The sequence below is a fragment of the Elephas maximus genome, chromosome 22, assembly GCF_024166365.1.
Source record: "Elephas maximus indicus isolate mEleMax1 chromosome 22, mEleMax1 primary haplotype, whole genome shotgun sequence".
NCBI classification, from domain to species: Eukaryota; Metazoa; Chordata; class Mammalia; order Proboscidea; family Elephantidae; genus Elephas; species Elephas maximus.
The window spans coordinates 21,475,647-21,755,270 of NC_064840.1; the positions used below are offsets into that span (position 1 = coordinate 21,475,647).

Genomic DNA, 279,624 nt, shown 5'->3' on the forward strand with positions numbered 1-279,624 from the left:
GGAGCTCTGCTGGGGAGCGGGAGGAGGCCAAAAAGCTCGGACTCCTAACCCAGGTTCCCCCCCGGGAAGCCACCGAGGGCCCGAGTTAGGCAGAAGTCTCCAGGGGCGGATGTGGGAAGGGCCCTTGACACTTGGTAGAGAATGGGATCAGGGAGGCAGGAAGCTGAGAACCCAGCAGAAGTTTCTGCCAGAGAACCACAGGGGGTCCTGCTGAAGTTGCACCAGGAGCAGGGGCCCCTCTGAGCCTCAGTTTCCCTCTCTGTGAGGTGGTAATAATTCAGTACCTGCCTCCCTGGGTGTTGGGGGTCCCTGGGGCCAGGACACAGGCACCTGTGTGTAGGTAGCACTGTTACTAGGGTTAGACATTGGTCAGCTGCAGCCCTGGGGCAAGAGGCAGAACTGCAGACTTGGGGTCCCTCTCATCATGCCCTGGCAAAGACCTTTGCCTCTGAGTTGGGGCTCCTAGCCTGCCTAGCACACAGTAGGTGCCCGGGGAGGGTGTGTCTGCACCCTGTCTTTCCAGACTCAGGCTTGGGAAGGTCCACACAAAATGGGTTCCTGGGAAGGGAGGGAACAGCTGGACAGACACCTGATGGCTAGACCAGGCCTGACCCTTCCTGGGAGCCAGGGCCCAGCAGGTGAGGCCTGAGACCAGGCAGGAGACAGAGGCTGAGCCAGAGGGAAGCCAGGATCTGGGGAGGAGCCCCTGGTAGGAGGTTGGGGGGACATGGCGGGTGGCAGGGTAGGTGGTGGCCAAGTTTAACAGACCCTGAGCTGGCACCAAGTGAGAAAAAGAGCATGACCCGCCCAGGTAGCCTTAGAGCCACCGCCTCCTCACCTGTACTGGCGCCTCTGTGGCAGGTGAGACAATACATGGTCCTTCTCCAACTTTTCTCTTTTTCTCTGTCCCCTTGCTCTGAGGATCTGGGATCAAGTAAGCCTCAGCCCCACTTAAACTAGACTGCAGGAAGAACTTCCAGGGAAGACAGAGGGGCCAGTGGGATGGGTTGTGAGGAGGTCAGTTGTAAACAGGGCGGCCATACCTTTGTCTAGGCCTTCCAAAGTCCACCCCAAAGGCCCCTCCCCCAGCCAGGTGGCCTGTGTGGACTTCTGGGTGATAGGGGGCTTCCTAGGCCCCTGCCACCTTAGAACTAACAAAAGAAGGCAGGGAGCAGGGGTGTGAGGCCACCCAGATACCCCCACCTACTCCTGGACTTTGGTAAGCCCTTGCCCCTCAGTTTCCCCATCTGTTCTCAGGCCATGAGCTCATTTATGGGGCCTGGTGGACATTGTGAAGAGCCAGGGTGGTGGGTGGGAACTCAGGGTGACTGGGCATGGGCTGTGGCAGGGCTCTGTGCCTGGAGTCCTCTTCCTACCCCATCGGGCCCCGCTGGCTGGCAGCTTTTGTTCACCACAGAGCTGGGTTTCCTGGGGGACCAGTGGACCGCCCAGCCCCCCAGCCCCTCCTGGCCACAGCTCTCATCAGGAGGAGGGGCCAAGGCTGGGCCGCCTCCTGGACCCCTGCCCTCCCCCACCCCCACCCCAGGCCTTGCCTTCCAAGGCCTGGGCAGCGGCCTCAGTCCACTGCTGGGCTGGGAGAGAGGAGCCGTGGCTGCCCTTGGAGAAGGTGGGTATCCAGGGACTGCCAGCCTGCGGGGATGGGAAGTGGCACTAGGGAGATCCAAACCTCGTGTCCCCCCCAACCCCATTGTAGGAAGGCGAAACTGACCAGGAGGGTGCTGACATGCCCAGGGTGACCTAGGATTGGCCCTAGGCATGGTGGCCTCCTGGGGAAGTGGAGGGTCCCAGAGGTCCTAGGCTTTAGGATTCAGAGAGAAGTCAAGGAGGGGGCGGCAGAAGTCAGGGAGGATCTCCTGGACCAGAGATCATGCGCTAGACAGGCCAAGGGCTCTCCTAGGAGCCGGCACAGCCACCGTAAAGGGGCAGAGGCTGGGTGTGTGTATGCGTGTATGTGTGCATGCGTGCATGTGTGTGTGTGTGCGTGTGTGTGTGAGTGTGCAAGGCAGAGGCATGCAACTGGGAGAATGGAGGTGCTGAGCCCGGAGGGCCAGGGTTCTTCTGGGACCTGTCTCCCCTACACACAGCCATTCTGGCTACCAGGCAGGCTGCTGCCAGAGCCCCCACAGTCTGTGTCTCTCTCTGCACCCCCATCAAAGCTCTGGTCCTGATTCCTGTCCCCCTCCCCCTTCCCCGCAGGTCTGGCAGCTCCAGCTGGGATGGCAGCCCTGGCATCTTGAAGGCTCGAAAGGCCTGACAGCCCACCACCTGTGCGCCGGCCCACCCTCCCTCCCCAGGCCACAGCCATGGGTGGCTGCTTCTCCAAGCCCAAGCCAGGTGCCTATCTCCTTCCCTCCCTTCTCCCTCCTTCTGGCTCCCCCTCCTCCTCCCCCTGCACTCAGCAGCCACAGGACTTGAAGTAGGTCAAGCCAGGCGGGAGCAGCTCAGAATGCTAATACGCTGCAGGCAGGAGGGGGTCAGGGGGCCTGGAGCTGTTCTCCTGGCTCCCCTCAAGTGAGTCCTCCTCTTATTTGAGGCTTTGGGTGCTGGAGGAGGGAGTAGCCGCTGTAAGCTTCTTGGAAAGGAGAGGGGAGAGTTCATTCCTGTTGCAGGGTGAGGGAGGAGGCTGTGTCCCCCAGGCCTGGAGAAGGGGGCTCTGGGACCCCCCTCAGCATCTCGGTGATCCAGGGCACTCAAATTACCTCTCCAAGCCCTCGTTTCCCTCTCTATAAAATGGGCCTGACTGTCCTGAACTCTCCAAGTTCAACTCTTCTGACCTCCTGTGTGACCTTAAGCCTCCACCTTGGCCTCTCTGGGTGGACTTCCCCATTTGTACAGAAAATCAGCCCCTGCCTGCCCCAGTCTGCTCCAGCCAGGGGTGGGGACGTCTGGGGTGCTGGGGAGGCCAGTGTTCACTCTCCACTGGAGATCCATATCTGTTAGACTCTGCCTGTGGGCCCCATTTCTCTCCTCATGACATCCAGAGAGGCAGGGGGTGTAGCCATATCACAAATGAGGACACTGAGGCCTGGAGAGTCCTCCCCAGAACCCTTCAGGGCCCCCACCCAGGCTACCCCACCCAGCTCCCCTTACCTGATAACCCATCAGGCTCCATTACCTTGAACCTGTGAGCCTTTTCTCCTTTTCTTGGGTCTGAGGAAGAACCTAGCAGGGCAGGGGAGGAGGAGGGAAGCTATGGAGGCTCAGCTAGGCAGAGGGACCCACCTGTGCCTGCCCACCCTACCCAATTCCTGCGCTGTGGACAGCTCAGCTGGGCCCCAGTCCTGCTGCCCTCTTGCCTCTATGTGTGACTGGGGCCCATACCATCCACTGTTCTGACTCCAACCTTCCCCCTGAGACATAGGCAGGAGGAGGCCAGCTGGCCCTGGGCAGTTGCCTGCAGGACTGATGGGCTGCCAGGCCCAGGGCAGGTGCCACCTGCAGTGTCTCATGGGCTGGCCTGCCTGGGGACCCCAGGACTCCCAATATGAGAGCTGACCACTCTTACCACCCTGTAGGCAGTGCTAAGAACGCTGGTGCATCTCCTTCCTGGCTGTGTGGCCTTGGGCAGCTGATTTCACCTCTCTGGGCCTCCATTTCCTCCAGTGTGCAATGGAGCTGGTGATTGTGCCCACCTATGCAGGGTGTTGTGCCTGGCAAGGCACCTGGCACACAGGAAACACTTGAGAAAGCCTACTCTTACCTCTTCTCTGGCAGGACTCCTGTATGGGCTGAGGGCAGGCCGGCAGGAGCTCTTGTTGGAGGTACCCAGGCTGGGCAGGCTCTGGAGCTTCCCGGTGTGAGACAGAGTATTCAGGGAATGAGGGTTTGGCCGGAATGAGAAGAGGCTGGGGGCTGGGGGCAGGGGGTGTTGGGAGACCGCAGCAAGCAGAAGGTCTGTGTGCAAATTCTTCGCTTTCTGCCCTGTTCGGTACACATCACCACATGCTTCCTGGGCTCCAGTGGCTGCATGTTGCTGATAGCGACACCCCCGGGCCAGTCCCTTGCTGAGCTCAGAGCTAAGAGGGAGGCTCTTTTGGCATCTGAACATCCATCTGCCTTTTATTCTTCTGGAAAAAAACCACCAGCTGCCGTTGAGTCAACTCCGACTCATGGCAACCCCATGTGTGTCAGGGTAAAACCGTGCTCCATAGAGTTTTCAGTGGCTGATTTTTCAGAAGTAGTTCTCTAGGACTTTCTTCCAAGGTGGTTCTGGGTGAACTTGAACTGCAAACCTTTCGTTTGGCAGCCAGCGCATGAAATGTTCGTACCAGCTGGGGACTCCTATTAGGCTGCAAGGGCTATCTGAAGGCTTGCCCTCCTCTCCGTAGCTACCAGGAAGCTCAGAAGTAATGCTGATAAAACACTACTGGCCAACTCTATCTATTGAGCTTTTACCCCGGGTTCACATTATATTATCTTCTCCAGCATTCACTGTCACCACGGAGGTAGCCGCTGTTCTCTCTGTTTTATAACAGAGGCATCTGAGGCTCAGAGGGGCTGAGATGGGGGGCCCCTGAGGTCATGGGGCAGCTGGGAATTATGCAGCTGGATTGATCTGGTTCTGGAGGGTGAGCAGAGGACACCCCCACCTCAACTCCCCATTGCCTTTACTCCATTGCTCCTGACTTAATGGCACCACATTAGACTGCATCCGTGAGTATCCTGGAGTCTTCTGGAAGGTGGAGGATGAAAACAGCCTGGCTTGGCTGTTATCTGGGCCCCTGCCAGGCTGTTCCCGTGAGCTCCTTCTCCACAGTTCACATAGCTGCGGTCAGCTGAGTTCAAAGTATTTTTCTTCTATTTCTTCTGCAAACATTCTAAGGCCATTATATAAAGTGCAGCGGGAAAAACCCACCCATAGTCCCACTCCCCTTCACTTCCCCCCCACCCCTGGCACCAACACAACAGTGGGCGTGGGTGTGTGCACATGTGTCCACTCTACCTGGGTGGGTTCCCAGAGCAGAGCTTCACCCCTGGCCCCTGTGGTGTCTGGGCCTGAGCTGGGGGCTGGGGTGAGAATAAGGGGGTGGAGGCTTGATCCCCTAGGCTTCTGGGCTAGGCCAGGGTGGGGGGTTACCAAAGCAGGAGGTGAGGGCCCTGCAGGGGCTGGGCAGCTCAAAGAGCCCCCACCTGAGCTGTGTGTCAATGGATGGGTGGGAAGAATGAGGCTGGGGGTGACTCAGCAGCCACACTCTGGGTTCTCTGTTTCTGGGGTGTCAGGCTGAGGTGGGGGATGAGAGGTAAAGCAGGGGTGACCTGTGGGCTCGGGTGCTCTGGGAGAGGGGCCTCCTGCTCCCTGCCTCGGCCCACGCTGTGCCAGGGGCTCAGCTTCCTTCACCCGTCCTCCTCCTTGCAGCAGCAACCCAGGAGGCCAGATTATCGCTGCTAAAAATTCTGTTTATTGTTCCCTTCTAATTAGAAAAATACCCTAGGCACGTTGTAGGGAATTTGGAAAATGCACACAAGTAGAAACAAGAAAATGCCAGGCTCCAGCTAATTCCTCCCGGAGTAGATCTCATGGGGACGCCGGGGAGGGGTCTTTTATGGGGAGGCTGTTGGGAGCCTTATACCCCCTCTACACTATCCACACACAGACACGTACACATACAGACACACACACACATAGATACATAACAGACGCGCACAGAGCCATACAGACATAGACACACACATACATATACATAGACACACACGTATTACTTAGACACACACAATACGTAGACACGGACACACTGTCTTGCACACATACACACACACTTGTGAGTACCTTTAAGGGCCCCAGACCCCTGCACACAAAAACACCAGAAACCCAGTGTTGGGTAAGTAGCAAATGAATGATTCTCAAAGTGGTGAGAATAGCTATTTTAAGAAGTTGAAATTATGTTGTGTACACTTTTTTTTTTTAATTTTGAAAAGACTGCAAACCTCAGGGAAAGTTGCAAGAATAGGACATAAATCCTCGATTTCCCACCACCTGATTTCTCGGTTGTGAACTGAGCTGCACCCAGTTCGGGACCCTCCTGTTTGTACCTTAGTCATCCCCTAAACAAGTCCTTAAGCCTCCAGGGATTACAAAGTCGTTGTTGCCCGTCAGGGACTGTGCCCGCCCTTTGGAGTCACGGTATGAGGGTTCTTTCCTCCATGTAGATTTTTAGAAAGATGGGAATTACAGGGTCGGAAAAACCAGTAGCCGTGGAGTCCACTCCGACTGCTGGTGCACCCACGTGGGTCAGAGTACTGTAGAACTGTGCTCCGTAGGGTTTTCAGTGGCTGATTTTTCAGAAGTAGATTGCCAGGGCTTTCTTCCGAGGCACCTCTGGGTGAACTTGAACCTCCAACCTTTTGCTTAGCAGCCAAGTACATTAACAGTCTGTACCACCCAGGGACTGCAGGAGCATCACTTTGTGTCTCCCCACTAATTCTGTTCATGAAAAAAAAAACATGCAGAAAATCACTCCAGAAGCCCCAGTGTATCCTGCTCCCTCTGCTGCTTCTCGTCTGTTCTAAGGCTATTTCTGCGGGATACAGATGGCTTTCCAGAGAGGTCAGGGATCAGGATAGGAGTTGTGCCCAGAGGAGCAGGCCCCTTTCCCTCCCAGGCTAGTGGGGTGAGACTTGACCTGCAGGAGAGGAAGAGGCCTGCCCGCCCTGCTCACAGCACTGCCCCTGCCACAGTGGAGCTCAAGATCGAGGTGGTGCTACCCGAGAAGGAGCGGGGCAAGGAGGAGCTATCGGCCAGTGCGAAGGGCAGCCCCCGGGCTTACCAGGGCAATGGCACAGCCCGCCACTTCCATGCTGAGGAACGCCTGCCTGCCCCCCACCCCTACCCTGGCGCCCAGGACTACGTGGAGGCTGCTGTCTGCCACATCAAGGACCTTGAGAATGGACAGTGGGTGCTGGGCCTGCCGGCGGGGGGTCAGAGGGCACAGACCTGGGGAGGGTGAGGTCCAGGCCAAGGGTGGGGCCTGGGGGCCGGCTCCCACCCCAGCTGCTGCCTGGCAGGTGCCTGGCGTCCAGCCTGACCTCTGAGTACGGCCCTCCCCAGGATGCGGGAGGTGGAGCTGGGCTGGGGGAAGGTGCTGCTGGTGAAGGACAACGGCGAGTTCCACGCCCTGGGCCACAAGTGTCCGCACTATGGGGCACCCTTGGTGAAAGGTGAGCCAGCTGCCTGTATCAGGTGCGTGTGGAAGGTGGGGCAGGACCACCCTGAAGGGACACTGCCTCTAACCTGGTCATACCCCAACTCCAGCAGGTCCCAGCCAGCTGCCCCCCAGGGTCTTCATCCATTAGCAGGGTCTCCTGGGCTGTGGGGAGGGGCCAGTGAATGCTGGCACATGGGGTCCTTGCCCCAGCCCAGTACCATCCCTCCCAGGCGTTCTGTCCCGTGGCCGGGTGCGCTGCCCTTGGCATGGCGCCTGCTTCAACATCAGTACTGGGGACCTGGAGGACTTCCCAGGGCTGGACAGTCTGCACAAGTTCCAGGTGGGGCTGGGGATGTGATGAGGTGGGGGCCTGGGGTGCAGGATCACGGCCGGAGAGCTCTAAAGCTTGGTTCTGAGCAACACAGTCCTTGCAGGTGAAGATTGAGAAGGAGAAGGTGTACGTCCGGGCTAGCAAGCAGGTAAGGGCAGCAGCTCGGGGCTGAAGCAGAAGGGAGAGGCAAGGGAAGTCACCTTGGCCCAGGGAACAGTGTGTGCAAAGGCCCTGTGGTGTAGAGCAGGGTGAGGGGCTGCGTGGTGGCGATCCGGCTGGGCTGCAGTGGAAGGACCTAGAAGAATGGCGATGGTCCAGCTCCTAGCTGCTTCCCTCATGGCCATCCTCAGGCCCTGCAGCTGCAGCGAAGGACCAAGGTGATGGCCAAGTGTATCTCCCCCAGTGTGGGCCACAGTGGCAGCACCAACGTGCTCATTGTGGGCGCAGGTTGGTAGTAGGGTCATGAGGACCGCACGGGTGTGGGGGGGGCGAGGGGTGGTCCCTGGCCCACAGCCCCTCCCCTCAGGTGCTGCTGGCCTGGTATGTGCTGAGACGCTGCGGCAGGAGGGCTTTTCGGACCGGATTGTCCTGTGCACGCTGGACCGGCACCTCCCTTACGACCGGCCCAAGCTCAGCAAGGTGTGAAGCAGAGCAGCTGGGGGCCAGGCAGGGGCAGACTCCCATCCCTCTGTCCCAGTCAGGCCCACTTGGAGCCTTGCTTGTCTCCCCCTTGGGGGTCTGGCCAGCTGCCCACGCCCATCATGGTGCCCTAGAAGGACTTGGGGTTTGTTGAATCCTGTCTGCTGCCTCTGTGTGACCCATGGCCCAGTCCCAGGCTCCCCAGGCCCCGTGTCCTCTGCTATAAAATGGAGCAGTGGCCGCCTGGCCCCGTTTCGTACTGGCTGTCTCCTGTAGTCCCTGGATGCACAGCCTGAGCAGCTGGCCCTGAGACCCAAAGAGTTCTTCCGCGCCTATGGCATTGAGGTGCTCACCGAGGCTCAGGTTCGAGGCCAAGGGTGGGGAAACTGAGGCCCAGGGGAAGGGTGTGGGCTGCATGGGCCCCTGGAGGTGTGGAGAATGGCCGGGCCTCCTGGCCCTACTGTCTAGGCCTGGGCGTGGTCTCGGTGCTCCAGCCCCGGGGAGTAGCACTGGGCCACCTTTTTAGCAGGGCACTCACAGAGCCCCTGTTTGTGGGGAAATAGCTGATCTGCTCAGGCCTGGGATGGGAGTCTGGAGGGGCTTGGGAGTATGTCGAGGGCTTTGAGGGGAAGGTGACACTGAAGCTTAAAGAATGAGGAGGGATAGCAGGCAGAGGAGGGAGCAAGGGCAACCCAGGAAGTAGGAGAAGAAGCTAGTGGGGGCTGCTCAGATGGTCTGGCTGGGCTCTTGGTGTATCGCTGGATGGAGTGGGCGGCAAGGCCAGGTCTTTGCCCAGGCCCACGCCCTACCTGGCGGGGTTGCAGGTGGTCACCGTGGATGTGAGAAACAAGAAGGTGGTGTTCAAGGATGGCTTTAAGCTGGAATACAGCAAGCTGCTGCTGGCACCAGGGAGCAGGTGGGACCCTGGGCAGGGTGCTGGCCAGGCTGGTCTCAGTCTGCGAGGAGCCCCTCCCCAACATTGCCAGTGTTTCAGCCCTAAGACCCTGAGCTGCAAAGGCAAAGAGGTTGAGAACGTGTTCACCATCCGGACACCTGAGGATGCCAACCGTGTGGTAAGGCTGGCCCGGGGCCGCAACGCCGTCATCGTGGGAGCTGGCTTCCTGGGTGAGTAGCCAGGGGGTAGGGGGTGACCAGGCTATCAGGGGAGGGGCAGGGTGTCAGCCTGCCTCCCCGGCCCATGTCTCCAGGGATGGAAGTGGCCGCCTACCTGACTGAGAAGGCCCACTCTGTGTCCGTGGTGGAGCTGGAAGAGACCCCCTTCAGGAAGTTCCTGGGGGAACGTGTTGGTCGGGCCCTCATGAAGGTGAGTCCCCTCAAGTCCAGCCCCTGGCACCCTGGGTGCCCCGACCAGCCCCCAGCAAGGCCCTGACTCATGGCCCACCCACTCACCTGCCTCGACAGATGTTCGAGAACAATCGGGTGAAATTCTACATGCAGACTGAGGTGTCGGAGCTTCGGGCTCAGGAGGGAAAGGTGGGCGCCCCCCCCGATCTTCTGTCCTCCTCCTCTGTGCCCTTGATCTGGGCCCACCTCCTTATCCCCCTCCCCACAGCTGAAGGAGGTCGTGCTGAAGAGCAGCAAGGTTGTGCGGGCGGACGTCTGCGTGGTGGGCATCGGTGAGTGGGTGGGCGGCAGGGAAAAGAGCCACCCACACACCCTCCGAGTGACCCTGGGCTCATCCCCTCCCCTCCCAGAGCCTGGGTTTCCACATCTGAAAATGGGGACTCTAATCGTGCCCACTTGGCAGAGCTGTTGGAAAACATGCCTCCCAGGCCTGGCTTGGAGGATGCTCCCAGTAGACTGCTGCCCAGTAACACTCCATGCCCTGCCCTGTGCGGGTGGCTAAAGGCAGAGCAGCCTCTAGCTGGTCCCTGGTCCAGTTGAGGTGGCAGTTCAGGGGGCTGGGGGAGGGGCAAAGCTGGGAAGTGGCACCTCAGGGGTTGGGGGTCATGGTGTGCCAAACCCCACCTGGAGGGCTTTATGGAGTGCAAGAGGGTGGGACTGGAGCATGGACGAGGCAGCCTCTGTCCTACCAGGCGCAGTGCCCGCCACAGGCTTCCTGAGGCAGAGCGGCATCTGTCTGGACTCCCGAGGCTTCATCCCTGTCAACAAGGTGGGGTTGGGCTCTGACAAGAGGGGTGGGATATCCAGGCTGGATCCCACCCTGCATGGAGCCTGGCCTCTCCCCACAGATGATGCAGACCAGCGTCCCAGGTGTGTTCGCAGCCGGTGACGCTGTCACCTTCCCCCTGGCCTGGAGGAACAACCGCAAAGTGAACATCCCACACTGGCAGATGGCACATGCCCAGGGTATGGCAGGGTCTCAGCTTCCCCCAGGCCCACCCCTCAGTGGCTGGCCTTGGGTCCTGGCCACTGTTAGTCATCGAAGGCTCTGTTATGAGCTGTCTGCCAGCCTCATCCAGGTGACTGTACCGGCCCTATGGCCCATCCCCAGGGACCTTCCTCCAAGCTGACCCCAGAGTCAGTGCCTTCTGGATGCCCCATTGAGCCCGACACAGCCCCCTTACTCTAGCTTGACTTCCATCAGCCCTTCCTCAGGGACACATGTCCTGCAGAATTCCTCTGACCAATTGCGCAGTCACCCCAGGACTGTCCACCCTGTGCTTGCAGGGCCTCTGCCTCCCTTGGGCCACGAATAGCTGTGAGCTCATTTGCATTGTCAAGCCCTTGGGAGGTGGTCCTCTGCGCCTGGAGGCCTGGGCTCAGCTCAGTGGGGGCCGGTGGCACTCTCTGAGGAATAGCCTCCCCCTCACACTTGGTGGGCACTATGCCCGCACCTGAGTCTCCTAGTGCTGCTGGAACAGAAATAACACAAGTGGGTGACTTCCGAGAACAAAAATGTATTTTCTCACAGTTCAGGAGGCTAGAAGTCCAAATTCAGGACACTGGCTTTAGGGGAAGGCTCTCTGTTGGCTGTAGGGGAAGATCCTTGTCTCGCCTTTTCTAGCCCTGGGGGTCCTCGGTTCCTGGACAATCTTCATGTGGCATCTATCTTCTCCCTTTTGGGATGGCTTCTGTGTTTAATCTACTTTTTTTGTAACTCAGAAATGTTTAGGTTTGGGACACACCCTACCCTGATAGGGCTTATTAACATAACAAAGAAACCCTATTTCCAAATCAGTTGTATCTACTGGGATAGAGGCCAGGAATCCAGCGCATATTTTGGGGGGACACAGTTCAATCCATAACACCCCCTAAGCCTCACCTACTCTGCACACCTGGTATGGGCCCCTAGACTGCAGAATCCAGTAAGTTAGCTGCCTCCCTGCTTCATAAAGAGGACCACCAGACCCCTGGTCTGGGCAAGAGACTCCACCTGCACTCAGTTTCCCTTCCCTCTGCCTTCACTTTATCTGAGGGTCCGCTGCAGCGCTGCTGGTACCAGTTTCTACCCAAGTCCAAAGTTGAAAGGTGCTGCTAGGTTGTAAAGAGCCAAATTGTGCTCTTCAGTCAAGTATAACAAGGATTTTACTGGGATGGACCAGAGAACTTTCCCTAACATCCAGCTGCAGGGGTCCACCTGGGCCTCACAGGGAACCGGGATGCCACCACAGGTTTTTTCTCAGGGGCCCCGTGTGTGGTTATCACCTCTGCTTCCCTGGGCACGTCACACCTCCCACCTCAGGCCTGCCCAAATGGTCCCGAAGTCCCGGGAAGCAGACTTTCCAGGCCCAGGGCACCTCATTTCAAATTCCCCGGAAGAATCTAGTTGGCTAGCCTTGCGCCAGGTGTCCCTTCTTCACCAATTGGCTACGAGAGGGGGTGGCAGTGGCTGAGCAAAGATGGCCTCTTGACCACGGGGATGGGGGGAAGGTGAGGAGGAGTAGCCCCACATGTCGGGCCCCCAGGGCAGGCGGTGTGGGATGGTGATGAGGGTCGGGGCTCTCACGGCGCTGGGTCCTGCAGGGCGTGTGGCGGCCCAGAACATGCTTGCCCAGGAGGCGGAGATAAGCACGGTGCCCTACCTCTGGACTGCTATGTTCGGCAAGAGCCTGCGCTACGCGGGTATCCGCGGGCGGGGGAGGGGCTGAGCGTGCAGGGGCGGGGCTGGGGTGGAGTTCGGACGGTGCGGGGGGCGGGGCCAAGTGAAGTGTCCGCGGGGTGTAGGGGCGGGGCTTGGGGTTAGGGGCGGGGTCGTGGCCACACTAGAAATAAACAGCTAGGAACTCCCTGGGGGCGGGGCTAGGCGTTACCTAAGAACGTGGGGAGCGAAGTCGTGGGGAGCGAAGTCGTGGGGCGCGAGGTCGTGGAGGCTCCAAGGAGCAGTTAGAGGGTCCAGGGCGTGGAACCCGCGAAGCCCCACCCTTCTGCGCGGCTCACATGGGGCGCCGCCTGCCTGCCCGGCCCACAGGTTACGGAGAAGGATTCGACGATGTCATCATTCAGGGGGACCTGGAGGAGCTGAAGTTCGTGGCTTTTTACACCAAGTGAGAGCAACGGGGCTGGGGGGGAGCGCGAGGCAGTGAGAACTCGGCCTGGGAGGGGGACCGAGTGGCAGAGGGAGGGATGCGAGGCAGGAGACGCAGCGGAGACAGGTGAGGAGTAGGAAGGAGAAATGAGACCGCACATTTCATCTTCAGGACAGCTTTTTGAGGTGGGTGTTGACACTTGCTTTTACAGTTGAGGAAAGTCACACACTGGGACAGGACTCCAGTCCTAAGCGGCAGGGAGGACTAGGCGCTTAGGACACTGCTGCTGTCCACCCAGTGAGATGGGCAAGACTCCTCCCTGTCCCAGGACATCCCTGTGTCAGGGTCTTCTGAGGAGGGGGCCACCGCGAGGTCTTCCTCAGGTTCGGCCGTCCTCTCCCTGCAGAGGCGACGAGGTGACCGCTGTGGCCAGCATGAACTACGACCCCATCGTGTCCAAGGTGGCTGAGGTGCTGGCCTCAGGCCGAACCATCCGGAAGCGGGAAGTAGAGTGAGTGTGGGGAGTGAGGCCTGGGAACGGGGGTGAGAGTGGAGGGGGCTTGAGGCACGCCCCCCCCACCCAGTTCCAGGGCCTTGTAGGGTATGGGCTGCAATTTGGGGGTGGGCTGGTATATGTGACCAAGGGAGACATACAGGAAAGGGGGCCTGGAGGGGGGGCGGTCAAGGGTGACTTCTTGGACAGTCACTGCTTCCAGAGAGCCGCCAGGGACTGAGGAAAGCCTGGGGCCACTGTGGGGCAGGGGGCTGGGGCCACAAGGTGGGAGAAGGGGAGGCCACAGCTGGAAGCACTGGAGGACCACTGAATGACATGCTCTCTACCTGGCTTTCCATCTCTTCCTCTTGCCCTCGAAAAGGCTGTTTGTGCTGCACAGCAAGTACATTTGTTCTTCTCTGTCCTTCTTGTTGACTGTTTTGCATTTTTTTCACTGCAGCCCAGAGCCTCCACTGGTGTACCCCTCTCTGCCCATGTACACATCCCTCTGGCACCAAGGCCTGACATGGAGCAGGCCCCATGTTGCCCTCATGGGCCAGCTGCTTGTAGTGCCCAGAGTGGGGGGACCTTGCTCTCTTCTGTTCTGACCTCTCCTTCTCTTATTCTTGCAGAACTGGCGACATGTCCTGGCTCACGGGGAAAGGATCCTGAGCTCACATGCAGCACACTCGGGCAGGCAGGCCGGGGCACCAGGGTCAGAGGCCAAGTTCCCGGGGCCAGGTGCCAACTTCCAGTTTTCCAAGATCCCCCAGGGCAGAACCTGAGCCCTCCTAGTGCTCACCTTCAGCTGCTTGGCTCCCCTCCGGAGAGGCCTCAGCTTCAAGAAGAGGATACTTTGGCTGCCACAGATGGCTAGCATTCGAGGCAGGATAGGCCCTGCTTCTTCTCCCGCTTTGGAACTGGTCCCCTACAGAACCCTGCAACATCTTAGACATGATCTTAAAATTAAAACACACACATTTGCAGATCTGTGTAATTCCCAGCATGATTGGGCAAACGCTTACTGGGGGGAGACAAGCACAACCACAGAATGCTCAGTGCCACACCAAGGAAGTTCAGCTTGTGGGCGCCGAGAGGAAGCAGCAACTGATTCTCCCCTGGGGTCAGGGAAGGCTTCTCCAAGGAGTGCTTTGGATCGGGATTTTGAAGGGCACTCCAGGTAGAAGGGACAGCACATGCAAAAGACTTGAGACAGAAAATGCTTCTACAGAAATGAGAGGCATTTAGGATGTGTTTGTCCACTTAGGGCTGTAAAAGCCGGTCCTGAGACAGACCCCATTATCCTCGCAGCTGCTCAAGCTTTTCGAATCCTCATTCCGCGGACGAAGAAGCGAAGGCTCTGCTGTTAAGCAGAAAAATAGGAATGAGAATCCAGAGGCCCTGCCCTTTTCGCTGTGCCACACTGCCTCCCAGCCAACAAGAACGCTGAGGGTAGACCTACGGGGTCAGGGCTGAGGGTGCGAGCAGGAAAAGGACAGCCGGGCCGCCCGCCAAGGCCGCTGCGAGCACGGAACACTCCACCCAGGGATCCTGGGAGAGGCGGACAATCCGAGCTGGAGCCACGCGCAGACAGGGCATGCCGGGAACAGGAGTCCCGCCGCGGAGAGTCCCCGAGAGCCATGGGCCCAGCAAGCGCCAGGGAAGGGCACTCTGGAAAGGGCTGGGGGAAGGACGCCGCGTTTGTTGCAGGGGGTAACCAGGTGCCAGTACTCGGCCGGGAATGCTTCCCGGAAGGCTACATGCTAGCCTGGATTGGGCGCCCCAGGGCCCGCACTGTCCCGCAGTGTCACGAGGTGCGTAGGTCCACCGGGAAGTTCGAGCGAGGTAAAGCACGGCACCAGCCGGAAGTGCTGCGACGTCGGCGCAGGGGTTGCCGGGAAATGTAGTCCCACCGGGCAGCCTGGGGCGGTGGCTGCACGTCCCACGGAGCAGACGGCCGAGCGGGCTTGGACCGGGGATGGCTGGGCCGGGTGGCTCTGGGGGCCCGATTGGGGCCGGGACCCTCGTAGGCGGCGCGCGGTCCAAGGTGGCCCCAAGCGTGGACTTTGATCACAGCTGTTCGGACAGCGTCGAGTACCTGACGCTCAACTTTGGGCCCTTTGAGACTGTGCATCGCTGGCGGCGCCTCCCTCCCTGCGACGAGTTCGTGGGCGCTCGGTACGGGCGGGCGGGGTCCAGGGGTGAGGTTGGGGCTTGGTTCCTGGGCGGGATCGGGTAATGGGGGAGGGTGGGTTCAGGACGGTGCCCAGGACGGGGAGGGGGGTCCCAGTGGTCCCAGAGCAGGGTGACCTGGGGCAGGGTCCTAGGGCAAAATGGTATTTGGGGCCCTCAGGCCAAGGTTCCGGGTTCTCTGCCGTGGACAGGGGAGAATCAGAGTCCCGGGATATAGTCCGAGGTCCCCGGGCAGGGTTCCCTAGAGTGCTGATAGAAGTTAGTAGTTTCAGTAGGTCTCCACAGTGGAGAGGTGTTAGCCGACTTCTGTGGCAGTTCTGCTTAGACTCATCCCCTGGGTGCTCCCAGGAGGGTCTCGGCCTCACCACACCTTCTTTCTCTCCAGGCGCAGCAAGCACACGGTGGTGGCCTATAAAGATGCCATCTACGTGTTTGGAGGAGACAATGGGTGAGTGAGTCTGAACATGGAAGCGTTAGGACCAGACAGGGAGAGGCATGTTGACTAGGGGCGGGGCCTCTGCAGTACTACTACCTCTGTCTTCCCAGCTGTTAGCTAAACGCTGTAAGCCTCAGTTTCCCCATCTGTAGGGTGTGGTTCCCCGCACTTACCTCCCAGGTCATGATGAGGATTAGCTCTGTGAAACTCAAACCCACCCATTGCCATCGAGTCGATTTTGACTCATAGCGACTCTACAGGACAGAGTAGAACTGCTCTATAGGGTTTCCAAGGAGCCGCTGATAGATTCGAACTGCTGAACTTTGGTTAGCAGCCGACCTCTTACCCACTGTGCCACCAGGGGTCTGTAGCTTAGTTTATTCTGTTGAATGGAATTCTGGAAATTTTTAACTATTTGCACTTGCTGTGATAATTGCTTCTTAGCAGTTTGTCAAAGCTGTGTCTAAAAGTAGTTGAGCTGTGCTGTACTGCAGAGAGACCCCAGCTTTGCCTCTGGAAAGAAGCAAGGCTCATCTGTTTTTAGGTAAGACTCAGTGTGCTGGCGAGGCAGTGATGCTGTGTTTTTGTGCCTCTCACACTTGGCAGCAATTGTTGACAGCTGGGTTTCTGGACCCTCTCAGAGCTTCTCTGGATTGCTCTGTGAGGCCCAGGCTGATCACCAGGTCCCACAGAACCCCTCAGTGCAGCATGCAATCGGGAGCACACAGAAACGTCCCTCTTGTTCTGAGTGAATGGACAAAGCTTTGAAAGAAACACAGCTGCCCTTGTGGCCACCCTTGTGGGGCAGTTCTTCCCAGCACTTCCCTGGGGGCCTTGCCCACCACACACTTTGCAGCTAAGAAGACATGGAGGATGCGATTTTATTTCCTGTGTGTCTCACTTTTTGTGAGGGCTTTCCCATACCGTAATCAACTCCTGGCAACGACTCCAGTCCTGTTGATGGGCATACCTCCATCACACAAACCATTCCCAGTCAAGTTGTGGTGGGTGCGCCTTGGCAAAAGGTAACAGCTGATTCACCCTCAGTCTGTGCACCCACTTCCTTCCCTTGGAATGTTTCTTTATAAGCCATTCCGCGGGAGCTGGACCTGCCCAGGGGGAAGTGCTGTATTAGTGTGGGCTGGGCCATGGTTGATCCTGGGCAGGGGCATTCTGGGTGAGGGAAGTGAAGGTCGGTCTTCCTGGAGAGGATGATGACCTGAAAGATGAGTTGGAGGGAGCCAGGAGAGTGCTCCAAGCAGAGGGGTCAGCAGGAGCAGAGGTTTGGAGGTGGGAGGTACAGAACTGCGTAGGACTGGTATCCAGACAGGGTCTCCCCTGCTCCTTCATTCACTGATGTGCTCAGGGAAGCCAGGGACTTGGGAGCTCTGGGAAGGGTGGGAAGCCTGCCAGAGGTGGGGCTGAAGCGTGGTCTGGACCTATGTGGTGTTGGGCTCAGGCAGGCAGCTTAAGCATGCTAAGTGCACTTTGGTTTCCTCCTGTGTATTTGGGGCTGCCCTACACCCTGCTGTTGCAGGGGGCTCACAAGGGTCCGTGAGCACACAGCTGTGTAGTTACGAGGGGCTCAACACAGAGGGTTTCCCTGAGCCAAGAGTGGGATGTTTGTGCAAGGCAGATCTTGCTATGAGTTCTGCCCCCACCCCTCAGCCTCAGAAAGGGCTGGTCTCTGAGGGTGCTGTGGCCTTGGTCCTATGGGATGCCCTGGGGGATTTGACCTGGGCCTGGGGACTAGGCAGGACCCCACCTGGCCCTGCAGTACAGGAAGTCCCCTCTGGCCTCCTTGGGCATGGTCTCCTGGCTCCCACCCAGCCTGTCTTCCCCAGTCTCTTTCCCCATGAGCAGCCAGAGGGCCCCACTTAAAAATGCAAGTTGGAGTGTGTCCCTCCTCAGCTCAGAACCCTGTGATGTCCACCCTCTTGTCACAGCATCTGTGAGGCCCTGTGCTCCTGCCCTCACTGGCTTCCTTGCTGTGTTTTGATTGGACCAGGCACTCTCCTGTCTCGTGCCCTGGCTGCTCCCTCTGCCTGGAATGTTGGCCCCAGGTGCACACATGGTTCTCTGTGCCCCCTTCTTGCTTTCCTCATGTGCCTTGTGGGGACCGGGAGCCGCCCGTCCCTCCCTGCCCTCTCACCCTCTCTCCTTCTCTGGGAGCACGCAGTTACTTGTTCTGGAATGTCGGCTCCACCAGGGCAGAGCCGAGGTCAGGTTCTGTTTTATCCCCCAGCCCAGACCTAGAACAGAAAAAGGAAGAGGCCTCTGCCTGTAGCATTTATTGGACCAGGAACACGATTCCCCAATGAGGAGAGGCCTTGGTGTCCAGGACCGGGCAGTACTGGGGGAGGTGACGGCCAGGGGGAGGGGCGACGGGGATGGGGATGGCTCTGTAACCTAGAGTCTGTGACAACTGTAGCAACAAGCAGAAACGCTTTTGATGTAATGGGACACTAAGAAACAGGATACAGTTGGTCTTCAGTCTAGTGGCAGCAGAGGGTGTAGTCCCCCCTGCAGGCTTCCAGGCTTGCCTTCTGGCTGCCTGGCCTTGGGCACACCCTTTCATCTTCAGACTCAGTGTCCCCATCTGGAAAATGAAAGTCACTGTCCCTCCCTGGGTTGGTGCAGCCTGAGTGAGGCTGCTGGGCTTTTGGGGTGATGTCCTTCTGGGTGGTAGTGAGAACCACTGGTGGTTCAGTGGTAGAATTCTTGCCTTCCATGTGGGAGATCCGGGTTTGATTCCCAGTCAGTGCACCTCATGCAGCCACCACCTGTCTGTCGCTGGAGGCTTATGTGTTTCTATGATGCTGAACCGGTTTCAGCAGAGCTTCCAGACTAAAGACAGACCAGGGAGAAAGGCCTGGTTATCTACTTCCAAAATAGCAGCCAGTGAAAATGCTGTGGAGCACATTGGTTCCACCCGCAGCTGATCACGGGAATGGCGCGGTTTCACTCTGTTGTGCCTGGGGTCATCGTGAGTCAGGGGCCGAGGACGGCAGCTAACAACTACAACAGCCTGGGAGATGACATGCAGAGGGGGCCAGCCTAGCAGGTGGTGCAGTGAGCACTGGATTTGTTTTACGCTGTATGGTGCCTTTGACGTAAGATAGGCATTACATTGTTTCTACGATGAAGAAGGTGGGAAGTTCAGAGACAAGAAGGGGCCTCCCTTGAGGTATGGGCAAGCATTTGCAGCCTCGGAGAGGGGGTGTTGAGACACACAAGTCGGGACACTGGGGCCCTTTGGGCCATTTCCTGCCCTCAGTGTAGCAGCTGACTGGGCTGCTGGGTGGATAATGCTTTGGTCCTACTTCTGCCTGTGTGGCCGCCCCAGCCCGTGCAACAGCTGGGGCACCTTCCAGGGGGCCAGCAACCAGCCAGAAGCAGGCTTCCCCCATCTGCAGTGTGCATCATGGGGTTCCTCGGGTCCAATGCTGCTCTCTCTCTGGCCACTTTCAGGAAGACAATGCTCAACGACCTCCTGCGCTTCGACGTGAAGGACTGTTCCTGGTGCAGGTGAGCAGCCTCGGCTCTGGAACCCCACTTTTTTTTATAAAACAGAGTGACCCTCTACGGATTCTGATGGCTGGTGTCATCCTGTTCATCACGGAAAACCCAAGAAGCTGAAAGGAGGGTGGACAGTCCTGGATTGCCACACCCAGAACCACTCCTAGCCTTTTCCTCTATTTCCTGGGTTTCTTTCCTCGTCCAAGACTGTGGTGCATAATTCTGAATCCTGTTCACTAGGGGATCTGTTTGATCCAGTTGTGGGTCTCTAGATTCTGCTCCAGGAGAACCCTGAAGTCACCAGGCTTGTCTTTGGGCTAGGGCCTGCTGTGGGAGCCAGCACGGGGCCATTGCTGACAGTCAACTGGGTTGACTCTGTGTGGCAGGGCACCTGGGGCTGACAGCAGGGGCATCCTTCACCCCCTGCCCTGTGGGCTCCCCCTCTGCAGAAGACCCCAGCCCTTGGTGGTCTCCCTCCAACAGATGCCCTCCCAGGTGGGTGGCCTTGGGCAAGATGCTTTCCTCTCTAGGCCCAAGATGTTTGTGCCCATTCACTCCAGTCTGGCCCCTTCCCTGCAAGCAGTCCACAGGGAAAGGGGAGAGATATATCTCAGGATTGGGAGCTAATGGGCTCCTCCTGATCTCTGCCATTGTCCTGCCAGGATCACAAACCCACTGAGCCCTTGTGGCGCCATGCTCTGAGTGGAAGCCCTGAGCACAGATTCCTGGTCCCAGCAGCCCCTGGGTGGGGGGTCCCACTGTCCCCCTGTGACAGAGGAGGGCATCAGGACTGAAGAGATCTAGAACTGACTCAGGACCCAGAGCTGCCATGTGGCCGGGCCAGGGTCCCAGGAGACTTGGGGAGTGGGAGACTGGGATATCTCCTGAAGTTCATATGCTGTTTCTCCCACACTTCATTTTTGAAATACAGTTAATAGTTACAGATTAAATTTAAAAATTGCCCTGAAGAATTTACAATTCTTGGTTAAAAGTTGCTTGAGCATAAAATACAATTCTGAAAAGGAGCAGCCTATGAAAAGCAGTGTAAATGGGTTTTTAATTCAATAAATAAAATGTATGGACCACCCAGGTGGTAGGGTACTGGCTGTGTTGCACATCCGGGCATAGAGGATTCTAGAGCAGCGGGAAGGCTGAGCCACAGCCTATTGTTGAGCTGAAGAGCAGATTATAGAATATCTTCCTTGTGATTCCACGTTAGAAGTGACTGAAGTATAAATACACAGAGGGTGCAGCAGAGCGACAGCGATTTTCTGGTGGGGGGATTCCCTGTGGCTTTTAGTGCCTGGTTTTACTACCATTATCGTGGTAAATACACGTGCGACAAAACATTTGGCGTTTCGACAGCCTTCACGTGTGCAGCTCAGTGCCATTAATTACATTTCTCATGTGCAACCATCATTCTTACTGTTCTTAGTGCCTGTGTTTTGTTGTTCTTGATCATTTTTTAAAGTTTCTGTAATCAGCCAGGTATTACATTTGAAATAAAAAAAATAAGAGAAGGCCTGGGGGCACAGGGGCTGTCATGCGTGAGTGTGAGTCCCCACTGGCTCCACCGCCGCTCACACCCCTTGTGCTACCCCAGGGCCTTCACAACTGGGACTCCGCCAGCACCCCGCTACCATCACTCGGCCGTCGTCTACGGGAGCAGCATGTTTGTCTTCGGTGAGCAGCCTCTGGGCCCTCTCCTGACCCCCGGCCCCACCCTCCTGCCCAGCTTTGGTATAGAGGTCTCTTACAGGCTGGGCCCTGCTTGGTGGGCCCTTGCTGCCCACCCTTAGCTTTGTCTGCCAGAGTCCTATGAGTTCTGGGAAGTTGCCCGTGACCTTCCTGGGCTGGGCCAGGGCCTCCTCTGGGCGCCTTTAGCCTGTGGGTCTCTTTCCCTAACTGGCCCCATCTCACAGGGTTGGAATTGTCTGTGACAGAAAGGAGGTAGCCTCCCCTCTCTGCAGGAGCAGGAGACAGTCTTCTGCTCATCTGTGTTCCCAGAGCCTTGCCCAGAGGCAGGCAGGCAGCCGGTGCTCCCTGAGGCTGGTGGAAGGAATCCCAGAAAGTGTTTTAACCAGCCGGGCTCTGCCCCTGACTCCAGAGGCTTAAGGACTCTTAAATGCTGCCTTTGGCCATAACATTTTCTCACTCTGTCTACCCAGGGGGCTACACTGGGGACATTTATTCTAATTCTAACTTGAAGAATAAAAATGATCTCTTTGAGTACAAGTTTGCAACTGGACAGTGGACTGAGTGGAAGATTGAAGGACGGTGAGAAGCTTGGCTGAGATTCCTGGGGGTGTCATGCTGGCTAGTGAACTGGGTCCTGGGGACCAGTGGGCCCGCCCCCCTCCCAGCATCACAGATGAGGAACCACGGGAAGGGGGACCAGGAATTGGATAAAACCCCAAAAAACCAAATGAATTGCTGTCAAGGTGACTCTGATTCATGGCTGCCCTGTAGGTCAGAGGAGAACTGTGCTCCACAGGGTTTTCAATGGCTGGTTTTCTGGAAGTAGATTGCCAGGCCTTTCTTCCAAAGCACCTCTGGGCAGACTCAAACTACTAGCCATTCGGTTGGCAGCTGAGCTCGTTCACCATTTGCACCACCCAGGGACTCTGGGAGCTGGTTAGGACTCACTGACAGCCAAACATGGCTACTGCCTCCCTATAGCCCTGAGACTGTCTCTTCCCAGAGATTAAAAGAGACCTGAACAGACTGCCGACAGGCATCCCTGGTCCTGCCTTTACCAGTCCGTCCCTGAGTATTTTGGTGGCCCCTTGGAGGTGTTCTGGGACTATGTGGATGCCTGAATCACTCTGCTCAGCCATGCATTGCACCTCCTGGGATCAGCCTAGGGATGCCCATGGGTCTGCTGCCATTACTACCAGTGCCCAGCTGGAGGCCCTCCGACCCCAGTGTCAGGCTGATGTGGGGACCAGCCGTGTCAGGGGCTCAGGCAGGAACACACAGGGTAGTGGCCCACATGCTGGGCAAGCAGGGCTGTGAGGGTCAGGTGCATACAAGGCCTCACTCATTGCTCCCCCACACTCCAGGTTGCCGGTCGCTAGGTCGGCTCACGGCGCCACAGTGTACAATGACAAGCTCTGGATCTTCGCTGGCTACGATGGAAATGCCAGGTAGGTGGCGCCTGCCCTTCTGCACTGTCTCTGCACTGCCCCTGAATATGCTGAGGTGCCATGTGCGCCCTGTCTCTGCACTGCCCGAGTGTGCTGCGGTGCCATGTTCCCCCTGTCTCTGCACTGCCCCTGGGTGTGCTGGGGTGCCATGTGTGCCCTGTCTCTGCGCTGCCCCTGGGTGTGCTGAGGTGCCATGTGTGCACTGTCTCTGTGCCGCCCCTGGGTGTGCTGAGGTGCCACATGCCCGTCTCTGTACTGCCTCTGAGTATGCTAAGGTGCCATGTGCGCCCTGTCTCTGCGCTGCCCCTGAGTGTGCTGAGGTGCCATATGTGCCTGTCTCTGCACTGCCTGAGTGTGCTGAGGTGCCATGTGCACCTTATCTCTGAGTTGCCTGAGTGTGCTGAGGTGCCACATGTGCCTGTCTCTGCACTGCCCGAGTGTGCTGAGGTGCCATGTGCGCCCTGTCTCTGCGCTGCCCCTGAGTATGCTGAGGTGCCATGTGCACCCTATCTCTGCGTTGCCCCTGGGTGTGCTGAGGTGCCACATGCGCCTGTCTCTGCACTGCCCAAGTGTGCTGAGGTGCCACGTGCACCCTATCTCTGCGCTGCCCGAGTGTGCTGAAGTGCCATGTGCACCCTGTCTCTGCACTGCCCGAGTGTGCTGAGGTGCCGTGTGCACCCTATCTCTGCATTGCCCCTGGGTGTGCTGCGGTGCCATGTTCCCCGTCTCTGCACTGCCCCTGGGTGTGCTGGGGTGCCACGTGCGCCCTGTCTTTGCGCTGCCCCTGAGCATGCTAAGGTGCGGAGTAGGCTTTCCTGGCCAGGAAAGGTCAGCCCGATGGGTTTGAGCACCACCTTGCCTGGGGGGTCTTGGGAGGGTGGGCATTTGGGCAGGGGTGGGGGAAGGGGCCCCACCCAACCCCACAGAGGTCAGTAGGGCTGGACTTCTTAAGTCCCTTGGGCAGAGAGGGGGTTGAGCCCAGGCCGTGTTCATGCATCATGCATCAGTCTCAGGGTATGCATGTCCCCGGAGCCAAGAGGCCAGAGCCCGGTGGGGTTGGGCGGAGGGCGAGGACAGTCAAAGCCCCAGTGAGGAGGGGCCCTGAGGCTGGTGGGCAGTAGGTGGTGTTGGGGTTCAGACCTGGCCTCTCCCAGCCCTGGGGTCCTCGCTCTGTCCCAGGAATTTTCCTTCTTGTTGTAGAAAATGGTATTTTTCTGATCACAAAAGCAGCACACATTTGTCCCCAAAACTGCGGCATTGCAGAAATCCCTCCTGGTCTCTGCTGGTGGTGGTTTCCATGAGCATGACCTCCTCATGGTCCCTGCCAGCACTAGGGGCAGCTGCTAAGTGTGCAGACATTATGCATGTTGCCAGGCCAGGCAGGGGCCAGCCCTGGGCATGTGGAAGGCCGGTACACTGCCGTCATGGCCCTGCCAGGATTCAGTGCGGCTGCCCTCCTCTGCCGAAGCTCCTGTCCTAGGGCTGTGTAGAAGCGTCCCTGATCAGCATCCTAGGGACAGATTTGTCCCTGGGGCCAGCCCTCCTGGCAGGGCCGTGCCACCTTGACAGCTAGACTCAACGGTGAGGATCACCACCCTGTCCTAACGCAGGTTGAACGACATGTGGACGATTGGCCTCCAGGACCGGGAGCTCACATGCTGGGAGGAGGTAAGGGGTGCAGGGAGCCAGGGTGGGTACCTTCTCCCCTGCCCAAGCACAGTCTGTTTCCAGCTTCACCTCCTGCTCGGCCCCCCGCCCCCCAAGTTTCAGTGGCAGGTACCTAGCGAGCCCCCTCTGCAGGCTCTGTGTTGTGGGGCGGGGGGTAGATCATCACTAGTGATAGATGCCATTTTGGTCTAATCCACATTTTCCAATGTCCAGGTCACTGGAGCTTCTGGGCCACCTGTCTCGCCATCCACTGTCCCCTCGCACTGTTCCTCTCCCCTGTAGCGATGAGTTTAGCCTCAGCTATTCAAACCTGGAATCCCTGGATGGCCAAACAGAGAACACACTCAGCTACCAATCGAAAGGTTGGAAGTACAAGGCCACCCAGAGGCACCTTGGAAGAAAGACCTGGCGATCTACTTCCAAAAATCAGCCATTGAAAACCTGTGGAGCACAGTTCTACCCTGACACACAGGGCACCGCGAGTTGGAATTGAGTCTATAGCAACTGATTTTTTTTTTTTTTGGCTTATAAGATGGTTTTTGGGAAGCGATTCTTCACACTTTAAGCTGTTCTGCAAAATTTAATCTCCTACCCTTATTCAGGGAAGTTTCAAAAGTAAAGGTAGCTCAAGTGCAGCAGTCTGAGCCTGGTCCTAGAAGGCCCCAGGCTGAGTGCCCACCCCTACCCCCAGGTGGCCCAGAGTGGTGAGATCCCGCCCTCCTGCTGCAACTTCCCCGTGGCTGTATGCCGAGACAAGATGTTTGTGTTCTCGGGCCAGAGTGGAGCCAAGATCACCAACAACCTCTTTCAGTTTGAGTTCAAGGACAAGACGTGAGTACCCTCGTGGGCAGGGTGCTGGGCAGGTGCAGACAGGTGACCTAGCTGGTAGACACCTTCACGATGAGCCCCAGAGCCTGAGTCTGGTTGCCATCCTCCCAGCTGCACAGGGTGCCTTATACAGACTGGGCGTGAGGCCTCTTGGGCCCTGGGTGTGGCTGTCCACCAGGTGGGGCGTGGGTGGGCCCTGCTCCTTCATTTGATGGGAAGGATGCCCCTGCCCCTTGAAGGGCTTGGTCAGTGGTACCGATACCACCTGCGGCCAGGATACATCTCATATGATAGCAGGAGATCAGAGGGGCGCGCAGGCCCTGGGAGCTTCTGGCTGTAATACCCTTCTGCCACTGGTCCTCAGCTCCGTGATAAGTCTGCCACTGAGGTGGCTGCCGGCCTTGCTTTGGCTCTGGGAGCCCAGGAGGGGGACTTGGGGGCTGCCCTCAAGGCCAGGGCTGTCAGCAGGTAGGAGGAAGGGTCAGCCTCCTGGGCAGAGGGGACCAGTTCCTCATGCTGGGGGTGGCCAGGCCTGGGAGGAGGACCTCACTGCGCACAGGACAGGGGACTCTGCTTGGTTCCCCTGTAGAATTCTGGTGTCCCCCTTGCTGTCCCACCCAGGACCCTGCTCTGGAGTGGCGCCGCCTTCATGTCCTATACCCTGGTTCCTGCTTATTCTGTGTCTCGTTACGATGAGCTGTTCTCATCAGTGTCCGGCTGAGTATACTCGGGGGTCTTGCCACCCAGTCTCTAGGGCAAGGACCGCATCTCAGCCTGGACTCTGGAAGTCCTTGCTCACCTTCAGCCCCATTTGGGCCAGCATGCCAAGTCCCACCTGTTCTCGTCCCTTGTTCTGATGCACAGCATGGCCCTGACAACCCTCGAGCCTCCTCTCTCATGATACTCTGTACGGGGCCTCTGCCCCTGGCTGGGCATGTCCAACCTCCCTGCAGACTTCAGACTCCACTGGGCAGGGAGGGGCGAGGCACTGGCCTGGCTGTAGCGGGGCTGGGGTCCTCTGGGTAGCCAGAGCACAGAGGGCTGGGTGCGGGTGGGAAGCCATCTGTGTCTGGAGAGGTGGAAGGGGGTGAGTGAGAGGGGGTGCTGCCACAGTGTGGGGTGACAGCCCTGAAGAGAAATGATGCGGAGGTCTGCGTTCTGTAGGAGGGCCAGTGAGGTGGAATCCAAATATGTTTTGGAGGCAGAGGTTGGGAGCACCCAGATATAGAGGAGGTGGACGCAGACACTCAGTGTCTGGACCAGGCGGGCAGATTGCAAGGCTGAATCTGCGAGGGGGTCCTCAGCCAGTACTGGGGGAAAACGCAGGGCCCCAGGATGCCTGCGGCTTGGGGGCCTGCAGGCAGGAGTGAGGGGCCCAGGGCCAGTGTGGGTGGAGATAGGGCCTAGGCCACCCATGGAGCAGGCTGGGAAGTCGGGTAGGCAGTGCGAATGGGCAGCCACCTGTCTTAAGGCTGGTGGCGGAGTGGATGGGGACTAGGAAGAAACCCTGCAGCCCAGGGTGGGCACTGGAAGGCCTGGCGACCCCTGGCAGCCTTTGTACCCTTGCAGCCCTCCTAGGAGGCCCCACACCTTGCCTGGTCTCCGCCTTTTGCCCCCTCCTACTAGAGGCCTGTGGTCACCTTCTTTGCTCTGGGTGGGAAGGCCGTGTGTGTAGGCAGCACACAGGCTCCGTGTCCCACCCAGATAGGCACTGCCGGCAGGATGTTAGGGTTTTCCAGCTGACGAAGCATCCGGGTCTTCGGGGAAGCCTTGGCCTTGTGGGAACTGTTGCAGAAGCAACACTGGGAGGTGGGTCTGGGCGGCTTCTGCAGTGGCCTGGCTGTGGGGGTCGGCAGGCACAGTGGAGCACACGCAGCCACTTGCTGTGGCACTGGTCTGTGCAGGACTCTGTTCTCCCTGAAGTGGGATTGCCCCAGTTTTATGATAGACACAGGCAAGGGTTGTGGGCGGGGCCCCGGTGGCAGCAGTGGAGCCCAGTAGAGGCCATAGGGAAGGCCCGGCTCACTACTGTGCGCCCCCAGGTGGACACGCATCCCCACTGAGCACCTGCTCCGGGGCTCCCCACCACCCCCACAGCGGCGCTATGGGCACACCATGGTGGCTTTTGACCGCCACCTCTACGTGTTTGGGGGTGCAGCCGACAACACGCTGCCCAACGAGCTGCACTGCTACGACGTGGACTTCCAGACCTGGGAAGTGGTTCAGCCCAGCTCTGACAGCGAGGTGAGCGGCAGGCCAGACACTACAGTGTCTGCCCTGCTCCCTCCATCCACACTGACCACCCTGCTCTCGATAGCGAGGTGTCTGACATAGTAGAAACAAGGCCAGAGCAGCCTGGACGGCCACCCTGGATGCCCACTCTGCTGACCTTCGCCCTCTGGCCTGTCCTTCCTCTGTGGCCGAGAGAGACAGTAACATCCCACACCTGCCAAGTCTTCCCTGTGCTGAAGACACGTTCTGTCCTGGGGGCCCAGGACCCTGGTCCCCTGCACAGCCATTCTTGACCATGTGAAATGAGCTCCTCTGTCCTGTGGCCTTCCCTGCCCCCCACCCCATTCCAACCGTGCTCTTGGTACTGAGGGCCTGAGTCTGGGGCCTGCCTGGCCCCCATTCCCTGGTCTCAGGCTCTGCATGCCCTCTCACCAGGTTGGTGGGGCAGAGGTACCAGAGCGAGCATCTGCTTCGGAAGAGGCACCTGCCCTGGCCCCTGAGGAGCGGGGTGGCTTCAAGAAGTCCCGAGACGTGTTTGGCCTGGACTTCGGTCCCACGACAGCCAAGCAGCCAGCCCAGCCAGCCTCAGAGGTGAGTAGATGCACCTCACTAAGGCTCCAGCACCCCATCTTCCTGGGCAGGTTCCATTGTCCGTCCCACTCACAGTTGGGAGTCCTAGGTCCAGAGCGGTACCGCTCAGGGTCGCAGCAAGTAAGGAGCAGGGCCTGGAGCCGAGCCTGCCTCTCACTCCAAGGACTCCAGTGCCAGCTGCAGGCTTCGCCCCTGGGCCTCAGTGGCTCAGCCTACTAAGCCGAGCACCTGCTCTTTGGCTGTGGGTGCTAGCCTGGTCCCCACTTCACCTTCCTGGGCCTCCCACACACTCCAGCTCTGCCCCATTTGGGAACCCTCTTGTCAGGGGCTGTGCTCTCTGGCCACCCACTAGCCCCACCACCAGAGAACCCATCCCATCCCACCCACCTACCCACCCACCGACTTAGCCCTCTTCCCCCAGCTGCCCAGCGGGAGGCTCTTCCATGCAGCCGCTGTGATCTCAGATGCCATGTACATCTTTGGGGGCACCATGGACAACAACATCCGCAGCGGGGAGATGTACAGGTTCCAGGTGTGGAGCCTGTGGGCTTGGTGGGTGGGCTAGGGCCCAGGCTGAAGGTGGGAGCAGTGGTGGAAAACCCCGGTACAGGGGCAGCTGCAGAAGCCACAAGCCCTAAGCCTCAGGGCGATCCCCGCTGCTGTCTGGAGCCCAGGCGGCCTGGACAGCCTGGGGTCTGTGCATGGGGCTGTGTGCAGCCTGAGCATGGCCCCACTCTGCTGTCCCCGCAGTTTTCCTGTTACCCCAAGTGCACGCTGCACGAGGACTACGGGCGACTGTGGGAGAGCCGCCAGTTCTGCGACGTGGAGTTTGTGCTGGGAGAGGTGGGTGCCCTTCCTCAAGCCCCCCACCTGCTGCCCAGGGAGGAGAAGCCTTGTACCTCGGGTGGCCTGCCCGCTAGGTAGGCCTCTGTACTGAGACGGGGTCCCACCCCCTGTATCACGTACCGTCTCTGCCGCAGAAGGAGGAGTGCGTGCAGGGCCACGTGGCCATCGTCACGGCCCGGAGCCGCTGGCTGCGCAGGAAGATAGTCCAGGCGCGGGAGCGGCTGGCTCAGGTGAGGCTGGCCCCGGCGAGGCGCGTCCACTCAGCTGGCACCATGCCCCTTGTGGAGCCCTGGACACCCCTGTTTTCCCTACAGAAGCTGGAGGAAGACGCGTCCCCAGCCCCCAGGGAGGCCACCGGCGGGGCTGTGGGTGGCGCCCGGCCACCCCTGTTGCCTGTGGCCATCCGCGAGGCCGAGGCCCGGCCCTTCGAGGTGCTCATGCAGTTCCTCTACACGGACAAGATCCGGTACCCGCGGAAAGGTCCGCCAGCCGGGGCTCACGGGGCGAGTAAGCGGGACCGGGCGAGGCAGTGCTGCCCCCTGGCGGGAGGTGACGTTGCCCTCCTTACGGGTGGGCAGTCTGGGGGTGAGGCTGTGACTACGGTGGTCACAGGTGCCAACAGCTGAGCCCCCTACCCATGGCCTGCTCCCGCCTGGCAACACTGACTTGTCCCCTCCATGGAGGGAGCCCCAGGGCCCCCGCCCCGTTGCTCAGGAGGCTCTTGGGCACAGGCCATGTGGAGGACGTGCTGCTCATGATGGATGTGTATAAGCTGGCGCTGAGCTTCCAGCTGTGCCGCCTGGAACAGCTGTGCCGGCAGTACATCGAGGCCTCTGTGGACCTGCAGAACGTGCTGGTGGTGTGCGAGAGCGCTGCCAGGCTGCAGCTGGGCCAGCTCAAGGTGCCCTGGGGCCTGGGGCAGGCAGGGAGGGTCCACCACACTCCACCCTCCCTTCCCTGTTCTCAGTTTGCTGTCCGGGCCTCACCTGCCACCCACCCGGCCTGTCTGTCCAGGAGCACTGCCTGAACTTCGTGGTGAAGGAGTCCCACTTCAATCAAGTGATCATGATGAAGGAGTTTGAGCATCTCTCGTCCCCTCTCATCGTGGAGATTGTGCGGCGGAAGCAGCAGCCACCCCCTCGCGCCCCTTCAGACCAGCCTGTGGACATTGGTAGGGAGCCCCTGTCCTCTTCCCTGAGTGGGGCTGGCTGTGTCCATCATGGGTAGGAGATTTGGGGGCCTGAGCTACTACCTGCCAGGCCCCCAGGCTGGTGAGGGGAGGGCAGTGGGACCCCAGAGCATGTCCCAGGCATACCCATGGCAGGGCAGCTCTGTGGAATGAAGAACCTCCTGGCCACAGGGCTATCAGCAGTGGGCTGCACCAGCGGGTGGAGTGATCCCCAAGCCCATTGCTGGTAGTGGAGATGGGGCAGCCCTTTTCTGGTGGGTTGCTTGCTCTGGCTGGGGGTTCAGGTCTGATCACTTTGGAGGTAAGTGATGTGCCTAGGGTCACAGCGAGTCAGCCATTGAGCTGCTCTATTTTAGGCACATCTGTCTGGGGCCTAGTGAGGGGTGAGAACAGCCCACAGACCGGATCCCACCCAACCTGGACTTTCTTGACCCTTTTTTAAAAATTTTTATTGTACTTTAAGTGAAAGTTTACACCTAAAGTCAGTGTCTCACACAAAAACTTATATACACCTTGCTGCGTACTCCCAATTGTTCTCCTTCTAATGAGACAGCCCGCTCCCTCCCTCCACTCTCTCTTTTCTATTGACCCTTCTTGCGACCTGTGCTGACTTCAGCCCCTGAGCTCTTGGTGTCCTGAGAAACGCTGAAGCCCCACACCTTCTGCAGCCAGAGCACAGGGGCCAAGGGGCTCTGCATCCGGACAGGGAAAGGTCAGATGTGGGGGCCTGAGAGGACTTGCTAGGGCCGCAGGGCTCAGGTATGCAAGGGCCAAGGAGAGCAGGGCTAGTGGCACCCAGGGCCCAAGTGAGCCCCCTGGCCAGGGAGGCTTTGTCCAGGAACAACGCAGATGGAAGTACAGGGAGGTGGTACCTGAGGAGTCCAGGGAGCAGGCAGGCCTGGAGGAGGCTGGGAGGCGCCTGCTCAGGCTCCGTCCCCATCCCTAGGCACATCTCTGATCCAGGACATGAAAGCATACCTGGAGGGGGCAGGTGCGGAGTTCTGTGACATCACGTTGCTGCTGGACGGACACCCACGGCCAGCTCACAAAGCCATCCTGGCCGCCCGCTCCAGGTGGGTGGGCACCCAGAAAGAGAGTGGGCCCAGCCGCTGGCCACACTCACTGAGCCGCCACTGCCTTCCTATCTGCAGCTACTTTGAGGCCATGTTCCGCTCCTTCATGCCCGAGGATGGGCAGGTGAACATCTCCATCGGAGAAATGGTCCCCAGCAGGCAGGCCTTCGAGTCCATGCTGCGCTACATCTACTACGGTGAGGTCAACATGCCACCTGAGGACTCACTGTATCCTTGCGTACTTCAGGCTCCTGGGCTACCGGACAGGGGGCCTTGGGGCCCACTGTCCTGGCTGGGCTGGTGGTCTTGGCCTGGCCACCACACTCCAGAGAATTTCCCAGTGCCCACCGTGCTGGGCCTGGCACTCCCCAAGGGTTCTCTGAAGCCATAAGGAGGGCTTTGCAGTTGGGAGGGATGGTTGGGTTCTTGTCTTTAGCTACATGGAGAAGGGCTGTCCTGGCTTTGACAAGTGAGTAGACACATGTGGAGTGATACTGCTGGCATTCAGTGGGGGTCTGAGCATGGCCCCTGCCCCCAGGATGCCCTGCAGGGGGTCTGTGAGGCCTGGGACTGGTTCTACAAATGTATGGAAGGACATTTTTCTAGAGGGAGGACTGGTGATTTTCTCTTGATGGTGAATGGGCCCTGGGACCCCTATGTGGTTCAGAACCTTGTTTAGAGAGAACAAGTGGGTGTCCAAGCCAGGACTAGAGCTCGGCTCCTATACCATGTGGAGCCCAGGGCCAGTCCCTCTGGTGGGGGCGGCCACCCTGGTTCTGGACAAGCAGGAGGGGCAGCCAGGGCCCCCAGTGTCCTCTACCCACCTATGAATATAGGGCTGTAGCCACACCATCGGTGGAGGGGGGAGAGGAAGGTCTGTGGGAGGACAGGGTCCCTGTGCTGGCAGCCCCTTAACCAGCCCCAGCTACCTGTTTGCTGCTCCCTACTACTACGGCTTCTACAACAACCGGCTGCAGGCCTACTGCAAGCAGAACCTGGAGATGAACGTGACGGTGCAGAACGTGCTGCAGGTAGCTCAGCTGCCCTGGGCCTCCCCCTGAGGGCCGGGCTTCCCCCCGAGGGCCGGGCCTCCCCACCAGGGCCTGGGTGGGTGGCAGGGGCTGCGTCTCAAGCCGGTGCTCTTCCAGATCCTGGAGGCGGCTGACAAGACGCAGGCACTGGACATGAAGCGGCACTGCCTGCACATCATCGTGCACCAGTTCACCAAGGTCAGGCCCCGGGCTTCACCTTCAGGACCCGCTCCCCTGGGCAGCAGCCACGGCTGGCTGGGGTGGGGGTGGGCCCTTGGCAGAAGCCATGCAGGGCTGCCCGCCCATGGCCACCCCTCACCATCCTCACAGCCACCTGAGCCACTCTGGTCGGGCCCCCAGAGAGCCCCAGGCCCATCCTGTTCTGGCATGTGGTCACCTCCCCCAGGTCTCCAAGCTGCCCACACTGCGGTCGCTGAGCCAGCAGCTGCTGATCGACATCATAGACTCCCTGGCTTCCCATATCTCCGACAACCAGTGCGCAGAGCTGGGAGCCGACATCTGAGGACCCATGTGGTGCCCTGCCCACTGCAGAGACACCGCTGGCCAGGAGCGGCCCTGTGCCTGCCACACGTGGCCCTGTGGTGGAGGGGTTGAGAATGGTCAGGCAGGACACCCAGAGCCCCAGAAGGGAGGCTCAGACACCTCATTCCACTGCTGAGGACACAGGTCCCAGGTCACATGCCTGGCTGCACTCTCCTGGTATAGAGGCGTAGGTGGGAAGCTGGGGTCAGTGATGGGGACACGGCTGGAGGAAGCAGGGTCCTGGCCGTTCCCCAGCTGGGGGAGGGACAAGTGTGCACCCTCCCAGCAGGGGCCTGGATGAGATCCAGGAGCCTGCAGCTTTTGACTGGGCAGGGGGAGCAAGCTCAGCAGAACACTGCAGCCCCAGGGGCTCTGCATGCTGCCTCCCCCCCTCACAGAGGGGGTGTAAGGGGCTCCCCCACCCTGAGTCTGTGAGTGGGGATCAGCAATGGGTGGGTGGGGTCTGACTCAGAGATGAATGGGCCTGGCTCCAGAGGGGCTGTGAGCCCCCAGCCCACAGGGCCCACCGTGCATCCCTCACTAAGCATTTACTGTTGCAGACATGCCGCATTAAAGCCACGCAGGCTACCATATGGCTCACTGTGTCCATCTCCACACATGCCTGCTCCACATTCTCTCAGCCTTTCCCGGAGCTGGAACCAGCCTGTCAGCACCCCCCCACATACCAGTCACATGGGCTGCTGTGGAAGGTGGGCTGGCCTCTGACTGGGACATTCAGGACAGACCCTCACATCCACCTGTCCCCTACAGAGGCCTTGTGAGTCTACCTTTGTGCAGTGGGACCTTCCTGTACCCCGTCTGGGAACGAGAACCTTGGGGACCTTTCTGCCCTGGCCGCCAGGAAGTCACAGTCCCCTGTGGTGGGGTGAATCACTTTAGTCCTGGCCTTGGAGCTTGTCCCCTCTTCCGGGTATACTCCCCTCCATCCTGGTCCTGCCACACAGCAGCCCTTGCTGAAGAGGGCACAGATGTGTGCAGCCCAGAGATCTGAGTCAAGGGTGGCAGGCAGCAAGCTAGGATGCGGCCTGGCACAAAAAAGATGAGCTGGGAGACACCAGTGGTGGGCAGCAGAAGGCGCTGGAGCAGGAGGCTGTGCACTCAAGGGACACCTGGTAGGAAGCCGTGGACCCACAGCCACAGGTGGGGAGGGGTGTTGGCTAGGGTGGGTGGCATACGTCATTCATGGTGGGGCCACCGAACCCCCGACCCGGGACCCTGCAAGACACTGCTCACCACACCCCCGGGGCAGCCTCACTCCATTCCAGGAGAAGCCTGCCCGCACAAACCTGCAAACCCTGTGCTCACTGGTTCCCAAGTATCTCTCCTGGAGGTGACTCTGAATAAAGGAGGTTACATGCCAAGGGGCCTCAGAAAGCACATTTCTGATGCCATTTGGCAGTTTGCCCAGTTCCCATGGGACTAGAAGTCAGCTATGTTCTTTGGGTTGTGGTGGCCAAGGACAGCAGGGAGAGGTCATATTTGCTAAGTTGCCCCACACACTGGTCTGTTCATAAACACAAAGCAAGGCCTCTTGGATTCCTGTTGACAAATACGAGCACATGCTGAGGCCAGGTCTGCTGTGCAGGCCTGCCTCTAGTCTACCCGCCTTGCCCCAGACATCCAGGGATAAGAAAGGCCACTGGGGGGTCCTCACTACCTGCCCAGCACAGGAGCCCACGAGATAGGTGGGCATCGGTCACTGCCCATGTCTTGGAGAGCGGTACCAGTGGGGAGCGGGGCCTGGCCTGGAGGCTGGGACCTGGAGGCTGTCCTAGGCCCACATGGTGGCTGCCCTGCCAGGCAACAGGTAGGCTGGCCGGTGGACAGAAGGTTGGGCATCCTTGCAAAGGAGTGAAGTCTGCACTGGGCTTTGTGTTTCCAGAGGGGCCAGGCTGTTTATGCCTCAGATCCCAAGGATAGGGTGCCTGGGCCTGCCTTGGCCGTTACACCACTGTATCCTTTCAGAAAGGAGTTCTGGTGGCAGTGATTAAAGTGATCGACTGGCAACTGCAAGTTGGGCTGTTTGACACCACCAGTGGCTCTGCAGGAGAAAAGCAGTAGTCTGCTTCCGTAGAGGTTTACGACCTTGGAAACCCTATGGGGTCACTATAAGTCGGAATCAATAGCAATAGGTTTGTCTGGGTTCCCTCAGAGACTTCTGTGGGGCATGGGGGGGGGTGGGCAACAGGCACCAGAGCCCCACCCTGGAGTCCCTGCCTCTTGGACAGGTGTGGGCTGCTACCTGTCCACCTGTGCAGCCGTGAGGAGGAACTGCAGGAAGAGAATGGGGTTTCTAGTCCAGGCAGGCAAGAGCTTGGGCTCCAGGGTCTGTGCCTTCTGGGGGCTGCAAGGACTTCTAGCCCACTGCCTGGTAGCCGTTTCCTGGGGAATGAACCTGAGACTCAAGGGGGTCCCCCAGCCCCATTGAAGCCAAACAGCAGGCCTCATTCTCACATCTGTTTTATTATGGCATCTGGTCAGGTCTGGTGGACACAGTTCATTTGGGTCCCTCTTGGGCAGAATCAGAGGGAGAGGAGGCTGGCACTGCCTCTCTGTCAGCTGGAGCCCAGTGCCCATCCCTCAGGCCAAGCTGCTGCCCAGCTGCATGGCAAAGTCCTGCACGTGCTCCTTCAGAGTCTGGCGGGCGTCAGCCTGTGCCCGCTTCTCCCGCGCCCGCTCCTGCTGCAGCTTGGTGAGGCGCAGCCGTAGCCGCTGCTCCCGTCGCTTGCAGGCCTGCAGCTGGCGCTGGGCCTTGTCCAGGGCATCGAGGGCTGCCTCGGCCCGCCTCTTCCAGAGCAGGGCACTGCCCACCTGATAGCTGTGCTCATTTTGGATGTAGGCCCCCGCGGGGGGTGGCAGGCGCAGCATGTACGCTGAGGGGGAGACAGGCCGAGGCTCCAGAGGGGAGGGCTGCCGCTCCGGCTCGCACTCCGGAGAAGGCTGGGTGCTGCAGCCTGCTTCATCTGCCTGGGCGCCCAGGGGCCCCAGGAGGTCTGAGAAGGGGCTGCTGAGGCCAGGCTCCAGCCTCCCAGCTGGAGAGGTCGGCAAAGCCGCAGGTGCTGAGGCCTCTTCTACGGGAAAGCAGGGGATGTCAGCAGGTGGAGGAGGAGAAAATGGAGTTGTGGGTCCACGGCCTTCAGAGCAGCTAGGGAGAGAAAGAACCTGACAAGCTGGGCCAAGGCCCTGCCAGACCTCATTTCACTAGCCCACCTGAGCGCCCCCACACACAGCTGGGCTCAGGACACTGCTCTCAGAACACCAGCAGGCACCCCACATCCCAGGCCCTCAGACTGCAGTAAGGGAGTGCAGCGGGGCTGCCCCCACCTGTAGCACATACCGTTTCCTGCATCGCTGGAGCCGACTGACTTCAGGAGGACCAGGTGGGTAACTGCGCCCCTTAGTCTTGCATGTCCGACGCAACTTGGAGAAAGACTCAAATATCGTGGGGACCGCCCCTTCCTTCAGCCTGTGATACCCGCTATGGGAAAAGCAGCCCGGATGAGCTGAGAGCAGATGCTGCCCCCACAGGCGGACCTGCCCTGGGCAGGGTGCCCCGCCAGCACCCCGGGGCAGGGTCCCTGGGCACCCTGGGGGAGGCAGGGAGGCAGACTGCGATAGGTAGCCTGGGGAGCGCAAGCGCCGGCAGTGAGACAATCTCCCCCCTGCAGGCCTCCTTGGAGCTAATGTGGCGAGAGACTCCCCAGCAGGGCCGGGGTGAGCAGCACAGGGGATTCTTTAATTTGTGCGCTTGCTGACAGTACTGAAGTTCTAAACAACAGTCTCTGGAAGGACTAATATTTTTTCTCTGCGTCACTGGCCCGATGATCCCGTCTTCATTAGTTAGAAGACAACTGGACGAGGCCGAACCGCCCTCGGAGCCTCGCCTTATTCGCTGCGCCAGGGCCCTCCTCATCGGCCACCCTCCGCCCGGCTTCTCCCACACCCACAGCCCACGCCCGACCCCGCTGGCCGCGAGGAGGCCCACCTGATTCCCACCAGCTCGAAGCAATTCTCTTCGAAGTGCTTGGAACAGAAGTAGATGTACTCGGACGCCGGGTCCCACAGGCCCTGGCCGCTCGGGTCCAGCCGCTGGCAGTTGGCCAACCACAAGCCTCGTCGCGGGTTGTCTTTCTTGGGAAGTCTGCGGAGCCACACACCCCTGAGCGCCGGGCCGCCGGCCGCGCGGGCTCATGCCGCCCGGGGCCCTGGGCAGAAAGGGCAGGCGCCGCGCACAGCGCCGGGCACGGAGTGAAGCCTCGAGGAGGCCAGCAGCTGGTTCAGCGTCACCTAGCGGTGAGAGTCAGGGAGCAGTGGGCCCACACCTCCCGCCCCTTCCTTCCCTTACAGATCGCGGTCCCACCGGCACCGCCCCCCTCACCCTCTCTCACCGGTGACTTCAAGCCTCGCCCCCGCCTGACGGAGGCCCGGGGCACATGCGCAGCCGGCGCCCAGAGCGGCGCGCGAGCCCAGCGCATGCGCACGCGAGCCTTCGCGCGGCAGCACGCACGCGCGCTGACCTGTGGAAGGAGATGCCGCGGTTGCGCGTTTCGCGCGTGTCCCGTGTGCAGCAGCCGGCGGCGGAACAGTGACGCGGCATCTGGGGGAGAGGCAGGAGCTTGGGCAAGGGCGTCTGTCCGGGCCCGCAGGGGCCTCGCGCCCCAACCGCCGCTCCGCTCCAGGGGCCCTGGCTTGTCGGGGCTCCCCCGGCCCTATCTTGCCCCAGCCCGGCCTCTGAACTCCTGTCAGCTGCACTCACGGTGTCGCCATTGCTGCGCCGCCGAAGTCTCGCGATGGGTGGCGCGCGGCGGAAATTGGCACCATAGAGACGGAGGAGCGGACGCGCGCGGCGCTCGGCTGTGGGCGGGACGGGAAGCGGGCGTGGCTGGCTGGCGAGTGGGCCAGGCCCGCGCGGCAAACGCGCTCCCGGTGCTGTCTTTTCGGCGCCCGCGCGGATCTGTGAGTTGCCCGGCGCCGACCGAGGGGCGCGTGATGGCGGCTGCCTTCCAGCTCTGGGGCGCACAGCCTACTGCACCGGCACCCACGGGAGCTGAGGGTCCCTAACTGCACAGAAGAAACCCCGATGACGAGAAGCGGCCGGGACGCTTGCCCGGAACCCCCTGGCAGACACCAGTGCTCAGAGCTTACTCCGGGATACCGGCCAGGGACTTCAGGCAGAGGGACGCCGGTGCGTCGGGCGGCCGTCACTAGTTACAGGGAAGTGTGATGGGCTGGAGGGCGCCGGTGGCAGCCTCGGACAGGAGCGCGGGGAGGCCGGAAGGATGGGCGTTTCCGACCTGGGTCTGCGCTGCCCTGGAGAAGCGGCGGGACCGGGCTCCACGCCGCCAAGCCGGGGTGCAGAGTCATCCCATGATTTCAGAAAGCTCTCTTTGGGCGAAAAAGGCAGATTGCCGTCCCGAGAACACCAAGTATGGCGAGCTAAAGACTTTATATTATTTGAGTAAAGCATTTTTCCGATTCCCTCAACCGAGCCTTTTGAGGCTTTTCTGGAGGTAATGTAAGTTACCAATTAAATGTGCACAGACATGCTTAATTTGTTCTTTTGAGAAGAAATAAACGGATGTTTCCCCTCTAGAAATCTCTTTGAAAAGCCAGGTATCTGGATTGGGAATTTTGTCAAAATGAAGCACAAGAGACGGGACGCCTCAATACAGAAATTTTAATAGATAAATCTGTAAATTACAGTCGGGGAGATACAAATAAATGGCTGCCAGCCACACTCCATCTAGTATTCTTCCCCTTCCTCGGCCTCTGCTTCCACGGAGTCCACGCCCACCTCTTCATAATCCTTCTCCAGCGCCGCCAGGTCCTCCCGGGCCTCCGAGAACTCGCCTTCCTCCATGCCTTCCCCCACGTACCAGTGCACAAAGGCGCGCTTGGCATACATGAGGTCGAACTTGTGGTCGAGGCGAGCCCAGGCCTCGGCGATGGCCGTGGTGTTGCTCAGCATGCACACGGCGCGCTGCACCTTGGCCAGGTCTCCCCCGGGGACGACGGTGGGGGGCTGGTAGTTGATGCCCACCTGTCACACAAGGGGAAGACAGAAGATAAGGTTAATACTGCTCTCAGAAATGATAGCTTAAAAAAAAAGCTGTGGGTCCAGTTTAAGTAATTACTGTAGACACAAAGATGACCACAAAACCAGCATATGATTACATATGTATGAGTATAGGCAAATAAGTATACGGGTAGGTACAGGTGTGCACGTAAGTGTGCACAGGTCGTAGTATCTATACACGTTGAGTACAGATATGTGTGTGCAGGCACATATATTGAAAGAAGACATAATTACTGATACTTCTCGGACATAACTGAACACTTTGTGGGATTGGTTTTCTAAGTTTGTAGGAAGAGGACCTTAGTCTCATGGGACAACTCCATCAATTGGCACAATATAGTTCACAAAGTTCATGTGCTGCATCCCAGTGAAGTGAGTAGTATCTGGGATCTTAAAAGTCTGCAAGCAGCCATCTAAGATATAACTATCGGTCTCTACTTGTCAGGAGCCAAAGAATATGAAGGTAACCAAAAATCACAGAGAGGAAACAAGTCTATAAGGCTAATTGCCTACACAAGCATGACCTCAACTACCCTGAGAACAGAAAAACGAGATGGTGCCCAGCTACCACCACTGACTTACCCAACCAGGGTCACAATACATGATCCTGGTTGAATGGGAGAAAAAGGCAGATCAAAATTCAAATTTATAAAAATGGCCAGATTAACTGGACCACTGAGACCAAAAGACTCCTTGAGGCTATTGCCCTGAGACGCTTTTCAAAACCTTGAATCAAAACTCCCTGAGATCACCTTTTAACAGAAAAGCATCAGGCTCCTGAAAATTTTGGGACCCATGCAGGAGACTGGATTAATGGCAGGACTGTGGAGAGAGCAACACACATTCAAAGCAGCATTGTTAGACATCATCTCTGAGTGGAGCACTTGGTCAAAATCCAAGGCAAGAGACCTGGTTGCTATGCAACAATGCCCTCATTTAAGTCGGCAATTACTGAACAGTTCCAAACTGATTCCAAGCGCTGCTCGAAACTAATGTCTATCATAGAGAATTAAATTATCATGTCAGTTTGTCATGCTGTGGTGGCTTGTGTGTTGCTGGAAGTTATACCAACGAGTATTTCAGAAACCAGCAGGGTCACCCATGAACTTTTCAGTGGAGCTTCCCAACTAAGAGACTAGAAAGAAAGACCCGGTTATCTACTTCCGAATTCTGAATATTAGTGAATAGAAACCTTATGGATCAGAAAAGCACGTTATTTGACTCGCCTGCTTTGGCTACATTATCAGGAGGGATCAACTACTAGAGGAAGACATCATGTTTGGTGAAGTAGAGGGCCAGTGAGGGCAAGGGAGACCCTCAGTGAGATGGACTGTCACAGTAGCCACAATGATGGACTGACACATGATGGTGATTGTGATGATGATACTGAGCCGGGTAACATTTTGTTCTGTTGTACATAAGGCTGCCCTGTGTCAGAGTCAGCAACTAACATCATCATCAAGAGTTAATACAGTTACACAGTAAAACACCATCTATGGTCATTAAAAAGAACTCTGTAGTCTCCAAGGTGCACTGTTATGCAAAAAGTAAAGCAGCTGTATGTGCCAGGCACTGAGCTTGACAGTAACTTTTCCCCATTTCTCAGGGAGGATCAGAGAGGATTGGTCAGTTGTCTGCTCAAGGTCACAGAGCCATGCGTAGTAGAGCCAAAATACAAATACTGTTGGCCAGACACTGGCACTTGAGCACTTAACCATTTTACTATTCTAAAAACTAATGTTATGATTGAATTTTGTCCCCCAAAAGAAATTCAGAAGTTCTAACCCCTGTACCTGTACATATGATCTGTTTCGAAATAGTTTTCGTTTGTTGTGTTAATGAAGCTATACCAAAGTAGGGTGGGTCCTAAACATCATTTCTGAGTGGTACAGAAAAAGCAGAATAGACAAACAGGCTATGGATTGAATTATATCCCCCCAAAAATCTGTGTATCAACTTCGTTAGGCCATGTGTGGTTGTCCTCCGTTTTGTGATTGTAATTTTATGTCACGAGGATTAAGGTGGGATTGTAATACTACCCTTAGTCAGGTCACCTCCTTGATCCAAGGTGAAGGGAGTTTCCCTGGGGTGTGGCCTGTACCACCTTGTATCTCTCAAGAGATGAAAGGGAAGCAAGCAGAGAGTTGGGGACCTCGTACCACCAAGAAAACAGCACGAGGAGCAGAGCGCATCCTTTGGACATGGGGTCCCTGTTCCTGAGAAGCTCCTCGACCAGGGGAAGATTGAGGACGAGGACCTTCCTTCCAGAGCCGACAGAGAAAGAAAGCCTTCCCCTGGAGCCGACACCCTGAATTTGGACTTGTAACCTACTAGACTGAGAAAATAAATTTCTCTTTGTTAAAGTCATCCACTTGTGGTATTTCTGTTATGGCAGCACTAGATGACTAAAACACCACATGAAGATTTGTCTGCAATCAGAGGAACAACAAGGATTGCTGGCAGACACCAGAAACTAGGAGAGAGGTCCAAAGAAGTAACTGGCACGACCAGGACCCTGATTTGGACTTTTAGCCTCTGGAACGGTTCTTTAAAGCCAAAAAAAAAAAAAAAATAAAGCAAGTTCAAGAATGCTACGTAATTATTCTTAGGCTTCAAAAAAACCAACACAGTAACAGACACAGGCTGGCACCTTGGATGGCAAGGGGAACAGCATAATGGAGGATAAAAAACAAAGGACCATGCTGAGGTGGTGACGCTGCCCTGCCCTGCCCCGATGGGTAAGCAGCACCTAGTCTCCAGAAGAGCTGGGAGTGGCAGGGAGAAGGGCACAGGGGACTTCTCACTCTGACCTAGGGGTACCCTGCAGCTCTAAGGCCAGCTGGCCTCTCCAAGTGGGAGTGTTGCCATCTTCCTGGTCTTTCTGGCCACGTATATGTAGTGAGTTGAATCTGTAACCTGCTCGAAAGGAAAGGGCATCCTTAGTCTGTGTCTGTTGGCATCTCTTGAAGGATAAACAAAAACCTCTGGGAAGGGGATGAGGACTTCAGTTTTTCAGGCTTCTACATTGTTTTAACATTTTACCACATACATATTATAATAAACATTTTTAAACATTGCAAAGACGCCTTGACAGTAAGTGTCCTGAGTAAATGGCTGTTAAGGAGTATATGGTGAAAGCACGCTCAGAATGACAAGAAAGAACTCACAGCAGAGGTTCATTTGGGTCTGGACCTTTCTGTGGGGACAGGAGGGGACTACGACTTCCTGTACCGGCCCCACAGTCTGGCCTTGCTAGTGGCTCACAAAAGCCAGAGACTCAGCCAGGTAGAAACCCAGACAATAGCACACATCTCCCACAGTGCCTCCCAGCTGAGGGCCTTGGATGTTCTCCCCTTCCAAAGTCGCACTAGAAGAAAAATGTCTGTTCTAGTTGAGAAGCTTGGTAATTAGACACGTGGAATGGAAGTTTTCATTACCTACCTGTAACCTCCAAGGTCTGCAAGCCTTGTAAGATTTAATGGGTACACCGAGGTCAGTGAAATCTGTTGTAGATTTTACCCTTCTCTGCTAGTCACTTTAAATTAAAAATAAACCCTCAGAAGTGATGGACTTAAGCCTGTCTTAAAGTGGGTCTGACAGAGGACCAGACAGGTTCAACAAATTGTGTAGCCACTAAAGCTATGGCCGCTGCAAATGGGAGGAGACACATGTTCCTGCTGCTTTCTCTTGTCAGTTTCAATTTGGAATGAGTGAGTGACCCTAGAACCTGTAGCTCCACAATGCCTTACGGTCTCACCAGGGCTTACGAATGTGAGGTCCATAGCTCACCGTCCATGCTGAAGCTTTGTCTAAAGCAGTAAACCAACTGTGGACAAGGGCTTTTAACAAAGGAGGGCACAAAGCTAAGGGACCCAGGTGTGGCTAAGGTACTCAGCCTGGTAATCGTAATAGGTCTGACATTCTAAAATCTGCCTTCAAAGTACATGTTTTTCTCTTGGCAGACATTTCATTGAGACTAAATATGGCTGAGGGAGCCCCATAAGCATTGTGTACAAGGCAGTTTCCCCAGCCAGGTTTGGAGAAACTGCAGTGACTTGGCCCTCACCCCTACAGTCAACTCTGCATAATGCATTTTAACTTCAATCTATTTACAGAAACCTATGTGTTGCCTAAAATAGAGTGACATTAGGTGAAAAGTCTAAAAAGTACCACTTCTAACACAAAATACCAGGACTGAGAAATCTCTAAAGTGAGAAGTGGAGTGATGTGGAGTCCAGACCTAAGACTGTGACCACACATTTGGACCTTAAAGCTGTCCCCCTTCAGTCATCTAGTGTAAGGTATGCTAATACTGCCCAGTGAACTGTCCAGGGTGGTTTTAAGAAATTCAGGCACATAGAGTCACTGGTAAAGTATAAGGCCCTTAGCAAATTATTTTCTAAACTTGTTCTCCCTGTAGCCTAGCTGCCACGGAACAGGGACCATCTCCCCAGAGGGCCGGGTTCTGGGGACAGTATTACCTCGCAGGATCTGAGGCATTCTGCCAGATACGACTACCACCCACTCCTACCTTAAATCCAGTTGGGCACCAGTCCACAAACTGGATGGTACGCTTGGTCTTGATGGTGGCAATGGCCGCATTGACATCTTTGGGGACCACGTCCCCCCGGTACAGCATGCAGCAGGCCATGTACTTGCCGTGGCGAGGGTCACACTTGACCATCTGGTTGGCCGGTTCAAAGCAGGCGTTGGTGATCTCAGCCACAGAAAGCTGCTCGTGGTAGGCCTTCTCAGCCGAGATGACCGGGGCGTAGGTGGCCAGGGGGAAGTGGATGCGGGGGTACGGGACCAGGTTGGTCTGGAATTCCGTCAGGTCCACATTCAGGGCCCCGTCGAATCGTAGGGAGGCCGTGATAGAGGACACGATCTGCCCAATCAGACGGTTGAGGTTGGTGTACGTGGGCCGCTCGATGTCGAGGTTGCGCCGACAGATGTCATAGATGGCTTCATTGTCCACCATGAAGGCACAGTCGGAATGCTCCAGGGTCGTGTGGGTGGTCAGGATGGAGTTGTAGGGCTCGACCACGGCCGTGGAGACCTGGGGCGCCGGATAAATGGCAAACTCCAGCTTGGACTTCTTGCCGTAGTCCACCGAGAGCCGCTCCATGAGCAGAGACGCAAAGCCCGAGCCGGTGCCTCCCCCGAAGCTGTGGAAGATGAGGAAGCCCTGCAGGCCTGTGCACAGATCCGCCTGAGAGAGAGCAGACAACGTGAGCAGCGCCTGCACAGCTGCCACTAGTCAGGTCCCTCTGTTTCCCTCTGTGGTATACACAGATTCAAACCTTCCAGTCAACGCCATTCATGCAGAGCAAATAACAGGAGACAATGAGGCTCTATGGATCTAATTCAATGCACACTTTAAAGGAAGACCTTTGTAAGTGCACTTGGACTCACAATTCCGGCCCAAGTGTTGCCAAAACGACCTACCACTCACAGGCCGAGCCTACTCTCTCGTCCAGGACCGCACTCGTACGAGGCCTCCTCAGCGCCCTCTCCTCACCAGTTTGCGGATCCGGTCCAGCACCAGGTCGACGATCTCTTTGCCGATGGTGTAATGGCCTCTGGCATAGTTATTGGCTGCATCTTCCTTGCCAGTAATGAGCTGCTCTGGGTGGAAGAGCTGCCGGTAGGTCCCCGTGCGCACTTCATCTGCAAGCAGACCACACACTCTGTGAGCCTCTAAGGCTTATTGTGCTCACCAACATGGACAGATTGGAGATTAGTCAAGTCTACAAGCAGATGCTATTCCTCATAGGTCAACAGCCTAAGTGTCATGTAGAAAACGTTCCTTGTGTAATCGCAAAGCACAGATGCAGTTTATGGCTATAGGGCAGTGAAGTCAACTCCCAGGACAAAAGCCGGCTCAACCCGTTCAGGTGAAGGGAAACACAGCTCTCACGCACGCACGCACACGGGAAGTCCCACACTTCTCTTATACCTGTAGCTGCATCAAGGGGTAGGATTTAAAGATCCCCTAAATACCAGACAGTCACTGGGTCAGCGTGATTTTTGCCAAGCAGTCCCACCAGGGCCCCATATGCAGCCTTGGTCCTACTAGCTTTAAAGTGGCATTCTGTCACCTGTGGGTGGCCCCTGAAAGCTGCTTTCTTGGCAGCTCTTGTTGGAAACCACCTTGGGCTTCTGATGTGGAGAAACCAAAGGAATCTTCTAACTTAGACTTTTAATCCCAAAATCCAGGTCCAAACTGTTGCACGAGTATGCACAGCATGAAGGACAGAGCCAGCACCCACCACACTGAGCAGGCGGGTCTACATAAGCCACTGCCCAGGAGAAGGCAGCCTGAGTGACTCTCCCATCAGCCCATTCTACTGCTGGCACAGCAGCCTTTCCCCAGGGGTAGGCTTTCCTAAGTTAGAGGCTGCGTCCCACAGACTCTTCAGCCACTGACACTTTCAGTTTGTCCCCTAACAATGCCTGTGGGTCCTGTCCTTTCTGCAAAGGGACTCAAAGGGGAACACGAGGGGCTTTAGCGCGGCTCTCCCACCACCCAGGCAAGCTGCCATCTCGTGCCCGAGGACCTACCAACCACGGTGGGCTCCAGGTCCACAAACACTGCCCTGGGCACGTGCTTGCCAGCCCCGGTCTCACTGAAGAACGTGTTGAACGAGTCGTCCCCACCGCCGATGGTTTTGTCACTTGGCATCTGACCATCGGGCTGAATTCCATGTTCCAGGCAATACAGCTCCCAGCAGGCATTGCCAATCTGGACACCTGCCTGCCCCACGTGGATAGAGATACACTCGCGCTGTGAAGCAGAACACGAAAGGGAAACCCATTCATTTTCAAGGCAACTGGAAACTATATGGCATGCAAAGCATTATAAATTAAGTTTTATACTCTTTCAGGGTATCTACAGCTTTCTCAAACTTTATTTCTCATGAGGCTCATATGACCCTTTTATCTTTCTAAAGGTGACCTCTTCTAAATCACTCTAGTTACTAAGTGCCTAACTATAAATTTAATCCTGAAATCTAAGTGTTTGCCACTACCCAAAAATTATTTTTAAACTTACAAGTCAGATTTTGTCAATAAACTCCACGGTATGCCTACCATCACAGTGATTCTCTGAGAAATACACCAGTGTTTGATGGTGTCCTGACCAAAGGATAAGGTAAGAGAGTGAGGTAAGGACAAGTGGACTAGGCTGCAGGGCACCCTGCCCCAAGCCCAGGTGATCACTGTGTAGGTGTCTTCCATCTGCCCCTCTAGAGCCTCTCTCCTTTCACTCCCACCCAAGTCTCTGCTCCAGAAGCTGACCATTCTGGCTGGTTTGACCAATGGTGGCCCCCGCAGGAGACAGAGAGGTTAGAGGACTATGGTCAGGGTGCTCGTTCCTGGGTTCCTCCCTGCCTGTCTGCCATGTGTTGGAGTCCCTTTATCAAGATCACAAATTCTGACGGTTGGCTGTCTTCATAAAGTTGTAAGTGCTGGGATACCACACCCTCCTTTGTTGGGTTTCCTTAAACACCGGCCATAGCTTTGTAAATAGTACCTTTTTAGATTCTCATTAACACTACGGGAAAAGTCCTTTGGAATCCACCCAACCACGCCACTTTCAAATCCGTGTTATTTGTTTTGCCTTACTTAAATCCAGATACTCTATACTTCACAGGTTGCTTGATTTGACATTCTACTACTCAGCCCTTGTAGGATCATTAATTAGCTGTGATCCCAGTTTTCTATTTGCAAAATGGAGGTGAGGAGCTCAGTGGTCAGTGAGGCCATCTCCATCTCTGATTATCTAACCAATGAAACTAACCAAAGTAGTCAGGAAAATCACTCCTATCTTTCAATAGAAAGCTGCAATAAATTCATCGTTGCCCACCTCACATGGATCATCAGATTTTACATTTCTTTAGTCAGTTCTCTCTCCTCTCTGAAAAAATTACGTGAAATTTCCTTTTCTTTTCAAACTCTAGGCCATCTCCTCTCTTTCTATTCCAGGAAGCTGACCTTGTTCCCTACTTACCCAGAAGTTTCAACTTCCTGTCACCAAATCTGCAAACAGATCTCCCCTCCTTCCTTTCCGTGAAATAAAGATCTGCCTCCTCCTGTTAAGGGTTCATTCTTTCTACCCATCCCCTACCCAGCAACTGTCCTCAAAGTAATCGTAGTGGAGCTCCCAGATGCCCAGAGGTAAATAGGACCTTCACAGAGGTACATGGAGATAAAACCAATTTTATAATAGGACTAGGTTACTAGCCCTTTTCAGTGTGTTGACAGTTGCACTGATGGTGCAAAAGCAAAAAAAATAAAGTAGTGGCACCAAACTGTACCAGTGGTCATTGCATTCTTACTATACACTCAAATTACAAAAAAAAAAAAAAAATCAGTTTCACTTAGAAAATCCACGATAAAGCAATAAAAATGATTGATTTTATTAAATCTCTACCCTTGGGTACTGTGAGGAAATGGGATATACACATAAAACACTTCTGCCACATACAGTAGTAGAACTGTCTCAAGGAAAAGCACTTGTGCATTTGTTTGAGTTGCCAGCTGAACTAACCACTTTTTTCAGGGAACATGATTTTTACCTGAAAAGGGTAACTGGCAAACTACATTTATTCCAAATTGATCTTTATTATTTATGTTAACATGTTGTTTAAGTGGATAAATAAATACATGAATACTTTAAATTTTTCTCAATTTTAATTTACACCAGGACAAACATAGACAGCCATAACCCACATAAACAAAGGCACTTTTAAGTCCTTAAAGGAGCCCTGGTGGCACAATGGTTAAGTGCTGGGTTGCTAACCAAGAGGTTAGTGGTTTGAACACACCCAGTGGCTCTGTGGAAGAAAGACCTGGCAATCTGTTCCCATAAAGATTACAGCCTAGGAAACTCTATGTGGCAGTTCTACTCTATCGCATTGGTCACTACCCACTCGACGGCACCTGACAATAATTTTTAACAGTGTAGACGGGTCCTGAGACCAAAAACTCTTTTCAGGAACCCGACACTATTGTTTGTTCTCCCAGATGTTCTCATCTAGTCCTTTCCTACTGAGTCAGGGCCATCAGCATTGTCTTAAACAAAAGTTCTCCCCCAAGCAGCGTTCCAGCCACGCTGGCTCTTCAAACACAATTTCTGGGTAGCTGCGACACTGTGCCTTCTGCTTTCTCCCCAGCCATGCTCAGGGTCACCACTGCCCTCGATGCCCACAGTAATTACGCCCGTGGTTCCTCCCCGTGGGCTCACCCACCCGCTCCGTGGCCCCCAGGCCTCGAGGTGCCCCAGGCCTGGCCGCCCACCCCTCGCCCTGCAGGTTGCACCCCTCGCGCCAAGGCCACCCTCGGGGCTCCGCAGGCCAGTGTGTCCAGGTCTGACCCTCCAGCCACCTCCTGTGGCCCCCTCTTCCACCCTCCTGACCGGGAGTCTGCGGGGGAGTGCTCAGGGTCCAGCAAACAAGCACCAGCCCGCAGTGCCCGGCCCGCCCAGGGCCTTACCATGGTGAGCTCCGCTACTGCCTCCGACGCCGCCGCTTCACCTCAACCGCCGCAGCCGCACGCCCAACTGCCGCTGTTGCTCTGCCCACTGCCCGGATTGGCCTGCCAACACCCCCCTCCCATTGGTCCAGAGCTTCCCTGGGCGGGCCCAACCCTGATCTTCTGCTCAACGATTGGTCACATCTTTACACGTGAGCGGTGGCACCTTCTGATTGGATGCAGGCTCGGCGGGAAAGCTAAGGGGTCGCAGGAGGCGGTCGCAGAGCGGCGGAGGCCCCTCTGTCTGTGCGGTTAGAGCGGCCATGTTGCAGCCGGTGCGTGGTGCTGGGCCTTAACCTTCACGTGTGCTACCGGCTTGTGAATGGCTTTGCCATTCACCAGGAACGGCTGCTGTCCTTGCCGGGTGCACCAGACTTGCTCTGCCCCGCGCTCCTTATTCAGGTCTTTGCAAACATGGCGGCCTCCTTGAGGCCTTCGCGGGCGTTCACCCAAAGTGCTGGCACCCTCTCTGTCCCGTCTCTTTCACCTTGGAGAAAGCCCTTTCCCACCCAGCACCGGGAACCAGGCAGGAGTTGATTGATTCCTTTAGTGAGAAGGAGTGGGTTTCCGGAGACCAGGAATGCCTGGGCTGGGACCCGGGTACCGAAAGAAAGGAAAAAGGTGAGTTGGGGTATAGTACCCATTTGGGGGACCTTTGAACGATTACCTGATTCTTTCTTTCTGTAAAGATTGTCTTTATTTTGAGATCCAGTGTGTATTCACTTCTGGGAAAAGCTGGTGGGGAGGAATCCAGGCGTACTCTAGCTCATCACCAGAACGCAGCATCTCATTCTGGTCTCTCCCTAGAGGTTGATCAAGGCAGACCCTTAACTCCCCCTTCTTAGAGACCCCGAAGTCACCCCTCTGGGCGGTGCAAATGGTTAAGGTGCTTGCTCTAACTAAAAGGTTGGAGGTTCAAGTCCACCCAGAGGTGCCTTGAAAGAAAGGCCTGGTGCTCTACTCCCAAAAAATCAGCCTCCGAAAACCCTGTAGAGCACAGTTTACTCTGACGCACGTGGGTCTTCATGAGTCAGAGTGGACTCTACCGCAACTGGTTTGATTTAGGGGAGCCTCCGAACAGCGGGATCAGGCCTGCCCTTAGATTGCTTTGGCAACAAGAGGAGGGGGTGAGGGAGGCCAGAAGAGAGCCAGGGAAAGGGGAGGAGGTCAGTTGCTTTCCCTGCCTCTTCTCTAGGCAAGTGAGTCTCTTCTCAGGGCTCCAACCAAAGTGAGCACACAATTGTTATTTAAATAATTAATTGTTTTTAAATAAACAAATACTGTTTTAAGATAATACTCATTTTCTGATTTTAAAAGTAATGTATATTCAGTGTAGAAAGTTTGGAAAATGCAGAAAAGTGTAAAGAAAATAAAAATCACCTATAAACCCACAACCTAGAGATAAACATTAATAGCTCAGTGATTTTTAAAAGTCTTTTTTCTGTGTGTATACATACATCTTTTTGATACAGTTGGGAACAATGTGATTTTTTTTAAATAGCTTTATTAAGATATAATTCATATACCATACAATTCACTCATTTAAATTGTGAAATTTAATGGTTTTTAGTATATTCACAGAGTTTCACAATCATCACCACAATCAATTTTAGAATACCTTCATCATCCCCAAAAAGGAACCCCGTACCCTTTAATTGTCAAATGTAGTCCCCCCCATCACCCACAGCTCAGTCTAGGCAACCATTAATCTACTTTCTATCTCTTTAGATTTGCCTATTCTGGACATTTCATATCAACAGAATCATACAATCAAAGTTTAGAACATTTTTATCACCCCCAACTTCATTCCTTTTTTACGGCCAAATAATATTCCATGGTATGGCTATACCGGAAGCCCTGGTGGCATAGTGGTGAAGAGCTATGGGTGCTAACCAAAAGGTTGGCAGTTTGAATTCACCAGTTGCTCTTTGGAAACTCTATGGGGGTAGTTCTATTCTGTCCTATAGGGTTGCTGTGAGCCAGAATCAACTCCACAGCAGTGGGGTTTTTAAAAATTTTTTTTATGGTATACCACATTTTGTCTACCCATTTATCAGTTGATTGATATTTAGGTTGTTTCTACTTTTTGGCTATTGTGAATAATGCTACTATGAACATTTGTGTACAAATGTTTTCATTTCTGTTTAGTATCTACCTGGGAGTGGAATTACTGAGTCATATGGCAATGCTGTCTTTAACCTTACGAGGAACTGCCACATAAACCATGCGATTTTTTTATATTGATTTTCTCCTTTAACAATCACATGAGTTTTTCTGAATCATGAAATGTTCTTTGACAACATGGCTTTTAATGGTTGCAGAATTCCAAATCTTAGGTAACCAATCCCCTGTTATTGAGGATTTAGGTTACTTCCAATTTACATTAGTATGGATAGCATGTTTGGAAACATCTGTGGGCATCAATCTTTTTATGCATCTCTGGTTATTTCTGTAGAGCAGATTAATTGAACAATTGGATCAAAGGGCATAGGCAGTTTTAAGGCTCTTGGTGCTTAATGAAAAGTTGCCTTTCAAAAAGGTTGTGCCAGTTTGCATTCTCGCAAACAGAGTTTGAGAATGTCAGTCACACATTTCTTTATGTTGTAATTGTTGAGTTCCCCAGAATATGAGCAGGGATTGTGGGGCAGGGACTTGCTTGGCCGTCTCCAACTCTGTGTCCAGCCCATTGCCATCTAGCCAATTCTGACTCATAGCGACCCTTTAGGGTTTACTAAGTGTTACGTGGGCAAATAAGAGAAAATGAAGCCTCAGAGTAGTACAGGGGCTGTAGGGCAGAGAGGATGGTACCCCGCCTGAGTCATCATAAAGACTAGCTCCAAGGAGCTTAGCATCGGTTGATAAGAGGACTCAGGACAGAGGTGGAAGGCATAATGAGCCCAAGAACTCTCAACATGGGAGTCGAGGTGGCTGGTGGGAGACGATGAGGAAGCCGCACTTCAAAGTCAGTTAGAAGCAGATGATGGTAGGGATGCTCTGAAGACTGGCAGCAACTCTTTTTTGTATTCCACTCTGCGAACACCAGTTTTTACGCACAGCCCTGGAAGAATTACCTTCACTGCTTTAGCAAGGTCATCAAACTCTCTGCTCACCTGGCTATCCTGAGGAGAAAGCCCATTACAAGACAGTACATTATTACATACAACATTAGGACTATATTTGGCTACACAAACACATACAAAAATCTCAACAGTACTCCTAAGGGCAGCTTCTCTCCTGTGGATGGCAACTTCACATTCCCCAAACTATTAAAAGAGAGGGGGAAGGGGTTTAGGGCTCCTTGTAGGGGCATGCTCTAGGTCTTGGTGGGGGCTGGTGACATGGGATACACCATTTGTGAAAATTCACTTAATATATGTACATTTTTCAGTATAAATATTGTACCTTGATAAAAACTTTAAGAGGGGTTGGGGAGAAGAGAACTAGCAATGACTGAGTCTTTTTCCTCTTAAGGCCCTTTCCACAGGGTCTATCATCTCATCCAGTCTTCACAATTACCCTGGGAGGTGGGTATTAATTAGCCCCATTTTATAGAAAGAAGTGGGAAGGGTTTTTACTTGAACTGTAAGGATTTTTAGACATTGGTGGTTTCCATGCGGGAAATCTGGGTTCAATTCCTGCCCAGTGTATGTCATGTGCAGTCATCACCTGGCTTGCATGTTGCTGTGATGCAACATAGGTTTCAGCAGAACCAAGAAGAAAGGCCTGGCAATCTACTTCCAAAAATCAGCCAGGCCTCCTTTCATTCTGTTGTGCACGGGGCCCCCATGAATGAAGGCCAACTCTAAGGCAGCTAACAACAAGAACGTAAGGATTTTTAACTATTTCTCTCAAGGCTGAGGATTAGTCACATTACACTAATGATACCAGCTAATAGGAAATAGGAAATTGAATTTGGGCTAGTGTTGTTGGTTATTAATTTCAAAATTCCAGGCCTGTTTGATTCCAAAGTCCATGGTATTCCATTATGCTAGAAGCTTCTGATAATAACCCTATACTGTATTGAATAAAGGAACCCCTGAGTGGTGCAAATGGTTAACACACTCAGCGATGAACTGAAAGGCTGGAGGCTTGAGTCCACCCAGAGGTGCCACGCAAGAAAGTCCCGGTGATCGGCTTCCCAAAGCTCAGCCATTGAAAACCCTGTGGAGCACCGTTCTTTTCTGAAACTCACGGGGTCACCATGAGTCAGAATCGACTCCACAGCAACTGGTTTGGTTTTTGGTTTGGGTGTCGAATAGCCATACATTTTGGCAGAATAATTTACCATCATTCCATTTTGTTTGGCCTGACAGAATTCAGGGCTACAGAAATTCTTAGAGCAGAATGAACATGGTAAAGGCAAGCTAATACCTGGCTTTGGAGTTGTTATAGAGACCAGGTGGCTGGAAGGAAACTAGGACATTTGATACCAGTTGTCCCAACCGTTGGAATTGTACAAACCCATCTCTGGGAAGGCTTTTGACTCAAGCCTGAGTTGAAATAAATCAGGGTTAGAAGAAGCAGTAAGTGATTTGCAATTAGACTTTCTTTTAGTAATTTGTATCTTCAGGGATTTTCCTCTTTACATCTTTAATGTTTAACTGCCTGAGAAAAGGGTGACATTCTTCTATATTGAAAAAGCAAAATTGAATGAAAAGGGGTCCTAATCTCCAAAACAGCCACACATGTGAATCTTGCAACATCATGCATTATCCACTTGCAGGCGCTATAGACCTGAGGGGGAGGTTCCATAGCTTTGTAAGTGCTGAACCTGCAGAGCTGAACAGCCGTTAACAGTGAGCAAAGTGCCCTTGACCCAGTACTCTCTCAGCCAGTGCAGAAACCAGGGTGGTTTCAGAGGTGAGACCATGGCGGTCCCCCGTAGAGTGGGGCCATAGTGCCACAGTGGCATCGTGACTTAACATCGAGGCCTGGGTTTGAATCTTGACTCTGCTATGCTTTGTATTTGGCCAGGGCATTTTATTTCTCTGATCCCCACTTTCTCTCTCTAAAATGATGTTTTAAAAAAGAAAAGAAACAGAGGCCCAAACTGATAGATTCCTCTGAGTGCGTAGGATACTTCACAAAGGTCATTGAACAATGTGGCATGCACCCAAGAACAGATAAACTGGAGCAATGCAGACACAAAATCGCACAAACTCCCTTTGTGGCGAGACATCTGTTAACCATAAACTCACTCAGTTTACTTTGTGTGAAGAGTTTAGCTTTACTTTTGAGCAGCAATCTAAGATTCATTAATTGGTTCCAACCCACTTGGAGCAAAGGAGAATGAAGAACACCAAGACACAAGGAAAATGTTAGCCCAAGAGACAAAAGGGCCACATAAACCAGAGACTTCATCAGCCTGAGACTGGAAGAAATAGATGGTCCCCAACTACCACCAGTGACTGCCCTGACAGGGAACACAACAGAAAGTCCTAACAGAGCAGGAGAAAAGTGTGGAGCAGGACTCAAATTCAAGTAAAAAGACCACATTTTAATGGTTTGACTGAGACTGGAGGAACCCCCAAAGCCATGGCCCCATGACACTCAGTTAACCCATAACTAAAACCATTCCTGAACCCCACTCTTGAGACAAAGACTGGACTGGACTATAAAACATAAAACAATACTCGTGAAGAGTGTGCTTCATAGTTCAAGCAGATACACAAGACCAACTGGGCAGCTCCTGTCTGGAGGCAGGATGAGAAGGCAGGAAGGGACCGGAGCTGGTTGAAGGAACACGGGAAACCCGAGGTGGAAAAGAGGAGTGGATGTCACATTATAGGGATCACGACTAGTGTCACATAACAGTACGTGTGTAAATTTTTGTATGAAAAATTAACTTGAGCTGTAAACTTTCAATTAAAAAAAAAAAAGTTTAGTTTTAGCCAAAGTAATCTGGTCTTTGCCCTGGTTTCCTAAGAAGATAACTCCAAATGTTTGGAGTTCCCTGAGTAATTGAGATTCCTTTGTTGTGCAAAAGATCGCCAGCTGGCCAGGCCTCAAGGTCCACCTGGTGGCCTTTGAAGACGGGAGCCTGATTCAATTATGCTAAGGCTAGACAAATAGTAAATTTTCTACTTTGTATTTCCTTCCTTTTCTCCTCAAAAGCTTCCTGTAACCAGCCGTTCTGTCTTTCTAAACAGAGAGGTCTCCCCGTGTGCATACAGTTAACTGCTCGGATGAACCCTGTACCTTTCATTCTTTTTGTCCTTCAATTATTTTGACAATAGAAATAAAGATATCTCAGAGGGCTGTTGGGAAGGTGAGAGGTGAATGTGACCCCGGAATATTCCCCAGCATGTTTTTCTTATTTCAAAATGGGCAACTGAGAGCTTAACATAACTAAAAAAAATGATAAATCTATAAGTTCTTCCTTTGCCTGCCTCCTTCACATACCTCTGTTAATAACTTTGTTTTGACCAAATGTTAATGACTTTGTTCTTTGTTTTAAAACTGATTCAAATAACCTTTTGTTCTGTCCCGACTACCTGTGGCATACAACCCCCACAGGAAAGTTGGAGCCCAGGTATCAAATATGTTTATCTTTAGCCTAATAAAGAAATGTCTGGCAGGGGACTACGAAGATACTTGTAACCCTTGTAAGATTCTATATAAGCTCTAATGTAAAACTGCTCTTTGGGACTCCACAGAGACAGCCTGTGTTGCTGCCGGGTCCCCGGTGATGTATGCATCTCCTTAGTAAACTTTCTTACTCTTTCTGACTTGGAGTACGCTTCATTGGCTCGACTGCTCCAGGGCACGGACCCTAATCAGGTAACAGTGAAGTTGGGAGATGAGGTTTATAAAAAGCTCTTACAGAGAAATCCAGCAGTTCTAGGGCAGATTCTGGGTTATCCTGGACAGACTTGAGAACACCAAAGCAGCCTTCACTTCGTATGGGATTCCTGGACACCTAAGAATCACACACACACTTGAGAGAATCTGACCTAGGGGGGCCAAGAGGGCAACACAAAAGTGAAGAAGGAATTTCTCGTCTGCTAATATGGATCAGGGCGACCCCATGGATCCCTGCTCAGAAGGTGTCCCCCATCAGAAAGAGTGCTCCCTGAGTGAGGCAGCTGATCAGGGGAGAGAGGAGGGGAGTGAACAAAGACTGAGCCCCATCCTGGGGCCAATCCAAAGACAAAGACACCCTAGAAGTTCAGAGGGGGAGGGAAAAAGGAAACAGGTCATAAAAATGCTGAGGAATGGGGTGGATAACACCTGAGCTGAGCTTTACCGGGGAGGTGGGTGGAGCTGGGCATTTTGGCTGCAGGCCTGGCAAGAGCAGAGGTGAGAAGTAGCACTGTGTTGTGTAGCTTGGGGTGAGAGTGATGAAGTTCACGGGAAGGGAGGAGGCGGGTGTGGCTCAAAGCTTGGTCCTAGAGAGAGCAGCCTGAGGGTTTAAAGCAGGGAATGGGTTTAGAGAGATTCCTGGTGGCAGGTGGGAAGGACCAGAGACAGAAAACAACAGAGAGGGATGGAACTAACGGAGGGGTGGTGAGATGCGGGCGGAGGTGGGGCAGCGAAGGGCAGAGGAGGCATCAGGGACTAGAAGGAGTAGGCCCTGGTTTCTGGGCCTTGAGGAGAAGAGGCAGCTCTCACAGCAAGATGAGTCGCTCAGGTTGGACTGTCTGCTGTGTCTGGGGGACTCCAGGGAAGATGGTCCAGCAGGCTGCTAGGAATTCAGGCCAGGGCATGAAAGGGGAGGTCTGGGTTCGAGGTATGGGTGGGAGCAAGTAGCACTCTGCGTGGTGAAGGCTCCATGGGATGGGACAGTGGTGGGAGTAGCACAGGGAAGGTTTGGCCAATGTCCCCAAGGTGCCCTGAGTGCACGCTGTGGCACAGCCAATTTCCTGGAGTGCCCTGCCCTTACTCATGCCCTTCCTTGCCTCTCATCCTCTTAGCTCTGTTCAGCAGCCCTCTCCCCACCTGCAGCCCCTGAGGACAAGACCCCTGTGGACTGAAGCAGTGTCAGACAGGTGTCAGCTGTGGCCAACAGCACACCCGGGCTAACCCTGGGTCTCTGCCTTGCGGGGGAGGAGAAGAAAGGGTGCTGGCCACCTGTCCAGAGAAAGGAGGGCAGGGTGAGAGGGGAGGAGTCTGAAGAAGCACTTGGACCAGGCTAGAGATGGGGGAGTAATGGAAGAGGAGGAACTGCTCACAAGAGGAAGCCAGCAGGCCCCCTCCCTCAGACCCCCCGTCCTGAGATATCCCTCACAGAGACACCACCCCACCAAGACTCCCATCTGGGCTATGGAGCCAGCGTGTACCACTGCCATGGGGTGGGGAGATGTGGTAGGAGAGGGGCAGGGCTGTGCTAGGCCTCCCCCATCAGGCTAGCACTCACAATAAGAATCCTCAGTGTCTGGTTGACCCGGAGGCCCAGGCCCAGGCCCAGGGCTCCCACTGCTGAGATGCGGTTGTTGCTGCAACAAAAAGACCAGGTTACTGTGCCGCCTTCCTACAGCTGTGCTGATCCAGGGTTGCCCCAGGACTCCTCTGCCTCCCGCCCAGGTCCAGTCAGAGCTGTTGCTGCATCCACTCCTGCTCCAGGGATCCAGGACGAGTCAATGCGTAAAAGGTGATACTGACCCCGGCTCATCGTGGTTCATGTGTTCAGCAAACATGCCTGCTGCGTCCCTCCCCCAGATGGAAACCGGCTGCTCCACCCCTGGCCCTTTGAGCTCAGCAGTGTTCCCATGTGGTCTGCCCCACCTGGCACCCCGAGCCTGTTGCAATGGCATCGCCTGCTCTGGACAATCACTAGTCTGATCCTCCTAGCCCTGCTCAGTTGGCTGAATCCAAGCACCACTCTTGGCCATAGTTTCCAGATCCAGTCCCACTCTACTCTGACTTCCCAAACACTGGTACTGACCGCACTGGCTGGCTTGCCTCTACCTTTAGCATCTCTCGGGCCTCCTTTAGCCTTGGCTCCTTCCACTGGCAGGGGAAGTGGGCAGGAGTATGGAGTGTGTGGTCTGGGAGGGACTCAGCCATGGCTGCCCATGGCTTGCCTGGCCTTGGCCCATTTCCTTCTCTCTGGGCTTTTGGCCCAGCTCTGGTTAACTCCATGGGCCTGGAGGAGCACCTCACACACGACAGCCTCCAGGAGCCATATGCCCAGGTGTCAGGGCTCTGCCCTGTCTCACCTAGACTAGGTGCCTCTGTTGAAAGGGAGGGAAGCTTGCATGGAGCATCCACCCACACCAGGCTCTACTGACAGGGCTGTATACATGTGTCTGATATTCCCAGCCACCTCTCTGTATGGTGGGAACCACGGGCCCCACGTATTAAGTGGTGAACTAGAGTGAGAAAGGAAGAGCTGGGGCTTTCAGATTGTGGCTTGTTATGGATTGAATTGTGTCCCCACAAAATGTGTGTTGGACTCCTAAGCTGTGGAGGTAATCCTGTTTGGAAATAAGGTCGTCTTTTTTTATGTCAATTAGACCATGCCCGAATAGGGTGGGTTTGAAATCTAATCACTTACAAGTTTTAAAAAGAATAGGCCCAGGAATACCCACATATGGGGGGAAGACAGAGGCCATGTGAGGATCGTCTATAAACCAAGGAAGAGTCAGGACTACCTACGAGGAAGGAATTGACATGGCCAAGAACCTGATTTGGACTTTCAGCTTCTAGAACTCAGGCAATAAATTCCTGTTCTTTAAAGCCATTCCCCTGTGGTATTTCTGTTATAGCAGCACTAGGTAACCAAGACATGGCTTAAACCCCATTACCAGTAGACTATGGTCAGCTTGGAAATTAAAATGTTGACTAGATGGCTAAGACCCTGGCCCCTGGGGCTGGTTGTGGGCCTGGAGACTGTGACTCTGCTCCTCACCTCATGTTGAGCTCCTCCAGCACGTTGTTGGCCTTGAGGACCTCACCCATGGCAGAGGCCCCAGGGTCACCAAAGCCATTGTATGAGATGTCCAGGACTTTCAGGAAGATGTTTGACTAGAACACAAAAGAGCAAAGCCATGGAGGCACACTTGGCAGTGGAGAATGCCAGAGGGTCACACCCTTGGAGCCCTGGAGGCCCAAGATGCAAACAGCATGGCAAGGGGTAGAGGTTCCTGGGAGGACCAAGGTGTCTAAGGGAAGTGCTATGTAGACCCTCATTAGCTGTGCCTCAGATAATGAATGGCAGAGCCAATAACCTGAAGCACGATAGGCTGGGTGGGTGTGTAAAGAATAGCAGAGTGTCTAGGAGAGGCCCTCAAGAGCCATGGGTCTGCCAAGAGGCTGCAGGCCTCAGAGTAATCAGATACCACCTGTTATGGATTAAGTTGTGTCACCCTAAAAAATGTGTCAACTTGGCTAGTCCATGATTCCCAGTACTGTGTGATTGTCCACCATTTTGTCATCTGATGTGATTTTCCCATGAGTTGTAAATCCTGTCTGACGTTAATGAGGTGGGATTAGTGGCAGTTATGTTAATGAAGCAGGACTCAATCTACAAGACTAGGTTGTGTGTTAAGTCAATCTCTTTTGAGATTTAAAAGAGAGAAGCAAGCAGAGAGACACAGCGACCTCATACCACCAAGAAATGAGAGGCAGGAGAATACTGCGTCCTTTGGGGCTGGGGTTCCTGTGCTGAGAAGCTCCTCGACCGGGAAAATTGATGACAAGGGCCTTCTCCCAGAGCCAATAGAGAAACCTTTCCCCTGGAGCTGGCACCCTGAATTTGGACTTCTAGCTTCCTAGCCTGTGAGAGAATACATTTCTCTTTATTAAAGCCACCCACTTGTGGTATTTCTGTTATAGCAGCGCTAGATAACTAAGACACCACCCTTACTTGGGAGCCTTTCAAGGGCTGGGAAGAAATCTTCCCAGAGGACTGACACAAGAGAGGCAGGAGCTTGTGGTGCCCTAACCCCAGGTCAGCCCCTGTAAGAGGGCAATCAGCTGCTGCCGTTCCCTGAGGAGGGCCCCAAAAGGGAGCTAGCACTGTGGGCATTACAGGCATCTGGTGCCACCTGAGCAGGGGCTTGAGCCACTCATTCTCGTGACCTACAACCCCCAATATCCAGGGGGGCTAATCAGATGTTGGAGAGTATGTGCTGGGATCCACGGGTGCAAGGGTTCTGTTGTGGATTGAATATGTCCCTCAAAACTATGTGTTAAAGTCCTGGTCCTTGTACCTGTGGATGTGATCCTGTTTGGAAATAGGGCTTTTCTTCTGTTATGTGAATGAGGTCATACCAGAATAAGGTGGCTCCTAAACCTAACCACTTCTGCGTTATAAAAAAAGACTAGACAAAAAGACACAGACAGGAGGAAGAGGCCATATGAAGGCAGACGCATGGGACAAGCGTCTCTACAAGCTCAGTAACACCAAGGATTGCCAGCTACTAGAAGCTGAAATAGATAAGGAAGGACTTCCCGCTACAGCCACTCCCTGAATTCTGACTTCTAGCCTCCTGAATGATGACAAAATACATTTCTTTTCTTTAAAGCCACCCACTTGTGACATTTTCTGTTGCAGCAGTACTAATGACAAAGCAGGTGTTATCTCTGGGAAATATCTGAGTATGCCCAACAGCTGGCATGTGTCACTGGAGTTCATGAATGTCCCCAGCCAGCCGAGTGTCTGTCATGTCTGGGGAAGATGTGTGACATTCATTTCTGCTATACGAGAGGGAGTCATTGAATGGGGTCGGGAAAATTAAGTCACCTAAAGAAATACACTTTAAACTCTGCCTGAAAGACCCAAGATGCATTTCTGAAGAGCTGCAAAGACAGAGAGCTGGCACCTGGGAGACCCTGCCCCACAGAGGACAGGTCGAGGGGCTGACTGCATGGGGCACCTTGTACCTCCAGTCCCCTGGCAAAGGCTACAGCTCCTGGGCCTCGAAGGTGATTCCAGCTCATGTTAAGCTCGATGAGTCCTGAGTTTTCTGCCAGGGCTGGTCCAAGGGTCTCCCCTTTAGAAACACCAAGAGAAACCACATTCACTCTGTTCATTGATTCAAAAAAGGAAACCTGGAAACGCAAACAGAAACCTGTACACCCGTGTTCATTGCAGCACGTCACAATAGCCAAAAGATAGAAACAAAGGAAATGTCCATCAACAGATGAATGGATAAACAAAATGTGGTATATACACACAATAGAATGCTCCTCAGCCATAAAGTGAAATGAAATTATGATACGTGCTACGACACAAACCTTGGAAATACCATGCTGAGTGAAATAAGCCAGTCACAAAACTAATACTGGATGATCTCACTTAAATGAAATAGGCAAATACATAGAAACCAAAGATAATTAGTGGTTACCAGGGATGGAAGGGAAGGGGAAAAGGGGAGTTTTTGTTTAGGGGCATTGAGTTGATGTTAATGGTAGTGGAGTGATTTGGAAAAGGCTAAGGAGAATGGCTACACAACTTGAAGAATGTAATCAATGTTGCTGGATTGTACATGTAGAAATTGATGACATATGTTTCATTATGTATATTTTCACCACAATAAAATAAAATACACCAATTTAAAAAATGATACTGATGTCTGCTGCATCCAGGGGCTCCGCTAGGCACAGGGTCCCACATGGGTCCTGTCTTCTTCAAGCTCACTTTTTTTTTCCAATTTTTTAAAATTATCGTGCTTTAAGTGAAAGTTTACAAAGCAAGTCAGTCTCTCATACAAAAACTTGTATACACCTTGCTATGTACTCCTAGCTGCTTCCCCCCCTAATGAGACAGCACACTCCTTCTCTCCACCCTGTGTTTGCAGTGTCCATTTAACTGGCAAGGAGCTCACATTTAATGAGGGAAGATACAAATACAAGCCAGTGGGATTCGAGCTTTTGTAGACTGCAAACAGGCAGGTGTGAGAACAAAGTGAGGGCTAGGTCTGCCTGGAGGGGTCAGGAAAGTGAAGACAGAGAAGATCACCTTGAAGAAAGGAATTCAGCTTGTACCCCCATGGAGAGCAGACACAGGGAAGTGCGAGTGGGCACAGGCAGGAGGGAGCACAGGGTACTTGTGGGATGCACGCTGACTGGGGCGGGGGTAGCAGTGAGGAGGAACCCAGTAAAATGAGGCAGGGGCGATGGACACTGGAAAGATGCTCAGAGACTTTCAATGGTAGGTCAAGGGGGTTGGGCACTGTAGGTGGCGAGGAACCCGCAAAAAATCCCCTTGCCGCTGAGTCAACTCCAACTCATGGCGACCTCACGTGTTATGGAGTAGAACTGCTCCATAGAGTTTTCTTGTCTGTGATCTTTATAGAAACAGATCACCAAGCCTTTCTTCTGTGACACCACTGGGTGGCCTCAAACTACCAACCTTTATGCCACCCAGGGACCTGAGGAGCCCCAGGAGGGTTTTAAGTAAAGAAGTGACAAGATTGGGGTGGCATTTCAACAGGAACTTCAGTAGCAGGTGTAGAGGATGGGCTAGGGCAGGCTGAGGCACAGACGAGAGGCAAGGAGACCAGTGGGAAGGCTTGTCCATAGTCTAAGCTAGAGGTGACAAGGCTGGCACAGCTGGGGCAGAGAAGAGTTAGTGGTGGTGGAGAAAGGGAAGAGGTGGTGTGGGGTGGTGAAAACCCTGGAGAAGTAGTTGCCATGTCAAATGGGCAGAGCCCCTACCTCACTCTCCATTCTGTCCGCAGTCTGTCTGACCTGCTGCCAGTTCTCAGAAGCATTGACATGCCTCTGGGTCTCCTCCGTTTCCAAATGTTGACCCCTTTTTCACCTGGCTACCAGCTCCTCTTCTTTTTATTCTGTGTTCATGGCAGCAACAGGAAACCTTTCTGGCCTGCTGGGCTGAGCCAGGCCCTCTTATGCCCCGTTCGCTTGAGCGTCTGTCCTGCCAGGCTCTGCCTATCCTGTCTCCCTTAAGCCTGAGAGTCCCTTAAGGATCTGAATATTGACCCCCCTTCATGGTCCCAGCGCCTAGAGCAGTCTAGTAAGGCCGGTTTGAATAAATACACAGAGGAAAAGCAGAAAGAACGAACCAGAGCACTAAGCGGCCTGCTGGGTCAGAACAGGCAGCAGGTGCCAGATGCGTTTAGCACCTTGGAGAGCTCCCCGGCAGCATGAGGCCTCCCGGCCAGCTCTGCTTCCCTGAGAACGGGACCCAGTGCCCAGCGGTGGTTTGCCACCCCCAGGTGCTCAGATACAGGTACTTTCTTACTTCCTCAGACCCTTCTGGGGGAAGACAGTGGTCCCCAACTTTGTGGGGCAGCCCCTTTGTGGTATGGCTGGATGGTGAGAAGTTTCTTCCTTTTACATACCTGAAGTTGGCCTCCTGCAATTACCTGTGCTTGATTTTTGTGGCTCCTGCAGCCAGCCCATGAGGTTGGTGCTACTGTCCCCATTGGTCAGGTGTGGAAACAGGCTCAAGCTCCTACAGTCCTCAAGGAAGCCAGGTCCACCCACAGATTCCCACTTGAGGAAACAAAATGCCCAGTCCAAGTTGACCCTTTGCCAGGCTGAAGCCCGTCCCCCTGCACACAGGGGCCTTGGCTTCCAGCCTCCTCCTTCCCACTGCCTCTTGGGCTTCTGCCTCTGACTGCAGGCCCAGAAGGGACACCTGGAGGTAGTTTGCTAATGAGCGTTTCTCTTCATTTTGCTGACTTCCCACAATCATCTTCTCAGAAGACAAACTGGTCTACTGGCAGCTAAACCCCAGGACCACCCCCACTCTCTCTAAGCAGCTTGAGACACGACGGCATCAACTCCCGAACTGTCCATATCAGACTAATCTCCTGGGACCTCTGTTAAGATGCAGAACTGCCTCAGTGTGTTCTGACCGAGCAGGCTGGCTGAGTGCATTGGTGTGTTCATTTTGTCTTTCCTTTTTGCATTTTTTCAACCCAGCCTTACTAGGCCTGTGCTAGGTGCTAGAACCATGCACAGGCCTCCCCTCAAGAGTATGGTTCTTAACGCAGGGCCCCAGGGGATTCTTACAGTTGACTGGAGCATTTGGGGACAGGTAAGTAAAGGTACATGTTCTTGGCAAAGCATACAGTACGTGCAAAGGCCCTGGGGCATGAGAGAGAGGGTGAGATCAATGAATCCTACCCATGTCTTCAACACTTGGAATAAAATCTGCATGGCTTTTGCTATGACCTGGAATCCTGTTTCCTCTCCACAGCCTGGCCATTCTCCCCAGCTCACTAGCCTGGTCACACTGGCTTCTGTCAGTCTGGGAAATCGACCTGCATGCTTGCTGTCCCTCTGCCTGAAGTACTCTCCCTCTTGTCTTGCCATGGCTGATTCCTCCCCACCCTGCGCATTTCAGTTTAAACGTCACTTCCTTGTAGAGGTCTCACTGTCCACCTTTCTAAATCCAAAAAAACAAAACAAAATCCATTGCCATCAAAAGGAGAGACTGAAAGGGCTGACTCAAGACGGGGAGAGTAAGTGGGAGTAGGGAGTGAGATGTATGTAAACTTATATGTGACAGACTGATTGGATTTGTAAACGTTCACTTGAAGCTTAATAAAAGTTATTATAAAAAAAAAAAAAAAAAAAAAAATCCATTGCCATCAAGTCGATTTCGACTCATAGCAACTGTATAGGACAGAATAGAACTGCCCCCATAGGGTCTCCAAGGCTGTAATAGGGTCGCTATGAGTCGGAATTGACTCAGTGGCAACAGGATTGGATTGATTGAAATCTTTATGGAAGCAGACTGCCACATTTTTTTCCTGAAGAGTGGCTGGTGGATCCGAATGGCCAACATTTTAGTTAGCCACCAACCACTGCACCACTGTGCCACCAGGGCTCCTTGCTTCTAAATCAGAGGGTCCTCATTCTTTTCTAGAATTATGCACCATTTGTTTCTTTTGTAGCATCCACAATTACTGAGAATTATCTTGTTAACTTCTGCTCCTTGAACTCAGGGACTTTGTTTTATTCACAGCTGGGTCCCTAGTGGTAAAATCAGTACCCAGCACCCACGCAGTGGACACTCAGAGATATTCCTTGCATTAACGAAGAGTTCTGTGTGGCTGAAGTGGGAGAGGATGCAAGGTAGAAATGTCCAGGCCAGGCTGAGTGTAGATGCTCTCTGGGAGGTGCTCAGTGTGGCCTTGCCAGCCCACCCTCCCCCGCCTGAGGAAGTCAAGTGAGTGTTACCTGCTCCATCACTCAGCTCATTATAGCTCAGGTCCAGGGACTGCAGGCTCGTGTGGACCAGCAAGAGCTCAGCCAGGTACCGGGCCGCCTGCTCCTCCAGGTCATTTCCTGCCAGCTGCAACTTTCGCACAGCTGGGTTTGCCATGAGGGCGGCACAGAGGGCCTGGACTCCCGCTGCTCCCAGCTGGTTCTCCGATAGGTCCACATCTGTGGGACAGTACCATTCCTTGGTCAGTGGGATCCAAAGCCAGGTGTGTGGGGGGGTACAAGAAGGCAGGAATGGGAAGCACCACCCCCCTCACATTTCTCCATCCCCCAAACCTCTAAGCCTGAGGCAGCAGAAGGGGCTTTGCATTCGGGCTGCCTTGGAGCTGCATGGTAGCTCTGCTCCATCAGCTGGGTGCCCTCGAGCAGATTTTTGACCCCCCTCCCTGCATATCTATGACCTCATCCTGGCTCTGCCTCATTGGCTGAGTCTTCTTGGACCATAAGTAGGTTCCCTGACCTCCCGATCCTGGCATGTCTATGACCTGCTCTGTCCAGGGGTTCAAACCACCTACCTGGCAGTGCTGTGAAGAATGCCTATGATGGGGGTGCACTGCCCACATTGAGGATTCATGCCACATAGTGATATAGCTCATCAAGAGAAGCCCCCATTGCCCATCTCCAAGAACTGACAACAATAGCCACATGACTGGGCACTGAACGCTCACTCACTTCATATGTTTAGTTTCAGTCAACCCTCTGCACAACTCCAAGCGCAAAGGGGTGCTGTTGGGGCTACTTTATAGATTGGAAACAGAGGCTCGGCGAGGCAAGGCTATCTGCCCCAGGTCATCCACTCTTCATGGTAGAGCCTGCATTTGACAGCAGCCCCACTCACCAGCCCTCCTGCATTGCCCAGGTCCCCCACCCCTGCTATCCAGGGTAGGGCTGCAGAGCACATCTCCCTCCGCTGTGGTCAGCCAGTCTACCACTTGTAGCAGGCCGGGGGGAGGTGTGTGGGGAGTGAGCGAGTCAGAAAGGAAGCCCAGCAGTGAATGTACCCCAGAGGACCTGACTCCATCCTCCCCTCACGCCCACTTTGTCACAAGGCCACTCCCCATCTCCCTTTAACACTAGCAGGCCCTGGGTGAGAAGACCCCAATATGCTTAGGAAAGAGAGGACTCAGGCTTGCTCACCTGCCTCAGGCTTGACACCTACCACAGATGCAGCTGCTTTTGCTCAGGGCCCCTACCAGGGCTTCTGCCCCAGCTGCACAGAGCCCATTGTCTCGAAGGTCCAGCCGCTTGATGTGGGGACTGGAGGACAACACAGAAGCCAGAATCTGGGCCCCCTGAACCAGAGCAGACACAGTTGGCCATTATCTGGGTCCCTGCCCTCAAGGCCCAACCTGTTCTGTGCCCACCAACTGGGAGACCTGCCCTGTCCCGGTGCCCAGGGCACACGGCTTCTCCTTCTAGGCTCCTCCCAGACCTCACCCCCTGCCGCCTTCCCTGACTCCCCAGTGTGGTGACAGGACCCTGCAGGTGTCCACCCCTGACACATATCTCTGCCATAGCCTTGCTTACATTTGTCTCCAGATGTGGGGGATGGACCACTCCAGCCCAGAGAAAGGTCATGGGGTATAGGATGAGCAAAGCACCACCCTCAGGGAGGGAATGGGCCCTCCCATGGCTGCTGCCCCCATCTCACTTAGTTTGGCTCCTGGGTCCCTCCAGGGGTACCTGTGGCCCTAGACCACGGTGCCGCAGGGTCAGCTCTGAGGCGCTCCCTTGGCGCTGAAAGCAGGAGGCAGGCACGATGCTGAAGGCCCTGTGAGGCCCCAGGTAGAGGGGCACCCTGACAAGGTCTCCAAGATGACAGGTTCCTGGGAGGAGACGGGATGAATGCCTGGTCCTCCAGGAGGAATTGGGAGCATGGGTGCCCCTGCCCTCCGTTACCACCCAGTCTGTGCTTCCCCTCTGGAGGTGCTTCTTCCTGTGCCAGTAGGGATACCCATAAATGCATTGCCGTGGCGTTGACTTTGACTCATAGAAACCTCAAACGGCCCCATAGGGTTTCCAAGGCTGTAATCTTTATGAAAGCAGACATCTTTCTCCCTCAGAGAGGCTGGTGGGCTCAAACAGCAACCTTTTGATTAACAGCCAAGCACCAGGGCTCCTTTCCGGAAGGGATAAAAAAATAGTGCCTCCGTATTGTGCTGAGAACATCAAGGTTCCCAGAAAGCAAGCCTTTCCCCAAGTCCACACAGCTGGTAGGTGGCAGAGGAGGGTTAGGACCCCGCGCATCTGATGCTGAAATGCATGCTGTCAAACAAGTGACAGCTGCCACCAATGATTTGTGAACATTTTTTGGGGGGAAAACAGAAACAATTATAAATTCTGTACATTCATTAGCTTAGTTTTTCCTCTGTGTTGGGAAAATTCAGCCCTGAGCCCATTTCAGGCTGGAGAACCACTTCACACTGTTCCAAAGAGTTTTTGCATTTTGGAAGTGTGCTCCAGTGGTGGACTCCTGAAGCTCCAGGAACATGGGGGAGGGCACCGGGCTAGGGGGCAACCGGATGAGGGGTGAGCTCCCTGCTGGACAGGGGTCCCTGCCCACTCCAGCCCCAGTTTTCTCCCCCGACCCCCGCGGGAGTAGCCCCCAAGGTGAGGAGCCAGGCCTAGCTCACCCTGTTCAGGGGCACCTTCCATCTCCAGGTCAGAATCCGAATCCGTGTCCACAACCTCCGCGGCCTCCTGGACCCCTCCGAGAGGCCCAGAGGCCGCCCCCGCCTCTTCCTCCGGCCCTTCGTTCTCCCCAGATATCTCGCAGGGTGCCCCAGCCATTACGCCCATTTAGCACGTCGGGGCAGAAGGCCCTAGACCTCGCCCGCTCGGCGCCTGGAGCCCGGCGGGGCGTGTGGGCGGGCTCCCGGCTGCAGCCACCAATAGGGCGCGGCGTTCTGCGAACAGGCGTCCGCCGTAGCCTGTCGGCGCTCTCCCTGCGGCGGTGCCCAGGCACCCGGTGTTGTTGGTTGCCACAGAAACCGCCGCTGCCCTGCTCAGCCCCTGAGCTCTGCTCTCCAGAGCCAATGAGGGCACGCAACGGGCCCGGCGCAGGGCTGGGCGCTGTGAGGACACTTATTCTCCCTGCTTGTCTATGATGGTCCTGTAATCTCCCCATTTCACTGACTCCAGAACCTGAACTTGAGTCAGTACCCTATTCCCAGCTTGAGGTGGAGAGGGAGCACTAACTCTGTGGGGGCATTGGACAGGAGGGCCTGGGGAGCCTTGTGGAGTCGGATCACCCTCCTCTCTGCAGCCAGAGCCACGCTCTCCCTCAGGAACCTTCTGTGGCTCCTAGTTCTTTTTCTTGCTCTGCGTGAGAACATCCCTCCCCCGCTTTGTCTGTCTGCTTGTTGAATTTCAGAATCTGCCAATGTCAGCTCAAAGGTCACTTCTTCCTCAATCTTTCCTTGGCCCCTCCTCTTCCAGCGCTTATAACACCTGTCACCTTGTCCACCCCCAAGGAACGAGCCCAAGAGGGAAGCCTCCAGAAGGCGGGAGCAGGGCTGCTCTCATGTGCTCTGGGTGCCCAGGGCTAGCAGAGGGGTCTGGAGAGGATTGGAGCTGGGCAGCTGAGGTAGGTCTGAGCCCAGGGCTGAGGGTAGAGGCTGAAGACTGCCTGTGTGGAAGTGTCCCTTTAATAGCTGATGGCCTGGCCCAGCTTGGGCTCCTGCTTTGCCTCCTGCACGGCTGTGACTCCAGCTGTCGTGCTGACTCATGTGTCCTGGCTGGCAGCAGGAGCTGGGAGCATGGGTGCCCCAGGGGCTGTGGCTGACTGGGGGCTTCTGGATTACAAGACGGAGAAGTATGTGATGACCAAGAACTGGAGGGTGGGCGCCCTGCAGAGACTGCTGCAGCTTGGGGTCGCAGCCTATGTGGTGGGGTAAGAGATGGGCTCCTTGCCAGGTGGTCAGGCCTGCTAGGCCGGGGGTTGAGGGTTGGGTTCTTCAGGGGCTGGGTTGAGGGGAGTAGGCTGGGACGGGGCGGGGGGGCAGGCAGGAGGAGAGGTCTTCCTGTGTCCAGAGGCCAGCGTGAGCAGACTGTGAGCTTGGTCCTGTGTGCCTATCTGCCTCCTCAGGGCTTTGCCCCAGCCCCGTGTTAGGCTCTGGGCACAAAGCAGGAGCAGCCCCAACCCTAATCCCGGGAAGCTGGGAGCTAGGGTAGCAAGCCAGGAGGCAGTCTTGGACATTTGTGTGGGCTGGAGCACTAACAAACCTCTCCCCCGCCCCTCCCTGCCCCCCGCCCCCCCCCCCCCCCGAGAGAGAGAGAGAGATGACCAGTTCTAGCTGGGGCCCAGGGGAGTCTTTAGGAGGGACCTGGGTCTAGCAGAGGTAGGGTGTCAGTGGTAGGGGTCATCTCAATCTGCGGCACTGGCTGTGGTACATGGGCAGTGTGTCTGGCCCAGGCCTCTAGGGTAGGAAATGACGCTGGACAGATTATGTGGGAACGGAAGGGGAGGTGTGTGACTACAGGGAGGGGTGAATGGTGTCCTGCACACACCACACCACCCATCTCCTCCCCAGGTGGGCTCTCCTCGCCAAAAAAGGCTACCAGGAGCAAGACCTGGACCCCCAGGTCTCTGTCATCACCAAACTCAAAGGGGTTTCTGTGACACAGATCAAGGAGCTCGGGAACCGGCTGTGGGATGTGGCTGACTTTGTGAAGCCGCCACAGGTTAGCGCTGGGCCCTGCTGTCGAGCCCCAGTCCTCTGACACTGCCCTCCATGCCCTTGTGTCATGTATTAGAGAGAGGCCTGCCAGAAGAGGGGCCTCATGAGGCATGGCGCCTGGTCAGGGCTTTCAGGCATGTATAGGTTTCCAGATGGGCAGGGGACAAACGAGGGAACCCTGAGAAGCCAGGTCAGAGGAACTGTATTGACAAAGCCTGCATCTGGAAGGAAGTAGGGTATCTGGGAACAACTGGAGACTTGAGCTTGAGGGCAGGTGGGAAGGGCGTGGGAGCCCCTAGAGCTTCCCATTCTCCTGTTCCAGACCTGGGCCAGTGCAGTCAGGCACCCTCCTCTGTCCTCTCTAGGCCGTTGCCTAGCCCCTCCTCCCTCTACACAGTGACCCCCTCCATACTGCCAATGCCCAAATTGTAGCCCCAGTGACTACCCTCCCTGAGCTGCCAAGCCTGTCCCAGATGCATACCCACCACGTCCAAAGAGGAGTCACCTCCCTTTTTCAATGTTGGCCTTTCTTCATACAGCGAGACCTGTGATGTCCACCAGCGTGAAAGCCTCCACTCCTTTTTGTCCCTCCCTTCAGTTGATTCCATTTCCTAACACGTTTTACTACTGCCTGTGCCAGCCCTGGATGAGGCTTTGGTCTCCCAATAGGTCCTTGGCTTCTTCTCTTGCCCACTCCCCGCCCAGGTGTACTCTCCACAGCAGGCAAGCCAGGACCCTTCCAGCCCCTGCTTTCACCCTTTGAAGGTCCCCTTCCATGATGGTGGCCGCCAAGCCCCTCTATAGGCTGAGTGCTGCCACACCTCCGACTGCCCTTTCCAGACCTCACCTCCCTCCCCGAGCATGAACTCCCCAGACATGCAGAGCCCTGGGTGTCACCTCCCTGTCCTTGGCCGCCCTCTGACCTGCCAGATGTGTGATAAGGAGCCCACCTGTCCAACTAGCCGCAGACGGGGCCCAGCCCAACCCAGCTCTGAATTTTCAGTGCTTAGAAGCAAGAGGCTCCTGGAAAATTCCAGTTGAGTAAATGAGTGTGAATGAGGGATATAGCCTTGTCCCAAAGGGGTGACCATGGGTTGAGACCCCCTGGGCTCAGAAATGGCCCAAAACCCAGCCAGCCTCCCATCCCCACCTCAACCTGCCTCTCTGGCGGCATTTTTCTGGGGGACAGGATTGGCGACTAGATGGGGCTGGGACCTCTGCCCTTGGACATCAGGCTGCTGGCCTCTGACCTCTCCAGTGGAGGCAGCCAAGCAAGGGTCAACACCAGGACTTGTCTCCTAGGGAGAAAATGTGTTCTTCTTGGTGACCAATTTCCTTGTGACACCGGCCCAAGTGCAGGGCAGGTGCCCAGAGGTAAGGCTGCTGGAGCCTCCCCGTGGGTCCCTGGGCTCTCCTGCCACCCCTAGTTCACCGGTCATGTCCCCTTTCTCCTTCCTTCTCCTTCTCAGACAACCAAGAGCTCACTGTGTGTTTATTTTACCCCTGGGGTAAAACCTCTCCATGAATTCTTTCACTTCATCTTCACAAATATGCATGGTAGGAATGATTGTTATTCCCATTTGAGATAAGCAGACTGAGAGAGGCTGAGTTGCTTGCCCAAGGCCTCACAGCCTGAGGGCAAGAGAGCAGAGATGGAGGCTTAGTTCCATTGACCCTAGTGCCCCAGCTCTGGACCTCTGAGCACTGAACTCTTATGCCTTCCACTGTCCCCCATTGTTCCCTGTGAGGGGCCCTGGCCCCTCCCCACTCTGTTCCTACCTCTCCAGGGCACGAAGCATGGGTGGGCTCTAACAGTAAAAACAAAGCTTCTCTATGCCCAGCCTCTATTAATGCATCCCAAGGTAGCTTCCTTTTTTGTGGGAAAGCATAGCACACATAGCCACTTATTATCTCTGGGTATTTTGTGTGTGTGTGTGTGTGGTAAAGATATAATATTTTTTATATAATGTGTAAAATATATACAAGTCCCTGGGTGGCATGAACAGTTTGCTCTTGGTTGCTATCTAAAGGTTGGCAGTTCAAACCCAACCTGCAGCACTGTGGAAGAAAGGCCTGACAACCTTCTTCCATAAAGATTACAGCCAAGGAAACCCTATGGAACATTTCTACTCCAACACACAGGGTTGTCATGAGTTGGAATGGATTCCATGACAAATAGAAGAAGAAATACATGTAACAAAACATTTGCCACCTTAACCTTTTTTACATGCACAGTTCAGTGACATTAGTTACGTTCACCTTGTTGTGCAACCATCTCTTCACATTTTTTCATAACTCTGGTCAAGCCAGGTGTCCCCGCCCTCTTGTTCATTTCCCATCAGGAAATGCAGGTTTCCCCCTGAAATAACACCTTGTGCCCTTGCCTGGGGATGTCCCTAGGGATCTGTGTCTATCATGGAACACACTTTTGTCCCCAGATGTAAATTTGGTTTGAACAGTTGGGACCCAGGACATAGCCCTGGGAATCTGCCTCCATGGTGATATCGAGGGTGGACATTTAATCCCTTGCTGGGCTGGAGGGTAACTGTGCAGTCATTTGTCCCCCAGCCGTGATGGTTGCTCCCACCAAAGTCACTGTGGATGCCCAGTGCCTGTGGTTGGCCCCTGTCCATAGAGAGCAGAGGTGTCCGCACAAAGGACGCGCTACTCTTGATGATCCCAAATGATATTCTTTCCTTCCTAAACGCTCTAAAAAAAAAAAAAAAACACACCAACAAAAAAACAGTTGCTGTTGAGTGGACTTGACTAACAGTGACCCCATGTGTGTCAGAGTAGAACTGTGCTCCGTAGGGTTTTTTTTTTTAAATCCTGGTGAAAATATACATAACAAAGCATATGTCGTCTCAACAATTTCTATATGTACATTTCAATAACATTGATTTAGTTTTTCAAGTTGTGCAACCATTCTCACTATCCTTTTCCAGATCATTCCACCACCATTAACATCAACTCAGTGCCCCTAAACCAAAACTTCCAGTTTCCCTCTCCCTTCCATCCTTGGTAACCACTGATGGTCTTTGGCTTCTATGTATTTGCCTATTTCATATAAGTGAGATCATACAGTATTCATTTTTTTTGCGTGTGTGACTGACTTACTTTGCTCAGCATGGTATTTCCAAGGCTCATATGTATCAGAATTTCAGTTCTCTTCATGGCTGAGTAATATTCCATTGTGTGTATATACCACGGAAACTCTGGTGGCGTAGTGGTTAAGTGCTATGGCTGCTAAGCAAAGGGTTGGCAGTTTAAATCCACCAGGTGCTCCTTGGAAACTCTATGGGGCAGTTCTGCTCTGTCCTATAGGGTCACTATGAGTCGGAATCAACTCGACGGCACTGGGTTTGGGTTTTGGGTGTATACCACGTTTTGTTTATTCATTCTTCTGTTGACGGACGTTTCCTTTGTTTCCACCTTTTGGCTATTGTGAAAAGTGCTGCAATGAGCATGGTGTACAAGTTTCTGTTTGCAGGCCTATGTACTTCTTCTGGGTGTATACCTGGGAATGGGATTGCTGGGTCATATCCATAGGGTTTTCAGTAGCTGATATTTTGGAAGTAGATGATTGCTAGGCCTTTCTTTTGAGGCACCTCTGGGTGGACTCAAATTGCCAACCTTTCGGGTAGCAGCCAAGTACGTTAACCGTTTACACCACCTCGGGACTCCTAAATGCTCTACACCTAAACCAAACCCACTGCTGTTGAGTCGATTCCGACTCATAGAGAACAGCACCATAGGATTTCCAAGGCTATACATCCTTACAGAAGTAGACTGCCACATCTTTCTCCTGAGAAGCGGCTGGTGGGTTTGAACTGCTGACCTTTCAGTTAGCAGCCAAGCACTTAACTACTGCGCCACTAGCAAACCAACCAACCAACCCATTGCCCTGGAGTTGATTCCAACTTGTAGCTACCCTAGAGCTCCTTCCTAAATGCTCAGAAGGTGTCTGTTTGATGTTCAGTTTGTAGGCTGTTCTGAAGTTCTGCTGGGGGCCATGAGGCTGAGCTTCCTGGAATCCATGTGATTCCTCTTTGCCCAGATGTCTAGGCACTAGCCACTTGCATGTCTCCATGTGTTCCCAAGCAAGCCCACCAGAGTTGTGAGGCCAAGAAGCTGCCAGGGCTGGGCAAGAATTCATCAACTCTGAAGCCCAGCTATCTGGAAATAACCAGAGCTCCTGGCTGTTCTGTTGGGGAGGAGGCTGCCCCACCCTCCCAGCCCACATGTTCTGCATCCTTCACCCCTGAGCCTTGCCCTGGGCCAGGCCTGGTGCTCTGTACCCTGGGAGCTCTTGCACAGACAAAAAAAACAGCCATTGAAAACCCCATGCAGCACAGTTCTACTCTGACACACATGGGGTCGCCATTAGTCAAAGTTGACTCGACGGCGAATGCTTTGGTATTTTGGTTTGGCTCCCACTGGTGACAGAGCTCTTGGGGGGAAGGGATCTCACTCTGCCTTTGTGAAGCAGAATGCGCACCTGCGCGGGGCTCAACCCCTCATGCTGCCTCCTTTTCTTGGCACTCTCTAGCTTTCCCATGTGCCCCTAACTCAGGGTACCCTGCAGGGCTAGGTTGGGAAGGGGCGTGGCCACCCTTCTGGGCTTCTGGTGACTCTGCTCTCTCGACCACCCTAGCATCCCTCTGTTCCACTCGCTGCCTGCTGGGCCGATGAGGACTGCCCTGAAGGAGAGACGGGAATACACAGCCACGGTATTGGGGGCTCAGTCTTCCAGCTCCCTTCTGACTGGGGTCGGGCCAGCTGGGACCCTGGGTTGGAGGGCTCCTGGGGGCAGGCCCCACCCAGCCTTTATCCCCCCTCCCCAGGCCCTGTGGAAATTTGAGGGCCTCGAGTTTATCTTGTGTTCTCAAGGCATAAAAACAGGCCAGTGTGTGGTGTTCAACGGGACCCACAGCACTTGCGAGGTCCGTGGCTGGTGCCCTGTGGAGAGCGGCGTTGTTCAAGGGTAAGTCTCACCCACCACCCCCACCAGTACAGGGCCCCCAGAGCTGCAGAGGCCTGCCCTCATCCCCTCCCTTCCACCCTCAGGAAGCCCCTGCTGGCCCAGGCTGAGAACTTCACGCTCTTCATCAAAAACACTGTCACCTTCAGCAAGTTCAACTTCTCCAAGTAAGCCTGGGTGATCTTGGCTGGCCCCAGACCCTCCATGTCCAGTGCTCCACTGAGTCTGACTCCCGCCTCCGACCCCCTCCAGATCCAATGCACTGAAGACCTGGGATGCCACCTATTTCAAGCGCTGCCACTATGATCCACATGGCAGCCCCTACTGTCCAGTGTTCCGCATCGGGGACATTGTGCAGGCGGCAGGCGGGGCCTTTGAGGACCTGGCATTGTTGGTGGGTCAGCAGGCAGGGGTCTGAGAGGGCACAGACAGAAAGTCCCGGACTTGCCACCAGTGGGACAATGATATGATATGATCTGTGCAGGGTGGTGCTGTGAGCATCCGTGTCCACTGGCATTGTGACCTGGACCCCGGGGGCTCCGACTGCCAACCCCACTACTCCTTCCAGCTGCAGGAGAGGAGCTACAACTTCAGGTATGCCCCCGCATTTCCCCCAGTGCCAGGCCTGCTGGTCCTCGGTCAGTGTCCCTCTATGCCCATCCCCTTGACCACTTCTGAATGCTTCCTGCTGCGTGTACGGGTGGGGTTGAGGGTCCCAGAAAGTGGCTGGAGGGACAGGAGGGGCTGTTCTTAGCCCCATGTCCTCTTGCAGACTTTTTGGGGCTCCCTCCTGAGTCCTTCGTCCTCCCCCTTGCCCGTTCCCACACACTCATGCCCAGACCCCTGTACCAACCCCCTGCACCCTACCTTGCCTCCAGCTCCTCCCCTCCATTCCACAGGGGTCTTTCCTTTTGACTTTCCTCATAAATTTTGCTTAAAAAATTTCAAGGAAACTCTAGAAAAGTTCACAGATTAGTGCCACAAACAGCCATCATCTGAATTTACCAGTTTCTCACCGTTTGCCACATTTGCATCCTCCCTTTGAAGGGCAAGATGGGTCTATTTAGGTTGATTTCAAAGGGAAACATTTGAAAGGAAGTGGCAGACACCCAGACAGGTACCCCTTTTGACACCATCCCCTATCCCCAGAACGAGCTCCCCCATGTGACCACTGTACTATTGTCACACTGTCTTAAACTCCTAGGGCTGCTGTAACAGAAATACCACAGTAGGTGGCTTTAATGAACAGAAAGTTATTTTCTCACAGCTCAGGAGGCTAGAAGTCCAAATGTGGAGCACTGGCTCTAGGGGAAGGCTCTCTGTCTCTCTTGGCTCTGGGGGAAGATCCTTGTTTCTTTCAGCTTTTGCAGCCATGGTGTTCCTCGGGTCCATGACAATCCTCGAATGGCACCTGACGTCCCCATTTGTGCTTGATTCTCTCTGCATCTCTGCTGCTCCTTATAACTCAGAAGTGATTAGATTTAGGACATATCCTACATTGATTGGAAACCCTGGTGGCGTAGTGGTTAAGTGCCACAGGTGCTAAACAAAGGGTCAGCAGTTCAAATCCTCCAGGCGCTCCTTGGAAACTCTATAGGGCAGTTCTACTCTGTCCTATAGGGTCACTATGAGTTGGAATTGACTCTACGGCCCTGGGTTTGGTTTTTTTGGTTTTCCTACATTGATAGGGCTCATTAACATAACAAAGAAACCCCTATTCCCAAATGGGATTACATCCATGGCTATAGGGATTAGGTTTCCAATTCACCCATACCTTGGAAGGATGCAGTTCGATCTATAACAGTCCCCCTGAGGTCCTCCTGCCAGCTCATGTGACTTCATCATGCCCTTGCATGCCCTGGTGCTCTGATACACAGCCACTGAGCCCAGGGATGAAGGCCTCCGTGGTACTGCCTGGTCTGGCTTTGCAACCATGTCAGGTTGGCTCCTCGCCTGGCCCTGCTCCCTCTCCTCTGTGCCCACCATGGCCTTACTTGCCCTTGCCTAGATACCTTCCTGATCTCTGCAAAATAGCCGGCACGTTCTTCTAGGCCAAGCCTCAATGCTTCCCTTTCAGAAAGTCTCCCTTGCCCTCCCACCTGCCCTCAATCCCCATTGCCAGTGTCTGTTTAGGGATCCTCTGTGTCCCCACCCTCCCATCCCCTTTGCAGGCAGGGAGCTCCCGAAAGGCAGGTCCTGCTTTTTTCCTGTGTCCTCAGCAGCTACCCAGGGCTGAGACTCAGGGCTCAGTGGCTTAGTAAGCACATGAACTGGGAGGGCTGGCTGGCTCGGGAGTGGGCAGAGCTGGCCCTCTGAGCGCTCTCTTCTGTTCCAGGACAGCCACTCACTGGTGGGAGGCCTCTGGTGTGGAGGCTCGGAGCCTGCTCAAACTCTACGGGATTCGCTTTGACATCCTTGTCACTGGGCAGGTAGGGCCAGGCCAGGGGGATGAGGGGCAGATGGGCTGGGCTAGAGGGGTACACAGGGTCAGCCGAGGCTCTCTTAGGCAGGGAAGTTCGGGCTCATCCCCACAACTATTACCCTGGGCACTGGAGCAGCGTGGCTGGGTGTGGTGAGTCTGACCAGCTCGGGCTCCCCCCGGCTGCAGCAACTGTGTGCCCATGCATGCCCAAGCGCCCTGTGTCTGCCTGTCGAGTCTCAGAGTGAGGGCTGGGGAGCGCTGGAGGGCAGGATGGGGGCTGGGTCATGGGTCTGCCCTCCTCTCCCAGGTCACCTTCCTCTGTGACCTGCTGCTGTTGTATGTGGACGGAGAAGCCCATTTCTACTGGAGGACCAAGTACGAGGAGGTGAGCTGTGGATGGCCTGGATGCCGAGTTCTGCTGCAGTTTGGGAGGACATTGGCCCCGGCCCTGACCTGCTGTCCTCCTCTGTAGGCCAAGGCTCCGAAGGTGACGGCCAACTCTGTGCAACGAGCTGCCTTTCATGCCCCCCTTAGCTGGGCTAGCACCAGCCCCCACCGATGCTGCGGGAACCCTAACACTGACACCAGGCCGGCCCCATCTGGATGCTGACACCAGTGGGTCCCACCTGCTGGCTCCTTCCTGAGGCCTGCAGCTATTCCCTGCTGGGTCGGGGTTTGGGAAGGCTGGGGTATTGCCTTGGGACCTCATGGATGAAGCCCCAGCAGGACCAGGGTGGGAGGCAGAGGGGCAAACCCACCCTTGTGCTCCCAGGCAGACTCTCTGCCCCTAACTCTGGCCTTGATAGGCAGCTCCCTGGGAGGCGCTTTGTACAGAGACCTGCAGCCTACCAGGTGCTGGCCTGCTGGGGTCTCAGGATTCCTCCAGCAATAGCCCTCCCACTGGCTGTTACTCTGTATGGCTCCCACCCCTCTTCCCCCTGCTGGCACCTCATCATATGTGGAGACCCCTGCTCAGCGGCCCTTCAGTGGGTTCTGTACAGCCTCAACTAGAGCCGGTGTGGTCTTCACTGCTCTGGGACTGGGCCACCTACAGCTGGTCCTCATCCAGTTTGGGCCTCATCCATGGCAAGAGGGGGCAGGTGGTCTGCCCCCCAGAACCCCAGAAAGGGCATGGGCACAACTCTTGGCCACACATGCTCAGTTCTGAGCACCAGCCACTTCCCAATGACAGCCTCAGGCTATGGGAGGCTGGATGGAGAGAAGAGGGCTCATGAGCTGAAGTGACAGTCAATGCGTCCTTTGGGACCATCTATATGCCTCCTTGGTGGACCCCCCTAGCCCAATACCCTCCCCAACCTGCCCACCAGGCTCCCTGCTGGGGACAGCAGGTACCTCTGCAATTTACTCCCATACAAGCCATGTCTAGGAAACTACCCACCCCCACTGGAGCCCTTGACCTTTAGCAGAGAGGAGTGGCTAGGAGCATTGTTACTAATCAAGGACACCAGGCAGATCTGGCCTCTAGCTGCCTGCAGGTTCTGGCTCTGGAACCTCCCCTGGGGCTTGGCCCAGCTGTCTGGAGAATTTTCTCAGGCCCCAGGGCCAAGTTCAGGACGAGCTGGATGGAGAGCTGCAGGAGCCAAGCCCTACCTTGGTCCCAGGGTGGTGGGCAGGGATGGGAGCATGCCCACCCCAGGGAGGTGAGGAGCTACTTTCTGCTGGGCCTCTGGTGACCTTAGGCGTGCTGGCTGCTTGCCCATGGAGCAGCATGGACCAGGTCAGGGAGGCCAGGGCTGGGGCTCAGGGGAGGCTAGCACCCAACACCGGCACCTCAACAAAGCCTTTGGATTCCTACTGCCTCTCAGTCCCCGGAAGGGTATTCCTGGGGAGGCAGGCTCAGAAGGGCTGGGCTGGGAAATTGTGGCCCATGAAGCTGGGTTCTGTCTGACGTGGAGACAGTAGAGGAGTAAAGCCTGCCAAACCACCAGCTTCCTGCGTCATCTCTGCAGAGCAGGAACGGGAAGGAGGAGTTGTCTGTAGCAGCCATAGCACAACCACGGGGAGACCAGTGGGGGAAGGGTACAGGAGGGACCTGGGCTTTCCCAGAGATACCCCGGACTGGCCCCACAGCCACCAGGTGGGCTGGAAGGTACGTGGGGCAAGTCTTGCCATGTGTGCACTCCCACATGTGTGCACCTTCACCTCCAGGTGGAGCGAGTGAGCCTTGGTAGCTGAGGGCTGTGGTGTAGGGAGAAACCAAAACAGGGATCCAAGCTTGGAAACACTGTGTGCACGCCCAAGCAGCCATGTGGGCACGTGCCTGCGGGGGCGTGTGACCACACGTGTGTATGCCTCTGTGTCCCCAAGGAGGCCTTGGGTACATGCTGTGCTTTCTGGGAGCTCTGGGAACCAGGAGGACCATAGGAATCTGTAGCTTTTCAGGGGGCCTCCCTGGGGCCCAGGGGACATGTGGGGAGACTGGAGATGGAGCTCACTATCTTGTCAAGGGCCCCGCTGCCACTGGTCCCTGGGGAAGTGGGCTGCTCCTGGTGCACGTAGGGGTGTGTGTGGATCTCCACTGAACTAGGCAGAGGGCGCTGGCCTGAGAGGAGGAGCCCAGGACCCAGGCCTGGCCATCCCTGACCCAGTTGTCACCTCCTCCTTGCGGAGCCTCAGTGTTATCATTGTGGGCCGAGGACAATCCTCTGGTTCCCAGGGTGTTGGTGAGGACTCAGATGCCACAAAGAACACCACAGTGGACACAGTGGTAGGCCATGTGGAAGGTCGAGCAGTTATTATTGTGGATGCCCTGGGACTGCGGGCCTCTTCCTCCCACCCTGCCGCCATATCTGCCCAGGTAGCTGGAGTCGGTCACAACTGGAATGTGCTGAGTGAAGAGTCCACAACAGCTCTGGCCACAGCCCCACTCCCGGAGACCCAAAGTTCAGCAACAGGGCTAAGGTCCTAAGGTCCTGAGGACCCCCTCCCTTGGAGGTGGGGGACAACTGGCCTCACGGGCTGGTTGGCTGCTCCATGCAGCTGGCCTCTGGGGCAGGCACCTGGCTGGAGGGTTGCACAGCCTGCACTGTCTCCTCCAGGCTGCCGCTGGGGAACACCACGTAGCGTGTGGCAGTCAGCCCTAGCGGCTCCCGAAGGTTCTCCTTGCTGTGCCGGATGCCGTAGCCGAAATACACAGCGAGTCCTGCAGGGGTGCAACAAGGCTGAGGGGCAGCTCCCCACCCCGCTCACCCTCCTCCTGTAACCACGCAGGGTCCTGAACCCTAGGGTCGTGCTGGCCCCACTCACCGACCAGCAGCCAGATGCCGAAGCGCAGCCAGGTCAGGTAGCTCAGCTTCAGCATGAGGGAAATGTTGAGGAGGATGCTCAGGGCTGGAGTCAGGGGCACCAGGGGAATCTGAGGGGACAAGCGTGGGGCTGGGCCGGGCTACAGGAGAGATCTGCCAGCCCAGGGCCTGACTGCATGGAAAACCACAGAGCCTTTCTGTACCTCTGGAGAATCTGAGGGCATCCCTGGGTGGTACAAACAGTTAACAAGCTCAGCTGCTAACCAAAAGGTTGGTAGTTCGAACCCACCCAAAGGTGCCTAGGAAGAAAGGCCTGGTGATCTGCTTCCAAAAGGTCACAACCTTGGAAACCCTATGAAGCACAATTCTACTCTGGACTTACAGGGTTGCCGTAAGTCGGAATCAACTCCACACCAACTGGTTTGGGTTTTTTTGGTTTGGTGATTTTGGAGCCAAGCACCAGCTCACCATACAGAAAGACAGGGGGATGCACTTGGTGGCCTCCCAGCCCTCCAAGCCTTTGTTCCTTCTGTGGCACCCCTGGACTTGGGGCTGAGGGAGCGACTGGACCGAAAGCCAGGGGTTGCTGGCTGGAGGAAGTACCTGGAAGGTATCCAGTGGGCGCTGTTGCTGGTGGGCTCCCAGGATGAGGAGACTGAGCAGAAACACGCTGAAGCTGAGCAGGAGCAACAGGAAGTAGGCCCAGCGAGGGAGGTGAAGGGCCGAGCCACCGAAGACCACCACACAGCCCAGGGTGATGGCTGAGGCCACCAGGATGCTGATGGCCCACGTCACAGCACCACCGGGGCTGCACCTATCCAGGAAACCCAGGTAGGGTCTCAGGGCTGGTCGCAGCTGCCCGGGCTCATGGGCTGAGGCCTGCCCAGTGTCCACCAGCTGTAGGCGGTCTGAGAAGGAGCTGTGCTCCTTGGTCAGAGGGCCTGGGCTGGATGGGCCCGGGGAGCTGGGTGGAGAAGCCTTCTGGAAGCGCAGCACTATGATGCTGGTGGCCACGAAGGTGTAGGCCAGCAGCGTGCCGATGGACAAGAACTGGACCAGCGCCTCGAGGTCCAGCAGCAGTGCCAGGAGGGCCATGAGGACCCCGAACACCATGATGCCCACCACAGGCACCTGTGTCCGGGGGTGCACACGGGCAAACACCTGGAAGAAGAGCCCATCGGTGGCCATGGCATAGACGATGCGTGGCAGGGAGAAGAGGTTGCTGAGCAGGACGGTGTTCATGGCTGCAACAGATAGTGGGGAGTTGGTCAGCACAGTGAACAGGCCTACCAGGGGCCCCTGACAGGGGCCAGGGTGCAGACCCCCTTTGGGAACATGGACATGAGCACACCCAGGAATGGGACGCTCCAGTTTAGGTCTCATTGGGGGATCTGACATGGTAATAGGTCCCTCTGCCCAGGAAAGGACCTGTAAGCACGTGCCTGGAACTGCCATTCTAAGTACAACTGGAAGGGGGAGTGTGAGGGGGGAGTCTCTAATAGATACAGCCTCCCTGGGCCTATTACACAGCTGGTAAAACTGAGGCCCAGATGGCGAAAACTCAGCACAGGAGGCTCCTCTGCCCTCCCTGCTTGTTCCCACCCTGCCCAGATGGGCCCCTCACCACAGATGGAGCCAACTGCCACGATGAAGCCAGCCCAGCTGTAGCCACGCCGATAGAAGGCATCGGCAAGTGCTGAGTCCGGGTCGAGGCTGTGCCAGGGCACCATGAGGGTGAGCACGGAGGAGACCAGGATGTAGGCACTAGCTACCAGGCTGAGTGAGATGGCGATGGCCATGGGCACTGCCCGCTTCGGGTTTTGGGCCTCCTCACTGGAGGTGGCAATGACATCAAAGCCCACAAAGGCATAGAAGCAGGTGGCAGTACCGGCCAGGATGCCTGAAAAGCCGAAGGGTGCAAAACCGCCCTCCTCGGCACTCCAGTTGTGCGGGCGGGCCAGGATGAAGCCCAGGGTGATGATGAAGAGAATGACGCCCAGGCTGATGGCCGAGAAGGTGTGATTGAGCCAGGAGGAGACGCGGGCCCCACAGGAGACAAAAACCGAGGCGAGAAGCAGGATGCCCGCAGCCAGGAAGTCTGGGTAGCGGGCCAGCAAGGGTACCTGCCAGATGCCCAGGTGGGTCTCAGTGAAGTTTCGGATTTGGTGGCTGAAGATGGCGTCCAGGTAGCCGCTCCAGGCACGGGCCACGGCGGCGCCCCCTATGAGGTACTCGAGAAGCACATTCCAACCAATGAGGAAGGCCCACAGCTCACCCATGGACACGTAGGTGAACAGGTAGGCAGAGCCCGTGCGGGGCACACGTGCCCCGAACTCAGCATAGCACAGGGCGGCTAGCAGAGAGGCTGCAGCGGCCACGGCAAAGGACACCACCACGGCGGGGCCAGCCATCTTCTTGGCCACAGTGCCTGTGAGTACATAGAGCCCTGACCCCACCATGCCACCCACACCCAGCAGGGTCAGGTCCAGCATGGAGAGGCAGCGCCGCAGTGACGTGTCCATGGTGGTCTCCTCCAGTGGCTTCAGTCGGTTCAGCTTCCGGCAGAAGCGCACCAGGCTGACCGCACGGGGCAGTCCTCGGGCCATGGTGGACAGCAGAGCTGGGCACAGAGCCAGACGGCACCTGTCTGGGCCAAAGGGGAACGACAGGTTGCCCAGCCAGGTCCTGGCCAGCCTTCAGTCCCTCCTGGACACCCCACCCCCAGCCTCTTTCTGTCCGCAGCTCTGAGCGCCTGGATACTGGGCACCACATGTGGGCCTGTTGGAGAGCAGGGGTCAAGGCTTGCAGGCAGGGGGGTCACAGGGAAGCATGAGAGGTCCCATCTGCCCCTTTGGGCAGTTGTAGGGGACCTGGAGGGGAGCAGGGTGGCACTGAGGGTGGGGAGGTGACAGCTCCAGGGAGCACTACCTGGGAACCACTCCGTGGTCTGGTATCCAGAGCAAGGTGGAAACGCAAGGCTTCCGGGGACCTGGGCCAGATCGCTAGGACCCGGAACAGGAGCGGCTCTGCGGCCCGGGCGTGGCCCAATCGGCCGCCGGTCCTCAGACAGCTGTGATCGCCCCCCCAATCCCCACCCGCGGGATGGCGGATCAGCGAACCGGTCGGAGTTGGGGGTGCTTGGGCCCTGCGCCCTGAAGCCGAAGCCCCACGCACCTCCCCTTGCCAGGAAACGTCACCGCCTCCAGAGCCAGCTTCAGCGCGCCCGTGTGCCCAGGCACCCGAGTTTTCGCCTCGGCCAGGGCCTCAGCACCCGCTGCAACCCACCTGCTGCCGCTGCCGCCGCCTCCGCCGCTCTGCGCGCTGCACCCGCTCCTCCCTCCCGCCCTCCGGCGCCGACGGTGCGCAGGGCCCGCCCCCACTCCGCGCCGGGATCCCTCGTGCCGCCCCGCGCGCCCACCCCGCGGCCCAGTTCCCGCACGCTGCCGCGCCACTTGCACTCCTAACACAGCACTGTGGCCCCAACTCTGCGCCGGGATTCCACAAACCGCTCAGCCCTGGAGGTCACATACACACACCCGCCGCGGACCCAGATAGCCCACCTACACCTACCTCACAAAAACAAGACCAGAGCTCACCCGGTTCTGAGCAAGCTGTATCGCTGGACGGATTCACGGAAGAGAAGGTCCAGACCATAGGATAAATGACCTGGCTAAGGTCACCAGGATGGGCTTGGGGGCGGAGCTAAGGCGCAGATCTGGGACTCCAGAGCCCATCCACTTTCTATTGTGGCAGACTCCCGCCTTGAACCCTTACCCTAAGACATATACCCCACCCACCTGGGCACTATCCAGGGCCCCCCATCCTGGGTGGCTAGGGACTGGGGCAGTGGTACAATGGGTACAATGGGATGGCAGTAAGTCAAGTCGCACCTTGGGAAGAGAGGGCACTCAGTTTTTGTAAACCAGCTACAGACAAAGCCCCTGAAAGGAGCACAAGAAACCTCCTGGGACAGCCTGCAGGGGGTCTCCAGCATGGGCTCATCCAGGACCCTCCCAAGGTAATGGAGCCCCCCTCAGGCTCATGGGCATCAATGGACATCAGTGAGAGCTCGCCTCCCCACTACTGAACCCACTCCATGCAAGACCCCACACTGCGAGCGTGGTCCCCCATCATACAACCGTCTCAAGCCCCTCTCAGGTTTATTATTCTTGGAGCTGAGGGGTCTTCATCCTTCTGCTGTTCCCTCTTCTCCGAAAGTGAAAAAGCTGATGTTAACTTGTTCATAGCAAAATGACAGCAACCAAACCAAGGCAAACCAAACCAAACCAAACCAAACTCATTGCCATCTTGTCGATTCTGACTCCAAGCAAAGCAAAGCAAAATCAAAAACAAAGAGGCTTTCTTTTCCCCCAGAACATTATAAGAGTTTTCAACTTTGTATGTGGTTCGTGGAACTGGATCTTCGTGGCACCTACAGTCCTACTGGCTCAATGGGCCAATGACGGGATGTTATGACAAGATAATGCCACTTGGAACGCTGTGCCTTAGGAATAGGAGCCTCGGGCCCTTTCAATATTTGGTTGATACTGTCTTGAGGAACAGATAACATCTTTCCCACCTTGCCCCAGTGTTGCCTAAACATAACTGAATAGACTTCCTTTGTCCTGAAACATCAGGTTAATTTAGAAAAATGCAATTCAAATCAAGAGGCTGGGGCAGTTTTGTAACGGGAACTTCCCCCTTGCCTTACTGGTGGCCACTTAAGAGTTGGTATGCAGTGGATCAGAGTGCTGACTTCTCGTCTGTCCAGAGAAGGTTCCCACCATACGCTCTTTCGTAGGCACCAACATACAATGGACATGGAGGACAAACTTCTTGTTTTTTCCTGGACAAAAAGATGTATGACAAAACATTTGCCAATTCAACAATTTTTACGTTTACAATTCAGTGACATTAAGTTCATCATGTTGTGCAATCATCGCCACTCTCCTTTTCCAAATTATTTCATCACGCTTAACAGAAATTCAGTGCCACCTGAGCAATAACTCCCTCCAGCCCTGGCAACTAAAAGCCAAGCCAGTTGCCATGGAGCTGATTCCAGCTCACGGCAACCCGTGTTCGTCAGAGGAGAAGTGTGCTCCGCAGGGTGGTCAGTGACTGGTTTTTCAGAAGTAGATTGCCAGGGCTTTCTTCTGAGGCACCCTTGAGTGCACTTGAACCTTGTTCTAGAGTAAAAACATCACAAAGTTTAGTAAAGCAAAAAAAAAAAAATTTATTTGGCATATATTCAAAAGGGCAAAAGTGGGAAGTGGACAAGCATGCTGCCAGAGCCGATGTCTAACCGAATCCAAGGAAATATTGAACCGAATCCAAGGAAATATTACAGAACAGACAAAAGTGGGAAAACTGACAAGCACGCTGCCACAGCCGTGTCTGCCCGAGTCCAAGGGTTACAGAATAGGCAAGAATGGGAAAACGGACAAGCACGCTGCCACAGCCGTGTCTGTCCGAGAATCATCAGTGCATATTAACATTACAAATGGACAAAACCATTGAAAGCTTCACGTTTTCACAGATTGGCTAGAAACTGTGATTCTACATTTTGAATTGTCTTTTTGAACAATCGTTGGTACAGGTTTCAGTAACAACAGTCCGGAGGGTCTTCATTGGCTCAACAAATCTTACTATTCATTAAATGCTAACAGAAAAAGGTAAGAGTGGAAAGTTTGTGGGTCTTTCACGCTGTGTCTTCTGATTTCTTTATGTGAAAGCTTCCCTAAAAGTTGTTTTCCAAGATTGTCCTAGCTGATGTCTTTATACCTCAGGGACCAGTTGATATGTCCTTGTCAGTCCAGCTCCAGGTGGGTCACATTTTAGGACAGGGATTAATGGCTCCAATATTATCTCCTAAATCAACCTCCAACTTTTTGGTCAGCTGCTGAGTACATTAACCATTCGTATCACCAGGGTTTCATTTTACCTGGATCCACAATCAACAGCCACGGAAGCAGCAGTCAAGAAATCAAAAGACGCATTGCATTGGGCAAATCTGCTGCAAAGGACCTCTTCAAAGTGTTGAAGAGCAAAGATGTCACCCTGAAGACTGAGGTGCACCTGACCCAAGCCATGGTATTTTCAGTCACATCATATGCATGTGAAAGCTGGACAATGAATAAGGAAGACTGAAGAAGAGTTGACACCTTTGAATTGTGGTGTTGGCGAAGAATATTGACTATACCATGGACTGCCAAAAGAACGAACAAATCTGTCTTGGAAGAAGAGCGGCCAGAATGCACCTTAGAGGCAAGGATGGCGAAACTGTGTCTTACATACTTTGGACAAGTTGTCAGGAGGGATCAGTCCCTGGAGAAGGACATCATGCTTGGCAGAGTACAGGGTCAGCGGAAAAGAGGAAGACCCTCAACAAGGTGGACTGACACAGTGGCTGCAACAATGAGCTCAAGCATAACAACGATTGTAAGGACGGCGCAGGACCGGGCAGTGTTTCGTTCTGTTGTGTATAGGGTCGCTATGAATCGGAACCGACTTGACGGCACCTAACAACAACAACAACATCACCAGGGATGCCCTACCCCTGGTAATCACTAATAAACTTTGGTCTCTGTATGTTTGCCTACTTCATATAAACGAGATTAGATAATATTTGTCCTTTTGTATCTGATTTATTTCATTCACCAGAATGTTTTCAAGGTTCATCCATGTCATAGCATGTATCAGGACTTTATTTCTCTTTATGGCTGAGTAATACTCCATTATTTTTTTATGGCTATACCATACAATGTTCAACCATGCTGTAGCATCTGTCAGTATTTCATGTTTATCCCTTCATCTGTTGTTGGACATTTAGGCTGTTTCCACCTTTTGGCTATTGTGAATAGTGCCGCAATGAACATTTGTGTACAGGTTTCTGTTTGTGTTCCTGCTTTCAAGTCTTTTGGGTATATATCTGGGATTGGGATTGCTGGGTCATATGGTAGTTCTATGTTTAACTTTTGGAGGAACTGCCAAACTTTTCCACAGCTATGAATTTTAAAATGCCAGGGATATGGCTGGGGGAAGTGCTTGGACTGCACTGAGCAAGGAAGTTACAGGCAGCAACTCCGTGGAGCTGTGGCGAAGATGAAGTATGGAAATAGAAGAGGAAGGAACACATCCCAGCTCATTCTACAAGGCTGGTATTACCCTGATACCCAAACCAGATAGGCATCACAAGAAAAGAGCACTAGAGACCAATATCCCTTATGAATATAGACACAAAAATCCTCAACCAAAAAGCATTTGACAAAATCCAACACTTTTTCACGATGAAAAGCACTCAGCAAACCAGAAATAGAAGGGAACTTCCTCAAGCAGATACAATCCATCTAAGAAAAATCCACAGCTAACAACATACTTAATGGTGACAGACTGAAAGCTTTCCCTCTTAAGATCAGGAGCAGGACAAGGATGTCCGTTCTTACTGCTGCTAATCAATACTGTACTAGAGATTCCAGCCAGGGCAATTAGGCAAGAAAAATCAATAAAAGGCATCCAGGTTGTAAAGGAAGAAGTGAAAGCAATCTTTTCACAGATGACATAATCTTGCATGTAGAAAATCCTAAGGAATCAACACACACATACACAAAAACTATTAGCGATAATAAACAAGCTCTGCAAGATAGATATGCTAAAATCAAATGTATTTCTATACAGTAAATAAAAAAAATATCCAAAAATGAAACTAAGAAAACAATTCCATTTATAATAGCATCACGAATAATAAAATACTTAGGGATAAATTTTACAGAAGAAGTGCAAGATTTGTACCTTGCAAAATTCCAAAACTTCATTGAAAGAAATTAAAGAAGGCCCAAATAAATGGAAAGACACCCCGTGTTCATGGAAGAGAGGTGGGGTATTACTGGGCCATAAAAATGGATGAAATATTTCCTGAATTTCTGTTCGGGGAGTCGGAATAATTGGAAAAGGATAGTGGTGAGAGGCGCACAATTTGATGAATGTAATCAATGTTGCTGAATTGTACGTGTAAAAAATTGTTGAATCGGTAAATGTTTTGTTATATTTATTTTTACCACAATAATGATAATAATAAAAAAATGAAACTGATACATGCTACAGCATGGATGAACTTAGAAAGTATTATGCTAAGTGACAGAAGCCAGACACAAAAGACCACACATTGTATGATTCTGTTTATATGAAATGTCCAGAATAGGCAAATCCATGGAGACAGACAGATTAGTGGTTACCAGCGACTGCAAGAGGAGGAAATGGAGAGTGACTGCTAATGGGTGAAAATGTTCTAAAATTAGGTAGTGTGATGAGTACCTGTTAAAGGAGCAGAGTAAGAAGTCTGGAGACTGCCCACTCTTGTCACTTCTATTCATTATTGTATTAGAAGTCCTAGCCACAGCAATAAGATAAGAAAGAGAAATAAAAGGTATCTAGATGGAAAAGAAGAAGTAAAATTATCTTTTTCATGGATGATATGATCCTGTATATAGAAAATCCCAAAAATCTGCAGGAAAGCTCCTAGAGGAATTTAGGAGAGTTGCAGGGTACAAGGAAAACAAACAAATAGTAGTTGGGTTTCTAAATACCAGCAATGAGAAACCTGAAAAGGAAATTACGGAAAGGGTTCCATTTACAATAGCACCTAAGACAATAAAGTACCTAGGAAGAAAGTATATAAGATTTATACAACGAGAATTATAAAATACTGCTGAAAGAGATTAAATAAAGGGATAGTTTGGAACTGTTTGCTCTGTAAATTTTCACCTAAAGCAATAAATAAATAAATAAATAAATAAATACAGATGTTCCGTGGTCATGGGTTGGGAGACTTAATATGGCTAAGATGTCAGTACTACCCAAAGCAATCTGCAGATGCAACGCAATCCCAATAAAAATTCTAACACCCTTCTTTACAGAAGTAGAAAACCAACCCTCAACTTTACATGGAATGGCAAGAGGCCCCAAATAGCTAAAGCAATGTTGAAAGAGAAGAATGAAGTAGGAAGACCCATACTTCCTGATTTTAAAACATATTTGTGAAATGGGGGGAGTAGTAGTAGTAGCAATGTCAGACCTTGCCTAATTTCAGGAGCCCTAGTGGTGAGTGGGAAACCCTGGTGATGCAGTGGTTAAGTGCTACAGTTGCTAAACAAAAGTTCAGCGGTTTGAACCCACCAGGCGTTCCTTGGAAACCCTATGAGGCAGTTCTGTTCTGTCCTATTGGGTCACTATGAGTCAGAATTGACTCTACCACAATGGGTATACATATAATGTGAATCAAGATCAGCCCAAGGCTGATACCTATGAGGAGGAGGTCAGATATACCTCCACCCTCCAAACTTTTTATCAGTTCTGACACCAGCCATCCTCCCCACAGCACTCTCTACTTTTCTACAGGGTTTGACAGTCTGTTGCAATGACCACACAGAACTCACATACCATACTTAAACTCAGACAGTTTATTAAGGAAGTAACAGTGTACAACTAGAGATCAAGATTAACAGGCTACAATTCAGGAGCAGGAGCAGGAGCAGGAGCAGGAGCAGGAAGCATGTAGGCAAAATCCCCCTTCTTAAGTGTCAGACAGCTCCCTCAGCCCCTCTCTGCCATGCAGGCCTCCCTTCAGACCCTCCAGGACAGGCCTCTTCTGGGCCCCAAGGACAGGCTGCTCTTGGCCCTGCCAGCTGTGCCGCAGAGCCCTTCTGGGCCTTTCAACGTCTTTAAAGTTACAGCCCTTGACCCATGTCACAGCTCTTTTAAGAGGTTCCTTGCCTCTTCTCTCTCTGTTTCTTCTCTCTTCTTCTTCCTGCTGCTTCTCTTTCTGTTTTTTTTTTTTTTTTTTCTTTCTCAAAAACCTCTGTGGGGTTGGCTGCATATATATACAACTCCTTGTCAATTTAAAAGGCATGTTTCCTCCCAGGGGGGGCCACAAACTGATCAATATCCTCTTGGTAGGCCACAGATGCTTCATGTGCTTAGTAGGCTATAGTCACTTCATGGAGCCCTGGTGGTGCAGTGGTTAAAACGATTAACTGCTAACCAAAGGTAGATGGTTCAAACCCACCAGCTGCTCTGCGGCAGAAAGATGTGGTAGTCTGCTTCAGTAAAGATTTACAGCCTTGGAAACCCTATGGGGGGGTTCTATTCTGTCCTGAGGGTAGCTATGAGTTGGAATTCACTCCATGGCAGTGGGTTTGGTTTTTCTGGTTTATAGTCACTTCATTTGCATAGTCTATTGACCAATCCCTGCAAGGGGCATACCAATCACAGGGCAGGCTGCAGCCCAGGACCAGACAAAAAAGTATCAAAGTTGTTTACAGCTTACCCAGGAAATGTCAACCAACCTGGACAAAAGTAACAAACCCTCTGGGGTAGAAAACTAGGGGAAAAGTGACTCCTCAGGGTTTAGGGGAAAAATCTTTCAAGCGGTGTTTTCCAAAGAACCAAGGCAAAAGGCTTGGTTCACCACAATATTATACAGCTACAATAATCAAAACAGTCTGGTACTGGTGTAACAATAGACCCATAGAACAATGGAATAGAATTGAGAGTCCAGAAATAAACCCACACATACATGATCAACTGATTTTTGACAAGGGTGCTAAGTTCATTTGATGGGGAAAGAAGAGTCTCTTCAATAAATGGTGCTGGGGTCAAGCAAGTTCCATAGACACACCCAAACTCCCTGAGAGACTGGATTACTGGGGACCATCTGGGGATCATGGTCTTGGGGAGCATCTAGCTCAACTGGCATAATATAGTTTATAAAGAAACTGTTCTACATTCTACTTTGGTGAGTAGTGTCTGGGGTCTTAAAAGTTTGTGAGTGGCCATCTAAGACACTCCACTGGTCTCGCTCTGTTGGGAGCAAGGGAGGATGAAGAAAACTAAAGACACAAGGGAAGGATTAGTCCAAAGGACTAATGGACCACAACTACCACAGCCTCCAACAGGCTGAGTCCAGCACTACTAGATGGTGCCTGGCTACCACCACCGACTGAGGCTCTGACAGGGATCATAATAGAGGGTCCTGGACAGAGCTGAAGAAAAACGTAGAACAAAATTCTATCTCACAAAAAAAGACCAGACTTACTGGCCTGACAGAAGCTGAAGAAACCCCGAAAGTATGGTCCGGACACCCTTTTAGCTTAGTAATGAAGTCATTCTTGAGGTTCACCCTTCAGCCAAAGATTCGACAGGCCCATAAAACAAAATGAGACTAACGGGGGACAGCAGCCCAGGGGCAAGGACTAGAAGGCAGGAGGGGATGGGAAAGCTGGTAATACGGAACCCAGGGTCAAGAAGGGAGAGTGTTGATATATCGTGGGCTTGAGAAGCTAGTTTGTTCTGTAAACCTTCATCTAAAGTACGATAAAAAAAATGGTGCTGGAAAAAATTGGATTTCCACGTGCAAAAAAATGAATCCGGATCCATGCCTCACACCACACACACAAAAAATTCAAAATGGATTAAAAACCTAAATGTGAAAACTAAAACCATAAAATTCTTAGAAGAAAATGCAGGGCAAGGCTATCAGCCCTAGCTTTAACAATGGATTATCTGGTATAATAACAAAAGCAGGAACAGCAAAAGACAAAATAAATAAGTGGGACCTCATAAAAATTAAAAACTTTTGTTCATCAAAAAGACTTTACCAAAAAATTGAGAAGACAAGCTACCAATGGGAGAATATCTTTGGAAGCCATATATCTGACAAGAATCTAAAAACCAAAATATATATAAAACTTTGACAACTTAACAACAAAAGACAAATAACTCTATCAAAAAATGGACAAAGGACTTGAATAGACATTTCACCAAAGAGAGTTCAAATGGCCACCAAACGCACGAAAAGATGCCCAGCATCATTAGCCACCAGGGAGATGCAAATCAAAACCACAATGAGATATGGTTTCACTCTCACTAGGAGGGCTAAGATCAAAAAACAAAAACAAATAAACAACAAAAACCCAGAAAATAAATGTTGGTGAAGATATGGGGAAATTGGAATCCTTATCCATTGCTGGTAGGAATGTGCAATGGTATAGCTGTTGTTGAAAACTGTGGTGATTCCTCAAAACACAAAAAATAAACTACCATATAACCCAGAAATTCCACTCCTAGGTATATAACCAAAGACTTGAACGCAGAGACTCACAGACTGGTACACCAATGTTCATTGCAGCACTATTCACAATAGCCAAAAAGTGAAACAACCTAAATGCCCATAAATGGATAAATGGATGAATGGATAAACAAAATATGGTACACATGTACAATGGAATACTACCCATCCAGTAGGAGAAATGAAATCTTGATAACAAAAACCAAAAAACCAAACCCAATTCTGACTCATAGCGACCCCATAGGACAGAGTAGAACTGCCCCACGGGGTTTCCAAGGAGTGGCTCGTGGATTTCAACTGCTGATCTTTTGGTTAGCAGCTATAGCTCTTAACCACTGTGCCACTAGGGCTCCAGAGTTACTATATGATCCAGCAATTCCACTCCTAGGTATATACTCAAAAGAACTGAAAACATATGCTCACACAAAAACTTCTACATGAATGTTCACAGCAGCCTCATTCCTCATAGCCAAAAAGTGGAAACAACCCAAATGCCTATCACCTAAAGTTGGATATACTCAGTAAAAGGCAGTATATGCATACAAGGGAATATTATTCAGCTGTAAAAAGGAATAAAATGTCATACCACAATACGGATAGGGCTTGAAGACATTATGCTGAATGAAACAAATCAATCACAAAAGGACAAATATTGCATGACCTCATTCATATAAAAAACAGGAACAAGTAAATATATAGAGACCAAAGGTTATTAGTGGTTACCAGGGGCAGGAGGGAGGGAGAGATGGGGGCGAGGGGGGGTTATTGCTCATGGAGCACCGAGTTTCGGTTTACTGTGATGGAAAAATTGCATTGATTAAGGGTAGGGTTGCAAAGCCAATTAGTTAAGTGCCGTCAGTAAGCACCTATGAAAAATTAAACTGGTAGAAGTATTTACAACAAGGAGTAGCAGCTGAGGGTGCTTATGTACAGTCAAAAACCTCATGGGATTTGGTTCCTGGCTTTGGAGATTTAGGGTTATGGTATCATGGGACATCCCAGTGAATTGGCTTGTTTAGTGCTTCTGTTCCACCTTCTAGTTTGTTTTGTAGTGCCTGGGGTCTTAAAAGCTTGCAAGTGACTATCCAAGATACAACAGTTGGTCTCTATTCACTTGGAGCAACAGAGGAAGGAGAGTCAGGAAGAGCAGGATGATATAGAATGTGTGGCTATTCACCTCCATGAACAACTGCCCCATCTGCCATGAGACCAGAAGAGCTAAATGGTGCCCGACTATCTTTACTAAAAGTTTTGATCAAACAGACTATGGAATAATCCTCATCAAAACAGGGGAAACGCAGAAAGAAATTTCAAATTCTCATGGGCTGCAGATTTTCTGGAGCCACAGGGGCTGGATGAATCCCTGAAACGATTGCTCTGTGATACCCTTTAAACCTTAAGCCACAAATATCCCCTGAAGGCTTTCTTAAAGGAAAAACAGTTCAGCTTAACTAGTAAAGAATGTCTGCCTTGAGCATTGTACTCTTGTAAGATCTATCTCTATGGGATCAAATTGACAACAGCAACTCAAAAGATTAGATCGGAACATTTGAGGGCAGTGAGTTTATACTAACGGAAGAGGAACAATTCAGAAAAGGAGGGTAAGAGTGGTTGTACAACTCAAAGAATATGATCAATGGCACTGACCGTACATGCAGAAATTGCTGTATGTTCTGCCGTGTAAATTCTCTACAATGACAAAAGTGACATAAGTAAAAAAAAGAAGTCAGAGACTGTCTTTCCCCAATAGGGCCCCCTCTCTCTTCCGTGCCTCTCGTCAAGGCTCAGAAAACCCTGGTGGTGTAGTGGTTAAGTGCTACAGCTTCTAACCAAAAGGTTGGCAGTTTGAATCCACCAGGAGCTCCTTGGAAACTCTTTGGGGCAGTTCTACTCTGGCCTATAGGGTCACCATGAGTCAGAATTGACTCGACTGCAATAAGTTTTTTTTTGGTCAAGGCATAGCCCCCCAACCTGGAAGCCTGCTTCATTGCCTCCCTCCACGCCTCCAAGTGTGCCCTGCTTCAAGTTATAAAATGATCTCCTGCCTTAAAGACATAAAAAGTTTATTTTCTCATTTAAATAAAGACAATTAACAGACACAACTACCCCAATTACTAGATAAATTTAAAATACATTAAAAAAAAAAAAAAACCGTTGCCCTCGAGTTGATTCCAACTCATAGCGACCCTATAGAATGGAGTAGAACTGTGCCATAGAGTTTCCAAGGAGCGCCTGGTGGATTCGAACTGCCAACCTTTTGGTTAGCAGCTGTAGCACTTAACTACTACGGCACCAGTGCCTTTCAATCTTCTTACTTAAAAGGGAATTATCTTTTATCCTAAAACGTATATCAATGAAGTTACATCTACTAAGCCAAAAGGTCAAATTCCTGTCTTCGCAATGTCTTTAGCAGATTGCCTGTGATAAATCACATTCTTGTTTAATGCTTATTCAGTGATGAAATTGTTTTCGTTCTTCTTCTACCTTTGTAAATTTTTTTCTTTTTTGTCAATAAAAATTGTATAGTTTTAGTTTCCCCAACACATGCCACATGTGACCCTCGTGTCCTCATGTCCTACCATCTCCTGGCTTTCCCCTTTCTGTTAGTATCCAAATGAGATCTCTCAAGTCAGCTCATGGGGGTTGCAGTGGTCACAAAAGGAGCCTCACATTTCTCCTAAGTCAATCCTTATTGCCATCTTTTTCTCTGTTTTTACTAGTCTCCTAAAATTTCTGTCTTCTCTGTCCCCATTCTGGAACCTCCACCTCAATCTGCTATGCTCCCCAGGGCCAAGAGTACAGCCCAAAGTCTACCAGTCAAAGCCCACCAGTATGTTGCCATGTACTGCTCTCCAAACTCACTCCCACTCCTCCTCACTATAAATTGGCTTCTTAACCCTTGCTTCTTCCTGAGCTCCAACCCTGACAATGGCAGTTACGTCTGTCCCTGCCTAATCTAGCCCTTACCAGGGGTGCAGTCCTTCCCTCAGTTCCTGTCAGCCCCTCTTCCCATGGCTGCCCCAGGCTTCCCTGGGAAAAGTCCCATATCTACCTGTTTTCCAAACACCACTCCCTGGAAGCCCCAGCGACTTGCCTGATGCTTCTAATCCCCAGACCACACTCTTTCTGGAATCTGCCAGAGCCAGGGAAGAGCAGGTAAAAGAAGAGTTGGTCCCTCTGAATCCACTGGGGGAAGGGGTGCTCAAACCCAGACCTTTTACACTGCCATTGTGAATGTTACCCCATGCCTCCGTTGATCTAGCAATGGTAGGAAAAAAAAAACCAAAAAACCCAGTTGCCATGGAGTCAGTTCCAACTCCTGGGGACTCCATGTGTTAGAGTAGAGCTGCTCCGTGAGGTTTTCTTTGGTGTAAACTTTATGAAGAGTCCATAGGTGGCACAAACAGTTAAGTACTCGACTACTAGCCTAAAGGTTGGCAGTTCAGAACCACTCGGAGGAGCCTTGGAAGACAGACCTGGTGATCTGCTTCTGAATGATAGCAGCCTTGAAAGCCCTATGGAGCATCGATTCCAACTCATGGGCCTATTCAAGCTGTTTCCCACCCGTATCTCTTACTGGAAAGCCAAACTCCTTGGTTTGGCCGTGGTCACAGGAGCACCGCCTAGCAGCTCTGGCATTAACCACTTCACGGCAGCCCGTGTACCTGGCAGAACTTTTCAGCTCTCAGACCTCCTTGCCCCACACCCCCCCGTCTACCTCACCCACCCTCCTCTCCTACCCGGCAAATTTCCCACCATTCTTTCTTAGACACCCCTCCACTCCAGGTCTCTAAGTCTCTGGGAGGGCTGAATTAACCCCTCTTCCCACTTTCCATTTGGAATTTATCACAGGGTCTTGCAAGAACCCCTGAAGACAGACCTGGGACTTAACATTCTTACAAACTGGAACACTAACATTAGCACCAGCAAAAGGTTGTTAATCGAATAGCCCCTATATACACGTGCACCATTTTAAGTTTGCAAAGCCCCTTCATAGTTAACTTGTAACTTCTGACATCCCTTAAAGCTCTGTAATATGACAGCATTTTACAGATGAACATATGGTGCTCGGCCAGCATAAGCTACAGCTGCGGCGGGGGGGGGGGGGGGGGCGGTGCCTTCTTTCGCCAGCTTTGGCCTTTTTGCAGTCCCTTAGCAAGCATCAGTACAACCCCACCGCTTCCTGCCATGGCAGCGTGAGTCTTCTCTGGGGCCACCACTTCCCGCCCAAAGCACAGACCAATCAGAAGGTTGCACTTTACAGGGTGACGAAAAGTGGCCAATCACATTTGGAGTTCCAGGCCCAAGGGGTGGGAGCCAATGGCAGCGGAGTGGGCAGTGAGCCAATCAGGGCGTTGCCTGGGCCTGGCGGGCGGGCAGTTGGCTGCTGGGGCGAGAGGCTGAGCAGCGGTGGGAGCCGCACCATGGTGAGCAGGGGTCCTGCGGGATAAGGGATGGCCAGGAGGCACGGGGGTCGTGGGGGGCAGCCCAGGAGGGCCGTGGGTGGGGGGTGTGAGTTGGGGGTGACCAGGGCTGCAGGGAGCCTTGGGAGGCAGGCCTGAGGCGGCAGTGGGTTGTGGGGCGTCTAGGAGGCCTGCGGGGCCATGGGGGTGTGGGCCCCCCGGAGTATCCCCCATGATGCAAAGGCGGGTTCGGACAGGGGCGGACACCAAGTGTTGATCCAAGTATTGGGTGCTCACTGCCCTTGTTTCGGGGCAGCACCGAGGACCCCTTCTCTACTGTTGCTTTCGGAAGCAACATCCGTCTCTGCACTTAAATCCCTCCTGCTTCCCACTGCTGTGCTGCAAGCTCCTCTAGGACACGTAAAAAAAAAAAAGTGTGTTTTAAAAAAAAAGGTGCCGAACCTAAAAATAGCAATGATCGAAAACAGTATGTGCTGAAAAATCTTGATTCCTCCATTAGATTTTTTTTTTTTGGTTACACTCCCATTTTTTTTTTTTTTAAGCAAAAAACCAAGCAAACAAATAGATTAGGCTTAATTCCCCCTTTCTTACGCCAAAAGTAGCACTTGGTATACATTTTGCTTCTTGCATTTTCATTGCGCTCAAAAAAATTTGCATCTCTCCATCAGCAAATAAAGATCTGTATTAGTTTACAGCTGCCTAGTAGGTGTCTCAGTGTGTGTCTGTACCACAGGTTATTCACTGTTTTCTATTGTTGGGCATTTGAGTGGTCTCCAGTCTTTTACATATAAAGCTGCAGCGAGTGACTCGTGCTACACCTTTTCTTACGCGTGTAGGTGTAGCTGGGATGGATGCCAGAAGCGGGACAGCTGTGATTTTGTAGATATTGTCAGGTTCATCTCCATCAGCAATAAATGAGAATTCCCGTCTTTGCATGGCAGGCGAGGCTTCTACCTGTAATCTGTGCATTTTTGTATTGGTACCTATAAGCAATTGTTAAAATAATACATCAATAGTTCACACATCAATGGAGCCCAACCAGCACCTCTGTTATTGAGCACATGAAAAACAAGGGGTGCACAAGAGACAGCTTTATCTGGAGAAAGGCCAGAATGACGCTTCAGCAGGGTCTTACAAAGTCCAGTTCGAGTTTCACTTGTCCCCAGTTAACTGAGGCAGATGGCCAGCCAGTTATCCCTAAGCCTCAATTTCCTTTCCTGATATCTGAAGTAGCTTCCAAATGTTATAAAGAGTGTATAATTATGTAATGAGTCAAGCCAACCTCTGCATTCTCCCTTTGTAAAGTTGGCTTTGAGGCCTCTCTGATTGGTCATTGCACAGCATAAAATCTATCAAGTCCGTTGTGTGGCCACTGTGTTTTGAGTGCCTTCCAACCTAGGGGGCTCATCTTTCAGCACTGTGTTGTTGTTGTGTGCCTTTGAGTGGATTCCGATTCCTTGTTAGGGTGCCATTGAGTTGATTCTGACTCATAGCCACCCAGTGTATAACAGAACGAAACAGTGCCCAGTCCTGCACCATCTTCATAATTGTTGCTATGCCTGAGCGCATTGTTGCAGCCACTGTGTCAATCCATCCCACTGAAGGTCTTCCTCTCTTTCACTGACCCTCTACCTTACCACGCATGATGTCCTTCTCCAGGGACTGCTCCCTCCTGATAACATGTCCAAAGTATGTGAGACGAAGTCTCGCCATCCTCTCTTCTAAGGAGTATCCTGGCTGTACTTCTTCCAAGACAGATTTGTTCATTCTTCTGACAGTCCACAGTATATTCGGTATTCTTTGCCAACACCGTAATACAAAGGCATAAATTTCTTTGGTCTTCCTTGTTCATTGTCCAGCTTTCATATGCATATGAAGTGATTGAAAATACTGTGGCTCAAGTCAGGTGCACCTTAGTCCTCAAAGTGACACCTTTGCTTTTTAACACTTTGAAGAGGTCTTTTGCAGCAGATTTGCCCACTGCAATGCATTGTTTGATTTCTTGACTGCTACTACAACGGGTGTTGATTGTGGATCCAAGTAAAATGAAATAATGCCCCTACTGCCTTATAGAGTTTCCAAGGATGTAACCTTTATGGGAGCAGATTGCCAGGTCTTTTCTTCCTCAGAGCTGCTGGTGGGTTCGAACTGCTGACCCTTTGGTTAGCAGCCACGTGCTTAACTGTCATGCCACTTGCGCTCCTTTTTCCAGCACTATATTCGACAATATTCTGTTCTGATCCATAGGGTGATCCACTGGCTAATTTTCAGAAGTAGATCAACAGGACTCTTTCCTAGTCTGTCTTAGTCTGGAAGCTCTACTGAAACCTGTCCACCATGGGTGACCCTGCTCATATTTGAAATACCAGTGGGATAGATGCCAGCATCATAGCAACACACAAGCTACCACAGTATCACAGACTGACAGACGGGTGCTGAAAATGTTTTCTTACAGTCAAATTATTCCAAGTGGAAAAAAAAAGGATCTTTTATTATCTTCAGGATTAGAAGAAATGTGTGCATTTCACCATTTTTAGGGGCCATTATTTTTAGCAAAGGCTTTGTCTTAAAAAATACCATGGGATTAATTAATCCTTTCCAAAGAGGTGCGCAGCCACTGTTAGTATGATATGGTCTTGTCAAGTAGAAATTCCTAAATATGATTTTAAAAGTTTATAGTACTTAGTTATAAGGTCACTATGAGTCAGAATCGACCCAATGGCAATAGGTTTTTTTGGTTAGTTGAACTAACTTAATTAGAAATTTTTGTCTGGAGTAAGTGGTGAGGAGTTGATGTGAACATAACCTAAATAGAACTTAACACTGGGAAAATGTCCATTCCAGGTACTTTTCCATTGTGTTAGAAGGGTTTGTCTCTCAAGATGAATTTAATGATAATCCCAACAGCAGAAATTTTTTCTGAAATTGTGGATAATATATACATCAGAAAACATTTACCGTTCCAACATTTTTAACATGTACAATTCAGTGACATCAGTTGTGTTCCCCTTGTTCAATCCTCACTGTTACCCGTTTCCAAATAGAAATTATCTTACTTTATGGATCCTGAACTCATCACAAAGTTGATTATCTTCTGATTTGTCCCTGAGGGCAGGCAGCCTCTGCTGAAAACTGAGTGATTTTTTTTCTGGCTCAGTATCCCAGTTTGGCTGGAATCAGAATTAGACTATTAGCGTGACTAAGCCACTTGGCTTAAGCTTATTAAGGACAAAGCCAAAAGCAGAATTTCTAGGGTTCCAGAATATTGCCCTTCTGAGCTAGGAGGTCACAGTGCTAGGTTAGGAAATTAGAGACAACTCCAAGTTGGTTGGTCTTTCTGAGCTGTGCATTAGTCCCTGAGTGGTGCAAATAGTTAATATGTTTGGCTGCTAACTGAAAAGTTAAGGGTTCCAGTCCACTGAGAGGCGTCTTGGAAGAAATACCTGGCAATCTCTTTCAAAAAATTAGTGATGACAACTGCTTTTTTTTTTTTTTTGCTTTAATGTGGTCGTCATAGAAAAATAATACCCTTGCTTAAAATCAAATGGATCATAATATACCTCTTTTATATTTGTTCTGTTTATCTCTTCTTGAGTGAGCTTTCGAAGTATGTTTAAGGAATTGGTCTTTTCATCTGTGTTGTTGAGTTTATTAGCATAGAGATGCTCATGACATTCTCTTACCTCTTTAATATTTGTAGGATTGTGATATCCTCTTTACATTGCTGATAGTGGTAATTTGTGTCTTCTCTTTTTACAGTTCCTTCTGGCTAGAGGTCTATCAATTTTATTCTGCCCAGAGGACTAGCTTTTGGTGTCATTGATTTTTCTGTTTTGTTTTCCATTTAGTTTTCTTCTGCTCTTATCTTTATTATTTCATTTCTGCTTAACTTGGACCATATTTGCTCTTCTTTTTCTAGTTTCTTAAGGTGGAAGCTTCTGGATTTTGAAGATTTTAGGAGCGTTTTTGTGTCCATGCTCGTGAGAGGTATTGGTCTATAGTTTGCTTATATGTAAGTCTTTAATTTTGGTGTCAGGGTAATTCCGATCTCACAGAATGAGTCCGAAAGTGTTCCTTAATGTCCTGGAAGAATTCGTATAGAAGGTCAATGGTTTTAGACCTTGTTACTTTTTCTGATATAAGTGTTTTATATTATAAATTTCCCTTAAGTACTGCTTTTAGCTGCACCCCATGCATTTTGGTATGTCGTATTTCATTTTCATTTCATTCAAAATACATTCCATTAATGGGGGAGAAACAACTCAGAAAAGGAGTGTCTTAGTTACATAGTGCTACTAAAACAGAAAAGGTAAATTTTATTTTAGGTATATTTAACCACAATTAAAAAAAAATTTTAATGGGAAAACAGACTAGGAAAAGATTTGTAGTAATGATGGGGGAGGAAGGAGAAGCAGTTAAGCAATTTTGCTTCCACTCAAGGATTGGATTTATTCTCCTGTCTTAAGCAATGGCTCAGAAAATCAGACAAAATACAAATGTGAAACAACAGTTTTTAGTCATTGAACAGCAGGTAGCAGAAGACAGTGACTCCCCAGAGCAGAGTGGTTAAGAGCTACAGTGAGCTATGGCTCCTAATCAAAAGGTTGGCAGTTCGAACCCACTAGCTGCTCCATGGAAACTCTATGGGGCAGTTCTACTCTGTCTTGTAGGGTCGCTGTGAGTTGGAATTGACTCCACGGCAATGGGTTCTGTGTTTGTTTGTTTTTTTGTCCTGAGTCAATAAGGTCCCTGGGTGGTGCAAGTGGTATGTACTCAACTACTAATTGAAAGGTTGGTGGCTGGAACCCACCCAGCAGAACTGCAGAAGAAAGGCCTGGTTACCTGTTCCATAAAGATTACAACCAAGAAAACCTTATAGAGCTCAGTTCTACTCTGTAACACATGGGGTCACCATGAGTTGGAATTGACTTGATGGCAGTGGGCTTGGTTTTTGTTTTTATTGAGGCAGTAATGCCCTTCTGAGGACTCCATTTAGTGCCTTGTGAGTTAGGAGGTCTTCCTACTCTGGCTGGTGGGAACATGAACTGTTCTCAGCCATACGTGAGCTCCAGGAATTGTTTTGCCTGGGCCTTCCCTGGCCTTGTCAATTCCTTGCATACATGTGCTGATACTGGAGTATCAGTACTTGAGTACTCAGCTGTGGACTCAGTGGAGCTCTTTACAGATCTCCAGAGAGCTCTTGCTGTGTAGTTGTCTCTTCTCTGGCGCTCCGTGAAGTCTAGCTGCAGTGGCCTCTCAGATCACTGGATCCTGTCTCCTCAACTCAGGGAGATTGCTGGGCTTTATTTGGGTTTCCTCTCTGCTGCAGCCTGGGAACTCCCCAGGCCGTCTGCTGGGGCGACTGTAAGGCTTTCTCAGTTTGTCTCTCTGCTCTGGGGAATCACTGTCTTCTGCTGCCTGTTGTTCAATGACTGAAAACTGTTTCACATTTATTTTGTCTGATTTTCTGAGCCATTGCTTAAGACAGAGGATAAATCCAATCCTTCAGTGGAAGCAAAGTTGCTTAACTGCTTCTTCTCCCTCCCCCATTATTACTACAAATTTTTTTCTAGCCTGTTTTCCCATTTAAATTTTTTAAAAATTGTGGTTAAATATACATAATATAAAATTTACCATTTTAAGTGTACAATTCAGTGGTGTTAAGAACATTCACAATGTTGTATAGCCATTACTACTATCTATTTCCACATCTTTTTATCATCCCGAACAGAAACTCTAAACCCATTCAACAGTAATCCCCATTACTCCTTTCCCTATCCTCTGGTAACCTCTGTTCTACTTTCTATCTCTATGAATTCGCCCATTCTAAGATAACTCATGTAAGTGGATTCACCCATTATTTCTCCTTTTGTGTCTGGTGTATTTCATATAATAAAGTCTTCAAAGTTTATTCATATTGTAGCATGTATCAGAAATTTGTTCCTTTTTATGACTGCATAATATCTCACTGTATGGATATACAACATTTTACTAATCCATTCGTCTGTTCATGGATACTGGGTTGTTTTCATCTTTTGACTATTGAGAATAATGCTGCTATGATAGTATCTGTTTGAATCTCTGCTTTCAAGTCTTTTGGGTATATACCAGAGAGTGAAATTGCTGGGTCATATAGGGTCGCTATGAGTTGGAATCCACTTGACGGCACTGGGTTTTTTTTTTTTTTTTTTTAATGGTAATTCTGTTTTTACCTTTTTGAGGAAAGGCCAAACAGTTTTCCATAGTTGCTGCATCATTTTATATTCCCATCAGCAATGCATGAGAGTTCCATTTTTTCCACATCCTGCCAACACTTATTATTTTCTGGTTTTTGATGATAGCCACCATAGTAGGTAGGAAGTGGTATCTCATTGAGCTTTAGATTTACATTTCCCTCATGGTTAATGATGTTGAGCATCTTTTCATGTGCTTATTGGCTATAGAGAAAAGTCCATTCAAGTTCTTTGCCCATTTTTTAAATTGAGTTGTTCGTTTTTCATTGTTGTTGAATTGTAAGAACTCTTTATATGTTCTGGATATTAAACCCTTATCAGACATATGATTACTGAATATTTTTCTCCCATTCTGTCGGTTTTCTCATCACTTTCTTGGTAAAGCCCTTTGAAGCAGAAATTTAAAAATTTTTGATGAAGTTCAATTTATCTCTTTTGTTTTTTGTTGCTCATGCTTTTGGTGTCATATCTAATAATCCAGTGTCAAAAACTGGACCCTAAAGCATTATCCTGAATTTTTCTTCTGAGAGTTTTATGGTTTTAGTTCTCACACTTAGGTCCTTGGTTCATTTTGAGTTAATTTTTACGTATGATGTGAGGTATGGCTCCATCTTCATTTTTTTGCATGTGGGAATCCAGTTGTCCCAGCACCATTTGTTAAAGAAATTAATGCTTTCTCCATTGAATAGTCTTAGCAACCTTGTTGAAAATCAATTGACCATAGATTTATGGGCTTATTTCTGGACTTTGAATTCTATTCCACTGGTCTGTATATCTATCGTTATACCAGTACCAGACTATTTTGACTACTGTAGCTTTGTAGTACATTTTGAAATCAAGAAGTGTGACATCCTACTTTGTTCTTTTTCAAAATTATTTTGGCTACTCAGGGCCCGTTGCAATTCCATATGAATTTGAATTTTTCCATTTCTGCAAAGAGGGCTGTTTGAAGTTTAATAGAAATTGCATTGCATCTGTAGATTGCTTTGGGTAGTATTGCTGTCTTGACAATATTGCATCTTCTAATCCATGAACACAAGTTGTCTTTCCGTTTATTTACAAAAAAAAAAAGCCCATTGTCATCAAGTCTATTCCAACTCATAGTGACCCTATGGGACAGAGTAGAACTGCCCCATAGGACTTCCAAGGAGTGCCTGGTGGATTTGAACTGCTAACCTTTTGGTTAGCAGCCAGGCTTTTAACCACTGTGCCACCAAGACTTCTTCCATTTATTTAGGTCTTCTTTAATTTCTTTCAGCAATGTTTTTTTTATTTTTCAGTGCACAAGATTTCTACTTCCTTAGTTAAATTTATTCCTAAGTGTTTTATTCTTTTTGATGCTATTGTAAATGGAATTTTTCCTTAATTTTCTTTTTGGTCTGTTTATTGCTGGTGTACAGAAACACAATTGATTTTTGCCATGTTAACTTTGTATCTTACAGTTTTGCCAAATTTATTAGCTCTAACAGGTTTTTTGTGGATTCTTTAAGGTCTTCTATATATAAGATCAGCCAGAAACCCTGGTGGCATAGTAGTTAAGAGCTGCAGTTACTAACCAAAAGGTTGGCAGTTCAAATCCACCATGCAGTCCTTGGAAACCATATAGGGCAGTTCTGCTCTGTCCTGTAGCATCGCTATGAGTTGGAATTGACTCGATGGCAATGGGTTTGTTTTGTTTTTTGGGGGTTATATGTAAGATCATGTCATCTGCAAACAGATAATTTTACTTTTTTCTTTCTAATTTGGATGCCTTCTATTTCTTTTTCTTGTCTACCTTCTCTGGCTAGAGCTTTTAGTACTATATTGAAAAGAAGTGGTGAGGGCAGTCATCTTCCTCCTGTTCCTGATCTTAGGGGGAAAATCTTTCAGCCTTTCATCATTGGTTATGTTAGCTGTGGGTTTTTCATATATGGCTTTTATTATGCTGAGGAAGTTTTCTTCTGTTTCTACTTTGTTGAGTGTTTTTACCATGAAATGGTATTGGATTTTGTGAAATGCTTTTTCTGCATCGATTAAAATGATCGTGTGGTTCTTCTTCATTTTATTAATGTGGTGTATTGCACTGATTAATTTTCGTATGTGGAGCCACCCTGCATTCCTGGGATAAATCCTACTTGGTCATGGTGTATAATCTTGTAATATGGTATTGGATTCAGGTGTGCTTTTATTTTGTTGAGGATTTTTATGCCTATATTCATGAGGGATATTGGCCTGTAGTTTCCTTTCTTGTCATGTCTTTGCCTGGCTTTGGTGTCAGGGTAGTGCTGGCCTCATAAAATGGGAGAGGAAGTGTTCCCTCCTGTTTTTTGGAAGAGGTTGAGATGGATTGATGTTAGTTCTAATGTATTTGGTAGAATTCCCTAATGAAATAGCCTGATCCTGGACTTTTCTTTGTTAGGAGGTATTTGATTACTGATTCAGTCTCCTTCCTTGTTTATAGGTCTATTCAGATTCTGTTTCTTCTTTAATCAGTTTTGGTAGTTTGTGTGTTCCTAGGAATTTGTCCATTTCATCTAAGTTGACCAATTTGTTAGTGTACAATTGTTCATATTCTTTTATATTTTTGTAGAATTGGTAGTGATGTCCCCACTTTCATTACTATTTTAATAATTTGAATCTTCTGATTTTTTTTTTTAGTCACTCTAGCTAAAGCTATGAGTTGGAATTGATTCAACAGCAACAGGTTGTTGGTTGGTAGCTAAAGCTAAAGGTTGATCAATTTTTATCATCTTTTCAAAGAACCAACTTTTGGTTTCACTGATGATCTTTCTATTATTTTTCCACTCTCTATTTCATTTATCTGCACTCTGATCTTTATTATTTCCTTCCGTTAGCTTTGGGTTTATTTTGTTACTCTTTTTATTATTCTTCAATCTGTAACATTAGGCTGTTGATTTGAGATCTTTTATAACTGTAAATTTCCCTCTTAATACTGCTTTCACTGCATCCATAAGTTTTGGTATGCTGTGTTTTCATTTTTATTTGTCTCAAGGTATTTTGTGATTTCCCTTTTGATTTGTTCTTTGACCCATTGGTTAAGACTGTGTTGCTTAAAACCAGAGACACCATCAGCCTGAGACTGGAAGAACTAGAAGGTGCCCAGCTACCACTGATGACTGCCCTTACAGGAAATGTAACAGAGAATCTCTGATAGAGCAGGAGGGCAGTGGGATGCAGACCTCAAATTCTCGTAAAAAGACCAGACTTAATGGTCTGACTGAGACTAGAGAGACCTCGGAGGTCATGGTCCCTGGACCCTCTGTTAGCCCAAGACTGGAACCATTCTAGAAGGCAACTCTTCAGACAGGGATTGGACTGGACTATAAGACAGAAAATGATACTATTGGCTCAAGTAGACACATGAGACTATGTGGGCAGCTCCTGCCTGGAGGTGAGATGAGAAGGCAGAGGGGGACAGGAGCTGGTTGAATGGACACAGGGAATACAGTGTGGAGAGGAGGAGTGTGCTGTCTCATTAGAGGGAGAGCAACTAGGAGTACATAGCAAGGTGCGTATAAGCTTTTATATGAGAGACTGACTTGATTTGTAAACTTTCACTTAAAGTACAATAAATTTTAAAAAAAGCGTGTTCCTTAATTTCCATGTATTTGTGAATTTTCCATTTTCCCTTCTGTCATTGGTATCTAGTTTAATTCATTGTGATCAGAGAAGATAATGTTGTATGATTTCAGTCTCTTTAAATTTTTTAAGACTTGTGACTTGTTTTGTAGCCTAGCCTGGAGAATAATGCATGTAAATTGGAGAAGAATGTATATTCTGCTTTCATTGGGTGGAGTGTTCTCTATGTGTCTGTTAAGTCTAATTGATTTATAGTGGTGTTCAAATCCCGCGTTTTCTTAATGATCTTCTGTCTTGTTGTTCCAGGAGTTGGAATCGACTCAGTGGCAACAGGTTTGGTCTGGTTGTTCTGTCCATTACTGAAAGTAGGGTAATGAGGTCTCCAGCTATTATTGTGGAACTGTCTGTTTCTCTTCAAATCTGTCCATTTTTGCTTCGTATAGTTTGGGCTTCTGTTGTTAGATGTATATATGTTTATAATTGTTTTATCTTCTTGTTGGATGGAATCTTTTATTGATATAGAATGTCCTTTCTATAATTTCCCTCTTACATTGATATTTTCATTTTGTTCATACATTGTTTTCCTGACATCCTTTAGTTCTCTGGTTTCCTTGAGCACACTGAGCATATTTAACACAGTTGATTTAACATCTTTGACCAGTAGTTCCTATATCTGATCTTCCTCAGCAGTGGTTTCTGACAAATCCCTTTTTTTTCCCCTGCACATGGGCCGTACTTCCCTGTTTCTTGGTGTGTTCAGTGATTTTTTTGTGTGGCGAGATGGACATTCTGGAGATAAACATGGCAGCTCCGGAAATCCGATGACCTCACTCCTCAGGCATTGCGGTTACCTGATGAACGCTGCGGTTGTCAGCTTCTTTAGTGACTTTGTCAAACTGTGTTTGTAGAGTGTATGTTCTAATTGCATGTGGTCATTGACGTTTCTGTCCCATTACTTCTGCAGTCAGCCGATATTGTCCGTTGCCATCGCGTCAACCCTGACTCATGGCAGCTTCATTAGTAGTCCAACGCTTAACCGTTTGTGCCACCCGAAGACTCTGTAGTGAGCTAGTAGCCTGACAGATTTCACAAAAAAGCAAAGGGAAAAAAAAAAAAAAAACAACAGAAAGGGTACACTGGCCCTTTAAGCTGCTGCTACTGTGAGAGGCAGAAACTGTGGCAGCCTTCTGCACAGGTCCCTCAGGGCACTGCCACACCACCCAACTGTGCCAACAGTGCAGCCCCACAGCCTTGGAGGACAAGGTTCCCACTGCCTGCTCAGCCGTTCTAGGAATATGGGCCATCATGCCCTCCCCGACAAAGGGACTGATGGTGGCGGTTGGCACGTGTTATGTAGGAAAGATCAGCAGCCTGGCTCTTCATCAAACCACGCCCCTGGTTGACTGAAGTGTCGGATCAGGTTCCAGAGTTCCAAAATGGCTTAATTCCAATTGCTCTTTCCAGTGTAATGCTGTTTGGTGGAAAGACCAGCCTCTTTAGCTTCCTACCCTATCACCTTAAATGTCATCCCCTTGACTACTTCTTTGACTTATTAATTTTGAACGTTATTTATTGATCCCTGAGAAGATGAGTTTATAATGGCTGTATTTCTATTCACAATTCATATGTGTCTCTATCCATGGTAGATAGGCAGGTGTTCAGATATAAAAATGGTCAGAAGATCCTGCAACGTCATATCCAAGAAAGCCTTTAGATGCAGAAATGTTTTACAGATACTGATGTACCCTGTCAGTTTTTATATGCATCTCACATCATTTCGAATTGCCTTGAAGATGAATGGGTTTTCCTTTCGTGTTCTGGTTCACAGCGCGAGTGTATCTCCATCCACGTGGGGCAGGCAGGTGTCCAGATTGGCAATGCCTGCTGGGAGCTGTATTGCCTGGAACACGGAATTCAGCCCGATGGTCAGATGCCAAGTGACAAAACCATCGGCGGTGGGGACGACTCGTTCAACACGTTCTTCAGTGAGACCGGGGCTGGCAAGCACGTGCCCAGGGCAGTGTTTGTGGACCTGGAGCCCACTGTGGTTGGTAGGTCCTTGGGCACGAGATGGCAGCTTGCCTGGGTGGTGGGAAAGCCGCACTAAAGCCCCTTGTGTTCCCCTTTGAAGTCCTTTGCAGAAAGGACAGGACCCACAGGCATTGTTAGGGGACAAACTGAAAGTGTCAGTGGCTGCAGTCCGTGGGACGCAGCCTCTAACTTAGGAAAACCTACCCCTGGGGAAAGGCTGCTGTGCCAGCAGTAGAATGGGCTGATGGGAGAGTCACTCAGGCTGCCTCCTCCCGGGCAGTGGCTTATGTAGACCCGCCTGCTCAGTGTGGTGGGTGCTGGCTCTGTCCTTCATGCTGTGCACACTCGTGCAACAGTCTGGACCTTGACTTTGGGATTAAAAGTCTAAGTTAGAAGATTCCTTTGGTTTCTTCAGATCAGAAGCCCAAGGTGGTTTCCAACAAGAGCTGCCAAGAAAGCACCTTTCAGGGGCCACCCACAGGTGACAGAATGTCACTTTAAAGCTAGTAGGACCAAGGCTGCATATGGGGCCCTGGTGGGACTGCTTGGCAAAAATCACGCTGACCCAGTGACTGTCTGGTATTTAGGGGATCTTTAAATCCTACCCCTTGATGCAGCTACAGGTGTAAGAGAAGTGTGGGACTTCCCGTGTGCGTGTGTGCGTGAGAGCTGTGTTTCCCTTCACCTGAACTGGTTGAGCTGGCTTTTGTCCTGGGAGTTGACTTCACTGCCCTATAGCCATAAACTGCATCTGTGCTTTGCGAATACACAAGGAACGTTTTCTACATGACACTTAGGCTGTTGACCTATGAGGAATAGCATCTGCTTGTAGACTTGACTAATCTCCAATCTGTCCATCTTGGTGAGCACAATAAGCCTTAGAGGGTCACAGAGCGTGTGGTCTGTTTGCAGATGAAGTGCGCACGGGGACCTACCGGCAGCTCTTCCACCCGGAGCAGCTCATCACCGGCAAGGAAGATGCAGCCAATAACTATGCCAGAGGCCATTACACCATCGGCAAAGAAATCGTCGACCTGGTGCTGGACCGGATCCGCAAACTGGTGAGGAGAGAGTGCTGAGGAGGGCTTCGTACAAGTGTGGTCCTGGATGAGAGGGTAGGCTCGGCCTGTGAGTGGGTGGTCATTTTGGCAACACTTGGGCCGGAATTGTGAGCCCAAGTGCACTTGCAAAGGTCTTCCTTTAAAGTGTGCATTGAATTAGATCCATAGAGCCTCATTGTCTCCTGTTATTTGCTCTGTGTGAATAGCATTGACTGTGGAAGGTTTGAATCTGTGTATACCACAGAGGGAAACAGAGGGACCTGACTAGTGGTGGCTGGTGGTGGCTGTGCAGGCGCTGCTCACGTTGTCTGCTCTCTCTCAGGCGGATCTGTGCACAGGCCTGCAGGGCTTCCTTATCTTCCACAGCTTCGGGGGAGGCACCGGCTCGGGCTTTGCGTCTCTGCTCATGGAGCGGCTCTCGGTGGACTACGGCAAGAAGTCCAAGCTGGAGTTTGCCATTTACCCGGCGCCCCAGGTCTCCACGGCCGTGGTCGAGCCCTACAACTCCATCCTGACCACCCACACGACCCTGGAGCATTCCGACTGTGCCTTCATGGTGGACAATGAAGCCATCTATGACATCTGTCGGCGCAACCTGGACATCGAGCGGCCCACGTACACCAACCTCAACCGTCTGATTGGGCAGATCGTGTCCTCTATCACGGCCTCCCTACGATTCGACGGGGCCCTGAATGTGGACCTGACGGAATTCCAGACCAACCTGGTCCCGTACCCCCGCATCCACTTCCCCCTGGCCACCTACGCCCCGGTCATCTCGGCTGAGAAGGCCTACCACGAGCAGCTCTCTGTGGCTGAGATCACCAATGCCTGCTTTGAACCGGCCAACCAGATGGTCAAGTGTGACCCTCGCCACGGCAAGTACATGGCCTGCTGCATGCTGTACCGGGGGGACGTGGTCCCCAAAGATGTCAATGCGGCCATTGCCACCATCAAGACCAAGCGCACCATCCAGTTTGTGGACTGGTGCCCAACTGGATTTAAGGTAGGAGTGGGTGGTAGTCGTATCTGGCAGAATGCCTCAGATCCTGTGAGATAATGCTGTCCCTAGAATCGTGCCCTCTAAGGAGATGGTCCCTTGTTCCATAGCCGCCAGGCTCTTGGTCATGAGTTAGTGAACCAGAGTGATAATTTATTCAGTACTGTCTTTTGAGCTTCCTTTCTGACCCATCACCCTATATGTATATCTGTGGTGAGCATTTTCTCTGAACACAACAGGAAATTTCCTGAAGGACTTTTGTGCCCATTTTTGGATGACAGTATTAGTGTAGGAAATGTAGGTGGATCATAGAAAGGTAGGAATTTTCAGGGCATCTTGGAGGATCATGTGGATAGTGGATATGTTTGAAATTGGGATGTCGTATACGTTAGCTGGTTGCTGTCACTAAATCCCACTTCGTTTCATATATACAGAGAAGTTAAATCTAAGTGTCATGTGGGGTATTTGACTTAAAGAAAAATTATCATCAATCGTCTGGTGAGGACAATGATGACGTCTTTATTTCCCTCTGGGTAGGCCTAAAAATTCTGACCTGGATTTGCCTAAAACACAAAATTTGCCCCAGCCTCTTATGTGATCCATGGGGGAAACCTTACTGTCATTTTCCAGCTTTTTCTAGTACTTGATTCCTAACCACTATCCCTTGGAAACCCTGGTGGCATAGTGGTTAAGTGCTACAGCTGCTAACTTAAAGGTCAGCAGTTTGAATCCACCAGGCGCTCCTTGGAAACTGTGGGGAAGTCCTACTCTGTCCTACAGCGTCGCTATGAGTTGGAATCGACTCAACGGCAGTGGGTTTGTTTTGTTTTTAACCACTATCACTTATTTTCCTCTTGGAACTGTGCTTCTTTGGGCTTGCTTTTTGTGCCTCCTCCTCTGGTTCAGACCTTCCTTGCTTTGGGGGGATGACTGCAGTAGGTTCTGGCGTTTGCTACTCCAGGGTTCTTTCCCTCTAGTTCCGGGGTCAGCCTGGGTGGTAGGCCAACCGCCTGATTTTGCAAATAACGTTTTATCTGCACACAGCCATGCCTGTTCATTTGTGTGTTTGCTTGCGGCTGCCTTTGTGCTATAGAATCAGAGTTGGAGTAGTTACCACAGAGACCATATGGCCTGCAGAGCCCAGTGTGCAGTCTCGCCCTTCACAGAACACCTGCTGGCCTCTGCTGCATTGGGTCCTCTGTGCTGCTGCAGGTCATCTCTGTAGACCTATGACACTTTCAGTGCCTCCTTCCAATTCCAACCTCAACATGCCACCCACTCCTTCCCCCTGCTTGACCACACACAAAGCACCTCCTGGCTGTGAAAAGAATTCCTTTGCCCTTTGACAGCTGTCTGTCTCCTTTGCACGGGCCTGTTTAAAGGCAGTGGGGTGTGATCTTCTTGGCGATGTCATCACAGGTGTGTACTCTATCTAGGTGGAAAATATCTCAGCCACAGAAATTGATCACCATCATGTTGAGGCCTGTGGAGAAAATAATCTAGAAAGAATACAAAGCAGTGTTCACTTTCAGAAGGAAGACAGAGTCCCTCCACATGGGCGTCTATCCACATCACTATTTTCCTGGGACACAGGGCCCGTTGAGCAGCAAGCAGCTTGGCCCGGAGCCAGGTGGCTACTCCAGGCTCTTCTTTCCTCATTGTTTCCTTGTCTGAGGAAGCCATTGGCCCTGCTGTCTGGCGTCCTGCCTGGTGCTAGGAAGGGCTCAGTGAATGTGAGGTAAACTGTAGGTTCTCCCTGGTAGACAAAGGGTACCTACCTGTGTCTTCTGTTTGAGTAAACGTAGCTGCCATTTCTGGATGTGATATAGGTTTCATGGACTGTTTGCTCCCCCTTGTGTGACAGGTGGGCATCAACTACCAGCCCCCCACCGTCGTCCCCGGGGGAGACCTGGCCAAGGTGCAGCGCGCCGTGTGCATGCTGAGCAACACCACGGCCATCGCCGAGGCCTGGGCTCGCCTCGACCACAAGTTCGACCTCATGTATGCCAAGCGCGCCTTTGTGCACTGGTACGTGGGGGAAGGCATGGAGGAAGGCGAGTTCTCGGAGGCCCGGGAGGACCTGGCGGCGCTGGAGAAGGATTATGAAGAGGTGGGCGTGGACTCCGTGGAAGCAGAGGCCGAGGAAGGGGAAGAATACTAGATGGAGTGTGGCTGGCTGGTCCCATCCCGCTCTCACTACCCCCAAAGCTGCCCCCCAGCACAGCTGGTTTCCAGGTATTCCTGATAAAGCTTTTGTGTGAAGCCTGTCTGTTGTGATGCTTTGCTGGAGCACGCTCGGCTCTCTGCTCCCTGAAGTGTGGGTGGGACCCAGAGGCAGCGGGTCACACGTGGTGAGCTGGGTGGTGTCCGTGCTGCCGTTGTTGGCTGCCGTGGCGTCTGCTCCGACTCGGAGACCCCATGCACAACAGAACAAAATGGTGTCTGTGCCCTGTGGGCATCAGGGCTGGGCACACAGCCGTTACACACTTCTCAGAAGCTGGGGGAAATGCTCACTGTTCCAAATTTAAGGCAAAAAGAGTCCCTAAATTTCAGGAAGACCAAGTTAGGTTTTTAATGGAATTTGCCATTTTTCAGGCTTCCGCATTGATGGGATTTGGCGGACTCAGAATGGAGTGTTTCCATCTGAAGTCCCCAGAAAGGCTTGCTGCTGGTGGATGGTGGGTGGGCACGGAACCCCTAAAACTGTGGGTCCAATTTGTAGTGTCAGGGCATTTTTTCTGGGGAAGATTATCTCTTACTGAATTCTCCTTGGCATTCATGACTCACAGGTTAGAACTCGTAGGTTACAAGGAGTGGCTGGTGGATTTGAACCGCAGACCTTTTGGTTAGCAGCCAAGCTCTTAACCACTGTACTACCAGGGCTCCATCCATTATACTTTGGCACCCTATAAATGGTCTTGGTAGAGAGCCTTGTACCTTTGAATTTAAGCAACATATGTTGATGTCTGTTTGTAAAAGACCTAGCGTTGTTGTTAGCTGCTTTTAAGTCAGCCCTGACTCATGGTGACCCCACACACAACAGACCAAAATGCTGCCCAGTCTCGCGCCATCCCTGATTGGTTGGGGATCAGACCATTGTGCTCCATAGGGTTTTTGTTGGTTGATTTTCAGATCATCAGGCTTTTCCTCCTAGTTTCTCTTAGTCTCGAAGTTCCACTGAAACTTGTTCAGCATCATAGCAACATGCAGGCCTCCAAGGACAGGTGGGCGGTAGCTGCACATGAGGTGCACTGGCCAGGGATTTAACTCAGGTCTTCCACCTGGAAGGTGAGAAGGATATCGCTGGCCACCACTGCCCCTGAAAGACCTAATCGTTAGTTGCCGTCGAGTTGATTCTGACTCATGGAGACTTTGTCAGACCTGAAAGTGAGGTCTGGGAAGGTGAAGTCTCTGGTATTCACCACCAGTGACCAGACACAGAACTAATTCTAAATCACATGGGCCCTTATTTGCCGTGAGATGACCATTAATCAAAAGGTAACAGAAAACATCTTGAACTGGACTGTCAATTTTTCGGAAAGGTTTATTATCAACTGAAGGAAACCACCAGTGGCCTGCTCTGAGAATGTTGGTGTGAGAGGCCTCCTCCACCCCAGTGGCGCAGGAAGTACCTGTCTCAGGTGCTCCCCCGAGTGGGGCTCTTCCCAGGCCCACCCCCCTTGGGCAGCCTGGTGGCACTGGGCTGTCGGGGCATCCTCTGGCTGGTTCCCTCCCGGCTGCTCCGTTCTGCCAGGGCCGGGGCTCCACTGAGTACGGCGCTGCCTTTGTTTCTCCCTGAGAACACAAACACAGTTGTTAGGACCCAGGGCAACTCCATGGTCACAGCACACCTACCATACCACGCTCCTTGAACAATATTTGTGTCATTAGTGGTCGGGAGAGCAGAAGCCGCAGGTCAGCTTGGGAGGTGAAGTCTGGGAAGTTCCCCTGGCTGCTCTGCACACCTGTCCCAGTGTGTCACACCTGCCAGGAGCTCATGAGCAGGGCCACCTGGAGCTGTTGCAGGCACTATGCATCTCTCCCTCTCCAGGTGTTCTCATCTCTTCCAGAACGTTCACACCTCAGCCACCCGCATGTACTTCCCTGATGAGACTCGTGGTGATGCAGGAAGCACCTTGGTTATCAGGCATCTGTCAGATTTCTGAATTTGGGTTTTGGAAACTTTTTCATACTTGGTTTCCTACTTTTGCCCATCTTTTCTGTTATGTAAGGAAGAGGTTAGGACCTTCTATTAATTTCCCTAAGTTTCATTCTGCTCTTAGTAATTATTGATCAACAACTGTCAACACTTAAAATTAATTTTAAAGTGCAAATACAAGAAGGTATTTTTGTATCCCAAGCTCTGTTAAGACTGCGTGGTGTCAGCAGGCTCAGTTACCTCAGGCCCACCCCAGCCCTGTCAGCTCTATTGACTCCACTCGGGGCTCAGTCTCCAGCCAGTGTAAGCAGGTCAAGACACACCCCATTTAGGAGTGTGTCCACATTTGAGCCCATCACACATGAACCCCTTTGGCTCTGTTCCAAATGCTACTTGTTCTCTAAATTGTCGAGGTAAGCCAGTGGATACAGTTCTTCCGCTGCAAGGTAGGAGTCACAGTTGGGCCTCAGGAATTCTGCAGATACACAGCAGTCAGGCCTTACTCTAAGGTCCAGCTACTGGATTTCATGGCCGGATTCCTGCTGAGGCTTGAATGCTTGAGCCTCCCTCTGACCACAAGACCGTCACACACAGATACACGTGGCCGTCACATGCAGACAGATGTGACTGGCTCAGATATGGATCTGTGGTGTACTGCCTTAATTCTCCTCTTTGGCCCCTACTCTTTGGGCTGTTGTGCAGACAGCCAGAAAGATCTGCAACCATGCTGGGGTCGGAGCTTTATTGTAAAGAAGGCTCAGAATTTGGACAGCTTATCAGTGAGACAGAAACCCTGGTGGTGTAGTGGTTAAGTGGTACAGCTGCTAACCAAGAGGTCAGCAGTTCGAATCCACCAGGCGCTCCCTGGAAACTCTGTGGGACAGTTCTACTCTGTCCTATAGGGTCGCTATGAGTCGGAATTGACTCGATGGCAGTGGGTTTATCAGTGAGACTACCAGGACCCAGAGGAGGACAAAGCACACCGGGAGGACCTAGAAGGGTAATAGGCTGCCTATGTGGCCAGTCTCCTTTGAGTGCCCTTCTTCAGGCTCTTTGCTTAGGCCTGGTGGGGGCTGTCCTGTAGGTCAGCTCTAACAGCCCATGTCCCTGGGCTGACCCCCAGCCTCACCTGGCTCCTCCTCTGGCCTCAACATCAAGTGTAGTCCAACAGCCTGCAATGGTTGCACTATTCACAATAGCCAAAAGGTGGGAACAACCCAAATGTCCATCAAGAGGTGAATGGATAAACAAAATGTGGCATATCTGTACAATGGAATACTATTCAGCCAGGAAGAGAATGAAGTCCTGATACATGCTACAACACGGGTGAACCCTGAAAACATTACACTGAGTGAAGTAAGTCAATCACGGGAGGACAAATATTGTATGATCCCATTTACGTAAAGTATCTAGAAGGGGTAAACGTGTAGAGACCAGAGTTTATTAGTAGTTACCAGGAGTAGGAAGGTGAGGAAAAGGGGAGTCATTGTTTAGGAAGCAGTGAGTATCTCTTTATGGTGATGGGAAACTTGGCAATGCACATGGTGATGGTTGTACAACATGGTTAATGTAATTGGCGTTACTACATGGAACATGTGGAAAACACTGGATTGGCAAAGTGTTATATATTTTTTACAACATCGACAACAGAACAGCCTGCAACGGTGAGTCATGAGTTCTTGGAGAAAAGATGCAACGAGATGTCTCAGGGGCTCAGTAAGTCATTGCTGTTTCACAATTTGTCACCTTTTTGAGCAAGAGGGGCCTCTGTGTTTTCGACACTGCAGATCCTAGCTCCTCCAGGAGGACTCAGGCTCGTGTCCCATGGTGTCTAATAGTGATACTAAATTCTCCCCATGATTTTCGTAGGGATAGGATGGCCCTACTTATGAGAATTTCTGGAAAGTTCTTCCTCAAGGAACCAAGGGGATCTTGCTGCCTAGTGGGGTGAGGAGGGTTACAATGGTCCCGCACCTTCCCTTCCTTTGATTCCCCTGCTTAAGTGCTCACATACATCTGATTCGGTTTGTCGTACTGTGGCGGCTTGCATGTTGCTGTGATGCTGGAAGCTATAACACCAGTATTTCAAATACCGGCAGGGTCACCCATGGTGCACAGGTTTCAGCAGAGTTTCCAGACTAAGACAGACTAGGAAGCAAGGCCTGATGATCTATTTCAAAAAATTACCCAACGAAAACCCTATGGATCACGACAGGATATCGTCCAATAGAGTTCTGGAAGATGAGCCCTCTAGGTTGAAAGGCACTCAAAATACACAGGGAACGCGATAATGGACTCGAGCACGCCAACAGTCATGGAGATGGCACAGGACTAGGCAACTTTTCCTGTCATACATAAGGTTGTCATGAGGCAGAGCCAACTCAATGGCAACTAAAACAATACATGATCCTGAGCTGAGGAGATAGAGCGGAGGAGTGTGTTGGGGGTGAAGTTGGGCCAAGGCGGCCTCCCAGTAACTCATGAAAAAGACACAGCAGGGAGCATTCCTAAACCATCACCACACATTCCCTTTGGTACAAAGTGCCTGTGTTCTGGTCCCCACCAGCTGGTCGGTGGGCGGGGAGCTTCCGCAGCCAGGCGAGGCACATGAGATCTGTGGCCTGACGCTGGGAGCTTAGGTGCCCCACACCCTCGGCAAAGGACATTTCCTGAGGGAACTATGGCTCAGCGTTAACTCACCCTCAGCAAACAGCAGGGCAGGCCTCAGGTGGGGCCTGCCTTTGCAGCCAGCTTTTCTTCAGCCTGCCACATGACAGAGTTACTATCCAGCCAAGGTCCGAAGTTGCCAGCAAAAAGCGTAACTTACACACAGGCTGTGGAACAATGCTGTACTCATAATAGAGAAGAGACAGAGCAAGGTCAGCCTCAACTGTGGTGCCGGTCCCCCATGGCCAGTGAGTATTCCCCGTAGCCAACACAGAGCTGGTGTTCTGCACAGCCCCCTCTAGAGCCACAGGTGAGGGACACTGTTGTCTCCCTACCAGGAACACATCCTGCAGTGGGGTTGGCCAGGTGCCATACGGTACACAATGCACAAAGCTGAGCAAACGTTGACTGTATCCAGAGCAGGGAGGAGGCTACCTGATAAGGAGCAGAACTCAGAGAGAGAGGCTCAGTTCCCAGCCTGCATTATGAGAGAACATGCTGGGCTCAGGGGTCTGGCTGGGCAGTCCAGGTGGGGTCAGAAGGCTGTGCAATAGACCATTTTCCCCTTTTCCCACCAGTTACTTCCCCTCCTCAACATCACAACCAGATCTCTTTCAGAAACTGAAAACAGAGAAGACAAAAGTAGCAAAGAGCAAAAAATATTCATCTTTAAATCTGACAGGGCCGATGGAAATAAGGACCAATATAACTTTGAGCCACAGACTTGAAGAAAACCATTTAACGTGAATGTAAGCCCCCTCTATCCAGCTCTGTGTGGTTCTCAGAGCCACGTGCTCTCATGGTCAGCAGGGAGAACCATTCGAGGCTCCTCATCTTATATGGGGAGGCTCAGAGCCAAGGAGGGGGAAAAGTGCGGCTGGAGGCCCAGGAGGATGGTCAGGGCAGCGCCTGGGAGTGGCAGTCCTGCTTTGGGGAGCCTGTCGGGGCCGCTCCCTTGAAGCTGGTCACACTGGCCCCCTGGCCCCCTCCTGGTGGGGTTATCAGGGTTAGATGAAAAGACCACAGGCTGGGGGCAGAGTGGCAGTGGTAAGCTGGTGCCCACAGGTGGTTCCTTGAGGCTCTGTCACAGACAAGACAGGGTCATGAGCGTTAATGCAGGCTGAGTTGTTCTTTTCAGTCTATGGTGCTGAAACCAGATTGTGGCCACTCAGTATTTTGTGACCTGATCAAGCAAGGGAGTCCATGGGTGGCACAGTTAAGTGCTCGACTACTAGCGATCTGCTTCTGAAAGGTCATACATAGCCTTGAACACTCTATGGAGCAGTTCTACTCTGTATACGTGGGGTCCTCACGAGTCGGAAGTGACTAACAATAAAGAAGCGAGGAGTTCCTGGGTGGTGCAAATGGTTAACGCGCTCGGCCGCTCAAAAAGGTTGAAGGTTCAGGGGCCTTAGGAGAAAGGCCTGGCAATCGATTTCTAAAATACCAGCCACAGAAGACCCTATGGAACAGTTATACTCTGACACATATGGGGCTGCCATGAGATGGTGTCAACTCAATGGCAACGGTTTGGTTTTTTGGTTTAATGAAGCAAAACCCCAAAACACACCAGCCTGTCAGCCAGGCAGGGGGTGCCTGAGGCCATCTGGCCATTTGCTTTTTTGGTGGGGCCTACGTGAGCCCCAACTGACCACCCCCTGTACACTGCTGGCAGAGCCGCTGAGGCAGGAGTCCTTATAGAAAGCCCCGAGGTGCACTGTGCTCCTGTTCTGTCCTACCGTCTTCCAGGGAGGACCACTGCATGGTGACATGTGCCAGTGGAGTGCCAGGGCAAAACATCAGACTGACTAGAGTGTCCGCTAGATGCATGTTTGTGTTAGGATGGAAAAGGATGGCAGGAGGGGAGAGCAAGAAAGCACCACAGGGAGGTGAGCATCTAGCAACCCCCAGGGCCACTGCCATGTCCCAGGAGCACGTGGAGTGTCCTAGTGGGGGCCTGTGTGTTGCCCCAGGCAGAATGCACAGCTCTCCCACAAGGCCAGTGGGCCAGGCCTGGTGGCCAGAGAGTGATGTCCTGGGTGTCCATCTCTGCTGCTGCAGAGTACGACGGCAGGCCTGCGCTGCCGCCCTCGGGCCATACTCCCAGCACACACGCAAACGTGACAGCAAAGACAGACATGCAAAACGTGTGTGGGGGCCCTTCTAACTTCATTTAGACAATTTCCTGGAAGGGTGTCCCAGTGACCCCTCTCCACACAAGCACACACGGCTCTTATTGGAGCAGCGCTGCCCAGTAGAAATACGATGCAAGCAGCATATGTAATTTCTAATTTTCTAGTAGCCACATTAGAAGCCTGGGTGACACAAGCAGTTTGCAAGCGGCTGCTAACCTAAAGGTCAGCAGTTCAAACCCACCTGGTGGCTCCACGGAAGAAAGGCCTGGCAATTTGCTTCTGTAGGATCACCATGAATCTGAATTTCGAATTAGTAGTCACATTAAAAAGTAAACAGGTAAAACTAAAGAATGTATTTTAATTAACCCAAGATAACCAATGCTATCATTTCAACATGTTATCAATATTAAAAGGATTAATGAGCGGCCACAGGCTTTTTTTGTGCCAATTCTTTGACACCCATTGTGTGTACTATACTCACAGCCCATCTTGGTTCCGAGAGGCTGTGTGTGGCCCTGCAGCTCCCTTACTGGACAGTGCAGCTCCATGGAAGTTCACGGCTTCCACACCCCAAACTTCGTCCTACGTGTCCTGGGTGGGCATCTTTTTAAACATATAGTTTTCCTATTAACTTAAACAGAACACTCAGCTGAATTTGACTTTTTCCCCCTGACAACTCCAGGCCCCCACCATGACAACCATTGCCTCCCTGTGGTTTGGGGTTTTGCAGTTTCCCCTTTTCTGCTGGGGAGCCGGAAGGGGCATGAGTGAGTTCGTCTGTGAGTCCCTGCAGGCCACTTGGATGGCCAGGGGACAGGAGTCCAAACAACCCTGCGGTGCCTGCTGCAGCTTACTGCACCCACCTGACTCTTCAACCTGAGTAACTCCACACACAAACACACAGTTCTGTAGGAAACTCAGGGTCAGTTAACCTCAGCATCCCCAAATCCTCCTCACCGTCCCAGGCCACCAGGGTCACTCTGACAGCCCCCTCTATTTCTTCCATCCCAGATCCCAGTATGACCAGGGCAGCTGGTAGGTCTGAGAAACAGGTCCTGTGACACATGGGCCTCAGAGGTCTTGATGCTCCCACTGGTGGCTGTGTGTCTTGGTCCCAGCATACTCCTGGCATGGCCCCTTATTATGGACTGAATTGTATCCCTGCCCAAAGTATGTACTGGAGTCCTGACCCCAGTACCTGTGGATGTGATCCCGTTTGGGAGTAAGGTTTCTTTGTTAAGTTAACGAGGCAATTTCAGGGTACCGTGTGTTCTAAACTCCTGAGTGTTCTCAGGAGCAGCAGAGACACAGAGAAGCAAGTCTGAATATGGGAAGACAGATGCCACATGAAGCTCTCCAAGGAACTGAGGAACACCAAGGCTACAGAAGCTGAGACAAGAACCTTCTCCCAGAGTTGACCGAGAGAGAGAGACCCTCCCCCTAGAGCTGGGGCCCTGAATTTGAACTTCTAGCCTCCTAAACTGAGAAAATACATTTCTGTTCTTCAAGGCCACTACTGTGGTATCTCTGTCATAGCAGCACTAGGGAACCAAGACACCCCTCATCTGCCCTGATCCCCCCTCCAGCCCCACTGCCATATAATAAATTATTTAATAAGGCCTTTCTCACTACGATCTAGTAACTCCCACCCAAGTGACTGGGCAGGACTGTGTAATGGGGTAATTGTGGCCCAACAAAGGGACTGGTCAGTTTTGCCATTTCACTGAATTTAAAATGAGCCGCCCCAGAGGTGGGAAAGAGGACCCCACCACCACCAAAGAAGAGCAGCCAGAAGCCAGCACGTCCTTTGGACCCACGATTCCTGTGCTGAAAAGCTCCTGGAAATAGGACAAGGAGAGAGAGACAATGAGCTGTAACTGTGAAGACAGTGAGAAACAGAGGCAGCAGAGACCCGGCAGCCCGAAACGGCTAGGTGGGCTTTGTGGCCCACTGAGAAAGCGGAATGCCTCTGGGAAGAGGCCTAGGGCCAGGGAGAGGTGTGCCTGCCAGCACAGCTGGGGAGAGGCTGTCCTGATGGAGGAACTATCCTGAATATTCCTGAGCCTGGATAGTAACTGTTATTTCTCTAATAAATCCCATAATCATGAGTATTGTCCGTGAGTTCTGTATGGCCACTGCAATGAATGATCGAACGTAGCAGAAAAGTAGAGAGTGCCGTGGAAGGACAGTTGGTGTCAAAATTGGTAAAGATGGCAGGGAGGGAGGTTGTCTGGCCTCTGCCTCATGGGAGTCTGCCTTGTGCTGTTGATCTTGGTTCTCCTTCCCCCTTGTGGGGTTGAAGGAGGTCGGACACCGCCTCCACATCATTTTTTACACCCTCTAAGTCAGCCAGCCCCAGGGTTCCTCCACCCCAACGCAGCCGAACCCACAGAGCACCTCAAGAACTGTGTTCTCGCCAGGGCCCAGCACAGCCTTGAGCATCTAGACCAGGGGTGCACCTCAGGGACTGAGCACTCTGGAGACCCAGCTCTCCATGTTGCTCCTGCTCTCATCCCTGGAGCCCCCACTGTCACATGGCGCTCCCCAGTGTTCCCACTCATACAACTGTGCCACGCTGGCGGCTGCCACTCTTCACCCTCCCCAAGACAGCTCTCTTCACTGTGACCCTGACCACTGGGAGGGTCCGCTGGCCCCATCTCCCCTCATTCAGACACCCTGCTTATGCCTCCCACTGGGCGTGCCTCCCTACCTCAAATAAAACCAGTGCCTCCCCTTCCCCTTCACCCCACCCCTCCTCCCTAGATCTGGTGGTGGCATCTCCCCTCACCAGCCTCCCAGGTCCCTCCTCTGTTCACATCCCTAGATCCAATGGCCCCCAAGCCTTGCTGACACAACCCCTGATATGCTTCTTGACATTCCACCCTCCTCCTGTCACCCCAGGTCAGGCCTGGCTCCCCCAGAGGCCGGGAGGTGCTGCATTCCCTGCCCTGCCGTCCCACATTTGGCAGGGAGAGTCCCTGGAGGGTTACAGGGTGACATCTGCCACTCCAGCTGGTACTGAAAGCCTGCCTAGTGGCCCTGCTGACCATCCCTCCCCCAGCTTAACCCCTGAACTCCAGCAGAGCTGCCCAGGACTGGACTTGGCCCCACTGCCACCCCTGTCTCTTTGTCCATCCTGCCTCCCTACTGTGCCCAGCACCCAGGTTTACAAAGCATAAGTACTCTGTCTCCTCCAAGAAGTAGGATGCCCTGGCCCAAGGCAATGTTCTGCTCCCTCATCGAAGCCTGGCAATCCACCCACTCCTGCTCCTATCATCGGCCTTCCCTGCACCTCCCTGGGCCTGAGCAGTGAGGCACAGGAGGGTGGCTGCTGGTCTGTGGGGAGGGCCTCAAGAAGGGAGGTGTGGGAGACAGCCATGCCCTGAGTTTCCGGTGGCACCTGCAATAGCGAGGTGGGGATGCGGGGAGGGGCATGAGGGAGGCACAACACCAGCACCCTAGGGGACCTCAGGCCCTCACCACCCCCTGGCTCTAGGACCCCAGTCTCATCACACCACCAGGCCTGGAATGTAGCCTGGCTCAGACACCAGGCAGGAAAGGGGACTCGCAAGCACAAGTCAGTCATGCACCACTGCCAGGGAAATTGGGGGACGGACCAGCATCTCCACCTCACCCTCCGGGAGGTTCCCCGAGGCCTAGGAGCCTGTCCAGGTGACAGCTTCCGAGAGGCTGAAGCATGTCCAGGCCAAAGGCTGTGCTTGCCACAGCACCCATGCTGTCCTCAGGCCTCTCCCTGCTTCTCTGCCTGTTGTCATCCCTTGGAGTCTCACCTAGCTAACACCTAGCGGGATTAGCTAGGAGGTGTGGGGGTGCAGGTCCCTCCCCCTAACACCTGTCTGAATGCATGGCCTACAAGTTCTGCAGGTCATCTCTAACCTTGAGATCGTGCCCTCTGTGTCTACACGGTGACACGGCTGGCTCGTGGTACTGCCCTTGCAGCTTGAGGCTGATCTGGCCGGCTGGGGCCACAGCCGTTTCCACGGAAATGAGAGCACCAACCCCCAGAGATAAGCCAATAAACGCAACCTGCAAAAGGAGAGAACAGGCAGCAAGAGAACCGGAGGGAACCAGGGGGCCCCGGAGAGAGAGGCGAGAGCGTGGCAGCCGGGCCGTGGAGCAGAACCGGAGAGGCCGCGGGAAAGGAGGGCCTTGCAGGGGGGCTACTGTTCTTGGCAGAGAGAAGGGAGGCCTCTGGAGGTCGGAGAGAGACACAAAGAGAGCAGACAGAGCATGGTCAGTGTGGAGGCTGGAGCGCACGTGCCCAGGGCCTGTTAGGACGGGCGCAGGCACCCAGGGCCCTGCACTCCCACCACCCAGACACCAGCCCCTTCCCAGGACGCCCGTGCAGTGCCCACAGGCCTCTGGGCAGGGAGGAAGCCCTGGACCCCTGTCACTTGCCTGGGAAGTTCTACTGAGTCTCATTGAGTCTCCAATGGCCACGGGGGGCAGAAACGACACACACGGAGGGTGATTTGGAGCAGGCACTGTGGTTCCAGCACCTATGCACCCCACAGTCACCTCTGCATCCCCGCAAGCTGGGAGTGCTGCATGTTCTAGAAAAGCTAGGGGCCACTGTAGGCCCCCACCCTGCAGTCCAGACCCCTAGGAAGGGCCTGGGCTGGAGTGCGGCATGAGCAAGGGGGTGCCAGGAAAGCTTCTGCCTGCCCCACCCCCCGAGGACAGGGACCAAAACCATCTTGTCCCCCGTGTTTGTGAAATGAAGGTATAGAGAAGAGGCGGGAAGAGTGCTGGGGATGCAAAGGGTCCAGAGGAGCGCTGGCCTGCTTGGGCTGCCCTGGGGCACCCTCCCCGAGCACCCCAGATTTGGAGGTGCCCCCTCGAGGGCAGCAGCGATCACGGAGCAAGCCCTTGCAATGGGCCCTGCGGCTCCAGAAGCAAAACCAACAGAAAGGTCTGGCCGCTCCGCGCCAAGCCTCTACGCACGTCCTGCCCTCTCCCTGTGCCGGCGGCCCCAGCTCTGACCTCGAGTCTCAGGCACGCTGGCCGCGGGCAGAGGAAGGGCTGCAGGGTCCGCGGGCTCGCTCGCCAGCCTCTGCCCGGCACACATGGACTGGAGCATCTGGAAGACAGCAAGCGGGGCCACGTTCAGCTTCAGCAGGTCGACCAGGATCCTGGCGAGAACAAAAAAGCGGGCGCAGTGAGCCCACTAGCCGGGGCCGGGCCTGCTCGGCGCGCCCGCAGGACCCCATCCCTACAGTGGCCGCCAGTTAAGGGCGGGACTCCTCCAGGCCAGCGGAGCCGGGGTCGGCCGAGCGCCAAGCCTCCCGCACCCGCTCACTTGAAAACGTCGGGGTCGATGGCGCCGCCCGCCGCTTGCGCCAGCTCGTAGAGCTCCATCTCCTCGGCGCTCAGCACCTTCTTTCGCCGCAGCACCAGCTTCTGCAGGGCTGCCTCCAGCCCCGCCGGCGGCCCCTGCCCCGGCCCGGAGCCCGGCGCCGCCATCAGCGCGGCGGGAACTGCGCGCGCACTGGGCGCCCGCGCCTCGGCCCCGCCTTCCGCGCCACAGCGCCCCCTCCTGGCCGTTTCCGCCGCCAAACCTGCGAGGGCAGGGGGGCCGGGACTCCGTCCGTGCCGCCATCCGACCCCGTAGCATTTATTAAGCGCCTATTGTGCATCGGCTAGGGGGTCCCAAGATGAACCGCCCGGATCCGCTCCTGGGCGATTCCGGGCTAGACTGCGTTGGTCGTGCTTGTTCGAGTATCAGCGCTCAGCCCAGTGTCGAGCACATAGTAGGCGCTCAATAAACGCTTGCTACGTCTTCTGCGCCACATGTAATCGTTAGGTGCCTGTTCACCACTAGGAGGCGCTCCTCGGTGGGCCTAATAAGCGACCTCTGCTTATGCGCACGCGCACTCCTGGCCAGGGAGATGGCGCACGAGCTCCCGCGTATAGGGCTCAAACGCCCCCATTGCGCACGCGCATTCCGTGGCGGACGCCCACAAACTCAGGAGGCCTTACCTCTGCGCACGCGCATTTTAAGTCAGGTTCCTGAAGGGGTAGCAGCGCGTTTCCCGCCTGGCCAGGGCTGGGGGTGTAACATCACGCGCAGTTTGATGACGACACTTAGGCGCTGGGTTTCGGAACGGCGGCGTTGGGCCCTGAATCGAACGGCGCTGTGGGCGCCCCAGGTGAGTGGTGGGAGCCGCCCGCGAGACATCCCTGCACCGTGGCGGCTTCCTGACGTCCCTGCCGAGGCCCACCGGGCGTCGCCGCCCCTCCATGAGCCCCAGGACTCGGGCTGGATCCCAGCGTCTCTGCACCGGCCGGGGCGGGCGGGGGCGGCCTAGGGTCGGGGCTGCACCTCCATGTCACTTATTCGGGCGGCTCGCACACCTGTCCCGGTAGGTGCTCGGTTAACATTCGTTTAACGAGTTCAAGGAAGGAGAGCTTCGAGTTAAAGCTGTGCCTTGTGGCTCAGGGAGTGGTGTGGGAGGAAGACTGGGTTTGGGTCTCAGCCCGACCCTTCCTTCCTATGTGACTCGACTGCTCCAAGCTTCAGTTCTCCTCTGCAACATGAGGGCCCGATGCCCACTTCACAGGACAGTTGTGAGCGACAAACGGGAGGATGCCGCTGCTTCGCCTAGGGCGGGAGCAGCTACCGGCCTCAGAACAAACCCCACAGCAGGGTGTGAAGCAGCTCCTGAAGAAAGTGGGTGTTTAAGGGGCGGGATAAAACAAACGCTTGTTGCACAGTCGCGGAGGGGTGTGACTGGGAGGAGCGTGGATGCTGCACGCTGGGAGGACAGAGTGTGCGGGGAAACAGCTTCTTGGAAAGATCTCTGTTTGGGGCTTATTCCTTCAGCTTCCCCTGAGCAGGGTGGTGCTTTCACTTCGTGTGGAAGGCTCTACCCTTTTCAAACAGTCCGGGATTTTATGCTGCCTTGATCGTTTTGGAGTAGTAAACAGTGTTTTCTTGATCAAATGGTTTATGACTGAGGCGTTTTATTTTAATTCATTCTTAAACCTGAAACTGGTAGCTAGCTAGAACTGAGAAACGAAAAAGCCTGGAAGTGTTCATATTGCTAAGACCCCAGCTGCCTACACCGCTTCCTTGTACCCAGCCTCTCTGCCTCCAAAAGCCGTCAAGGGTACTCGGGCAGGCTTCCCCCCTACTCAGTCGAAGTCTGGGTTTTTTTCAGTTTCTGTCCTGGGTGAGTGAGATTTTCTGATGGCTCATTCAAAGGCTACCTTGGCAGAGCTTGCCCTTCCCTCCTTTGGTTTATTCCCGTAAAGCACAGGTAATATAGACAGTGTTTAACTTTGTCTCTGAGAGATTTGGAAGGTCTGTGTATTCGAATCTGTGCTTAGCCATTTACTAGCTGGTGTGGGTAAGTGACTCAACCCCTTTGTCCCTCTGTTTGCTAATCTGTACTGACCTCATACGGTGGTTGTGAGGATGTATTTGCTGCTGCTGTGTGGCAGGCTTAGCTTCAAATAGCACCCTTTTAGTATCTCAAAGTTACGTAGTCAGAAGTACAAGTGGGCTTGGCTGGGTTCTCTGCTTAGGGCTTTATAAGACTTTGTTCTTACCTGGAGGCTCTGGGGAAGAATCTGCTTCCAAGCTCATTAGGTTGCTGGCAGAATTCAGTATCTTTCAGTTGTAGAACTACAGTCACCATTTCCTTGCTGGCTGTCAGCTGGAGGCTGCTCTCTGCTCCAAAATCTGCCTGCATTCCTTGTTAGGTGGCTTCCTCCACCTTCAAAGTAGCTATGGCATATCGAATCCTTCTCATGCTTGGAATTTTCTGGCTTCCACTCTGTTACCAGCTGGAGAAAACGCTCTGCTCCGGGATCACGCTCTGTCCACCTGGGTAATCTCTGTATCTAAGGTCAATTGACTTGAGCCTTTACTTACATCTGCAAATTCCCCATGAACTTGGGTCTGAAGCTGGCCACCCTGAACTGCATAAGAATGACATTTCTGTAAAACACGGGATGTGGTGGTGCAGTGTGTGTTGGGTTATACAGACATTCTCATGGGCATTGCGAATGTACATAATCTGTTGTGTAGTAAATGTTGAGATCTCATTTTTGTTTTTTCACAGTGGTTTCCTAAGACGGCCATCTTTGACTCTCCACGGGAACCTGCCATGGCGTTCCCTCACTTGCAGCAGCCCAGTTTCCTACTGGTGAGTATCAACGGCCATGTGAGCAAAGGAACTTAAGTATTCTTTCCATTGACAGAAAGAACTCTCCAGTGGTTGTTTCCTTAGGGCCCAGTGATGGAAATAACACTGGACTCAGAGTTAGAATCTTTAAGCTTGATGCTGTCTGCTGTTGGTGTAGGACCTTGGGGTTCCTCAAACTCTGAGCTCTGGTGTTGATGAATTGATTTAAATTCCTATTCTTCCTGTTCCCTGGGCATGGGGAAGAGTAAGCAAGGAGGATGGACGTCAGAATTTTCATGCCCTTAAATAATTACACAAATATGAGATGGTTTGATAAAGCTAACTATCACCATCGAAGGAGCCTCTGGGTGATGTAAACGGCTAATGCATTCAAATGCTAACCATAAGGTTGGAGGTTCACGGCCACCCAGGGGTGCCTTGGAAGAAAGGCCTGGCCATCTGCTTTCGAAAAATCAGTCATCGAAAACCCTCTGGAGCACAGTTCTAGTCAGACACACATGGGGTAACTGTGAGTCAGAGTCAACTCGATGGCAACTGGTTGGTTGTCAGTGAAAGACGAACCCTGCTGTGCTGGGGGAACTGGAGCTGAGCTTTGAGTATTAAGCGTGATGCCAAGAAGTTGGTGTGAGACAGTACTGGTGATGAAGGGTGAACCCTATTTTCCTATTTTGTTTCTAATTTTAGTTCCCAGGAGATACTTTCTGTAAACACTTGTTTGGAAGGGCATTCTTCCCTGGTGACCAAGGCCTAAACAGCCCAGGTTTCCATCTCTGATCGAGACCCATGGTCCATCCTCTTTTAGAGTTGGATAGGGCTTTAGCTATCCTTGGGTCAAAGGCCTTGTGGTTAAAATCTTGGCTTTCCTTCCCGGTCTCAGTCCATTTGCAGAGAGGCCTTTCCTTCACGCGGTTAAGATGCCACCTGCTCCCCTCATCCCACAACTTTATGTTTAGTTCCTTAGTGCTCGTCCTGAATGTTTTCTGGCTACTACATTGCTTTGGTGGTTAGTGTCGACTGTTGGCTGGAACTGTCTGTAGTTTTAGCCAGTTCTTTACTTAGTTATCTACTATATAAGGGATAATGCAGTAAAGAAAGTATCTGCCGATGCCTTCATGTTCTTGGCCATTTTCACCGCTGTCACATTTATGTAAATTCAAAGGCAGTCAGCCGCGTGGGAAATTTCCAATTTGTGTTTACAAACCCTGAATTCTCCAGGGCCTGGGGCGGGGGCAGGGGCTCCATACACCGTAACTGCCCTCTCCTGCCCCTGGAGCTAAGCCTTTTCTTGGGGATCGTGCAGGAGTCAGTTTTGTCCTGATGGTATGCAGTGCCCTGAGGTCACTGGTGATGCCTCAGGGAGGCACTGGGAAGCAAGCCTGAGAGCTGCTGGTCGAGAATGCATCAGGCTGCAGCCTCACTGCTGGTGGCCTCTTCTAGGCCAGTTGGGCAGCATGACCTGATGAGTGGAGGTATGATGAGCAGGCTGGTGGTTGTGTGTCTAGCTCCTGCCTATTGCTTGGCTTTCTGTTTTGCCTTAAGTCAGAATATCAGCAAAAGCCACAAAGTGAACACACTTATGATTTTTCCCATTTGTTCTGTCTTCCAGGCTAGTCTGAAAGCTGACTGTGTAAATAAGCCCTTTGCACAGCGGTGCCAAGACTTGGTTAAAGTCATTGAGGATTTCCCAGCAAAGGTACAGTGTCCCTCTTGGGACTTGTTTTGCACACTCATTGAAAAGTCTTATTGTTGTCCACGATTCCTACCTCTGAGCACATCTGCCACAGAGGCCTGTCCTGGTACTGTGACTGTTAGGTTATGAGCAACCAGGGGTTCTCCACTGCAGGTGCTTCTGTCTCACAGGAGACACTTGGTAATATCTGGAGATATTCTTGGTTGTCACAGTTTGTGGGGGGAGAGTACTGCTGGCATCTAGTGGGTAGAGGCCAGGGATGCTGCTGAACATCCTACGGTAAACATCCCCTCACAACAAAGAATTATCCAGCCCCAAATGTCAGTTTTGCCAAGGCTGAGAAACTCTGATGTAAATACTTAAAATATGAATTTAAATTACATTCAGAATTGTCAAGTAGTAAGTGTCACTAAAAGCCCAGGAAGCTGACCTGGACAGGGAGTTGATATTAAGTGACAGTAAGTCATAGTTCAGGAGCTCACTCTCAGAAAGGATGTTGCTACTCTTTTTAATAGAGCTCTTATCTGATCAGAATTTTCTGACATTTAAAAACAATCATTTTGCTGTAGGCTGATTATATAGCTGGCCTAGATATAAAGCAGTACTACCTGTGTGCCACGTAACCACAGAGAAAGAGTCCAGTGCTGCCCCTGCATTGGCACCATTGCACCACAGGCTCTATGGGTACAAGCCTTGGACTGTGGGTCTCTGAATGGGAAGTGACATCCTCAAAATGAGCACAGGGCCACCAGGGCAGGTGGGCAGCACATGGTGCAGGACTGGAGCCGGGTGAGTGGCTCTGTGTGGTGTGCCTGGTCCTGGTCCCCATGAGCCTCCTGGCACCCTCACCAGCACACTGTTCTAGGAGCTGCACACCATTTTCCCATGGCTGGTAGAGAACATTTTCGGCAGTCTGGACGGCGTCCTCATTGGCTGGAACCTCCGCTGCCTACAGGGGCGTGTGAACCCTGTAGAATACAGCATCGCAATGGAGTTTCTAGACCCTGGGTAGGTAGGTGTGTCGCCCGGGAGGTTCTGGGTATTTCCTCATGGTAATCCTGCTTTTAAATCACTCTGTTTCTTAAGAAACAGGTCAAGGTGGTTAGAAATTCACCTGCCTGTTTCTGTTTACCTGTTTAATTTTGCGCTCAGTGGCCCAATGATGAAGTTGGTTTATAAACTGCAAGCTGAAGACTATAAGTTTGATTTTCCAGTCTCCTACCTTCCGGTAAGCATGTGTTCAGTGGTGGCAAGAACGGTGCCTGGGGCAGAGCAGGCTCTGCACGGTGGCTGCAACAAAGTGGGTGTGCAGGGCCTGGAGAGGCTGTGACACTGGGCAAGAGAACATCACTGTGTCTGTTCAGGGCCCAGGAGGCATCGCAAATTAGAACTTAAACAATTGCTTTGATTGTTTTTTAAAGATAATTCCAAACTCTGCAAATGGACTGGCGGGCGGGGCCTGTGACCTGGCTGCTTTGCTCTTCTGAGCCTCCAGTGTATCAGGGCAAGTGGAGGGACGACCTGCTTCATGGCTGTAAGAAGCAAAGCCGGCAGGGCTCATCACGCACCTGGCAGGGCTCAGAGCGAGTGGGCTGCTGCCCTTGCTGGTTTGCGAGCTTTGTGAGGATGATGGGACTCTTAAGCAAGGCTCTTTGTGCAGACACCACCCACAGCAAAGGCATAGCAGGCTCTGTGCTGGTCTCCTCCTCAGCAGCTTCCCAAAGGGCTGTACCTGGGGGAGGGGAGATGTGCCTGGTGCCTGCTCAGGAGCCCCCGCCCCCTCTCTACAGGGCCCCGTGAAGGCGTCCATCCAGGAGCGAGTCCTCCCTGACAGCCCTCTGTACCACAACAAGGTCCAGTTCCCCCCTAGCGGGGGCCTCGGCCTCAACCTGGCACTCAGTATCCTTTGTGTCCTGCAAGTGGGGAGGCTGAGGGGGCCCAGCACACAGTGGGGGCTGGGGAGGCCTAGAGCACAGTGGGGGTGCGGGGTCTCGGTGCACACTGGAGGATGGGGAGGCCCTGGTGCACAGTAGGGGGTAGGTCCAACAACCTCTGTGTATTGGCTCCTTGATGCTGTCGTCAGATCCCTTTGAGTATTATATATTCTTCTTTGCCTTGAGCCTCATCACTCAGAAGGTACAGGAGGGAACTCTGGGCAAAGTGCTTTACTTCAGTCCTCTGGGGTAGGGCGGACTCTCATTTCTGAGGAGAGCAGAGGGGGCTTGGACTCTGTCTGGGAGCCAGCTGCAGCCTGTCTCCATTTCTCCTTTCCCTCTGGTTGACTCCCTGCCTCACTCCTTGGGCTCACTTTTCTTCCAGCCTTTGCTAGGCCTGTGGTCCTGCTCTCGGGCACTCATCCTTTAGTGAGGACCACAAATCTGTGGGCAGACCTGACCACAGAGCAGGGTGACCTGGCCCCCTTCGAGGGGTACAGGCTGGGGTGGGGCTGGGGGGCTGCCAGAGGACAGTGCTAGGCCTTTCCCATTTTCCTCACTCCTTTTTCCATTTCTCTCTCTCTCACTGATTCAGTCAGTGCTTCATATTTTCCCTACCTGGTATATCTGTGCTGAGTGTTTACAGTTTGGTGGGGAAGACACTTGGGCAGAACTGAGAGAAAAACTATAAGACAAGGCCCTCCCAAGTGGTTGTGTCCTGGCCTACTCAGCAGGACGGGGGTGTCCTAACTAGAAGGTCTGGTTAGGCCTTGAGTCGAGGCAGCTTCTTTTCTCCTTAGCTTGACTCTGGGTGCTTGTGGCCTGGCCCCAGGACTGCAGTGTGTCATACACAGGAGCTCTGGTGGTGTGCAGCGGCCAGGGTGGCACCCAGAGCTACATGCTAATGACATACTTGCTTTTCCAGCCACTGCCCTTGTCCCTCCATGTCCGGACTTCAGACTGTGCTTACTTCCTCCTGGTGGACAGGTACCTGTCGTGGTTCCTGCCCATAGAAGGCAGCGTGCTCCCCCCACTCTTCTCCAGTCCTGGAGGGTCTAGCCCCTCGCCTGCTCCCAGGTAAGGCTGCCCTGGCCCTTGGCTACCTGCAGTAGGTGGTCCAAGAGCTGGGCCTATCCCTGCAGCCAGCTGTAAGGGCTGGCCCTTCCTACAGAGAGTTACATAGTCAGACTGCTACCCTTTGTCCAGGGCACTGAGCCTTTCTTGTGCCTTAGTTTCCCTAGCATAGCCAGGGGCATGCCAGTGGTCCATGGCATCACAGATGCCCTTGGGTCTTCTGGCTGCATCAATAGGGCCTTGGTCTAGAATGGCAGCTGGCTCGTGCTCTGCCCTCAGCAGCACCCTTACCCTGGTGAGCAAGATGGAGAGGGCATGAGGCTGAGTAAGGAGAGTTGACGAAGGCTCTGGGACTGTTTCCTTTGGAGAGAAAGAACCTGTAGGCGAGGCCTCAGAAGGGTCGTCCCTGAAGGGCAGTCTGGGTGCTGAGCCTCTGTTGGCCCATGCAGGCGGGCCTGAGGTCATGTGCAGTCAGCCTCGGCCTGAGGAGGGTGCATGGGGCCTCTCATGCTGTAGCACATGGGGACTGACTATTGTCCCCAGAAGGTGCTCTAGCCCCAGCCACAGCTGCCTCTGCTTCCCTGACCTCCTTACTTAGATAGTCCATCTCCTTCCCTGAGAGCTGCAGGCAGGCTGTTCCTGCAGGTGCCAGCTCTGCCCACATCTGCTGGCATGTCCGCACCAGGCCAGACCTCACCAAAGACACTTTTTTCACCCATGTATGTGGACAGATGCCCACAGGAAGAGGTGGACTGAAAGGATGAGTGGCAGGGGCTGCTCGGGCAGGCAGGTGTCTACAGAGGCCACCGTGCTGGTGACGCTGCAACCCAGGAGGAGGATATGGAGATGGGCCGAGGGCACGCCCCTCGTAGGATCTGGGCCTGGTTCTGTTTGCTGTAACCTTTTGGAATAATTTCAGACTCACAGGGAAATTGTTGTGAATAATATAAAGAACCTTCGTAGACCCTGTCCCCAGATTTCTGGACAGTTGACACTGCTACACTGGTCTTATCCGCTGCGTTAACCTCTGTGTGTTGTTTTTTTCTGAACTACTTGAGTAGGTTACAGACACAATGCCCTGTTATCTCTTAATGTCTCAGCGTGTATTTCCTGAAAGCGAGCGCATACTGCTTCACGAGCACAGTACATCTGTCAAAATCAGGAGATTTGTGTCCCTACAGGACTCCCATCTAATCCTCAGACCCCATTGGATTCACCAGTTCTCCCAAATAATACCTGGCTCTGTCTGGCATCCAGTCCAGGCCCACTCCATGTATTGCGTGTCTATGTCTGTAGTCTCTGGTCTCCTCATCTTTTCTGACCGTGGCACCTTCAAAGAGTGCAGATCTCCAAAGAGGCTAGATTGCTGCAGAATCCCCCTTGGCTGGGCTTTGCCAGTGTTTCCTCCTGAGTAGATCCAGGTCATGCTTTGTTTCCAGGAGCACTGCAGCAATGACATGGGCTGTTCTCAGGGCATCTTGTCTGGAGGCCTTTGGTATTGTTTGTCCTATGGCTGTCAATGTTAGCTTTGATCACTGGGTTAACGGCATCTTGGCCAGGTTTTTCCACTGTAAAGTTAAAGCAGAAAGATTTAGCAAGACTAGTAACTATCAGGTAGTTGAATGTTCATCTACTAACAAAAGGGTGGCAGTACACGTCCACCTAAGACAGACTTGGCGATCTCCTTCCGAAAGATCGCAACCACGAAAACCCTATGGAGCACGGTTCTACCCTGACACATGTGGGGTTGTCATGGGTTGGATTTGACCTCGCAGATCACTTGTCTGTCAGTTTGTCATACTGTGGTGGCTTGTGTGTTTGCTGTGATGCATGGTATTTCAAATACCAGCAGGGTTACCCATGGTGGATAGGTTTTAGCAGAGCTTCCAGACTAAGACTAGGAAGAAAGGTCTGGCAACCTACTTCTAAAAATTAGCCAGTGAAAACCCTGTGACAGAACATTGTCTGACATAGCCTGGAAGATGAGCTGCCTAGGTTGGAAGGCACTAAAAATACATGGTGACCACAAAAATGGACTCAAGCATACCAGCAATCATGAGGATGGCACACGACTGGGCACCATTGGGTTCTGTTGTGCATGGGGTTGCCATGAGTTGGAGCAGACCCGTTGGCAGCTAATAAGCCTTAGCGTTCCCGATGGTCTTCGGCCAACTCAGTTATTGCTTGGGTGGTGTCCTGGATTGAATTGCATCTCCCTAAAATATGTGTCAACTTGGCTAGGCCGTGATTCTGAGTATTGTGTGGTTTTGTGATCTGATTTGATTTTTTTGTAATCTGATATAATTATCCTATGTGTTGTAAATCCCAGTCTCTATGACGTAAATGCGACAGGATTAGAGACGGTTAGGTTAATGAGACAGGACAGGTTGTATGTTGAGTTAGTCTCTTTTGAGATATAGAAGAGAATTGAGCAGAGAGGAGAAGGACCTCATACCGAGAAAGAAGTGCTGGGAGCGGGGGATGTCCTTTGGACCTGGGGTCCCCGCACCGTGAAGCTCCTAGACAAGGGGAAGATTGATGACAAGGACCTCCCCCCAGAACTGGCAGAGAAAGCCTTCCCCGGGAGCTGGGGCCCTGAATTCAGACTTCCAGCCTCCTGGACTGTGAAAGCATCAACTTCTCTTCGTTCAAGGCATCTGCTTGTGTTTCTGCTATAGCAGCACTGGGTGACTAAGACAGGTGGCCACCAAATGGCAAACTTCTGACTTCACCAGTCCGTATCTCCTAGTTCGCACTCTACTGTAAGGGTGACTCTTCTTCCATTGTGTATCCACTGTGTTCTTGTGGAGTTGGGGTTGTTACGTGATTCAGCAGGTTTGTGATCTGTCACTGTTTATTTTGATGTCCAGATGGCCCCTGGCTTGGCTATCGGGAGCCCCTCACGTGGGCTTGTTTTCTTGTCTCCTCAGGACACCAGCCATATCCTTTGCCTCCTATGGCCTCCATCACACCAGCCTCCTGAAGCGCCACATCTCCCACCAGACATCTGTGAACGCAGACCCTGCCTCCCACGAGATCTGGCGCTCCGAAACCCTGCTGCAGGTGAGTGCCGGGGAGGCTGTACCTGCTTCCACCTTGACACGGACTACTTGACCACCTTCCACTGTGGCTCTGAATTGTCAGTATTAACTGTTGTGAAGTTTAGAAAAGCTTGACACAAAATTTACCCACCCTTCTCATATGTTGTTGGCAGTGTTTCCTATTCCAACTTTATTCCTTGTCCACAGAAGTTTTTGTCTTTTTTTTTTTTTCCCCGTTCTCGTGGTGATGTTACCGTTGCATAGTGTTTTAGTTTCCAATGGGTCCGTGTTGATGCTCTCCCTGCCCACCCACTGAGGCTCTCCTGCACATCACTGGAGCTGTTTCCTGTGATCACTTTGTGGAGAGTTAGACCCACCCAGTGATGTCTCCTGGAGACCTTTCCGTGACGCTGAGCTGAGGGGCTTGTGAAGCCTCCACTCGGGCCAGCAGCTCAGCAGCCCTGTGCAGTCTGCCTGTGAGGGCTCCAGCCTCAGTCAGTGACTACCTGGGATGTGGACAGGGAGGGGTTCTGTCTCTCCCACCTCATGTGTAACTCTGGTGTGTGCACTACTATGCTTTGACAGGTGACCATGTTATATTCACAGCAACCCCAAGAGGTAGGAACAGCCAGCATCATGTCCCCGTTTGCAGAGAGGGACCGTGGGGGTGGCTCTGACCGTACACAGCTGATGTGGGTTGTGCTGGCCCTTGACGAGGACAAGTGGCCAGGACATGGCTTACAGAGACAAAACAGCCACCACCACCTTTTCGCAGGTGTTTGTTGAGATGTGGCTCCACCATTATTCACTGGAGATGTACCAGAAGATGCAATCCCCTCATGCCAAGGTAGGTCTGCTCAGGCCTAGGCGTGCCTGACCAGTCTGGTCCTTCTGTCCTTGAGCAGAGTTAGGTCTGGAGGGCTGGATGGTGGGCAGCTGAGACCCACCATCTCCCCTCACACCAATGCCCAGTGAAAGGTGAGTTTTGTTCTCAGATGCTGAGGTGGGTCTGCGCCCCAAGGGCTGGGCAGCTGAGGTCAGGATGTCTGTCCTCTCCAGGGCCAGCACCAGGCGTCTTCTGGAGCCCAGCCTTGATGGTGGGAACAAGTGGTGGGGGGATTGCTCCTGCTCTGGGAGCTGGGGCTGGCTCCTCTGGGAGGCTTGTCCGTGCCTGCCCCCTCTCCCATCAGCAGCGCCTCCATGCTTGCCCGCTAAGGTAGTAGCTCAGCCCAGGCAGACCCCCGCCCACCCGGGTGACCAGTTCGAGCCTCTCCTGCCTGCCCACACTGCCCTCTTACCTTCTCCAGAGCACCAGCAAGCAGCTGTCTGGGTGTTCGGGGCCTGTGCCCTCCTGCATGTGGCCTGCCACCTCCTCCTCCCCTCTTCCTTCCTGTCCGTTCCCCTCTTCCTCCCCAGGCAGCTCAGTCATTTGCTGAGGTGTGGGACTGGCAGAGTGCCTGGAGTTCAGGGCAGTCTGGTTCTGGCATCCCCACTGGACCTGTCAGGTTATTGGTTCTGTCATTCAAGGGGCCAGGGTGGTACTTAAGAATCACACTTCCTGAAGCAGCTGGGATTCTGCCTGCCCACGCCCCTGCTGAAGGCAGCATCAGCCAAGGCTCTGCTGCTCACGGGTTCTGTACATCAACTTGGATGTTGTCGCTGCTGGACACAATTCTTAAGGATTTCCTTAAGAATTAAGAATTGATGGCGGGTAAAGTTAAAACTGAAAATGGTGTCTGTTAACCTTCCTCTGTGGTTCTCGGGGATCCCATTGCCTTGTTCATGATGCAGAGCCTCTGGTACCAGTTCCCACACCCAGTGCTGTGCTGGGCAGAGGTGGGTGCACAGGGGACCCCAAATCTTGCCCTTGGCCCCAGATGGGAGGAGGCGGGCAGGTCTAACAGCTGAGGATGCTGCCTGAGCCTCTCAACTTACAGAGCACCTGTGACGCCCTTCCTGCTTCTAAAGCAGACAAGTTGCATGCTCCCGACTGATGCATGGCCGTCCTGGCTGACCATGGAGGTCCTCTGAGCCCTGGCTCTCCCTGGGCTCCTGAGTGCTTTTTCTACTGTGCATATGGCTGGGTCTGGCTGGCCGTATGCTGCCTTAGCTTCCGTCTGCTTGTTCTGTCTTTGGAGCAAGGAGAAGCAGCCCCACTCAGTGTCGCCCTGCTGGGAAGGTGCCTTCTGAGCTGTGGGTACCTGTGCGGGGTTTAAGTCCTCAGGGCACCGGGAGGGGCAGTGAGCTCTCCCTGCTGGGGATGCTTCCCTTCTCCCCACGCTGCTTCCTCTGCCAGATCGTGGGGTGAGTTGCTCAGGTGATAGCATTGGGGGAAGACTGAGAAGTTCCCCCCAGGCGCCCAGAGAGGCTCCTCCCTTTGCCTCCTCCCATTTGGGCAGAGGAAAAATCCTGAGAAAACTGGAGAAGCCAGCTGTGCAGGTCAGCCTCACCTGAGGCCCCACACACTGACTCAGGCCCTGGGCTGCACCAGCTGCATGGTTCCTGGGGTCACTTCTCTCTTCCTGACCCTGTGGGTACAGGAGTATAGCTCCAGGAGGCCCTGCGGGGGGCCTGAGCCTCACTCAGTCCCCCAAGTCCTGGGCCTCCGTTCCACCTCTGCTTGCCAAGCACCACCTCTGGAGTTCCTGCAGGCAGTTGCACCAGCATGGGCAGGCTGGAGAACTCTGCTCCATTTCCTCACTGTGCGCTGGGGCTAGCTCTGCATGGCCGTGCTGCTTAGCAGTGCTCTTTCCCGCCCTGCCTGGTGTGTGTCTGGCTCCTTGCCATCTGGCTTGAGGGTTCTGTCTTTCCTGTGTGAGATGGGGTAGGGCATGCTGCTTGGACAGGGGCATGGCCTTGCAGGGCGGGACATGTGGTGGGCTGGCTGGGGGCTGCGTCTGGCTGAGGGGGTGGCTTCTTCAGGCCTCAGTGTGGCAGGACGGCCCACTCCCCATCACAGCTGCCACCCCATGTCTAGCACTGTCCCAGCCACAGGGCTCCACCTGCCGGGTACATGTTTTCTGGGCTCCTGCCCTTGGACAAGGAAAGACCATGTGTATTAGAGACTGGGAGATTCCTCGTGAGTAGAAGAGTCTAGTGGTCCTGAAACAAGAACTAATAAGTTACTTAAACCATCTCTGAGTAGAAGCTTACCCATAACACTCTACACTGTGGGGCTTGGCCATGCTCTGCTCATTGTGCCTTGCGTACCTCCTGGGCTGAGTCTGTGCCCCTCTGAGTTGCCTTTAAGAACCAGCCCCATCCCCTTGGTTCCCAGAGAAAAGGAGGGTACAGTGATCGGGTTTTAGATAGATAGGAACTTGTCATGGCATATGCTGGTTTGGTAAATTTCTCCTTAAGACAACCCAGGGAAAGCCACCAAACTTGTGTTTTTTTCCACGGGTAGAGAAGCCTCCATTGGGAGCTGGCCCCTCAAAATTTCTCTTCTGAACCTGGGCCTTCTGGGCCCTTGTGCTGGCAGCGTGCCCCAGTGAGGGTGCCTCAGCTCCTGGTGGGCTGCAACGTGGACATGCTCACACAGTGCAGTCCCTCAGGGTGAGGCCCCTTCCGGAAGGAAAAAGTCATCTGACCTCTTGAAGCTAGAGAGGCTGCTAGGGGCCTCTGAGTGATCCTGAGGGTCTTTGGCCTGGCAGGGCCTGGCTCTCACCTGGGGGCCCCTCTCTCACTTAGCTGAGCCAGGAGGGGTCACAGTTTGGGCCACTTGGGGAGTGATGTTTCCCCACCTGAGGTGGCTGGGGCTGTGGTTGTGTGGATTATCACTGACTGTGCTTTTGTTTTGTTTTTTCTCCTTACTTCTGGGCTTACTCTCACTTTTGTCTCTTTCTCCCACCTTTGCCTCCCCCTCCGGTCCCCCCTCCCCGTCCCCGGCCCTCCCTGCCCTCCCTGCCCTCTGCCCTCTGCCTTCCTGCTGCTTCTCTTGGCTTCTCTGCTCTGTTTGTTGTCTCAGCTGGAGGTTCTGCACTACCGACTCAGTGTCTCCAGCGCCCTCCACAGTCCTGCCCAACCCGGCTTCCAGGCCCTCCACACCTACCAAGTACCGGCCGTTTTGTTTGTTCTGTTTACTCCTGTCTGTGGTGCCGTCCGTCTGCTGAGCATCCAGTCAGTGCAGGGTTAGAACGAGGCCAGGGAGCAGGTCTTGAATGATCCGGGTCAGCCTTCAGCCTGGCCCTGTGGGAGGGAGCGCCGCCTATGATCCTTAGGGCGGTGGGGCGCAGACCCAGACTCCACTGCTGGCCCCTGGGGCAAGGGTGCTGGCCATGCAGCCCTTACAGCGGTCTACCTCACTTTCCCGGTGCAGAGCCTCTGCTCATGGAGCTCCCGGGCGCCTAGCTGGTGCAGGTCCTTCTCTGCGTGGAAGTGTCACCTAGCTTGGCCTTAGCCCTGTGTATGAAGCTAAGAGACTAGGGAGAACATGGGGCCTGGCCCCACCACCTGAAACCGCCAGTCCCGGTACCAACTGGCCAGGTCTCTACCAGTCTTAGCCAGCTGCTTGTAGGCCCTCAGTGGTGACCTGGGGAAGGCAGTGCAGGCTGCTTAGGCAGAAATGACAGGTATGGGGAGGGATTCAGGACCAAAGGTGGCAGAGCTTTGTGGTTGGCTAATTTGTGAGATGGGTGCCCAGGAACTGTGGGGCTGGGGCCCTGCTATGCCCAGGTGGCCGACCAGCTCACTGCTCGTGGAATTGCACAGCAGTTGTGTGTGTATTTTAGTACAAAACTAGAAAACATGTCTTGAGAGTCAAGCGTTGGGATAGAGTTGGTGAAGGCAGGCTTCAGTGGGGGTTCGCGCACATCTGAGCAGCCTCATTGTGGGGAAAGGAGGTCCTGGGGGCTGGTGGGGTGGCCAGGGAGGGTGTGATGTGGGGAGCGGTGCAGTGGGGGCTGTTTCTGGCCCCTGTTGGGGGGTTACGTCAGCTAAAGCTTCCTGGGCTTGTCCTCCTCCTCCGAGTGTAGGAGAGGCGCCCTGATATGAGAGAAGAGACCCTGGGAGGGCAGCCCAGAAGGGCAGCACTGAGCCCTGGTGGCGGGGCCCAGCGAGGTGTGTGGGGAGACCAAGGCAGCCTTGGCCAGAGACTCCCAAGGGGGATTGGGCTTGGAAGTTTGAGGACAGGATGTTTCGCTTGACAGGCTAAGTGGGAAAAGGGGCAGAGGGAACCCCAGTGCACTGGTGGAAGGTGGGCAGTGGTCTCTAGACCCCCTGGAAGTGGGGAGAGGTGTCAGGAGTGAAGGCCACATGGCACCCTGAGACGGGAAAGGGTAGCTTTCAGCGCATGCAGAAGGGGAACAACTCAGGACCCTGGGCTGGGAAACGAAACTTGAAGAGGACACCTCTCGGGGGGTGGAACGGGCTGTCATTGATGTCCCAGAGAGCTAATTTTCATCGTTGTTATTAAAATATTTCATATTGCTCTTTAAAAATAGAAGTGATTTTCCACCACAGTCCCACCCCTCGCGTGTGTCCTCTGGGCCTGCAGAAGCATTTTCATGGTGGGAGAAAGTAGGCATGCGGGTATAGCATCTAGTGGTTCCTCGGGGTGCAGGCCATCCCACCTCAGCCTCATGTGTGGTTGGATGAGGCAGACCAGGGCTCCTCTTCAGGTGTGCTGAGGCCCCAGGGGGCAGTGGGCAGGTGAGGTGGGAGGAGCCAGGGGCTGACATTCAGGGGGTCCTGCCGCCCCCACTGCTTTTTCCCTGCATGACCGTTGCCTGAAGGCTCCCGCCCACATTAAGCTGCTGAGCAGAGCTGGACAATCTCCATGGTGGCAAGTGGCTCTCTGCCTCAAAGGTCCTGAGTTTACTTTGTGGTGGGTCAGAAGTTAGGCTCACAAGATCGCGGGCCCCCTTGTCTTGGGGGTTTTAGTTGACCACAGGTGACGAGGGAGGAAGTGCCGCCGCATGTGCCTCTCACAGGCTAGAGCCCCTCCAACCCTTGTCCGGAAGAGGAGCTGGTGGAACGGGTTGGGCTTGTAGCAAAGAAGTAACAGGGATGTTTACTGGGAACGGAGAAGCCATGGCCTGGTGAGTTGTCTACAGGACCGGGAGGCAGGCTGCAGACCCTGAGTCCAGAGTACAGGTGGGACGCTAGCCTTCCCCCCTGTAACAGTCCTCATCCTCCGGCTGGCCAAGAGGTGAGGACCCCTGAGGAGACGCACCCAGGTGGCAGTGACTGATGTCACCCACAGGTGGTACACAGCTATGCATTGTGAAAATGGGAAACATTCTCCAGACTGGGTTGTTTTATCGAGCCCTCCACTAGGGCTGTCTGTGCAGGCACTGGGTCATCATGTCACCACCATCGGGGCAGTCTCAGTTCAGACCAAGCGGTGTGGCATGCATGTGCAGGTACTAGGGCCAGGGTGGCTTGGGTAGTAGGCCCATACCTTTGGCTTGGGTGACGCAGCCTTGAGGGAGTGGGTCTGGTCACATGTGGGCCACTCATCGGGGGTGCAGGAGCTCCCCAGACTGTCCCGGGCCAACATGTCTCTCCTTGACACCAGGAGTCGTTCACGCCCACCGAGGAGCACGTGCTGGTGGTGCGGCTGCTGCTGAAACACCTGCATGCCTTCTCCAGCAGCCTGAAGCCAGAGCAGGTCTCGCCCTCCGCCCACTCCCATGCCACCAGCCCCCTGGAGGAGTTCAAACGGTGGGTGTGGGCTCAGCCTCTTCCTTGTCTGTCAGCCTGGTCACCCACGATGGGGTGGGGCACTTTCCTGCTCAGGGACGGCTCCCACAGGGTGGGGCATGCTCTTTACTATCCCTGATCTGTCTCCTCACCCCGACCTGGCCCCAGAGCCTCAGCTACACAGGTGGAGCTGTCGGGGCCTCTCCCCACAAGGCCTGTGCTGTGCTCTTTAGTGGAGAGAGCCACATTGGCCAGGGGCAGTGGGGAGCCTTTCCTCCTGCCCAAGCAGGGCGAGAGTGGGCCTCGGCATTGGTGGGTTTCTGAGGAGCATCTGAGGTAGCTGACGGGCTGTGCGTGCTCTGCTCACTCGGTTTTTCCAGGCTGGCTCAGCACCTGCTGTGTGGCCTGGAGCATTCCCTAACCTCTCTGAACCGCAAGTTCTCCCTCTGAAGGGGCCTAAAAGGGCTGCTAAGGTCATGCGTGCCCAGCCCCCACCTGGTAGGTGGGCCCTCGGCACGTGGGGGTCCCTGGGCTCACATCTGCACAGGTTTTCCCTCTGCTGGGCAAACCAGCCCCAGGCTGACCCAGCTTCCCCCCCAGGGCTGCCATCCCACGCTTCGTCCAGCAGAAGCTCTACCTCTTTCTGCAGCACTGCTTTGGTCACTGGCCCCTGGATGCGTCGTTCAGAGCCGTGAGTGTCGTCCCTGTGGTGCCTGTGCTCACTGTGTGTCCCTGCTGAGGTGTGGGGCTGGGGGCCATGGGGCAAGATGTGAGACGGATGTGACTGCCATTACGGAGGCCTGGAGGGGACCTGGGTGGGTCTCAGTGTTTTGCCCACCTGGGTTTCCAAAGCCAGCCTTCTGGTACTGAAAACCTGTGCCCTGACTCTGAGCTCAGTTGTTTGAGCTGGGTGGCTGCAGCCTCCTAAGCTTCACTCCCTGGAGCTGCACTCAGCTCCCGAGGCTGGACCAGCGGGCGAGCCTTACTACAGAAGGCTAGTCTGAGGTTAAATCAAACATCACAGGGACTGCCGAGCCCCTCCAAGCCCTGTTAGGGGACACTTGTCTGCACCTGCAATGAGGTCATGCCCTGGTCCTGGCAGAGCCAAAGGCCCACGGCAAGGGGGTAGGCCTTCTTCCTTCTGCCCGTCCGTGTGCCTAGCCACCACCCACTGGGGACTCCTATCTCTCACCAGGTCCTGGAGATGTGGCTGAGTTACCTGCAGCCGTGGAGGTATGCTCCTGAGAAGCAGGCCCCGAGCAGTGACACCCAGCCCCGCTGCGTGTCAGAGAGATGGTGAGTCGGAATCCCCTCCAGCCCAGTGACTGCGTGGCTTCCTCACAGTGGGCACTGCATCTGTGGGCGGGGGTGGGGGGGTTACTGGGGGCCCAGGCTGCCTCAGTGGGGCTCTTCTCTGAGTCCCTGTGGGGTGAGCATAAGCCACCCGCAACTTGACCATACTCTGTTGGGCCCCAGAATTGTGCAGCCTGGGCCTGAATTGATCCCCTGGAAATGTGGGTGGTCCTCTTCCCCTGCCCTGCTCTGTACCCCTGCCCTTCACTGTCTCCTCTCGGCTCAAATGCACATTTAAGGTCTCATCCATCCCACAAGCCTCCCCCACTCCTTCCTCTCTGGCCTCCGGTGTCATCTTCCCTACCCAATCCTCACGGCCACCCAGTGGCTTCTGTCAGCGGCCCCCCTCTGCCGGCCACCTGGCATCCCCATGACTGCCCTCGGACTGCCACCCTGTGGCCCACTCTCCCCTGGCTGACTTCCCCTTTGTGCTCTCTGGTGTTTCTTTCCTTTGCTCCTGTTCTGTCTTGGGCTCCTGGGGTGACCTCTGCCACATGCGGTTCCAAGCCTGTAGCTTTGGTCCTCTTGGAAGGGGGCCTCGTTCTTGTGCGTACATCCTTGTGTCTGTTCTGTTTTATTGTGGTGAAATACACAGGATAGCATTTGGCGTATGAGTGGTTTTTACATGTAAAGTTCCATGACATGAATTACATTCACTGTGTTGTGCAGCCATCACCACTATCCAGTTATGGTTTTTTTCATCACCCTTAACCACACCTCCCCGTTTCCCCTCCCCCAGCCCCCGTTAACCACCAATTAATTAGCTTTGGTCTCTTAGGTTTTTTGCCCATTCTAGAAATTTCATCTAAGTGGGATCACACAGTATTTGTCTACTCGCGTCTGATTATTTTGCTCCACGTGATGTTTTCTGGTACATCCACGTTGTAGCACATATCAGGACTTCGTTTCAAGGGACCTCGTTCTTGTTGGGGATTCTGTCATCAGTGGGCCTAGGTCTCATCCTTCTCACTTGCCCACCCACAGGCCCTCTGAGCTGTCATTCCCAAGACCTTCTTTATCTGAAAACCCAGGGAAGGGAAGCATTAGTGGGCAAGGGCCAGTGTGGCCCCTGCCTCCAGTGGGAAGGTGGGCACAGGTTCCATATAGGCTGACCCTGACCCCTGCTGCACTGGTCCCCAGGGCACCCTTTGTCCAGGAGAACCTGCTGATGTACACCAAGCTGTTTGTGGGCTTCCTGAACCGCGCGCTCCGCACCGACCTGGTTAGCCCCAAGAATGCGCTCATGGTGTTCCGGGTGGCCAAAGTCTTTGCCCAGCCCAACCTGATGGAAATGATCCAGAAAGGTGAGTAAGCCGTTAGCCCTGGGCCAGCTGGGTCCCAGTCCTGGCAGCATCTGGGTCAGGCCTGCAGCTGGTAGGATGCAGCACCTAAAGAGGGACCCAGGCTTGTATGGACCCCAGAGAAGGCTGGCTTGGAGACCTCTGGTGCACGTTGGCATGGTGAAGACTTGTGTCAACCCCTAATCCTCCCCTTCCTTGGTTGTTCAGATAAAGAAGGTCTTGGTAATGACAGTTGAGGGGGCCTGTGAGTGGGTATGCTTGGCTGGTGCTCTGGCTGTGCCAGAGGGAAGGAGGGCGCCGTGGCACTGTGAGCTGTCTCCTCTGGAACTGCTGTTTCTCCTGTGACTCCTGGGGGTGTGTTTGGAGGCCATCTTCTTGGTCCCTCTCATACTTTTTGTCTCTTTCTTTTTGTGAGAGTTTGTCTTGCTCTTGAAACTGGAGAGGATGAGTGTCAGGCGCCAGCCCCTCAGGTCCTGCCATCCCTCTTTCTGGCTTACAGCCAGCCCATATGCTAGCCACCTACCTAGCGTACAGTGCTGCTGGTGTAGGACCCACTGGCCCCTTCAGAGGGCACATGGTGCTCACTGCTCCTCACAGCCTCAGCAAGTACTCAGGACTATTGCCAGTGGCTACTCGGTTTCCTGTGCCCTTTGAACTCAAAGCAGACTCCTCTCTGTCCCCAGGAGAGCAGCTGTTCCTGGAGCCTGAACTTGTCCTCCCCCACCGCCAGCACCGCATCTTCATGACGCCCACATTCACCGGGAGCTTCCTGTCGTCCTGGCCACCTGCCGTCACCGACACTGCCTTCAAGGTGAAGAGCCATGTCTACAGCCTGGAGGGCCAGGACTGCAAGTACACCCCGATGTTTGGGCCCGAGGTCCGCAGCCTGGTGAGTGAGGTTCTGGGAATGCACTCAGCCAGGGTCTGAACCCAGGGAGGGTCGCAGTGCAAAGGAGTGAGGGTCACAGGAAGAGGAGGGAGGAAAGCTGGATAGACTTGACTATGCCCCGTCCTTCTTTTCCAGCGAGCCTAACTTTTCTCTGAAAGGCAGCATGTGTTAGAAATCTTTCCAATTTAGAAGCCTTTAAAAATCCTTCTCCCATGAGGTCAGCACAATTGGACTAAACCAAAAACGAAGTTTCCTGAATAAACTGAACGCTTTGAAGGCCAGTGTAGCAGGGGCAGGGGTCTGGGGACCATGGTTTCAGGGGACATCTAAGTCAATTGGCATAATAAAAGCTATTAAGAAAACATTCTGCATCCCGCTTTGAAGAGTAGCGTCTGGGGTCTGAAACGCTAGCAAGCAGCCATCTAAGATGCATCAATTGGTCTCAACCCACCTGGATCGAAGGAGAATGAAGAACACCAAGGACACAGGTGATTACAAACCCAAGAGACAGAAAGGGCCACATAAACCAGAGACTACATCATCCTGAGACCAGAAGAACTAGATGGTGCCTGGCTACAACTGATGACTGCCCTGACAGGGAATACAACAGAGAACCCCTGAGGGAGCAGGAGAGCAGTGGGATGCAGACCCCAAATTCTCATAAGACAGACTTAATGGTCTGACTGAGACTAGAAGGACCCCGGTAGTCATGGCCCCCAGACCTTCTGTTGGCCCAGGACAGGAACCATTCCCGAAGCCAACTCTTCAGACATGGATTGGGCTGGACAGTGGGTTGGAGAGGGATGCTGGTGAGGAGTGAGCTTCTGGGAACAGGTGGACACTTGAGACTATGTTGGCATCTCCTGCCTGGAGGGGAGATGAGAGGGTGGAGGGGGCTAGAAGCTGGCAAAAGGGACACGAAAAGATAAGAGTGGAGGGGGAGAGTAATTGGGAGTGTGTAGCAAGGTGTATATGGGTTTTTGTGTGAGAGAATGACTTGATTTGTAAACTTTCACTTAAAGCACAAAAAAAATTATATAAAAAAAAAATCCTCCCGTGGAAGTTGAGCCCTGCTGATCCCTGGTCTGGGTACACACAACCCGTCCAGGCTTCCCTCAGGCCACCTCTGCCTGGGTGAATCTTGCCCATCTTCCCTGCTCGAGCTGGGGGCTGTGGTGGTCCCTCCCAAACTGTTCATGTGCACATGCCCCTGGCAGGTCCTGCGTCTGGCTCAGCTCATTGCCCAGGCCAAGCAGACGGCCAAGTCCATCTCCGACCAGTCTGCCGAGAGCACAGCCGGCCGCTCCTTCCTGTCGTGGCTGGGCTTCTACCCTTTGGACACCAGCAGCTCCTACCCGACCAATGACCTTGATGAAGTGGGGCAGGACAGTGTACGCAAGACAGACGAGTACCTGGAGAAGGCCCTGGAGTACCTGTGCCAGATGTTCCGAGTATGTGCTGCAGGGCTCGTCGTCCATGGCCCAGAGTGCCACCGGTGCCCCCTGTGGCCAGATGTCCTTCCTTCCCCCATGGCCAGCACTGTTCCCTCCTCTTTCCCTGCTTGCCTACACCACGACTGGCAGTTACAGGTCCCAGTCTCTTCATAGATGAATCCAGTGTAGCTTCTATCTTGGGGGAATATCATGTCTGTGCCATGCTCATGGCCTGATGGAGTGACATCTCATCTCTTGGTGCATGTATCTCCTGACAGCTCAGCGAAGCCCAGCTGGCCCAGCTTACACTTGCCTTGGGGACGACACAGGACGAGAATGGGAAGAAGCAGCTTCCAGATTGCATTGTGGGAGAGGATGGGCTGGTGCTCACCCCTCTGGGCCGGTATCAGGTAAGAGTCTAGGACACAGAGTAGGCAGCCTGGAAAGGGCCCACGGCCCTGTTGCCTTTCACCCCAGGGAGGGAGGCCTGCTTCTCTGGATTGTCTACCAAGAGGTGCTTTCTGAAATGTCCTTGTGGCCTGCTTTCACCTGGTGCTCATCTCTCCTGTGGTCTCTAGATCATTAATGGCCTGCGGAGGTTTGAGATCGAGTACCAGGGTGACTCAGAGCTGCAGCCCATCCGGAGCTACGAGATCGCTGGTCTGGTCCGCGTGCTCTTCCGGCTCTCCTCCGCCATCAACCGCAGAGTGAGTGGGGTGGGTGGCATCTCACATTGTGGGGAGTGTGTGGCCCTCTGAAGGCTGAGGCTGGGAGAGGGTTTGGCCCTCCAGTCCCAGGAGTGGCCCCGCTGCCTGCACGCCTGTGGGATGGCTCCAGCCAACTGCCTTCCTCACCCCATCTGTGCCTTTGTTTGTGCTCAGTTTGCAGGCCAGATGGCAGCCTTGTGTTCCCGGACCGACTTCCTGGGCAGCTTCTGCCGCTACCACCTCACTGAGCCTGTGCCGGCCAACAGGCACCTGCTGAGCCCTGTGAGACGGGCACACACTGTCAGCCAGGCTGGGGGCCCCAGGCTCAGCCTGCGCTTCCTGGGTAGCTACCGGACGCTGTTCTTGCTCCTCCTGGCTTTCTTTGTGGCCTCCCTGTTCTGCATCGGGCCCCTGCCCTGCACCCTGATCCTCATCCTGAGCTACCTGCTCTACGCCTCGGCCATGGCGCTGCTCACTGAGTGGGGGAAGCCACACCAGGCCTGACAGCCGACTCGCTTCCAGTAGAAAGAAACCTTCAGAGGCCCCTGGGGAAGGTGAAGGAAGGGCAGAGGCAGCCCTGTGCAGTCTTCTGTCACTTGCGAGCCTGGACACAGTTGTCTTCACACTTGTGGGGGATGTTTCTGGCAGCAGTGGAAGCACCTGAAAGTGGCCATGAGCTGAGAAAGGAGACCATCCCAAGACACTCCACCACCAGGTCACATCCCATGTGTTGCTGGAGGAAGAGCCTACCGGGACAAACTGCTGACACCACTCTGAAGGACGCCCTTTAGTCATTGTGGGACTTAGCTCCTCAAGCTCAGGAGCTGTGGGCTGCCAGCGGCTCCTGCCCTTCCCCAGAGGCCTGGTGCAGCCCTGGCCTGACCCATCTGCTGTCCTTAATGTGGTCAGATGTGCATTGTGACACCAGGACAAGATTTTAGCCTCTGGCTCCAGGGAAGAATCAAAGTTTTCAAAAAGGATTCCTGAGGAAATCAGATTATGGCTCTCCTCTGACTCCTAAGTGCAGAGCTGCGCTTTGCCGCCACACCTGGTAGAATGAGGGTCGGTTTTCCAAGTGGAGCCACAGAATTCCACTTCTAAAGAGATGAAGTCCTCCACGAGCCCAGGTGCTTCCTAGGGAATTTTAGCCTTGGGCTCCTTGGCCCCCAGGTCATCACACCCCCCACTTCAAGGTGGCCCAACATCACTGCCGCTATGTCACAGGCGGGACCTTCGTCTTCGGGAAGCATTGTCAACACACCCAAATTGATGGAGTCTGATCTTAGCGGTGTGTGCTCTACAACCAAAGATGGTCAAAAGCAGTGTTCATATCATCAGTAAGATCAGGTACTTAAAGACACAAGCTTTTAATAAAACATATTCAGATACGACACCGATATGTTCATCCTCAAAAACAGTCCCCACAGGGTCTTGGGCACCTTCAGTTATCCCACAGAGCAGCTCCATTTGACCTTAAACCAGGCCTTTAGTTTTTGTGGTGGGTTGTGTATTTTTTGTTTTTCAATCCCATAAATTTTCGAAAACATAAATAGTGGGCTTCCTATTTTGATGTAAACTCAGAATAATGGTATTTTGGAGCCTGGGACCAAAAAGCAAATCTGACATGTACCTGACCATGAATCTTGCTCCAGGAGTCTTCTGGTTTCAGGGCTCAGTCTGCAGAATTTCACTGCACAGGCCCGCTGAGAACTCAGGAAGTCTGCAAAAATGGCCACTGGATGCCCGTCATCCCTTTGTCCCTTTGTTCACAAGTCTGGTTATCTGGTCATCCTTAGCGCTCCTTGCCCAGGGCTCGGGAGTTTCCTTTACAGCAACAACAGAACACAGGCAGGTTTTAATTCTGAAATGCCTGCAGTGGAAAAGGGTGGGGATGTAGCACAGTCCCTGCTGCTCTAAGCCGTGTGGACTTGACCGTCTACTCCACAGCAGATCAGAGCGTGCCTTAGTATGAAAGGCCAGCAGTCCTGGGACACACACGGGTCATTCTCCTGTGGCTTTGCGTGTACCAGATCCGGAAGCTCAGCAGGTTATGCGTGCTCACGAGCCCCGTGTGAGTGCATCACCAGGAACACTGGAAAACCCAGTTACTGGAGAACTGAGCGTGACAGCTCACACTCAAGCGTTCACTGAACGGCAGCGTGGTTCTATCAGAAATCTGCAGCCTGGAGTTGGCCAGCCAGACAGCAGCAAAGGCACACGCTCCCCTGACCACCCCCAGGCTGCCCACGGAGATCTGCAGCCCAAGAGAGAGACATGGATCTCATCATGTTCTTGACACTGGCCTCAAGGGAAGTGGGCACTGGCTGACCCAGCCAACCTGCCTCAAACCATCCCTCAAAAAGGTGGGGTGGCCTTCCCCAAACAGCTGTCAATTGTTAAATGTCCCTTATCCCCTTGGTAGATCAGTTGCTTTTGGTCACAACTGATGGAAATGGGATATTAGATTTTCTGCAAGTTCAGCCTTAACAAATTAACTGGTTTTTGTTACCAGTCCCATCCAGTCAAGAGAAGGGGTATGAGGGTGCATTGCAAGATGATGCCCTGAGGTCAGATAATGACACCATCCCCCACAACACCCGCTTCGTGCCTTCCACTGACAAATGTATACATCTCCCTCCCACCCCAACCTCTATGGTCCTACAGTCATCCACCACCCATCACCCTCTCGCCATCATTTCTTTCTCACTCGTTTTTCTTCACCCAAAAACATATTCAGAACTCACAACACCCTAAACAAAACCAAAATACTCCATTTTATCCATTTGTTAACCATGAGCCAGCCACCTGCTGGGTGCCACACTCGCCTGTGCCCGGGACACCATGGGGAAAAGGCAGGACCTACCCACAGCTCCCATGACCTTGCAGTGCAGAGCAAGCAGAATTCAAAGTCTGGGAATAAGCAACCTGTGATGCAACATGACAAGCAGTAGTCAAGGACAGGTAGTTAGGCCTGAATGCCACTGTGTTGCGGAAGAGCAGCTGGGAGGGAACAGGACTTGTAGGCACTTGGTGGCTTGGGCCTGGGGAGTGATGGGTTGTGGCAGGAGTTGGGGGGTGGCCAGGTGAGGTAAGGGTGATGGGACTTCTGTTTTAAATGAGCCAAATTTATGTTTTGTAAAGATCTGTCACTACAGATTTGAGAAAGGACTGGCAGGGGTAGGGGAGTGGAGTGGAAGCTGGGGGACCCTGTGTGGAAGAGTGGGCCCAGGAAGGGAGGAGTGGAGGCTGAGCTGGGACTGGTAGAGCCAACCGGCCAGGCTGGAGTCAGGCTACAGGAGCTTCCCTGATTTGTTTCTGCCCTGACTCCGCTGAGTGTGATCTTGCCCCAAATGGTTGCCAGCAGGGACCCTGTGTTCCATTCCTCCAGGTGAGTCATCTACTTTGAGGTCTACACCCTGGGGCTATCAGGCTCTGCGTAGTACACAACCTGCGAGGCCCTGAGTGGGGTGGCCTGGGCAGCCAGAATGACATTTTACATCCCAGTTCCATTGACTGCCAAGGACTCAGACACAGCATAGGGTGTGTGGCCTGCAGACCTTCATGCTATCTGCTTTGCTGAGAACACACTTTCTTAGCCCTTGGTGGGACACTTGCCTCCTGACCCTTTAAGACCATATTCTCCCTGGCACCATGGGTAGACTCCCTTTCTGACAGGTAAACTTTCCTAGTTAGGATTTGTCTCCTGCCACCATCCCATGTGCCATCTCCTCCTCTCATTTGCACTCCTTTTCCCCATTAAGAGTGGTTGACCACACTGGCTGCCCAGGGACCTGGCCTGAACAAATTGCCCACATTCACTGTTATTCTCGGGGCACCTCAGGTGATTAAAAGTCTTGTCCATCTTGAGAAATTTGAGGTATTATCCCATTCAGTTACTTTTTTAAAAACGATTTTTTTTTTCATGTTTACTCTTTAATGTTAAACTTTTCAAGACATGGACAACTTTGAGGAATTCTGTTCTGAATGCCAAAAAGAAAAACTGCAGAAACAAAGGTCATGAAAACATTTAAATATCTGTGATGTTATGGTTGTTTGTCAACTTAGCTGGGCCATGATTCTCAGTGGTTTGGCAGTTAATGGTATAGTTTGGTAGCTAAGTGATGATGTAATTACCTCCATAATGAGATCTGATATAATGTAGGCACCTGCATGATGAGATCTGTTAGGAGCAGCCAGTCAGTTGAAAGGCATTTTTCTTTGGGGTATAGCTTACATCCGATATAGGTGGACTTTCTGGCAAAGCATGTTGGCTTTTGCTCACCCTGGATTCTGTAGCTGGCTTCTGTTCATCTTACATCTGGTTCTTGGGACTTGAGCTAGTGGCTAGTCTGCTGATCTTGGGATTCATCACTCCACAGCCTGTGAGCCAGAGGCCTGCTGTCTGACCTGCTGATCTTGGGTTCATCAGCCCCTCCAGCTACGTGAGTTAGGAGAAGCCTCCAGCCTGACTCACAGAGTTGGGACTTTCCAGCCTCTACAAATGCATAAGCCATTTCTTTGATACAAATCTCTCTTTGTATACATTTATATGCTTCACTGATTTTGCTTCTCCAGAGAATCCAGCCTAAGACCACAGCCCAGACCACACCAGCATCATTTTCAGCTAAGCAATGTTAGTGACTTGTGTTGGATGAGAAAATGCAACAAAGGACAACTTTTGAGAAGGTTGTGATGTGGCTTAACACTCATGGCATTTATGCTGGGGAAAAGGCCTCTATGTGTGTGTCAGGGAAAGAGGAGAGTGGTTTAATACATTTTTTAGCTGAATGATAAACAGTCTGTCACCTAAAATTATCAGAAGAGAAGAAATAACAGATCAGAGCAGAAATAAATCAGAAACAGAATAAGAACAAAACCAGAAGTTGGTTCTTTGAAAAGATCAATAAAATCAGCAAACTTTTAGCTAGACTGACAAAGAGAAAAAAAAAATGCAAATAGCCAAAATAAGAAATGAAAGGGGACATTACAACTGACCTGATGGAAATAATTATGACAGACTATTGTAAATAACTGTATGGCAACAAACTGGATAACCTAGATAAAATCAACAAATTCTTAGAAGGACACAAGCTACCTAAACTGACTCAAAAGGAAATAGAAAATCTCGACAGACCCATAATAAGTGAAGAAGTTGAGTCAGTGATCAAAAACCTCCAAACAACAACAACAAAATATCCTGGACCAGATAGATGGCTTCACAGAATTATTCTACCAAACATTTAGAGAAGAATTGACACCAGTCCTGTTTAAACTCTTCCGAAAGATAGATAAGGAATAGTCCCTAATTCATTCTATGAAGCAAACATAACCCTTATACCTAATTTATTTTATGAAGCAAACATACCCTTATGCCAAAACCAGACAAAGACACAGGAAAGAAAACTACAAGCCAATATTATCAATATAGATGCAAAAATTCTCAACAAAAAATACTAGGTAACATAATCCAATGGCATATTAAAAGTCATACACCATGACCAAGTGAGATTAATTCCAGGAATGGAGGGACAGTTCAACATTAGAAAATCAATCATGTAATACACCACACGACTAGAACAAAGAAAAAGAACCACATGATCATCTCTGTGGATGCACAAAAAAGCAATAAAATCCAACACCCTTGCTTGATTAAAACTTTCAAGAAGACTGGAACAGAAGGGAAGTTCCTTGATACAATTTAGGGCATATATGAAAAGCTGACAGTCAACATTATGTATTAATGGAGAAAGATTGGAGCTTTCCCCTTGAAATCAGGAACAAGACAAGGGTACCCACTCTTACCTAGCCAGAGCAATAAAGAGAAGAAAAAGAAATAAAAGTATTCAGATTGGAAAAGAAGTAAATTTATCTCTATTCACCAATGACATGATCCTATACATAGCAAATCCCAAAAAGCCCACAAGAAAGCTAGAGCTAATTGAGGAATTCAGCAAAGTTGCTGAGTACAAGGTCAACAAATGAAAATCAGTTGAGTTTCTATACACCAGCAATGAGAAATATGAAAAGGAAATTAGGGAAACAATTCCATTTACAATAGCATCTAAGAGAATAAAGTAACTAGGAATAAATTTAACCAGGGATGTGAAAAACACAATGAAAATTATGAAAGACTTGAAAGATGTTCTGTGTTCTTGGAGTGCAAGTCAATATTGTTACTATGTCAGTACTACCCAAAGTGATCTGTAGATTCAATGACATCCTGATAAAAATTCCAACAACCTTCTTTACAAAATGGAAAAACCGATCCTCAACTTTATATGGAATGGCAAGAGGCCCTGAATAACTAAAGCAGTGTTGAAAAGAAGAATAAAATAGGAGGACTCACTTCCTGGTTTTAAAACATACAGGTACAGTAATCCAAACAGCCTGGTATTGGTATGAGAATTGACACATAGATCAATGGAATAGAATTGGGGGTCCAGAAATAAACCCATATATATGGTCAACTGATTTTTTGACAAGGGTGCTAAGGCCATCCGATGGGGAAAGAAGAGTCTCTTCAAAAAGCAATCTATCGGACCATAACAATTTTCTGTGGTAATGTGTTCAAATTACATTAAAGAAGAAGGATCTCAAATCAGTAACTTTATACCATAAGAACTGGAAAAAGAAGAGCCAACTAAACTCAAAGCTAGGAGAAAGAAGAAACAGATCAGAAAAGAGATAAATAGAGAAGAGAGAAATCAATGGAACCAAAAGCTGGCTCTTTGAAAACTTCGACAAAGATGACAAACCTTTCCCTGAACCAAGAAGACTCAAATTGCTAAAATCAGAATTGAGTGTGGGGACAATACTACCAACCTCAAAAAAATTAATAATAGAAAAAGATTATAAAGGAATACTATGAACGTTATAAGCCAACAAAGTAGGCAACCTACATAAAATGGACAAATTCCTAGAAACACACAAATTACCGAAACTGATAAAAGAACAAATAATCTGAGCAGATCTACAACAGACTGAATCAGTAATCAGAAACCTCCCAACAAAAGTATAGCACCATATGACTTTCTTGGTGTATTCTACCAAACATTTAAAGAATTAACACCAATTTTTCTTGAATTCTTTCAAAAAATTGAGGAAACACTCTCTCTCATTCTATGAAGCCAGCATTACTCTGGTATCAAAGACACACCATAAGAAAACTACAGAGCAATATCCCTTATGAATATAGATGCAAAAATCCTCAACAGAATGCTAGCAGATGAAAACCAACACCATGTTAAAAGGATTATTTCTATACCATGACCAAGTGGGATTTATCCCAGGAATGCAAGGATGGTTCAACATAAGAAAATCAACATAATACACCAAGGTAATAGGTTGAAAACCAAAAACCAAACCCACTGCCGTCGAGTTGATTCCGACTCATAGCGACCCTATAGGACAGAGTAGAACTGCCTGATAGAGTTTCCAGGGAGCGCCTGGCGGATTCGAACTGCCGACCTCTTGGTTAGCAGCCATAGCACTTAACCACTACACCACCAGGGTTTCCCAATAGATTGGAGGATTTAAAAAAACACACGATCACCTCAATGGATACAGAAAAAGGATTTGATAAAATCCAACACCCTTTCATCAATGATGCCCACTTTCACTGCTATTCTATATTGTATATTAGATGCTACTGTAAATGGCAGTATTTGTATTGTATTTGTATTGTATATTGTAGTATTTGTATTGTATGGCAGTATTTGTATTGTATATTGTAAGAGAAGCTCTAGCCAGAGCAGTCAGGCAAGAAAGAGAAATAAAAGGTATTGGATTGGAATGGAAGAAGTAAAACTATTCACAGATGACATGATCCTACATGTAGAAAAACCCAGAGAATCCACCAAAAAAACTACTTACAACTACTAAATGCGCCTACTAAAAGGCGCAGGGAACAAGATCATCATACAGAAATCAGTTGGGTTTCTATCCACCAGTAATGAACAATGCAAAAAGAAAATTAAGAAAACAATTCCATTTACAGTAGCATCTAAAATAATAAAATACCTAGGAATAAATTTAACTGAGGATGTGAAAGAATTAAACACTCAAAACTACAAAATATTGCAAAAAGAAATCAGAGAAGACTTAAATAAATGGAAAGACATCTCATGTTCATAGATTGGAAGATTTAATATTGCTAAGATGGCAGTGCTACCCAAAGTGATCTATAGGCTCAACATAATCTCTCAAAATTCCAGTGACCAACAGCTCTGCCCCTCAAGCCATGTGAAACAGTATGTGTGTATGTGTTTGGAGGTTGCAGTCTCAGCCCTGGGAAGATGGTGGTGGTGACTGAGGCGGCACCAGGACTGGGATGTGACTTGGGCTGGGAGGCCAGTTCTGGGGACTGGGCTGTGCCTCCCGAGGCAACTGTTGCTGCCTCAGCTGCTTTGGCTCTTGCTCCCACCTCTGCTGCTGCTGCTGCCGCCCTGGGCAGCTGAGGCCTCAGCAAAGGCCAAGGCACGTGACCAGCCGTGTGTCAACAGCAGTTGCTGCAACCCTGGCACTGGCCAGAGCATCACTCCCCTGCTCCCTGAGCTGAGTGGGTGAACAATGCCAGTACTTCCAGACTGCTTCAGACTAACTGGATCTTCAAGGCTTGTAACAAACGGACCTGGAAATTATGAGTGCACATGGCTCACTGAAGGACAGCCAAACAGAATAATGATACTTCGTTTCAATCATTGTGCTACAGAATGTTGTTGTTAGGTGTCCTCGAACTGGTTTTGACTCCTAGCGACCCCATGTACAACAACAACACTTCCTGGTCCTGCGCCATCCTCACAATCGTTATGCTTGAGTCCATTGTTGCAGCCACGGTATCAGTCCATCTTGTTGAGGGTCTTCCTGTCTTTCACTGACCCTCTACTTTACCAAGCATGATGTCCCTCTCCAGGAACTGGTCCCTCCTGATAACATGTCCAAAGTATGTGAGACGTAGTCTTGCCATCCTTGCTTCTAAGGAGTGTTCTGGCTGTACTTCTTCCAAGATAGATTTGTTATTGGAGTGTAATTGGAATCATTTGTACATTTATCACGGGGACTCAACCTATGCACTATTGCTGCCTTTAGTGGCCTCATCGTTCTTGAGAGAGATGGCAATGAGACTGTCCCCAAGGTTGTTGCCATATCAGGTTATGCCCTGATGCATTTTCTTAGTGATACAGCTTATAATTTCACTGGATTTAATACCACTTACAATTTGACCATGTGTCCAAATAATTGCTCAGGCCAAGGAGAATGTAAAATCAGTAACAGTGGCAACATGGTTCAGTATGAATGTTATGAAAACTGGAAAGGTGAAGCATGTGATGCTCCTCCCTGTACAAATAACTGGGTTTCCTCACCGAGACATCTGCAATTCAAGTGGTGTCAGAGGGTGCTCTTGCCTGTCGGAGTGGCAGGGTCCTGCGTGTTCATTTCCTGTACCAGCTAACCAGTCATTTTGGACTCCAGAGGAATATGCTAACCTAAAGCGCCCCAGAGCATCTCACAAGCTGTGGTCAATGGAAACATAATGCGGGTTGTTAGAGAATATCTGGTCAACCACTCAGATTACAACATGGTTCTAGCATAAATTGTTTCACTTTTTTTTTACGAGAAGCTTAGTTCTCCATTTTGAAAATTCACAAAGTACAGGTAAACAAAAAGAAGTAATCACCTGCCATTCCACCACCTGAGGGAAATGCCCGTTAATATATTAGTTCTCATGTTCCAGATTTTTTATGACATTTGCTTAGCTATTAAAACGGAACCTCAAAGAATGCATTGTGATGGTGAGCAAAAATTTATCCTTTCCAAGTATTGTCTCTGATGTTTTGATTTAGGTATGTATAGAGACCAAAAAAACCCAAACCCACTGCCGTCGAGTCAATTCTGACTCATAGCGACCCTATAGGACAGAGTAGAACTGCCCCACAGGGTTTCCAAGGAGCGCCTGGTGGATTCGAACTGCTGATCTTTTGGTTAGCAGCCATAGCACTTAACCACTATGCTACCAGGGTTTCCAATTTGAATCTACAGTTTCAGTATTGATCACCGTCACAGCTATGAATAGACTGTGCTAGTGGAGATTATGCCAGTGTCTACTCCTTCCCAGGATCAAGGGTCATTGCTGATCTCATGCTGCCCATGTTGAAGGGAGAATATACATTGTTACTGTGGAATTATCTATGGAAATTTAACTTTTAACAAAATTGCTGTTGAGACTATACACAGGAGAACATTCACCAACTCAAGACTTTCTGCAGGTACAATTCATTGGCATTGATTACATTCTTCAAGTTGTACAACCGTTCTTACCCTCCTTTTCTGAGTGGTTCCTCTTCCATTAACATAAACTTACTGAATTTCCTACCTAATCTTTTGAGTTGCTGTTGTTAATTTAATCCCATATAGATAGCTTTTAAAAAGCATAATGCTTAAGGCAGATTTTTTTTTTTTTTTTTTTTTACTAGTTAAGCTAAATTATGGTTTTAAGAAGACTTCAGGGTATATTTTTGGCTTAAGGTTTAAGGATTATCTCATGGCAGTAGTTTCAGGGGTTCATCCAGCCTTCATGGCTCCAGAAAGTCTGGATTCTATGAGAATTTGAAATTCTGTTCTGTATTTTCTCCCTTTTGATCAAGATTCTTCTATAGAATCTTTAAGCAAAATATTCAGTAATGGTAGCCGAGCACCATCCAGTTCTGGTCTCATGGCAAAGGAGGAGGTTGTTCTTGGAGGCAATGAGTCACACATTCCATTTCCTCTTCCTATTCCTGACTCTCCTTCCTCTGTTGCTCTGGTAGAATAACCAAAACCAAACCCACTGCCATCGAGTCGATTCCAACTCACAGCGACCCTATAGGACAGAGTAGAACTGCCCGATAGAGTTTCCAAGGAGTGCCTGGAAGATTCGAACTGCCAACCTCTTGGTTAGCAGCCATAGCACTTAACCACTATCCACCAGGGTTTCCTCTGGTAGAATAGAGACCGATTATTTGTGACTTGGACAGCCAGTTGCAAGCTTTTGAGACTGCAGTCACTATGCAATGAACTAGGAGGTAAGAACAGAAGCACTAAAAACGTTATTAGTCCAATTAACTGGGATATCTCATGAAACATGACCCTAAACCTCCAATTCAAGGAACCAAATCCCATGAAGTTGTATATAAGCAGCCTCAGTAGCCACTTTTTATTGCTGTTATTGTTGTAACTATATCACACAACTTTTGCCAATTCAACTTTTTACAGGTGTATAACTAATTGACAGCAATTACATTAATCAGCTCTGCTACTGTCTTAGGCTGGGTTCTCTAGAGAAGCAAAACCAGTAATGCGTATAAATACAGAGAGATTTGTGTTAAGGAAACAGCTCACGCGATTGTAGGGGATGGAACGTCCCAAGTCCTGGAATCACGATAGAGCCCTTTCCCAATTCATGGAGCCGCAGAAGCTGTTGAACTTAAGATGAGCAGGTTGGAGAGCAGGGATCTGGCTCACAGGTTGTGACGGTAGAGGAATCCCCAAGGTGGGCAGGCAAGACTGCAAGGTTTCTCCTGAGTCACTTAGTTGCAGGGGCTGGCGAACCCAAGATAGGCAGATCGGCGAATCCCAGGATGGACAGGTAAGCTGCTAGCTCAAGTCCTGAGAGCCAGCAGTCAAACAAGAGACAGCTGCTGGATCCAGAATAAGCCAACAACCTTTGAATGGAGAGCAGGAAGGAAGTAGGTGGTGGAAGGCGGAGAGATGAAGGCTAAGGGGGTGGTGAGCTGCCACAGGCCCCACCCCTGCCAGTACCACTCAGCAGATTCCATCATGGGGGTGATCACATATCACATTTCAACACAACTTTATACAGCTGCCAAAACACAGAATCACGGCCTAGCCAAGTTGACACACAATCTTAACCATCACAGCTATCCCACTGTTAATGTAATTTTTCCGTCACTGTAAACTAAAACTCGGTACTCCATAAGCAGTAAGCCCCTTTTTCCTCCTCCCTCCCGCCTCTAGTAACCACTAATAAACTTTGGTCTCAGAAGAAGTAGATGGTGCCTGGCTACCACCACGACTGTTCTGACAGGGGTCACAATAGTTGGTCCCAGATGGAATGGGAGAAAACTATGGAGCAGAACTCAAATTCTTAATTAAAAAAAAAAAAAAAAAAGTGAGACAAACTGGAACAGTAAAGGACAGAGGACTCCCTGCGACTATTGCCCTGAGACATTCTCTAAACCTAGAACTGAGCCTGCCCCGTGAGGTCACCTTCTAGCAAAATAGAGTGGCACACAAAATAAAGGATATTACCCATAAGATCGGTGCCCTGCAAAAAACCGTCAGTATGAGACCAAAAGGTCAACAACTACTCAAAAGCAAAGATGAGAAGGTAAGAGGGCAGGGAAACTAGAGCACTGGAGGGGGAAAAACCTGAAAATGATTAAAGAGAATGCTGACACATTGTAATAATTGTAACTAATGTCACTGAACAATTTGTGCGGAAATTCTCAAGTGGGAACCTAACTTGCTGTGTAAACTTTCACTTTAAACAAGGTAAAATATTATTAAAAAAAAAAAAAAAAAGACCTACTGGAAAGGTAGATGGCTCTCTGACCTTTAAGTTGGATGCATTATGTCAGTGGGTGCTCACTCGGTTGGCTGAGAGGTGCGGCGCGCCTCTCGGCCCAGGTTAGGCAGGTCACGCCCCCCATATCCCAGCTCTGCTTTCTGTTGCTAACCCCGCCCCCCGAACGCCAAGGCCCCGCCCCCAGCCGCTAACCCCGCCCTCGAACGCCAAGGCCCCGCCCCTGTCGCTAACCCCACCCCTCGGTCACCAAGGCCTCGCCCCCACCGCCCGCCCCGCCTCTCAAGCCCTCGGGCCCAGGCCCCAGCCGTCAACCCGCCCCTGGAGCTCCCACGCCCCGCCCGCTCCGCCCCCGAACGCCCAGGCCCCGCCCCCAGCCTGCCGGTTTCCATGGGGATCAGGCGCCAGGCCTGGGCGGCCCGGCGACCGAGCGGGCGTGCTGCGGCGGCGACATGAACGGGACGGGGGCGACGGCCGGGCCGCGGCCCCCCAGCTCGGCGGCCCCGGGCTCCCGGGGCGCGATGCGCCCGCGCCAGCGCCTGCCCCCGGGCCTTGCGCACCCGGCGCCGCACGGCCAGCAGCTGGGGCTCAGCGAGGCGCAGAAGCGGGTCTGGGACCTGGAGAAGAGCCTGCAGTTCCTGCAGCAGCAGCACTCGGAGACGCTGGTCAAGCTCCACGAGGAGATCGACCACCTGAAGCGGGAGAACAAGGGTGGGTGAGTGGGTGCGGCTGCGGCCGGGCGGCGCCCTCCGGGGCTCGGCATGGAGGCGGCCCTGACCTCCCGGTGCGGGGGCTGGGGCGCCGGGGACGTGAAACGCTCTGGGTCTTCGCCATGACAACACAACGCATGAACCCTCCAAAACGGCCAGGGCTTAGGGTGGGTACAGGGCGGCAAACCTACCCTGGTCCTGTCTCATGGTGGGCAGTGCCCTCTGCCCCATTGCCCACCCGCCGGGCCGGGTCTCCTGAGGGCTTCATCGGCGGGAAGACTCTCCGCCAGCCTCCCCTCGAGGCCAGGGCCAGGTCCACCTACTGTTTTACAACTTTTTGTAAAGTAAAACATACCAGAAAGTGTAGAGTGTACAGCTTGCTGAGTTGTCACAAACGGAACACGGGCAGCCATGGCCGGCCCAGGGATGCCTGCCCAGCTCACGGCCTGCACCCAGGGTGCACCTTCTGGACTTGACAGAGGGCTCTTGCCTGGCCGAAGAGAGGGGAGCTCACCTGACGTCCCATGCCTCAGCCTCTTACTCAGCCTCCTTGGTGCTTCACTTTTCTACTACCTCATCTGCCCGTTTAACTGGGTGCCAAGTAGCTGATCACTGGGTATCCATTACATCAGGACCCCATCCTGCCTTCTCCAGTGTCCTTCAGGCCTTGGGTCCAACAAGCAGTGAGCAGCCCCTGATGCTCAGGGACGCCTCGGGTGTCAGTTGATGCACTGCCTACATTGGCCCATCCAGGGGCTCCTGGCTGTCTGGGTCATCCTGACTTACCTCTGTGTTCCTGTCCTCTGTGTCACCTGGCAGGTGGGCCACCTGTAGACATCTGTTGAAGGGGTGGACAGAGAGCAAGGTTTCTACCAAAGGGGTCTGTCTCAGGGAACAGTCAAGGCATTGCTGGCCTAGGCCACTGTCTTAGTTACCTAGTGCTGCTATAACAGAAGGATGGCTTTGACAAACTGAATTTTATTTTCTCACGGTTTATGAGGCCAGAAGTCTGAATTTAGGGTGCTGGCTCTAGGGGTAGGCTTTCTTTCTCTCTTGGCTCTGGAGGAAGGTCCTTGACTCTTTGAGCTTCTGCTTCTGGGCCATCTTCATGTGAGTTGGCATCTCTCTTCCCCCATCTCTGCTTCTTTTGATTGCTTGTTTAATCTCTTTTTCTATCTCAAAAGAGATTTAAGACCCACCTTACACTCATCCTGTCTCACTAACATAGCAAAGACAACCCATTCCCAAATGAGATTATAACCACAGGAATAGAGGTTAGGATTCACAACACATTTTTTTGGGACACAATTCAACACATAACAGGTGCCCAAGGCAAAGGCTTGTTGTGGGGAGCTGCTGGGGCAGGTCCATTCAGCCCAGAATGTGAGCCAGGACAGGAGGGCTCTGGGGTGGGGGTGGAGGGGTCGGGGGGTGCAGGCAGAGCAAGCCAGGCTTCTCCTCTCAAAGTGGCCATAGCTTAAAAAAATGACAGGAACATGTGCTTGGTTTCAGATCTTCACTACAAGCTGATCATGAATCAGAAGCCGCCAAAGAAAGGTAAGACCGGGGTTCTTAGTGCCTGCTGGAGAGAGCAGCCCCTACAGACCTCTCTGCCCACCCAGCCGCACTGGCTTTGCACACTGCCCCCAGACACCCAGGTGACATCTGTGCACTAGGGACAGTGGGCAGAGCAGTGGGAAGTCTCTGCTCAGGCCTCCTCCACCTTCGCAGAGGCTCCCAAAATGGAGGGGCCTTGGGGCCAGCCCCTGCCCTGCCAGCCTCACCATGCTGGTGGGTCCTTCACAGCAGCTTGGTGATGTGTGGGCTGAGCTCCCAGGAGGCCCGGTCCCCGGCCTCTGGCCCCACACCCTGGAGTGGCAGCTCTTGGGACAGTCCTCTGTGGAACTGTCCTGCCTGCCATTCTGGAGCAACCATGGGTGCTGGGTGGTGAAGGAAGCTGAAACTCAGCCCTGAACTGCTGGGTGGGCCCCAGCCTGAGCCCTGTGCTCCCTTGTGTGACGGTGGCCCCCTACCTTGCCTGTCCCACAGCCCAGCTCAGGGCTTGCCTGCCATCTGCATGGTGAATAGTGCCAGCCTGGAAATGCCTCCCACTAGCTGGGTAGGGGCAGAGACAACCCCTTTCTGTTGATCACAGGGAGAGCAAGTGGTGGGAGGGCACCCCCTGGTGAGCTGTTCTCAGAAGGGCCTGAGGACCTTGACAGGACATCAGGAGGGGCTGTCCTCGTGTCCAGTACCTGCTGCTTTGCTGCTCCCAGACCCCTGCTTTCTGGCCAAACCCTCAGGAAACAACCTTCCGGTGGCCATCTCCCCACCCCCCAACTCCCGCACTGGGGTGGGGCCGGGTCAGAGGGAAGGGGGTCCGTTAGATGGGGTGGCCGAGCCCTGCGATGGCAAGAAAGGCCAGAAGGTGGGCAAAAGTGGGTCGGCCCTGGCCGCGACCCGATGGGGTTGCTGGGGTGGAAGCCAAGCTGCTGCCATCTGGGGCTCACACCTGCGTTCTACCCCAGGCAGCTTCTCAACGTCCAGCATCCAGTCCAACAAGTCCGTATCCAATTCGACAGTGTCGGGTAGGGAGCCCCAGCGGAGTCTGGAGCCCTGATGGCTCTGTGCGGGGCAGACCTCGGGGAGCCCCCCTCTGTGCTGGCCCGTGGGTCGGGGCGAAGGAGCCTTTGAAAGAACCGAGGCGGGGGGGCACCGGCAGGCCCTGTGCGCTGGACCCACCCGGGGGGGTGCGGGAGGGGAGGGACAGGCCCGGACAGGCGGGGGAGGCCTTGAGGTGGGTGGGGCTGCGGGCGCGGGCGGGCGGGTTTCGAAGGCCTGAGTGCAGTCCGGGAAGCCCGGGATTCAGAGCAGGGCTAGCTCGCGGGTCACTAGCAGGAGACACGTGGGGCGGGGCGGGGCCGGCCGTGGGCGGGGCGGGGGGGGCGTGGCCCGTCGCCCTGTGCTCCCTATGCCCCAGGACGCAAGCAGACAGCAGAGCGAGGGCTGCGCAGCTAGCGGAGCGCACCTTCTCTCCGCTGCCTCCTCGGAGAAGGCGCCCCGCCCTTCCACCAGGGCAGGCAGGCCGTGGGGCTCGCCCGAGGTCCCCGCGGGCTTTCTGGGTCTGGCAGTAAACCTACAGGCGGGGCACCCAGACCTCTCGTTCAGTTGCATTTTGACCAGAGTGGGGAACAGCATGCGCGGCAGCTCCCTCTCTCCACGTCCTTCGCCTGGGGGCTCGTGGAGATTGGCTGGTGGTACTTGAGGGTTGCGGGCCGCCAGCACCCTCAGACCCCGCCCGCACCCTCAGGCCCCGCCCCCGATCCCGCCCCCCCCTCAGACCCCGCGCTTCCCAGCAGTCCACCGAGGAAGGCACTGCTACCTACAACCTCTCCTTACGGAGGCGGCCTTGCCCTCTGACCCGGCCCCACCCCAGCTTCGAGCCCCATCTGAGCAGGGGCAGGCACTCGGGCACACAGCCAGTCCCGGAGGGCGTGGCCGCAGCCGACCACTCACTCAGTGACGCTTCTGTCGGGTCTGACCCGCAGCCATCTCTCAAGGCAAGGCCAGGACCCAGGCCAGCTCCTCCAGGAAGCAGGACTCGAAAGCAGACGTCCCCCACAAGGCGGACTTGGACGAGGAGCCCTTGAGCCCGGGCCACAGCGGAAAGCCGGACAAAGTCCCTGGGGCAGGGGCGCAGGGCCAGGCCAGGTAAACGCCGGCACACAGGGCACAGGCCCCACTCTTGGGTTCAGCCCTGGAATCAGTACATGGCTCTGCCCCCTTGTTTGTGGGCTACTCTCAGCACTGAGGGCGGCCTGACAGCCAGCTGGTCTGCCTGCCTTTCCCTCCCCTGCTGCGCCAGAGCCCAGAAGCGGTCCAGCAGTAGCCCTGAAACCATTTTCTTAGAGAAAGAAACAGAGTAATTTGACCTCCAAATTAGTTTGCTTTTCCCCAAGAGAACAGAGTCATTTGTGAGAAGCCCTCTGGGAACCCATGTTTGGCCTGATTAGAACAGGGCAGGTTAAACAGCGGTGGTGCCACTGCTCTCTGCCCCAGCCTGCCCCCTGGAAGGCCCTGACCCAGCAGGACAGAGCCAGCGGGCACACTAGCATTTCTGAACTTGTCTGGAAGGCAATGAGCTCTGGACTTTGCATTTCAAAAGGGGACCTTGTTCCCTAGGTATCACAACCAGCAGTACTGGCTCCTGCATAGCCCTGATTCCCCACTAGGCTGGTCACTGACTGCACACTCCCCGAGCCACATCTGACCTGGAGAGGGAGGAAGGGCCAGGGCCAGGTCACAGCTGGCCCCAGAGCACCCTGGTTGGCTGCAGAAGGGAGGCTATGTGGACACCGTCCTTCCCTACTGTCCCCACACGGGGGCGGGCACGGCCCTGGCTGTTAGACCGACTGAGGCTGCTGCAATGACTGTTTCAGAGAGGAAGATGCAGAGGCCTTTAGTGTGGGGGCTGCCCCCGGGGCAGGCAGCCAGTCTAAGGGGAGGCCGGCAGCCCCCTTGGTGAGCCTGCCCCCGCACCTGCGAAAGCCCACCACGCTGCAGCAATGTGAGGTGGTCATCCGCCAACTGTGGAACGCCAACCTCCTGCAGGCCCAAGAGGTGAGGCCTGGGGCGTGAGGGCGGGCTCCTGCCACCGCAGGCCCCATACATCCCTCCTGCCTTTCAGCTGCAGCACCTCAAGTCCCTGCTGGACAGGAACCAGCGGCCCAGGGCGGCCCTCGAGGAGCCAGGGCCCAGCTCACCCAAGTGAGTGTCCCTTGCCCACCACCCCTCACCGCTGGGCCTGGCTGTGGCTCATGGCCGACTCTCCCCTCCCCCAGGGACCAGGAGGCCACACAGTTCCCCAAGGTGGCCACCAAGGGCCTCTCTAAGAAATGGTGAGTCTCTGGCACCAGGAGGTCCTGGCAGGCAGAGGCAGATCAGGCCATCGCCAGTGGCAGAGGCTCGGTCAGGGCTGACCTGGCCCTGTGGTGACCCTCCTCTGCCCCCAGCCTGATCCTGAGCTCTGTACCTGTCGCGGAGAGGGCCATTCTGCCCGCCCTGAAGCAGAGCCTGAAGAGCAATTTCGCTGAGCGGCAGAAGCGGCTCCAGGTGGTACAGAGCCGGCGCCTGCACCGGTCAGTGCTTTGACCCCGGCCACCACTGAGGACCCAGCAGCGAGAAACCAGCCCCCCATAGTGCTCCAGAGAACCCCGATACTTTAAGGCAAGCTGAATTCTGAGATAAAACCCCTGACAGATAAAGTACTTGACCTCAGAGTTGAGAAACCGTTTATTTTCTTGCTCAGATTTTACTTATCTGCATTTACACAAGAGCTCACTATGAAATAACTTTGACCCAACCTGTTGGAGACAGAAAATAAACCTTGTTTCTTTAAATCACTTGTCTCATTCCTCACCGTCCTGGGTCTGCTCTCGGGAATTCATAAAGAGCCTGCTGGCGAGTTCAGTCCTGGCCTCATCCCGACTTCAGCCGACTCCAACGGCCCTGGAAGAGTGGTGCTCAGGCAAAGCCACTCTGTCCTCTGGGAGCCAGAAGCAGCCACATGGGACTGGAGTGCTGGGGGCTGCCTTCCAGGCCTTCCCTCTGGACTTCTGGCCTCTTGCTGTCCTGCTTTGGCCGGGAAGTGCTACTCAATGGCTCACCTGGCTGAGCCCCGACTGTCCCTTTGGAGGACCACTGTGCCAAGGGAGGCCCGTCCTCTCCAGGACCTGGGCTTTTCTGAAGCTGGGCTCTCCCACCCTGGGCATGTGTCCAAGGCTCACACCACCCCTCTCACTTGCCAGAATAGCCATCTTGGACGGCAGCTCCTTCTGCTCCCTGGGGCCAGCCAGTTTTGTACTGACCCTGCCCTGGCTGCTCCTCTCCACGCTGCCCACCACTCCTCAGTGTCCACTTCAGTGTCTCCTTCAAGGCAGGAGCTCTGCCTGGAAAGCAGGGTGTGATACCAGCATCAGATGGGCAGGAACTGGGGGCTGGGCGGCCAGGACCACACAGCATCCCCAACACTGATGCAACAGAACAGGAAGCCCAGACGCGTGGAGGGAGCATAGTAACGGATTCATGGCAAGCACAGGAGTAATAAATTTATTATAAGAACCACAGATGACATAATAGTGCACATACAAAAGGACTCTTGTCCTGAGGCCGGCTGGCTGGCCAACACCCAGGGTGGCCCGGCAGCACGTGGAGGCGGTACACGGAAACGGTGTGCAGATCTGGGGCGGGTCCAGAGCACAGCGCCCGCCCAGCCCCAGCATGGCTTCATCCTGGAACAGGCTCTGGTGGGCGGCTGTGTCATGGTTGCCAGGCTGGTCACGCTCCATCCTTCACAGCTGGGCCTTGACGCCTGGACAGGGATGTGTGGGGACGGTGGTGTGGAGGGGAGTGCCCAGAGGTGAGGACAGGCCTTTCCTCCAAGGTGGAGCCTAGCCCCAGGATCCTCACTGCCCCTGTGATGTGTCCCACATCCCATATCCGATGTTGTCGGTCTAAATGCAGAGCTTTGAGCAGAGAACTCCGTGTGTGTTAAGGGTTTCCTATGCTCTCCGTGTTCTCCTGTAGAAGCAGGTGGAACCGTATCCTAGGATGCACACAACATTCTAACGAGATCCTGAGTTCTGCGCTCATGCGCTGAGTGGATATAGCACTGGCGAGGACCGGGGTGCGTGCCAGCTGAGCGCAGGAGGGGCAGCGTAGGGTGTGGTGGGTGCGAGGAGTGCTGGACCCCAGACGAAGTCTATGTGGAGAGCCTTCTTTAGGAAGACAGCCAGCCCTCCCTGGTTCAGTCAGCTCCACAGCCACCTGTCCAAGGACTGTCCGAGTGTGGGAGAAGGTCTGGCAGGTCCCAAGGCAGAAGATAAAAGCAGGAAAGCTAACTCAACCCAGGCTTTCTGAGGAACCAACAACACCTAGAAACGTCCAACACAAGGCCGCGTCTCCAGCAGGGTGTTGCTACGCGTCCGAGAGGCAGGCCTGGTGGACGCTCTGTGCCCAGGTGTTGAGCAGGGCCGTGACTGAGTGCTTGTCAGGGAGCTGCAGCAGCCGTGAGGTCATGCACCGGTGCACCGACTGCAGGAAGGGGTTGGCGTCTGCAAGAGAGCAGGGGGCTGTGAGCACAGCGCCCTCCTCAGGGCACCCAGCCTCTGCTCCTTGCCCCCAGAACCAGGATGTTGACTGCCCCACACTGAGGGGGTGGTGGTGAGGGGTGCCTATCGGCAGCCAGGCCAGGACCATGCCAGCAGTTTGGATCCCGTTCTGGAGCCCAGGGCTTTCCCTTAAACACCCTTGGGGTCTTTATCCTGGTCCCCAGTGTCCTGGCTCTGAGCCTCAAGGGAACCATCCCCCACCAATGGGATCCCTCCTCTGGCTGGGGGCCACATCACTCACTGGGGTCCCCATGAACCCAAGCTCCTGCAGCCAGAGGCCTCGTGTGTGCCTCACGTTGGCCTTGCAGAGGTCACAGCTACCCCCACACCCTTTGCTCGGTAGGGGGCAAAGGGACACTCTGGGGCAGAGCCACCCTCTCCAAGCAGCTGCAGAGCAGCCACACCTCTGTGTGGGGGGTGTGGGGGATATGCAGGCCCGGCCCTGTGCACAGGAGACTCTGGCTCCTGGAGCTGTATGCCCGCCCTCGCCATGCACCCACCGTACCGTACTGCCACTGCTGGTCGACCCAGAGCGGGCTCTGGGCAGGGTAGTCGGCGGGTACGCTGAGCTCCAGCGGTGGCACGCTCGGGAGGTCCTTGTCGTCTATAACACATGAGGCTGCACCTGTGATTGGCCCTCACCCACCTTCCCCAAGTCCCCCAACTGAGGTGCTGCGATCTCAGGTCTCCAAACACAGAGCTGGGGGTGCCCTACAGGGCCTGCTCCTGCCCCCGAGGCCAGCAGGACCACATCATTTCTGCCAGGTTAAGAATGTGTGTCAGCAGTAGTCAAAACAGCCTGGTACTGGGACAACAACGGATACACAGACCAATGGAACAGAACTGAGAATCCAGACATGAATCCATCCACAATGAGCAGCTGATATTTGACAAAGCCCCGAAGTCAGTTAAATGGGGAAAAGACAGTCTGTTTAGCAAATGGTGCTGGCATTGCTGGATATCCATCTGCAAAAAAATGAAACAAGACCCATACCTCACACCATGTACAAAAACTAACTCAAAATGGATCAAAGACCTAAATATTAAATCTAAAATGATAAAAATCATGGGAGAAAAAATAGGGACAATGCTAGGAGCCCTAATACATGGCATAAACAGTATACAAAACATTACTAACAATGTACGAACACCAGAAGAGAAACTAGGTAACTGGGAGCTCCTAAAAATCAAACGCCTACACTCATCCAAAGACTTCACAAAAAGAGTAAAAAGATTATCTACAGGCTGGGAAAAAGGTTTTAGCTATGACATTTCCGATCAGCATCTGATCTCTAAAATCTACATGATACTGCAAAAACTCAACTACAGAAAGACAAATAACCCTGTTAAAAAATGGGCAAAGGATATGAACAGGCACATCACTAAAGAAGACATTCAGGTAGCTAACAGATACATGAGGAAATGCTCACTATCATTAGCCATTAGAGAAATGCAAATCAAAACTACAATGAGATTCCATCCTACTCCAACAAGGCTGGCATTAATCCAAAAAACACAGAGTAATAAATGTTGAAGAGGTTGTGGAGAGACTGGAAACTTATACACTGCTGGTGGAAATGAAAAATGGTACAACCACTTTGGAAATAGATTTGGTGCTTCCTTAAAAAGCTAGAAATAGAACTACCATACGATCCAGCAATCCCACTGCTTGGAATATATCCTCGAGAAATAAGAGCCTTTACACGAACAGACATATGCACACCCATGTTCACTGCAGCACTGTTTACAATAGCAAAAAGATGGAAGCAACCAAGGTGCCCATCAACAGATGAATGGATAAATTATAGTATATTCACAGAATAGAATACTATGCACCGATAAAGAACGATGAATCTGTGAAACATTTCACAACATGGAGGAATCTGGAAGGCTGAGTGAAATTAGCAGTCGCAAAAGGACAAATATTGTATGAGACGACTGTTATAAGAACTCGAGAAACAGTTTAAACAGAGAAGAAAATATTCCTTGATGGTTACGAGGGGGGAGGGAGGGAGAGGGGGAGAGGGATATTCACTAGATAGTAGACAAGAACTACTTTAGGTGAAGGAGGAGACAACACACAATATAGGAGAGGTCAGCACAACTGGACTAAACCAAAAGCAAAGAAGTTTCCTGAATAAGCCGAATGCTTTGGAGGCCAGCGTAGCAGAGGTGGGGGTTTGGGAACCATGGTTCAGGAGACATCTAAGTCAACTGGCATAATAAAATCTATTAAGAAGACATCCTGAATCCTATTTTGGAGAGTAGCATCTGGGGTCTTAAATGGGTAGCAAGTGGCCATCTAAGACGTATCAATTTGTCTGATGGAGCAAAGGAAAATGAAGGACACCAGACACACAAGGTTATTATAAGCCCAAGAGACAGAAAGGGCCACATAAACCAGAGACTACATCAGCCTGAGACTAGAAGAACTAGATGGTACCCAGCTACAACAGATGACTGCCATGACAGGGAACACAACAGAGAATCCCTGAAGGAGCAGGAGAACAGTGGGAAGCAGACTTCAAATTCTCATAGAAAGACCAGACTTAATGGTCTGACTGAGACTAGAAGGACCCCAGAGATCATGGTCCCCAGACCTTCTGTAAGCCCAAGACAGGAACCATTCCCAAAGACAACTCTTCAGACAGGGATTGGACTGGAGTATAAGATAGAAAATGATACTGGTGAGGAGGGGGCCTCCTGGATCAAGTACACACATGAGACTATGTGGTCAGCTCCTGTCTAGAGGGGAGATGTGAAGTCCGAGGGGGAAAGAAGCTGGTTGAATGGACACAGAAATACAGGGTGGAGAGGAGTGTGCTGCCTCATTAGGGGGAGAGCAACTAGGAGTATATAGCAGGGTAGATATAACTTTTTGTATGAGAGACTGACTTGATTTGTAAGCTTTCACTTAAAGCACAATAAAAACAAACAAACAAAGTGTGCGTGTCAGGAACAAGGAGTCAGGGCAGAGCCAGGGCAGGGCGCCCTGAGTGCAGGGAGGCTCCTGGGAAGCATGCAGGCCTGGGGCCGGGCTGTAGAGTGCTGCATGAGTGCCGGGCCTGTGGGGGTGGGTGTCTGAGGGTGGCTAGCATGTGCTAGGCAGTGTGTGTGAGCAGCAGACTCCCGTGCCAGTCCCAGGCAATCCTCACCCAACTTGCAGATCAAGTGAACAGTGCCATTGTTGCTGCAGTGAGATGGGTCCAAGTTCACCAGGAACTTGGAGTCCAATCGGGCCACCTCCCCCTGGAGCACATTGGGGATGCTCTGTCGCTCGTCCTCCTCAAATTTACGCTTCCGGGTGCATACCGCAGGGACCCTGGAAGGAGGTACGTGGTGAGCAGAGGCCAAGCCAGGACCACCCCCTGAAGGCCAGGTCTACATACGTGATGGGTGGTCCATGGATGGCCGCCATGGGTGGCATGAACGTGCGGTACAGGGAGTGGTTGAAGACAGGTGAACGGATGTTTGCCAGGACAGCGTCCAGGAGGGGCTGGCACAAGTACTGCTGCTTGGTTGGCGGCACTGGGGGTGGCGGGGGTGTGGGCTGAGGACAGGGCAGGCGTGTCAGCTGGGGCTCATGGCCCCCCAGGAATGCTGTCCAGGCCCCAGGTCTCATCTTCCTCGCCCACAGAGCTTGGATCATGGGCCCCCTCCTCCTCACTGCCAATGTACTCCCCTGTCCACATCAGACCTGACCTGGGCTGAGGCCACCTCACCTACCCCTGACTGAAGGTCCCTCACAACTTCTGGTTCTGAGCCCTGCTGACCTCCCGATGGCCCTGGCCCTCACAGGGTGTGCCACTCACCACGGCCATGTCATTCTTGAGCTTCTCCAGGGCGATCTCACACTTTTGCAGAGTTTTCAGGGGACACCTACAAGGGGAGGGCATGGCCATCTCTCAGTATGGGAGGGCTGGAGGGAGCTGGTTAGCAGGTACCTCCATAGGAAACACTCAGGAGTGGTCCATGCTAACCCCAGGCCCCCCAAGTCTGGGTGAGGCAGCCCTGCCTCCAAAAGCTGACCCTTTCTGGTCAGCAAAACCAGGCAGTGGAGTGGATCCAGGGAAGGGCAGAGGCCCTGGCCAGGGCCAGAACAACTGCTCTCATGTAGGCTGGCCCTGGCCGTCCCTTGGCCCAATGGGTCAAATGAAGATCAACCCCAGAGATCCTGGAGGTCGTCCAGCTCTGAGGGTCCCAGTTTAGCACTGGCTTTCTGCTCAGAACAGTAGAAAAGGGAGAACCTTCTAGAAGGGGCACCCAGCCTGAGCCAAGTAATACAAAGGCTCACTCCATGCCCTGGGGCCAGCAGGGTGGGCCCCCACCCTATTTCCACAGAAAAGGAAATACTTAAGGTGGGGGGTGGGTGGAGGGGACTGAGCATGTGGTATCAAGAACCCGGCACTTCCCTGCGTTCCAAGTGTTTCATTTCACACCCAGCACGTGGGGGCTCCAGCTTTTGCTTTGCAGACAAGGTGACTGAGGCTCAGAAACATTGAGTCACTTGCCCAATGTCATTAGTAAGTCAAGGCAGAGCTAAAGGTCAGACAGACTCACCACAGGGACGGGTAAAATGGCACCAGCCAGACCTGGTGAGGGCCGTGGTGAGGGGCTGTGGGGTCCACAGCAGTGATCCAGAGGAGTGTGGAGGTGGGCATCAGTAAAGGTGCAGTCCAGGCTTTCAAAGGGGGTGGTGCTGCAGCCCCAGCAGATACACCCGTGGGAGCCAGAGGCAGGGGCCCAAGGAGCTGCCCTGGCCCCTTCTGTAAACCCGCGTTGAACCATGCACCTGTCCGAGGCTAAGGCCGCTGCCCTGTGGGTATCACTGCCTGACCACTGCAGGCATGCCCCACCTGAACAGGGCTGGTCATCCATGGAACACACGGCCAAGCCTGTGGTCCTGCCTGCAGCAGCCCCGCCCCATAGGCTGACCTCATCACACACTCAGGGGCCCTCCGCAATGGTATGTGCAAGCTCACCGCTTGGAGGGGTCTGTCAGGATGTCCAGAAGACTCTTCATCTTACTCAGGTCCTTTTTTCTGTCTGGGACGAAGAGGGGACACTCAGACCCTACCCTGGGGCTTATGGCCCACACCCCTGACCCCACCCGGCCCGCACCTTCATTCTTGTCGATCTTGTTGATCATGCGGCGCAGGGGCTCGATGTACTTGGACAGCTGCTTCAGCTTGTCTAGGTACTGCTGTTCCTCGGCCTGGCTGGAGCCGGCGGGACTCATGACCGAGCTGGGGTTCACTGCGCGGACACAGCTGTGAGGGGAGGCTGGCCACCCGCCCGGCTCTGCAAACACTCAACGTCACGTGCTTGGGCGGTGAGAGGCTCGGCTTGGCACCTGCGACTTCATGCAGGGATGTGTATGGGGACGGCCCTCCCAGCCCTCAGAACTGGCTCCCTGTATGCCCCTGACCCTACTTACCTGGGGTGTTCAGAGGTCCAGGTGAAGGGACGCTGAAGTTCTGAGGGGTGCGTGCAGTGACTGGGCTCTGAGAAGGCTGAGGTGAGGGGCTAGGCAGGAAGCTACTGGGAGATGGGGCAGGGCCGGAGCTGTGGCAAAGAAGGAGGCGTGTCAGAGGGAGGGTGGAGGGCAGAGCACCCTGTGGGTGGGCGGCACCTGGCCTACCTGACGTTGGAGTTGGGCTGTGAGCTGGGCTGGCCGGGCTGTGGAGACGGCTGGGGAGGTGGGGGCATTGACTGGGGGGTTGGCACCTGCTGGCCCGGTGATGGCGAGGACAGCATGGGGAGGCTGCTCTGGCTGACCTGGGAGCAGAGGGCAGACTCAGCCACTCTGCTGATGCTTGCACCCACCCCACCCACCCACCTCAGCGTGTCCATCATTCAGGCTCGTTGCCCCACCCCCACTGCCCCCAGCCCACTCACGTGCTCACCCACACATTGTCGTCTCGAAAATACAAACGTATACACACTCCTCACAACACCGCTTTCCCTCTACCCCCACAGGCAGATGCACACATACACACACACGGAGTGCACACACACAGTGTGTGGCTCCTCACTGTCTACCCCTCCATCGCCATACCAGCCACTGGTCCCTCGCTGCCCCGGCACAAACCCTGCAGCTCACGCCAATCACCGCCCGAGGAAGGGCGCAGAGAAACCCCCCTGCTTCAACCAACCAAGGCAATGGCAGAAAGACCAGACCAGGCAGTCCTTGCTCCTCAGCGCCATCTGTCCCGTGTGGAGGAGGAGGAAGCCAGGGAATGCTCAGAGCCCCTGCTCTGTGGGCCAGGGGGGCCTGGCCTCATAAGGAAGTGGCCACCTCCTCCTCTTGTGCTGGCGGGCGGGCCCATCTTCCTGTATGGTTCCAGGAGCCCAGCCCACCCTACCTCTGAGCCACAGCTGCCCCGGTTCTGACTGCACCAAGGAGACACCCAGCTGGAAGGCCCGTCTGCCCGGCCTGACACCTGCAGGGGGCCCTGCCCCTGCTGACCAGATGCAGGGAAGTGGGGCCCCATCTTCACTGGGTCTCTGAGGAGCTGTGTGCACACTCGCCGGCGGCGCCAGCCCCAGGCTCTTCCAGCCACCCCCCTGCCCGTCTCGGGCTGGACTCTAGTCAGACACTGGACTCCGATCATGGTCCTGCCACTCATGATTCTCAACCTGAACTCTCTCAATGCCGTTTCCCTGTCTGGAAAACAGGGGCTGCTCTCTGTCCCCACAGTGCTTGTAGGTGCTGTACACCTAGTCACCTACACACCTGTCATCACCAGGGACACCACCACTCCTCACCCGCGAGCTCTATGGATGAAACCACACCACCCAAGAGTCAGGAACAAGTCTCTCTGAAATAACTGTGTCTCCCAAGTGCAGGCTGATGGTCCTGAGGGTCAGAACCGAGGACTGAGATCTGCCAGCCCTCCCACGGCCCTCTCCTAAGACAACCCACAGAACGCCACCTGCCCCCTCACCCACGTCCCTCCCCTGGCCGCCTAGGTTCTGCAGGCCGACTGAGGCGTGCATCCTCAGTGCTCTGACACTGCTCCCTCTGGGGAACACGCCTCCCGCCTCCCCAGTCCCCCGACACAGCTTCTAGAGCACTGGGTCAGACTCGCTCTCGAGTGGTGCTGCTTTCTTGCCTTGGGAACCAGGGGACAGGAAGGGACATCCAGAAACAAGAGGCGCATCCTTGTGCCCACTCCCAGCCCACCAGCCCTTCTCAGAACCACCTTGCCCAAGCTCACAGATGACTTCTGCTCCTGCGCTTCTGTTCCACTCCCATCCCCTGCCACCCCCAATCCTGAATCTCCAGATGGAGCTGAAGAGCATGCTGGGGTGGGGGCTGCCAGGGGGTCACTCCCTGTGGAGGTGGCACCAATGCCTCCCACCATCAGGATGCTTCTCTCTGGGTAGCCCCTCCCTGCTGAGGTGGCCCTCCGGACATGGTCCAGGAGGCCCCATCTGCTGCTCTGACTTTGATCAGCACCTCATGGGGCTGACTGGCCCAGAGGGAGCTCCAGCCCCTCCCAGTCTGATGGTAGTGCCCAGTGGTTCTCAGATACACCTCAGCACATGGGTCCACCTCGGCTCCCGGCTGTCCCAGCCATATGCCGAGAAGGCAGAGTAGGGCGCTGCGGCCAGCAGACCCCCAGAGGCTGGGAGGGAGGTTAGAGATTTCCAGTGGGAAAAAAAACAAACCAAGGCTTCCCTTTCATCTCCCAGAGGAGGAAACCATAACCCAGAAGGGCCGCACGGGCTCAGTACTGGGTGCCTGAAGCCATCGGGCCCCCCATTCCAAGTTGCTAAGACATGCTACAGGTCAGGAGGCAGCCACCAAAGGCCCATCTCAGGAAACAACTGGCCTAGCCAGGTGGGTCGAACAAGAAAAGCCTCCCATTCTTCCTTCAGGTGGACAGAAGATCTGGCTGGGCTTCTGCAGCACGGAAGAGCAAAGGTTTAATGGTCTCTTCAGCCTGTGAGAGTCTGCTGAGGGGCAGCTGTTCACAAGCACAAAGCACCTAATTAACACTGCTCCTCCTCCCGGGAGGGGCGTCCTGCCACCGGTCAGCACCGTCATCACACTTTGGAGGGGTAGACAGGAGCTGAGTGCGGGAGGGAGCTTATTCAAGGACACAAGGTTGTGGGGGAATGCCAGGTGGGCTCAATGCGAACTTCTCAGCAACTCCATCAACACTTGCTTTTCCTAGAAGCAAGGAGACTCCGCACCACAGCCCAGTGGGCCTTCCGAAGATCCCTGTATGGGCTGAGCCTGTGGGGAGGCTGCGGCAGCTGTGCAGAGGGTGGACTGAAGGTTCTACGAGGGCCCTGGGGAAGAGCAACTACACAAGGAGACAAAGTGAACGCAGACAACAAGCGGAAGGGCAGCAGGGGAGGGGAGATGGGACACTGGGGCCAGACTTGGCAGAAGGCCAGAGGCTGGTCTCAGGAGCACTTGTCTAAGCAGAAACCTCGCGGCACCACACACCCTGGCCCTCCCTGGGCCATCCGCCAGCCCAACACATCAGGAGCTACCCTGCACTTGTCCCCACCGCCACCCCGAGTCCAGCACCCTTGTGCCCCTGGCCCCTAGCTCCCCATGTCTCCTGCCTCCACTCGAGACCTCCGGTGCCCACCTCCAAAGTGCAGCACACACGGACCCACCTGCTTACACCCTCCAGGGAGTGCAGCCCACGCCATGCGCAAAGCCATGCAGCCCGGCCTGTGCTGACTCGGGCCATCTGTCTCACCACCCTCAACAGAGCACTCCCGTCACCTTGGCGCACTGCCCACACCCACCCAGGGCATCCGTGCTCTAGCGCAGTTGTCCCACCTCCCACAGCAGTGCCGGCTCCGAAGTGCGCACTGTGTAGTCTTGCTCCCCCAGCAGCCCTGCCCACCCACAGGAAGTGGGAACTTGATGCCACTCTGAGGTGGGCAATGAGATCATGGTGTTGGTGCGCAGCACCGAAGGTTCTTTCTGAGCACCCGTGTTTCTGGTCCAACATTAAGTCGGTAGACATGGGGCCCACCGGGTAAGTAAGACCTCTTGGCCCCAGCACCAGAGCGGGGACCCCAGGGTGTGAGGCAGGTGCAGAACATGAACAGGGAGCACGTGTTGATTTGGGAAGAGGGTGGGCCTGGGGTTCAAGGCCGGAGGAGAAAATGTCTGAGTCTGGCCAGGCCTTTGCCTGTGCGTGTGGGCGTGTGTATGTGTGCAGAGGTGGATAGGGGCAGAGAATGGAGCTCAGGTCCCAAACCTAAGACGGAAAAAACACTTGGTTTGTTCTGTTTTCTCATGAACTGAAATGTTGAGAAAAGCAAATTTAAAAAAATACATCACTGGTGAGCAGTATTGTATAAAAACCACCCACACTGATGAGGAGGCAACTCTTACTGCTTCTCAGGGCCCATCTGACAGCCTCTTCCCTCATCACCCCTGTGCTCTGCACCTTTGGTCACGTCGGCGGGTCCGTGAGAGCCACCACCTCATGAAGGGGCAGCTGAGTGATGAGATATAGGAATCAAGGTTGAAGGAGCGGAGCAGGAGACCTTGGGGTGCAGGGGCCCCCCAGGGGCCTGGTGTGAGGAGGGAAGGGTACCAGGGCAGGGCCACAGTGGGAAGGTAGGGGCAGACCAGGGCTGCAGAGCAATGCCGCAAGCAGCAGAGCCCTCCACTCCAGAGCCCCTTTCCACCTGCTTTCTTCCTTCTCTGAACACTGTCTGGGTCTCCTCTCTCCTCAGCCAGCAAGCACGACTGAGCCTGCTTTAAAAAACAAATCTGGACAAAACCAGGGTCTCGCCCGAGTGCTGTCTGTCTTTGCAGAAATCCTCTGGCTTCAGTCTCCTGCTGGGACAAGGAAGAGTTCCCAAATGCTGCCACACTGTCCTGCACGTACCAGGCCTAAGCTCCAGGTGTACCTGGCACTGACAGTGGAATGTAGGGAACAAGCCCTTGCGCAGGGGGCTGGGCGCTTCTAGTGATGTTTCTGTCATACACCGCACAAAACGTGACTCTGGGTGACCCAATTTTCCGTAGCACGTATTTCAGCCACTAGCTTCACCTCACTTCCCCTCCCTCTACCTCCCTGGCTTGTACTTTTGTTACCATGGAGAGTAAGTAACACCTGTTTAGTCAGCACAGTCCGCACAGCCTGGGCCGACTGGATGTGCAGGTGATGGGAGGCAGGAAGGAGAGGATGAGTGGTGGTGCTGGGTGTTTTCCCGTCTCAGTCTGAGATGCCTGGGAGAACCCCAGGGGGATGTTAGCAATCAGTAGCAGGGTGTGGGGGAAGGGAAGGGCACAGGAGAGTTGAGCAGCATAAGGCCCAGAACAGAGGCTGGGCGCCATGGGGGGGTGGGGAGGGGAACAGATACTGTGCCTGGTGGGCCACCAAGGAGTAGGGAGGGTTGGCCAGGAGGAAGAACAAGGTCATCAACACTGCAGGGAGAGTGAGTTTCCAAAAGGGCCCTGGGACTCAGGACCCTGCTGAGAGGCCAAGGTGGGGAGCAGAGATGGATGACCCTGGGTGAGGTTTGGGTGTAACTATCCAAAACACTAAAGTACTTGAAAAGATACGGAGCTCCCATCTTCTGCAGAAAATGGTAACATTAGAACTCTCCAAAATACTAAGCTGAAAAATAAAAAACATATTTTGCTTATATCCCCCCAAAAAACATACACTGGGTTTTGCCTCATGAAATAAAAGAAAGGTGAAGCCTGGCTGGCACCCTGCCGGCAGTTGTAAACGCATGTTCCTGTGATGACAGCGGTGTGTGGGAAGGAGGGTAAGTTACCCTTTGCTTCCTGGGGGCCTCGGTGTGTGCTGCCTGCAGGGGTGCAGTGTGCTGATGGTAAATACCTGAGCCGGGGGCTGTCCGCCCGTGGGAAGGGCGCCTGGTGGTGCGGCCGACACAGCGGTGGAGGGCGGGAACCGGGCTCTTACTTGCATCCCGCCTTGGGCCATGGCTGCGGTGATCATCTTTGGGGACAGAGGGACAACAGACAAAGTAATCGCAACACAGAAACGCAGTGCACGGGCAGGGTGAGGCGCAGCGCGTGCACTTTTGGGACCGAGTGCCCACAGCGAGGTGCCTCTGAAGGTGGCGGGATGTAGGCAGATGGGGGGAGGAAGTGAGGTGTGCCGCCTACATGTCCAAACCCTCAGCATCCACAGGCCTGTCTAGGCATCAGGAATGTAGAAGAGCCCCAAGAACGCTGCCTCCAGGCTGTTCTAGGGGCTCATGCCTTCGTGTGTCACCCTGAACAACCTCTGATCTGCTGGTGAGCCCACAGGAGCAGTGGTCAGAATCAAAGGTGGGTTTGTGGGAGAGCAGGCTACTGGGGTCAGACCTCAAAAACATGATGACATTTCACCAAATCTGCTACAAGGACAGTTCTCTGTGACTAACAGCCCACCTTCAGCGGCCCCTTGCAACACTGTTTCCTCTCCTCAGTCAGCCACCGGAGAACAGTTTTGGGGACCTGCACTCAGCCTGTTTGTCCCTCATCACCTCCGGGCCTCTCTCAGGCTCCTAGTTCTGGAATACACTCAGGAAATGGGTCTTTAAAAGCCAAACCAAAGGGGAAAGGTGGGAGGGAGAAGCATGGGACCTGCCTGGAGGATGTGGAGAGGGGTTTATGTGAAAGCTCCCTCCGAAAGAATGGGCAGATTTGTTCTTAAACACCCCAGATGATTGCAGGTTCCAGGCTCCACTGCGGGCTGGAACTGTGCTTCTATGAATGTGTGCTTCTTGAACTATAAAGGCAACGTGGTAAGCCTGGTGCAGCCATGGCTCCTGGCCTGGCTTGCACTCATAGGAACTCAAGCGGGGGGCTCCCAAGGCCCCACCACCCTCACTGTGGGCCCTGGGTCAGGGGGATGGAGGCCTCATCTGGTCCCTTGAGGGCAGGGCCTGCACGCGCTCAGCACTAGTAACACAGCCAAGCTCGGAAGAAAAGCAGGACGGTGCCACAGAATAGCACACCAGCTCCGGGAGGCTGTAGCTGGTGTGCAGAGAATGGAGCCACTGGAGGAGAGCAGCCTGTGGGCAGTGCCCGCATCGCATGTGCCCCAATGCACACTGTGGGCCGCATGCAGCAGGCCCTATGAGCCAGGAGGCGTGAGCACAAGCAGGGGCCAGCCAGAGCTGCATGGCAGCAGCTGCGGGAGTGGGACTTTGGAGGGGACATTCCTGCAGCCAGCCCTGGACAAATGAACTTCCCTGGGGTGGGGGGCAGGGGCTGAGGAAGTTACCCCCCACCCCGGCTGTGTGCCAAAATGAGGGAATGATCCTGCTGGGCCCACCGTCCACTCCCCCGCATATCAGACACAGAAGTGGGATGGGGACTGGGGGTGCTCAAAGGCTCAGTGTCCTCAGGGCTTGAGGAGGGTCTATTCCTGCCAGAGGCCCTGCCCTGATGGTGCGGCCACATATAGCTCTCCCGATCTCGGCTACAGAGCATGGGGGGCGTGCAGGCACTGAAGTAATGGTGCCACGCCATTTACAACTGGCCAGCTGCCCTCAGCGGAAGCCACCTGAGAGGGTGGTAGCAGCAACAGCACCCCTTCCAGAGAAGGAGAAGAGGCCTTGAAGTAAGGTTGGTGGCATGAGAAACGCACAAACTCTTTTCCCAGGAAAAAAAAAAGTATCATGGGAAGAAAAGCTTGAATCTAATTTGCTACTGACTGTTTCTCTTGTAACTGAGAAATCCTAATAAGGAAGCCTTATTTTCTTTGAACAGCGAGTTGCAATGAAAACACACCAGTCACATTACTGAGCTGGATGAGCAGGCCGCCAACCAACAGAATCTTCTTCTGAAGAGATGCTAGCTACACTGTACAACCTGCCAGCAGTTGTCCACCCAGAGAAAACCTCATGCACCTGCCCACAGGTCGTGGGTCTGCCCTTCCCCTATGCAGCGGGCGCCGGCCTTGGAGGGCCTCTCTGCACCACCCAAGCTCCACCAGAGAGCAGCTGTACCACAGCTACATGAGCCCACCCATGACGGATGTCTGTCTGTGAAGACAATTCTCTATAACTCGTGCATTATAGTTTTCATACTGCCAAATATCATAGTTACTGAACAAAAAAAAAAAGTTAAAAAAACCCCCCAAAGCCCAGAGGGATTGTTTGCAAATGGAAATGTTCCTCTCAGCTTCTGTCCTGTGTGTGTGGTCACAGAGAGTTCAGGGAGGAACCGGAAGTCAGTGCAGCTAAGCTGGAGCTAAGGGCAGATCCCTGGAGCCCTGGTGGTGCAGTGGTTAAGAGCTTAGCTGCTAACCAAAAGGCTGGCAGTTCAAAGCCACCAGCCACTCCTCGGAAACCCTATGGGGCAGTTCTATGCTGTCCTATAGGGTCACTGTGAGTCAGAGCCAACTCAGAGGCACCAAACAACAACAAAGACCCTCCTCCCAGGGTGGTGTGGTTGTCCTCAGCCACCTGAGGAGCATCAGCTAGGAGACAGCCACGCACACACGCTGCAGGGCTGCCTGAGTTTCCTGGAGTACAAGACGCCTTGGGGCTACAGCCCCAGCTGAGGGCTCCCCAGTTCCCTCTAGCATGATCCAAAAGGGCGGCTGGTCAACGTTCTCGGACCAAGGCCACCGGAGGACCCCAAACCCAGTATGTGTTCGATGAAACAAGAAGCCTGCTCTGCAGGGTTCCTGTGACAGCTGGGTGGTCTCTGTGGAGCTGCAACAGGTGGTCACTGTGAACAAATGTCTACTGTGGACACCTCATAGGAAGCGCTGCATCTCTGGACCCTGGTTAAAATACTGGCTAACAGCATTCAAGGGCTCCAAACATGTTTTTGCCGTTTGACCCAGTAATTCACTTCAGGAGACAACCCAGAAGTCAGCCAAACGTCAAAATAGGAATCACGGTGTCACTTGTAGTAGAAAGAACTCAAGATTCTAGAACAAGAGAGTAATGAGGGACAGTGGCATATGTTCACAGGAGAAAAATCACTGCCATTCAAGTAACGTTTACCAGCAGGTCTTAATTCATGAGTATTTTACTTCCACATGTGAAAAAACCTGAATATAAAATCCTACATGCAGCATGGCTTCAAAATGGAAGAGAACTAGGAAGAAAAGACACCAGAACATTTCTCCTTTGCTTATTTATACTTTCTCAAGGAGCCCTGGTGGCGCAGTGTTTAAAGCACTTGGCTGCTAACCGAAAGGCTGGTGGTCCGAAACCACCAGCGACTCCGTGGAAGAAAGATCTTCCATGAAGATTTGTAGCCTTGGAAACCCTATGGGGCAGTTTTACTCTGTCCTATAGGGCTGCTATGAGTTGGAACTGACAACAGTGGGTTTTGTTTTTTTTTTTTTAAAGGCATCCTGGAGGCACAATGGTTAATGGTCTTAGCTGCTAACCGAAAGGTCAGTGACTTGCACCCACCAGTGGCTCTGCGGGAGAAAAGCTCTGGTGGTCTCCTTTTGTAAAGGTTATAGCCTAAATCTTATGGGGTAGTTCTACTCTGTCCTATAGAAAGTCTATGAATTGGAACTGACTCAATGGCACACAACAGTAATACACATATTAATTTACACATCTCTCACTTTTCTAATCTTACACAGTCGCCGCATAAGAACTTCTGAATCACAGCATCTGCAGCCTTGTTTTGCCCACTGTTATCAACCCAGCTCTCCAAAGAAGGCTGTGAATCCAAAGATCCTGCCTCAGGAAGGTTGGCCACACCCAAGTCACTCGCGGGGACCCTGCTGTTGCTAGAACACTGAAGAGAGGTTGGCCACCCTCCACGAAGCTGCACTGGCTACGGAGGCAAGACCCAGAGCAGCAGCCAGAACCAGCAAAGCAAAAGATAAAGAAGCTTGAAGCGATGCGTCTGGTCTAAAAGCACACCATAGCTGCGAACTGCGCGTCTGCAGTCTTCTGCTCCTCCTTCCGCTGAGTGAACGCCATCCCTGTCTCTCCCACTGGAGCGCGTGCACAGGTGGCCCCCGTGATAGTTGAGGGGGCTCGAGAGTAGCCAAGGGCAATGGTTCCTGCCGGTGGCCAGTCACCCTGTGCCGCCCTGTGTGACTCTGAACATGCACCACCTCCTCTTAGGGCCTGAGAGGAGGGCCTTGCCATGAGACGGAGGACCCGGAGGGAGAGCCTGAGTGAGCAACTTGCCTCAGAGCACGCAGCTGGTGGCGGCAGAGACGGACTCCAACCTCGGCACACAGGGCTGCAGCCTCCCCCAACTACAAGCACAGAGTCTGCAGTACAGTTCCCGCAAGACCATGTTTGAGCCAGTGGGGATGAGGGGGCCCTGGGCTCCAGTTACTTAGTCCAGTGATGACGGAGGCTGCTTGATGGGCTCAGCAGTCAGTACCCAGACACTTTCGATTCCCTCAGATGGCATTCTCCTCCTCAGGCAGCTGCTCAGGGACTTGGACAATGTAGCTGGGACCAGAAGGGCTGTCACAGGTTGCCCCCCACACTGGGAACCGGTGTCTGATACAAACGTGAACACACCACCCCCCAGGCATACAACCTGAGGCGCCGAGCCACTGACACTGTAGCAGATACATGGTGAACAAGGGGGGCACAGGAATGGCACTGACACTGCTTGTCAGGCTGGGCCCAAAAACCTCGTCACACAAGCAAACACAGTCTGACTCCAAAACCAAGGCTCTGCTTCTGAATTGGGACTATCAGTGCTTCCACCACTGGATGGAGACAGGAAGAACAAGGAAGGTCCCAGTCTGGAAGATTCTCCCCTCACCACCAGCACAAGGGTGATGGGGACCTTCCAAGAAACCACATGGCCTGGCTCTCCAACCTCTAGACAGGAATGAGGATCAGGCCTCCTCATAAGCAGTCCCTATTCTGTCCCATCTATGCCTGATGCGACCCAGTAGAGCTGGCGTGCATACTCCTTGTCTCGCAAGGCCTATGGACCACACGCAGGCCAGGTCCTACGTGCAGGGCAAGCCCATTGACTGCGGGGAAGAATGGAGGCAGAGGCGCTCTTCCTGTACTCGCCAGAGCCAGCAAAGGTGAAGGCAGCCCTCTGGCCCACTGCGCAGCATCTCTGGGGCTGGCCCAGTCTCCAGGAGACACGGCTGCCCTCAGCCTCTCCCCGGCTTCTAGAGCTGCTCTCCACCTCACGCATAGCCCTGACCTCGGAGACTGAGACCGAAGCTGAGGGTCAGATGGAATGCGCTGAACTCTCCCCTCTCAAATGCACGTTCTGTCACTCTGTGGGAGGGGAAGGGAAGATGAAGGAAGAAGCAAAAGAAAGGAGGAAATGCCTGTGCACGACACAGCTGCTGTGGATCAGGCCCTGCGTGAGGAGAGCTGGCCGGTCCAGGACCAGGGCCAGTTCCTGGAGGAGCTCTCGCCCTGAAGAGTACAAGAGGGGAGAGAGGCCTCAAAATCCGTCCAGGACCCCAGGCTGCAGTGCCACCTGCAATTCTACTCCGTGCGTGTGTGGGCATGCACCTGCTGGGGAACTACGAGACCCCGTGGCTCTAGGGCCCTCACCTGGACTCCGGAAGCTACCATCTGGGTGGCTTGAGGTGTCTGTACTGTTGTCTGCTGCTGTACCTGCGGCTGCACCTGCGGCTGTACCTGTGGCTGCTGTACCACCATCGGCGCTCGGACCTTGAGTGGGGGAAGAGGACTCATTGAGGAGCCACCCAGGGCAGAGGGCAGAGCACCCACTATCTCTGTGGAAGCTTTTAACTTCAAAGCTTTTCCGGAGATGGAGGACAGGATTCTCACGACATCACTGGCTATGATGTGGCTTCCTCTCTGACCCACAGCCCACAGGTTCATCAGAACATCCCACCCCAGCCTGCTTGAGATCACATGGCTCAGCCCCACTGCTCCCCACTGTGGCGAGAAGTAGCGCTGCTCCTGCTGGGACACCTGCATATGCCCATCACCACTGGTGACCACCGCAAGAAGCAAAAACTTCCCCAGTGGACAGCACAGCCCAGCTCGCTCAGCTCTGGACCAGCACAATGATAGCCACAAGCAACCGTACTGAGCCCTGGACTCCTGGAAGAAAGGTGAGCCTGGGCCACAGAGCCCAGAGGACAAGCAGGGCAGCTGTGGAACCAGTGGGTAGGCAAGCTGCAAAAAGTGTGGCTCCCTCCTTGGAAGTTTCCATCCATGCCACCAGATCCAACTGCAGCAGGGTGCATGGAGCTCAGGTCCTACAATTCCCAGAGGTCTGGGCGGTGGGCTGGCTTGTAGGTGACAGCTGTGTGATGGGACCTTCCCTAGCCTCCTGGCCTTCCTGTATGAGGCCTCTATCTACCCTACCAGTGTGGCCTCATCCACTCCACTCCACTCAATGAGTGGGAAACAGGAAAGGTCACGAGAACCAAGAAAGTAAACCAAAAATCAGGTAAAAGCGGCCCCTCAGCCAGGCTATCCCCACTCCGCTGGCTCTGCTTTTTGTTGTCTGTGTGTCACTGCTGTGATTTGTTTTGTACAGAGGATGCAAAATGTACAGAAAACGGTATTTTATATAATAAAAACCACACACACACGAAAACAAACCCAGTTGCTGCTGAGTCTCCACAGGCTCACGGCGACCCCAGGTGTGCCAGAGTAAGACTGTGCTCCACAGGGTTCTCAGTGGCTGATTGGTCAGAAGTAGACCACCAGGCCTTTCTTCCGAGATGCCTCTGGGTAGACTCGAACCTCCAACCTTTCAGTTAGCAGACGAGTGAGTGTTCACTATTTGCACCACCCAGGGACTCTTTCATAGAATACCTCCCTCCGGGCTAAGAGATCTGTGCTCAGGCTGTAACTGTGCAGTTAGCAAACCATGGGTGACACCAAACGAAGGAGGCACATCCACCCCAAAAGCAAGAATATGCGCGGTGCCTTGTGGCTCTGATTACCCAAGATTTCAAGTTGTCCCTGGACACCGTTAAGGTCATCCACAAAGCCTGGAAAATAAGCAGCCGCCCCCAGAAGCAGTGAGCAGCACCGTGAACAGCAGCGTTCAGGCTGCAACACTCTCGGCCGAGCTGCGCTGGGGAATCAGCCTTAGGGTGGGTGTGGGAAAGGCTTGCTTGAGCTCCAATGCTTGAAAGAGGAGGAAGTGCCATTTGCACTTGAAAATCCTCAGGCACAGCTGCCAACAGAGTCAGTGGCCAACGCCCTTGCCCAGAGCTGTGCCCTGCCCTGCACTGTGGGTACTCACAAGTTTCAGCTGCTGCTGCGTGTACAGCATCTGTCCCGACAGGGCTGGCGCCTGGGATGGCACAGACTGTGGCGGCAGCTGCAGTGGTTGGTTCTGAGCAACTGGCGGCTGTTGGGGTGGTGGCGGCGGCGGCTGGTGGTGCTGCGGGTGATGCATCTGCTGCAGCTGCTGCGGTAGCGCCTGGGCGGACGGAGGCTGCGGCTGCTGCATTGGTGACTGCTGCATTGGTGCGGCCTGCAAAGCCTGCTGCTGCTGCTGCTGCTGCTGCTGCTGCTGTAGTTGCAGCTGTGCCATCCGCTGCAGCTGCTGCTGTTGCTGCTGCTGTATCTAGGGACAGAACAAGCAACAGTCAGCCCCCTCACCCCCGGGGGTGCCAGCTGCCCCGTGCTGGCCGTGCTCTCAGGAAGCCCACGTGGGCAGTGGCACAACCTGCAATGATGGCTGCCTGGGCTGACTTCTCTAATGAGAAGGGAACGGGCTGCTCACAGAGGGGCTCTGGGCCCCTGAGGTCAACACTGCGGACACACAGTGTGCCTCTGTGCTCTGCCACCGAGCCCCTCCACCTCTGTGCCTGGAGAACATGAAAGAAGGGTAAAGGGAAGTATCTAGATGGTTAGGCATAGGGTACTAGAGAACAGGTGCAGCCCCCCAAGCAAGGACAAGTGCTGGGATGACTGCTGATTCCTGAAGCCTTCTCCAGCGATGCCTGTCTGTGCCTCAGCAGTCAGCAGTACAAGCCTCACGAGGACAGTCGACGTCTGCTTTCCGGAAGTGACGGAAAGGTGGGGCCTGAAGGTCCACCATCAGTTCTGGGAGTCAAGACCTCCAAGACGCACAGGAGGGTGGCAGCTGGGGAGGGGGGACAGGCAAGCTAAGGCCTGGAGAAGCCGGGGGATGGAGGGGCCATGTGACCTGACAGTAGGTGCTGAACGTGTCTGGACTGCGACTGCAAACCGTGTTCCTACAGAGCTTCCAAGGTGACACGCCACCCCCTGCAAACACCAGCTGGGAGTCGATGACACCGTGGCCAGCCGCCCGAGCGCTCAGAGGCCGAGCGGAGGCGTGCAGGTCCTCAGGAGGAGTGCCACCCCCGGCTGGGACCAGCATTCCGCACCTCGGAGTGTGTGGGCTTCTCACGTTTTGCGTTGGCTAACTCTCCCGTGAGTCTCTTCCGCCCAGAAGCCTCCGCTGACCCAGCACCTCAGCGCCTAGGAGGCCCGCGCCAGACCCTGCGCCTGACCGAGGCCCCCTCTGCACCCTGCCCCTAAGTCTCCTCCTCACCGTCCCCAGGCCGCGAGGAGCCAAAGGAGGGGGCTGGCGGTGGGGGGGCTCTGGGCCCCCGCACCCAGCACCGCGGCAGCACGCCCAGGGCCCCCGCGGCCAGCACCGCGGCAGCGCGCCCAGGGCTCGCGGGCGACAGGAGGACGCGGAGGGCGGGAAGGGGAGCCTGGTACCTGCTGCTGGTTCTGATGGTGCAGCTTGATCAGGTGCTGCTGCTGCTGCTGCTGCTGCTGGAGCTGCTGCTGCTGCTGCTGCACCGCCGCCTGGAACTGCTGCTGCATGGCGCTCTGCTGCGCCTGGAACTGCTGCTGCTGCTGCTGCAGCGCCGCCTGCTGCTGCTGGAACTGCTGCTGCTGCTGCTGCAGCGCCACCTGCTGGAGCTGCAGCTGGGCTGGAGATGGAGACCCGAAGTCAGCCACGGCGTTCTCCAGACCCCACAGGGCCGCACAGCAATAGATACGACAAGCAGCAAAGGGCCACAGCCATCACAGGCAGGAAGGACATTCAGACGGAGCCCACTGCCTGGACGACTGCAGGCCACAGGTCTACGTTCACTAGTTTGAACACATCATTTACTACGGAGACACAGGTATGGTGGGAAGTAGCATTTGGGTTTATTATGGGACCTACTACGATGAATTACTCTGTAACAGCCAATGGGTAAAGAAAAATGTGAATTAATTGCGCTGGATGGACAAGAGGCCTGGTCGTAGGCTGTAAGTTTCCCAGTTACAGACACATCCTATGAATGGAATTATATACTATATGGTCCTTTGTGACTGGCTTCTTTCACTCAGCATGATATCCTCAAGGTTCATCCACGTTGTAGCATGTATCGGTATTTCATTCCTTTCTACTGCTGATTAATAGTCTACTGTATGGATATACCACAACTGGATGGACACTTGGGTCATGGGTTTTGGTTTGGATGGACACTCGGGTCATTTCTATTTTTTGGTATTAAGAGTGCACAGTCATGTACAAGTTTTTGTGCAGTGGAGCTTCTTTCTGGGGTGATGAAATGTTCTATGATTGACTGAGGCAATGACTGCACAACACTGAATATATTAAAAATCATGAATCATGTACTTCTAAATGGGTGAATTGTATGGTATGCAAATTATATTCAATAAAGTGGTTTGAAATAGCCAAAACAATCTTGAAAAAGAACAAAGTAGGAGGACTTATACTTTCAATTTGAAAATGTACTTTAAACAGGATACAAACATAGAGACTAATAGAACAGAACTGAGAATCCTGAAATAAACCCATACATCTATGGACAAAAAGACTGTTCAATGGGGAAAGAACAGACTCTTCAGTAAATGGTTCTGGGACAACTACATCTCTACATGCAAAAGAATGAACCCGAACTCCTACCTCACACCGTATATGAAAATGAACTCAAAATGGATCAGTGACCTAAATATAAGGACTAAAACAAACTTTCAAAAGAAAACACAGGGGTAAAGCTTCAAGACCTTGCTTTTGACAACAGATTCTTAGATATGACACCAAGAACACAAGCAACAAAAGAAAACATATATTGGAAAAGATAAACTGAACTTCATCAAAACTAAAAAAGTTTTGTGCATCAAATGACAGTATCAAGAAAGTGAATGGGAGAAAGTATTTGGCAATCGTAACCTGATAAGGGTTTAATATCTACAACATATAAGGAACTCTTAAAATTCAATAACAAAAGGCATCCCAATTAAGAAATGAGCAAAGGACTTGCTTGGCTAGGACTTAATATATAAATGGCCAATAAGCCAAAAACCTGTTGCTGTTGGGTTGATTCTGACTCATAGTGACCCTACAGGACAGAGTAGAACTGCTCCATGGGGTCCCAAGGAGTGGCTGGTAGATTCTAACTGCCAACCTTTTGGTTAACAGTCCTAGCTTGCTGTAGCTCTTAACCACTGTGCTACCAGGGCTCCATTTAGGAAATGGACAAAGGACTTGGATAAGACTTAATATACAAATGGCCAATAAGCACATGAAAAGATGCTCAACATTATCATGAAAATGCAAATCAAAACAACGAGATACTACTTCATACCCACTAGGATAGATATTATCAGAAAAACAGAAAATAACAAGTACTGGAGGGGATGATGAAAAACTGGAACCCTCATCCACTGCTGGTGGAACTGTAAAATGGGGCAGCTGATGGAACTGTAAAACAGTTCAGTGATTCCTCAAAAAGTTAACCACGTTACCATGTGACCCAGCAATTCAACTCCAAGGTATACATCCCCAAGACACAAGCAGGGACACAAACGGATATGCATACACTAATGTTCACTGCAGCATTATTCACAATAGCCAAAAGGTGAAAACAACCCAAGTGTCTATCAACAGGATGGATAAACAAAACGTGGTATATCCACACAATGGAATTCTTTTTAAAAACAAAACAAAACAAAACCCATTGCTATCCAGTTGATTCTGTCTCAGGGTGACTCTATGGGACGTAGTAGAACTGCTCCATAAGGTTTCCAAGGAGCGGCTGGTGGATTCGAACTGCTGACCTTTTCATTAGCAGCCAAGCTCTTAGCCACTGTGCCACCAGGGCTCCAAAAGAATACTACTCAACTATAAAGAGAAGAAAGTCCTGATACATGCCAAGACATGAGTCTTGACAACATTACACTGATTAAGTCAGACATAAAGGACAAATATTGTATAATCTCACTTACATGAAATATCTAGAATAGGCAAATGCACAGACACAAAGTTTACAGTGGTTCCCAGGCACTGGGAGTTAGGGAGAATGGGGAGTGATTGCTTAAAGAGTACCGTTTCTGTTTGTGTTGATAAAAACTTCTGAAGATAGTGGTAATAGTTGCACACGTTGAATGGAATTAATGTCACTGAATAGTACGCTTAAAAATGCTTAAAATGGCAACTTTTTTGCCACATATATTCACAGTAAAATAATGCTCTTAAAAAAAATAAAGGAGAAATAATACAGAGATCCCTGTACACTTTGCTCAGTGTCCCCTAATGGTAACATTTGTAAAATCATAGTATAAAATCACAGTTAGGATGTGTGCTCATGTGTGCATGCATTTATTTCTGCACGATTAGATCATCAGGGTATGACAGCATATCCCCCACAACATCAAGCCACTGAACAGTTCCCACAGCACAAGGTGCTGCCGCCTCTCCACGGCAACGCCGCCCCGCACCCCCGGCAACCACTCGTGTGTCCTCCATTTCGCAAATTTTGTCATTTCAAAAATGTAATGTAAGTGGAACCATACAAGATGCAAGTTTTTGGAATTAGCTTTTTTCACTCAGTATAATTCTCTGGAGATGCATCCCGGTTGTATTGTATCGCAGCCTGTTCCTTTTTACTGCCAAGTATTTCACAGCACGGACATTCCACTTTAACCAGTCACCTGTTGAAAGGTATCTAGTGTGGCCCCCAGTTCTGGGCTATTACAAACAAAGCTGTTACAAACATCCATGTACAGGTTTCTGTGTGAACAGTCTGCATTTCTCTGGGATGAACAGCCCAGGATGCAACACTGGGTCATATGGTAGTTGCATGCCCGGTTTTTAAAGAAACCGCTTAACTGTTTTCTAGAATGTACCATTTTACGTTCCCATCAGCAATGTATGAGAGATCCGGTTTCCCTGCATCCTCGCCAGCATTTGGTGTGGTCATTTTTCAGCCATTCTGATGGGCGTGAGAAAAAATTTCAATCTTCTTGTTACTTCTATAGTCAGAGAACACTGTATGACAATAATACGTTGAATGTTGTTGAGACTTGCTTTACGGTTTATTTTTATAAATGCATTTGTTCTATCTACATCCTTAGATTAAGCTTGCCCATTACGTTGTTCAAATCTTCTCTAACTATCAATAAATGAAAAAGGTAGCTGAAATAACGGCCAGATACATTTTGTTCATCTTTTATTTTCAAAGGTTTCTAACATTTTATGTGTGTTTCCTGTATATAGCTGTATTGTTTTCTTTTATTTACATTCAATCCCACATTTCCTGTCTTTTAGTAAAAAAAAAAAAAAAAAGCTTTTACTAGGAAAGCTTAATCCATTCACATTTATTGTGATTACTTGTATTTTTCCACTTGTTTCTATTTGCTTTCCTTTTTCTAAGCTTCTTCTTTTTAAATTGCATTTTTGCTGGATGGTTGAAATCAATTTTGTATATTGGCTGGATTTTTGTCTTTTTTTCCTCTTCCTCATTCCATTTTTTCCTGTTGGTTTGAAATTTACAAATCATTTCTATTGTTTCAGCAAATACTTTTTCAATTTTATCAAGCATATTTAACTTAACACAGTGTAAAGTTGATCACTATTTTAACCTCTTTCTCAAACAGTACAAGGACCTTAGAGCACTAATTACTTTTTAAATTAGGTTTACTATCTTTTTTTTACTTTAATATTCGTGTCTTCAGTGAAGGTTCACAAAGCAGTTTAGGTTCCCGTTCAACAATTTTTGCACAAGTTGTTCAGCACCATTTGTTACATTCTTCACCAACCGCGAACATTCTCATTATTTCTGTTCTGGTTGTTCAGTTTCCATTAACCTAGTTTCCCTGCCCCTTACATTCTCACCTTTGTTTTAAATTAATTGTTGACCATTCGGTCTCATATATATATATATATTTTTAGTGGTTTAAACAAATGGGTTCATTTTTTTCACATAATATGAAGTCTATGGGTAGGCCATTGCTGGCATTGGTTCAGCTGCTCATCAGAGTCACTCTCCAAATCGGGTTTCATCCTCATGGTCACAACATGATGCCTAAAACGCCATGCATCATGTCTTCCTTCAAAGGAAGAAGTAAGGCAAGTGGGAAGGGGTTCTGCCTCGCCAACTCTGTCTCTTTTAATTAAGAAAGCAGAACATATAGGTGATTTTTAAAATGAGCACAGTACTCACAGGTGATACTATTTTTTTTTTGAGCCAATTTGTTATTTAGCTACAAGATGACCCCAGGTTAGTCTGGGGTCTGAAAAGTCTGAAGAATATCTCAGGGCAATAGTCTCAGGGATTCCTCCAGTCTCAACCAGTCCAGTAAGTCTGGTTTATTTTTAGGAACCTGAGGTTCTCTTCCACATTTTTCTCCCATTCTATCAAGGTCCATCTATTACGGCCCTGATTAAAATGGTTGGTAGTGGTAGCTGGGCACCATCTAGTTTTTCTGGTCTCAGGGTAGATGAGGCCATGGTTCATGTAAATTATTTGTCCTGTAGGCTAGTTTCTTCTTTGAGTCTTTGGTTTCCTTATTTGTTTTTTGTTCCAGATACTAATTAGTTTTTAAAGAGAATTTTTACATGAACACAATGTCCCTGGTATACATGCTATACCCCCTCCTGACTTAATGGTACCTACGTCATACACTGGTCGTTGTTGATGTTGTTGTGCGCCGAGTCGACTGTGACTCACAGTGACCCTATAGGATAGAAGAGAATGGCTCCGCACGGTTTCCTAGGTTGTCATCTTTATGGCAGCATATTGCCAAGTCTTTTCTCCCATGGAGTGGCTGGTAGATTTGAACCACCCACCTTTCAGTTAGCAGCCAAGTGCTCAGCCATTGCGCCACCAGGACTCCTCACACACTGGAGTAGGAATTAAATAACGTTATAGATAAAACACTCAAGAGAGTGTTTGGAACGTTGCAAGTCCATATGGAGGTTCGCTCTGAGCATGATGATTTTACGACCCAGCACCTGTCTGTCATTCTGTGGTGGCTTGTAAGTTGCTGTGATGCTGGAAGCTATACCACTGGTATTTCAAATACCAGCAGGTTTTCAGTGGAACTTCCAGACTCAGATACAGTAGGAAGAAGAACCTAGAGATCTACTCCCCCCCCACAAAAAAAATTAGCCAGTAAAATTCTTATGGATAGCAGCAGAACACTGTCTGATACACTGCTGGAAAATGAGCCCCTCAGGTTAAAAAGCACTCAAACTATGACTTGGGAAGAGCGGCCTCCTCAAAGCGGAGTTGACTTTAATGGCATGGATGAAGCAAAGCTTTGGAGACTTTCATTTGTTGACATGGCACGACTCAAAATGAGGAGAAACAGTTGCAAACATCCATTAGTAACCAAAATGTGGAACATTTGGAGTATTGATCAAGGAAACCTGAAAGTTGTAAAAAATGAAATAGAATGCTCGAAGATTGATATCCTAGGCATTTGTGAGTGGAAATGGACTGGTATTAGCCCCTCTGAATCGAACAATCATATGGTCTACTACAATGGGAATGACAAATTGAAGAGGGAAGATGTCACATACACTGTCAAAATGAACATTGCAAGATCTATTCTGAAGTACAACACTGTCAGTGATAATATCCACACACCTACAAGGAAGATCAGTTAATACGACTATTGCTCAAATTAACACACTGATCAATAATGCCAAAGATGAAGAAAATGAAGATTTTTACCAATGCCTGCAGTCTGAAATTGATCCAATATGCAATCAAGATGCATTGATAATTACTGGCGATTTGAATGCAAAAGCTAAAAACAAAGGATCAGCAGTTGGAAAATATGGTCTTGGCGACAGAAACGATGCCAGAGATCTCATGATAGAATTTTGCCAAGACCAACGACTTATTCATTGGAAATACCTTTTTCAACAACATAAACAACAACTATACACGTGGGCCTCACAGGATGGAATACACAGGAATCAATCGATTACATCTGTGGAAAGAGACGATGGAGAAGCTCCATGTCATCAGTCAGAACAAGGCCAGGAGCCAACTGTGGAACAGACCATCAACTGTTCATATGCAAGTTCAAGACAAAGCTGAAGAAAATTAAAACAAGTCCAACAGAACCAAAGTACAACCCTGAATATATCCTGCTGAATTTAGAGAGTATCTAAAGCACAGACCTGACACACTGAACACTGATGACCAAAGACCAGATGAGCTTTGAGGTGACATCGACGTCACACATGAGGAAAACAAAAGGTTGTTAAAAAGACAGGAAAGAAAGAAAAGACCAAAATGGATTTCGGAAGAGACTCTGAAATTGCAGAGTAGCTAAAATGAATGGAAGAAATGATTAAATAAAAGAGTTGAACAGAAAATTACAAAGGGTGGCTTGAGAAGACAAAGTATTACAATGAAATGTGCAAAGACCTGGAGTTAGAAAACTGAAAGGGAAGAACACGCTTGGCAGTTCTCAAGCTGAAAGAACTGAAGGAAAAATTGAAGCCTCCAGTTGCAATACTGAAGGATTCTATGGGCAAACTACTGAACAACACAGGAAGCATCAAAAGAAGATGCAAGACTGTAACCAATGTCACAGAACAATTTGTATAAAAATGGTTAAATGGAAACCTAATTTGCTGTGCAAGTTTTCACCTAAAAAAAAAAAAAAAGATGGAAGAAATACAATCATTGTACAAAAAGAATTGGTCGCCGTTCAACCATTTCAGTAGGTAGCCTATAAGCAAGAACCTATGGTATTCGAGGAAGACACTGGTGAAAAACAAGGCTCCAGGAATTGACGAAATACCAATTGAGATGCTTTAACGATGGATGCAACAATGGAAGCACTCACTCGTCTATGCCAAGAAATTTGAAAGACAGTTACCTGGCCAACCAACTGCAAGAGATCCATATTCTTGCTCGTTCCAAAGAAACAGTAAAGCCAAGATGACTTCTGGAAACTGACCAGATCAGACGGACACCTGCAGCACATCTGAGTAGCTGGTACCTTACTAACCTTACCCTGAGGAGTTTTTGCATTACCGAAGGATATATATATTTTTACTGAGCTTTAGATGAAGGTTTTTTTTGAAGGTTTACAGAACCAGCTTCTCATTAAAACAATTAATACACATACTGTTTTGTGACACTGGTTGCCAACCCCATGACGTGTTAACACACTTCCTCTCTCAAACCTGGGCTCCTGATCTCCATTCATCCAGCTTTCCCATCCTCTCCCACCTTTTGTCCTTGCCCCTGGGCTGGTGTGCCCATTTAGTCTCATATACGCGGCTCAGCTACATTTATTACTGTTTGTTTTATGGGCCTGTCTAATCTTTGGCTAAAGGGTGAACCTGCGGAGTAACTTCAGCACTGAGTCAAAAGGGTATCTGGTGGCCATACTTTCAGGGTTGAAGGACTAATTGTTAATGATTTCGATAGGTAAAATGTATGTGGAGAGGGCAGTAACCCTGCAAATGTCAAATATGTAGAATTCATAGCTAAAAAAACAAAACAAAACTGGGGTGGTCTGCAGGGCAATAGGTTTCTTGTGTTTATGACCATGGGTTTATAATTTTGCCAAAAATAATTGGTTGGGTGGCAGCCTGCCCTGCGATTGGTCTATTTTATGCACCTTGTAGGTCGGTCGTGGTCAGTCTATTATGCAAATAAGATACCTAAAACCATTGAACAGGATTGAGTGACGTGCTCATACAGTCAAACCTACGAAACTCAGAATCTGTGGAAGGCAGAAACCTGTCAGAGAAGGAAAACTCAAATGAACAAACTATCGATATAAAAATGGTAAGACTGTATCCTGTCATAGGCTGAAAGCTTCTGCCACCCAAAAAAACAAGGCAGTCCCATTGAGTCTGGTTCTCACAGGCTTCACTATTTAAGCAGCCAACCTGACAGAGATTTTCAGAGAGAGACACAGAGAGAGTGAGAAGAAGCTGTAACACTGAAGACAGCAAGAAATGGCATGAGATGGTGAAAAGCAGCCAAGAGATGGCAGAGCCTGGTAGCAGCAACCCTGAGTGAATGGCCTGCCTGCAGGCATGGCTGAGGAGCTGAGAGCTGTCTTGGTTGGAAGCTGTCCTGACTGAAGAACCGTATCCTGTCTTCTGAGTTGTATCCAGTTATTTCCAAGGTGATTCTGATCCCGAGTTGTAGTCTGTTACCTCCCTAATAAACCACTTAGCTGTAAGTACAGTTGGTGAGTTCTGTAAGACACTGCAGTGAATTACTGAGCCCAAAGAAGGGAGGAATACTACTGAAGGGAGGGGAAGTAGTTGTGGTTAGAGATGGTGGAGTGGTACATCGGCTTGGAGAAATTGGAAATCTGGGGCATTTCTAACTTCTGCCTCATAGGAACCAGCTTGGCGCTGCTTCTTATTGAAGAACTTATTTGTTCATTTGCACATCCTTCCACAAACTGTCCCTGTGTCCATATCAGGCATGTTTATGAGAAAAGGGAGAAATGGGAGCTTGGGATGTGGAACCAAGCGAAGATTGTTTTAGAACGGAGAAGCTAGAATGTGCTATGAGACAGATGGCAAGAACTCAATAAGTGGAAGAGACTGAAGACATGAGAAGGGAGGAGATGGCTGGTGACGGGAGAAGGTCCCAGAGCAGGAGCGCGTGGGAATGAGGGTACGCCGGCCTGGGAAGAGTGAGGCGACGCTCATACAGGAAGCCTGGCCCTGAATGGAGTGGGAGGGTTAAAAGCGGGTGTTCGGGGCAGATAGCCTGGGTTGGAGCCCAGCTCAGCAGGCCTGGCTGTGTGGCCCCACAGTTCTAGGCCTCAGCTGCCTCACTAGCAAAGTAGAGAGGGCAATGCTGCCCCTCTCAAAGGGATATTGTGGGGTACACATGGCAAAAATATACCAAAACACAAAATCCTGTACAAAACGTTCACAACAGCTTTATTTGTAATGCCCCAAACTGGAAGCAACCCAAATGTCCTTCTAGGGTGAAGGAATAAGCAAACTGTGGTGCATTCATACCATAAACACCACTGGGCACAGGAAGGCATAATTACTGATACAGCCACTAGGATGATCTCAAGGGCATCATCCTGAGGAAAAACAGCCAATCTCAAAACATCACATACTGCATGATTCTATTTATATGGAACTCACAAAGTGATGTAACCACAGAGCCGAGTCCAGGTCAGCAGTTGCTAGGGCTCTGGCTGAGGGAGGGCGTGTCATTAACGGGTAGTGTGAGAGAGCTCCTTGTGGTGATAGAGCAGTTCTGTATGCTGTCTCGGATGGTGGTTACATGATTCTACATGTGATAAAATTTCACAGACACACACACACACACACAAACATACACAAGAATGTACGAAAAAACCAGTGTGGTCTGAGTAAGGTCTCCACCTGAGTTAACACTACTGCCCCAATGTCCATTTCTTGGTTCTGACACTGTGCGAAGGATGATATTCTCATGGGAGAAGTGGAGTGAAGGGCGTGTGGGAACTCTCTGTACTATTCTGCAACTTCCTGTGAGTCTTAAGCTATTCCAAAAATTAAAAGTTACAAAAAGGAAAAGAAACATTACAGCACACTTAGGAGAATCTGAGGGTACATCAAGACAGGCCCTGGAGAAGAGGGAGAAGGTTCTCTGCTTCCCCTTGAGAGAAGCTACGGGCCACCTGGAACACCAGCATTGCAGCCCTGCTCCTGGCCAGAGCAGCCATGTAGCTGGGACAAGGGTCCACCTACTGCAGGGAAGCGAACAAGAGGACAAAGCTCTTTCTCCAGGGAAGGGGAAGCTCCATGGAGATGTGGCTAAGCCACAAACTAGGGCTGACCAAAGGGCAAGAACAGTACTAGAAGGGATGGCTCCCAAGACCTGGGACAAATAAGGGGTCTTGGGGCACTGGCCATAACACTACTTCATGGCTGAGAACACCATGAACATAATTGTCTCTATCGTAGTTACAAAACACAACCCGGATAGAGTCTCAGGCCACCCCCAGCCTCCCACAAGTCTTCCTCTCTTGCCTAGGAGTAGAAGGGCCTTGATGTTACTTCACCCTTCTGGTAGCTCAATGAAGGCTTCAAACTTTGCTCTTTCTACACGCCAAAAACACCCGAAACCAAACCCGTTGCTGTCAAGTCGATTCTGACTCAAAGTGACCCTACACGACAGAGCAGAACAGCCCCCATAGGGTTTCTAAGGAGCGGCTGGTGGATTTGAACTGCTGACCTTTTGGTTAGCAGCCGAGCTCTTAAGTACCATGCCACAAAATAAAAAATACAGAGCTATTCGGAACTTCTCCCTGATTTTCTCGACACCATTGGAAGCAAAGGAATACGACACGTCATCACTGCAAAGACAGTTGCAAGCTCTGTGGATCACGGTACTCACTCTGCGGAGTTGCTGTAGACACCACAGCCATGCCATGTGGGGTTATCCCGGAGGTTCCTGGAGGTGGCTGCCCCATGGTGCCCAGGCTGCCCATCCCGCCCATGGACTGCCCCGGGCCTCGAGCAGCCATGCTGATTCCAGTGGCTCCTGCGGCAGGGGTGCCAGTCAGGTTCTGCAGGGCATTCATAGGATCTGTGGGATACAAGGTATCTTAGAAAAACCCACTGACTGGGTGGGGCTCGAGGATATAAGGCCTCAGGAGCATCAACCCCCTCTTCTTACAGGCTCCACTCCTCAAAGGTCCCAAGTGGTGGGGGCCCACAGAGTCCCAGGAGCCTCCCCAGGCCTTGGTCTGGCAACTCGCACACCAGGGGCCAGGACACAGGGTGTATCCATCACCTGAGCCCCCCAAAGTAGGGAGGAAGCCCCATATCCCTTGCCTGGTCTGTGCAAGGGTCCTAATGTGAAGGGGCCTTGAGGGCTGGAGGCAGCACCCTGCCAGCATCCCCCTCTTGCTGTGGGCACACAGCTGGGAGGTCCCAAGACTCAACAAGGTATAATGGCATTACACCTTTCACAAAAAATGGCATACTTTTACTCACAAAGAAACTGTGTAACTAAAGAATGCGAATTTCTGCTGTTCTCTAAGAAATACTACCACAAGTAATTACATGGACCATGCTACAATAGTTCTTGCCCACAGAGCCCAAATTGTAGAAGATGTGGACAATTTTGTGGATTTGGATACTCCTTTTGCTGAGTGTTCAGTGAAGCTAGACAGGTGTGTCACCTGCCCTCACAGTCTGAGAGAAGGAAGGGAGGGAGGAAAGGCCAAGACCCTGCTCAGCAGCATTCACACGGATGTCGGATGCTGGAGCTACCTGCTGGAGGTGTTCTTTTTGCAAATGTTCGCCTCTATTAACAGGTGAGGCTCAAGCATATACAGCACCCATTATCTCCTTCCTGTCACCCCAAACCTAAAACTGGGAAAACTTTAATTTAAAAAGGAAAAACTCTTACCGCCCACAGAAGCTTGAGATTTCTTGTTATCTATACAGAAAAACAAAAACAAAAAACACCAAAGTAAACAAAGTTTTACACAACCACAGCCCCCTGGGGTCAGTCAGTTTGGTAAGTCATTTGCTAAAGCTGAGCTGTCCTGCCTAGAAACTAGACAGAACACATGCAGAGCCTGGCAGCCTGAACCTCCAAGGAGCTCCCAAAGAGCTGGGAAACCTCCAGGGGATGGAACTGGCTCAGGGTCAGCCTGGGGCCCTGGAGAACTGCTCCAACGCTGGGGCCCGATGAGGGTGGTAGTGTCTCCCCTCTGGGTTCCCTTTCTTCTCAGGTCAAGGTCTCAGCCCAGGCCCCGAGAAACAAGAAGAGAGCTAAGGAGTCCATGATGGGCCTAGATGGTGCTGGGAACGCCACGTCACCTCCCGCCCAGTCTCCTCTGTCCTCAAGGTTCAGAAAGTACCTGTTCAGGGCTGGCTCAAAGCTCCATGCCTCCCTGTGAGCCCGAGGGACAGGGCCACGGGCCCAGCTGACTACCAACACCCCACCTCCCAGCAGCCTTGCCCTGATCCAGGCTCATGGTTCCTTCTCTCCTGCATCTCAGAGGACTTCCCCAGACATCGTAAGGAAGTGAAATCAAGCGGAGTTTACCTTGCCAGCTGCTGGGCTACAAAGTGTGGACAGAAGTCAAACCCGCTGGCCCCCCTGGAACTCCTAAGTTGTCAATGGTTCCCTTCACCCTGGGATCCTGGTTCTGTCAGCCAACAGGCGGCAGCCCTGGCTTTTCAGAAGTGAAGGGTGTCGCTGCACCCCGAGGTCCAGGGACCTTGGTAGTCCTCTGTGTGTTCAGTGTAAGTGTGTAGTTCTACTCCTGAACGGAAGCTGTCGTTGCCTCTACAACCAATATCCTGACTGTAGCCAGACCATGGGGGAGAGGCGGCAGGACCTGTCTGTGGGCACGCTCCCAGCATGGCAAGCATCAGGAGGCACCCCAGTCTCCAGTGATGAGACAACCGCGCTGGCAGGAAGTACTGCAGGCTGAGACCACAGAGCGCCCCGCCACCGCACTTTCCTTTGGGGAGACCATGACCATTCAGGAATGCTCAGTGTCTACCTGTGTTCCACACACTTACACAGAACACACGAAAGACCACCAAGATCCCAAGACCCCAGGGTGCAATACCACCATTCACTCCTGAAAAGCCAGGGCTGCTGTCTGGTCACTGACAGAACCAGAAGGATTCCCAAGCTGGAGGAGGTGGCATGTGGCAGGGGTCACCCAGCCTCCCTCCCAGGCGGTGACCCAATGGCAGAGAACTAGAGGAGAGGACTTTAGGAAGGCAACCTCAGAAGCTTGCTCCCCCAGCAAGAACACATATTTAGGTCAGGCCCCTGTGGGTTAATGAAACCTGGGAAAGGGAAGCTTCCATTCCAGGGCAAACATTGTTTCTTTAAGAATTTGACAAGTAAAAACAGCAGTGCTTTAAAAAAGGAGATTAAACTGACCGCTCTGAGATCTACCTTCCCATTAAGCCAAAACGCACGTTTTTGAGGCTGAGACTTGGGGAGGTGGGGATACTGAATTGAATGAAGTGCAGTGAAGAGCTTTCTTAAAAGCAAGCCTGCTGGCAGTCAGGCGTGTTCAGACGCCACGACTCCTGCAGAGGCTGCAACCACAACAACACAGAAACAAACAACTTTACTCACGAATGTCTCGAAAGTGAATAATGAGCCTGGCCACAAGAGAGAGGTATTCGTCCTAAAAATAGAAACAGGAAGCAGATTAATCCCAGATAGAGCTGTGAAACCAATGACCTCTTCCCCCGTTGCTGGCACTGCTCCTGTCATGGAGCCGAATGAAACAGACAGTGATGACGCTGACGCGCCACCCAGGCTCTGGCCTCTCTGGAATCCATTGCTCAGAGGAGAGCTGTCAGCGTTCAGCTGTGCCGGCCAATAAACAACACAGAAACAAAAACAAGACTGTGCTGGGCCCTCTGGAGCTGAGCGAGCCAGAGACCCCTAAGCAGCACCTCCTCAGAGGAGACACCATCTGGCTGGTGAGGTCAGGCTAGTCTGTTAGGGCTTCTCTGAAGTGGATGAGGGTGGGCATTTTTTGGGCAGCATTTGTATTGAAATGCTTTCACTTTTAATACCCCGCCTGCTCTTTTCCCTAGGGATGCAAATCTGGACTGGCTGCAGGCGGTGCTTTCCAGAGATGTGAGTCCGAATACCATGTCTCTGGCAGTGCTTAGCAGGGTGGCCTGCCCTGGAGTGTCATCTCTGCACCCACGGACACTCATTCCCAGGGATCCGGGTAAATCACTGCTCTGAGTTTGTCTGTTGTCCACAAAAGAACATCTCAGTTAAACTGCCACCAGAATGCAGAGCAAAGCCCCCATCCTCTGCCCCGTGCTGCTGCGATCCGAGTCTTTGCCCCAGAGAGCATGCCAACAAGGCAGCATCCACCCAGCCCCATGCTCAGCCCCAGCACTGGGGAGGTACATTCCAGGCACACACGCCTGTGAGCTCAGGGACAACCAGGAAAATGAATGTCACAAGACAACCCCTAGAGAAACGAGAAGTAAAATCAAAGTGGTTTTGGATGAATATAAAAAGATAAGGACATTTTCTGAATCTTTAATTTTCCTCATCTATCTCCAAACTCCACCCCACCGCCTTTTTCCAGCTGAGGAAATGAGCAGAGGATAACCCAAGGGGAAGGTGGCCCCAGGAAGGGAGGCGAAGCAGGGACGATGGCTGTAGGCAGAGGGGGTGGCACAGGAGGGGCAGTGAGATGCTGCTCTGCAGAGGGCACTCAGGAGGTCTCGGTGACACTCTCAGCTGCCGACACCCCCACCAATTCCTGGCGGGAAAGACAACGTTCTGGGGTGACAACCCCACTCCATCGCCTGCCACAGGGCTGGTCCTTACGGGACAGCAGTTGGTGACTGGGGAGCAATGAAGGTATGGGGCCAAGGAAGTGCAGAACAGAAATGAGGTGGCCAAGCGCAAGAGGACAAGGCCCCAGGGAGAGCCGGACCAGTGGCTGACACAGCATTAGGACCCTGGGCCATCCTTCTCCATTTCCATAAAAGGCAGAACAAGAGGAGGTAGGTTTAGAAAGCAGCAACGTAGTACTTCCGCTCAGACATCTTATACGTGAAATGAGGCCCAGGAACATGTCCTCAGGCCCTCTCTGCACAGAACCAGGACTGAGTGAGACACACCTCCCGCCGACCACTGGAGTTGGGGACAGAGGTGCCCACGCTGCAGGGCCCAGTGCCACTCCTGCTCAGTCTGTGCTCGCCTGAAGCTGATTTGCTACCATGGGGGAAAGGCTCAGGAGACCAGTGTGGGGGAGGAGAGGAGGAACAGGATTACCTGACAGGTGACACAGGGCACCCGGAGCAGTTATGTCACATTTCCAGCTGAGCAACTTTTCTGTGGGTTAAACCAAATAAAAAAACCAAATCCATTGCCGTTGAGTTGATTCTGACTCATAGCAACCCTAGACAGAGTAGAACTGTCCCACAGGGCTTCCAAGGAGCACCTGGTGGATTTGAACTGCCAGCCTTTTGGTTAGCAGTTGTAGCTCTTCACCACTACAGCACCAGGGTTTCCACATGTTTCCTAAATTCTTCTAAAGGCTGGGTCATCCTGGAACATCTTGGGGCTGAATGCTGGGAGTCAACTGCAAGAGTACCCCCACGTTCCTTCTCAACAGGAGAAAAACCCAGAATCTGAAATTGTGCCTCTGGGCCTCAACCACCCCCTCCCCCGGGGCCTGTGGTGTCACTGCTCCCCACACTTCCTCCCTTTGCAATGCTGGTGCCCAAACTGACCCTTCCCAGGCATGAGAATTTCTGTCCAGACAGACTGGTTATGGTACTCTCCTTTATACCAAAGCACCCCAAGCTTCCTGAGACAGTTCCAGGGAAATGAGCTGAAGAGGAGCACGTAACCTTCCCCTCAGTCAGTACCAGCTCCCCTGCTCGCTATGAAAACATGAAATGTCCAGGTTGCTTGTGAGGCTGGTGTTACCAGGCCATAAACAGTAACCACCGGGACCAATAACAGCTCACACCTGAGCACGATGAAGGGCTGGGGCAGTTCTAACCACTTTACGTGCACTACTGCATTTTTATACAGATAACACACGCCTTCTATGTTTGTTTGCCAGCCGTGTTCTGCCGCCATGACGCAGTTAAGCATTCTGACCCATGGATCCAGAGAGCAGAGTGCCTTCGGGCAGGAGGCTTGCTGGCAGGGGTAGGGTGCCTCCAGGTACTTGCTGGCCAGGTTAAAGAGCTGTTAACACTTGTCCAAGCAGGGTAGGAAGGAGGTCAGAGGCCAGGCCCAAGTGGAGGCCAGGGGCTGAGGGCCAAGAAAGAGGCCTGTCCTGAGGGAGCTGGGAGGAGCCTGTCCTTCAGGGGCTGAGGGGAGGCCTGCAAGGTCAAGAGGAGCTGAGAAAACTGTCCTGCACGGAACAAGGCAGGGATGTGCTCCTCTCTTTGGGGGAAGTCTTCCAGACTCTGCCTACGTGCTTCCTGATCCCGATCCTCAATTGTAACTGTTACTTCCCTAACAAACCCCTAAATATGGTCTGTAGCTTCTGCGTGGCCACTTCAATTAATTATAGAACCCAGTAGGGAAGTAGAGAGTGCTGTGGGAGTGATGGCTGGTGTCACAATTGGTAAAAAGGGTTGGAGGAGGTATATTTGACCTCTGCCTTACAGGAATCAGCTTTGGGCTGATCCTGATTCTCCCTTCTCCCGAAGTCAGAGGAGGTCTGACATCACATCTTTTTGACATAGACAGAAACAAATGAGCTGGATATCAAATCGGTGGGAGAATCATACAGGGAAAAGAATTCTTCTGAGTGACTTTAAAAAAGCTACCACTCACTAGTGACTATCCTATGGTATGATGGATTGCTTTTTATATGTTTTTTTTTACTATGATCTTGTAACTCCCACCAAATGACAGGGTGGAACTATGCACATAAGGTGCTTGTGGCCGATTGAGGGACTGGACAACTTGCTAATAATGCAAATAAGGTACATGGCACCTTCGTGGAGGTGGGACCATGCAAATAAGATCTATAGAACCCTAACGAGGGGATTGGTTGGTTTTGCCATCCTGCTAGGCTTACTGGAGGTGACGGGGTGGGAGTGGTGAGAACCTCACCATCACTGAGATGGGAGCGGAGCACGTCCTTTGGACCTGGGATCCCTGCGCTGGGAAATTCCTGGACCCAGGAGACAGGGAGAACTGTAAAACTGGAGATGGCAAGAAGTAGAAGCAGCAGAGCAGGAGACTGGCAGGAGACAGTGTGGCAGGCTTCCTGACCCATGGAGTGAAGAGTGCTGAGTGCCTTCGGGCAGGAGGTTTTTGGGCAGAGTGCGGTGCCTCTGGGTACTTGGCAGAGGAGGCAGGCTCACTGACCCATGGACTGAGAAAGCTGAGCACCTTGGGCTGAGGCTTGGTAGTGGGGAAGGCAGAGCTTATTGGTAGAGCTCAAAAAGCTTTGTAACATTTGCCCGAGTAAGGCAGAGGCTGGGCCGGCCCAAGAGGCCCAAAGGGCTGAGGACCAGAGAGAATCCTGCCTCTGGGCATGGCTGGAAGGCTATCCTGACCAAGAACTGTATTCTGAATCATTTCTGCTCCTGAATTTATAACCAGTTACTTCTGTAATAAACCCCATCCTGAGTGTTGTCTGTGAGTTCCGTGCAGCCACTGCAACAAATTGTTGAATCCAGCAGAGAAGTGGAGAGTGCTATGGGAAGGACAGTTAGTGTCAAATTGGTAGAAAAGATTGAAGAGAGGAGATGCGTCTCGCCTCTGTATTGTGGGAGTCAGCCTTGGTTCATTGATCTTGGTTCTCCTTCCCCCTTGTCAAGTTGGAGAAGGTCAGTGACCCCCGTCATGCCACTTGAACAGTTCTCATCAAGGCCACAACAGCTGGCTCCTCATACAATGGAAGAAAAATGTGGAATAGAACTCAAAGCTGAGACTAGAGGACTCCCCAAGACTACTGCCCTGAGTTACTCCAAAAACCCTGAACCAAAACTACCCCTTGATCAATTTAACTGCAAAAAGACAAACAACCCAACCATAAAATGGATGAAGGATTTGAACAGACATCTTACCAAAGAACGTTCAAATAGTCACCAAACACATGAAAAAACGCTCAGGGTCATTAGCCATCAGAGAGATGCAAATCAAAACCACAATGAGATGCCATTTCACTTCCACTGGGCTGGCTAAGATAGAAAACAAAAAAACAAAACAGAAAACAACAAATCTTGGTGAGGATGTGGGGAAGTTGAAATCCTTACCCATTGCTTGGGAGAAAGATGTGGTGGTGTGCTCCCATGAAGATTACAGCCTTGGAAACCTTATCTAGCAGTTCTACTCTGCCCTGCAGGGCTGCTATTAGTTGGAACTGACTCAACAGCAACAGGTTTGGTTTGGGTTTTGTACACCCATTGCTGGTGGGAATCCAAAATAGTACAGTCGTTGTGGAAAAAAAGTGTGGCAGTTCCTCAAAAAATTAAAAATAGAACTACCACCAAAAAACCCAAACCCTTTGCTGTCGAGTCGATTCCGACTCATGGTGACCCTATAGGACAGAGTAGAACTGCCCCATTGGGTTTCCAAAGAGCAGCTGGTGGATTCAAACTGCCAACCTTTTGGTCAGCAGCCACAGCTCTTAACCAACTACCACATGGCCCAGCAATTCCACTCCTAGGTATATACCCCAAAAAACTTGAAAGCAGAGATTTGTACACCAATATTCACTGCAGTACTATTCACGACAACCAAAATGTGGAAACAACCTAAATGTCCATCAGTGGATGAATGGATAAACAAAATGGGGTACATGCATGCAATGGACTACTACTCAGCCAGTAGAAGAAATGAAGTCTTGATACATGCTACAATATGGATGGAGCTAGAATGCTGAGTGGAATAAGTCAATCACAAAAGGACAAATACGGTATGACTTCACTTGTACTGGAAACCTTGGTTATGCAAGGGGTTAACAGCTACCTACAGCTGCTAACTGAAAGGTCGGCAGTTAGAATCCAACAGGCACTCCTTGGAAACTCCATGGGGCAGTTCTACTCTGTCCTACAGGGTTGCTATGAGTCGGAATCAACTCGACAGCAACGGGTTTTCATTTATATCAAAGGACAAGAAAAGACAAATGCGCAGAGAAACAAAGTTTATTAGTGGTTAACCAGGGGCAGGAGGCAGGGGGAAGGGGGAGGGTTAATGGTGACGGAAGAAATCACATTGATTAAGGGTAGGGTTGCACAGCTGATTACTGCAACTGCTGTAAAAAGTTGAATTGGCAAAAGTTGTGTGATAGATATACTTACAATGGGGAAAAAAAAGTTACAACTACCCCTTAGGTCACCTTTTAGCTAAATAACAGACTGGCTCATAAAGTAAAGACTATTACCAGTTAGTACTATGCAACTTCTAAAAAATCATCTATATGAGCCAAATGGTCAACAATTACTTTAAAACAAAGATGGAAGGGCAAGGGGACAGAGAAACCAGATTACTGAAATGTCCAAAATGGAACGAATGAAACCGTTAACACATTGTGAAAAATGTAACCAATGTCACTGAATAATATGTGGTGTTGTTAGGTGCAGTTGAGTCAATTCTGACTCACGGCAACCCTATGTACAACAGAAGGAAACACTGCCCAGTCTTGTGTCATCCTCTCAATTGTTGTTTTGCTTGAGCCCATTGTTGTAGCCACTGTGTAGTAATTTTTAAATGGGAACCTAACTTGCTGCATAAACTTTCACAGAAAACTCAATGAAATATTACTATTTAAAAAAATACATATCCTTATTGGTTTGAACATATTGTAAAGACAAATGTAACTGCAAAGAAATCTTAAACTTCATTCCACATTTTCTTATGAATGGTAATATTAGTCTAATTATTCTGAGATCACTTTAGAGTATAAGTCATCATGCTAGTTGTATTAGAAATCAAGATATGCACAGTAACTGAAAAGATACACGTTTAAAACGAAAGGTGTTAAAAACTATGTAAGGTTAAATTTCAATCGGAAATTTCAGTGTGAAATTATGTGGGTTTGTTGTTGTTGTCATTTCAAAAGCACCTATTTCTTAGCTCTGTTCATGGAAAGGCCCAGAAGCAACGAGAAGCCTGGCACTCATGCTGCACCCTCTAAATACCATTTGATCCTAGAAAAGGACCCAAACTCCTCAGAGGAAAGGACAATATTAGGCCGAAGAGCAAGCCAGCTGTGAGACTGAAGGGTCACGATGAGGGGTCCAAGAGGACACGAGGGTGCTTGGGAGCTTCCACAAAGCAAGGACGGGGCCAAGTGAGCATCCAAATGAACCACTGTACCTGACTGAACACACCAGTCACATAGTCGTCCCTTGGAGGCACGACCAAGGGTAGCAACTCCTTGTGTTAAAAGGTGCCATCCGCAGGAGAGCATTCTCCTGGCCATCCTAAATAAGCTGTTTGAAGTAACCAAGTAGCCCTAGTTGATGAGGGAAACCCTTCTTTATAGAAAAATTCCATCCAATAAATTTGGAAGAAAAGGCAGAATCAAGAACAACTGCCACTTTGCAATCCCTAATTAAATGATGGCACCATCATATGGAAGGTAGATGGGGAACTGTAAAAACGAAGAACCAAGCCATCACTCTGACCCCCTAACTGTGGACTCATAAGAAAAGCAAGACATTCAGAGAATACCCTCATAAATAAGGCACCACTGTGTCTACACTGTACACCAGAGACCCGTATTTTTGTGCAAAACATTTATGAACTATATTAAGTACAAAAGAAGTGGTTTAATATATATAATTTTCAAAAGATCCAGTAAGGTTAGTCTGCCCCAACTTCCGGCTGCTGCTGAAGACTGCTGACTGAGGCCTGCTGTGTGCTAGGAAGCAAGCATCTTGAGTAGACGCTGCACTCACAGCCAAAAATTTATGCGGGGGATGAGGGCGTGAGGGTGGGCGGGATAGCTCTGATAGCAATAAGGCAAACCTCCATGGGGATATGACTGGAGCTTGACACCCCTTCTCCCACCTGGTAACTGCTGGTTGCCAGGCTGTTTCAAACTGCTACAGAAGGCCCCTGTATGGAGTCTGCTCCCACAGTTAGCACTCTACCTGCCTTCCTGTATACCCCATAGCTCAGGTCTCTGAAAATCACAGGACAGATCTCCCCTGGGCTCAGTTTGGGTCTGTCTGCTTCTTCTTCCAGTCAGCACTGAGGACTACTGACTGGCGCTGCTGTGTGCTAGGAAAAGAGCAGCCTGAGTGGAGGCTGCATTCACAGACATCAATCTACCAGGGGGAAGGACTCTGAAAGCAACAAGGTGGACCTTCCTGATGGTCTGTTCTGAGAGTGACAGGCCCTCCCCCACCCAGTAATTGTGGGCTGCCGCTCTGAGACAAACTTCTACTGAAGGTTCCCTACAGTGGAGCCAAGAGGTGGGTCACTTGAGCGATTTAAGTGGAATCTGTTTCTCCAACCACCACAGGGCCACTGGGGCTCTGAAAACAGTAAGACAGATCTCTCCAAGGTCCTTCTGGGGAATGCCAGCTTCTCATCCTCCTAAAATGGAGGCAAGTCTGCCTGTGTTTCCGTTAGCTCAGATATAAGCAGCTCCCACTGAGCAGGGAAAGAAGCCTCCGGCAAAACTGGAAGGCAACACCCGGCTCCAAAGGGGCCTCCCTGGGTAGGGGTTTTCCAACTGAAAATGTGGTTGCTGAAACAGAAGGGATGGGAGTAATAGCCAGAGAGAGAGGACTACATCCCCTGGAGGACAGATTGATTAGTGTACAGTATCTCGCCTGAGTGGCAGTGCCTGCTGGTAGACAGACTGACCCAGTGTGTTCTCTGGTGTTTCTGGGAGACACCGCAAGTTGCAAATTGAGATCTGGAACTTTTGAATCCTAATTAAACCAAGGAGGGAGAAGGGACTATCACAAAGAGAGAGAGGAAATGTTACGTTCATTGTGTGGTGCCTAGGGTCTTGGGGACCTCCAGGCAGCCATCCAAGGCACAACAATTGGTCTCCATTCACCTGGGGTAACAGGGGAAGGAAAGTTAGGAATAGGAGGAAGAAATGGAATGTGTAGTAGCTAATTGCCTCCATGAAAAACTGCCTCCTTTGCCATGAAACCGGAAGAACTGGATGGTGCCCGGCTGCCATTACTGAACGTTTTGACCTAAGATTCTATAGAAGAATCTTGATCAAAAGAGGGAAAATGCAGAACGGAATTTCAAATTCTCATGGATTCCAGACTTTCTGGAGCCATGGAGACTGAACGAACCCCCGAAACTATTCCCCTGAGATAATCTTTAAGCCTTAAACCGAAAAATATCCCCTGAAGTCTTCTTAAAACCAAATAATAATCTAACTTAATTAGTAAAAAATGTCTGCCTTCAGCGTTATATTCTTTCAAGATCTATCTATATGGGACCAAAGTGACACCAGCAACTTGAAAGATTAGACAGGAACTCTAGGGGGCAGTGAGTTTATGTCAATGGGGGAACAACAGCTTAGAAAAGGAGATTAAGAATGGTTGTACAACTCAAAGAATGTAATCAATGTCACTGAAATGTACATGTAGAAAATGCTAAATTGGTGTAACTTTTGCTGTATATATTGTCAACAACTTAAAAAATAAAAATAAAAAAGACCTAGTAAGCCCAAGACAGGAACCATTCCCAAAGCCAACTCTTCAGACAGGGATTGGACTGGACTACAGGGTAGAAAGTGGTATTGGTGAAGAGTGAGCTTCTTGGGTCAAGCAGACACATAAGACTATGTGGGCATCTCCTGTCTGGAGGGGAAACGAGAAGGCAGAAGCTGGCCGAATAGACAGGAAAATAGAGAGTGGCGGGAAGGAATGCGTGGTCTCATTAGGGGGAGAGCAACTAGGAGTATACAGCAAGGTGTATATAAATTTTTGTATGAGAGACTAACTTGATTTGTAAGCTTTCACTTAAAGTACAATAAAAATTAAGAAAGAAAAATAAAAAGACCCAGTAAGCACATGTTCAGAAATGCATCCAGTTCTAACAGCATCTCCTAGGACCCTGGCTGTGCTCTCACTGTGGATGCCAAGTCTTCCGGAGCCTTCAGAAGGCTGGTTCCAACGTCTGGAACTACCATTATTACGATCATCCACCCCGTTCCAGGCACAGTTCTTTTCGCTTCCCTCAGCCTCTTTTAGGCTGAGATTATCCCACCCTTAGGAATTAAGGTCTGGTGGTTTTGGGTGTCTTCTGCTTTGATAGATGGGAGGCAGTAGTGAGAAGTGGTGTGGGCTCTGGTACCAGGTGACCTGGGTTCAAGCCCCAGCTTTGCCTTTAACAAGCTGTGTAACATCCTCGGCAAGTTAAAGCACACTGTGGGACTAGGTTTCCTGTGTGTCAACTGGGAGGTGTGTACTGCACCCACTTCACAGGGTGATGTGGGGACAATAAATTCACACACATGAAGCATGTATACAGGGCCTTGCAAGGATATATCAGTTTAGGGCGAGCAGGTGAGGTCTGGCTGTTAGGCCTGGAGCCTGCCAAAAGACAGAAGAAGGAGGGTTTTAGTTGGGGGGCTAACACATACACTGGCAGCCTGAGCCAACTCCAAGCAATCTGAGGAATTTCTTTAGACAAGAGCACCCAGAATGTTTCTTGCCTAGGTGTCCACTAGACAGTGCGAGGTGTCCACTAGTGTTCTGGGTTTTCTGCAGGGTAGGTGCCTCTGGACCTGCAGGACTGCCAGGATTTCTGAGGACAGCCCTTCTCCACAGCCTCCCAGCGCCTCCTGGAGTCCAGAAACAGAAATACTCACCCCCAAGGCCACACCTTTTAAATTCATCCACAATTGTTCTGACGGGTCTCAGGAGGGAGGGGCAGGTAACAAGTGCCCCTCCCTTAGGAAGGTCTTCACTATAGTCACGGGCATCTGCCTCCATGTAGAGTTTGTGCAGGAAGTAAAAGATGGACATCAGACAACAGTGCCCAAGTCAGGCTGTTTCTGGAAAAACCTCATAGACAGTTTCCAAGCATCTCTTCCAGTTAGTCAAGGCCTCCTCGTGGAGTCAGGAATTTAGAACACTTGATCAAAGGAAATGGTACAGGAGCTGTTTAGGCCCAGCCTGAGGTCAGCAGCATCACAGAAGCAGAGCGGACAGGAGGAGACTGCTGTGCTGTCAGATGCCTCCTTTGCGAGGAAAGCGTATTCCCCAGCTGCTGGGAGTTGTCTCTGTGGGAGCTAGTCTCCAAGATGCCCAAAAGTCACTGCCCACCCTATACACACAGGCTGCTGCTCATATCAAAAGGTGGAGACCACTTCCCCTTCCCTGAATCTGCACCGGACTCAAGGCTTGCCTTATTCAAGTGATGGCATAGGACTCCCAAGGACTGACAGCTCCCAATTCCTCCTTCTCGGGAGCCAGTCGCCATGCTGTGAGGCAGTCTGCGAAAGGCTGCTGGAGACACCACAAGGAAATCAATGCACAGACATGCAAGGGACACCCTACGGACGTTCCAGCCCAGCCTCCAACTACATGCAGCCACACGAGATCCCTAGTGAGACCAGCAGAAGAGCAGCCTAGCCAGGCAATTTCCATTGCCCCACTTCCTGACCCACAGACTCAGGAGAAAGGATAAATCATTGTTGCTTTAGGCTACTAAGTTTTGAGATGCTTTGCTACTAAGCAATAGATAACCATACCAAACCAGCATTCTACATTTCAAAAAGCTGAGATAGTTCGGTAAGCCCTCATCAAAGTTCTTTTAATTATTTTTTAAAATCCCAGTACCATGAGACGATTCCGACTCATGGTGACGCTATGTGTGTCAGAGTAGAACTTTGCTCCATAGGGTTTTCAGTGGCTTCTTTGTCAAAAGCAGAACACCAAGCCTTTCTTCCAAGGTGCCTCTGGGTGGATCTGAACCACTAACCCTTTAGTTAGCACCCAAGTGTGTTAACTGCATGACCCAGGGACTCCATAAAAATAGCCTCGTATTAGAACATAAGTAGTATGTTATAGAAAATACAAACTAACAAAATACAGTAACATTCAATCCTTGAAAATATTTGCAAATCATATACCTGACAAGAGACTTGTATCCAGAATACACAAAGAACTCCTACAATTCAACAATAAAAAATAAACTACCCAACTAAAAAATGGGCAAAGGATCTGAACAGACATTTCTGCCGAGAAGATGTACAAGAAGCACATGAAAAGATGATCCACGTCCATGGCCATCAGGGAATGCAAATCAAAACCACAATGAGATACCACCTCATGCCCAGTAGGATGGCTAGAATCACAAAGACAGATTATAACAAGTGCTGGTGAAAACCTGAAGAGATCACGGCCCACAGACACTGCTGCTAAGAACGTGCAATGGTGCAACTGCTTTGGAAAATAGGCTGGCAGTTCCTTAAAAGGCTAACTATTGCTACCATATGAACCAGCAATATCCACACAAAACCTTGTAGCCTATGTTCACAGCAGCAATACATGTAATAGCCAAAAAGTGAGCACAATCCAAATGATGAATGGATAAACAAGATGTGGTATATCCATATAATGGAACATTATTTAACAATAAAAAGGAATAATGTACTGAAAATGTCTTCAACAGGATTCACGGATGAACCTTAAAAGTATTCTGTTAAGTGAAAGGAGCCAGTCACAAAACCCCACATATTATATGATTTCCTTTATATGAAAAGTCTAGAACAGGCAAACCCATAGGGACAGAAAGTAGGTTAAGTGGATGCCTAGGGCTGGAGGAAATGGGGATGACTGCTAATGGATTTTGTCTACTTCTCTCCTTGCCTCTGAAAAGCCTCTGTGGGGTTGGCTGCTTATATGGGCAAACTCCTTGTCAATTTCAAGGCATGGCCCTCCCAGGAAGACCACGAGCTGACAAAGGTTAACTTCTCAAAGTTCAGGGGAAAAATCTCCTAAGGCATTTTCCCAAAGAACCAAGATAAAAGGCCACACAAAGGAATGCATTTCACAACATATCTCCATAAAGCTGTTAATTTCTTTTTCTTAGTATTAAAAAATGTTTTACTTAAATATGTAATATAGGGAAACACGTTTTATACACTGGAACTGTAGAATATGTCATGCAAAGTTAAGGCTATTAAACTAATAAACAGACAAATGCTATACAGCATCTTCTGTGCAATAAGGTGACTTGTAGATGAGAATTATAGAAAAATTTTTAGAGCCTGATGACATTAGATAAGAAATGTGTAGATAGAAAGAAATTAGAAGGAAATACTAAGCTAATATTTTTAAAAGTCTTTGATGGTACACTCCAGTTGGATCTTCTTTCTCTTATATTTTGTTTTAAACAGTGCAAAGACAAGGCAGGCAGCTCTTGAAGGTATTAAAAATGCAATGTCTTCAAAAATGCTTTATGAATTTCTTGTGGAAAGAAGAATGACTTTAACTGATAGCATTAAATGCTGCCTGAAAAAAGGCAATGCCCTTGTTTTTGAGTCACAGGCACAGAACTTAAAAGGAATTTGCTACCTTCCCTGCAGTAACATTTGTTAATGCCACTACAGCACTGGCCTGCTCTTCTTTTCTTTCAATTTTTATTGTGCTTTAAGTCAAAGTTTACAAATCAAGTCAGTCTCTCATACAAAAACTTATATATACCTTGCTATATACTCCTCATTGCTCTCCCCCTAATGAGACAGCATACTCTTCCTCTCCACTCTATTTTCGTGTCCATTCAGCCAGCTTCTGACCCCCTCTGCCCTCTCATCTCCCCTCCAGACAGGGGCTGCCCACATAGTCTCATGTGTCTGCTTGATCCAAGAAGCTCACTCCTCACCAGTATCATTTTCTACCCTATAGTCTAGTCCAATCCCTGTATGAAGAGTTGGCTTTGGGAAGAGTTCCTATCTTGGGCTAACAGAAGGTCTGGGGACCATGACCTCCAGGGTCCTTCTAGTCTCAGTCAGACCGTTAAGTCTGGTCTTTTTACGAGAATTTGAGGTCTGCATCCCACTGCTCTCCTGCTCCCACAGGAGTTCTCTGTTGTGTTCCCTGTCAGGGCAGTCTTCGGTTATAGCCAGGCACCATCTAGTTTTTCTGGTCTCAGGCTGAGGTAGCCCCTGGTTTATGTGGCCCTTTCTGTCTCTTGGAAACACTGGTGGTTAAGTGCTACAGCTGCTAACCAAGAGGTCAGCAGTTCGAATCTGCCAGGCGCTCCTTGGAAACTCTATCAGTCAGTTTTACTCTGTCCTATAGGGTCGCTATGAGTCGGAATCAACTCGATGGCAGTGGGTTTGGTTTGTTTTTTTCTGTCTCTTGGGCTCATAATTACCTTGTGTCTTTGGTGTTCTTCATTTTCCTTTGCTCCAGGTGGGTTGAGACCAATTAGATGGCAGCTTGCTAGCATTTAAGACCCCAGACACCACTCTCCAACGTGGGATACAGGATATTTTCTTAATAGATTTTATTATGCCAATTGACTTAGATGTCCCCTGAAACCATGGTCCCCAAACCCCTGCCCCTGCTACGCTGGTCTTTGAACTGTTCAGTTTATTCAGGAAACTTCTTTGCTTTTGGTTTAGTCCAGTTGTGCTGACCTCTCCTGTATTGTGTGTTGTCTTCCCCTTCACCTAAAATAGTTCTCGTCTACTATTTAATTAGTGAATGCCCCTCTCTCTCCCTCCCTACTCTAATAACCATCAAAGAATATTTTCTTCTCTCTTTAAACTATTTCTCAAGTTCTTATAATAGTGGTCTCATACAATATTTGTCCTTTTGCAGCTGACTAATTTCACTCAGCATAATGCCTTCCAGATTCCTCCATGTTATGAGATGTTTCACAGATTCATCACTGTACTTTATCATTGCGTAGTATTCCATTGTGTGAATATACCATAACTTATTTACCCATTCATCCACTGATGGGCACCTTGGTTGCTTCCATCTTTTTTGCTATTGTAAACAATGCTGCAATGAACATGGGTGTGCATATATCTGTTCATGTAAAGGCTCTTATTTCTCTAGGATATACTCCGAGAAGTGGCATTGCTGGATCATATGGTAGTTCTATTTCTAAAAGCTTTAAAGATTAATTCCTATCACATATATTCACTTAATTAAGAAAACCATTCCCCCTGCAGTGCAGAGCCCACTGCTGCCTGCGTCAGCTCAGTGCTCTCGAGCTCCTCCCTGTACATATATGTGCTTACTCACTCACACACTCACACACACACACACACACGTGCACTCCAGCCTCTAAGATTAGGCTGGGCAGACTATTTGCTGTCTTATAATCTGCCTGCTCTGGCCAATGACCTTTAACTTTCCCTTGCAAAACAGTTTCGCCCATCTAAACACCCAGTCCACATTCACATTTCCCCAGCTGGCCCCTCTGTGACTTGACAGCTTGTCCAAACCAGTACTCAATCAGGGACCATAAACAGCATTTGCTTTGAATGCCAGACGCATGGCATGTCTTAGGGCTCTGACACCACCCTCAGGCATGAGGAGCTCAGAGCAGAGTTGATGCTATGAGGGCCCACGAGGCCTGCACGGCCCAGGACCTGGGGTGGGCAGCTCAGATGTAGTGCAGAACAAGAGGTTCACACTAGCGACCCCACTGAGAGCTGGGAACTTCAGGCAAGATGCTTAGCTTCTTGGTTCCTCATTTCTAATGAAACCCCCCCTGCCCCCACGCCCATGAGAGTCAAGGATGAGAGGGGCTGATGCACAGAGCATGTGGTTTGCTGCCAGTTGGTCGGAGCTCAGGAAGCCCTGTTTCTCCACCCACTTTGACTGTCCTACTCCCAGGCCTTTCTCATCGAGCATCATACTCCTTGTTTAACAAAAGGAGATCCAGTCCCTTCTCAGTCCCCATGTCAGGCCTGTGGGGTTAGAGGGGAGAGGACCCCAGGGGGCTCATGCAGAAGGCAGGTTTAGTCTCAAAGTCGCTGAGGAAGAGGCCTTGAGCACTCCCCCTCTAGAAGAACAGCTAAATGGCCAAAGGAGGCCCCACAGGGCACACAGAAGTGACCATGGATAAATGCGGCCAGCAGTGAGTTATGGGGCAAGGCTGGGCCTGCATCCTGAGGTTTTTGTGGCACCAGGCTCCTCCTGTAACATGGACACACCAGAAGATACACAGGGTACTGCAGGTAAAGCCGATAAAGCTAGGTATCAAACAGTGAGTGGCCACCCCACCCCCTCCCAGCCGCCAACCAGGGTCCCGTCAGAGTCCAAATTGTACCACTCCCACCCCGCCAGGCCTCTCTGCCAAATGGCTCCATCCCTGCCAGGCCTTACCCGCGTCTTGGCCTTCAGGAACACATGGCTCTCCATGTCTTTGCTGGATTTACTGTGGGCCACACCAGCCTTCCTCATGGCATCCTCACTGAAACACAAAAGGGGGAGAGATGTTTACACACCTAGCACGTTCCTCCTGCAGGGGCCTCGCCAGCAGGCCCCACCTGGAAGCTGCCCTTGGGTAGCCATAGTGCTGCATAACAAGGGGTCCTCCAGTTTCCAGCATACCTGCCCTGCCAAGTATAGGAGCCAGGCATTAAGGTGGACACTCAGCTGAGCAATGAGAGGCAGCTGGGTAGGGAAGAGGACATTCCTGGCAACAGCAGCCATGTACAACCAGCACAACATCAGAGTGTGCACCAGACTGCTGTGGAGCTGGCCAGCCTCCACTGCCTGCCTGGAGTGGCCTGGCCCCCACCAACTCTGCCAGACCCCTCCTCTGTAAAATGAAAGGGTCACACGAAGTTATATCTCAGTTCCTTCCAAGGCAAGAGACCCTATGGTGAATATGCAGGTTCTCCAAGTGAGATCAAACCCCAACTTCAACACCTTCTAGCTAGGGAACAGGAGGAGACACAGCATACATATGTAAAAAACAGCTTACAACATGGATGAACCTTGAAAACATTGTGCTGAATAAGTCAGTCACAAAAGGAAAAATACTGTATGACCTTACTTACATGAAACAGGTAAATACATGTTGCTGTTAGTTGCTGTCCAGCTTGGTCCCTGACTCATGGCAACCCCATGTGTTAGAACAGACTGTTCCACAGGGTTCTTTACAGAAGTGGAGCACCAGGCCTTTCTTCCACAGAGTCGCTGGTGGGTGGGTTCAAACTCACAACCTTTAGGTTAGTAGTCAATCTCACGCTGCTTGCACCATCTAGGCTCCTTAAGCAAATATATTGTTTTTGTTGTTAGCTGCTGTCAAATAGGTTCTGACTCATGGCAACCCCATGTGTGTAAGAGTAGAAAAGCTCCACAGGGCTTTCAAGGCAGTGATCTTTTGGAAACACATCACCAGGCCTGTCTTCTGAGGTGCCTCTGGATGGGTGCTAACTGCCAACCTTTCGGCTAGTAGTCGAACACTTGTTTGCACCACCCAGAGAGTTCTAAGCAAATATATAGAGACGAAAATTATTAGTGGTTACCTGGGGTGGAAGGGAGGGGAAAGGGGAAGTTTTTGCTTAGGGGGCACTGAGTTGACACTAACGATGGTAGAATAATTTGGGAGAGGATAGAGAATGGTGGTCAATTCCAAGAACGTAATCAATGTCAATGAATGATACATGCAGAAATTGTTTTGTTGTGTATATGTTTTGCTGTATATATTTTTACCACAATTAAAAAAAAAGAAATACATCTTAAAAACACACTTGTGAAGCCATAAACCTATGAACGATCAGAGATGGAACCCTCACACAGGTTCTCCATCACAGTAATGCCCCGCTGTGATAAAGACCCACGCAGGAGCTAAGCCCGAGCTCCCTCTGAACTGCAGCACCCTGCTGCCAGGCTGTGCTCTCCAGAGACCGCTGCCCTGGTCTGTGCACAGCCCACCTTCTCCCATAAAACCAGTTCCACCTGTGCCTGTCTCCCCAGCACCAGACTAGCTGAGAAACAAAGGAACGAGCAAGGAGTAAACTTACACAGGCCCAATCCAGCTGGTCCAAGAAAGCCAGCCTACAGCTGCCTGAAATTTTATGATTCCAACCCACCCTTGGCAATGAGGTGTCACCTGATAGGCTCTAGGAAGTCATTGAGCATTCTGGTTTCAGCAGACACCTCACCTGCACCCCCGCCAGGACCACAAATGTTCTCTTCACATCTTTTGACAAGAGCATTAAAATGAGACTGTGAGGCAAATCCTCCAAAACAGGAGACCTGCCAGGACAAACGGGGGGACCCAAAACGAGGGCAGCGGCTGGAGGGCCAGCAATGGCCAGCTGAGACAGCCTGGAGGCCAGCTGGGTGGGGAGAGGGGAAGCCACTGAGGGGAGGCAGAGGGAGACAGGAGCCAAGGCTTGAAAACAGAGCAAAGTGCCTTTGGGGCAGGGGGCAGGGGGAGTCTGAGGCTCAGATGGGTGGGTGCACAGGCCTCTGTGCTTTGAGAGCAGAGGTCACCAAGGGCTCAGCCAGGCTCCAGGGCCACAGACCCTGAGCCGGTGGCGCACAGTTTCTGGCAGGATGCCCGTCATACCAGGCCCTGAGCATCCTCACCGCAGCAGAGCCCCTGGTGCATCGTAGGCAAGGCTATGAAGAAAATGGCTTAGTGTGAGGGCAGCCAGGCCCAAAGAAATGTGCTTGACAAGTCAATGGCAAAGTGTCACTGGAGGTCAGGGGATCTGCTGGGGAATGAGCCAGCCCACCCTGGTCATTATAACCTCACAGATGACTTGGACAAGTGTGGGCACCAACCGTTAGTGGCACAAAGCCTAGAAAGCTGACGACATTGGAGGCCAGAAAGAGGTATACCTTGACAGGCTACAAACACCCACCTGAACAACACAAAACTGAACTGGGCAAGTGTTCTGTGCTATGAGAATCAGCTGAGACGCCCCTCCTGCATGCCCCCGCCCCAGCCTGCATACCCACCAGCCTAAAAAAGCAGGCCTTCGCTTGTTTGCTGGCTGAGATATGAACAAAGCTAGTCTGAGCATGGTTTTCAGGTCTGTGAACAATATCTTTAAAAAATGTCTTTGTTTCTGTTTCTAGTCTGAAGATGAAAAAAAAAAAAAAACTAGATGACGCTCCATAAAATAAAAAATGAGACAGAAACCATGCAGTTCCACTTTCTGTTGACAGCCTACATTTTCCCCTGTGAAGAGGCCTTGCCCTTTCCCTTTGTGTGGTCTCAATGAGCTTCCCATCCAGGCTAGTTATGGCCGCTGTGCTTCCTACCTGGGATCTGACAGCGCACCCCCGCTCTGAGATCATGGCCAGCATGCAACAAGGTCACCTGTGTGCCACGGTTAGAACAAGACCTCCACAAAACACACGACCAAGGCCAGGCGCTTGGGCCGGCGGTCCTCTGAAACCCACTGCCCATTCTCCCTGAGCTGAGCTTTGCTGGCTTACCCCACTCCCCGCCCCAGGATGACTTCCTGAGTGGCCTCCATCCACTGAGAACAAACTCATCCAACGAACTGCCCTGTAAGGAGGGAGAGCTCAACATGGCATGAAGGTGAGAGCCTAGAGACAACCAGAGAACCAACGCAGTCGGGGGAGCTGCCTGTGTGGAGACAGAGTGCCCATCAGGGAGGCCAGGGGACAAAACCGACATCAGCTAATGAGAACGGCCCCTACTTGCCCCCCAGTCCCAGTCCCACTCATAGATGTTACAAGAAAGAGGGGACCACCACAGAACCCAAGCTGCGGGGGCATAAGTTATCAGCTAGTGCAAGGGCCTGGGCTGCTCCCTAGTGAGAAGACGGCTGTGGGGTGACACTGGTACAGAGCACACAGCTCCCTTCTGGCCACGACCTAGCTGCCTCCTGGTCACCAGGGTTCCTGGTATCTAGGGTAGACCGGTGCTGGGGCAGGGCGCAGGGAGGTGTGTGGAGAGGGGAGTGGGTGCTGCCACAGACCTGATCCATTTTTCTGGGTGTCTGAGCTTACCCACTAGGGTTTCTGAGGGTAAGTTTACTGTAGGCTCTCAGAGTCCAGGGCCAGACCCTAGAATGTGTCTTAAAGGCATTGCTCATGCTCTGCTTGAGCAGCCACCAGGTGATAAACCAAGAACGCATCTTTTCATCACCTCTCTGTACCATTAGTTCCGATGCTCACAATCACCCACCCCAGAAACCTGGGAATCATTCCAGAAATCACTTCCTGATTTCCACCTCACTCCCTAAAGTGCAACTCCTCACCCCATGTCTCATTGCAGCTGTGGCAATCGCTCCCAACAGGGATCCACAAGGGAAGGCCAGTTCCTGCCATGGCTCCCACGCTCTCCCCTGCATCCTGCTGCCTAGGACATGGCCCCATTGTCCCCCCAGCCGACGTGTCTGTTGGTGCCTCTGACCTTGCTCCCACCTGGCACCCCCACTCTACCTCCCGGAAACCCTGTGGCCACAGCCCCAGGCACCTCCTGTCTCTCACTGACTGTGCTCTGAGCACCTTGAGAGCAGACTGTGTCATCCTCCTCTGCTCGCAGCACCAAATACCTGAATACTTTTCAAACCAGGAGTGGTAACAATGTGCCTTTTGGATGGGACTCAGTGTGCAGAGCTGGGAACTCGGGTGGCCACACAGAGGGGAACGAAAACCCGAGGAAGCAGTGCAGGCGGTGGAGGAGGACAGGGTGGCAGGAAACGCAGTGCAGGGTTGGGCGGTGACAGCGGCAGCTGGGTCCAACAGGAAGGACAATAGAGGCAGGAGGGCCTGAGCTCCAGGGTCACATAGACCTGGGTGCAAACTCCACCCTGGCCACCTGCCAGCTCAGTCTTGGGAGAAGCACTCCACCTCTCTAAGTGCATTGTCCTTCCTAAGGGAGAGCTCAGAGGGGGTGTGGCCAGGATGACCTGAGAGGAGAACTCTCTGTGCTCTATGGACCTGGTCATCTGGACCAACCATATGGGTACAAGACAGGCCTTGCCTGCCCTTCCTCACCTCCTCCCTGTGCCAGCCCAAATGGGAAACACAGCTTGTCAACCAGAATCCAGTCCCAGTCCCCGTGAGTGGAATCAGTATAGACAAAGCAAAAAAAAAGGCAAACCGTGCATCCTTGGGAAGTTACAGCTGGGCGTGAGCTAAGAGTGTGCCAAGACAGGGCGACGTGCAGTGGGTGGGCGAGTGCTGGGGGACCCTGGCAGTGCTCCGCCTCACACGCTTCATGTCCTCACCTGCAGGAGGAGGCCGAGCGACCTCACAGGGCTGTGCTGAGGGTTCCATTAGTCAGTATCATGAAGTACTCAGTCCCTGGGTGGTACGAACAGTTAAGTGCTCAGCTACTAACAAAAGGCTGGAAGTTTGAGTCTACCCTCATAAAAAAGTCCTGGAAATCTGCTTCTGAAAAACCAGCCATTTAAAACCCCATGGAGCACAGTTCTACTTTGACACAGAATTATCTAGAATAAGCACTTAGACACAGAAACACCAAGTGTATGTTAAACAAATTCAGTCAGAGAAGCAGTCTCCCTAACTCAGCAACAAGCAGCCCAGATGCCTTCCCTGGGCTTTGACGTTTGTGCACCTCCTCCTTTCAAGGAGACAACAGAGCAATGAGCATGTGTGGCTCCCTTGGGCAGAGCTGTCCACCTGGAACTCTGGGTTACCTAGACACGCGGTGTGCTTGTGATAAGCATTAGTCAGCCTGCCTCGTCCTCCAGGCCACCCACTTCCTCCCTGCTCCCTTCCAAAGAGTCCTGGTTCACCGCCCAGTGCCACTCACCTCACTCAGGCCTCTCCCTTGTCAATTCTGCCACCCAGGCACTGCCAGGCCCCCCACCCTGGTCTAACCTTCTCTGATTGCTGAACAACACATGGAATCACAGGGGAGTGATTGCCCCTGGTCTTCTGCTGGTGTCTGAAGCTGGAAGGTTCCTTCCTCCCGGGGTCACACACTTACCCTCCTAACTTCAGGTGGAGAGGACACCACCCTCCCATCCATTTGTGTGACGGACTTAAGTTCTACCTAAAGGAAACCTCATGGCTTTCTCCTCCTAATTTTGAGAACCAAAATATCCATCAATCAACTGACCTCCTGTAGAGTGGGACCCAAACAGAGAATTGTACACCATGTTCATTGCAACACCATTCACAACAGTCAAAAGGTAGAAACAACCCAAACGTCCACTGACAGGTGACTGGATAAACAAAATGTGGTACATGCATACAATGGAATATTATTCAGTCATAAAGAGAAATGAAGTCTCGTTACATGCTATGAGGATGAACCTTGAAAACATGCTGACTGCAATAAGTCAGACACAAAAGGACAATCATTGTATGACCGCACTTAAATGAAATATCTGGAATAGGAAAATGCAGAAAGACAAAGTTTATCAGTGGTTACAGGGAGCTGGGAGAGGGAGAAATGGGGAGTTATTGCTTACGAGGTACTGAGTTTCTGTTTAGGGTCATGGAAAACTTATGGAAATAGTGGCGATGGTAGCACTACATGGTGAATGTAATGAACGTCACTGAGTTGTGCACCTAAAAATAGTTAAAATGGCAAATGTTTTGTTACATATATATTTTACCACATGTACACACATACATACACACTGCATCCATTTAACAGGAATAGGATGCATAAAAAGGGAAGAGTCAGATTTTTAAAAAAAGTTCTCAGAAATACAAACATGCGCACAGTGAAACATCAGAGAAAACAGAAAATCTTCCAGGAACGGAGCTAAAAGACAGGTGACAAAAGAAGACAAAAGATCCAGAACTGGAGAAGGCATGTATGTATACGGATCTGTGTGACTGTATGTACATATTCTCCTACATACCATACAGCACAGAGGGGGCACAGTTACGGGTTCTTCTTAGACAGAACCAAACACCTCTCGGGATTGGATTTCCGGGTTTGAAGGATTAGGACCATAGTCTCATGGATCATCTCGGTCAACTGGCAGAATATTGTTCATAAAGTTATGTTCCATATCCCAGTTTGGTGAGTAGCGTCTGGGGTCTTCAAAGCTTACGAGCAGTCATCTAAGATACAACTGTTGGTCTTTACTTGTCCGGAGAAAAAGGGAAAAAAAGAAACCAATGACTCAGACAAGAAACTAGTCTACAAAACCACGGCCTCATCTGCCCTGAGACCAGAAGAACTACGTCATGCCCGGGTACTACTGACCATGCTAATCAGGGCCACGATAGAACGAGAGAAAAATGTGGAACAGAATCTCAAGTTCCTTAAAAACAAACAAAAAACCACAGACTTACTGGATTAGCTGAGACTGGAGGAATCCCAAGACTTGCCTTGAGATACTCGTCAAACCTTGAACCAAAACTAACCCCCGAGGTTGCCCTGTAGCTAAATAACAGAGTGGCTCACAAAATAAAGAATATTACTGATAAGTACTGTGTTTCTTTAAAACAACAAAAAAAATCACCTATGAGGCCAACAATTATTTTAAATTATTTTAAAACAAAAATGAGAACATAAAGGGGCAGGGAAGCTAGATTAATGGAAACGGAACAACTAGAATTAAAATAGAGAATGTTCATACATAGTGAAGAACGTAACCAACGTCACTGAACAACTTGTATGGAAATTGCTGAATAGGAATCTAAGCTGCTATGTAAACCTTCACCGAAAACACAATATTACTAAAAAAGAACCAATGAAGAAGGCCCCAAAGGCCAACATGCATGAGCATGAAATTCCCGGGAAACATCTCCAAGGAACTTCCCCGAGCTGCAGGACATGAGTGTGGGGGGCAGAAGTGCTCCCACACAGTAGCACATGGGGTGAGACTCCGAGCCACGGTGCCAGAGCAGTGGAGAAGCAGGAGGCCATGACAGCAGCAACCCGAGGCCAAAAAATCAGCGGGGCCCACCTTCAAAATCCTTGAGAAAAACACTGCCAACCCGGAATGCTGCACGCATCCAAACTGACATGGTCTTCAAAAATGTACCCCCACTAGCCATTTCTCAGGAAGCTAGCGCAATGAGGAAGTGAATCAAAAAGAATGAGACGAGGATACAGAATGACAACCAGTCCTGGGACAAGCACTTGTGGGACAAGCATGCCAAGGGCTGTCACCACCATGCCTCAGGCCACCGCAACATGGGGGCTCCAGGAGGGAGAGGTCCAAGGAAAAAATCAGAACCCAAAGACAGCCTGAGAGCATTGAGCTCGGGGATAGCTGTGCCAAGAGGCAACTGGAAGGTATGGGAAGAATTAGCAACAGGGACTCAGGACACAGAGTACATTTTTAAAAGGCAGTTATTAAACTGCTAGGAAAAAAACAGGAAACCATCTCAGTAAGTGCCTATGCACAGCTGGGAATATCATGGATAGGCATTAAGCATTCATTACTGATTTACCCGAAAAGCAAAATACTGGAAAGATGGGAAGCAGGAATGATGGCAGTGTAAGGAGGCTATAAACCAAAACAAACTTCGTTGCTGTTAAGTTGGTTCTGACTCATGGTGATCCCGTGTGCTTCAGAGTAGAACCTTCCATGGCATAATTTCATGGCTGTAAATTTTACGGCAGTGGACTGCCAAGCCTTTCTTCCCTGTTGCCACTGTCACCAACCTTTAAGTTAGTAGTCCAGTGCAAATCATTTCCAGCACCCAGGGAGCCAGGGGCGAGAAAGTCACTAGATGGTTCCTAAGACTGATGAATGGGGATGGCAGCGTGGGCACATTATTCAGACTCACAGGCACACGCCTGAGAAACTGCAGAATCAAAGTGGTCACCTCCAGGGAGGTGTGGATTGGCAGGAAGGGCAGGGTAGGGTGCCACGATATGTTCTTCAAGCCTTCGTTATTCCTTGACTTTTAAAGTTGTGTGCATGTAGTACTGTGGTAACATAAAAAGCGACCTAAAAATTAAACGATAAATGCACATAAAGAGAATGCCACAGAATCTGCCACAGAGAAACTCAGTAAATGCTGGATATTATTTTTTTTGAGGGTATACACAGTGTATTGTTTTATATAGATTTTTTTTTTTTTACATCATCAAATTACCTATGATGTGAAGGTTATTTTATTTTTATGTTTGGGGCAGTTCCCTTTCTTTCCTTCCCAAGCAGGCTTAATACCTCTAGGTTAAAAGGACAGCATGCTTTCCAAATAGTTCAAAAAAAAAGAGAAGGAAAAAATGTGGTTTCCTGCTGCCCTCTGGAGCGGCCCAGTGCTCACAGGCTCTGGGAAGTTGAGATTTGTCGTTCAATGGGTTTCACTCATTCATTCCACTCACAAGCACTAACTGAGCACCAGTGGGTGTCAGGGACCACTCTTAGCACTGAGGTTACAGCAGGGAGCAAAGCAGACCAAACCCCCACCCTCAGGAATGGGATTTCACATTAGTCCATTGGTCAGTCAGTCAAGAAATATAGTCACTGAGCACCTCTCTCTCTCTTTCTTAAATCCGATTTCAGATGATAAGGCTTATAGAACTTTTTTTTTTCTTTCTTTTAAAGGAATAGCTACCCATTCTCCTTTCCCCAGCTGCTGGCAATCACTCATCTACTTTGTCTCTACACACTTGCCTGTTTTGGATATTTCATATATATGGAATCATACAGTATTTGTCCTTTTGTGACTTATTTCACTCAGCATAATGTTTTCAAGGTCCACTCATTGTCATAAGCATGGATTGGAACTTCACTTTTCTTTACGACTGAGTAACATTTCATTGCACAGGCTATACCACATTTTATCCGTTCATCTGTTGATGGACACTTGGGTTGTTTCTACCTTTTGTCCATTGTGAATAATGCTGCAATGAATACTGGAGTACACCTATCTGAGTCCCTACTTTTAAGTCTTTTGGGTCTATACCTAGGAGTGGAATTGCTGGGTCATATGGTAGTTTCCATGTTTAACTTTGTGAGGAATGTGCTAGCTATTATCTTAAAGCTTGTTTCCCTTTCTAAACCAGTCAACATCGAAACATGAAGCTTCCATCTCATCGGCAATTATGACCCTCAAGAGCGCCTACATGTCCCAAAAACCTGATGGAATGGCCCCATGGTCACAGAGTATGGGGGGGGGGTGGTGAAGCCAACCTCCACTCGGCAAAGCAGCCCCTCAGAGCTGGCTTCCAGCAGCGGCGGAAGTGCCTCCCTATACCCCCTTTCCCTGGAGACTGTGCCCTCAAATAGTGCAGGCCTAGCTCTAATATAGTCTTCTAGCCTTTCCTAGGTTTCAGATAGCTAGACAGCAGCACCACAGAGCGCCTCCCTGGCCTCCTCTGTCCTTCCCATTCTTCAGCACTGGCTCACTTCCCCCATCCCCCAGGCTGTTTCACCTCTGTGTCAGGAAATGATGAGACCCCACTGCTTAATCACCAACAGAAACCAAAGCAAACACCTGACCCAACAGAATGGAACCATCTGGACCCGACAAGTAACTGGAAGCACGTTGCCCTATGTTACCTAAAGCAGACTGCTGCTGCTTCTTCTTCGTTAGCAAACGTCTGCATTCTGGCCTTTGGACTTTTTAAAGACACACACAAAAGTAGTTTTTAACAAGATAAAAATTGGTATTTCAGAATTTGGCCATCCACCTACTTGCAGGTGGATAGTCCTGCAGAAAAAAAAAACACACAAAACTTAAATACAAGAAACATTAAAAAAAACAACCAACCAACGAACCATCTTCACGTTTCCCTCTGCTTGCTTGATCAACCTTTACTACTGCTCTCACCACTTCTCAGTTCCCAAGGTACTCGATCAATGAAAGAACTACATCTAAAGACAATGCCACTGTGGCAGGTTGTTATTTGAGCTATTTCAGGAGAGCTTCCGTAATTGACTCCAATCTGTTAGTTTGAGCTCAGAAGAGCTGGGGGGAGCTGGAGAGGCTCAGAATCCCTGTCTAGACAGGAGGCAGCGGCTAGCCTCCCCAGGCTCCAGGCCCCCAGGCTCCAGCCTGAGTGCTGCCTACACCCCACACAGGTAGCCCTGTGGTAAGGATGCCCTATGCCACCCCAGGCCTCCATTAAAATGCTTCTCGCACATGACTTTGTGGTATTTGGGGAAAAAAGCCTTATCTTTTACAGCTCTGTACTCAAGTGCTCACAGTTGAAATCATATGATGTCTGCAATGTAATTTAAAATAATCAGGGGTAGCTGGGTAAAACATTGGCCATATGTTGCTAACACTTGAAATACCTGTGAGACCATTTTTCTATTATCTCTACTTCTGTCAGAGTTGGGAAAAGTCCACAATGAAACTTAATAAAAAATAATGAAGTACTTATCTCAAGAACATCGGATGCCTGGGCACAGGGCCTGGAGGAGGCTTATTCCCCGGGTAGCACACAGCAGGGACAACATACGCTAAGTCATCCCAGCTGCAGGGTCCCCTGGGCCTGGAGGATCTCGGGCCTCTGCAAGGCATTAACCTACGAAAATCTTAAATACCATCTGCTCCCACAACCAGAAGTTGGCCCAGCTTTTCACAGCGACACCACAGCTACCCAGACAGAGCATAACTCTCTGGAAGAGTCCCATATGTCAAAACACCTGCTGGGTGTGGTCTGCACATTCCCCGAACCTGGGCTGTGGGCAGAGAGCTGCTGGGTTCCAGATTCCAGCCAGAGCCCCCACAGAGTGACAGTGAAAAACACTGAATGCCAAACTGAACTCACAGAGCCTAATCTGACTTAAAAAATGCATGTGTGTGTAAATGTACATATATGGGTATGTGTGCACACAGATGTTGTTGTTGTTATGTGCCGTCGAGGTGTTTCCAACTCACAGCAACCACACATACAACAGAATGAAACACTGCCTGGTCCTGTGCCATCCTCACAATCGTTGCTATGTTTGAGCCCATCGCTGCAGACACCGTGTCAATCCATTTTGTTGAAGGTTTTCCTCTTGTGCACCGACCCTCTAATTTACCAAGTATGATGCCCTTCTCCAGGGACTGGTAACTCCTGATAACATGTCCAAAGTATGTGAGACAAAGTCTCGCCATCCTTGCTTTCAAGATGCATTCCAGCTGTACTTCCAAGACAGGTTTGTTTGTCTGGCAGTCCATGGTAAACTCAATATTCTTAACCAACATCATAATTCAAAGGCATCAATTCTTCTCCGGTCTTCCTTATTCTTATTCGCTGTCCAGTTTTCACATGCAAAATGAGGTGACTGAAGATACCATGGCTTGGGTCAGGCACACCTTAGTCCTTAAAGTGACATCTTTGCTTTGTAATACTTTAAGGAGGTCTTTTGCAGCCGATATGTCTGATGCAATATGTTGTCTGATTTCTTGACTGCTGCATCCACGGGGCATAACTGCAGATCTAAGTCATTGACAGCTTCAGTCTCTTCACCATTTATCATGATCTTGTTTACTGGTCCAGTTGTGAGGATTTTTATTTTATGTTAAGGTGTTATCCATACTGAAGGCTGTAGTCTTTGATTTTCATCAGTAAGTGCTTCAAGTCTTCCTTGCTTTCAGCAAGCAATGTTATGTCATCTGCATACTGCAGGTTGTTAATGAGTCTTCCTCAATCCTGATGCCACATTCTTCTTCATATAGTCCAGCTTCTCGGATTATTTGCTCAGCGTACAGGCTGAATAAGTATGGTGAAAGGATACAACCCTCATGCACACCGGTCCTGACTTTAAACCATGTAGCATCCTCTTGTTCTGTTCCAACGACTGCCTCCTGGTCTATGTAGAGGTTTCACATGAGCACAATTAAAAAAACAAATAAAAACAAACCCAAAATTTTAAAAAAAAAAAAAAATTTTGAAATTGGAAGTTAATTTACAAACCTAAAAAAAAAAAAAAAACAAACCCATTGCCAATGAGTTGATTCTGACTCACAGCGACCTACAAGATAGGGAAGAAATGCCCCATAGGGTTTCCAAAGAGCACGGCTGGTGGATTTGAACTGCTGACCTTTTGGTTAGCAGCGTAGCTCTTAACCACTATACCACCAGGGTTTCTGAGCACAATTAAGTGTTCTGGAATTCCCATTCTTCACAGTGTTATCCATAATTTGTTACGATCCACACAGTCCAATGCACAGTCAATAAAACACAGGTAAACATCCTTCTGGTATTCTCTGCTTCCAGCCATGAGCCATCTGACATCAGCAATGATATCTCTCGTTTCACATCCTCTTCTGAAATTGGCCTGAACTGTGGCAGTTCCCTGTCAATGTACTGCTGCAACGGCCTTTGAATGATTTTCAGCATAGTTTTACTTGTGTGTGATATTAATGATACTGTTTGATAATTTCTGCATTCTGTTGGATTACTTTCTTTGGAATGGGCACAAATATGGATCTCTTCCAGTTGGTTGGCCAGCCAGCTGCCCTCCAAATTTCATGTACAAAGCTGTGCACGCATATACTTTTTTTTTTTTAAATAAATTATACATATATATTTGAAATACATATGTATAAAGTTACTCACAGAACAGGACTGGTGGAACTACATCAAGGTGTCAGTACTGACAACCTCTGAACAGAGAGACTGGGGAAAACACCTTCCTGTTTTTAAATTCTCTACGATGTCATCTGGAAAGGAATAAAGCACTACACCCACAAGGACTGAACACACTGACCAAAACAGGCACTGGAGACGGGGCAGAGGTGGCTGTGACTTTGTTGAGTAACTTCTTAGGAGCTGATGACCTGGCACTGCTGTGCCTGCATCCTCATCCTGAGGTTCTCCACATCTGCTCTGCCCCCCTCACTCATAGAAATGGGGAACCGGGGCTGCACCCCAGCCCAGAGGCCCCACGGGTGCATCACTGGGATGGCCCACCCACCTCACTCCTGCTGCTGATGCCTCTTCCAGATTTGCTTCCCACAGCACTTCTCCTTGGATGGTTTGACACGCCCACCAACTCCAGCCCCCACTTTGTTATTTGCAGTAGGCAAAAAGTGGAAACAACCCAAAGTGTCCACCCACAGATGAATGGATAAACAAAACATAGTATATCCTATACAACGGAACGTTAGTCAGTCATAGAAAAGAATGAAGTTCTGATACATGCTACACGCACAGTCACCAGATGCCCCAGCTGCTTTCCTTACATGCCCTCTCCCACCTAAATCACCCTTTCCACTCTGTCACTGGACCCAGTGAGTCTCAACTGTGGGAGTGCACTCAAAATCACCAAGTGTGCTTGTTAGAAATGCAGGCTCCTTTGCAACACCTAGTGTGGGCACGGATGTCTAGCAAGTGGAACTCTCCTACTTTGCTAGTGGGAGTATACATGGGTGCCACCGCTTAGGAAAACTGGCAGAATCTGCAAAGCTGAACTCCATGCCCCCTGGCCCACCATCCCACTCCACTCCTGGGTGCCCACTCCAGAGACGAAGTACGTGTACCCCCCCCCAGAAGACACTACCAAAACCACTGCTAGCAGCTGTATTCGTAGAGCCAACTGGAACAAACCCAGGTGTCCACTGAGCATTGAACAGAACAGTAACGTGTGGCAGAGTCACACCATGGTGTAACACACAGTATACGTAACAACACCTGGCGCCCACAAGGGTGAACTTCACAGACACGAAGCTGAACGAAGGCACCAGGCACAAGGCTGCAGTGTGGGATTCCAATGATAGGGAGTTCAAAATTGTTAACCGTCTCTACATGTGCTGTGTCGTTTACCGTACTAGGTTTGTTATACTTCAGTATAAATATAAACACCCCATGGAGGAAACAGTGAGAAGGCCAGACCATCTTCCTCAATCATCCTCTCTGGAGAGAAGGACTGACAGACAGGAAGTTGCATTGGGAAGCAGGGAGAGCAGGACAGAGGGCACTGGGAACATGATGTCAGCCCTGTCTTTAACACTGCCTCCCCATCTACTGCTGCCCCAGGAGCACAAAGTTAGACCTGCAACCAGGCCACACCTCATCCTGTTCCCTTCCGGCACCCACTGCTCCAGCAGATTCCCAGGCAGAGAACTAGACAGGCTGAGGGGTCAAGGCCAATGCGGAATGAAGTTCTAAAGGATGAGGCCTCTCAGGAGCAGGACAGCAACCGGCTGCTGCCCATCAAGCCCGATGGTAACTCAGTAGATGAGAACCAGCATAAAGCTGATTCCCAGAAGGTGGAGATCAATCATATACCCGCTTTCCCACTTCGCCATCATTTCCAACACCAGCCACCAACGTGGCACATTCTCTCTGTCCCTAGCCACCTGGGACTAGATTAGACCTTACAAGTCAAGGGGACACTGTGCTTGGGTTTGTTAATTCACTAGAACTCACAGGAGATATTGTACGTACAGCTGCCAGTTTCACTATAGGAAAATGGTATAAATCAGGAGATCATCATAGGGATGAGATGCACCGGCGAGGTCTGGGAAGTTCCCAGTGTGGAGCTGCTGCTTCAGAGAGGACATCCTTCCTTTGCTGATCAGGAACCTCTCTGAGCCTTAGGGTTCCAGGCTTTTATCAGCCAGTCCTGCGTGGTTGGCTAAATCATGCCTCCTGAGCTAGCTGCTATTGGTCTGGCCAGCCCCCACCTGCCAGCACAAACCCTCAGGTGTGGTTTGGAAGTCCCAGACCAAGGCAGCCCAACTGACTCCAAGGGTTATTTCTCTAGAGCCAAGGACAAAGGCCGGCTTCCTTGGGGTAAAAAGAGGTCCTTTACCCCACAATGCACATAGCCGTAAGTGGGCCAGTGTCAGCAAGCTGGGACCCCGGGGAGGGCATGTTGAGTGCTCTGGGTGCTCCTTGCAACTTCTCTGCACATGCAAAACATTCTCAATATGAAAAAGCTCAGAAAAAGAAGTGATTCAGCGTTTAAGAACCACCACCAGAGAAAGCCCTGCTAGGCTGTGAGCAGAGAAGCAACTGCCACTTTCTAGCATCCTATGTGTGATTGTTAAGCACCTCATCTGTGCCAGAGAGCTGTGCTGGGAGCTAAACAAGACGCAGAGGTCTAAGGCCAGGTCCCACACTCAAGGAATTTATAATACTATTGGCGAGGCCATTACTTCTCAGTTAAAGATTAAAGGGTGGTTTGCTGTGGTGATTCAGCAAGCATTTATTTGCAACATGCAAAGTAACTATAAGCAACAGTGGCCTCTTCCTCTATGCCTCAGTTTTCTCATCTTAAAAATGGGCGTAATAACACACCCACTGACAGGCAAAGGTGATGAGTGAACACATGTCAACTCCCATGACAGGTCCTGGCACAAGCACACGCTCACACATTAGCACTGCTGTGCTGCAACTAGAAGCCCCAGATTCCGGAGCAGATGGCTGGGGTTCACATCCCCTCAGGTCACTGTCACTGCTGGTCTGCAGGGAGCAGGCCGTGGCTTAATACTTGGAAGTCAGTGGCTCAACAAACACTTCCTGGCTGCCCAGCAGGGGCAGGCACCACTGTGGGCACCGGGGACATGGCAGCAAGCAGACAAGACGAGCTCTGGTCTCAAGGAGCAGGCGTGCTAGCTTTAGGTTACACAGAAACCCCTGGCTCAGTGTGGCAATCAGCAGGCTGAAGACGGCAGTGGGGCTCAGCAGCTTCCCGGCTGGAAACTGAGGGCACAAACAGCACCAGAAGAGCAGGGGATTCACAATTTATCACAGAAAACGCCCGGCCAGGAGCCTAGCACTATGTGAGCACTCCCTATCTCTCATCACCCACTATCCTCGCCAATAACAAAGGAGAGGGGTCATGAGAATGAAACTGGTGAGGACTCACTGACCTCTGTCAGCCTGCGGGAGGGACCATGACACATGGGCAGCATGCAGACCTGCAGGTTTAAAGACACCTCCCGCCTTTCAGATCCTTGGAAGTTCTGTGTTTTTGTTTCTTTGTGTTTGTTTTGTTCTATTTTGTTTCTGGCTAAAGGGCACTCTCCTTGCTCCTTCCAGACCAGGCTGAACTCTCTACCTCTCTTACTTCCCTACAGGGAATGAGTCTTAACCAGAAGAGGGACTGGCCAGTCCTCCACAGGTGACTTCCCTCCAAGCTCCCCACTGAGCTCCTCCTACGGGCAGGGGTGCCTTTCCCCACCTGGGTCCCCCCTCCCCCGTCTTCCATTCAGTCCAATAAACCTGCTGCCGTTGAGTCGATTCCGACTCATAGTGACTATAGGACAGGATAAAACTGCCCCGTACAGTTTCCAAGGAGTGCCTGGTGGATTTGAACTGCCGACCTTTTGGTTAGCAGCTGTAGCTCTTAACCGCTATGCCACCAGGGTTTCTACTCAATCCAACAGACATTTTATTTCATGCTCCTACGTGCAATATTTTGTACCGTGGAGCAGGAGGGATAAAAGCCTCAAGAATAAGGTGGCAGAAAAGTTAAAAAGAACTGCCAAGGAACAATCGACAAAGTGTTCCACTGATTAAAAATGTTACACGAACCTATTTTATGTCAGGCGCAGCGCTCATCAGTAATGACTCAGGCATGTTCCTGGGAGATGCAGACCAGTGGGCGTGCTCAACAGGGATAATCCAACAATCCCACAAGGAGACAGGCCCAGGGGCTCTCAGGGAGCCTTCTCCTGGGGTCTCTGTAGGAGAGTGGGGGCTCAATGACGGGCCAATCGGTACCTACCAACTGTCTCACTACTGACCCCCACCCCAGCTCCTTTAGGTCTGTCCCAAGGTCATTAATTCCCCACCCAGGCCTACAGGCATCATCCCCACCAGCCAAGGCTACAAGATCTCCTACTCCGTCAAGGAGCACAGGGAGGAGGCATCAGGTGTGTGCAGTCTCCTCATTTCCCTCCCACCATCCCCCTGACACAGACCAGACTCCTGCCATTTCCTAGATGAGGGGTTAAGTGTCCTGCCGGTAGTCACTCAGCTAACACGTGGCGAAAGCAGTTCCAGAGCTTTACACTACACATTAGCTCAGGCCACTGTGCCACGAGGGGGTCGCTGGCACAGACCCCCGGGGAAAACACTTCCTGTTGCATTCTTCACCAGGTGCTTCACATGTCAGGTCCCCTGTTGCAAGGCCTGAGGTCTGACGAAGGAACTCAAAAGGGCTGAGGGAAGGCCTATCAGAGGGAGGACCTAGCTAGGCAGGGAAGGACCCTCTGACTGACTGATACATAAGCTGACAGCAAAACAAAAAGAGAAGGAGCTGGTTGTATAAATAGTAGGGGGAGTCTACTCATTTTTTAACACCTTAAATACTCGACCAAAAAAAAAAAAATGTTTAAAAAGAGAGCAATCCAGACAGAGGGGCCAAGAGATACCCTCAAAATTGCTTGAAATGTTCAAGAAGCCGAGAGGCCAGAGAGGCTAGGCCAGGCTACGGAGAGGGCCTGGGAGGGTGGGCACTGGAGCTGCAGTCTGAGTGCTGATGGGCTGCAGCAGGGCAGCTGTGGACGCCCATCATGCCGGCTGCTGGAGCGGGGGAAGGCTGGGATGTGGAGGGGAGGCCACTACCCAGGACAGGTGGGAGGAGGGAGAGACAGTGCAGGACTAAGAGGCAGGACTAGAGTCCCACAAGGGCTAATCCTGGCTCTACTAACCAGCTCCATCACGAACGTGCTTCTTCTCAGTGGGGTGGCCTATGCTCCGAGCCACTGGCCTTTAGGCGCCTGATACACACTCAAGACCTGGGCGAAGAGAGTGAACTGTCAGGTGCCCCCTCACCAGGAGCACCCCAGTTCTTCTTTGCCACACTTCCTTTGTTTCCTCACTCAACTACAAATTCCACCCAAACCCACTGCCATCAAGTCAATTCTTTTTATTTTATATTGTGCTTTAAGTGAAAGTTTACAAATCAAGTCAGTCTCTCATACAAAAATTTATATATACCTTGCTATGTACTCCTAGTTGCTCTCCCCCTAATGAGACAGCACACTCCTTCTCTCCACCCTGTATTCCCCATGTCCACTCATCCAGCTTCTGTCCCTCTCTGCCTTCTCATCTCCCCTCCAGACAGGAGCTGCCCACATAATCTCATGTGTCTACTTGAGCCAAGAAGCTCACTCCGTTGAGTCAATTATGACTCATAGCAACACTACACGACAGAATATAACTGCCCCTTATGGTTTCCAAGGCTGTAATCTTAAAAAAAAAAAAAAGTTTTATTGTGCTTTAGGTGAAAGCTTACAGCTCAAGTTAGTTTCTCAATCCAGTCTGTATTCTTTTACGGAAGCAGCTTACCACATCTTTCTCCCTCAGAGTGGCTGGTGGGTGTGAACCGCTGACCTTTCGGTTAGCGGCCAAATGCTTAACTCCTCCTTAACTATAAACTAAAAAAAAAAATAAACTACTCAGGTTCAAAACATTTCCCAAAATGGCTGACTTTAAGCAACAGCACAAACACCACAGGAAGTTAGAATCAAAGGTGTGTCAACTATCCTAAGGCAAATTCTCCTTCTAACCCTATGAACACAATAAATCAAGCCATCGAGAACTACAATTTTCTTTTAAAGTGAGATATGGAGAGGAAACAGATACATCTGAGAACTGAGAACACCAAAACCAAGCTAGGAAGACAACTTTTAAAACCATGTTAGGCGAAAGGAACCCGCCCCCAAATATCCATGCCCTAATCTCTGGAGGAATCCCTCGGTGGTGCAAACAGTTAATGCGCTCAGCTTCTAAGCGAAAGGTTGGAAGTTTGAGTCTACCCAGAGGTAGCTTGGAAGAAAGTCCTGGAGATCTACCGCCCCAAAATCAGCCATTAAAACCCCTATGGAGTCCCCCCACCCCAGCTTTGCACTCTCTAAATCCCACTGTCCTGAGTTAGCTGCTACAAATAAAAAATTTACTGTTAACATCTACCACGGTCTCTACCAGACTGAGTCCAGTACAACGAGATGGTGCCCAGCTACCACCACTGAGTGCCCCGACAGGGAGCACAACAGAGGGTCCCGGACAGAGCTAGAGAAAAATGTAGAACAAAATTCTAACTCACAAAAAAGGACCAGACTTGCTCGCCTGAGAGACAGTAGAAACCCAAGAGTATGGCCGCTGGACACCCTTTTAGCTCCATAATGAAGTCACTCTTGAGGTTCACCCTTCAGCCAAAGACTAGACTTAGACAAGCGCATAAAATAAAACGAGACTAAAGGGGCTCAAGAGCCCAGGGGCGAGGACTAGGAGGCCAGAAGGGATAGGAAGGCTGGTAATAGAAAATCTAAGGTCAAAAAGGGAGAGTGTTGACATGTTGTGGGGTTGTTAACCAACTCATAAAATATGTGTACTGTTTAATGAGAAACTACTTTGTTCTGTAAACCTTCATCTAAAGTACAATAAAAAAAAAAAATTAGTGTTAAATAAATGAAAAAAAAAATCCTATGAAGCACAGTTTTACTCTGACACACGTGGGGTCGCCATGAGTCAGAATCGACTGCACAGCAACTGGTTTTAGTCCTCGGAACCTCTGAATAGGCTACTTTATACGGCAAAAAAGACTGCAGATGTGACTAAGACTGCAGACTTTGACAGGGAGACTATCCCGGCTGTGCTGAGGGGGCCCAGCCTGATCTGAGTCCTTAGACACAGAATTTTCTCTGGCTGGAGTTGGAGACATGCAGCAGCTCAGTCAGATTCTAAGCCTGAGAGGAACTCTACCCGCCCTCCTGGAGGGGCCCCTAGAAAGCAGGAAAGAGAACGCAGGCAGCCTCTAGGAAGGAAATGACCCCCGGCTAGCAGCCAGCCAGGAAAGAGGATCTCAGTCCTACAACGGCGAGGAGCTGACCTTGGCCAACATCCTGAAGGAGCGTGGAAGCAGACCTTCCCCAGAGCCTCCACAAGGGAAAGCTGTGCGCCACACCTCGATGTGGGCCATCTAAAACCTTAAGCAGAGGACTCAGCTGAGCCTACCTGGAACTCTGACCTACAGAAACTATCAGATAAGAAATCTGTGTTGTTTTAAACCTGCAAGTTTATGGCAATTTGCTACAGCACCAATGTTGTTGTTGTCGTTGTTAGGTGCTGTCAACTTGGTTCCGACTCACAGCAACCCTATATACAACAGAACGACCTTGCAAAAAAACAGAAAGAGCCCAGTTTCCCTGGAAGCAAAACAAAGCTGAATTATGAATTATCTAGACAGCCTCAACATCCAGCAACTCTTCACCCTCCTAGCCCTCTGACCCTCCCCCACCCTCTCTTTGACGACAACTCCTCTTTCCTGTCTTTAAATTCTAGGCTTCCCCAAAGAGGAATCCTTGCCCCAGCTGCTTCTCTTGCAGAAGACAAAGTTTCACCCATAGACAACTTCCCAATCTACAAATGCTACTTTGAGTGTGGAGTCTCTGGGTGGTACAAAAAGGTTAAGCATGTGGCTGCTAACCAAAAGGTTGGTGGTTCAAGTCCACCCAGATGCACCTTGGAAGAAAGGTCTGGAGATCTACATCTGCAAAACCAGCCACTGAAAACCCTATAAAACACAGTTCTACTCTGACATTTACATGGGGGTGGAATGAGTTGGTGTCAACTCACTGAGAGCAGCAAAACACTGTTCACTGTTTCTGCAAGGCCTGCAGAACTGTCGGAGGCTGTTCCATGGCAATGCCCACATGGTCCATGCTCCTTCCACTGCACCAAGACGAGTCCCAGCCTTCAACCCACTTCCTTCCTTCCCCACTGATACACAGTCCCTGCCCCCCACCCCGCCCTCCACATCCAGTTAGTCATCAAGCACTGTTAAAGCCTCCCCTCTCTGGAATCTGTCTTCCTCTTTCAGTTTCTACCACTGTAGAACGCAGGCCTTTATCACCTGCTTAGGTCATTTCATAACCTTTTCATGTATCGCATTTTACACAACACACAATGATCTAGGATTGGGAATACACGGATGAAAAAGGACAGGTTCCCAGCCCTGAGTGCCCAAAACTCCTCACGATGGCCTCCTAACTGGGTTCTCTGAGTCATCTTCTCTCTGCCCTTGATCCGCCTCCAGGTACTTGGGGGGAACTTCCCAACTCTGGTATTTCACTCAGGACTTTGAACGAGTTCATTCCAGTTCAATCCCCTGATGAAATTTTCACTTCCACCCCAGATACACTGAATCAGAACCTACATTTTAATAAGATCTCCAGGTGATTCTTATGTATACATAAGAATTTCTGTATAAGAATCACCTGGGGACCTTGTTAACTCTTAAGTATACATAAAAAATCACTTGGGGGATCTTGTTAAAATGTAGATTCTGATTCAGTATATCTGGGTGGAAAGGCAAATTCTCAGCAGGGGGTTGACCAGGAATGAACCTCTTTGAAGCCCTGGTTCCACTACCACAAAGCAGGCTGTATGCCAAATACAGACTCAACTCCTTGGCAGGACTAACATGCCAGTGCCTGCTCACCCTCATTCCATTACCCTCTCCCAACTGCAGAACTCTAAGCCTGAAGGAAAGTCCTGCATACAGTGAATGACTGTCAGGCCTGTCAGTCTAGTGCTCACTTACTCATTATCCACTCCACAGGCTGCGTTGGGCCTAACCAAGCTACTTGCCCCAGCAGTGCCCCTAGTATTTTGGAGCAATATTAAAACCAAAAAGCCCCTTGCTGTCGAGTTGATTCCAACTCATAGCGACCCTACAGGACAGAGAAGAACTGCCCCATAGAGTTTCCAAGGAGCGCCTGTTGGATCTGAACTGCCGACCCTTTGGGTAGCAGCTGTAGCACTTAACCACGACGCCACCAGGGTTTCTGCAATGGTAAGAGCGCACAGTAATTGTCCCTTTACTGGCTGTGTGTTCCCTGAGGGCAGGGGCTGTGTCTCATGCAAATCTGAGGCTAGCACAACAGCTGGTAAGCTTGATAACAGACAGTCTCACAAATGTAAGGCGCAGACGGTGTGAGGGGCTGGATTTCACTGAGAGGCGCGGCCTGGGGACTCGCAGCCCCAGCATCAAGGAGTTGCAGCGGTAGAGACCGTGCGGAGGAGGCTCTAACCTAGCTCCTCACTCCGTCCTCCAGAACCGACAGAGGCTTCCTGCCACACCTCGTCACAGGGTCCCCACCGCCCACAGCCCAAACATCCACCCTCCCAACTGCATATTTCACTCACTCTTCTCCAATGCCTCTCTCTCTCCCTGATGCGCTTTTCTAGAAGAGGAGCCACGAAGCACTGAGACCTGTGAAACCCACTACGGGCTGCCTCCTTCCCTTTTCCTATTCACCGTGAAGAAAGCGGGGGAAGGCTGCATCCAAGGCACACCAGTGACGACAAATGAGCAAGCTCAGGACGATGACTCATAGCCGGGGCTCGCTGGTTTACAGAGTTCAGCCCCAGGAAACCCCAACAAGCAGACCATGTCGGCCAAGAGTGGAGGCGGGAGCCGGCGGTGGGCCGCGCGCTGGGACCCAGGCGAGTCCTGTGCGCCTTCGGTCTCCCGGTGCCCTCGTCTCCCGCAGGTCCGGCCCGGCCTCGCCCGCCGTGCCAGGGACACCTGAGGGGGAAAGGTCCCGGATCCCGCCTCTTCCCCCACCCCTCGCCCCTACTCACATTTGACTGACCAGCTTCTGCCGGAAGGCGGCGCTCCGCCAGTCGGTCTCCTGCCCCGAAACGTCCATGCTGGACCCTCGCTCCGCTCCGCTCCGCTCCGCTCTGCTCCCCCGCTGCTGCCGCCGCCTCAATCGCAGCGCCAGGCCTAAACCCGGAAGCCGTCGGGGGTACGGCGGCCGCTCCGGAAGTAGCAGGGGAATTGTGGGAAACGGAGTCGTGCCCGGAGGCTTGTGGGGAATGGAGTCCCCGACCTCTGGCTTCGCGCTGGGCCTCCTAGGCGATTCCCGGTTGCTGGAGTCTGGAGGTCCTCTCCCAGCTGGGCTGGTGGATACGCTTCGCTTAACCATATGACCCTCCCATTCAAAGCTTGCAATTCAATGTTTTTTCGTATACTCACATGTTCATGATGTGTGCAAGCATCACTTCTCTCTTGCACATTTTTAAGTTGACATCTAAAACTTTTCTCTGAAAATTGTTGGAAGGGTGCGATTGCTGGGACATCCTATATTGTGTATGGGCTTCAGATGCCTTTTGTTAGATCCTTAGCCTTGCAGATTCCGTTCATTGATTTGTGGAAAACACCAACCTCATAACCTCATTGGCAAACCCAATCCTCACTATCAAACCCACCAGCAAATTCAGACTCCCCCAGGGCTTTTGAAAGAAAAGGGTGGACTTCACGTTCAACTTAAGTCAGCACATTAATAGGGTTCCGGAACAAGCCTCCGCCCTCTGCAGACTGATTGTATGGAAGGAGGATAGAGCAATAGACACATCGCCCAGTGTCGTCCAGTTGATTCCGACTCATAGCGACCCTATAGATAAAATTAAGTACTACTTCCTTCATTCTTTGGTCTGGAGCTCTTTTCCTTCCTTTGGGGCCCTGAGATGGTACCCAGGGCAGTGGTCTCTGCCTGGAGTCTGGATGGATGACTAGAGAAGGAGAGGTGGAGACGGGCACCAATCTCCTGGCCTCAGGGAGAGAGGGAGGCCACGGGAAGGCCGATTCTGAAACGGACCTGCACCATCCTGACACCTGAAGATGCCACGGTGGTCCCCAGTCTGAAAGCAGGGGATTTAGACCCTGAGGAGGAAATGATGGAGCAGTCCTGCATCCTACAAATCGCTATGGGGATGTCCACCCGAGGTGGGCCCAAGCTGGCCAAGTCTCCCAGCTGGTTCCTGCAGGCTGTGGTGCTGTGACTAGCTAGAACTTTTGCAAGAACATCTATTGCTGTACTTAATTGCTACAACCATCTGTCACCCATACCCTTCTGTTTCCTCAGGTCAAGGATCCCAGGCCCTGAATTAAGGTTACACAGGAATTGGTTGCAGATCAAAAGTACAGATTGTTTCATGATTTTTTAATTTATTGTGGTAATATATATAGAGAACATTTTACCATTTTAACTATTTTTGAAACCTTTTTTAATGTGTACAATTCTGTGACATTCATTATATTCACCATGTTGATTAACCATGAGAACTGTTTAAAATTTTTTCCATCACCATCAACAGAAACTAAGTGCCACCCTTAGGCCATGACTCTCCCTTTCCTGTCCCTCCTGCCACTGGTTACCATTAATAAACTTTGGTCTGTATGTATTTACCTATTCTAGATATTTCATATATGTGGGATCATACAAGATTTGTCCTTTTGTGTCTGCCTTATTTCACTCAGCATAATGTTTTCAAGGTTCACCATGTTGTAGCATGAATCAGGACTTCATTTGTCTTTCTGGCTGAATAATATTCCATTGTTTATCCATTCATCTCTTAGTGGACATTGGGTTGACTCTACCTTTTGACTATTGTGAATAGTGTTGCAATGAACAGTGGTGTATAAATATCTGTTTAGGTCCCTGCTTTCAATTCTGTTAGGAATATACCTAAGAGTGGAATTGCTGCATCATATGGTAATTGTATGTTTAACTTTTTAAGGAAGTGCTAAAACTGTTTTCCACAGCAGCTGCACTATTTTACAATCCCACCAACAATGGATGAGAGTTCCGATTTTTCCATATCCCCAAAACACTTGTTGTTTTCCATTTTTCTAATCATAGTCATCCTACTGCGGATGAAGAGGTATCTCACTATGGTTTTGATTTGCATTCCCCTAATGACCCAGTGGCTCTGTGGGAGAAAGACCTGGTGATCTGCTCCTATAAAGATTATAGCCTAGAAACCCCTATGGGGCAATTCTACTCTGTCACGTTGGGCCACTATGAGTCGAAGTAGACTTGGCCATGCCAAACAACAATGACTAATGACATTGAGCATCTTTTCATGTGTTTGTTGGCCATTTGTATATCTTCCTTGGAAAAATATCTAGTCAAGTCCTCTGCCCGTTTTTGACTGAGTTGTCTATTTTATTTTGAGTTGTAGGAGTTCTTCATATATTATTGATATTAAACCCTTATCAGATATATGGTTTGCAAATATTTTCTCCCATTCTGTAAATTGACTCTTCACTTTGTTGATAATGTCCTTTGATGCACGAGAATTTTTAATTTTCATGAAGTTCAATTTATCTATTTTGTCTTAAGCTGTCTGTATTTTTCATGTCACATCTAAGAATCCATTACCACTATGTTTTGTTCTAAGAGTTTCATGGTTTTAATTCTTATATTTAGGTAGTTAAATCATGTTGAGTTAGTTTTCATATATGCTGTGAGTTATGGATCCAACGTCATTCTTTTGCATATGGAAATTTAGTTGTCCTAGGACCATGTACTAAAGAGATTATTCTTGTCCCCATTGGTTATGCCTAGCACTCCTGTAAAAAAAAATTCATTGCAAAAATTAATTGACCACAAGGTAATTATGAGCCCAAGAGACAGAAAGGGCCACATGAACTGGAAACTTACATCATCCTGTGACCAGAAGAACTAGATGGTCCCCGGCCACAACCAGTGACTGCCCTGACAGAGAGCACAACAGAGAACCCCTGAGGGAGCAGGAGGACAGTGGGATGCAGACTCCAAATTCTCATAAAAAGACCAGACTTAATGGTCTGACTGAGACTAGAAGAATCCCGGCGGTCACGGTCCCCAAACCTTCTGTTGGCACAGGACAGGAACCATTCCCAAAGACAACTGATCAGACATGGATTGGTCTGGACATTGGGTTGGAGAGAGATGCTGATGAGGAGTGAGCGATTTGTATCAGGTGGACACTTGAGACTATGTTGGCGTCTCCTGTCTAGAGGGGAGATAGGAGGGTAGAGGGGGTTAGAAACTGGCAAAACAGTCATGAAAGGAGAGACTGGAAGGAGGGAGCGGGCTGACTCATCAGGGGGAGAGTAAGTGGGAGTATGTACTAAGGTGTATATAAATTTATATGTGAGAGACTGACTTGATTTGTAAACTTTCACTTAAAGCAGAATAAAAATTAAAAAAAAAAATTAATTGACTGAAGATGTATGGGTTTATTTCTGGACTCTAAATTCTATCCCTTTGGTCTATATGTCTATCCTTAACCTGTACCAGTCTATTTTGATTACCATTGTTTTTTTTTTTTAATAATATTTTATTTTGTTTTTGGTGAAAGTTCACACAGCAAATTAGGTTTCCATTTGACAAATTCTATACATATTGTTCAGAGACATTGGTTACATTTTTCACATTGTGTCAACATTCTCATTATTTCTATTCTGATTGTTCTGTTTCCATTAATCAGCTTCCCTGTCCTCTCTTATCTTCTCATCTTTGCTTTAATGTAAATATTGACTGTTTGGTCTCACACAGGTGGTTTTTTAAAGGAGCACAGTACTCATGGATGATACCATACATTTTATGAGCCAATCTGTTACTTAGCTGAAAGGTGATCTCTGGGAGTGGTTTCAGTTCAAAGTTTAAAGGGTATCTCAGGGCAATAGTCCCAGGGATTCCTCTAGTCTTTACCAGTTCAGTAAGTCTGGCCTTCTTTAAGAATTTGAGTTTTGTTCTATATTTTTCTCCCATTTTGGAAAGGACCAGAGATTGTGTTACCTGTCAGAACAGGTGGTAGCGGTAACTGGACTTCATCTAGTTCTTCTGGTCTCAGGATAGATGAGACCGTGGTTTGTGTAGGTTATTAGTCTTGTAGACTAATTTCTTCTTTGAAGCTTCGGTTTCCTTATTTCTCTTTTGCTCCAGATATGTAAAGACCAAAGGTTGTATCTTAGATGGCCACTCATAAACTTTTGAGACCTCAGACACTAACCAAACTAGGATGTAGAACATAAACTTTATGGACTATATTGTGTTAATTGACTCGGTTGTCCCACAAGACTATGATCCTAAGCCTTCAAACCCAGTAAATCAATCCTGGGAGGTGTTTGGTTAAGTCCAGGAAGTATCTGTGACTGTGCCCCTTATGTGCATTATTATATATAAGAATACATATGCAGCACACACCAACATGTATATACACATGTTGTTGTTGTTAGGTACCGTCGAGTCAGTTCCGACTCATAGCGACCCTATGCACAACAGAACGAAACACTGCTCTGTCCTGTGCCATCCTTATAATCCTTGTTATGCTTGAGCTCATTGTTGCACCCACTGTGTCAATCCACCTCGTTGAGTGTCTTCCTCTTTTCTGCTGACCCTGTACTTTGCCAAGCATGATGTCATTCTCCAGGGACTGATCCCTCCTGACAACATGTCCAAAGTATGTAAGACCCAGTCTCGCCATCCTTGCTTCTAAGGAGCATTCTGGTTGTACTTCTTCTAAGACAGATTTCTTTATTCTTTTGGCACTCCATGGTATAGTCAATATTCTTTGCCAACACCACAATTCAAAGGCGTCAACTCTTCTTTGGTCTTCCTCATTCATTGTCCAGCTTTCACATGCATATGATGTGATTGAAAATACTATGGCTTGGATCAGGCGCACCTTAGTCTTCAAGGTGACATCTTTGCTCTTCAACACTTTGAAGAGGTCCTTTGCAGCAGATTTGCCCAATGCAATGCGTCTTCTGATTTCTTGACTGCTGCTTCCATGGCTGTTGATTGTGGATCCAAGGAAAATGAAATCCTTGACAACTTCAATCTTTTCTCCGTTTATCATGATGTTGCTCACTGGTCCAGTTGTGAGGATTTTTGTTTTCTTTATGTTGAGGTGTAATCCACACTGAAGGCTGTGGTCTTTGATCTTCATTAGTAAGTGCTTCAAGTCCTTTTCACTTTCAGCAAGCAAGGTTGTGTCATGTGCATAACACAGGCTGTTAATGAGTCTTCCTCCAATCCTGATGACCTGTCCTTCTTCATATAGTCCAGCTTCTCAGATTATTTGCTAAGCATACAGATTAAATAGGTACGGTGAAAGAATACAACCTTGACACACACCTTTCCTGACTTTAAACCAATCAGTATCCCCTTGTTCTGTCCCAACAACTGCCTCTTGATCTATGTAAAGTTTCCTCATGAGCACAATTAAGTGTTCTGGAATTCCCATTCTGCACAATATTATCCATAATTTGTTATGATCCACACAGTCAAATGCCTTTGCATAGTCAATAAAACACAGGTAAACATTCTTCTGGTATTCTCAGCTTTCAGCCAGGATCCATCTGACATCAGCAATGATATTCCTGGTTCCAAGTCCTCTTCTGAAACCAGCTGAATTTCTGGCAGTTCCCTGTCGATATACTGCTGCAGCCGTTTTTGAATGATCTTCAGCAAAATTTTCCTTGCATGTGATATTAACGGTATTGTTCTATAATTTCCACATTCGGTTGGATCACCTTTCTTGGGAATAGGCATAAATACGGATCTCTTCCAGTCAGTTGGCCAGGAAGCTGTCTTCCATATTTCTTGGCATAGACGAGTGAGCACCTCCAGCACTGCATGTTTGTTGAAACATCTCAATTGATATTCCATCAATTCCTGGAGCCTTGTTTTTCACCAATGCCTTCAGAGCAGCTTGGACTTCTTCCTTCAGTACCATCGGTTCCCGATCATATGCCACCTCTTGAAATGGTTGAATATCGACTAATTCTTTTTGGTATAATGACTCTGTGTATTCCTTCCATCTTCTTTTGATTCTTTCTGCATTGTTTAATATTTTCCCCATGGAATCCTTCACTATTGCAACTCGAGGGTTGAATCTTTTCTTCAGTTCTTTCAGCTTGAGAAACACTGAGCATGTTCTTCCCTCTTGGTTTTCCATCTCCAGGTCTTTGCACGTGTCACTATAATACTTTACTTTGTCTTCTCAAGCTGCCCTTTGAAATCTTCTGTTCAGTTCTTTTACTTCATCAATTCCTCCTTTTGCTTTAGCTGCTTGACGCTCAACAGCAAGTTTCAGAGTCTCCTCTGACATCCATCTTGGTCTTTTCTTTCTTTTCTGTGACCTCTTGCTTCCTGCATGTATGATGTCCTTGATGTCATTCCACAACTTGTCTGGTCTTCGGTCACTAGTGTTCAATGCGTCAAATCTATTCCTGAGTTGGTCTCTAAATTCAGGTGGGATATACTCAAGGTCATATTTTGGCTCTCGTGGACTTGCTCTGATTTTCTTCAGTTTCAGCTTGAACTTGCATATGAGCAATTGATGGTCTTTTCCATAGTCGGCTCCTGGCCTTGTTCTTACTGATGATATTGAGCTTTTCCACTGTCTCTTTCCACAGATGTAGTCAATTTGATTTCTGTGGGTTCCATCTGGTGAGGTCCATGTGTATAGTCGCCGTTTATGTTGGTGAAAGAAGGTATTTGCAATGAAGAAGTCATTGGTCTTGCAAAATGCTATCATTCGATCTCCGGCATTGTTTCTATCACCAAGGCCATATTTTCCAACTACTGAGCCTTCTTCTTTGTTTCCAACTTTCGCATTCCTATCACCAGTAATTATCAATGCATCTTCATCAATTTCAGACTGTAGCAGCTGATAAAAATCTTCTATTTCTTCATCTTTGGCCCTAGTAGTTGGTGCATAAATTTGAATAATAGTCGTATTAACTGGTCTGCCTTGTAGGCATATGGACATTATCCTATCACTGACAGCGCTGGACTTCAGGATAGATCTTGAAACGTTCTTTCTGACGATGAATGCAACACCATTCCTCTTTGAGTTGTCATTCCTAGCATAGTAGACTATATGATTGTCTGATTCAAAATGGCCAATACCAGTCCATTTCAGCTCACTAATGCCTAGGATATCGATGTTTATGCATTCCATTTCATTTTTGATGATTTCCAATTTTCCTAGATTCATACTTCATACATTCCAGGTTCCAATTATAAATGGATATTTGCAGCTGTTTCTTCTCATTTTGAGTCGTGCCACATCAGCAAATGAAGGTCCTGAAAGCTTTACCCCATCCATGTCATTAAGGTCGACTCTACTTTGAGGAAGCATCTCTTCCCCAGTCATCTTTTGAGTACCTTCCAACCAGGGGAGCTCATCTTCCAGCACCATATCGGATAATGTTCCGCTGCTATTCATAAGGTTTTCACTGGCTAATGTTTTTCAGCAGTAGACTGCCAGGTCCTTCTTCCTAGTCCGTCTTAGTCTAGAAGCTCAGCTGAAACCTGTCCTCCTTGGGTGACCCTGCTGGTATCTGAATACCGGTGGCATAGCTTCCAGCATCACAGCAACACACAAGCCCCTACAGCACGACAAACTGACAGACACGTATACATATGCCTACACATATACCTTCCCATACACGTATTTGTCTACTTACCTACCTATGTAAGCACTCACATATTTTTGGTTGTTATCACTGTTATTGCAGACTGACTACTGTAGCTTTATAGTATGTTTTCAAATCGGGAAGTATAATTCCTTCTACTTTGTTGTTCTTCTAAGATGGCTTTGACAAGGCGCCCTTGCAATTTGATATAAATTGGAAGATGGGCTTTTCCTTTTCTGCAAAGAAGGTTGTTGGAATTTTGACAGGAATTGCGTTGAATCTGTAGATCACTTTGGGTAGTACTGGCATTTTAACAATAGTGAGTCTTCTAAACCGTGAACACAGAATATCCTTCCATTCATTTAGGTCTTCTTTATTTTCTTTCAGTAATGTTTTATAGTATTCAGTATACAAGTCTTTCACTTCCCTAGTTAGGTGAAGGCTAAATTTATTTCTAGGCATTTTATTCTTTTAGATGCTTTTGGAAATGGAATTACATTTTAAAATTTCCTCTCAGCTTGCTCATTTCTGCTGTATAGAAACTCAACAGATTTTCGTGTGTTTACCTTGTATTATGCCACTCTCCTGAATTCATTTAATAACTCTCGTAGATTTCTAGTGGATTCTTTGAAATTTTCTATACACAAGGTTGTTTCATCTGTGAAAAGGGATAGTTTACTTCTTCCTTCCCAGTTTGGATACTTTTTATTTCTTTTTCTCGTCCAGTTGGTCTGGCTATGACTTCCAGTACAATATTCAGTAGCAGTGGTGAAATTAGGTATCCTTGTCTTTTTTTGGTCTTGTTCCTCTGCTTATGGGGAAGTTCTCAGTCTTTCTCCACTGAGTATGATGTTAGCTGTGGCATTTTCATAACTATCCTTTATCACATTAAGGAATTTCCCTTCAATTCCTCATTTGTTGAGTGTTTTTATGATGAAAGGCTGTTGGGTGTTATCAAATGCCTTTTTTGAGTCCATTGAGATGATAATGTGTTCTCTTCATTTGTTCTGTTAATATGGCGGATTATATTGATTGATTTTCTAATGTTGAACAATCTTTGCATTTCTGGGACAAATTTCACATGATCATGTATAATCCTTTAACATGGTGTTGAATTCTGTTTGTTAGCGTTTTGTCGAGGATTTTGCTTCATAATTTTTTTTGTTATCTGAAAATTTTTATTTGTTATTAATATTTTATTTTTGATGAAAATATACATAGCAAAACCCACTCCCATTCAACAGTTTCTAGGCATAATGATCATTGACATTGATTACATTCTTCACATTTTGTCAACATTTTTGGTATTTCTGTTCTAGTCGTTTCACTCCATTTGTTTTAAACTCTCAGCCCTCCAACCCTCTCGTCTATGCTTTAAAATAGCTGTTGTCCATTTGGTCTTATATAATTTTTTTAAAAGAATGCAATGTTCAAGGGTGACAATCTTTACTTTTTGAGCTAGACTGCTACTTAGTTTAAAGGTGACTTTAAGGGGTAGTTTTGACTCTAGATTTGAAGAGAAACTCAGGGCACTAGTCCCTGGGACACCTCTAGCCTCAATAGGTTCAGTAAGTCTAGATTCTTTAAGAACTTGAAGATCTGTTTCACATTTTTCTTCCTTTCTATCAGGATAAATCTATTGATCAGAACATTTGGTAGTAGTCATATTACAGTAAAGCACAGATTTGAGCCGCCTGCCGCAGAATCCAATAGTGAAACAGGGATGAGGTGAGCAGCAGGAGGGCCTTTATTGTATACCTGTATACAAGAGACAAAGGGGAATGGTCCTCCAAAATCTGTTTGTCTGCTGGAGCCCGACCAGAGGGTTTTATAGGGATGGGTTTTGGGTCTAAAGAACTCAAGGAATTTGTTAGTTGCCCCTTGAGGTGGGCATGATGACTGCATTCCAGACGTATTGACCTGCAAGTGTTCTCAAAGATCTTCCGATGCCATCCTGGTTCCAGTCACAAGATTGCCCTTTTGTTTAGTCTTTCTCTCTTCTAGATTTATCACTTGTTGGTCTACCTCCGGAAGTGGAACAGAGGTTAATTTCAAACTTTATAGGATCATGGAAAAGACAAGTGTGGGGTGGGGGCGGGGAGGAGAAGGAAACAGCAAAATCACAAAATCACTGGGGTATGCAAAAGTTAACTATTCAAGCTAGGTAAAAACAACACCATAATGACCAGGATGTTAGCCCTATATGCCCTATACACCCTCTTTCCCATGCTGCCCCTTTCAGTAGCTGGGTGCCATCTAGTTCTTCTGGTCTCAAGGTAGAGAAGGCCGTGGTTCATGGAGACAATTAGTCCTGTAGTTTAGTTCCTTCTCTGATTTTTAGGTTTTCTTCTCTCTGTTTTGTTCTAGATGTATAAACCAAAAAACCAAACCCATTGCCATTGGGTTGATTTCTACTCATAGTGACACTACAGGACAGAGTAGAACTGCCCCATATGATTTCCAAGGCTGTAAATCTTTACAGAAATAGAATGCCACATCTTTCTCTCAGGGAGCAACTGGTGAGTTCAAACTATCAATCTTTTGGTTAGCAGCCAAGTGCTTAACCACTGTACCACCAGGGCTCCTTCTAGACAGAAAGAGACCTAGAATTGTATCTTAGATGGCCTCTCATAAGCTTTCAAGACCTCACATACCACTCACCATACTGGGAGGTAGAACATAAACTTTAAGAACTATATTATGTTAATTGACTGGACAGTCCCATAAGACCATGACCCTAAGCCTTCAAACCAAGAAAATTAATCCCATATGATGACTGGTTATGTCTAATTTGTATCAGCATCTGTAGCCCCCTTTTATGGTTGTTGTTATTGTTGCAAAATTATATATGACTTAGTATTTGCCAATTCATCCTTTTTCCTTAGTACAGCTTATTGACATGAAGCTCCATGACTTTGTAATTATTATTCAAGTAATACCTTTAGTCACAAAATTATATAAAAATGTGTTGTTGGGCGCTACCAAGTTAGTTCTGACTCATAGTGACCCTATGCACAACAGAATGAAACACTGCCCAGTCCTGGGCCATCCTCACACTGATTGCTATGTTTGAGCCCATTGTTGCAGCCACTGTATGAATCGATCTCATTGAGGGTCTTCCTCTTTTTCATAGACCCTCTACTTTACCAAGCATGATGTCCTTCTCCAAGGACCAGTCCCTGTTGATAACATGACCAAAGTACATGAGACCAGCTCTCACTATCCTTGCTTCTAAGGAGCATTCTGGCTGTACTTCTTCCAAGACAGATTTGTTCATTCTTTTTGCAGTCCATGGTATATTCAATATTCTTTGCCAACACTAAAATTCAAATGCATCAATTCTTATTTGGTCTTCCTTATTCATTGTAGAAAAATACAGAAAATTACAAATCAAGTAAGCTTATTATTCATAAAAAGCACCAATAACATTTTAGTGTACTGTGATCGTGTAAAAAATCTATAAAAAATTATAAAACATTTTTAATGTGTATTTGCAAACTCATTAATTTTTAAAGTAACCGTAGACTTCTGATTGGACCAAGATGTGGTAGTCCGTATACATCTTATCTCTCTTGGGACAGAGCTTGCACTTAAGACTCTGAAAAGTATACAATAACAGGCAGATAGGGACTCAAGTTGGTTTTTGTATAATAACTCTAACGGAATGATTATGGTGGTTTTTGATCTTCTTTGCTCCCAGTTTACCCAAGGGCAGGTGTTGTCGTGGAGCTATGCAGAAGGCACCAAAAGTAAAAATTCTGAGATAAAATCTTTATTTTTAGCCAGACTACGGGGACATGGGGCCCCTGAATGTCAAAGAGTGAGGGGGATAACTCCAGTTTTATTGTTTTTTCTCAGACTTACCCCATTGACAGCCCATTATGAAGCTGTACTGCAGCCACAGTGGTGGAACAGGCACCTGAGAAATGACCTGTCTCTGTGGGCAAAAGAATAGGTAGAGAGATGCCTGTTGTCTGAAGAATGTAGGAGAAACTCCCATATTTTTTATTTCTTTTCACTTCCTGCATTGCTGGAAGGTTAACCTAGTCTCTTGGAGCTGCACAACTGCAGAGTGGGGCAAAACCCTGAGAGACACATGTAAAGGTCCCTAAGAATGGGGGTTGAATCTGTTGCCTGATTAGGGTACATGACCTGGGGCAGTCAAGCTAATGAAATGCACTCCAAGTCAGAAAGAGAAAAAGTTTATTTAGGAGGTGGCACCAACAGCAGGTCCCACAGCAACGCAGGTTGTCTTTATGGAGTCCCGAAAGGCAATTTTACATCAGAGGTTACGTACGACTGTTACAAGGGTTAGAAGTGTCTTCTTGGCATGTAGCCCACAGATGACCAGATGACTTACATATTACAAGATAACTACAAGAGACTCCTTATCATGCTAAAGTGATACATGCTGGACATCTCCTTATCAGGCCAAATATTTACACACTGGACTTCTGGGTTCTAATCTTTACATGGGGCGTCGTAAGTCACAGGTAGCCAGACAGAACAAAACAAAGTCCTTAACAAAAGTCTGTGGAAAGGAGAAGGCAGGCAGAAAAAAACTTGTAGTTTCATCATGTCATTAGTTATGTCAAGCTCTCATTCACCCATTTTGAAAAGGAGAAAACATGTTGTAGAGTATTGGGGTCACAAATCCTGAAGAAAGGCTAGAAGGGGATCACTTAAATCTTTGTATGGCCTGTGTCTTAGTTATCTAGGGCTACTATAACAGAAATACCAAAAGTGGGTGGCTTTAACCAAGAGAAATTTATCTCACAGTTTAGGAGGCTAGAAGTCCAAATTTAGAGTGCGAGCTCTAGGGGAAGGCTTTCTCTTTGCCAGTTCTGGGGGAAGGTCCTGTCATCAATCTTCCCCTGATTTAGGAGCTTTTCAGCGCAGGAACCTCGGGTCCAAAGGGCGTGCTCTGCTCCTGGTGCTTCTTTCTTGGTGGTATAAAGTCCCCATGTCTCTCTGCTTTCTTGGTGGTATGAAGTCCCCATGTCTCTCTGCTCGCTTCTCTATTTTATATCTCAAAAGGGATTGATTTAAGGCACAACCTAATCTTGTAGATTAAGTCCTGCCTCATTAACACAACTGCCACTAATCTCATCTCATTAACATCATAGAGGCAGGATTTACAACACATAGGAAAGTCATATCAGATGACAAAACAGTGATCACACAATACAGGGAATCATGGACTAGCCACATTGACACAATTTTTTGGGGGGGACACAATTCAATCCATAACAACCGGTTAAAGAAGAGATACTGAGGAGCAGAAAAACCAATGTGGAATATACCTGAGAACAAATAAACAGGAACAAAGGGGACATGGTGGAAACACAGTGACCTTAAAATCATGCAAACACCTTTCATAAGAAGATATTTGTTAATCATAAAGTAGCTCAGAGTTTATGCAGAGAATTTAACTTTAGGTAATTTCCCTTGCTTCCTGAGAGATAACTCTAAAACTTTAGAATTTTCTGAGTAGTTGAGGTGCCTCTGTTATTTTAAAACCTCCAGCCTACATCTGAAGATTTATGCAAATAAATGGAGATCCAGTCCAGCCACAGAGACCACCTACTAACCTGATGTCAGTGCTCTCAGAAGGGGTGGGGAATAATTCAATCAATCACATTAAGATTAGCCAGTGGTTAGTTTTCTACTCTATTTCCTCCTTAAAACCTCGTTGAAACTAGCCTATGCGGAATCCTCCTATTTTTTCTTCTGAACTGAATAGTCTCCCCATATGCATACAAATTAACTGCTAAAATAAATCATGTATGCTTTAATTTCTTCCTGCTTTGATTATTTCTTTTTATTGTACTTTAGATGAAGATTTACAGAACAAATTAATTTCTCATTAAACAATTAATATACATAAACAGTACGGAATGCTTCACGAAATTGTGTGTCATTCTTGCACATGGGACATGCTACTCTTCTCTGTATCATTCCAATTTTAATATATGTGCTGCTGAATCAAACACAGCACTTTGATTATTTTTGACAGACCTAATATAATCCTAGCTCACCCTGAACTACACATGCACCGAATAGACCCCAAAAAAGAACAAAGGCTTTGAGTGCTTAAATACAATACAGAGCACCACTCAACTCCCTGATTAACCACTGAGTGTGTGTGCACCATGTGGATGCAAACAGCGTAGCAATGCCCTGAAAACCGCACTGAGACTGAAACAACTGCTGGCAGAGGCGAGGAAAAAAACATGCGGTTTGACCTTAACTGTGTTGATTGCTTACTAAATTAACGAAACAAAAAGAGAAAAATCAACGTTCTCCAAAGGATTCTAATAGTCTCTCACAGCATAATAAGCAAAATGTACAGGATATCATCTGAAATCGCACAAAGAACTAGGAAAATCTGACTAATCTGACTAGGGAAAGGACCATCAACAGATTTTGCCCTGAAATGATTCATATGAAGGAATTATCACTCAAAGAAGCTATTATAACCGGGCTCAGTGTAGTAAAGGTAAACAACCTTGAAATTCATGGGAAGATACAACACTTCAGCAGACAAATAGAAACCATGAAAATGAAGCAAATGGAAATTTTGGAACTTCACATACAATATTCAAAATATTCACCAGGTAGATGCAGAAATGCAGAATGAGAAAAACAGAGGGATGAGTTCATGAATTTGAAGACAAGTCACTAGAAATGATACAATTTGAAGAACAAAGATTATAAAGATTGAGAATTACCAGCACCGGGTAGACGGCCCAAGATGACAGCTTAGTCAGATACACCATGCCATCCCCTACAGCAAAAACCTGAGAAACTGAGTAAAACAGATACAGATGATAATCTTGGAGTCCTAAAAGAGCAAACAGAAGGATGAAGAAGTAGATCAAACACCGAATGGAAGGAGAGACTGAATGAAAATGTAAGCACCCTGCCAGCTAGCCTGGGGCATTACGGCCATCTTGAGACAAAGTGAGCCACACTCCTAAGTGAGGAGCATAGGAAGGCAACTTCACAGAACTCCCAATAGGAGACAGAGATACTGTGTAGGCAAACCTGGAGTGAAGCAAGGTGAGCAGAACATTAACAGAATCCAAGAAGAGAATGTGCAGGAAGGTGGGAGAGAGCTCCAGGAATCTAGATGACCACAGAGCAGGGAGGGAGCCAGAAACTAAGGATAGAACTACTCACCAGCAGCAGACCCTGATCACTTGGGTAGGTGGCACCTGTAGAGTAATGGATCCACAGAGTGGCAGCTGGAGATTCCCCACCTGACCAGACTCCAAGCAGCCCCCTCGCATTTGGTCAAGGCCAGGTCTTGAGCATCAGTTGTAGCCTACAGGGAGTACCCCAGCACCCACGCTGGTGATCTGAGGAGTATGCTCCCCCCTTCCTCTTCTCAGTAACCAGAAGTGCACCCCCTACCCTGCCCCACCTGCCCAGTGACCGGCAGCACAAGCCATCCCTCCTGCCAACCACTGCAAGCAATGCACACACACCACAACTTCCTAGAAACTGGTAGTGCCCCCCTGCTGCTCCCCCCCATCTGGCAATTGGCAGTGCATACTCTCATGCTGCCAGACCAGCAGCCGGTGGCATGCATCTGCTCCCCCCACCCCCTCTCCCTACTGCTTGGCCTGTCTGTTGAGTGGCGGCATGCACCCGCAGTACCCATAACCTGGCGACCAGAGAGAATGCTCCCTGCACCCACGGCCTGTGACTGCCCAGACAGGTACAGCACCTCATCAACAGTACCTGTCACGTCCCAACACGTGCCATCTGCGCCTCTGCCAAACGACCAGCAGAAGATACTTGTGCCCTCATCCAAGGTCTGCCTTGCTGCAACATCGCACATCCCACACCCAGACAGTTTCTATGGCCGAATGCACATGCACCGAAACCCCTTGATGCCCCACCACCTACTAAGATGCCAATTCATGCATGCACAGAGGGCCTGTTCTGCCCATTTGGCTAGCACTCCCTCACAGTATCTATGAAGACATCCTACCCTGATCTCTAGAGGGTGAACTAACTGCTAGCACCAACCTGGAAGGACCCCCATGGTCCTACGAGTGCTGCAGAGAGACCTTGACCACCCAACACTTGTCACCCAATATCAGGAAAAGAACCTACTCTCCCATCGCCACTCAATCCTGTCGGAGAATATGTAAGCCTAACCACAGAGGTCTCACATGTGGACGTGACCCACTATACCCACTAGTGAGAAGAAATCACATGCAGTCAACCAATACCACCAAAGTTGCACAGAGACCAGTACCACCAAATAATAATAATTAAAATGATACAGAGGAAGAAAGACATTCTAAAGAGAAAGAGACAAAACAAAGCTCCTATACATATCAAAACAAAACAAAACAAAAAAATTAGGACAAAACAAACAAATATAGACACAATAGAGAAATACGCTAATTAATTAATTAACACCTTAATGCCTCAGAGACAGTAGGCAATAAAAAATCATGTGAAGAAACACGATAAGATAGCTCTAAAAATTGAGCAAAATACAAGGGCAGAAAACCTTCCTGAAGAGGAAATGATGGTAAAATCACCTGATAAGGATTTCAAAAGATTTACGTTTAGGCTCCTCAAAGTGGTCAAAGAAAACACAGAAAAAAACCCTAGAAGAATTCAGGAAAACAATACAAGAACAAAATGACAAACTAAATAGACAATTAGAAACCATACAAAAAGAACAACTAGAATCCAGAACATTAACAATAACATACTGGAAATAGATAACTCAATGGAAGGACACAGTAGAATTGAATCAATGGAAGAAAGAATCAGAGAAATAGAGGATAAATCCCTTGATAATAATTTGTTTGAGGAGCAACCACAAAAAAAAGAATGAAGAAAGCCTAAGAATTATGTGGGACACCATCAAGAGGAATTATTTACACATAATACGAATTCCAGAAGAGAAGGAGAAAAAAAAGTACAGACAGAATTTTTGAAGATATATCCAAAACCAAAAACCAAACTCATTGCCGTTGAGTTGATTCTAGCTCATAGCGACTCTACAGGGTTTCCAAGGAGCGACTGGTGGATTTAAACAGTTAACCTTTTGGTTAGCAGCCGAGTGCTTACCACTATACCACCAGGGCTCCTTTGAAGATATATTGGCAGAAAACTTCCCAAATATCATGACAGATGAGAAAGTTTCCATCCAAGAAGCTCAATATACCCCATACAGGATAGACCCCCAAAAGAAATTCACCAACACATATCATCATCAAACTTTCCAAAACCAGAGGCAAAGAATTCTGAGAGCAGCTTGTGAAAAACAAAATATCACTTACAAAGGAGCACCAATAAGGCTAAGCACTGATTTCTTATCAGAAATCATGCAGACAAGAAGGCAATGGGATGACATATGTAAAATCCTGAAAGAAAAGAATTGCCAACCAAGAATCATATATACAGCAAAACTGTCTTTCAGAAATGATGATGAAACAGAGACATTATCAGAAAAGCAGAAGTTAAGGGAATTTGTTAAAATTAGACCAGCGTTACAAGAAATATTAAAGGGAGTTCTTCGGACAAAGAACCAACGGGATCAGACAACTATCTAAGATAAAGACACATGATAGCATCACCCAGATACCAACCCAGATGAAGACTTCACAAAAGTAAAATAAAGGTGCAAAACTGATTATAGGGAACCAGAGATGTTAGGCTTTAAATAAGAACAACGTCAAAACAAAAATGAGGAATAAATGGTGTAGTTATAGAACTTCAATATGGAGAGGAAGTCAAGGCAATTTCAACATATAGCAGCCTGTTTTTAACTTAGGAAAATAAAGGTAAGTTTTAGAGTAACCACAAAGAAAATGAATAAATCTGCTCCCCAAAATAAAGATGAAGAAAATGAAAAAGACTCAGTAAACATAACAGCAACAACAAATACTCAGCAAAGAAAATTAAGAGGAACAAAGAAACCGTTAACGCCACACAAAAAAAAGTATAACAAAATGGCAGCAGTGAATTAATACCTACAGATAATCAAACTGAATGTAAATGGACTAAAAACATTAGTCAAGAGGCAGAGAGGACAAAAAAAATGACCCATAATTATGCTGCCTATTTTTTATAAGAGACAAGACCCAGAAATCAAACTGACTACTTCTGTGGAAAGAGTCAATGGAAAAGCTCAATATCATCAGTCAGAACAAGGCCAGGGGCCGACTGTGGAACAGACCATCAATTGCTCATATGCATGTTCAACATGAAAGTGAAGAAAATTACAGCAAGTCCATGAGAGCCAAAACAGGACCTTGAGTACATCCTATCTGAATTTAGAGACCATCTGAAGAACAGATTTGACACATTGAACACCAGTGACCAAAGACCAGGCGAGTTGTGGAATGACATCAAGGACATCATCCATGAAGAAAGCAAGAGGTCACTGAAAAGACAGGAAAGAAAGAAAAGACCAGGATGGATGTCAGAGGAGACTCTGAAACTTGCTCTTGAACGTCAAGCAGCTAAAGCAAAAAGAAGAATTGATGAAGTAAAAGAACTGAACAGAAGATTTCAAAGGGCAGCTTGAGAAGACAAAGTATTATAATGACATGTGCAAAGACCTGGAGATGGAAAACCAAAACAGAAGAAAATGCTCGGCATTTCTCAAGCTGAAAGAACTGAAGAAAAGATTCAACCCTCGAGTTGCAATACTGAAGGATTCTATGGGGAAAATATTAAACGACACCGGAAGCATCAAAAGAAGATGGAAGGAATACACAGAGTCATTATACCAAAAAGAATTAGTCGATATTCAACCATTTCAAGAGGTGGCATATGATCAGGAACCGGTGATACTGAAGGAAGAAGTCCAAGCTGCTCTGAAGGCATTGGTGAAAAACAAGGCTCCAGGAATTGATGGAATATCAATCGAGAAATTTCAACAAACAGATGCAGTGCTGGAGGTGCTCACTCACCTATGCCAAGAAATATGGAAGACAGCTTCCTGGTCAACTGACTGGAAGAGATCCATATTTATGCCTATTCCCAAGAAAGGTGATCCAACCGAATGTGGAAATTATAGAACAATATCGTTAATATCACATGCAAGGAAAATTTTGCTGAAGATCATTCAAAAACGGCTGCAGCAGTACATCGACAGGAAACTGCCATAAATTCAGGCCGGTTTCAGAAGAGGACTTGAACCAGGGATATCATTGCTGATGTCAGATGGATCCTGGCTGAAAGCTGAGAATACCAGAAGGATGTTTACCTGTGTTTTATTGACTATGCAAAGGCATTCGACTGTGTGGATCATAACAAATTATGGATAACATTGCGGAGAATGGGAATACCAGAACACTTAATTGTGCTCACAAGGAACTTTTATATAGATCAAGAGGCAGTTGTTGGGACAGGACAAGGGAATACTGATTGGTTTAAAGTCAGGAAAGGTGTGTGTCAAGGTTGTATTCTTTCACCATACCTATTTAATCTGTATGCTGAGCAAACAATACGAGAAGCTGGACTATATGAAGAAGGACGGGGCATCAGGATTGGTGGAAGACTCATTAACAACCTGTGTTATGCAGATGACACAACCTTGCTTGTTGAAAGTGAAAAGGACTTGAAGCACTTACTAATGAAGATCAAAGACCACAGCCTTCAGTATGGATTACACTTCAACATAAAGAAAACAAAAATCCTCGCAACTGGACCAATGAGCAACATCATGATAAACGGAGAAAAGATTGAAGTTGTCAAGGATTTCATTTTCCTTGGATCCACAATCAACAGCCATGGAAGCAGCAGTCAAGAAATCAAAAGATACATTGCATTGGGTAAATCTGCTGCAAAGGACTCCTTTAAAGTGTTGAAGAGCAAAGATGTCACCTTGAAGACTAATGCCTGACCCAAGCCATGGTATTTTCAATCGTATCATATGCATGTGAAAGCTGGACAATGAATAAGGAAGACCGAGGAAGAAATGATGCCTTTGAACTGTGTTGTTGGTAAAGAATATTGAATATACCATGGAGTGCCAAAAGAAAGAAGCAATCTGTCTTAGAAGAAGTACAACCAGAATGCTCCTTAGAAGCAAGGATGGCGAGGCTGCGTCTTACATGCTTTGGACATATTGTTAGGAGGGATCAGTCCCTGGAGAAGGACATCATGCTTGGCAAAGTACAGGGTCAGTGGAAAAGAGGAAGACCCTCAACAAGGTGGATTGACACAGTGGCTGCAACAATGAGCTCAAGCATAACAAAGATTGTAAGGATGGCGCAGGAGAGGGCAGTGTTTCATTCTGTTGTGCATAAGGTTGCTATGAGTTGGAACTGACTCGACGGCACCTAACAACAACAACTATGGTTTGACTGAGACCAGAAAGACCCCAGAGGTCATGGTCCCCAGACCTTCTATTAGTCCAAGACAGGAACCATTCCCAAAGGCAACTCTTCAGACAGGGATTAGACTGAACTATGGGATAGAAAATGATACTGGTGAGGAGTGAGCTTTTTGGATCAAGTAGACACATGAGACTATGTGGGCAGCCCCTGTCTGGAGGTGAGATGAGAAGGCAGAGAGGGTTAGAAGCTGGCTGAATGGACACGAAAATAAAGGGTGGAGGGAAGGATTGTGCTATCTCCTTAGGGGGAGAGCAACTACGAGTGTATATCAAGGTGTATAAATTTTTGTATGAGAGACTGTCTTGATTTGTAAACTTTCACTTAAAGCACAATAAAAACTAAAAAAAAAAAAAAAGCTTTACAAATTCACGCAGACATTGGATACCTTCAATAGTGCCATCCAGGAAATATGAATAAAGCAGCTAAAAACATTCACATATGCTTTTTTGTGTGAACATAAATATTGCTCTCTCTTGGTTAACTGCCTAGAAGTGTGATCACTGGGATGTGTGGTAAGCCTGTCATTCCCAGCCTGACCTAGTTGCCACCAAACCCACAGCCCAGAAGGATCTGGGTGAACCCCCTCTTCTGTTCTTAGCAGGTCCCCCCTCCCAATATCCCCAGGGGAAATGACGGGGGTAGGGGGCGCACATTTACTGATCCCGAAGCTGCCATCCTGTGCAGGAGCTTCAGAGCCTGGAGCCTGGCTCCCAGGAGTTTCTCCTCTGCCTGGTCAGAGACCCATCCTGTCCAGTCCCTGACAGCTCTGGGTCGACCAGGGTGAAAGGAGGCGGCTACCCTGCCAAAAAGCTCACCTCACTCAAGTGAAACAGCTTCAGCCTCAGGGGAGATGCAGGCAAGTGCCAGAGGGTCCAGGGGATGAGCCACAACCTTTGCTGCTGAACCTGTTCCTCTAGGGTTCTCGTGCCTGCTCCTGCTCCTCGAGGTTCCTTTGCGCGGCCTCGTGTTCCCTGCCCACGCCTGCACTTGGAGCATGCTTTGCATGCATCTGTTCCCAGGTAGTCCTTTGCACTTTCACTTGTTCCTCGAGATTCCTTTGAGCTGAAGCCCTTTACTCCAGAGTACTTACCACATGCACACACACCCCTGGCAATCTGTGCTCGCCCTTTCCTCGCCCGTGTGTCCTGTGCACACGCCCATTCATTGAAAACAGGTTCAAATGGCAAGTCCTGGCAACTGGCCTTACAGTGCGCACCCCACCTTTGCCCAAGTTGGCAGCTAGAGGAGAACTCTCAGCACTTGCCTATAATTCAAACCAAAAAACTGAACCCGTGCCTTCGAATCTGTCTCCACTCAAAAACCTGCACCGATGGGCAGTTCCCTGGGCAAGCTTGGCCCCTGGCCTGCATCCCCTGCACTGGGGGCCGAGGTCACCCCAGGAGGGCTCGTGTGCCTGCAGCCTGCAGCCCACTCCCGCCAAGTTCCCTGGGCTGTCTACCGCCCCGCAGCTACCCCTGTCTCTACCTGTGCAGGGACTTGCAGGCCAGCCTACAAGTCTCCGGGGACTTTACAATGGCGCTTTGTCCAAGCCTCCTGGAGACGAAACCCTGGGATCCTGCAGACCTTGTGGTCCATCCTGGGGGCCTTCACCTCCGTGTGCTGCCCTCACCATCAGAGGGAGCAAGAGTTGTCTGCACATCATTCCAAGGTGTCCGACAGCTCAGGGAGTGCAGGCAGAAAATGGATTCTTTCTTTGGTGCAAGAACAGGCAGTCACCTCTACAAGGCACACAACACCCAAGTGTGCTCAAGACTCTGGCACAGAGAAGGCTGTGTGGAGGGTCACTGGAGAGAGCGGGAAGGAGAAGGCGAAGGAGGACGAAGACCCCCCGGTCCTAGAGAGGCATGTCCATTAGAAAGGGGGCCCCAATGGTACTGGGAGGGCACAGCCTGCATTTAGGCCCCTGGGTGTCCACGGGGGTGAGTCTTCCATTCTTCCCAGTCCTGGGCCCCTGAAGAAAAGCCTCCATTCTGAGAGCTCAGAAGACAATTCCATCAAGACATCCCAGACCCCCTTTCTAGGCTCATGCACCAAACGAATTGCCATCATGAGCTCATACAGCTCCACCCAAGGATTCCTGCCACTGAAGAGGAGGAGGGGTCCTGCCACATCCCAGTCCCAGCTGCCCTGCAGGTCCACAGAGGGAGTGAGCCAGGAGGCCCAGGGACCATGAACTTCAGATTCAACAATATTTCAGAAGAAGATCCACTGTTCAAAGGTTTCAGATGGGACCTTAGGGCAGAAACACAACGTGAGGGGCTGCTCTCCCACATCTGACAGCTCTAGGCCCCGGAAATGCAGGATTCCTCTGCTGTAACCTAGGTGAGGGAAACCTCTGGTGTTGCCGCCATCTCCCCAGCCAGGTTATCGAGTCACAGCTGAAGACATGGACTGGGAGAAGATAGCAGCGCTCCAGCATATCAACATCGCTTTGAGGGGTGAGATGGAGGCCAATTCTGGCTGCAGCGCCCCTCAGCATTCAGGTGCTTCCTCCTGCCTCCTCCAGTAGCTGCCCTACCACCTCCCAGCCTGAATCGTCAACAGTACACACAGAGGAAAAAGCAAGACTCCCTGGGCCCAGTAACTGTCCTGAAGCTTGCTGGAGTGGCCATCCCTAGCCATCCCATGTGTGGGAGGAAGCCCAACCCATCAGGCCCCCTTTTCTCCTCATTGCCACCACGCCTCGCAGCCACCTTGTTACACTTGCTGCCCTCAGCCCCTTTCACCTTGCAGGCCCCTGCTCCCACCCCATTATCAGACAGGTACAGGACTGACCTGTTCTCTGGGCCCCCAATCCCTTCCATGCCTGCTCCCTCCCCACCACGCCTGGACTCTAAAATGGGAAGCCCACATCCTCACCTGCCTGCTCCTGCAGCTGCCCTCTCCCCTGCTCCCAGCACCTTCAGGATAGAGTCTCCTACACCCACAAGTGTAGATTCTCCTGTTTCCTTCTTGGGGAGCTCCTCTCTAGCCAGGGATCCTAGTGTCCCTGTTTCCTCAGGCCTGACAGTCGCTGGTTTTTCACTCAGCACTACCTCTTCAGGCAGCACATCTGCAAGCTTGGCCCCGTAGTCTGCTCCTGATGTTGGGGTCACTCCCATGGACATCTCTCTGCCCTGTCAGACTCTCCCCCTGGGGCCATCCATGGACACCAGCAGACCCTTCCCATCTGCCCAGACTATGCAGACGCTCCCCAGTGGCAGCACTGTCTCAGCTACAGACACTAACAGGATCCTAGCAGCTCCAGGGCCAGCCTCAGGCTCAAGCTCCACTCCAGGTCATCCAGCCTTGGACACCATTACAGGGTCAGCTTTTGGGGGTTCACGTCCCACTACTTCCACCTTGGGCACCCATGTCACCACACAGCTGGCCTCAGGTGCCACCCCAGCACTTTTCACCTCTGGTGCCACCACTACCTCTGGCTTTACCACCTCCATGCCCGGCACTGTTACCAATGGTAGGCCCAAAGGCAGGCAGCACCGCTCACCTGGTGCCAGCACAACCCCAGGTCGCTCCAAGTTGAAATCTTCAGCTACACCCACGGGCTTTGGAAGCAGAGACAGTGGCTCAGATCTCAGCTCCAAATTTGGCGCACTTGGCTTTGGAACAGGAATGAATGGGACCCCTAACATGCCACACCACAATAGGAGAAGATAAGTCCTGAACACCAGAGGCTTCATTAGCCAGAGCACCCCTACGGTGAAGATAGGACCCAGCAAGACTAAGAAAAATCCTCTGACTGGAGGCAGTAATGACCCTACTATAAGCCAGAAGCCCAGGAAATTGCCCAGGCAGAGTCCCTTTGTTGCAGGTGGAGGGCCTGGCACCCCTGAAAGCAAGGCTTCTTCTAGGTCCGTGATCATCCCTCCCTTTTCTCAAAGTAACCAGGCTTCTGGCAAGGGCAAGGCAAAGAAGAGCCTTGCCTGTCTGGCTCCCTCATCACCTACCCAAAGCTTTGCAGGAGATAGAAATTCCAGGCCGTTCACCAGTTTGTTTTCCTCTGGGTCACCACCCACGAAGCTGGAGACTAAGAAGAAGTAGCCAGCATCCACTTCTTCCAGGTGAGAATTTGTGTGTGCCCTGTGTCTCCAGGTGAGTTACACAAATCTAGAGCTGGAGTCTGGAATCCCAGAGTGAGCAGAGGTCCAGAGAGCCAAAATCAATAAAGATGCAGAGTATGGCCAGTCAGGGCAATGCAGCAGGGAGGAAGCAGGGAGATCATGAAAAGTAACTAAATTTATTACACATCGCATTTCCCAGAGGGTACACAAAACAGCACGCCACGCAGGGCCACATAGGAGCACAATCCAACATAGGGCAACCACAATCTGAATAGCATGAGAGAGGCAACTGCTTTATTGGGGTTTCAGGGTGGGGTTAAGCAGTTAGCTTGCCTGTGTGTGGTTGGGCAGTTATTATTTTAAAGTTTTCACCTGGTGGGGGAGTAACACCAGTTACCAATGGTGGATTATCAAATGGGACCGAAGGGTGTTTCCTTGACTTCTCCAGAGGGGGCCTGAGACTAGGGCAAAGGGCAAGAGCCTGGAGCTCAGAAATGGAAGCATCAAAAATTATGTAAATTGTTAGTGCAATGGGCCCTGCGATGCTTCCGCATTCTTGAGTGGTGTGGACTCCTTGGTTTTGTTTTCCTAGGTCTGGATAGGAGGAGGAACGTGAATAATGCTTGCCACCTGGGTAGTGGGGACAAGGGTAGTAGTGCCTGTGAGGACCAGTGAAAATGACCTTAAAGTTACTACTAGGGGGCAGATATATATTGTTTGAAAACCCATCTGAAACTGTGATGCCCAACTACTAGGGGCAAGGCAGGAGAACAGTTCAGAAACCAGTAGATTGAGTGATATTAATTCAAAGACTTTTGTAGCATTAAAAAAAAAAAGGTTTTATTCTACTTGTTGGAGAACAGCTTTTCGTAGTAGTCCGTTATGTTCCTTTTTATTTCAGTTGGGTCTGTTGTAATGTCCCCATCTCATTTTTTATTTGGGTTATATGCTTCCTCTCTTGTTCTTCTTTTGTCAGTTTGGCTAGTGGTTTGTCAATTTTGTTGATTCTTTCAAATAACCAACTTTTGGTTTTGTTGATTCTTTGCCTTGTTTTCATTTCTCTATTTCATTTATATCTGCCCTGATCTTTATTATTTCCTTTCTTCTGGTGGCTATGAGCTTCTTTTGCTGTTCTCTTTCTACTTGTTGGAGTTGTAGGGCTAACATTTTTATTTTGTACCTGTCTTCTTTTTTGATGTGTGTGTCTATTGCTGTAAGTTGACCTCTGAGCACTCCCTTTGCTGTGTCCCAAAGGCTTTAGTATGAAGTGTTTTCATTCTCATTTGATTCTAGAAATTTTTTATCCTATCTTTGAGTTCTTCTATTACCTAGTGTTTTTTAAGCAAGGTGGTGTTCAGTTTCCATGTATTTGATTTTTTTCTTTCCTTGCTCTTCCTGTTTTCAGTCTCTATTTTTAGGACATTGTGAGTAAAGAAGATGCTTTGTATCATCTCAACATTTTGGATTTTGTGGAGGGTTGTTTCGTGGCCTAAAATTTGGTCTATTCTAGAGAATGTATACTTTGGTGGTGGTGGGTATAGTGCTCTACATATGTCTATGAGGTCAAGTTGATTGTGGCCTTTAGATCTTCTGTATCCTTGCTGAGTTTCTTTTTAGATGTTCTGTCCTTGACTGAGGATGACGTATTGAAGTATTCTACTATTATTGTGGAACTGTCAATTTGTCTTTTCAGTGCTGTTAGAGTTTGTTTTATAAATTTTGGATACCTGTTGTTCGGTGCATAGATATTTATTATGGCTATGTCATCATGGCAGATTGTCCCTTTAATCATTATATAGCGTCCTTCCTTTTTTTGGATGGCGGATTTTGCTTTAGAGTCTATTTTATCTGAGATTAGTATCGCCACTTCTGCTCTTTTTTGGTTGCTATTTGCTTGATATATTTTTTCCCATCCTTTGATTTTTAATATATTTATGTCTTTGTGTCTAAGGAGTGTCTTTTGTAGACATAATATTGATAGGTCATTTTTTTAATCCATTTCTGTGTCTTTACTGGTGCGTGTAAGCCATTTATATTCAAAGTGATTATCAATAGGTGTGAGTTTATTGTTGTGATTTTGTAGTACTTTTTGGTGGCATTGAAGTTTTGTTTGTTCTTCTTATTCTTCTGTGCTGACTTTTTTTTGTTTCTGAAATTTCTTTTTGTTTCTTTTGTTATTATAGATTGTGTGTTTACTGAGACTTTGTGTTTTTCTTCTTTATTTTGATGAGCAGGTTTGTTAACTTTTTTGTGGTTACATTGAAGTTTACCTTTATCTTCCTAAGTTTCAACCAGTCTTTTATTACTTGATATCACCTTGACTTCCTTTCCATTTGAAAGTTTTATAACTGCAGCGTGTATTCCCCCTTTTATTGTTCTAAGGTTGTAGTCATTTATAGTTTGATGTCTCTAGTTCCCTGTTTTGAATCTTTTAGTTTTGCATTATCCATGAGAGCTTATTACCTAGGTCAGTATTTGGCCGATACTGTCCTATGTCCTAGATTCAGGTTGTCTGATGTTGTTTGTTCTCTAACCAAGGAACTCACTTAAATAACTCTTGTAGGTTTGGTTTAGTTTTTACATATTTCCTTAATTTCTGTTAATCTGGAAATGTGTTAATTTTGCCATCATATTTGATACAGAGCTTTGCAGGATATGTTATTTTTGGTTGGCAATTTTTTTTCTTTCAAGGTTTTATATGTATCCTCCCATTGCCTTCTTGCCTGCATGGTTTCTGCTGAGTAATCAGAGTTTAGCCTCATTGCTTCCTGTTTGAATGTGATGTTATATTTTTCTTGAGCTGATCTCATTGCTTCCCGTTTGAATGTGATGTTATGTTTTTCTTGAGCTGATCTCAAGATTCTTTCTTTGTCTTTGGTTTTGGCAAGTGTGATTATGATATGTCTTTTGGGGTCTATCATATATGGAATTCATTGGGCTTCTTGGATGGTCAGCTTTTCATCTTTCATGATATTAGTGAAGTTTCCTGTCAACAAATCTTCAATGATCTTCTCCGTGTTTTCCATTTTCTTTCCCTGTTCTTGAACTCCAATCATGCGCCAATTTTGCTCTTGATTGTATCCTACATAGTTCTTAGATTTTCTTCATTTTTCTTCATTCTTTCCTCCAGTTTCTCCTCAAACAAAGTGGCATCCATGAATCACCTTTAATTTCACTGCTTCTGTCTTCCATTGTTTCACATTTGCTCCTAACACCTTCTACTGAGTTGTTCATTTCGGAAATTTTTTTGTTTATCTTTTGGATTTCTCACTACTGTTATTGTATGATTTCTAATTGCTTATTTATTTTGATGTTCTGTTCTTGTATTATCTTACTGAAACCTTCTATTGCTGTATCATGTTTTCCCTGATTTCGGCTTTGTTTTGGTTGATTTTGTCTGTGTCTTCCATCATCTTGTCTGCATTTTCCTAAATCATTTTCTTAATCCCTTGGTGAACCTTGAATATTACACTTTTGAATTCCTTCTTGGGTAGTTCCAGTGCCTTTTGTTCTGCTGCAAGGTCAACTGATGCTTTATTCTGGTTGCTTTTGGTATTGTTTGATATTGTCTGCTGTCTCTGAGACATTCATGTATTATTTTCTTTATTTATTGATTGTAGGCTTGTTTGTTTCATTCTGCTTTTTGTTTTCCTTGATTATGTCTGGGTGTTTGGGCTGGGTGTGCTTTGTTGCTTGCTCATCTATGGGCATGATAGTTCTCACCACCTTGTCTATGTGTGCAGGTCCAGTCACTCAGCGGGTGAGAGTCTCAGCTCCTACTTAAGTTGCAGCCAGCAAACGTGGCCATACTTAGCCCTGGGTGTCTGTGCTGTGCATCTGTCTTCTATTGGGAATCCGTAGAGGTGCCTTTCTGCACACAGGGTTGTTGATATTATTTCATGATGGCCACACTGAATCATGCCATTTGGCTGGAATCTCCATTCCATACCTCTATTTCTTCCCCATTTAATATCAGCTTCTTCTTCTCTTTAGTGACTTCCGATCCAATACTTTATCCCTTCATTTAAGGTTCAGGATTCCAGGATTGGTGTCTGTATCTTTTTTACCGCTTTTTCAGGTTTTTGTTGCAGTGAGATATCTTAGTGTGTCTGACTAGTCCACTATTTGGCTCAGTTTCTGCCTTAAACCAGTCAAACCCAGTTTACCAGCCTCAAAATTGTCCTTAGTAACTTAACCTTCTTTAAGACCTATTTGAATATTAAATCTCTGCCCAGGGCAGGACTTATCTACCATTTTCGATACATGCTACAGAAAAAAATGCGATTTGTCTTACTGCACCTGTGCACCATGATAATCTATGTAGTCCATGATGTTTGTATATACTTCCTTGTGAGGGACAACATAAAAGGTTCTGACTCTGTTTGTTCAGGGGTCTTGATTTGAGGTATACACCTCCTAGCTCCTTGCCTGCATGCTTGCAATAAATGCTCTTTCTCCATCCTCACCTTCGTGTGTCTTTATTGACAAGAAGCTGCACTAGACATGACCTGTTTGGATAACACATTCTGGAGAACCCAAATGGGACCAGCACTGCCTGTCTCCTGAGACTACCGCCAGCTGATAGGAACTAACTACTCCCATGTGCACAGCAGTAATAACCTTTCTCTGGAGGAGATTCATCTTCAGTCCTTGAGGTCAGAACCAACCTTGGACTACGTGGTGGCTGACTACGTGAGGAGGAGAGAGAACGGTGTAAGGTGCCCTAGGAAGAGGGAAAAGACTTCCTCGGTGAGTACAGAAATAAGTATTATGTTCAGAGAGCGGATAGACTGTAGATCTGGTAGTGCCTCCCCAGTGAAGTTTGGGTCAAAAACTTTCATTTTAAATAGGCGTTCTGTAGTTTCAAGTTTTGATACTATCAGAAATAATTTGATCATTCCGGAATGTAGTCCATTACTGTATATTTTAAAGAATTGGTCTTATTTTGGATATGACGCAATGCAAAAGTCTAAAACGATTTTTTTTTTGTAACACTGCCTAGCCCCATTACATGCTCTGGGGTGGCAAACATTAGCCTGAGAATGGATCCTTAAATTATAACTCCTTACTGCAGTGAGAATTGTTCTGTACTTTTTTTTTTTTGAGAAGTAAAGCGAGATGAGAATATGTATGCTGAAATTTTTATGTCATTGTGGCAAAATAAGAGTTTGCAGAAACAATGTAAATTCATGGTTCAAACTGAGGATAAAACACTTATTTTATCTAGTCCTCCAGGAGAGGACCCACTTTTAACTGGAGGTCATAAACTTCCCTTTATTCTGTAAACCCTCTGCCAGCCACTGAGGCCTCCAGTGCTGAGATGCTTTCCCTGGTGCACACTCACAGCAGTGCCTGATTTGTACAGAGGGCCCCAGAACCCTCAACAGGGCTATAGCCATTAAGGCAACTCCCTGCACCAGGTGGAGGCAAAGATAGAGCTACGGAAGCTCCAGCGATGGTCTGGGTACATAGCCCATTCACAACTTATGACTTACTCAATTGGAAAAACAATCTACCAGCATACTGAGAGAATCCTAAGTGAACGCGTGGTCTCTTTGCCTCTGTTTTTAAAACCACTACCCAAATTGTACAGAGTATCAAGTCTTATGTGACATTTTATTCATTCCAGAGGCGGGGAGAATGGTTTTTTGAAAAGTCCAAGGAAGAAGCAGACAGGCTTCACCAGCAAAATACCGATGACCACCCCTCCTGTAGATTTGGCCATACTGATCACTGAACTGAGTTGGGACCCAAACACCCAGGCTGGCCGAACCATATTAAGTCAATGCTACCACTGCTTGCTCACTAGGCTCAAAAATGGGCACTCAAACCAAAGAACTTTAAGTGTATAAAGTCAAACAAAAACCTGAGGAAGACCCCTGCACCTTCCTTGAATGAGTTTTCATGGTTTTCAGGCAATTTACTGATCTAGATCCTGAGGTGCCTGAAAACGCTGGTATGGTGAATACGATATTCATAGGGCAAAGTGCCCCCAACGTAAGAAAGAAATTACAGGAAGTAAAGGCAGTGTGGGCGTGGGAATTTCACCGTTGGTAGAAATAGCCTTCAAAGTCTATTCTAACGGAGGACAAGTGCAGGAGAGATAGGAGACCAGTGTGCTAAGCAGCAAGTAGCAATGTTTGTAGTAGTCTTCCAGCTGAAAGGAGATTCCTGCTCCTGGCTGCTGGGGAAGTTTTCCTAAGCTGAGAACAGCCAATGAACATGGTGTAAACAATAAGGGCTTTGGAAGAGAGATTGCCCTAAGAGACAGAGTGCCCTGAAGGAACCCGAAAGTGTTATGATACAACAACGGGAGGAGTTGGACTGAGAGCTGGGGACCAATATTATTCCAGTTTCCTGCAACGAGCCCCTGGTTAAAATAAAGGCTGGGGGGAGAAATGATTGACTTTTTATTGGATCCAGGAACCACCCTTTAGGTTATTAACCATCTAAAGGGGCTCTTATCAAAGAAATCAATACTGGTGACAGGAGTTATGGGAGGAAAAGTTACTAGGAATTTTATCCATTTTATGGAGGAAAAAAAAAAAGTTTTTTTTTTTTTTATGGAGCGTTCCGTCAGTGACTCTACTTTGTTTGGTACTGCTCTGACTAAAGACTTAAGACAGTTAACAGTCTAAAATGGAAGCAAGTTAAGACTGAAGAAGAATCAGATTTAAACTCTATCATCACTCTTACCTTTCTGGCCTAGGCTGGGTACAGAGTATTCAGACCTAAGGCCCGGATTTCCCAAGCCAAATTTACCTTCCTGGGTTTCTGGCTGTCTCAGGGAAAAAGAGAATTGCTCCCAGAGAGAAAAGAAGCTATTTGCGTAACCCCCCTTCCCTGGTCCGGAGGCAACTCTGAGGAGTCCTAGGAATGGCAGGTTTTTGCAGAATCTGAATTTCCAGCGTTGGACTAACAGCCAAACCTTTATATGAAGCAACTGAAGGAAAAGAGTCAGATGTCTTTATGTGGACTGATGAACAACAAAAGCCTTCCAGACAATTAAAGAAAAACTCATATTGGGCCCCAGCACTAGGGCTCCCCAGCCTAGCAATATCCTTTGAACTGTTTGTGCATGAGAATCAAGGAATAGTCCCAGACATGCTAACAAAATATTGAGGGACTGGTGACTAGATATAGCCTGAAGACCACAATCAAGTGGAAAAGTTGAAAAAAAATGAAGCAGACACTTAAAAGACTCATAGCAAAGGTGGGTCAAGAAGCAAAATTAACATGGTTACAGGCTCTCCCTGTACCTTGCTTGGGGTTAGGGCGGCTCCCAGAAGCAGTCTTAGATGAAGCCGTTTTGAGCTAGTCCCTCCTGAAAAATCATGGGCTGATGAATAAAAAAATGACGAATAGTGACCCTTTAATTGTATTAGGTGAAAAAACTCTAGAAGAGTATTTGCGTTCTTTGTCTGCTGTCCTTTATTCTCTCCACAGATACGCCCTTGCCAAACAAGAACACCCTCCTGAGGTGACAGTCCACCCATTTCAACCTGGAGATTGAGCCCTGCTGTGTACCTGGAAAGACGAGCCTCTCCAGCCCAAGTGGAAAGGACTCTTCAAAGTGCTTCTCATCACCCACACCGTGGTCAAACTGAGAGGAGTCAAGCCTTGGATTCACCACACCTGGCTAAAGACTGGGCCAGCTCCAGACCTCAATTCATCAACGACATCCTCGAAGGACGACTGGAACTGTGAGCCCTTACAGGACTTAAAATTTATGTTCAAAAGACTACGAAGTCTTTTTCATTTTTATCCTTATTCCCACCCCTAGCCTTAGCCTGGCATACTCCATTGCCCGATTTAGAAGGTGTTCTCCACAACCAGCGGAATATGGTTTATCACCATATCCCCAAAGAGAAGGTGGCATTGGATAGGGAGTGCAGCCCACAGCTGCTCAGCCACTGTCAAGCAAGACCTGCTCCTCCTGTCCATTGTCAGCAAGTACTTAAATGATAGCTTTTGAGTCAGTTAGCAGCTGCTCAGCTGTTATTAAAGGAAACCTGCTGCCTCCTGTCCATTGTCCTCGAAGACGCTGAGCGCTGCGCACGGCTTAGTTTCTGCCTTAAACCAGTCAAACCCAGTTTGCCAGCCTCAAAAGTGTCCTAAAGTAACTTAAGACTCATTGAGACTTAATTGAACATTAAAATCTCCTCACAGGGCAGGACTTATCCATCATTTTCTGTACATGGTAAAGAAAAAAATGCAATTTGTTTTCCTGTCTGCATGCCATGATAACCTATGTAGTCCATGATGTTCGTATGTTCTTCCTTGTGGGGGACGGTATAAAAGGTTCTGCCTTCACGTTCAGGGAGCTATATTTGAGGTATACACCTTCTCGCTCTTTCCTGCGATAAAAGTTTTTCCTCCCTCCTCACCTCGGTGTGCCTTTGTGGATGCAAAGTCACACTGAGCAGGACCTGGTTCAGGTAACACTATAAAGGGGAGCTTAGCCCAGGTGTGTGGGTCGTTAGAGGCTTGTTGACATCACAGGCTCAGACAGACAAGCCTGGAGGGCAGAAATCACTATAAGCCAGATTTCTGTGGGTGCGGAACTTCTGAGTAAATGAACAAGGAGCGGACAGACTCTGTTAAGCCGCATGTCTGCCAGTCACTGGACTGGGCGTTGCCACCTTCCCTTTTGGCATAAATTAAAGGGCAAATCCATGGGGAAAAATGGTTCCAGACTGCCTGGCATAGGTTATAATCTTTTTATGAAAAAGTGTTTGTAAAATCTGATAGGAAAAACACTCAGTGGATAAATGTGAAAAGCAGAACGCGAACAGAATTCTCAAAAGGAACAATGTAAGTGGAGACCAAACATGTCTGAGTAGATGTAAAAAGGTCAAATAAACTGGCATTCTCTATCAAAACCTAATCCGTCAGCTTTCCAGAACCTTAGAAGTGTTTATTATTTTTCACTTATTCTTTTACATACTAGGTACTTATTGTGCTTCTCCTACATGCAATTATGATTTATCCATAAAGTTATTATCGATTATACTTTACAACATTGGAACATTATTTACAATTGTTCAAAATTGGATCTATTACCACATCCAACTCTAAGAGAACAGTTATTATACTTATTCGATCTTAGCATATGCACCCAATAGGCTGCCATTAGAAATTGTATTTATGAAGAATATGAAATGATAGAAAATGTCTTGTAAGATGAGTTCAAAGATTGTACAATCCAGTCCTTGCCTGTCTCAGGCCTCGTCTCTGCCTTGCTCATTTGATTCCTCCCACATTTTTTCTTTCCCTGGAGCATCCTCATATCACGTATGATAACCTGGCATTAAATTACACACACACACAGTTGGTGTTTGCTTATTTGATGTCTGTCTCCCAGACCAGCAGGAAACCTCATGAAGACAGACTCTTTGTTTACTTACTCCAGTGTTTGCAGTGCCTACAACTGTGCCTGGCACATAGTAGGAGCTTGGTAGATACTTTGTTTGATTTTTTATTATGCAATTGTAAGGGTTCTTCAAGCGTTAAGAATATTAATCTTTTCTCATATTGCCCAGTTTATCGTTTTGCTTATGTTTTTTTACATGCTTGTTTTTGCTTAGCATGTATTTTAAGGTCCAGAGAGTCTTTTATTGAAGAAATTCCTATTTCACATAAAGATCATATAAGTATTTGCTTATACTTTTATGGTTTCCATTTTTATATTTAACTTTTCAATCTATATGGAGTTTGTTCTTATGGTGTCAGGTATGGAGTTTCCCCCCACAAATGTAACAATTTTTCATTCATTCTTTATTGCATAATGCTTCTTATCTATTTATCCATCCAGCCAAATTGGGTTCCATTTCTTAGCTCCCACTACCACTATCTTCTGTTAATTGGAATACCACTATGAAAACCAGTTGCTGCTGAGCCAACTTCAACTTACGGAGACCCTATGTGTGTCAAGAGTAGAACTACAATTCAAAGATGTTTTCAATGGCTGATTTTTCAGAAGTAGATTGCCAGGCCTTTCTTCTGAGGTGCCTTGGGTAGACTCAAACCTCCAACCTTTTGATTAGCAGCTGAGAGCTTTGACCATTTGTACCACCCGGGGACTACTACTTTCTCATTAATTCTTCTAAATAAACTCTATAATCAAATTACTCATCATGATAAAAATATTCCTGCAATTCTTATTGGAATGGCTTTAAGTTTATATATTTAATCATGAATCCTTATAATTTTCCCACATGGAGTCTGCTCGTCTCATCCTCTTTCAATATTGTCAGTAAAGTTTTGTAGTTTTTTTTTTTTTCTTAAATATATACAACTCATTCATGTTTTCTTAAGACTTTATTTCTTGTTGTGTTAGATTAAAGGTCACTCCTCCCATCAACACTCTTTCCCTTGCTCTAGTCCTGTGACTCATTTGACGGGTAGAATGCAGTGGAAGTAGTGTTTTTGGACGTCTGAATTTAGATCTGCACATGTGGAACCACTTTACCAAAAAAAGAAATGTGGCCTTTTGATCCTGATTCCTAAACTCCATCCAGTAGTTTTCCTTTACTATAATTGGCTGGTGGGTCTCACACAGCCTGACCTTTACCAGGATTGGCTGGGAAGGCCTTGCCCACTAGTTAACCTGGAGATGGATTGGCTGGGGGACCAGCCCAATGACTGATAAAAGCCCTAAACCAAAAACCCAGTGCCGTTGTTGGGTCGATTCCGACTCATAGCGACCCTATAGGACAGTGTAGAGCTGCCCCATAGAGTTTCCAAGGAGCACCTGGCAGATTTGAATTGCCAACCCTTTGTTTAGCAGCTGTAGCACTTAACCACTACACCACCAGGGTTTCTGATAAAAGCCCTAGACGTGGAAACTGAGATGAGGCTTCCTGATCAATGACAGCCAAGAGAGGAGCGTGTCATGGGGACCTGCGCTATGAACCTCCCAGGACAAATTAAACCTGTGATGGTGACAGAAGCAGTGGCTGCAATGGTCCCAGAAAAAGCGGAGACAAGGAGCAGACCCAGAAAGTGGCAGCAGAGTGTAAGGACTCAGACCTGAGAGCTGAAACTCAACGCTGACAGCTGAAAGGAGGGACAATAGCAGAGTACGCCAAGTGACCTCATTGAATTGCCTCTTTGAAAGTTTCCTGATGAGCAAGAATGGGCATTCCTTTTCTAGAAAGGTAGGCGGGTCCCCTTGAGACACTGAGGCCTCATGCTGTGACCCCTTCCAAACCTCACCCTTTGCATACCTTCGTTTCTGTTTATATCCTTCTCTGTGATGAAAGTTCTTATCGAAGTTATTGTTTCCATGAACTCTCTCTGACCATTCCAATGAATTATCGAAAGAGTGCTGTGGGAGAATGGCAGGGGTCAGAAATGCTGGAGAAGTGGGAGAAGGGGGTACATTTAACCTCTGCCCCATAGGAACCAGCACCAGCCTCGTGCTGATTCTTATGGTCAGGGTCGTTATTGCAGTTAGTGTTCCAGAAAGTTTCCCCCATCTGCAAGGTCGTTAGGAGACTTATAGATGAGCCTCTTGAAATATTCACTCTTTGGTTCTCCCTCTCGGAACCCAGTCATTGTGTTGTGAGAAGCCAGTGCCTCATGGAGTGGCTTTGAGTAGGCGCTCTGGTCAACAGCCCCAGCTGAACCCCCAGGTATGTGAAAGCACCATCTTGGATGTTCTAGTTCAGCCGAGAACCCACCCCTACCTCAGGTGATGCAGCTGACACCATGTAGGGCAGAGAACTGCCCAGTCAACCTGTAGATATGTAAGAAATAATAAATTGTTGCCCTGTTCCACTGAGTTTGGGGTGGTTTGTTGCACAGTAAAAGGCTACTGAAATGCTTGGTATTTTATATTTTTGGTGCTATTGCGAATAGAAACTTTTCTACAATATTTTACAACTGGCATTGCTGGAACATAGGAAAATTGTTTTTCATATTTCTTTACTAACTGGAAAACTCAATGACTTATTTAACTATAATCGTTTTAACTTTATCCTTTTGGTTTTTCTAGTTAGACTATCACTTATCTGAAACCTATACTGTTGTTCCTTCTTTTCCAATATTATATCTTGTTGTGTTTGGAATTTTTTGGTGGAATCTTGACATTTCCAAATAATGACAGATAGTAATGATTGTAATGCAGAATCTTTGTCTCCTTCATGGCATTTATGGAAATTTCTCTAGTGTTTAACATAGATATTCTTTTTCATGTTTAGGAAGTATTCTTCAATGCCTGATTTACTAAGAGTTTGTATTTTAAAATCATAAATGGATGTTCAACTTTATAAACTGTTTTCTAGAATTTATTGACATGATTTAGAAATCAAAACAGAGAAAGCAGGACACCAAACTGTGCTGTACTGTTTTGTCTATTGATTGCAGTGTAACCACCCACCCCCAAAACTTAGTACATGGAAACAGCTACCTTTTTTTTTTTTTCTCTCCTGTGATTCTGTGGATCAGAAATGTGATCAGGGCTTAGCAGGGACAGGTTTTCTACTCCATGTGGCATCAGTTCAGTCCACTCACATGGCTGCTGGGTAGGGTTGGAAGGTCCAAGACGGGCCCATTCACATACTAGAGCCTCGGTACTGGCTGTAGACTGGGGCCCTTGGTTCTACTCCATGTAGATCTCTCTCCATTGCTCTCTTCTATATATATGTGGTCTCTCTCTCTCTAGCAGGATACCCTGGACTTATTTACCTGTAAGCTGAACATTCTGTTGGTCAAAGCAAGTCACAAGACCAGCCCAGGTTCAATGGAATGGGACATAGACTCCACCTATGTGGCAGTTAAAAAATGTGTGCACATTCTTTGACACTCCTCCCATTGAGATATGGAGTTCACCAAGATCAGCAGGTTAGAGAGCAGGGCTCTTGCTCACAGGCTGTGAATGAAGGTCAACATATCCCAAAATCGGCAGGCAAGGCTGCAGGTAAGCTGCTAGCTCAAGTCCCAAGAATCAGAGGTCAGATGAACAAGAGCCAGCTGCAGGATCCAGAATGAGCAGAAGTCCACAAGCCTTGCCAGAATATCCACGTATGTTCAATGCAGGCCACACACTCAAGGAAACCCCTTTCAACTGATGGGCTGCTCACAGCAGATCCCATCATAGAAGTGACCATATAATATCAAATCTCATCATGGAAGTGATTACAGCATCATATGACTATCAAAACACTGAGAATCATGGCCCAGCCAAATTGAAACATAACCTTAACCATCACAGACCACCACTTGTCAACTTGGCACTTGTATACATCTCCTCAAACCATACATAATCTCTGAATGAAGACAAGTAGAAAATCATACTTGCCCCTAACATGATGCAATGAACACACATACAAAGCACAAATATTCATAACAATTACAGTCCTTGTTTCTGCAACTGGTCAAGTGGTCATAACTGGTATTTAGAACTGCCTTGTTTCACCATTCGCTTTGTATTCCCTTTGCACTCTCAACCAGCGCCTCAGCTGGTCATGGTTCTTTGCCTGCAGGGTGACCCAAACCTTCATTTCTGAAGGGTCTGGGCCATTAGTAGTCACGTCAAAATTGGGTTGCTGTAGTTTTCCATGGGCTTTAATCACAGGGCATGGTAGAACTAAGAGAAGCCTTAAGGGATCTCCTGCATTCCAGACATACTCTTCTTTACCTCTATTGTGTAATATCAATCCAATTTTCTCTTGATAGTCAGGATCAATCACAACAACCAGTATGGTAACTCCCTTCTTTGCTTTTTAATCCAGAGGCCCAAAGAGCTGAAAGTGGCCAGGTAGCATTCTTAGCTTCCAGTTCAATGGAATCAGTGATGTGTCAGAGAGATCCTTAAACCAAGCCTCCAACTCAGTCCTCTGGCACTGCCTCAGAAGTCATAAATGTGCAAGATAGGATAGTACCAAAGATATCTCTTTAGTCATGGTAACCTCCAAGCATCCACCAGTGTTAACCTAGACAAATGGAGAAGGGTCAGCCACAGGATACCCTCATATGATTGTGTACAATGCAGCCAAAGTGGCCTTCAAAAACAAAAAACAAGGCACAAGTGGAAACGTTAAGGTTGTTTATGGAGCAGTCGAACTTTGACTCTGAAGCTCTGAGCGCATCTCTTTCTTTCAGCAGTTTGTCTAGCCAAAGTAGGACCAACCAACCAGCTTCCTTATACTTCTCATTATGACAAAATTGTAGAAAAGTATCACACCTGCAATTACCCAGAGCCTTGCCTTTCACCAATACCTGACCTATTGGTGGTGATATTTTGTGTATTTAGATTGCCACCTCATGCCATGGATTAGCAGTGCCCTCTTTACTACTGGAAGCAGAGTCATCAACATCTTTAAGACTAACCAGAATTGAGAACCAATTTAGAAAACTCGTCCTTATAATTTTTTCTCTAGAACCACTCTTGGTACCAAATGTGTTAGGCTGGGTTCTCTAGGGAAGCAAAACCAGTAAAGCGTGTAAATATATAGAGAGAGACTTGTGTCAAGGAAATGGCTCGTGCAGGCTGGAACCTTCCAAGTCTATAGGTCAGGATAGAGGTTTCTTCTGGTTCACGTAGCCACAGAGGCTGGTGAATCCAAGATCAGCACGTCGAAGCACAGGGCTCTTGCTCACAGGCTGTGAATGAAGATAAACGAATCCCAAGATTAGCAGGCAAGACCACAGGTAAACTGCTAGCTCAAGTCCCAAGAACCAGAGGTCAGATGAACAGGAGCCAGCTGCAGGATCCAGGATACGTAAAAGCACACAAACCTTGTCAGAATATCCACTTATATTCAATGCAGGCTACACGCCCAAGGAAACTCCCTTTCAACTGATTGGCTACTCACCGCAGATCCCATCGTGGAGGTGACCACGCATAATATCAAATCTCATCATGGAAGTGATCACAACATCATACGATTATCAAACTACTGAGAATCATGGCCCAGCCAAGTTGGCACACAACCTTAACCATCACAGCCATCTTGAATGTTCCAGTCCAATTGAGCCTCCCCACCCCCAGGTGATGCAGCTGACACCATGTGGAGCAGAGAACTGCCCAGTCAACCTGTAATGCAGCTGACACCATGTGGAGCAGAGAACTGCCCAGTCAGCCTGTATATTTGAAAGAAATGTAAATTGTTGACCTGATCCACTGAGTTTGGGGTGGTTTGTTATGCAGTAATAGGTTACCGAAATGCTAAGTATATTATATTTTTGGTGCTATTGTGAATAGGAAATTTTCTGTAATATTTTACAACTGGCTTTGCTGGAACGTAAGAAAGTTGTTTTGTTTTTTATATTTCTGGAAATGTAAAAACTCAATGATTTTTTTTAACTATATGTAATCATTTTAAGGTTATCCTTTTGGCTTTTCTAATTAGACAATCAGTTATCTAAAAGTTATAATTTTGTTCCTGCCATTACAATATTATATCTTATTATATTGTGAATTTCTTGGTTGGAACATGAAATTTCCAGATAATGACAAATAGTAATGATTCTATCCAGTATCATTCTCATTATTCTTCACGGCATTAATGCAAATTCCGCTGGTGTTTAACATAGATATTCTTTTTCATGGCTAAGAAGCAACCTTCAATGCCTGATTTACTAAGAGTTTGTATTTTAAAATCAGAAATGGATTTTCAATTTTATCAAACTGTATTCTATAATTTATTGAGATGATTTAGAAATCAAAATAGCGAAAGCAGGACACCAAATTGTGCCGACTATTTCGGTTATCTATTGCAGTGTGACCATCCACCCCCAAAATTAGTGCCTGGAAACAGCAACCCCCCCCTTTTTTCTTTCTCCTGTGATTCTATGGTTCACAAATGAGAGCAAGGCTCAGCAGGGATGGTTTGTCTCCGCTCCACGTGGCAACAGCTGAGTTCATTCATATGGCTCCTGGGTAGCGTTGGAAGGTCCGAGGTGGGCTCATTCACATACTAGAGCCTTGGTACTGGCTGTAGACTGGGGCTCTTGGTCCTACTCCATGCTGATCTCTCTCCATTGATCTCAGCTCT

General features: G+C 50.3%; 12 protein-coding genes and 1 non-coding gene across 33 annotated transcripts; 6 read left to right on the forward strand and 7 right to left on the reverse strand.

Annotated features, from left to right (window-relative positions):
* The first annotated feature begins 1,593 nt into the window (after positions 1-1,593).
* On the forward strand, positions 1,594-13,800 carry AIFM3 (apoptosis inducing factor mitochondria associated 3). 3 transcript variants are annotated; one of them, XM_049865662.1, is made up of 20 exons: positions 1,594-1,627; positions 2,218-2,355; positions 6,697-6,910; positions 7,067-7,176; positions 7,394-7,503; positions 7,598-7,642; positions 7,845-7,941; positions 8,021-8,133; positions 8,410-8,496; positions 8,958-9,049; positions 9,128-9,258; positions 9,342-9,457; positions 9,556-9,627; positions 9,707-9,770; positions 10,191-10,267; positions 10,347-10,464; positions 12,082-12,180; positions 12,527-12,602; positions 12,991-13,095; positions 13,710-13,799. In XM_049865662.1, exons 2-20 carry the CDS (start codon positions 2,325-2,327, stop codon positions 13,747-13,749), a joined length of 1,797 nt encoding a protein of 598 aa, XP_049721619.1. In that variant the 5' UTR covers positions 1,594-1,627; positions 2,218-2,324; the 3' UTR covers positions 13,750-13,799. The 3 variants fall into 3 exon arrangements, with proteins under 3 accessions (XP_049721619.1, XP_049721621.1, XP_049721620.1); XM_049865664.1 differs by lacking the exons at positions 1,594-1,627; positions 2,218-2,355; positions 12,991-13,095 and having other exon boundaries at positions 6,822-7,176; positions 8,958-9,258; positions 13,710-13,800; XM_049865663.1 differs by lacking the exons at positions 1,594-1,627; positions 2,218-2,355; positions 8,410-8,496 and having other exon boundaries at positions 6,822-7,176; positions 8,958-9,258.
* Positions 13,748-35,749, forward strand: LZTR1 (leucine zipper like transcription regulator 1). Of its 4 annotated transcripts, XR_007514862.1 has the most exons (22): positions 13,748-15,255; positions 15,656-15,718; positions 19,178-19,234; positions 20,829-20,908; positions 21,394-21,502; positions 22,288-22,371; positions 23,982-24,039; positions 24,731-24,870; positions 26,910-27,111; positions 27,535-27,690; positions 28,112-28,222; positions 28,441-28,533; positions 28,671-28,766; positions 28,851-29,016; positions 29,268-29,437; positions 29,551-29,707; positions 30,672-30,798; positions 30,877-31,026; positions 31,724-31,829; positions 31,947-32,027; positions 32,236-34,525; positions 35,624-35,749. XR_007514862.1 is itself a non-coding variant. In XM_049865659.1 (21 exons), exons 1-21 carry the CDS (start codon positions 15,056-15,058, stop codon positions 32,350-32,352), a joined length of 2,523 nt encoding a protein of 840 aa, XP_049721616.1. In that variant the 5' UTR covers positions 13,748-15,055; the 3' UTR covers positions 32,353-34,783. The 4 variants fall into 4 exon arrangements, 3 of the variants coding, with proteins under 3 accessions (XP_049721616.1, XP_049721618.1, XP_049721617.1); XM_049865659.1 differs by lacking the exon at positions 35,624-35,749 and having other exon boundaries at positions 32,236-34,783; XM_049865661.1 differs by lacking the exon at positions 35,624-35,749 and having other exon boundaries at positions 13,749-14,891; positions 32,236-34,783.
* On the reverse strand, positions 34,837-37,195 carry THAP7 (THAP domain containing 7). The gene is made up of 5 exons (XM_049865668.1): positions 37,150-37,195; positions 36,911-36,990; positions 36,379-36,534; positions 35,731-35,871; positions 34,837-35,538 (listed from the first exon to the last, which is right to left on the reverse strand). The coding sequence occupies exons 2-5, from the start codon at positions 36,988-36,990 to the stop codon at positions 34,974-34,976; spliced, it is 942 nt and encodes a 313-aa protein (XP_049721625.1). The 5' UTR covers positions 37,150-37,195; the 3' UTR covers positions 34,837-34,973.
* A 908-nt stretch (positions 37,196-38,103) lies between these two features.
* Positions 38,104-45,169, reverse strand: LOC126065547 (tubulin alpha-3 chain-like). Its single transcript, XM_049865669.1, has 4 exons — positions 45,034-45,169; positions 43,991-44,139; positions 43,001-43,681; positions 38,104-38,433 (listed from the first exon to the last, which is right to left on the reverse strand). The coding sequence occupies exons 1-4, from the start codon at positions 45,152-45,154 to the stop codon at positions 38,137-38,139; spliced, it is 1,248 nt and encodes a 415-aa protein (XP_049721626.1). The 5' UTR covers positions 45,155-45,169; the 3' UTR covers positions 38,104-38,136.
* Positions 45,170-49,585: 4,416 nt separating this feature from the next.
* Positions 49,586-66,990, reverse strand: LRRC74B (leucine rich repeat containing 74B). Of its 3 annotated transcripts, none has more exons than XM_049865666.1 (9): positions 66,780-66,990; positions 65,830-65,972; positions 65,306-65,438; positions 64,102-64,308; positions 59,830-59,939; positions 57,854-57,969; positions 56,360-56,438; positions 54,827-54,922; positions 49,586-51,122 (listed from the first exon to the last, which is right to left on the reverse strand). In XM_049865666.1, the coding sequence occupies exons 1-9, from the start codon at positions 66,943-66,945 to the stop codon at positions 50,967-50,969; spliced, it is 1,206 nt and encodes a 401-aa protein (XP_049721623.1). In that variant the 5' UTR covers positions 66,946-66,990; the 3' UTR covers positions 49,586-50,966. The 3 variants fall into 3 exon arrangements, 2 of the variants coding, with proteins under 2 accessions (XP_049721623.1, XP_049721624.1); XR_007514863.1 differs by having other exon boundaries at positions 51,042-51,122; positions 54,827-54,914; XM_049865667.1 differs by lacking the exon at positions 54,827-54,922.
* Positions 66,991-67,898: 908 nt separating this feature from the next.
* P2RX6 (purinergic receptor P2X 6) lies at positions 67,899-76,912 on the forward strand. Its single transcript, XM_049865800.1, has 12 exons — positions 67,899-68,038; positions 68,679-68,829; positions 70,128-70,199; positions 73,480-73,555; positions 73,716-73,809; positions 73,893-73,973; positions 74,059-74,200; positions 74,291-74,400; positions 76,142-76,235; positions 76,313-76,378; positions 76,536-76,613; positions 76,701-76,912. Exons 1-12 carry the CDS (start codon positions 67,905-67,907, stop codon positions 76,836-76,838), a joined length of 1,236 nt encoding a protein of 411 aa, XP_049721757.1. The 5' UTR covers positions 67,899-67,904; the 3' UTR covers positions 76,839-76,912.
* A 2,053-nt stretch (positions 76,913-78,965) lies between these two features.
* SLC7A4 (solute carrier family 7 member 4) lies at positions 78,966-82,793 on the reverse strand. Of its 4 annotated transcripts, none has more exons than XM_049865797.1 (5): positions 82,780-82,793; positions 81,119-82,141; positions 80,098-80,738; positions 79,496-79,604; positions 78,966-79,391 (listed from the first exon to the last, which is right to left on the reverse strand). In XM_049865797.1, exons 2-5 carry the CDS (start codon positions 82,098-82,100, stop codon positions 79,201-79,203), a joined length of 1,923 nt encoding a protein of 640 aa, XP_049721754.1. In that variant the 5' UTR covers positions 82,101-82,141; positions 82,780-82,793; the 3' UTR covers positions 78,966-79,200. The 4 variants fall into 4 exon arrangements, with proteins under 4 accessions (XP_049721754.1, XP_049721755.1, XP_049721753.1 ...); XM_049865798.1 differs by lacking the exon at positions 82,780-82,793 and adding an exon at positions 82,669-82,773 and having other exon boundaries at positions 81,119-82,137; XM_049865796.1 differs by lacking the exon at positions 82,780-82,793 and adding an exon at positions 82,669-82,773.
* A 20,899-nt stretch (positions 82,794-103,692) lies between these two features.
* Positions 103,693-112,111, forward strand: LOC126065858 (tubulin alpha-3 chain). The gene is made up of 5 exons (XM_049866419.1): positions 103,693-103,713; positions 107,680-107,902; positions 108,795-108,943; positions 109,266-109,946; positions 111,805-112,111. Exons 1-5 carry the CDS (start codon positions 103,693-103,695, stop codon positions 112,099-112,101), a joined length of 1,371 nt encoding a protein of 456 aa, XP_049722376.1. The 3' UTR covers positions 112,102-112,111.
* A 1,355-nt stretch (positions 112,112-113,466) lies between these two features.
* On the reverse strand, positions 113,467-124,727 carry LOC126065659 (mitotic-spindle organizing protein 2B). 2 transcript variants are annotated; one of them, XM_049865932.1, is made up of 4 exons: positions 124,222-124,727; positions 123,906-124,054; positions 122,949-123,113; positions 113,467-113,735 (listed from the first exon to the last, which is right to left on the reverse strand). In XM_049865932.1, exons 1-4 carry the CDS (start codon positions 124,383-124,385, stop codon positions 113,578-113,580), a joined length of 636 nt encoding a protein of 211 aa, XP_049721889.1. In that variant the 5' UTR covers positions 124,386-124,727; the 3' UTR covers positions 113,467-113,577. The 2 variants fall into 2 exon arrangements, with proteins under 2 accessions (XP_049721889.1, XP_049721888.1); XM_049865931.1 differs by lacking the exon at positions 122,949-123,113 and having other exon boundaries at positions 124,222-124,422.
* A 142-nt stretch (positions 124,728-124,869) lies between these two features.
* SMPD4 (sphingomyelin phosphodiesterase 4) lies at positions 124,870-157,501 on the forward strand. Of its 5 annotated transcripts, XM_049865925.1 has the most exons (20): positions 124,870-125,071; positions 126,989-127,072; positions 128,679-128,765; positions 129,628-129,770; positions 129,915-129,990; positions 130,553-130,661; positions 130,846-130,898; positions 131,622-131,773; positions 134,701-134,833; positions 135,587-135,658; positions 138,779-138,865; positions 141,329-141,474; positions 142,054-142,144; positions 142,649-142,749; positions 143,947-144,110; positions 144,791-144,996; positions 146,214-146,447; positions 146,708-146,839; positions 147,008-147,136; positions 147,311-157,501. In XM_049865925.1, the coding sequence occupies exons 1-20, from the start codon at positions 124,997-124,999 to the stop codon at positions 147,638-147,640; spliced, it is 2,604 nt and encodes an 867-aa protein (XP_049721882.1). In that variant the 5' UTR covers positions 124,870-124,996; the 3' UTR covers positions 147,641-157,501. The 5 variants fall into 5 exon arrangements, with proteins under 5 accessions (XP_049721882.1, XP_049721883.1, XP_049721886.1 ...); XM_049865926.1 differs by lacking the exon at positions 138,779-138,865; XM_049865929.1 differs by lacking the exons at positions 124,870-125,071; positions 126,989-127,072 and having other exon boundaries at positions 128,678-128,765; positions 129,615-129,774.
* Positions 157,502-160,168: 2,667 nt separating this feature from the next.
* Positions 160,169-165,810, forward strand: CCDC74B (coiled-coil domain containing 74B). Of its 2 annotated transcripts, XM_049865376.1 has the most exons (8): positions 160,169-160,427; positions 161,939-161,983; positions 162,955-163,014; positions 163,975-164,137; positions 164,866-165,046; positions 165,114-165,193; positions 165,268-165,324; positions 165,439-165,810. In XM_049865376.1, exons 1-8 carry the CDS (start codon positions 160,169-160,171, stop codon positions 165,575-165,577), a joined length of 984 nt encoding a protein of 327 aa, XP_049721333.1. In that variant the 3' UTR covers positions 165,578-165,810. The 2 variants fall into 2 exon arrangements, with proteins under 2 accessions (XP_049721333.1, XP_049721334.1); XM_049865377.1 differs by lacking the exon at positions 162,955-163,014.
* Positions 165,710-239,710, reverse strand: MED15 (mediator complex subunit 15). Of its 5 annotated transcripts, none has more exons than XM_049865372.1 (18): positions 239,544-239,710; positions 216,500-216,587; positions 200,841-200,892; positions 199,140-199,169; positions 198,120-198,311; positions 187,204-187,421; positions 185,750-186,076; positions 184,072-184,191; positions 178,431-178,550; positions 173,237-173,373; positions 173,033-173,160; positions 172,717-172,851; positions 172,578-172,641; positions 171,408-171,474; positions 170,985-171,145; positions 170,751-170,917; positions 168,101-168,199; positions 165,710-167,538 (listed from the first exon to the last, which is right to left on the reverse strand). In XM_049865372.1, the coding sequence occupies exons 1-18, from the start codon at positions 239,609-239,611 to the stop codon at positions 167,402-167,404; spliced, it is 2,310 nt and encodes a 769-aa protein (XP_049721329.1). In that variant the 5' UTR covers positions 239,612-239,710; the 3' UTR covers positions 165,710-167,401. The 5 variants fall into 5 exon arrangements, with proteins under 5 accessions (XP_049721329.1, XP_049721328.1, XP_049721331.1 ...); XM_049865371.1 differs by having other exon boundaries at positions 168,101-168,214; XM_049865374.1 differs by lacking the exon at positions 184,072-184,191 and having other exon boundaries at positions 168,101-168,214.
* A 13,337-nt stretch (positions 239,711-253,047) lies between these two features.
* LOC126066168 (U6 spliceosomal RNA) lies at positions 253,048-253,154 on the reverse strand. Its single transcript, XR_007515023.1, has one exon. It is a non-coding gene; the product is annotated as a U6 spliceosomal RNA (small nuclear RNA).
* Positions 253,155-279,624: the final 26,470 nt, after the last annotated feature.

Coding starts and splice junctions, on each gene's coding strand:
- AIFM3 (XM_049865662.1), top strand. CDS start 2,325: ATGGGTGGCTGCTTCTCCAAGCCCAAGCCAG. Junction 9,050..9,127: donor CTGCTGGCACCAGGGAGCAG/GTGGGACCCTGG, acceptor CCAGTGTTTCAG/CCCTAAGACCCTGAGCTGCA. Junction 9,771..10,190: donor CGTCTGCGTGGTGGGCATCG/GTGAGTGGGTGG, acceptor CTGTCCTACCAG/GCGCAGTGCCCGCCACAGGC.
- LZTR1 (XM_049865659.1), top strand. CDS start 15,056: ATGGCTGGGCCGGGTGGCTCTGGGGGCCCGATTGGGGCCGGGACCCTC. Junction 15,256..15,655: donor GACGAGTTCGTGGGCGCTCG/GTACGGGCGGGC, acceptor CTTTCTCTCCAG/GCGCAGCAAGCACACGGTGG. Junction 30,799..30,876: donor ATCCTGGCCGCCCGCTCCAG/GTGGGTGGGCAC, acceptor TCCTATCTGCAG/CTACTTTGAGGCCATGTTCC.
- THAP7 (XM_049865668.1), bottom strand. CDS start 36,990: ATGCCGCGTCACTGTTCCGCCGCCGGCTGCTGCACACGGGACACGCGC. Junction 36,535..36,910: donor CGCGGCATCTCCTTCCACAG/GTCAGCGCGCGT, acceptor GTGGCTCCGCAG/ACTTCCCAAGAAAGACAACC. Junction 35,872..36,378: donor TTCGAGCTGGTGGGAATCAG/GTGGGCCTCCTC, acceptor CTTTTCCCATAG/CGGGTATCACAGGCTGAAGG.
- LOC126065547 (XM_049865669.1), bottom strand. CDS start 45,154: ATGCCAAGTGACAAAACCATCGGCGGTGGGGACGACTCGTTCAACACG. Junction 44,140..45,033: donor CCTGGAGCCCACCGTGGTTG/GTAGGTCCTCGG, acceptor GTCTGCTTGCAG/ATGAAGTGCGCACGGGGACC. Junction 38,434..43,000: donor GGTGCCCAACTGGATTTAAG/GTAGGAGTGGGT, acceptor CTTGTGTGACAG/GTGGGCATCAACTACCAGCC.
- LRRC74B (XM_049865666.1), bottom strand. CDS start 66,945: ATGGGCGTAATGGCTGGGGCACCCTGCGAGATATCTGGGGAGAACGAA. Junction 65,973..66,779: donor GGAAGGTGCCCCTGAACAGG/GTGAGCTAGGCC, acceptor GTCTCCTCCCAG/GAACCTGTCATCTTGGAGAC. Junction 64,309..65,305: donor CAAAAGCAGCTGCATCTGTG/GTAGGTGTCAAG, acceptor ACTGTCCCACAG/ATGTGGACCTATCGGAGAAC.
- P2RX6 (XM_049865800.1), top strand. CDS start 67,905: ATGGGTGCCCCAGGGGCTGTGGCTGACTGGGGGCTTCTGGATTACAAG. Junction 68,830..70,127: donor ACTTTGTGAAGCCGCCACAG/GTTAGCGCTGGG, acceptor CTTGTCTCCTAG/GGAGAAAATGTGTTCTTCTT. Junction 70,200..73,479: donor TGCAGGGCAGGTGCCCAGAG/GTAAGGCTGCTG, acceptor CGACCACCCTAG/CATCCCTCTGTTCCACTCGC.
- SLC7A4 (XM_049865797.1), bottom strand. CDS start 82,100: ATGGCCCGAGGACTGCCCCGTGCGGTCAGCCTGGTGCGCTTCTGCCGG. Junction 79,605..80,097: donor GCCCACTGGATACCTTCCAG/GTACTTCCTCCA, acceptor TTGTCCCCTCAG/ATTCCCCTGGTGCCCCTGAC. Junction 79,392..79,495: donor CGGCATCTGGCTGCTGGTCG/GTGAGTGGGGCC, acceptor GCACCCCTGCAG/GACTCGCTGTGTATTTCGGC.
- LOC126065858 (XM_049866419.1), top strand. CDS start 103,693: ATGTTAACTTTGTATCTTACA. Junction 103,714..107,679: donor TGTTAACTTTGTATCTTACA/GTTTTGCCAAAT, acceptor TCTGGTTCACAG/CGCGAGTGTATCTCCATCCA. Junction 109,947..111,804: donor GGTGCCCAACTGGATTTAAG/GTAGGAGTGGGT, acceptor CTTGTGTGACAG/GTGGGCATCAACTACCAGCC.
- LOC126065659 (XM_049865932.1), bottom strand. CDS start 124,385: ATGGCGGCGCCGGGCTCCGGGCCGGGGCAGGGGCCGCCGGCGGGGCTG. Junction 124,055..124,221: donor ATCGACCCCGACGTTTTCAA/GTGAGCGGGTGC, acceptor TGTTCTCGCCAG/GATCCTGGTCGACCTGCTGA. Junction 113,736..122,948: donor CCTGTTCTCTCCTTTTGCAG/GTTGCGTTTATT, acceptor TTGTGTTCTCAG/GGAGAAACAAAGGCAGCGCC.
- SMPD4 (XM_049865925.1), top strand. CDS start 124,997: ATGACGACACTTAGGCGCTGGGTTTCGGAACGGCGGCGTTGGGCCCTG. Junction 130,662..130,845: donor CGGCCTCAACCTGGCACTCA/GTATCCTTTGTG, acceptor TGCTGTCGTCAG/ATCCCTTTGAGTATTATATA. Junction 142,145..142,648: donor TGGATGCGTCGTTCAGAGCC/GTGAGTGTCGTC, acceptor ATCTCTCACCAG/GTCCTGGAGATGTGGCTGAG.
- CCDC74B (XM_049865376.1), top strand. CDS start 160,169: ATGAACGGGACGGGGGCGACGGCCGGGCCGCGGCCCCCCAGCTCGGCG. Junction 163,015..163,974: donor ATCCAATTCGACAGTGTCGG/GTAGGGAGCCCC, acceptor TCTGACCCGCAG/CCATCTCTCAAGGCAAGGCC. Junction 165,194..165,267: donor CCAGGGCCCAGCTCACCCAA/GTGAGTGTCCCT, acceptor CCCCTCCCCCAG/GGACCAGGAGGCCACACAGT.
- MED15 (XM_049865371.1), bottom strand. CDS start 239,611: ATGGACGTTTCGGGGCAGGAGACCGACTGGCGGAGCGCCGCCTTCCGG. Junction 186,077..187,203: donor ACCATCAGAACCAGCAGCAG/GTACCAGGCTCC, acceptor TTCTGTCCCTAG/ATACAGCAGCAGCAACAGCA. Junction 173,374..178,430: donor GCGGACAGCCCCCGGCTCAG/GTATTTACCATC, acceptor CTCTGCTCCCAG/GTCAGCCAGAGCAGCCTCCC.